Raw genomic sequence first — 257965 nt, forward strand, 5'->3', positions numbered from 1 at the left:
CATTATACATGTACATGTATATACAATGGCGTACAGTGTGTGTTCTTGTTTGGAGTAGGCTAACGGTTCTACCGATGGGTTTCTAGGTCCGCACCAATTCGGCGTCCAATATATACTAATCATTCTGATATATATATATATATATATACATATGTACCTGTGTCCACTCTGCTCTGTTATCTTTGTCATTCCTTCCTTTATCCTCAAGGCTGAGTGATTAATATAAAATAAAATAAAATAAAATAAAATAAAGAGTCTTCAGTAAATGTGAAAATATCAACTATAAGATCTTGAACAACATGTACTAAACATAAGAGCCATTTTTTTTTCTTTGACTTGTTTCTACAATACTTGTTCCAGGATTCCTTTTAGTGCGCTCATAGAATAATAGAAGTAAGAAATCAATAGAAAACACCCCTAGCAGCGGTTTAAAAAAAAAAAAAAAAAGGACTATATCACGCCGCATCCAATATGCACGAATGTTTTTCAAAAAATGGATCGAAGGCATTGATAGATATTCATATATATAATGTATACTATTGTATAATAGAGGGAAGCGGGTGTACAATACAAACAATCAGTCGTTTTATTTATTTTGTCCGCAATACAAATTCGCTTTTTAGAATCATCACTGTGCTTTTTTTTATATATATATTTGCATAGTATACATTTTATGCGTTATTACAACAGTAATCGTAATTTTGTCTCTCATACCCCTCCCATTCCATTTTTCCTTCCTTACACGCAAGATGTCTCGATCTTGGCGTCGCCGAACAATGCAATTCCATCTGTTTTTTTTTTGTCCGCTCTCTACTCTCTTCCTTATTCAGTTTTGTATATATATTTCTCTGTCCCTCTATGGCCCCCTATGGTACTTTTGCTCACGCACATCTCCCATCTACTAACGACTGAAGATTCAGTTCGAACAAAACAATAACATCTTTAACGGTATTTAGCCATTAAAAACATCCGAAAAGCAACCATCTGACGCCCAACTAGAGAAACTAGGACAAAAGAACAAAAAAGAGATCCAAACTTTACTATTGTAGTATATAGTAGAGAATATGCCATTACATACACAGTCCTATCAAGCTGCAGCGAGCACGCGAATGAATTTTTTTCCGTCATAATTCCTCAAGGCCTATAGTGCCTATCACCGATGCATTCACTACTTAGTATACATCGGACGCGACTAAGGATGAGGACTAGGTCTTTGGTGATAATATGAGGGGAACAAGCGCATTTTGGATTAATACCGATCCTCCTATGACATCTGGAGATCTATCCAGAGGGTAGAGTCCTTCCCAGTTTGATTGTACTGATCGTGTTTGCTCTTTCTTTCACCATGCTCTGTGTTTTAGTATATATTTATTCTAACACAATGTCGCTTAGTACAACTGCTGCAGCATCCATTGCAGTCGTAGCCATATAACTAGTGTAAAACCATTCGTTGTTTTACTTGACTCAGACCTTGACTCAACCCCTGGCCTCCGTTACCTATCGCTGTTTACAATATAGACAACTATAGTAGTGACTAAGGTTCCTCCCGATGCGGCCGGAAATCTCTGATCTGGCTGATTCGAAGACCGGGCCCAAATATAGCCCTCTTCTGCGAACATTCCTCAAGGCTTCCTGCCTCCAGGGCAACGCTTTCAACGTAACGGCCCTTTTTTTTTTTTTTTTTTTTTTTTTTTTAAAGGAAAAAAAAAAAAAAAAAAAAATCTAACACTCCATTGGCACTACAACTACGCCGTAGTTACTAAATTGGGCAACGGACCATTTGCTTTAAGCGGTGCCTACGGCGTTCAATATTGAGCTCCCAGATCGAATTTTCTTGGAACATAGGTCTATCCGTGTTTACTTGCCGAGATATCCAATCTCTCTAAATGGAATAGACTTTCATTGACTAAAAATATTATATCCCCACTCCTGCCGCTCACAGAGGAGTGAGTCCTTGGGCTGCTGATTATGTTATGTTATTTATTTATGGTATCAATGAAGGTACCTCTTGAGATAGCCACCTAATTTTTTTCATCTTTTTTTTTTTTTTTTTTTTTTTTTTTTTTTAATACGAATAGTTAGACATAAAAATATTCTCTTAGTGATGGAAGATCAATAAATTATTGTTTGTTATGATTTGTGAACAGTCCATCTTTTTTTATACTTTCATTCTGCCTCCTTTTTTATCTCGTTAAAATTCAATGCTCCTTGTTCGATGGCTTGCTTAAAACTTTATTGCGAGGTAGTTCTCGGCCAAGGGCACAGAAGTGCGCGCATCATGCCAGGTAGGTCATCAAAAGATGGTTTTATTTTTTTTTTTTTATATAAAAAAAACATCTACAGATATATTTTTTAAAAATACTCCTTTCTCCAAGGAGCACAGATCATAATACATTTAAGTACGCCAGGGCTCAGCTCGGAAGAAACCACAATGTCTCAAAGAAAGCCAATGTAGAGAATAAGGATCTCGGCCTGGCCACCTGACAAAAGATATATATTTCTGAATGTGCTAGTTTGCAATCTGTTCACAGCATGATTTATACCTCTGCGCTATATTGTCAGGTATCATAAACCTGTTACTTAGTTAATCAAACAGGAGCACACAAATTGTTATGCGATGGGTGTAGTCGACACTCTAGCCTCTAAACGCCCTCCAAAGCCAACAAAAGGGCTAGAACCGAGAAGAATGATGATGATTATGAATAAAAAGTTTTCATAAAATAGAAGTGCAAATAGTTTTCGGCTCCACTAGTATACCAGTATACCATGCCCCACTATAACTGGTATCGTATCATACACCACTGCCAAACTAGATGTAAAGCTGTTTAGCTGGTCCAATATTGACTTTTATAACTATGCTATAATATACTATGCTATTTATACTGCCGCCGAAGCCGAAGTTGGCCAAGTTGAATATTATTCAAACGAGGGCAATACGAAACATGTGTCAAGAACCTCTGCATCATATCCCCATCTTCGTCATTGTTTCGGCTTCCACTGCCTTCTCCGGCCTCATCCTCAGAGTCACCATAAGCACCATTGAACAATTCGGAAACACTCCACTGGTGTCCCAAGAGTGTACTAATACCGTCTCCAAAAGTAGAATCGATCTCCTGTTTAGGCATAATCCATTCAATCTCCTTAGGCACCTTAGGCTCTGGTAGTGCAGAAGCTGCGGTTGTAGAAGTAGCCTTAGTAGCGGTGGCGGAAAGGATACTGGTGGTGAATCGGCGTTCATCTTCGTTAACCAAATGATTTTTATATACAATCTCTCGTTCCCGTGCACGGATAGTCAACGACTCCAGACAGGGATTATCCCAGGCAATGTTCGAAGCGTTGCATTTGCGGTCGCTATCATCTCCATCTCCATCTCCATCTCCATTTCCCCCTGTTGTCACTGCTCTTCCGCCTATAAGGGCCTCCTTAGCATCTTCGATCGTTCCAATATTGCCTTCTCCCTCAGCCTCTCCCTCCTTTATATTGTTAGTCTTGTTATTGTCATCCTCTCGCTTCTTTAGGATATCCTCAACAACAACACTCACATCCGCGTCCATGTTCAAATCCCAGAAATAAAGCTTGCGTAGCCGTCGGCAGTTCTGGACTAACTTCTCTAACTCTCGCCCTTGTCGCTCCAAGACAATAGAGATCCACTCATTACCCATATTCTCAGATCCCCCAGGAAGGAGCGGGGACCATTGTCTCTCAGCACATCCCAGAATAATAATCTTGAGGACCTGAAGGGTTTGTTTGTGAGCCTCAATAGCCTTACGTGCCTCAGTGTCGAGTACCCAAAGACAAACCTCTAGCTCTCTTAAGGAATTCTGTCGATTGCCCAACCCTTTTTGGAACTTGAGATCCATTTCTTCATCAACTCGGATTGTGCTAGAGTTGCCATTGTTGACGTCGCCATCGCCTTGGACATGGATGTTGAGATGCTTACTACTGTCATCCTTGGCTCTGATTCGGCCTGTCAAAGGGGCGCCAACATTGGATCTATAGTACTGACGCTCATCATCTTCATTTTCCCGACTACACGCGCGGACCATCTTCAAAATTTTCCAGTTGTTGGCAATCTGGTTCTTCATTGCAGGGTCCTTGGGATGATCACAGATCTTGAGACTCGATAGTTGAGGACGGGTCCCCTGCTTGATCTTTTGTCTGCCTTCCTTCTCTCGTTTCTCCCGTTCTTTCTTAGATTCGACTTCCTCGGTTCCAGAAAGGAGATAGATCATTGAATCCAATGGGTAAGTACCCCCGTCGTTGCCATCGGTGCTGTTTATTACGAACTCAATCACCAAGTCCTCCAACAGTGGACAGCGCCCCAAGATATATCGTTCCAGGCAAGGACGTAAAGATTTACGCAGCCCTAATGTTAGAGAGGTGAGATTCTCAAATATTAAAGAATCCAAACCGATATCGCTCAATTGGCCAGAAATATTGCAAAGCGACAAAGACCGAAGTCGTCCAGCAAGCGGCCGGAGTAATAGCCAGAGCTCTTGATCCTTGAAACTTAGCCCCCGCAGATGCAACTCCTCAAGCGTTGGCGCCAGATGAGCCAGAGGCTCAAAGGGGGTTATTTTATTTTTGTTACCATTAACACTGTTGATGGAGCTAGCGTTAATGTTATTAGCAGTAGCCGGTGCTGCAGCTGCAGCTTCAGTGCTTGCACCAGCTGTCGTGATTGGGTCAGCTGCCACTGCTTCAGTTGTTAGTTGATCAGCATGTTCCATCATGCTGGGCATCAATTGATACGTTAAATCGAACATACTCAATTTCTTCAGCCGTAGGTTATGGGCCAGCAACCAGGATACTACTTTAGAGTTCATCGATGAAGCAACCACTAATTCATTTAGGAACCTGAATCTGGGATGTGTTTTCAAGTCGGTTAAAAACTTTGGAAGGTGCCAAAACGAACGAAGATGGAGGATTCGACATAGATCTTGATGCTCCATCAGCCTTTCTCTGGGCACATGATCCATACTTAAGGGCTCGTATACATGCCAGAGTATGGGCATAAAGACTTGACGCCAAAGTTTTGAGACTTGAGTGCATTGTATAAGTAACTTGGGTCTGTATGAGAAGTTAAAAGATCGGTTGTCACGAACTTTGAGGTAACTCAATGCGTTATCTTGATCATCATCATTTCTGTTTGGATGGGACTCAAATGGTGAGACGTGTTTGCCGATAGCGGACAGAATCTCGGGACAGGATAGTGCATGGCTTGTTGCTGGAGTTGATATGGTGGTCTCTTTCAAGGGTGCGGAAGATGTTATGATTGCTACCAATACTTCTGCTGCTATTTCTATTGCTGCTTCTATTGCTGCTTCTGTTATTACTGTTGCTTTTGTTGCCATGGTGATAGAATGAAGTAATACAAGCTTAGAGTACGGTTTGCAGTACGATGTACAGCAATAGGTTGTTGACAAGGGCAGAAGCAAGTCTTTTTCAAACTAGGTTTACAAATCTTATTTAAATGATGTGAAGTTGGGTGCCGCAGTCACTCGACGTCGCGTGGAGGCGCTTACATTTTATGCATCACCATGACAAAAAAATTTCTTTGGTAACATGTTTTTAACGAATGATTGGACTACTGTACAATAAATTTTACAAGTGTGAACAATTAAGATAAAAAAAAGGAGAGGTTTAAAAGTGTATAAAAAGAGTGAGAGAGAGCGTAAAATAAAGAAAGAAGGGAGGAGAATAATCAGAATGTCTGGTTCAATTAATTTCAATGGCATTCCTTTTTAAAAGGCAGCCAAACAAAAGTATGCCATTCACAGGGCCTTGGATGGAGGATCATCTAGAATAACAAGCTTACTAGGACTGCAAACGCAAATGTAGTCATAGTTGTAGATACAGATGGAGTCACATCCGCAGCCGAGAGACACCCTCACGCACGGACGCCGCAGTGTTTCCTTTGATTCACTTGAAAGTTGTGGCTGATTTCTCTGACGTTTCAAAATCATTCTTCGGACGCCTTTGTAGCCGCTGATTGTGATACTGGTCCAACACTGGCAGCTGACCGAGCACTATCAGTCACATGAGGCTGTGTTGAAGTTGCTGTAGAATTTGTAGCTGAGGCTATGGCAGGAGTTGAGTCTGAAAGTGATGTAGGAGCAACTATCATAGCAGGTGTTGATGCAGCTGCCTGAGTCGAGGATGTGATGTTTGGAGGAGTAGACGCTAATGTTGACACTGGAGTAGCTGCTGCCGCTGTCGCAGAGTTTGCCACAACTGGGGGAGTCGCTGAAGTAGAGGCGGACGCTGAGCTAGGAGTGGTAGCAGTAGTAGGTGCATTTGTTGATGCTGGTACTACAGGAGGCGGAAGACGTTGTGGATTGACCTCTGACAGAGGTACATACTGGGCCATCTCTGCAAGGCGCTTACGAATACTCTTGATCAATCGCTCTAAAAGCAATTTTTCCTGTTCCTCAGATCCTGGAGTAGAAGCAACAGGACTTGGTGCGGGTGTAGATGAAGGAGTGACGCCTCCACTAACAGAAGTAGATATAGGCGTTGGAGTTGAACTTGAGGCTAAAGATGTTTCATTCTTCATACTCAATGTCTTGCTGACCATGAGTTGCACAACTTGACGCATTTCAATCGAATTCTGCTCAAGATACTCTCGAACCCATTTCTTGTTCTCCTCAGAATCTCCACCTGACCAAGTCTGACCCCATTTGATCTCCACATCATCATCAGCTGTGGAAGCGATAGACCGTTGAGCAGGAGGCAACAAGCTGTCGAGTTCGATTTTGAGCGTCCTCCAAGCTTCGTACTCAGTCTTTGCACGTAGTAGCTTCGGCCATGCTTGAATGTCCTTGACAACTTGTCGGATGTCGATCCATTCCTTCATTGATGCAGTCGATGCATCCTTTTCTGTACCCTTCTGCATGGATTGGCTCGTATGTCCATTACTGACTCTTGAAGCCTTGGTTTCCCCTATAGACACAGCTTCTTCAGTATCCTTCATGATCTCGTCCTCCATCTCAGATTTAGCCAAATCATTAGTTTTCTCATCCTTGAGTCCTTGGAGCACTTTAGACTCCCCCATTTGTATTTCCTTTGACTCCTCTGGAGGGTTATTCGGCGCTTGATCTGATGTAATTTTAGGCTCTCCCTTAATGTTGTTTTCGACTCCTTTTGACTCTACCTGCGTCTCTTCCTTCACATCAGTTTTCGCTGCCCTCGTTGACGTCATCTCTTCTGCTTCGATATTAAAATCTTGTCGCCACAACTTCAAAGGTACACGCGTGTCCACATCAGAATGCTGCCCAGTCTTTTCTTCTTTGACAATTGTCGCCACCTTATCCACAAATGTGCTGGCACCTCGGGTCAGTGTCTCAACCTTCTGACGAACAAAATCTTGCACTTCAAAGAGACCTGCAGCATCCTCCTTGCTCATTGCCGCCAGCTCCTTCTGATCAACTATGCCATCCAAAAACATAGCGAGACTCCGAACATATGCTTCACCTTTTTCGTCTCCAAAAACCATCCCAGTATAAGCTGGAATATTTTTAACACCTGACGGGCCGTTATCTGTTGCTGGCCTTCCTAGGACAGCAAAAGGTCCATAATCTAGAAAGGCCGCTGGGCGGAACTGAGATTTTGGTGCCTTCCAATATGGGTAATCATCCAGGTATAGGCCATTGTAATTGGGATTTGTCTCAATCAAAGGGCAAACCAGAGGAGCAGATCCAAAATCCTGCTCTACAGGCACCAAAGACCATGGATCAGGATGGGAAGCAGGGTCAATGGAGCCGTCCGTTGCATAACTCAGAGCAATCGTTCCATCTCTCCTATGTTTAATCTTTTTTGATTTCCTGTATTGTTGTGGAGTTGGTATACGGCCAGCTTCGCCGAATGACATGGGTGACTAGTATTTGACCAAGTTGTAATGTAATAAATAGTAAGTGTTAGAGCATTCAGTATCCACATCAGAGTTTAAGGTTGCATCATCACCACGACTATGTGAATGGTATTTACATCAGCAGGCAAATCCTGACTGCGGTTAGTTCGACGGCTTTGAGAGAAAGAACCCGTTGATGTGTTGCTATAATCGCCCATACCGCCAACATCGACATTCTCCTCACCCTTTACCGCCAAGAAAGCCTCATCATCCTTATCAAGGACTGACTTCCTTTCTCGTTCAATCGCTTTTGAACCCCACTCCCATAGTTTATCGGCCTGCCTCCAGTATAACGTTTCCTTGGCATTATATAGCCTTGCATTATCGCAAACCAACTGAAAATCTTTCAAGAATTCATCGATGTTGGGATAGAAATTCCTCTCTACTTTAGCCCTCATTGTTGAAAAGTCCATTGGATTCTTGATAATAGAAGAGTAATCAGGCACTAGCACAGGATCAACTGGCTCAGTAAACAATACATACATATCCTTCCTGAAACGGCAAATTACCGACGTTAAACAAACAGAGTTGGAATTAGTGAATTAAAATAAAAAGTCCCTCGCTTTTCGTCCTTTTTGAAATAAAATAATGCATCCGTACTTTATAAAGCTATCCAGTAGCTTATGGCAAATGACTGAAAGCTCCTTCTTCTTTGGAGCAGCAGGTGTTGTTATTTTTGATGTCGAGGGTCGCTTGACATGCTTTCCTTTCCGCCTTGACTTCGGAGTGGCAGCGGCTGACGTAGATCCTTCTCGGCTGGGTTCTTCTGATGTCGCCTTTGGTGTCCTAGGTTTCGTATGTTTCCCTTCAGCCCCTGATCCAGGTATTGTCTTTGAGCTCTTCTGTCCACCCTTGACCGATTTGGAGCTAAAATGAGCATGCATGCCAGGATCAATCATGGGTGACATAAGTCCCTCATTATCTGATTGGTCGTCTCGCTCGTTTTGTTGGCCATCGTTATCTTCATCCTCATTATCTCCCTCCTCTTCGTCGTCGTCTTCAGGTTCATCAAGGTCGCCAGCCAAAGGGTCTTCCAGATCTTCGTCCATGTCCTCTGTCATTTGATCTTGTGCCTCTGTATCATAACTACCTGATCGTTCGTTCATCAGTGATAAAAATGGTCGCTTCTGTCCCACCTGTGCATGTGCACCATTCGAGTCGGGAAAAGAGAGTGTTTGATATGTCTCTTCCTGTTTTACAACAACGGGTGATTGAGCTACACTTTGACTTAATGACCTAGAGCGAGAACGTGCTTTTGGTACAATTGAATTTTTACGCTGACCTCCATATTGTAATAGACCTGCTTCGTCTGCCGGACTATTGTATTGTGCGTCTTGGATAGTAGATACTTTTCGATTCCTCTTACTTTCTTTCTTGTCCTTTCCTAACCGTAGAGTGATTTTGGGGGTCCCTGACTCGCTCTCCGCCTCCAAATCATACTCACGACTGCCCTCATGGCTGCGGCTGAAGATATTATGAGACATAGGTCCTTCTTCATCTGCGTTTTCAATTTCATACTCATTATGTTGATGTTTAAGATGGTGATGCTTATGCTTATGTTTGTGTTTCTTTTTCTTCTTATGTATTGAAGACGGCCGTTCATTGTCGAGATCATCAGTATGAATGGAACTTTGTGTTTGGCGTCGTCCAATGTAAGCCTCGTCCTCCTGCTCCTCATCATCTTCGGATATGATACTGATATGTTCAGAAGACCGTCGCTTTTTCTTAGACAAGCTACTGCTACTGTTGCTCCTCTTATGTGTGGAAGTTGTAGGTGTGGAGGACGAGGCAGAGGAAGGAATGATGGCAGGATTAGAAGGAAGTCTCAGCGAGATCTTGATCTTTGGAAGTTTCTGAGCTGGCTGGGATGATGGTGAAGTTGCTCCATGTCCATTTCTGCCATTGTGCTGTAAAAGGTGATCTTTACTTTCGTCTTGGCCCTCTTCCTCTTCGATATCAACTGTGTCCTCGTGATCCAAGTCATCCTGATGGCGCTCCTTCCTGCTTCTTTTTTTTTTCTTTTTCTTTTTAATCGCAGCAGTGGATGAAGAGTCGCTATGGAACTCGTCGTGAGAGAAAGATTTCGCAGTCGACTTGCGTTTGCGGTGCTGGTGGGTGTTTGAAGAGGAGTGGGTCTGATCCAGAGTGCTCGTGGTGGCAGGGGAACGTGGCGAACCCATGAAAAAGAAACAGACGCAAGAGAATAAGAAAAATAGAAAAAGGGAAGTAAATTGCCTGTCGCGATAATGATCCGGTTGTAAAATTGATTAAATCTTACTGGACAGGGTCAGGCAGATCAATTGAGATTGAATGTTGCGTGTGTGGTAGAACCAAATCGAGTCATGCAAAAACCCACATTCGAAAATGTGCTTAATACAAATTATTCATACTTGTCCCCATAGTGTCATAGTGTTATGAATATAACGGAAAAAAAATTGTAGGTGGCTTAACCATAATGTCACATGATACATGTTGTTCGTCCCAAGACGACAGTATTTGCTTCGCCCTTTGTAAACACACATGCAATGCGCATGGAAATCGCTCTCCGCCATGGAGACACATACCTCCTCACACCCATACAAGTGCCAGTAAAGGGTTGGAGCATCCGCTCTGGCACCTTCCGTGTCGCAAAGCCGTACGACAATTCTACCGACTCGTGTCAAATTAGCCCGCTATTCTCCTCCCGAGGAACCGAACTTGATACTACATCTACTCAAGACAGTGCTTCACCTCCTGTTCGCAAGAAACAAAAATTACCAAAGAGAAACAAAAAAGATACATCTGGCGATGCTCATGACGAAGCGACTCAATGGATCCTATCACAGTTTCATACTCTTCTAGAACAGAAAGAGATGCGATCATACATCGAGGATATTCAAGGAGACTATTTCTACGGAACATCTGTCGATGTTCCAGCAGATAATACGTTTGCATTAAATCTGGTAGAGCTTCAACCGACAATGCGTATGCTCAAGTCAGGGTTCATGTCCACTGGTGATATGGGTAGCGATAAAAGTGAGGAAACTACATTTGAAGATTTTCAACTTCGACCAGACCTGCAGCAATTGGACTTGAGCGACATATATGAGACGCTCGTCGTAAACAATAACTCCGATCCAGCGATCATCTCGTTCCCTATAGAAGGGTCCCCGCGATATCTAATACCCCCACATTCAGGGTTCATAATCTCGGATTTGGACAGGATCCATGGTTTAAAGAGCATAGGTATTGCAATGCTCCATGAATCCACCGTTTCTGTATTGGATCGTTTGATACTAATAAGCCACATCTCTTTGCAAACATATTTACTAGCAAAAGATAGAGAAGGGTTCGATATCATTGTGATGGACCCACCATGGCAGAATGCATCGGTTGATCGAATGAGTCATTATAGGACAATGGATTTATATGAGCTGTTCAAGATACCTATTCCTGATCTGCTGAAGGCAAATGGGAGTAATGTTGGTGGAATAGTAGCTGTATGGATAACAAACAAGGCCAAAGTCAAAAGGGTTGTAGTAGAGAAGCTGTTCCCTGCATGGGGTCTTGATTTGGTTGCACACTGGTTTTGGCTCAAAGTACGTTTTGAGCTACTGCTAAATTGAACATTGTAAATAATCCCTGGATCGCTTTTTCCTCCGCATTAACATAAATACTTTATGCGAATTAGGTTACTACCAAAGGCGAGCCAGTGCTTAGCCTCAGCAATTCACATCGACGAGCATATGAGGGTGTATTGATAGGGAGACAGAGGCAAGGCTCAAAGCTATCGAATAAGACCATGCATGAGACATCTGCCTCAAATCCAGTAAACAGGCTACTAGTGAGCATACCGGCTCAGCATTCACGCAAACCATCTCTCAATGCTCTTATTGAAGAAGAATTTTTCACATCAAAACTCGAATCCCGAGCAGATCGAGATCGCAATGCGTATGTCGACAGTGAAGCATTGGTAAAGAAACCACTTTATCGACTTGAGCTTTTTGCCCGGAACCTAGAGGAAGGCGTATTATCGTGGGGCAATGAACCGCTTCGTTATCAATACTGTGGACGAGGAGCAAGCAATTCTCAGGTCGTGCAGGATGGATATTTGATTCCTTGTCCCATTCAATCTGAATTGGTTTCCCAATGATTCCTATAATATGCTCGCTAGACCAAGTCTTGATATCCGCATAAGATAGATTGATATCCTCGATATGGACGTTGATTTAATCCAAATGAGAAGGAAAAGAGAAATATAAAAAAAGACTTTATGAATAAGCTAGCAATGATTGATCCTGCCTGATGTGTTATCTAAATTGATCTGATCCGAGGTCATCTCTTATGCACTTCATATATTTCCGATTATTTGCTATGCTATGCCAACGTCCTGGAAGAAGGCCCACGACCTTTCATATCCCGATAGCAGTGCATGCAAAGATGGTGCATCAGTTTAGCATGCCCGCATCCAGGGCACTGGACAATATTGTGTTGCTCTTTGAGCCCTTTGGTCGCTTGACGCATGCGCTTCTTGGAATGCGAGGTCTTGCTCTTGGGGACTGATGCCCAGACGATCGAAGGGAGCAAGTCAGAGATGTAGGAGCCAAGACGACCGAGAACTGTTGTGGAGCTATTGGTTGCACTCAAGGTATTATTGTTATTGTCGTTTATTATAAATGCCGAAGAGGTAGGGCGGACGACAGAGTATGAGCTAAAAGCACGAAGGATTACGAGGTTGGAGGTAGGCTTTACAGCCCTTGATGCAATGTTAAGAAGGGACATTATACTGGCTGCTATGTAGAGAGAGGTGAATGCAAGGAGATACCAGCAGTAATGGGGGAATGCAAATACCACTTCCTTCACCTGGAACACACCATGGTTGTTTATATTTCAAGCCACGCGGATTGATCCTTCTCCTTGAGGAGATATTTGTGCACGTGATTATTTCGCACCTTGTAGAAATCTAAGTAACGCAAATGTGCTCCATATATGGCATGTTTACAGGGCCACACGGACGTATTTTTTCCCTTAGCAAGGGATGGTATGATAGGGTATCAGATTCAATGCTAGTGGGCACCTTTCTCTTTTTTTTATTTTCCCAAGCTCATTTCATTTTCATTCTCATCTTCTTTACACACCGTAAAAAATTTATCTCTCATGAAAGTGTTTCTCAATATCTCTCTGGTGCTTACGTTGGCACTGTTGACCACCCAGGCAACAACTGCCCAGTTATGCCAAATGGATATGGAGCATAGCAATAACGACAATAACACCCCATTGATTTCAGAAGTAAACCAATTTCCCTCCAGTGCTCAGGTAGTCTTTGGTGGTCGTCGTCACGGTAATCCTCGTCGCATTGAGCACTACGTCGAAACCTTTGGTATCAAAAAAGGTAACAAGGATATGCTAATTGAACAAATATCCGTTCTTTTTTACTCAGTCTCTCTTTCCATCTTTCATCAACATCAGTTTATTAACATCTCTACATGCGTATTTTGTAAATATATTTTTTAGTCAGTTACCCGCGTGAGCTCGAAAACCACGCGTTGGTCCGTTTCAATGCCCGCAAGCACCATGTAGATTTCCCTATCCCAGCCCACTACACATCGCTATTAACTGCAAATAGCGATCCAATCGAGATCATGCTTGACCAGCTCGATGTATGGTCCCGCACTCGTGACTCAGATGTGGTACTTGCCCACTTTACTGACAAGCAGTTCCAATTATTTGAACAAACTATGCGTCAAAAAGGTGTCCCTGAAGGCAAGGATGACTGGGAAGTGGTGGAGCGAGATCTTCAAAAACTAGCAGACGAAGATGCAGAAAAGATTTACATGACTGCGGTGGCTCTGAAGCTTCAAAAGATAAATGACAAGAAGGAGGACAAGCCCAAGAAGAGAGTTGATTTTGATACCTGGTTTAACAATTACCATGAACACACTGAAATCAAGGATTTCTACCTCCAGTTGGCAGATGACTATCCGGAGCTAATCTCATTCATCCCATCAATCGGCAAGACAGTCGAAGGAAAGGATATCTTTGCAATTAAATTGACTGCCAAAGAGAAAGATGGCTCTATCCGTGAGAAGCCTCAAATCTGGTGGCAGGGGCTGTAAGTACTTTCCTTCCCCCTCTTTCATTGTCGCTGTTGTTGCTGCTGTTACTGTTACCAAGTTATAAGTATTAATTTATTATTTGTTATTTACGGCCTTTTTTCTGAATTTGCTTCAGTCAGCATGCTCGTGAATGGGCTGGCGGCTCCACAGGTATACGAATACTATCAAAAAAGATAAAACTGCATTAATGGATGACTATCCCTCACTCACTCACTCACTCTCCTTCATCTATAGTCCAATACCTTACGTATCATTTCTCATCCAAATATGGCAAGGACAAGAATATCACCGCTCTGCTGCATGATACTGAGTTCATCATCGTGCCTGTCATGAACATTGATGGTTACGAATACACTTGGTCCCGAAACCGTCTCTGGCGCAAGAACCGTCGGAACAACGGCCTCGGATCCTGGGGTGTTGATCTCAATCGAAACTGGGATGACCATTTTGGTGAGGGTGGCTCTAGCAACTTCCCTTGGAGTGAGACCTACCGTGGGCCTCATGCAGCATCCGAGCCCGAGGTCCAGGCCATGCAAAACTTCTTTAGCCAACAGAAGCGAATTGTCGGTGCTATTGATTTCCACTGCTACTCTCAGCTGGTTCTTCGTCCTGAGGGTTGGACTACTGCTCCCGCGCCTCATGAAAAAGAGCACAAGTTTGTAGGCGATAAAATTGCTAGCATCATCAAAGATGTCCATGGCAAGAAATATATCAGTGAACCTTCTGTGGCGCTATACAAGACAACAGGCGCAGGAAGTGATTGGTTTTATGGTGAGATGGCAACCAAAGCCAACAATGGACAGAGAGTGTACTCTTATACAATCGAGTTAAGACCTTCTGATACCAACCCTGGTGGAAGGAGTGGATTTATCTTGCCTCCTGAAGAGATTATTCCTCTGGGCGAGGAGATTGCCAAAGCGATGGAATTCTTTGTGGATTATGTTGTCAAGAACCCTTTGAAGTAATATGTCTTCTCCCGTATGAAAGAGATGAATAAGAATAAAAGATCCGTTGTATTACCTTTTTAAGATTGCGCTTTTATGCTGAAGAATATATAATTCCAAGCATGACTGTCGCCCTTTCTCTTTTCGTGAGAGAAGTGTCTTTATGGATAATTATTCAGATATTTGTATTTCGTGCTTGGAATGCCTATTCCATCACCAAAAACTGTCCAGCCTTATGATTTACACAAGGACCTAATTTCTCGCTACAGCAACCCTTTTGCCGTGATGGCAATTGATCATGCAGCTGAAAAAGCGCCGTAAAATGGACAATGTCTATTGGATTAAAGTTTATGTGGAAGATCTGAAATTTATTTCAATGTAAGTATAATTCGGCGGTTAATATTTTATGGATCAATTGACAACCGATGCAAGTCAAGAGCATGCCTGAACAGCCTGGATGAACATTAGGCGTGCCTTTTCTCCAATGTTTATTACCATTACTTTGAGCCTTCAAGATGAAAAAGGCAGAAAACCATCGAGTAACCCACCCTATAGTGTTTACGATTTCAACTCGGATATGTTTACTCTATTAGTTAGTGCTTTGTAGTTTTCCGAGGCTTTAAGGCATTCGAATGATAAAAGGTGCTGCCAAATGCGGTTTAATAAGATTGATCCGTTATCTCACCCTTGCCTGAAAAAGTATATACTGGAAGCTTATAACGGTTTCTTAACGAAGCAATGCATTTTTGTATTAAGGTGTCTAATAGTCATCATATTTTTCAACTGAGAGGATGTCTCCAAGGTGCAACGGAAGTGCAGTATTTTTTTATACCATCTATTAGTGTCAGTGTTGAAAAGATGGCAGGAACCCAGCTCCTTTAGGTTTGAGCTGATAAAAAAAAAAGGATTTTACCACGTGTTGACTGATGCAGAACGCTGTTTTGTGTTAATTCATGCTTTGACGGAGTTAATTTCTTGCTGTGCTCACATTCGTCTCAGTGTGTCCTATTGAAAATGTGGTGGACATTCATCGATTGGGCTACATAATAGCAATGCTATTACAGGCCATGGTGGCAAAGCGGGTCCTTGGAAACCTGGAAGAGGAAGGTGAGGAGATGACCCTAGTTATCTTTTTGCTCTTGAATGATTATTCTCGACTTGTGTGCACCAGCCAGTCAGGATAAACAAATTATCAAATGCCTGAGAAATGTGTCACCTTAATTAAAGACAAAAGCTTATTTTTTGCGCCCAAAATACTTTTTTTTTTTTTTGGAGTAGAAGAGGAAGGATGATGAGAACAAATTGTTTCCTTCTTTGTTTTTCATTTCCATTTTACATTCTACATTCTACACTTTACATTGCCACCATTGCTCTTCCCACATTCCATTTCCCTCATAGCAACTATTGTATTCGCATCATTCTCTCTTACGTTATTTTCTTTTCTTATTTTCATTTTCTCCTCCTGTCCTAAAGGACACAGACAACGCCAAGCACTTGACGTACACTTGGAACCACACAGACATAAAAAATGACGGCATCAAGCCCAGAGATATCGGACGGTGAAAGGAATAACTTTCAACATCACCATCTACCGAGGCAACCATCTTCTATCGCTCGTTCACAATCACGCCATAATCGTCTGACAGCCCTGCCAGACCTTCCTCCTCCTCCACCTCCTCACGACGATATCCCTCTATCTTCTTCCTCTCCTCCCTCTCATAATCCCATTATTGACCTTCACCACCTCGAGAAAGGAGGAAAGCCTTCTCAGACACAAGACTCTCAATATCCTCTCCCAGTCATTCCTCCGCTAACTCCCTCTAAATCCTTCTACAACAAAATCAAGTTCTCGCGCGCTTCTAGAGATGCTTCTCCCACATTTCTTGAAACTTACATGGCAAAACACCCCCGGATTGCACGGCATCGTCGTCGATTTGCAGCCTTAATTTTCTTTAGCGTTGTAATTGTACTACTATTGGTGGTTCTTTTGGCTGTTGTTTTAAGTCGCAAAGCATCCAATAGTGGCTCGGGTGGATATGGCCAACCTATTGGGGGAGAAAGCGGAGGAACCTATCCTACCTCACCAGAAATAGAAGAAGAGCTCAGGGAACATAATGCAAATATCCCTAGACCACCCATTAATCGAAGTAATGCCCCAGGATGGGTCAAGTCTGGTCAAGGAGATGGGACGTACTATGGTAAGAGAATGATCCTCAGGAGTATTTTATTCATTCTTGTGTCAATGCATTGCTCTTTTTTTTTTTTGAGATTTAACATCCGACCATTGTCTTGAAAAAATAAAGACCCAGCAATTAAGAATGGTGCAGGCACGTTTCAACAAGGAGCATGTGAGTTTCCTTACATCAACTCTGTCTACGACATGATTGCTGCACTTAATAAACCCGACTTTGGTTCTTTTACCTATGCCAGTCAATCTCCTGCATGTGGGCAATGTCTTATTGTGAGGGGACCCAAAGGCACAGTGGAAGTTCAAGTGGTTGATATGGTAAGGATATATCTGTTTTAGTAAAAAAAAGTTCATTAATATCTCTTCCCGCTCTTTTTTTTTGGCCGTTAAGAAAGCAAAAGCGCAATATTCTGCAGGAAATGATTCTATTTCCTCTTTTTCCTTAGTTATTTGCTGACACAAATATTTCTTTTTTCTTTTTCCTTTTTTATTTTTTAGTGTCCCGGATGCAAGTCTGGGTCCTTGGACCTGTCACCAGGCGCATTCGCACGTATTGCAGACATTGATGCAGGACGTGTGCCTATTTCATGGGAACGGTGCCCATAGAGTTGAATATACCCCTTTCCTTCCTTCTCTCCCGACTTGAATACAATTGCTAAACTATAGTCTGATATAAACCCACTGTAATAACATAATACAGGATATTACATAATACACAAAACTCTACGGATTTTTTCCCTTATCCCCCTCAACTCGTTCCTTTATTTAATATTTGTAAAAATACATGCATGTAAATGTTGTTTGATGAAAAAATAAAAGTAAAACAGGATTTTTTCTGTTTTTTTTTTTTTTTTTTTTTTTTTTTTTGTTTGCTTCTTCAGCAAATATCGCTGTTGCAGGCCCACTGGACGGATCCATCCTTGACCTTACCCAACACCAACAAAGCTTTAATAATGCCAGCAACACCGACACCACTGATGAAACCACCTGCAACACTGTACATCAGCTTTTCATGAGACATTTGATTGACTCGCTTCCAGATCCTGCCTCCAGTCCAGCCTATGACCATAGCCAATGCTAATGCAGGTGAAGGGTTAATCATACCAAGACCCACGGCGTTCAAATTGATCCAATATGGGCGGTACTTCTCAGGAACCAATTTGATGCGGATCAAAATGTTAGCAATCGCAAGGAACGCAAACACAATCGCCGTAATCCATGAGCCACGTGGGACAGAGCCTCCAGTCTATGCGGAACGGGAAATACAGTTGATTAGATATTGCATGAAGAGAACAAAAAAAAAAAAAAAAAAAAAAAAAGCTTCTTCTGGGGGAGAGAGAGAATGATCCTTACAGTCAAGATCTCGCAGACAGATTGCCAGGTGACGACTGCGACCAAACCGAATTCACACTTCTTGATCGAAGCATCCACAATACAACGATAAGCCTCTGTATAAAGAATAAACAATGGAACTGCTGCAGCGATTGCGAAGACTGAGCCCACCATTTGAGCCAAGAACTGAGAACGAGGTGAGGCATTCAATAAATGACCTGTCTTCAAATCTCCGACCATATCGACGGCTTGAGAGCAGATAGAAGCCGAGATATTGGCGCACATCAGGTTGGTCTTCTGGACTACTGCCAATTCTCCAGGGAAACGAGAAAAGACCAACTGGGTAACTTTACCAATCGATCCTGTAGGATTGATATCAGTCTCGCCTGAGGCTTGAAGTCCCACAAACGCAAGCATAAATGACAGGATGATGGCAATGATAGTTGAATATACTGGCACCTTGAAATCAACAGCCATCAAAACAATCGTAAACACTCCCGAGACAAGCAGTCCGCTGACCCACCAGAGTGTAGGGACTTGAAGGTGAGGAGGAACAGGATCCTTACTAACATAGTTACTCGAATCTGCCAGCTGACTACGTTTTGTCAAACGGCGAATCAAGTTACGAGCAGCCTGAACACCACTAGTGACACCGTGCCAGAGCGATTTTCCATTGACACCTAGTTCTCCAAAGGCAGTGAAGACCATCAGGGCAATACCGGGCCAAAGGAACCATGACTGAGCTGTACCATTGCGGGGCTCGGTGAAACCGCGGGGACCCTCCAAGTAACCTGAATCAACCATCAAAGGGCCCGCCAGACCATACGCGATGAACTCTCCAAGCATGAATGACCAGACAGTAGATCCAGGAGTCATCAGACCGGCACCAAAGAATGAGAAGTCAAAGCTAAAAGCCCAACCCCAGACCTGATCCGCATGCTGCATCTTCAAGTAACTGGTTGCATGCCCGATCCAGTAGAGGATATGGACTGTGTCAAAGATACCGGGGATAAAGTTACCAAGGAGGACAAATGCCATAGCCACAAAAAAGGAGATGATCATGACCAATGCAGTCTTCTTGGCATCTGCAGCAGCCTTGGATCCAGTCTTGTGCAGATTTCGAATTGTCTCTGCTGCTGCGCGAGGTGTAGGGAAGACCAAATCTTGGTTGATGACAAAATGGGTACGAAGAGGGACAGCAAAGAACATGCCAAAGAAGGCAGCACATGTAGTCCAGAGAACCAAGGTGAGAACATCATCTTTGGGCATATGACCCTCACCCATTAAGCCCATTCGATACAGCGCAGGGATTGCAGTAACAAAGCCTGTAGAGAGGCCACCAGCAGTGGTGGCTGCAGCTTGACAAGTGGCGTTTTCACGGGGTCCAAATGAATCGCCCATGAGTCGAGATAAAGGCTTAAGAATAATGAATCCAAAAATGGCTCCCCAAAGCGAGGCACCAAAAGTCCAACCGATCTTGAGACCGACATACAAATTACTGGCTGCGACAACACATCCTAAAAGAGAACCGACGATAGCTGCGCGCCTGATGAAGGAAAAAAAAAAAAAAAAAAAAAAAGATATCATGAATAATGTGATTGTTGATCTTTTTTTGATTGTCATCAGTTTAGGCAGACACAAACAACAAAGGACCCTTTTTTTCTTTGTTTGTACGTTTGTGCGTTTGTTTGTTTGTATGACATGACATCTTACCAAGTGAATTGATGCTCTTCAGGTGGAAATTCTTCGTCATTAAACTGTGCATTCCCATTATCTGAGCGTTTATCCTCTTGGAAATCCACCGACTGATCAGGATGCACATAATCATCGGCCTTGAAGGAAGCAGGGCGACCTAAAGGATGGTGGACATGATCTTCTTCGAGATATTCAGTTTTCTCATGCGGAGGGAATCCTTCTTTCTCTGTAGACATTTACTGTTATTATTATTATTATTATATATATATTGTGAGGGTATGAGTGAAAGGGAAAGAGGTTGAAGAGAAAGTGATGACAATGATCCAATTGAACTGGAAGAAAAAAAAAAAAAAAAAAAAAAAAAAGTGAAGGAAAGTAAAGTAAAGGAACAGGAAGAACCGGAGAAGAGTGGCTGGTTGTTGGTTGAAGGGTTGGAGGATAAGAGGCGATAGAGAGAAGGGTAGTAAGAGTGTTCCTGAATGCCAGAAACAGCTGATCACGGGTATGAAAATATTAAAACAGATGTCAATCAAACGAGAAAAAGAAGTGTGTATTTGTATGATTTTTTTTTAATTTTTTTATAATGATGAATGAAATGAGGTGTTTGCCATCCTCACGGAAGCCAAATTAATTACACAACAGGTATAAGAAAGAAGCCAGGGGTTTAGTCTCTACTGAAGGATGTTGATCCGATCCTATCATCCATCCGAACGGAAAGGAGACCCGATCAGTCCCAGCTAAAGACTCATGCAGTTTGTTTAGAGAAGGCTTGTTTATTAATTGATTGGACTAAGGACCGTGTGAATGTCCGCAAATGAAACTCAGTCAGAGCCTCATTCAATCAAAAAGTACAATGGAAAGGTGAGTTGGACAATGGATCAAGTCCTATTGGACAAATTACGACAATTCAGTTAAAACAGCATATTTTCTTTGTGTTTCATTCTTTTTTTGTGCTTACTCGTCATTATTATGGATCAAAGGATGGAAACATGGTCTAAGGTTTGCTCTTTCGAAGGGATACATATTATACGTTGTTATATGTATAATTTGCTGATCGCTTCAGCCTTGCCCCATGGTCTTGTTGACATTCCACATCTCCATGCTAACCTAACATACCTTTTTTTTTTTTTTTAATTTTCAGGACAAAGTTGACCACTTTTGGAAGTCATTCTGAAATATTTACCATAAATGAAAGGCGCCAAATGGATCGGATGAACTCTTTATTTGTGTACAAAATTCTCATGGGAAAAATGAAACACCGAATGGCGTTTTCACCATTTAAATAAATATTAAATCAGGCACAGTCTCACAGATGCTTAAAGGGACCATTTGTCGTAAAGGCAAGAGAATGCAGAGCCAACCTGGATCTACCAAAGAACACATCAGCTCATTTGCAACGCGTCCAATGACTGTAGTAAGTGTGATACTGCGCATTTTGTGTCGATCAAGAGATCAGGAACGTCAATGTAGTTGATAACTAGGTGAATCCTTTTCTTCCCTCTTGACTTTGTGTTTGCCAATGAATGATCCTTATTGCAGAACATGGCAGGGTCTTGCTGTCGTAACGTAGGCATAACCAATGAACAAAAGTGCTAATCATATTTATGGAATGGGTAATGCTCTAAAAGACCACTCTCATATGAATCGAAGCCACTGTAGAGGATCCTTTGGAGGTATGATTGACTGCTAGCCAAGTGTTTCCAAAGCACAGTCAATCATCACTGCAATCGATTGTTCTCAGCAACGCTATCACCTCTGACGGTAAGGAATGGACGATCTATGCAGTGTGCCTATAAGTCTTTAGTTAATTTCCTTGTACAATTCTTTTCCATCAGCCGATTACAAAATCTGTGAACAGCCAACTAGGATAAAGCTTTCACGACATGATATGAAATAATGCTTTCGCATCGTTCATACCGACTTGGTCAAGAAAATGGAATTTGCCACATGTTTTACAGCCTTTTTCTTCTTTTTTTCTCGTCTGTTTCTTTATTTTAGTTTACATCAGCTATTCGTTTGACTTCAATACGACGATGTATGATTAAACAATTGGTTATGGATATAAAGATAAATTAATTAATAAAAAAGAATAGGCAAATGCCTGGTATCATAGAAAAGACGTTAAACGTGATAAAAGCGAACGAACAAGACAGAGACAAAGAAGAAATAATTAAAAATTAAATAGAAATTAAATAGAGGCAGAGATGATGTGATCGAGAGCATAGATTGCTTCATGACCTAGCAAACTAAGCGCTTCGGGTGTCGGTTATTCCTTTTTTTTTTAAGGATTCGATGTAATGCTAGTGTTTGTGTTCGTGGCAGTGTTGGCATTAGCGTTGATGTTGGTGTTCGAATTAGAATCTGGTCCAGAGTTTGATTCCTTCTTGTGCAGAAGTATATACGGTCCTGACAGCGGCTCTTCAGCTGTTTCCGCAGACATCGCACGGTTTTGTTCCATAGAGGCTTCTCTCACTGACATCAAAGTTGAGGATGAGGTTGCTCCAGAGACCAGTGCTTCTGAAGATGCGTTATTGCTTACTTCTTGCTGCTGCTGCCTCCAAGAAGGTGGAATTGACGATACTGTAGATGACACAGAAGGCGCTGAGATCACCGGGGTCGAGTGTTCTTTTTCTTCCTTCATCATGTTATTCTTAATATATGCTGCCGAAAGCCTTAGACTCTTGGACAACGATGCCTTCATCTTGTGCGCGCGGCTACTAGAATGTTGCAGCACACTAGAACTATAGCCTGATGTATGCGACATTATCGACGATGCTGACGATGAGGTCGGTCCCGCGGTTGATTCAAAGGCATGAAGTGAAGATGAATTTGCAGAAGCCGAATGTTGAAGCTTGTGGACCCCTGATCCAGAACGTTTATCTGATTCAGAGCCTTTTGCAAAAATTGAAGATCCGCCCCCACTATCACTCTCACGGCGTTTGATAAAAAGGGACGAGATCTCCTGATGTATACTATTGGATTGATTTCGAGCATGTGCTGCTAAATGGAATCCTGGAGCAGAAAAAGAGGGATGAGCGGAGGCTGGAGCAGAAATGGAGTTGGCAGAGCTCTGGGTTATGCGAAGACGAGGCGACAAAATGGCTGAGGGTGGCGAATTAAGTCCTGCTGCTGCCGCTGCCGCTGCCGCTGCCGCGATAGTGCCGGCTTCGTAGTAACCGCTACAGTTACCAGTAATGACAGGTGGCGATCCAGGCAGAGACTCCCCGCGCTGTACACTCTTTGCTCGAAGATACTCCATTGCGGACGCACCCCCTTCTCCTCTCATGTTGATGACCTGTCCAAGGCTGCGACGGTTACACCTCTGTCGATGGTTTCGTATATCATCTGGGTCGACTTGTGCAGAGTCCCAGCTATTGTCGTTACGTGTGTTACCAAACGTAACAAGATCAGAAGATGCTCCCTGGACTGTCCTGTCCGTGTCATCATCAATGAGCCGCACTTCGACACTTAAATTGCTAGCAGCACCGTTCTGCAGCATAAATTCGGCCATAGGATATACCTCATACTGCTCATCCAAACTCCATGGGATACTATGACGAAGAGCAAGCAACAGTGGTGATACCTGCATGACCATGAATGACGAGCCGGCGAGGTCAGTATTGGATGGCGATGGGAGCTCTTGGGGCTGCTCTTGCTGCGGCGGCTGCTCTGACTGGGATTGTTCTGTCTGGGATTGCTCTATCTGGAGTTTCTCTACCTGGGACTGAAGCTCTGACTGATCTGATGATGAAGCCTGGTCTACGTTGGAGTCGACTACAAGAGCATTTACGACAGGAGCCTCAATAGACTTCGAATGAGATGACTTTCCTGAGACTATCGAGAGACCATCCAGATCCGAACGTGCTTGATTTTCTAATACCATCTCTGAACCTGTCGCTTCTTCAGTCAATTCTGTGACCACATGATCTGAATCAGACTCAGAGCCTGGTTCATTTTCTGACTCTACTTCTTGTATAGCGTTCAAATCTGCACCCGCTGCATATGCTGCAATAACCTCAGAAATGTTGTTAGCTTCCACTGCATTGAATAGCGCTTTGGTAGCAAAGATGGCAAGTTCCTCTGCAGTACAGCTATCGTTCGGATTGTCGGTATATCTGTGTTTGTCAACAAATGCTCGCTCAACATATTTCTTTTGAATGAAAGCAACCTTGTACTCTCTAGTGTCATTCACAAGAGGTCTTCTGAAAACAACTTTGTGCAAACGTTGGCCTTCTTGGTTCTTTGGTGTAGACTGAATAAGATTAGCCTCCCAAATCTTGTTGGATGCTTCATTTCCAACCGAATGGATGAATTCAAAGAGATCCCGCGTGTAAGATGTTGTATCCAGAGTAAATGATCGCACCTTAGATATGTGCGTGCCCAGACTCCGATGTATACCAGAGCATTCTATAGAGATATGAGAGTAACATATTTTGTTTGTTAAATATCCATTCCACATTTTATCGAGCTCAAAAACGACCATTGTGATCCATTTCAAGTAAAACATACCAATACAGATCAAAATGCCCAAGTTAATAGCACACCAATCTGGATTCTTGGCCCCGCACTCTGCACAGAAGTTGTTGGCAGGATGCGCCTCACGCATGATTTTCAATAGTCGCGTGCCCAAATGATCCGTATCCACTGAGTCTTGGAGGCTCTGGAAATCACCCAATATGTTGGTGACGTTACTAGACTGTCTCTCATGAAGCGTTTGATCCATGCTTACACGATTTATGCCATTGTACTTCACCGAGAGCCCATCGCTGCCTGCGCCATTAATACCGTTACTGCCTTTGGAGTCCTTGCCGGAAAGCAAGTAGTTGTCTAGGCTTGGGCTACTACTATTCCCATTTAAGAGGCTCTGGATTGCATTGGAGATGACGCTCACCCAAGAATTCATGTCTTCTGTACTGGTTGCTTGGTACACTCTGCGGAACTTTGGAGTGATCACCTCAAAGCAGAAACGCCGATCCTGGTTCCTACACGGGCGGACAGTCGAGAGCTTGAGATTGATAGGGTCATTGTGCAGCATGGCGGCGCCCTTCTTCCAGTGTGAATATTCATGGAGATGTCCTTCCGATACCACGCACCAATACTTGTGCCAGTTAATACTAGGCTTCTCTAGAACAACAGAGTTGCTATGCATACTGGGCCGACTTGTCGCAAAGAGGAACCCTTCCTTGCGACTCCCTAATGCAGAGTTGGCTTCGATATCTTGCTGCTCTAGGTCGCGAATACCACTGAATCTTGGTGTGCTAGTATTATTCGCCTGCGATGACCCATAGAGACTGGACACATTAGGAGATGATCCAGAGTTAGATCGGAGATCCGCTGCTCCCGAGCTATCTTGGTGATCATCCAGCGCATCCAAAGTTGTATTGGAAGTATCTGAGAGACCCTCATTCGCTAAATCATGACTGGAAGATGCTGCTGCTGCTAAAGTGGATACACCTATTGATGACGCAGAGCCACTCTTTAGAGCCGACAGATTCTGTGAGATAGATGTCAATGCCTCACCATGAGACTCAAACAACTCTTTCCTTCGTTCCTGACGCTCTTTCCGAACTTGTGTTGCCCGTTTTTGGGATTCTAAGAGATCAGCAGCAATGCTATCCAGACCAGGCTTCAAGTCTTCCGCCACTAAAGCCATATCCACCAAGTTTCTGCAGTGCTTCTCGGAGTAGTTAGTCAGGTGATGAAGAAGCTCATCGCTTTTACTTCCGCCAACACGCATGTCCAGAAGGAAGCTCCAATATTCAAACCGCTTGATTTCAAAAATCTTTCGTTTCTTTTCATATTTCGCATCTGCCTCGCTCTTCTTCCTGTTGCTGTCCTGCTTCATACCCATATAGCGTGACAAGAACTGATAGTATTCTTTGCTCTCATCCTCAAAGGACTTTCGATGCATTTCTGCTGCTTTAATGTCATTAGTATAGAACAGATTCAGAGGGTCGATCAACAAAGTGCGCATTTGGTGTGCAAGTATGTCAGATGTCGCTGCTAGGCTCTGCGACACGGGCCGAAGATAGCTGTTAAGAAGTGGCTCTGCTGGCCTGAATCCCTCCATCTCCTTTATAAATGCCTCATCGGCTGCTATCCAAGCTTTCCGAGCATCCATGGCAGACTGAGCAGCTTTGATGATTCGCTTTGTTGATGCTTTCATATCACGAATGTGGTTCTCACATTCAACAACTGAGGCTCGAAACAACGGACCATCCTCCGTATCAATGGAAAACGACGTCGAATTGAGAGTTGAAGATGAACCGGAATTTGGAGCCGAGCCTTCGTATCCTGACCCTGTGTCAGTGCTCGCATCTGGGAGACTAAGCGTAGAGTTATGGATGGAAGGTGCAGAATAACCCTTGGAATGGAAGGATGGGAGACGGCTGATGCCTGAATTGAATCTGTCGGCTGCGGAGGCTTGTCTTCGATGTCGACTGTTCGAAGGGGATGTCTGTGCGCTAGGTCGTCTGTATCCTGTTCGATCCACACCGGCATTTGCCTGTGCATCTGCAAGCGTAACGGAGAGGTGCAGAAAATTAAGTAAGCATAATAATGTACTTTTGGTTTATGTGAGCCCAACTTTTCGATAAACACTCTCACTTACTGATCACCCAGAACGCAAACTGCGAAAGAATGTCGACGTCGCCTGTAACGGGATTCCGATATAGGAACTAATACATTCGTTAAATCCAGATCAAGTAGGACAGAGACAAATACAAGACCAGTGCATAGATGGAAAGAATAGTTTAGCAAGGAGTATCAATTCATCATCAATGGGCACATCGGCTCATTCTCTTTCAAAGTGACTAATTAAAGAACAAAAAAAAAAAAAGAACCTACAGCAAAAACAGTTTTGTGGCCATGGACATCATCACCCATATAATCGTTCGAGGCATTTGACTGCCAAGTCCAATTGTGACTCTTTTGAGTGCTGCTTTGTTCTCCTACATTATTTTCGGGCATTCCCCGCTGGATACCCACAACAGAAAGAAGACCTTCATTCTTCTACAAAATAGAGATTGGGAAATATCCGAGGAGTTAAAGGAGGGAGGCAGCTTCAAGAACATTGTAAAATATTCATCTCTTTGTCATCTACTCTTTTGCTAAATCATGAACAATTCTTACCTTTTGATCAAATGTCTGGCATAAGTATTGCATCTCCGACTCTGAGTCCGTGGAGGCAAAGTATATGGTGGGTTGCTCGACATGCTCAGGGACATCTGCAGCGGAAGTGACGCCTATGGTAGAACCAGATTCTGGTGACGTTACTATAGGGTCAGCTGCTGGACTTGACAATCCTTCATTGTTAGATTGATCGAATGTACTGTGGTCTGCTGTAGTATCCTGTGAAGCAGTTACCGAAGAGCCTTCCTGTTGAGTACCAGCACTCTCCTCGGGATGCTCATTTGCTTGTGCCACTGGAGGGTCCTTGTGGTTGTCATTAGCCTTGCTAGTTGTCGTGGTGGTGTCATTGTTACTGTTGTTATCAATGGTTGGCTGTGTAGAATTTGAGACAGAGTGCAAGAGGGATCCATTTAATTCAAACGATAACCGAAAGCCTTCTCCAGCCAGAACTTTTAGCAGCAATACGTCGTTTGATGCTTCTGTAGATATTGTTGTGGATAGTGCTGACGACGGTATTGCACTACTTCCTAGATCCAATGAATCTGTCGATATTGATGGTAATGATGGTGTGGGAGCAACCACTGTATCTTGAACATATTCAATGCGCTCATGTGCAGAGCGGATTACGAACGTCGAGTTTTTTAAGACAGTGATATTGAATGCTGGAGAGGATGTGGCATTGTGCACTGCAATACTCGAGATAGCGACTTTATTTCAGGAGCCATGACCAAAGATAAAGACAAAAGAGCGATTAGGAAAGAATGTAGTAAAGGAGAAGAAAGGGAAACAAGGAACAGGCGTTAGTTAGTCAATGTAGTCTAGAGAGGAAGGGGTGTAACATGTTGACTCTCCGATAAGTGTGTGGTTTAATTATTATTATTTCGCAGGATGTTTATACGTGGAGGAAACACTTGCATTGTTCTGGATCGCGTTGAATGAGGTTTGGGATCGGGACAGTCATCCTTTTCGGTCTTTGGTGAAAAAGGATTAAAACAAAAAAGAGGGAGTGGAAGAGAGAGAAAGGGAAAGACAGAGAAAGAGATGAAGCAAGTAATTAGTGGAACAAGTGTTATCTGTTGAGGTGTGATAATGTAAGTGTGAGTGCAAGTGTTTCCAGACTGTTGAATGGGAAGAAGAAGAATGGAGCGTTCAACGGTTAGGTCGCATGAACCATGGACCAGGGTAAGGAGGAGACGACAGCCTGTTACAGCAAAACTCTCACGGAAATGCAAGCAGACTCTATGTGTGAATGAGTTTATTGATGAAGGAAAGAACACTTTGAGGGCACGATGGAGGAAAACAAAATAAAATAAAACAACAATGGAAGATGCAATCAAAGAAAAAGAAAAAAAAAAAAAAAAAAAAAAAAAAAAGAGGAGCGATGACAAAGAGTCGATGGACAAAAAAGGAGGGACAAGAAGTGTGAGAAAGACAAAGTTTGAGTTGCATGTATCCACTCCACATGCACATTAGAAATAACTATTTGAGATGGACTTCACATTAACTAAGGACTAAAAGCACTTTATTGCAACCATAACAAGTTAAAGACCGCTGTCTCATTTCACTCGTAAATCGCTCTTTCCATTTTTTTCTTTTTTTCCTTTCTAGCTAAATGACAAGCTTATTAGACAGACAGGTTAGCATAGGATGTGGTGGATCCTGCTGATGACTTGTCCCAAGAATAAAAAAAAGAAAAGAAAAGAAGTAAATGAGTTATGCAACGAGGAGAGCGTTCAAAAAATAAAAAAGTAAACTTTTTTTTATTTTATTTCGTGAGAGCATACTGCTTTTTTAAAATGGTTCTCTCACAACATTTGCTCTCCTTTAATTGAGCTTTTATATTTCGAATCGGACAACATGTATTGCTTGTCGACCATTCAACCCATTTTGCAACACCAAAAAAAAAAAAAAAAAAAAAAAAAAAAAGGTCTGACAAGTAAGAAAGATATAGGAAAGAAGGCATGTTGAAGAGTTCAAATTGGCCCATTCGGTAGAAAATGTTTGGAATAGAAAGTCCATGCAGGAACAAATCGTCCATTGTTAATGAATGCATGAGCAAGGGCAGCTTTGTCAAGTCTTTCTTTATCTCTTCAGTGTTCAACATTGTGTGTTTATGCCTATGTCCATCCATATGCTCGATGGTTCTATTGAGGGGAAAAGAGGACCAACAAGGTTGTTCTAAATTTGTGTGCTGTAAAAGAACTGAGCCCAAAAGGCTAACAAAAAATAAACTTAGCCTAGTCAAGTAAGTAATCAAGCACAGAAAAAAAAAAGATGAAAATTCTCCTACTGAACACTACAATAGAACCTATCATATTGCCACAAACTTGAATATAAGCGACTGTGAGTGGATATTGCATTCGAGGGTTTTTACGTGTCCAAAGTTGAGCGTGATGCAACTTTAGACTGTTTTTGTTGCACGATTACTCCACATCACATTTCCTGGGAGCCAACATGAAAGGGTGCAGACATCCAAAATGTCCCTTCAAAAAAGGCTCTAGACCATTCTCTTTTCTTTCCAATTCGGATTGTCTCATTGCCTCCAATGTCTCTCTTCTTGTCAGATATAAACTACCACCTGCAGGGTGAGCAAGGTAACACCATCTCAGTATCCCAGCAAGACTATTAGTAAGTATTTGTAAGTAGGATAGAGCAAATGTAGAGCGCGTCATAAATCTAACCAAAATCAAGAAACCTGTATTTTTTTTTTCCTTATTCTCCGCTCCAGGGAGCCTGATTTACTTCATTGACTGAAATAAAGGCATCGAAAAACTCGTCTCCCCGTCGCGAGATCCCATTGTCATTTGTATATTATACATAAATGCGGGTGCCATCTAATTTGTTTCCTTCGTAAATCCTCTGCGAATCCCCTGCAAAACTATCAGCCTTTAACCATCAAATTGATCCGTTGAAGATCTTTGCCGCAAGAGCTGAGGCTCACTTTTTTTTTTTTTTTTTTTTTTTTTTAAGAACCAAGGATAATAAATGCATCCAACCATTCAACACATGGCACACATGGCATTAGGTTGGGAGCAAAGCCAAAAATAATGGCAAGACTATCCGATCTCCTAGAACTGTTTTAATATTTTAAGGTAGCATTCATCTAATATCAAAAACGAATCTGTTCTTTTTTTTATTTACTTGTTTAAATAAATATGAGATCGCTCACGGGGGCCGGCGCGATGAAGAAAAGATATCTCGATTAGGTACCAAACCTAACCACTTGGACAATACCTATGCCAACCAAAGGCGAGAATGGGTTGTAAAGGCTCATTTGTAGAAGATATTATACCATCTTGAGGTTTTCAATTACAGTTGGAACATTTGGTGCCCTTTATTTCTAAGCCAATAAGCAACTGAATAAATTAAGATGGAAATAAAGAAACCCTATTCAGGTGGCAAAAACGTATTGCTTAGATAAGAGGGAAACAAAAAGGTTTCATTTACACAGACACTTTTTGGCAAGTATCTCCTTCCTCTAAACTTCTGCTCTTTCACCTTCTATACATTCCAGTAAAAAAAAAAAGTAGACGCGTAATTAGAACGGAGCCAACTTCCTCCACAAAAAAAAATAAAAGGATAACCGTAATAAGCATGGCGTCAACGGAATCAACCCATTATCTCCATCCTGACTTTGATGTCACAAAAATCACAATGAATCAGATCCGAGAGATTTTGTCGGAACATCATGTCAAACTGCCAACAGGGATGGTCAAAAAGCAACAGCTTATTGACCTTTTTAACCAGCATATTCGACCTCAAGTCCCCGAAATTAATGAATCCGATACCAGTGACAGCGATCGTGAAACCAAGGCAACTAGTAAGGCCACCACTACTTCTGCTACCCCTAAAACAACAAGGGCGCGCCAATCACGCGCCAAAAAGGCGGCCGACGACGACGCCGACGATGAGGACAATGAAACTCCTCCTTCTATGGCTAGTGCATCTACTCGTAAGAAAAGAATAGCCAGTAAAGCAAAAGTTGATAATGATGAGCCAGCACAAGCGGAGGTAAACATGCGTCATATTTGCATAGTGAACTGCTGTTAATAATAAGTCTCCACTATCCCCATTGATAACCTTAATTGTTCTTTTTTATTAGGTCAAACCCAGATTGAAGCGTAGTACAAGTCGCGCTAGAGCCACAACAGAGAAAAACAATGTGGAATCCAAGATGGAAGAACCCTCCAGAGGCCGAAATATCCAAAGAACTGTCACACAGAGTGAAGATGAAAGTGAGCCAGTTAGGCTTCAACGACCAAAGGTAATATATCTATCTTATCCCAGCTTTCTTCTTCTTGGGTTCTTAATATATGGTGCATTCAAGCAACTCCAATTAACCGTCATATTATGTTTTGTAAAAAAAAAAAAAAAAAAAAAAAAAGAGAGAGGCAAAAAAGAAAAAAGATGAAAATTTTTCATACGAAAACCCGTTTCAAAGCGGAAGCGAGTCAGAGCGTAGACGTTCTCGGCCCAGATCCAGATCCAGATCCAGTACAAGGAAGGCCAGGGTTGAAAGAGCTGACGCTATGGAGAATGTTTTCAAGGTCCCTGCCCAGCCTCAGTTTTCCAGATTCATGCGTACGCCTGAGCCAGATAAGAGCGAATCTTCACATTCAAGAACAAAGCCCGCAGCAACATCAGCAACAACAACAACTACTACTACCACAACAACATCAGCAGCAGAAGATAAAAAAACTGCAAAAGCTCATTCTACGCCCAAGAAGGTGTCGACGGATGGTCTGCCTACACCCAAACATCGCGATATGGCATCAACTTTGGACTTTATTGATCAGGATTTTGTAAAGACCCTGCGCCAAAATGTCGGACCTATTTCATTAGTTCTTGCTATTGTACTCCTGGCATATGGTATATGGCTGCGCCAGAAAAGGATTGAGATTGGATTCTGCACAGAAGCGGAATTGGAACCTACCGTCAGACGTATGTTGTACTTAAAAAAAAGAAAGAAAGAAAGAAAGAGAAAAAAAGAAAAGATGTATTGTTTAATTGATCAGCTGCTTGACATTAACTTTTTTCCTGCTTGGTCTATTTATAATGACCTATTCTACGTACATCGTTCATTTCCATAACCAGCTTGGTACTACCCAACCTGCATTCCATGTCCTGACCGTGCTACTTGCTTGAGATCTGATGAGAAACCAATTTGTCCTCCTGAATATATCCTCAAGCCTCAGCTTTTGAGTTTCGGCAATCTGTTTCCAATCACCCCTGTGTGTGTTTTGAATAAGGCAAAGGGCTATAGGGCTTTTCAGGTGGCTGATGCAGCAGAGAAGCTATTGCATCTCCATGCTGGAAATATTGAGTGCAGCCTTTTAAGAGACAAGGCAGCCCCAGACAGTATGGAGTATAAGGCCCGTCGTGGTCTCTCAGTTGATGAATTACGTTTTCATGTGGAGCAACTAAAGGATGTACGTCTCGTCAATTCTTTATACGAGTATTTTGTATTAGGGAAAAGCCTATCCCACTTCCAGAACTCGTAGATTCTGTATTCCCTGACATCCAATCATGTGTTTATTTTTTTTTTTTATTCCTGTAGAGCAATGTTTCAGATGAGGAATTCTCTGAATATTGGAATATCGCTGTAAAGGAGCTTCGTCGCCGTTCGAATAAGGTTGTGTTTGAGGAAGGATTGGCAAGGTATTATAGCATCAACTATTTTATGGTTATTGTTATTTTAATAGTACATTGTTCTAATTGAGGTGAATATCATTGCCAACAACATTTCATTTGTTTTCATCCTTTTGGTATAATTAGTGAGGAGCGTATCCGTTCACTGAAGCCACAAAAGTCCTTGGGTTGCCGTTTGCGCCAAGTCCTTGTCAGATGGATTATCAAGTTCAGACTCTTCTTCCTCGGTACCTTTTTTTTTTTTTTTTTTTTTTATTTTTTTTGTGAAAAGCTTGTTGCAGCAGTATCTTCTTGTTCTAATTTTATTATTATTTTTTTTTTTTGTACAGCCGTGCTCTTGACTGTTGCGGGTGGTTTTGGAGTTCGTGCGTATATCCTTCGTAGGCGCAAGGAAGTGCGTATTGTGAATGGTCTTGTTCAGAATGTACTCTCAAAACTGTCGGACCAAGCCCATTACTATTATGTGGATCCTGTTATTTATCCTGAACCTTACTTACCACAGACTCAGTTACGGGATGCACTTTTATCAGATGTTCATTCTGCATCCAGACGACAAGAGATTTGGTCTCAAGTTCAAGCAGTTGTGGAACGAAACTCAAATGTCAGAACCAGCACACAGGAAGTACGAGGGGAAATGCATCGGGTCTGGGAATGGGTTGGGGCATCAGGTATGTTGGGCCAACATGGGGGAGGACCATCAGCTGTAGCAAGTGGTGTTGAAAGAGGTCGTGGTCGCAATCAACGTGGTGCTACAGTTCCAGAAGTCGAGATGCAAGAGCCTATTGGTAGAGGTATTCGTGCAAGGGGTGTGCCTAAAGTTCCACCACGTACAGGACCACATGGAAGTTTCTTTGGAATGAGACGTCAAGACTCGGAGTATTTAAATCCTGAGAACTCACTGTATCCCTCACTCTCACAAGACTACCCGAGTGAGTAGAAAGAAATGTATAGAGGAAGATGCTTTAGCTGAGGATAGGAAAAGATATTATAAATATTTCCTTTTTTATTTTTATTTTTACTTTTCGGGTTTCCGGCTAGCCATCGCAAAATCCATAATAAAGCTGCCAGCATTGAAATGAGCATAATTATTTTAGGTCTTTATCCATATTACTCTGTCAATTGATACGGTTGTTTTTGTATTAGTTTTATAAAATTTGATTAATGAAGCTTTGCGGCCTTTTGTTGTGCATGTGGATCCAATGTCAAAGCAGGTGCAAATCCTTTCCAAAAGTAAACCGAGGGTTGCAAACCCTTGGCGACATAATGTTGAAAAGCAATTAACAAGGTTGAGAAATAAACACCCGAGATTGAAAAGACATGCCACCAAGCATGGAGTTGTGGGTTCCACTTGAGGACTGACTGAGGGCCCACACCATTGACGAACTCACAAAGGTGTAAATCGATCAACCAGATTGTCACTGCAAAAAAATAAACACCTATTGCCCGAGTAATCAGCCAAGAAGAATCGTTTTGTCCACCTCGAATCGAAATGATAGTCTTTTGTTGACGATGAAGGACTGTGACATAGTAAATGATAATGAGTTGTAGGATTCCAAACGATCCTTGAAACGTATAGAATTGGATCTTGCCACCAGTAATCGAGACAAAGATTGTTGTCAAAACTAGTTTTTTTTTTTTTTGTAGGAGTTTACATGTGAGCATTTTTGATTATTTCACAAAGTTGGTGGCAAATTCCTTGAGGGCATCACTCATGTGCAAAAAGAAAACACCACATTTTATAAAGAGATATAGGACTTACAAAGCCATGTTGCAAGACTGATTGGAAGCCAGCGTCCCTGAGCTCCATGCTTATTCTCGATACAAATGAACGCTAGAGCTGTTGCAGCATAGATCATAGGTAACTCATCTAAACAACAAAAACAACAGAAGCAGTAGCAAAAAGAAAACGAAAAAAGAAAATCAGCAATGTTCGATGACCAAATAAGACGCTATTGCTTCTCTGTTTTTTTTTTTTTTTTACCGAGAAGCTGCATCTTGTGACGAAGGGTTCCATGAAAGAGAGTTGAGCCAATGCCTACAACAGTGATAGTCCTGAATGTCACCTTGAATCGTTTCTCTTTAGTCGGGCACAAATAAAGACCTAATTCTCCCAACAAAATAATGAACAAACTGGAAATGGTGTTCCAAAACCTATAGGGAAGTGAAGAAAGAAAGAAAAAAAAGCTTTTTTATTAGCTTTTTTTTTTGTTTTTTTTTTTTTTTTTTTTTGTTTATTTGCTTGTTTCTTCTTCACATCTTCAAGGCGAGCAAAAAAAAAAAAAAAAAAAAAAAAAATCATGGGACATACTCTGCAATATAGTAGGAGACTACATAATTATTCTCACACCAATCCACAGATGCTGTATTGGGTGACCAGTATCCAACCTGATCAAAAGACGCAGTTGTTGGTGCCATAGGATTTAAGGATGTTAAAAAAAAGAAAAGAAAAAAATTATATATACAGAAGGACTTTGGATTTTCTCTTTGAAAATCCTTTATTTTAAAAAAAAATAAAAAAAATAAAAAAAAGGCAAGAAAGGAAGGTAGAAACAAAGGCGGTGGTGTATGTTGGGTTTGAAAGAAGAGAAGAAGAAAAAAAAGAAAGAAAGAAAGTAATTCGGTTGAGAAAGGGTTTATTTTGCAAATGTAATCATCGTCAACTTGCATGTGCTCAGACCCAGCTTGACTTTGCTTCATAAACTTTAAATTAATCAGCTCGGCTCCCTTCCTTTCTCATATCGCACTCCACAATGGCAAAGCACACCAGGCATCATATGTATCCTCCTTCATATTGTCGCAATCTGGTCTGGTACTACCGCCAAGGAAAGCGAAGGAAAAAAAAAAAAAAAAAAAAAAAAAAAAAAACAATCTTCCTATATATGGGTATATTATTGGTAATACTTGGGGACATTTGAAGAAATACCAAGGAAACACGAGGAATGCTATAAACCGTTTAGGGCCAACGAAGGAGCCGAGCGTACTAATTAATCTCTACCAGTCTACCCTTGTGTTCGGTCGCTGACAATTTTTTTTTCCTCCACAAAAAGATTTTTTTAGTGCAAGACAATTTATTTTTTTTTTCGGCAGAATTGTCCCTAATCATTATCGCTATCCGCTTGTGGGAAATGAGAGCACATCTCTTTCAAACATCGATGCCTTTCATATTGTTTAAAAAAAAATACATGCAGACACAAATGCCAATGCCAATGCACTGTTTACAACGAACATTCAACGCGCCACAAGATATCAGTATATATTTTTTCTTTTTTTTTTTCCTTTTTTATTATTATTATTATTGCTTCCTTGAAGAGCATCAATAGATATCCTTGAAAAGCCATATCAAAGGCCCCTCTATGCCTCTTTCCATTCCTTTAGCTTGTCTTTGAATACTTTCTCCAGCTTGTTCGCGCATTTCACATAAGGCGTTGATTCACCGTTGTACGTTCGACAGTTGTCGAAAATTTTTTTGCAGTCTTTTGCAAAGTCGTCTAACGTCTCATACACATCTGCATCTACATTAGACTCTAAAGTTGAGAGATCTGAAATATTGAAAAAAAAAAAAAAAAAAAAAAAAAAAGCAATGGCCAGTTTAGTAAACCAATAATTATCAAACATCATATAGCCAAGCAGTCAAAGACTTTTTTTTTTTTTTTTTTTTTTTTTTTTTTTTTTCGTACCCATGGGGTCCTTGATATAAGAATAGTAATCGGTAACTGACTCCACATCGACAGGGTGTAGAAAAGGCCATGAAGAGGCGTCTTTGATGAGTTCTGCCACGATATGCTTCATCGCATGGTAATAAGGTCCATGTACAGGCACACGAGGCGTGATGTCCATGAGTGGATCCCATCCAGATTCCTCTTTAAAACGAAAAGGGAGACGAAGCAGAGGTGAGTAATAGATGAATAGAGTACTGGCTACCCGACCGGAAATAAATATAAAATTAACAAAAAAAAAAAAAAACATACTGATTCCAGGAACTGTCATTGGATCCACTTCCGTCGATCCATTCTTAAAGTCCTGAAGCCCTGGATATATAATGTGCGACTTGGACACTTCTTTGATCTTAGTAATAACGGCCTAATAAGAAGAAGAAAAAAAAAAAAAAAAAAAAGGTTGTTGGGCATTAACGAGTCTGTAACTGTTCGTCCACCATAGTGATTTTTCATAAGTAAGGATTATACCTTCCGTTGAGCTTGCAAAATTGCATTGCCCTCAAGATATTTGACTCTTGGAACCATTGTACATTGCATGATTGTTCCGCCTTCGTAGTCCTTAATATAGCCCATCCATATTGACCGGTCTAGCGTGATCTCTTTAGTAAAGCCCTAAAAGAAGAAGAATAGCAATAAATCCCCCATTGTCACAAGGTTAATTTCCAATTATGTTCATCACCAGGGACTCTTGTAACCGCAGCTGTGTGGACATAATGATGGACCGCACCTGCTTCTTGAAATATCCAATGGCGTAGTTATCTGCATATGTTAGAAAGTGCCGCACATCCGTATTTTCAGAGATGTAATCTTTGAGATGGTTCATGAGATGGGAACCATATCCTTTTACTTGCTCTGTTGACGTGATGGCACAAAACACAATCTCTGCGAATTTTCGATGATTGAAAGGCCGGTACGTGATCCCTCCCAAGACAATCAAAGGCGCCTTAACGATGGCCATACTATAGTGGCTCCTGTGTGTCGCGAAAGTGTAATATTATTAAGATCTGTGAATTATGCAAAATAATGAAAACCCTATATTATCCCTTCGGTTGTAAGCTTACCTATCGTATACAAGTCTTGCAATATACTCTCTAGGCATTTTAGGTAGTTGCTTCTGGAACAAGTTTTTCATGCCTGTCAACAGAATCATCGATTCCCTGGTACCATCGTTCGTAAACACTCTGAATTCAATCAAGCCTTGGCGCTCCTCAATAACTGCCGGCTTTTCTTTTTTAATGGGCACCTAAGTATGCAAACAAAAACCCGACATTTAAGATCTCATATAATCAAAGTCCCCGTCTCATGCCCTATGTTATAGATAAAATTTTACGGACAAGAATGTAATGTTATTCTTTCCTTACTTCGTCTTCATCGTCTTGGATCTGTGAAGGGTGTTCAACGCTCTGATCCGGACCAGTTACTTGTTCATCTTCCCGTTCTGCTGTTGATACATCTCCATTCGCAGTGGGAGCCGTCTCTTGACTGTCATCTGCCTCTATTTTGATCCGCTTGGATTCACGGTCCATATCTACATCATCATCCCGGTCAACTTGATCATGTTTGGCGGATCCTTCTGGTGTCGCTTCGACTTCCATAGCTGGTGATGAATCTGACATGTCTTCTGTGGTATGTGGTTGATTATGTCCAACTTCACCATTTGTTGTGCCTAAGATATGCAACCAACAGTAAGCTGTTGTTTTAACTCTCTCTGATCAAAATTAACTGAATCTTCCTTTTGAGTTGAGACAAAAGCTCCTTGTCAAAGTACCATTTGCCATATGCTCTCCATTCGGTATAGGTTCGCTGGTCTCCACTGGTATCTCCCGTGGAACAATTTGCCTAGTATAATAATTCGATTTAAAACAGTATAATCCGTGAGCACCTTGTCTCAAATGTCTGGCATCCATTCGACAGGATCCATGGTGTCAAGATGAACAAACACGTACTTGCGTAGTGAAGAAATGTCTTCGTCATCGTAGTCAAAATCAAAGAGCTTTCCTTTGTCCTACATATGAAAGTGTCAGGCACCAATATAAAACAGATCAAAGTTAGTGGCGTTAAAAAAATAAAATAAAAAATAAAAAAGCAACAGTTTTCCTGCGCTGCATGCCTATTGCTGTAGAAAGTGCTATTGATTCATAATTGCTGGTGTTTGTCATGCAAGTTGAAAGGCTGTTTAGCACCGATTTGTGCAGGTAATTTCATTACCTGTAGAAGCTCATCTCTACGAACTGCTGCCCTGAGTCTTCGCTCAAATTCTTCGCCTGTCCAGGGTCCACCATGGTAACTTAATTTGTGGCCACAAGCACATGTATCGACTCGACCCATTGTTCCTGCTGGCTTTGGCTTCCAACCTTGACAATCGCATTTGCCATCTTGACTATCTGCTGGCGATGTACCCAAGCCTCCTTCAGAGGGTAGACTGTTGATGGGCGCATCGCAAGGACAACTTCGACCAATCTTCATCATGCGTTCGCTCATGGAAAGCTTATCTATCTCCTTGTCTGCTGGAGGATAATTTAAAACGCTGGCTACAGGCGTTGGAAGCGCCCCTCCATTCTCTTTGGGAGTATCGATGATATCAGCAGAGATATCCCTGTTCCCCACTTCATGTTCATTCACATCCTCTGGTGGTGATGGCTGTTGCTGTTGTGATTGTGGTTGCTGTTGCTGTTGCTGTTGTTGTGGTGGTGGAGGTGGTGGAGGTGGTGGAGGTGGAGATGGTGGAGGTGGGTGAGGTTGCTGTTGCTGTTGCTGTCCTTGCTGTTCTTGTTCTTGACCCTGGTCGTGTCCCTGCAGTTGTTGCAGTGGTTGTTGAGTTTTGTCCTCATGTTCCTGCGTTTGATCCATTGTCATTATTTCTCAAATGGAGGATTTGGTGCGAACATGAAATATGTATATTTTTGCAGCAGGAAAGTGATGCGAATCTCTCGAGATTTGCAACCAAAGTCTTGTTATTGGACTCGTTATCTCTTTACTTTTTTTGTGTATTTATTCTTGTCGAGTGAGTCTTCTATCGCAACGTTGTAGTCAGAGAGCGTCAAGAATCCAAACTTAGCACAACTTCATGTTAATCCTTTTTTGAGTTTGACACATTACTTGCAGCAGCAACCTTGCACAAGTTGTGTGTTAATTTTCACGTACACGTTACGTACAGAAGTATTCGAAGCATTCATTCATTTTTATATGGGCCATCGTTTAAATCTTCATTCCAGTTATCATCAGCTCAGTTAATTTCAGGCAATGCCAGGTTCAGGAGATAGGTAATCGTCATGTACTAACATAGTACCGGGAGAGGAAAAGAAAAAAAAAGAAAAAAGAAAAAGACGATAGAGTGAAAGAGTAGAATGGAGGAGGTTTACTATGTACGTTAGGTCAGGAACTACATGCATTCCCTTGGAATGAACCTCGGCTGTTGCGTGATGTCTGATGGCGAATTATTTAGCTGGACAGCAACTGGGCGTCCATCCTATAAACGACATCCTTAAAAGGACGTCTCTACTTAATCAGGGTAGCTACTCAAGCAGATCTACTGAGCTCTATTTACTCGTCTAACCCGTTTTGTATTTTTTTTTTCTTCTCTTCATAATTATGATAGAAAGCAAGCTGTTGCTGCTGGTGGTTCTAGGCGGAAGACATCTCAATGTACAGTTGTATAACATGACCTTTTTGATCATCCTAGTATAATTTTTGATGGCGTTTGGATGTTCCAGGAATTCAGGAATTTGGATTGGTCTAATAGCTAAATTGTATTACCATGTTTTAATTTTAATTTTTTGCAAACACCTCTATACATGTAGCCAACACTCCAACCCCAAGTATCATTGCTAGTTCAGAGCTTGGAGTTAAAAGCCAAACCACCGAAGGATACGCTCCCGTCAATAATTTTAACTCACAGGATGTTGTCAACCATTTCGATCGTAGTAAGTTGGTGTAGAAATATTGATATGTTTTTTTTTTCTAAAAAAAAAAAAAAAAAAAAAAAAAACATTGCTTCCAATGCATATACTCATGAATACTCCTTATGCCACTATTTTTTATTTTTACTTTATATCGATGATTTAGCATGGAAAGCAGCACGAGAATACCATAATCAACCTAGCGCGTCAAACACTGGTAATGGTTAGTCAACGAAGTTTTCTATGGAAGTTTTTGTCGTGCTCGCTATAATGGATGCTGCGCCTCCCCAATGTCTCTAATAATATCGCTAATTGATCGGATTATTAATCGACCTATATGTCACACTCTCCTTTTAATACATAGTAAAGTCAGAGATCTACAAAGGAGCAGAGACTATGCCTATGACATGGGCAGACAAAGACGCAGCCAAAGGTGGGTGAAAAATGACGTTTTAGTGTATTCTTCTTGTGCGACACAGAGTTGAATTCCGTTCCTTTTTTTTTTTTTTTTTTGTCACAAATGCTTACCCAAGTCATTATGAGTCGGGAATTGACTCTAAAAATTTGCCGCTATTGCTAGGTCTTATGAGCAATGGGGTTAGCTTTTTGGCCGAACTGAAAAGAAAGCAAGCTATTGCACCTTGATGGTTAAAAAAAAAATGAGAGAGAGACAGAGCTGAAGAGGATTCTAGGAGAAGGAAAATTCAATAAAAATAAAATACTAGAACTAAAAAATAACAATTGACTCTCTACATATCATTAAAATAATCTTGCATATAACTTATTCATTTCCAAAGGGAGAAAAGATTGATCGAGGTTGTCAATTAGAAGTTCCGCGGAGTAATTTTTGCAATTACATGTTTGTGTATAATAATTTGTATTGAATTAAATTTATAGAATTGCAATGAAATACAGCAGATGTTCCCCTTCTTTCAGACTAGACTAGAACCCTTTTTTTGTCTTGCCATTTTTTTTTTTCCTTTTCCTCTCTTCTAGAGAAAATAAACAGCGCCGAACAGTGTCAGAGCAAAGGCCATTATGTTGGCACTCTGGGTCTCGCTAGCGGAGGATGCACGGGCAGGCTTATTATTGGATTTGACCTCTGGACCATTTGGGGTTTTCTTGTCTTTACTTGCGTCCTTAGTTTCCAATGGGAATGGGTTAGGTGGATTTGCTGGCTTAATAATAGGTCCCTTGTCGAGTGTTTGAGCACTGTCGCCCTTCTGAGGAAGTTGGATGGGCTCGCCCACATTACTCTTAGATGAACGCGGGTCACCAGCCTTGACAATCTCAAAATAATGTGAGTACGTATCCAGATCTTTTTCGTGTGAAACGCGAATTGTGTAGTCGTTGGCGGGCTTAAGAGCTGTTGGAACTGTCCATTGAAACGAATGCACCGACTCATCCACACCCCTCTTGAGTACCGCCACTTCGCGCAAGTCCTCTTTTGGCCCTTGCATCAAACGGATATCGACAAGAGTCTTAGACTTGAGGTTCTTGGCATATTCAGCATCTGGATTAGGACCCCAGGCGATGACATAGGTGCGGCCCTGTTCCCAGACGCTAGATCCATATGGCTGGACGAGCCATAGTGGACTCGTGTAGTCGAGAGAGATACTTTCGGTTGGCTTGTTATTGCTATTGTTATTGTGGCCATCAGTTGGAACGGCTCCTCCCTCAGCCTCTTTGCCCCCAGTTCCTCTCTCTTCACCACTGGCAGGCGCCGTCTTTCCTCCTTTACCAGTGGTGGGCGCCGCCTTTCCTCCTTCACCAGTGGAGGGTACCTTCTTTCCTTCTTCTTTACCGGTGGTAGGCGCCTTCTTCCCTCCATCACCAATGGTGGGTGCCTTCTTTTCCTCCTCTTTACCAGTGGTAGGCGCATTAGCGTCACTGCTCTTGTCTTCAGCGCTCCCTTGGTCGTTCTCAGAAACCTTCTTGCCTCCCTTGCTGTTATTATCTTTGTCAACTCCTTTGTGCTCCTCGTCGTGCTTACCCTCCACGCCTTCATGATTATTGCCGCCTCCCTGATGGTTCTTGCCATAAGGGTCATTCTTATCACTCTCATCATTGTCATTGCTCTCTTTGGCTTTATTGCCATCAGGACCTTCCTTCTTTCTGGGTCCATCATTATGAGCCTCTACATTATGTTCACGATGCTTGGTAGCTCTCTTGGGTTCATCTCGCTTCTCTAAGCCAGTACTATAAGAGCGGTGCCCATGGATGGATCTGTCGACATTAATAGCTGCCACAGCAGCAGCCAAACAGAGAATACCGGAGATCGAAGTAATCTTCATGGTGAAATGCTTAGATGGTTGCCTTTCTGATTTTTGATGTTTTTCTTCTCCTTTTTTCTAAGAAAGAAGGGAAAAAACTAGATACTAAAACTGTGGCGGATATAGATTATGGGAGTTAAAAAGATTCAACTAATAGAGTAAGAGAGTAAGGGAGCCGATGGGAAACGGGGTGTTGTCGAGGGTAGGATGGAAAGGGATGTGTTGTGGTGCTTATATCAGTTCTTTTACAAAATACGGTATTCGCTGCAGTTTCTCTTTTTTTTTTCTGTTGAAACGAGCGACTCACAATCATAGCTTCAGCTTTATATTGCGCGCTTTTTTTCCCTCCATTTCCTTGCCTCTTTTCTGTAGCACTTTCAGTCGAAGTTGAGATGCGGAATGAGACCTGAAGACATGAGGGTTTGATAGTTACTTTTCAAATGTCTAAGACAAATGGTGGTGAACCCGATGGTTCAAAAAAATTAAAACGCGACACGAACTATATTTATTATCATGATTACTATTATTGACCTATTTTGGTAGACTACCGGTCCTCTGATCAATCAAATTTTTAAACGGACCAAAGGTAGATGAATGACGAGAAACGACCGAGCACATCGGAAGTTGGAATCGTGTTCTGTGCAAAAGCCGCGCTGTATGATGGCTTCTACGTCATTGTAAGACAAGAAAAAAGTAGATATTTTAGTGTTACATTTGGTTTGGGTGACACGAAAGAAATGGTAACAATAAAAAAATGAAGACTCACCAACTGAGTGAAATAAGCATTCTTGAGTACAGGGTCTGCTATGCTCACCATTGAAGGCGTATTTTGTATACATATTTAGCCTTTCCCCTTATCACTGTCTCATTCCATGACAAAAGATCGGCATTTGTAATGGTCACAAAGCAAGGCTCAGTAAAATCGAAAGCCGGTGAGCACAAAAAGAAGCATCTCAAGCTACAAGGCTGCTAACATCAATAATGGATCATTTATTGTGTAATCAGACAAAAAAAGATATGGATGCGAACCAGTACTTGGCCAACGAGTTTCAAAGTATAATAGTGATACGTTTGTGGCGATCATCATCCAAGAGGACTTTCTTTTCTCCTTGTTTCTTCTTATAATTCTCCTTCCTTACTCTCTCCTCGATTGCCAATTTGCCTTGTTGCCTCGCTTTACCTCATTGCTTCTACTACCTTTAGCCCGCTAGTCTACTCTATATGCTGATAAAGCTCCAATTATCCAATACTAAGCCGTGGATTGCATTACTCATGCTCATTTGATACCTTTTTTTTTGTTTTAGTCTTAATGCATGATGGTATTATATCAAAGTCTTTCTTCAACTGAAGTAAATTTCGTCTGTCAGGTGAGATGTTTAGACGTTTCTAAAACTATGTATTGTACTTTTGTAAAAATAAAGAGGCACAGTCAAAACGCAGTTGGATTATCGGGGGATTGGTCCATTGACCGTCACTTAAACGTTAATTTTTTTCTTAGTTTTTTTTGAGTGGCAAAATAAGAGATGCATGTCAGGGCAAAGACTTTATGCATTAAATTTACTTTTGCATTTCAGTGCCGAACATTTTTTGAATTTAACCGTGGAAACAACAAATAATGACACGAATAGCAGAAGAATGAAGTACGCCGCAGCCACCAGTACTTACATATCACAATGACATATGCAATTCGTTTGTAAAAAGAGAGAGGGAATAATCAGAATTGGCAGAGTGAGAACGAAAATTCTAATGAATAAGTAAATGAGCAAGAAAGTGAATGTGTGAGTGCTAGAGTGAGTAAGCGAGTGTTTAAGTGAGGTGTGTAAATGAGTGAGTGGTTGAGTGAGGGTGTCAATAGATAGAAGAAAAGTGGAATGTCCATTGGACAAATCAAAACTTTCCCTGCTGCTGTCCAACGCTCTGTTTAACGAAGGTTTTCCTGCATGCTCCAATGTTGTTTGACAGGGCAGCACCAATGAATTAGCTTTTTCTGTCTGCCGATGCAAAATGTTTGTATAATATTGTTTGATCCCTAATTCATCGAAGTATATTTGTAATGAGTCTGCATTTGCCGCTGTGATGATCTATTGTTGTTTATGCTGTGGAACGTTGTTTGTTGTGCCTGCGAGCGTGACCATTGGTGGGACAATATTATTAGATTCTATGCGAGAAAGAGTAAGCAGCCGTTATGCATGTCCCTCCCGCCCAAAAATCGAATTTATTTTAATTTTTACTTTTCATTCAGGGCTTAAACTAGTCTAGGCTGTGCGTTGCAACAAAGGGATCAAATCGTATAAAAACTCATCCTCCACCCACCTACTTTTCTTCATCAACACACTTGCCCTGGTAGCACAAGAACAGACAATAAGAGAATACAGCTGCAAAACAACAACAGCACACAATTACCTTCATTCTCCTTCTTTAACCCTCTTCATCCTTCATCCATTCTACCTTTCCATTTTAAAGTTAATTGCTTTTAGCCAACTCGCTTGCCAACTTCTAGCTCCTCATCACACACATAACATCTTTTCCTCTTATCGTCTCAAATCCGCAAGCATTCAATCATGCCTTCCGCTACTTACAACGATCGCGCTGCCCCTGCCAACCGCAGCCAAGTGTACCCAGAGCTGCTTACCGATGCTGCCCGCCAGGCCCATAACCAAGCCCACCAATATAGTCAAGCTCTCCCCGCAGGAACAACTCGAGCTGATCAAGAACTTGAGGCACTTATGCTTACCATAGAATTAGAAAAAGACGTCGATCTGTCAGCATTCAGTAGTAGCGCAACACCCGGCACACAGCCTGCTCCCTCCAACAATGCATCCGGACAACCACAAGGCATCAACCAGTCTCTGCTCATGTCCGGGTCACGGCCATAAGCGCATCCTGAGGCTCCATTTCTATCCTGATTCCATTCATCATTTCATATTTCTCACCTTTTTGTACATGCCCCATTATTGCACATTTATTTAAAAAAATCTTTTTTATCGAATGGTCTCCGTGTCGGCCGGACACTGAGATACAACACACACACAAAAAAAAAAAAAAAAAAAAAAAAAAGACAAACAAAGAAAGATCGGAAGCTAAGAATATCCTCGCACATACCAACTCTTATTCTCGCTCCGATGTATGACAAGCGAGTTGGTGATATGGATGGCTGAGCTCTTTTTAGAGTTTCGGCTAACTTTAAATTACATCACTGACTCAGCCCGCTTCGGGACATTCCTTCCCGCACAATTATCCCATCCATCCCATCTTCCCAGTCAAATAAGCATTCTTTCCCAAAAATAGACAAGTCTTTATTCCTCTGCGCGATTTTCTTGATACCCTCCTTCATCATCAACAGACACATCCATACATCCAGACTCAAAGAATTCCATTTACATATATATTTGAATATATCCACAGCAGTTTATATTAGATATCATTCTCTTTATATTTTCGATTTTTGTTAAATATCCATCTGTATTTAAACATATTAACGCAAAAAAAAAAAAAAAAAGCAATGTAAATAAATGAATTCATCCGTACCTACTTCCACAAATATCGCTTCTCGACTGTCGATTGTAGATGTCCCACGATTGTGTATGCGAAATCCACAATCGTGTGATTGAAATTTTTTTACACGTCCGACCGTTTTTTTGATGTAACATTCCGTCATAAGAATATTTTGTGCCACACAGAGAATTGACCCTTATTTTACTCAGCTGTGACGAGATAAAACTCAGCCCACGCAGTAATCCAATTGCGATTAATATTTTTTCTAATGCATAAATCCAAGTTTATATCATAGCCACTGACCAGCCGCAGCTTGCTATTGTTAGTTTATTTATTTGTTTACTTTAATTCTTAATTGAGTTAACGCAACGACGATCATTCTTTGTTTTTTCTCCTTTCCTTCCATGTTTCGTGCCTTTTCTATTTTAAACAAAAAAACTGTTTTCTAAATCTGGAATCCAAGCCCTCCATTCGATCAATGCCGAAAAAGATCCTTTTTTATTTATCCACAGATGAAAGTGATACACAAATGCAACGGTCCGCAGCAGATTGAAATCCTATATGCCTCTTTATTAGTCACATGCCTACACACCCTGATTTGTTCCGTTCCTGTGGGTTCAGAGGCTTGTTCCTACCACGCAATTAGAGCATTTCACATACTATTCATTGTTATTGTATATTCATATATGTACATTACTCAATGTCGAACATGTCAATCAATCCATGTTTTAGATTGCACTGTCACAGAAGGCGGATCTTACTTTCTTCTCTCTCTATTTATTTTTATTTATTTTTTTATTTGTCAAATAATCTACTATGACATTTGGAACTATCACTTATGATGACAACGTACAGTGCGCCACTATTGTAGGCCCATATAATCATCAGCGCCATCATCATTGTTGTCATTATTTTCTTTTAAGAATCAGTCTATCGTCTTATACCTAAGATACGGAAAACGAATATGGCAGTGCATCTGTAATGAAATGAACATTCGTCTGCGCTCATCCGTCCAGCTTTTACTCCTTATTCCTTCAATTGAAAGACAGAACATTCATCCCCCAGAATGATGCTCCAGTGTGCGTCGTCAAGAATGAGCTCTTCCACCTCCGCCACGTTTATTAAAAAAATAAAAATAAAAATAAAAAATAGGATGCATAGCAATGTTCCTTTTTCTTATTATATACTGTTGCCACTGGCTTTAAGTTGTATTAAAAGTTCCGAAACGCCCGTCATTCGGCTCGCAGGAAACAAAAAGAGCATTATTTGCGGCCATATGCAGGAACGAACCTTTGACTGGGAGTGAAGAGAAATGAAGGCTTTTGGTTTTGAAGTCAATATCCTGAAGTGAAAGGAGGAAAATAAAAAGTAAAAAAGGCTTCCACACTGGTTTCTATAGGATTTATAATGAAAGTATATTATTATTTTATTTTTTCTTACCCTTCAGACAAACACATCTTTCTTACTTACTTTCCCTGCTCCTTATATCCTCTACACAATTAAAGCCCTTGCTAGAATATAAGCTCGTGTACATTACGCAAACAAACAAAAAGACAGACCCGTTTATTGATACCGCTTCTTTGATAAAAAAATGGCCAGATCATTATCTCCAGTATGGGTTAGAAATAAGAAGCACACCGTTGATCGGACTCGCCCTACAGTCTCTTTGCTTACTGTTTCCGTCCAGACGGCCGAACATTATCGCAGTCAGAAAGAACGCGATCGTGCGCTTCGTCTTCGGCGTCAGAATGAGCAGCAGTTGATGCGCAAGATGAAGGCGTTAGAGGCTATAGTGGCAAAAGCAGTAAGAAAGCCCACAACAACAACAGCAGCAACAACTACAACGGTGACGGCAACAAAAGCGCCAGTAACAGCAGACCATATTGGACTTTCGAACATGACCCATCCCAAGCACTGATATCCTTAGCAGTTTCCGTATATATTACACGTACAATACATGTACATTCACAGCCTGCCTACACAAATTCAGGTTTATCTGAACAATTTCAGTTTAAATAAAGGAATTGCATGAATAGTCTAATTTTATATTATTAATACATGTTTTTTATATGAGGGATGTACAACTGTTCTAAAGGCTTGAACGAGCATGATTTTGATCCTTATTGCAATGATTGCAATGGTTGCCATAAAGCCTTCATTATTTTCGACCTTAATGTGGACTCTACAGTCGCTCCTTTCTTCGCCTTCTTTTGGGATGGTTCCCTGATCCCCCCTTCATTCCTCAGTCCACTGTGCCGTCGTTCTTTCGAGCGTGTATAAGGTATACGTCCTTAGGCGAAGAAAGGACAAAAGAACACACTTCTGGTCGTTTGCTTATTAAATATATTTATGGGTTATGCCCCTCAAGTACCAAGCTCCATCTAGCTTTATGAGCAAGGCAATATCCGGCTTCAGCCTTTCAAATTCATTCTAGGTCCACATAAATCCACCTCTTACTCATTCCTAACCCAATCACCTATAGGAAAGTTATGAATAATAAGATAAATTTTTAAAATACATGTCAAGCACGAAGTGCTGGGAGGGAAAAAAAAAAAATCGCGTGTTAAATGTATCGTCTCACAGAGAATTAGAGAGGTGTCTGTGTCTCCAAGGAAAAATTATACTTCCAAGGCTTTCTACAAACACTTCGGGATATTAAAATAAAAAAAATAAAAATAAAAACTCGCTTCCATTGCTTTTGCTTTTGCTTTTGCTTTAAAAGACTCGAATAGTATCTGTTTTGAAACGTGTATATATGTTCTTTCAAGCTTTTCTTTTTGCTTTTCTTTTTCTTTTTTTTCTCTATCCAGGAGCAACTATAAATATGAACACGACCATCAAAATTAACACGAGTACAAGCTTGGTTGTCAGTACGAAAGCAAATGAAGGTGCATCTCCAAAGACCCCTACTTCTAGGGCGCCGACGGTCTCTTCTGCGGGAGGCCAGATCGTGCGTCAAAACGCTCGGTTTTTTAACCATGGTCATACTCCTCTTAAAAAAAAGACCTCAGAAAAAGATGATCCGTCGACAATGTTGAAGACAAGTAAGGTGCCGACCGCGGCGACTACAACAGCAAGCACGGCAAGCACGGCTTCAAAATAGGGCCGATTGATCAGAAATAGATAAGGAGTAGGCACAAATAAATAACAGCAGCACCAACGATGGGTCAATCGTTTCAGGCAAAAACGGCAATAAAGTATGAAAGAAATCATGACTAGGGAAGGAAACAAAGCAAAGTCTACACGATCAAGGCATAAAGAACCTGATATTAAGCGCTTTTTTTTGTGCACTATACACACACCTCTACTTCCTACTACGCTTCTTATCACTTTATCCTCCTTTGTTTCATTTGATTAAATGTATAATCCACTAGATAAACAATTGTCTTTTATCAACCTCTCTGAACTCTATCAAGGGCCAGGATTTGGTTATAGGTGATTGCCACTTGTGGACAACATGTTACCGCTTTTGAGCGAGCGAGCAAATGAGCGACTATTCTCAGTACATGGCATTGTCATAGACATAGTCAATAATTGAAAGCATCTCCTCTCTGTTTTTACTTTATTTTATTCAACAGACCATAAATCGGTCATATTGTGCTACACATTTGGACAACCCTTGTTTCTCAATTATTAGATGAGAAGATTCAAAGAGGGCCTCCACCAGACGGACCGTCTTTTCTTTTTGCTCTTGTTTAAGCTTCTGAGAATCAAAAAAGGCCAATACCTCGGTCTCGGCTTTTTTCTCGTCCTTCAAAGAGAGTCCTAGCAGCGGATGCAGCGCAGAGGGATTCAGGGTTGTGTTCATATTCTTAGCGTTTGGCTGTATGCGTAGCGAGTCGTCCACAGCGACATTCTTCCTATTGTTATTGGAGGTGGAAGTAGCAGTGTCACCGCTACCTTGTTTTGAAGTCGGCTCAGTCCACGACAAAACTTGACCTTTGGCCGAGATGGCAATGACTTCTGAGGAGCCACCTGCTATGTCAATGATGTCAACATCCAAAGGTCGGTGGATCAGACGTGCAACGTGATCGTCATGGTCGCTCACACCAATGCTTCCGTTTTCCATCAATACAATATCACATCCTAGAAAATGTGGCCAAATAAAATACTTTTTAAGCGAAAACGACCTTGGTAACTCGATTGAATTATAGCGCATGGTACAGAAGAAATAAGTAAACAAAAAAAAAAAAAAAAAAAAAAAAAGGATCTTTAGAGAGAAAATGAAGAGAGCCCCTAGTGCTGCTCATCAACACACCTTTAGATGCAACTATTTTTTTAATGTTTAGTTCAGAGTTTGGCGGCATAGATCGAAAGGTTTTCCATGGCTTGATATCATAAAACTCGTCTTCAGGCGGCAGGTCCAAGAACATTGGATTGTAAGGCTTTTCCAAGGGTAATGCTTCGCTGTAACGACCAAATGTCATGAGTAGTGGTTTTTCAGCCTTGATTTGCTTTTTTGGCTCCAATGGTGAGGGTGTATCTGCCTTCGTTGTCTCTATTGTCTCTTTTGGTGTTGATTCTGCTGTAGGCACAGGTACTGCTGCTACTGTAAAGTGCCATGGACTGCAGGCTACATGGGAAATGTTGTAACCTAGAACAGAAGTGATGAGCAGAGGACGCAGGCTCTTCTTCATGATTGGCACTACCTCGCCTTCTTCGTTCTCTTCACCAAAGGGAATGTAGCCCCAGATGTAAAGCTCGTCATCGTTGCCATTTTTCGGAGTCACAAGAACCATAGAATAGTTCCTATTAGATAAAAAGAAATCAGGACAAAAAAAATCAAGCGACGGTGAGGATGGAAACACTCTTTATTACAACTATACCTTACCAGTGCGGTTTTCGTTGGGTTAATATCTCTTGTGCCAAAAAAAAAAAAAAAAAAAAAAAAAAAAAAATATTACCCTGCTGCAAAAATCTGTTTGATGTTGCGTCCTAATGCATGGAAGAATTCCACTGGCTGTGGGAGCGAGTCATAGACTTCATCTCCACGACCCAAACATCCTGATCCCCATGACCAAAGTTTCCCAGATTTTGAAAGCGCCAAATTATGAAAGTTTCCTAGCATTCCAACCAACCAAAAAAAAAAAAAAAAAAAAAAAAAGCATTGAAATGTTAGATAGTCGATAAACTTGACCTAATTCTATTTATATGAATAGAAGGGTCGATTCGTTATTGTTACCGGAAGCAACCTGGACTATCTCTTCATTGGCCAACTGGCTCACGAAATGTACGTCTGTCACATCCTCCGTATCATCATCATGAAATGATTCCGTTGTGAGTCCAACCTAAAAGGTAATAGAAAGGGGTTTTTTTTCTGCATTAGTGATTTGATCAAGAAAATTTATTTTTAAAAGAAAGGAGTCAAGGTTACCTGATTGTGATAGTTGGAGCCCCAGACATGGACGTTGCCATCAACCACTGCACAGCTGTGAGCAATCTAAATACCGGCAGTAATTTGATCTTTGGTCAGCGTCTTTTTATTTTATTTTATTTTATTTTATTTTTTTAATCTGGCATAAATGTACTCGTAGTTTGTTTGTTTGAGTACTTACTCCTGTACTTAAGCATGTAATGTCTCTTTCTATGTTCAAAAAGTTCAAACCACTAAACAATTAGATGCTGACTAACCACGTGCTCATATTTTATTAGCGTTAATGCAGAAAGTATGTACCATTAAATTCGGGTTTCAAGTGTGGTGAAATGTGAGTGGAGTCCCAGAAAAGTACACGCGGCCCAGCATCCTCGAGCTTTAAGGGAGTGAGTTTTTTTGGTGCAACAGGCTCTTCTGTGGGATTGAATAACCAAGATAAAAATGGGCGTGAATGGACGCGACCTAGCTCTTTAGGAATGTACATCTGTGATGTAGAATTGACATGGTCGATAAAAAAACATCCTGATCGTAATGGCTGGGATCTATTAGATCGGCATGTGGCTGTGAGTAATTGCCTTGCTCCTCCTATGCTTTTGCCACTGGTACGTGCCTGTAGCTTAGCTGCACGGGCAAGCAACATCAGTAATGTAACTTAAAATAATAAAAAAGAGAAGTTGATGAAGAGGTGAGAAATGGCTGCAAAGGCCCTCCGGTCGTTAAAAATAAAGTCGTTTCTCCAGTATTCCAGTATCCCAGGATCGACTTGATCCCTTTGCTCTTTAGAATATTTGCCCAAAAAAAATACATGCCAAGTCACATACATAACAGTGCATTATTCAGTTATCCTCTTCTCCTCCTCCTCTCCTCCTCTCCTCCTCTCCCTTGTCTTCTTTCTTTCTTTCGTGTCATCCACTCCCTTCATTATCTCCAATTTCGTTGCTGCATTCAACCTTATATCTTGCTCATATTAATCTTTTGTAGATGGGCCTCATTTTACACATCATCGTTGTGGGCTTGTACGTCATTGCGTCCGCTTTTTCTTATTTGGCTTGGCATTGACAACCATTACTCTTGGCTGACTGACACCCATTTCCTTATTTCATTGCCATAGTCATCATGCTCATGGACCCATTGTCGAATATGCCTTCCCCCCATTCCCTGGTCAAAGTGCACAAAATACCTTGCAGCGTTTAGAAGTGCCTGAGGAATGGTCTCTATTGCCCTTCCTAGCACTGCCAGGTAAAAAAATATCCTTAGTGTCTTTGAATTAATATAGTTCCATGTTCCTGAACTCACAAAAGAGTCTCAATTTAACGGAAATCGATCTTTTACTTGCTTCCTTTATGTCATGTCACATCGTAAACTTAATTGGATATCTTTGTAGACGGAAGTCATCAAAGCGATGAAGATTTTACCTATTTTCACCTTCCTCCTATTAAAAACCGTAAAGATGCTGCGTCAAAATCAACACTCTTTGGCATCTCTTGCAATCGACAGATCCTGACAAAGGATTTAGTTGTAAAGACAGATGATGTCACTCGCAGTTCAGTCCAAAAGGCAGTTGTCGTACTTGCCAGACAGGTGTGGAGAAAAGATTCGTTGTTAATATTATTCGTTTCTGTTATATAAAGGGATATATGCTCTTCTCATTGTCCGTAATTGTCTTAAGCTCACGGACCGTGCATGCATCTCCAGCAAACGTGGTGGAACAAGTGATCTGTTCACATCATCCATTATTATTTCTTGTACCACTTTTCCTGACATCATGGGGTTTTTTTTCTTCTCTCTCTTTAGCCTATCTTTGGAGTGTTACGACAGCGGTTGGCTGTTGTGACAGCAGCATGGTTTGGTCAGAAGGACTTTACCCAGACTGATATTCTTGCAGTAAGTGCAAGGATTTTTGATGTGCCTTTACTGCCCGGTCAAGGGAAATAGACTTTATTTGAAGTTATTGAGCATGGACTGACATGGTCAATGCGTCACTGATTACAGCAATTCTATGACAGCCTAGATGCTACAGTATCAGAGAATATACCAGACTCGGCGTTCATGATGGGTAAGCATAGCCAAATGAGGAAAATATCTTTAGCATTGCCACATATCCTTGATTTCGAATGAATTGCTTCTAACAGCTTGTCTCATGTACCCAATAGGCACGTCACTCGGCGAGCTGGTTAAAAAGTTCAAGTACAAAGTTTTGGTCTTGCTGAAGTTACTGTTATTGGAAAAGCGGGTAGGCTGAGTGGTCGCATCATTGTGTATCATTTCATGACATATCTAGTTATACCGGTATGTTAATATGATATCTGTTTGTTGACAAGTAGGTTATTTTCTTTGGATATCCAGTTGAAACACTTTGTACCTATCAGTATTCGTTGATATCACTGATTCCAGGGCTGCTAAAGTCACTCCAGGACACGGGATCACCACTCCTAGACTCTCAAGAAGTTTACATGCAGAGCATGTCAAAGACACCAGCTCAGTCTACAGACAAACAGGCGTTATTTAAATATCTTGGACTTCCACTTCATATTTTTGGTGAAGTAAGTATTCCTTATTTAAAAATGATAGTTACCTGATTTCCTCTTAGAATGTATAACAATCTTCACTCACATGACTTCTTGACAAACTGATTCATTCCGTCTGTTATGTAAATCACAGGGATCATTTTTTCAACCATATTTGCCACTACAGCAGATCGACATACTTCAGGACCCTTTTACTAGGAGCTATATTATTGGAACTACCAATGCCATTTTCCTTCATAATCGGGACTGCTCGACAGATGTGATTGTCAATGTAAGAGAGATAAGTCAATGCTTTAGTTAATATTGTCTCTTATACTTCAACAAGAATGCCTAAATTGTGAAAAAAAAAAATTCTTGGAAATATAATATTTGACACTTAGACTGAACCAGGTACAATTGAGTTCTTACAAGATTCGCTTTCAAGTGTCCTTAGCTTGACTTCTGCTGATCGACGATGGATGGATGAAATTATTGAAGCAGTCAACGACAGTGGCGATAATGACAGTATGTACAAGTTTATTTTGAGTTGTGAGACATTGATTCTTGTGAGGGTGCCCTCATTTTCACGGACGCTGAAAAACTCTTCCTGTGTAACCTTTGTGGACTGCCATAGGACAAACGGAATACACAGGAAGCGATGACTATTTACGCGCGAAATTTGAAGAGTATATCTTGACCCTCCTGTCCAGTGTAAAACACTCACAGTTCACTCAGGCAGACGATTCGATCGAGAACATTGGGAACCTAAATGGTATTGAAATTGTCACAGAATCATGTGGTGCTAGCTTGTCTTGTCTAAATGATAGTTTTCAGACCGACTGATTTTCTTTTTATTTAATCAATAGATAGAAACCTGATAGCGGACTATGGTACTTACTTTGTCAAAGCCTGGCAAGAGACACCCAACTATCAGCTTTGGAATGACTTTGTGGACTGGGAGCTGTTAAATGAAATCGTAGCACCGGGTCATCCATGTCAGGGCAACTTCTCCCTTGCCCATGTGCAGAGACGACTGGCAAAGTATGCACTTTAGAAAGCTTATTGGCATCTATAACAATTGCCTCACGATTGCTCCGCAATCCATCTGACTCAAAGCTGATTTATTCATTGATATTAGCCAACTCAAGGATATACGAATAGATAAAAATTTGGAGCCATTGAAGCAATCGTTTTCAAGAGCATTGACAACTAGCCGAGCGAGACTCTCTAATGTTTTCGACTCAGTATGGCAAGAGTTTGAGAAGCTACAGCCAGAAGAAGACACAGGGGTAACATCAGCGACAACAGCAACGATAGCACCTCAAGCACTTGAGCCAGCGATATACACTCCTTGTACGAGAAATACACCGGCGAATAATGGCAAAGGGCTCATCCAGAGCGTATCTACTAAACCAGTGGCTCAAATTGCTTCACGGTCCGTCCCTGACCCGGAATTGATGCCCGAAGATGACGAACACGATCGAATTATACCACAAAGTTCATATAGATCTTCACCTAGGGCCATTCCATCTATGAAACAACAACAGCAACAACAACAGCAACAGTTATCAAATTCCTCGCCTCGGTCGAGATCTGCATCAGGATCCCCGGCCCCTGCAGCGTTTAATTCGCTTGGCCCCGCAACAGCCGCGACAGCTGCATTGGGCCAAAAAGCGGCCGGAATGTTCTCAAACGTATCAAGCTTCTTCCAGGCAAAGAAGAAGGAACTCTTGGATACACAGCGTGAAGCAGAGGAGCAGTATCAGCAACGAATTCATCAACATGAGCGAAAACAGAGGTTAATGCAAGAGCGTGCTAAAGCCACGGCATCTACGTTCGCAATACCCCCTAGACTGTCGCCTTCTCCAAAACCCAACTCCAAAGCGCCAGTGCTAAACTCTGCAAAAAACCACAGCTCCTCGACTTCGTCAACGCCGTCGCCTATGACCACAGGGGAAGTGTTTGCGTATGTGGCCCCCAAGTCACCCCCTTCCCGGAAAAGTCCAACTTCCCCGAGAAGCATAAGGACTGTAGCAGCAACAGCAGCTGGTGAAGAAATACTAGGACCATCGAGCTTTCCGAGCGTAACGAAGGATATATCTACTGCTCCTGCGCCTGCGTCTGAGCCCATTCAGGTACCGATCATCTCTCCGAAACCTACCGTACCAAATGTCACCTCACCAACGTTGACACGTGGGGGCTCATCAGCAGATCGTCTATTGTCGTCACTTCGAGATCAGAGCCAAGATCAGGTGGAGGATCTCGACCAAGAGAGCCTGCAAGAGTTAGAAAAGGAGTTACAGGAAGCGCTGGAGTCGAATGATATTCCTTTAGCAGCATCAGCAGCAACAGCATCAGTGACATCAATACCAGAGGACTTTGCCTCTTCTGCAGCGACAACATTGACAACATCAAGATTGTTAGGTGTACAAGAGGGATCTACATCAATTGCGATCACACCAACACGATCTGTGACACCAGTGGAGGCATATTCGCCTTTTTCAGAAATTTCACCTCCAACGTCACCCGCGAAAGAGACAAACGATCCATTAGCTAATATCAACGCTTCGATGATGGGTGTGGTTGACAACAATAATAAGGAGAAAGAGGAGGAGGAAGAAGAGGAGAAAGAAAAAGAAGATGTTGTCAAGAAGGATCCGTCGCTAGGCGTTTCATGAATTATTTGATTGATTAAACGAAAAGCAAACACAATAAGATCACGGTTCACATTGCTTTTATTCTCTAGGGGCTTTATTCACGATTATTTAGGAGGAAAAAAATACAAATTGAAAAGGAAAGGAAAATGCGAGCTGCAATCCTTATTCTATAAACTGTACTAACTACCTGTTGCTTCCTTAAGAAGAGGTAACACGATTTCTCATGTTGTGGATGGACAAGAAGAGTGTGAGCATCCAAGCGACGACGCGATCCTTGATCATATACATCAAACCAAAGGAGAAGAACCCCTTGACGACTTGACCCTGGCAACCAGTGTAGAGACCTGCAATACCCTTGTCCCTGATGACAGTCCTGAAGACATCTGAGATACCATTAAAGCTCTTCTTGACTGTCTTTCTTGTCGATCCCCCTGATGCTGTTGATGCTGATACTGCTGCCATTGCACCTGTTTTTGAATCTACTGTTGCTATACCAATCGATGCCTCCTCATCTACTTGATTTTCTTCTTCAGACTTAGTCTGCAATTTAGTTTTAGTGAGAATGAGTGGATACGTCAAAAATGATGCAATGGCCTTGGAGAATGCACTGATCAAAAAGACTTGTAATGATGTCAAGGAGGCAGCGGCTGCCAAAACGGATTTTGAAGGGCTAGGATTGGTTCGGCTCACAGTCTTGAGTTGTTGTTGAAGAATCCATTTTTTAAAAGTCTCAAAGAGGAAATACGTAATTGAAGGATTGATTGAAAGAATGACTGTAGGTGCATAGCCGGCCCAGAAACCGGTAATACCATCCTGAGCATAGATCTCTTGAATGATCGACCGAGCCGAAACTTTAGTCGTTGACTTTGGTGTTGCTCCTTTTCCTTCTTGCTCGAGGCTGCTGCCCATGACTTGTTGTCGCGTGGTGACAACATGGATTGGAGCTGTGAAAAATCTAGAAATTATTCCAGCTTCGGCTCCCAAAAATAATTCCTGAACTGTGGATAATTGACCAGATTGACGACGATGCTCCTTGTATTGTCTCAATGCCATGTAGACATAGAAATATACAAAGTTGGAGGTCAACGTGGCCACTGTATCCGAGGCCAGACCTGAATATAAGGCTGAGAAGCCTTCTGTCGCATAGGTCTTACGGATCGCGTCCAACACAGAGGTGTAACGAACTTTTCTGGAAGTGGAAGAAGATAAAGAGAGAGAAGAAGAGGAGGCAACTTTATGTGTTGTAGTGGTGGTGGTGATGGTGGTTTTAGTGATCTTCTTTTTACGACCATCCTCTCCAATTGTGATATCAGACGAGGTAGCAGTTGTACTGGAGGAAGAAGAAGTGGAATCTGGAAGGGGAGGACGTTTAAACTCGATAAGCTCCACAGTTTCATTTGAAGCAGAGGCAGAGGCAGAAGCAGTTTTCTGCAAAGGGATCAATCCTGTTACTGAAGACTCTGAAGGATCCTTAGTGGACTGGCTTTGTACACGGGTAGTGGCCATGTCAAGAGGATAGATGACCATATTGGCAAGTGCAGCAGCTACACCTCCGCTGAGGGCATGACCAATAGGAGGTAGTTCATAGGCAACCATTGTCTTTCAAAAAAAAAGAGATGTGGAATGGAGTGGAGTGGAATGAAGTGGAATGAAGTGGAATGAAGTGGAGTGGGATGAAGTGGAGTGGAGTGAGGTGGAGCGAGGTAAAGTGGAGTGAAGGAGGTGAACAAGAGCAGAAAGAGAGGAGAATCGTGTGGGGGAAGGATAAGAAACTAATGGGTGGAATAGAATATCAACAAATATTTACGGAAGACACTTTACACTGCTGCAAAAGCTTTTTGTTTGTTCAAAGGACAAAGTAACAAAGAGCATGTGAAATGTGGAAATTAAGATATTTGAGGTCACATGATGGCGTTTCGCGTCTGATGGAGATCGCTATTCATGAATATGTTCTATTCCTCACCATCTGCTTGGTGTTACTGTTCTCCAGCTAGATAAAGAGGACGAATATATAAGATTCTATTTACCGTGTAGTCGCTGCATTTTTTTCTCATTTACGCTAAGTGCTGATGTCGTGTTTATACACATGCAGCGAAGGTGTCACAAGCATAATAACGTCAAGAAACCAACAAATCACTGATGATAATATGGGTCCTATCAACATTCGCAAACATTTGATAGCCTCCCGTAGACATTCATGTCCCTCGGATGGATCGGAACTGTATAATATACAATTGATGATCTTCAGTGACGCTCAGGTCTTTTGACACAACTCAGAATGCCTGTAAGAGCCATTTGGGATAAAATACGCAATATCACACCCGCAGTAATCTACAAATTAGCTGATGTCCTGTGGCTATTCCGGCTTTCGCTGTTAGTAACCTTTCTCCTGTAGTCCTTCTTCGAACTCAAGCCCTAGGCCTCATCTTCCACCATACTAGAAAGTGTCTTGAACTTGGAAGCCGGAGACATTAATAGCTTTATCCTATTACTCGCATCTTGGAAGATTAGACGCCGTACCAGCTCTCTCATAGCTCCATGTTCGATTAAGGTCCTCTTGCTGTCTTCAATCAGCCCAACAGTATTTTAAACAAAAGCATTGCCTGCATGAACACCCATATACGTTGTACTTAGATGTTCTCTTCAGAAAAGCGGTATCATGCTCTGATTTCTGTGCATGGTATTAGCTTGGGTATTCTTGAAGGAGAATGGGCATGCTGTACTCGAAGGCTTCAAGTACCTAGTGCTTTCGTATATACTATTACAAAGCAGGTTCTTAGTTTTTCATGGCCGACTCTTACCTCACTAGAAAAGCATACTCTTTACGTCGGTGAGGGAATAGAAAAGAGAGACGTTTTATAACATGACATTGATTTGTAAAGATTGGACCACTTATCTCGTGGGATTATTGACTCCATTGAAGGTATCAACGCCTAATGAGCGCTCATTTTAAAGGAAAAAAAGTCGCAAGCAATAATTACATACACTATTAACAATATATATTAATCAAGCTGCAAGAATTGGGTTCTTTAATGATGGTCTTTGGTAGGGCCTTAAATAGTAGATTTGAGCTTTGCACAAAAATTCTATCCATTTAGCCATGCGTCCACTCAGATGAGGCTAACTGATACTACAACATTATGTCTAGATGCCACAGTTGCTACTGATTAGGTCAAGTAGTTGGGAAATTGGGCGAAGTTTAGGTGGTCTGGTTTTCCCACGCCCACAGCAGAGCAAGGAGTCTGGAACACGGACAGTAGGAGATTTTCAGAACCATCAGTACAAATGACATAAGAAACCTTCAATCAATCCGGTATAAGAGCCGTTACCTGTTGTTGATATAAATCGACTTTAGCAATCAGACTGGCTCTGATAACATGTCCTGCCATATCCACACATAAATCAAAGGAAGGTTGGAGCGGCTCACCCTAAAGAGATTGCCATGCGATGCTTTCAATGACCAGCCTGCTGTGACCAACCAGGTCGACAGACTTATCTGCTCCTACTCAGCAGTCTGGCTACCTTCGACAAACTACTTCTTTGCGGTTCAAAAGGATATGTTTGTACTCATCAAGGCTTAATAGAGAAGTAATGAGGAAAACCTTGAAGCAGGGCCACATAGTTATTCAAAAAAGTCTGCTGCGCGGTTACTCATGTCAAATGTGAATTATCCGAAAATTAAATTTAAATCCCAATAGAAAAACGTGGCCAAAGTCTTTTCCAAATCAGGAAGGAAAGCCGTATGACAGCACAACTCAAAATCCCGATGGATGAACATCAATAGGCTAAAAACATGAGAAATAGTGGATCTTTAAAGTAGGGAATGTGTCAATGACTCTTGTCAGTATCGCTTGAGGTGATGAATTATGTGTTTGAAGGCATTTCATCTATTATCATTGTTGTTACTATTATTATTATTATTATTGTTATTAATGTTATTATTGTTATTAATATTTTATGATTTTCTTTTTGTGTTGGGTGATATGTGCATTTAAAAAGAAATGTTCAACTGTAGGCCTGTCAATTAAAGAAGGTGGAGAAAGAATGAAACAGGGTCTTTTTGTAATGTGTCAACATTTCTCACGCTCTGAGCTGAATCTCGCACACTCTCCGGCAGTTCCTTCGGACGGAAAGTGCAAATAAAGAAAGACTTATTAAGCACAGACACAGATTAAATTTCATTTGCCGATCTTCCCTTTCTCTTCCGCTGTCATGTCTCAAACCGGCTTAAATCGTAAAAAAAAAAACAATCACAAATGCTTTAAAAGGAGGCCAATCCCCTCAATTTTGTTTTCATTTTTACAACTTGCATAGAACCCTTGCACTGACAACCCATCCTTACTTTACTTGTTAGAATTCACTTTGCTCATTCCTCTTAACAACTCATTTCATTCTCTTTTTCACTTAGACCCCTCATTCTCACTTTCACTCCATAAAATTATCAATCATAGCACATATTTTTATCTCTTTCTTGAACTCCCAACTTCACAAACATGTCTGGTGACCACTATAAAAGCCCTTTCCTTGACCACCATGAAGACAAGAATGAATTGATTGCTGTAGCGGCCGCAAAGGGCGCTGGTCTTGCCCTAGTTGCCGGTGGTCTCATCGCTTTCTCTGGTTCTCGTTATTCAAAGGTCTATCAGACTTTGTCCCGCCCCATGAAGATGTTCTTGCTCGGATCTGGTAAGTATAGGTTAAGATAAATAGCAACAGTAATAGGCAGAACATCTTTTTGAATGCACAACTAAATCTATACTTGTTTTGCTTTTTTTTTTTTTTTTTTTTTTTTTTTTTTGATTTCAGGTACTGCGGCTACTGCGGTTCTCTTTGGTGACCATGCCCGTGTCCATTACGAAGATCGCCAGCTACTTCGTCACTTGGATGCGGAGGCTGCAGAGGCTGCTCGCGCCGAGATCCGTGCTCAGCGTGGTATATTGGCTGAGTTGAACTACCAAATCCGTGAAAATCGCAACGTAGTTGTTGGTGTGGCCTGGTTGACCTGTATGGCAGGTTCGCTGGGCTATACATTTTCTAAAAAGGGTCTGACTACAACTCAGAGGATCGTCACAGCTCGTATGTATGCTCAAGGATTCACAATTTTGACCATGCTGGGTGTTGCTGCCTTAGAATTGACAGAACCTCCACACGAAAAGAAGGAAATCATGACAGATCAATGGAAGGCTATTTTGGCCAAGGATCGACAGGGTCAATATATTGTTAAGGATCCAACACAGCAACAACAGGTCGCTGCTGCATTAGCTGCACCCGCATCATCAGTATCAACTCATTCATAAAGATATAAGACCCATTTTTGTACAGTAAACAAGAGAAACAAAAATACATCACCATAGATAATTATTGTAAGAATGGAACACCATCATCATTAAAAATTTAACAATTAGCAGCTTGTTAGTCATGTTTAATTTTTGATGTAACAAACACCGATAGAGCGTAAAGACGCATAATACAATGACGATCCAATATCTCCAAGACCTTATCTGGTTTCAGTTTATTAACCTATTAAGCGAGTCTATGGTAGATGGTATGCACGTATTTGATCGCTTGCTAGCGCACAACGACCTGTTGGATAGTGTCGACATTCCTGATGTTTCTCGAAGAATGCCTTTTGTGTGATACCACTTTACGGGGCCATACCCTAATACTGACAGAGCTTGTTTGTAGTATATGCATAATATGGGTGAAGGAGTACTTAAAGGTGCTTGAGATATTCCCTCAAATGGTCCATCCATGTAATTTTGGAGAGACAATTTTGCCCAAAAGCATTGCAAGGCGTTGTTATTAACTATTATAATGACTTCTCTTTATTCAACAGCTTTTTGAGAGTATTGGTGACTGTGCAACAGCGGTCAAACGCCTTGGACACCCTCAACCAGCAGAAAGAACGACTTCTAATGTCTTTTATCCACTCTCTACAAGTCATCGTCGAACAAATCGGGAAAGTCTAAAAAACAATAGCTGATATAGTATCAGCACAGAATCGCAAAGTAAAAAATAAAAGTAACAATAAAAAACACAAAAGCATCTAAGTAGGCTACTTGCCATTGAAGAAATTCTTATCGACAATCTTGACATTCTGTGCGCGTGTATTTCCTAAGCGAGAAGCATCTTCAAAATATTCATCAGCCGTAGGCGAAGGGGCGACAAAGTCATCCTCGTCCAGCATCATGTCTTCTTCATAATCGTCAACTAAATTAGTTCAATAAAAATAGAAGAAAAAGAAAAAAAAGAAAAAAGTGTACAAGATTGAGATTTTTATTTGCACTCGTAAAAGCATCATGGTTGAGTCATCGATGTTGTAATGAATGCCTAGATCCCTTACTATCCATGTTGAAACGGGTGTGTGTGAGAGTGTATGACTGAATGGGTAAAGAATAAAAGGCTTCATGGCCATTTGCATCGCCGATTATGCACCCGGTGACTGCGAAAGCAAACCAATGTATCCCACAGTGGAATCAAATCTTTTCTCTTCAATGATAAAGGGTGACACAATGGACTCACTTACACAGGACTTGGAGAAGGCTACAGTAGCTAATAACGTCCAAGAAACGTGTCAGGAAAATGGCACTGCCGATAGTCCTGCTGCTGCAAATGGAGTAAAGAACAAAAAGAAAAAATCCTCTGCAGCCACCACAATCACCGCAGCAAGTATGAATGCATACAAAATGAAAACGAAATCAAGATGTTAAAGATTCCCTGCTCTAATTTTTTTTTTTCCCCCACTCTGCGGAAGATAGAGTACAGGTTGACAAGGATGTATCCAAAGATATTGAAGCTGTAGGCGGAAATGACGACGATGATAACGATGATGGTGATGATGACGATGACGGGGAAGAAGGAACAGCAGACATTGGAGGAAATGTTACTAGTAAGGACAACCATTAATCATCCATTTCAAAAATATAAGATATTTCTTTTTGAATTTCATCAAATTGATTCGAATGTGTCTTTGTTTAGGTGGGGCAAAGAAAAAGAAGAAGAAAAAGAATAACAAGAAGAAGAAGAGAGTTGTCCAGACCGAGCCTCCAACTATCCCTATCTCTGCTTTTTTCCCAAACAAGATCTATCCAGAGGGAGAACTCTGTGAATACAAGGATGAGTATGTTAGACAAGCTGCCAAAAAAAGAAAAAGTCCCATTCAAATTCATTTTACCATTACAATTGCAGCTTTTTCTTTTCTTTTCTTTTTTTGCTGATTTCCACTTCTCTACTCTCTCTCTTCTTCTGTCTATCTGTTTAGCAATCTATGGAGAACAACAAATGAGGAGAAACGTGCACTTGAGAAACAAAACTTTGATCAGTACAACGATATCCGTCGGGCTGCGGAGGTGCATCGTCAGGTCCGAAAGTATGCACGTCGAAACATCAAACCTGGCATGACCATGACCGAGATTTGTGAGATGATTGAAAATGGTACGAGGACGTTAGTGGAGGCCAAAGGGTTCGAGTCTGGCATTGGATTCCCCACGGGCTGTTCTTTGAACCACTGTGCTGCTCATTATACACCCAATGCTGGAGATAAAACCGTGTTACAACATGGTGATGTCTGCAAGATTGACTTTGGTGTTCATGTCAACGGTAATCTTTTTTCTTCTTCTTTTTTGTTTCCTGAGTAGGGATGGTGCATTTCGTCCGCAGGGCGTTGGTTATCCCTTCCTAAGGTTGATCTTTTATCCTGTGTATATAAGATCACTTATTGAAAAAAAAAAAAAAAAAAAAGCCCCCGCTCTTACTTCCTTTCTTTAAATTTATAGGAAGAATCATCGATTCCGCATTTACACTCACGTTTGATCCAGTATATGACAATCTGTTGGCGGCTGTCAAGGATGCCACCAATACAGGCATCAGAGAGGCAGGAATTGACGTCAGACTAGGAGACATTGGTGCAGCTATTCAAGAGGTCATGGAATCATATGAGGTTGAGATCGGAGGGAAGACTTACCAAGGTATTGAAGATAAGGAAGGAAATGAGGGAGAAAAGACTATCTTAAGTTTACAGTGAATGAAACTTGGTGTGGACTAAAAAAAAAAAAAAAAAAAAAAAAAAAACTTAATAGTTAAGCCTATTCGTAATTTGACTGGGCATTCCATTGAGCAATACAAGATCCATGGAACAAAAGCTGTGCCAATTGTTAACAACGGCGACCCTACAAAGATGGAAGAAGGCGATTACTTTGCGATCGAGACATTCGGAAGCACGGGACGTGGCTATGTGCACCACGACAAGGAAACCAGCCATTATGCTCGTGTTTATGATCTTCCCAAGATCCCTATTCGGTATACTGCCTCTCCCCCTCCTCACATCGTTGCACACCTTTCTCTTTTTCCCTTGTTCTTTACATCTACAAGTTATTCCCAAAGCTCGTACCTAACAGTCTTAAACATGTAATCATCACTTTTTAATACATAGTCTTCCTAGAGCCAAGACGCTGTTCGAGACCATTAATCGTGAGTTTGGCACATTACCGTTCTGTAGACGATACTTGGATCGTTTGGGCGAAGAAAAGTACTTGTTGGCACTTAAGAGTCTGTGTGATACGGGACATGTTGCAGATTATCCGCCTTTAGTTGATATCAAAGGATCATATACAGCGCAGTATGAGCACACATTAGTCCTTCGGCCCACTCGCAAGGAGGTGCTGAGTCGTGGCGACGATTATTAAGAGTGATCTCATGTGATAGCGAAAAATATAAAACCATAGTGGACTTTACTCAACTATACATCGTTTTATATAATACCTATGGTGGTTTAAACTCATATAGAATGTATATGGTGATAGTAGCAACACGGCAATACAGCAAGTAGTATATTAATTATTATGGCTCCTCATTTCGGATTCAAATTTGGCTGTTCGAAGCTCCCTTTGCCTTGTTTGCTTTTCCATCATGACTTCGTGTGTTGGCGATGGATTTCCTCCTGCTCTTGATGCTACTGCATGGGCTTCAGATGAGCTTAACATTGACTCAGCCCTTCTGTACGTTATTGACAACGATGGTGATGAAGATGTAATATAAGCATGTTCAGTTGTAGGCTAATGATCTTCGTCGGTGTACCGATATACAATGAAGATATATTAAAATATGGCAGTATAAAAATATGGATGTTCAATGATTAAATACACAATGATGTGAAGATTTGTGCTACGTTTGGCATCGAAGCCCCTTATTCACTAATAATTAGATTAAGCTACCTACTTGCTCACTTCTCTCATAACCAAGATATGCACTCTTAGAAGTTTTATCTGAGCTTTTGATGTCAACACCTTGGCTCTAACTATTTGAGATAAGGATCAGACTTTGTAGTCTGTTGCCCACTCTGACAGCTTTAATGGTTGATCGAACTCCTCTTAACATCATCAATAAGCCTTTTCGCACCCTCGGAGACATAGCAGAGTTTGAGTTGGGCCCACAGTCTGCAAAACCCTCCTCCGACAATAGCATCCTTGCCTCCATTAAGCGCAGGCTGCATCTATTTAATGACGGCGGCCAGCAAGTGAAGAGCTACGCTGGAGGCCAAAGTCTTTTGAATGAAGTAGTCAAGGGCCTGCGAGGTTACGGCCCCAGAGCTAGCAAGCCATTGGTATTGAATGTGAGTTAATCTTTTCTGCCAAGATATTGAGCAAGGCATCGCCTATCAGTACAGATTCGAAGATTAATGCCATGTTTAGGTGTATTGCGATCAATGATTAAAGTTTAGATCATGCATTAAAAAGCAGAAGAACAAACAAGGATTTGCCATCCCTCCGAGGTATTGAGTTAGTTTATGAGGCCCACCACCCTTTATATCTAGTAACTTCAAGAGGCAGGACAGATCATAGGCACACTACACAATGGACCGAGAAACATCTTTGAGAGATTGACGGGACAGCCTTGGGATTCATTGAATAACAATTAAAAAAGAAAAAATACTACGTGGGTCTGAAAAGCAAGAATTAAATCAACAGTTTTCTTTTTTTATGGACTAATAACTGGCGATATTTGGTACACCGGGCATACTACGAGCCCACCGCTTTTGACAACAACAGAGAATGTTTTTCACTTCAGCAACATTTTGGAAATACCACTATGCTTGGTTGGGTTCGGCAAGATAACTTGATGTGATACGTCTCTTGGATAGTACAGACATCACTCTGAGCCAGACCATGGCGTAGTTGGAGAAAACAGACAGGAGAAGGGAATTCTCCTTGACATGCTGACTTGAACTAACTGAAAAAAAAAAAAAAAAAAAAAAAAAAAAGTAATCCGAGGAAGTGTGGGGGGTATTGAAATGTTACAGTACATGTACATATGTCTCTGACATAATAAATCAAATGAATACATAATGCATATTCAAACATGGCGCATGACAAGTACGCGTTATACGCGTCTGTCTAACGTGCTTATTGGAATTGACTGCCGAGCCCCTTTTTTCTCTCCGATCGCCGAGGAAAACGTTAACTATTCATTCAATTCAAAAAATATGTTAAACCTTATTTCTCCTCTCATTCACACTGATTCATATCTTCCATCATTCACTTACTTTTTTTTTTTGTCAGTATTTTTTGTCGAAAAAGAGGAAAAGGAAAATTTCGTTGTTTTTACTGTTATGCAGAAAAGCCAAATAATAATAATAATAATAATAATACAACGCTCTCAATTGTAGACTCGTACATGCACAAATATATTTTTTTCTACCAATAATTGAATAGTTCGTCATGGGAACATTCAATTGAATGCCCATAGACTACTTTTTTTTTTTTTTTTTTTTTTTCCTTTCTCCTTTCTCCTGTTCTCTCAACAACAAATGCATCGACTTTGAAAGATGGAGGAACTTAGAAAGCTCGTTTCAAGGGTTACTAGATCTTTAGCCAGCCAATCGAGTTTTCATTCAATCATCATTGGCTGGAATCTCTTTAAGCAACAGAGAGGTAGAAAGACAGACTGATAATAGAAGAGGCAGAGAGAACAAACGGGATTAGCTGGCGGTAAAATAGTCGCTGACGACTCTACCCCTTCTGCTTCTGCTTTGTACTGTGTAAAAATAATTAGCGTCAATGGCGTCGATCGTCTTAACCTTGTTCAACTCAATCGCGTCTAAAAAATCAACAACAACAAGAAGAACACGACGTAAATAAAGGGATGTCCTTAAAAAGAGGTTGTTCGACGACGCTCTTTGTTTCTCCTTCTTCTTTCCTTAACCTATTAACCTTCCGTAATATTTATCACATCCACTTCTAAATCTACTTCTTAACTTTCAATACGCGTTGCGTACACCATTTTTTGATCCAACTTTCCGATTGATCAAGCAATCATGGCTGCACGAAGAAGTCCGGCAAATGATCCCCGCGCTCAGCAGAACGCGGGTGATAATCAAGACGTTAACGCTGGTGAAGATGCTCAACCCAATAATGGTGGAGACACTCAAGCCAATAATGTTGGAGGTGTTGGTGAGCAAGTGTTTGATGAAAAAAGTGATAGAGGTTCTCCCTTCGAATCACCGTTCTTGGACGGAGAAGTCATCGACGTGTCCGGAACTCAGGACAATTATGCCGCTGATGGTTGATAGCAGACGAATGCAAGCGTTCCGTGGCGGCTGCAATCCGGCGCCATTTTATCTCTTTCCTTTATCTGTGTTCATGACCTTTTAACGTGACTTAAATGCATGGACTTGGGCTTTTAAATGTTTGAGCCTGAGCAGAAGACGCGATTTGTTTTGTAATTGACACGGAATTTTGCTGATCCTTCTCTATTTCTTTTTCTTTTCCACTCTCTTTCGGAAGCCTTTTAATTTTTTTTACTACTTTGTTCTATCTCGCGAATTGGGAAAAAAAAAAAAAAAAAAAAAAAGGGGAGGTTTTTTTTTTTTTTTTTTTTTTTTTTTTTTCATTTTTAAGTAGCTGTTTACATGTTTGTTTGTTTGTTTGCTTAAATTTTTCTGTATATATTATATATTTCTTAATTAAATTCATTAAAATAAGAGTCTATACCCCATATTTATAATTATGACGATCATGTCCACTGATACAAACACTGGTATACTAACCTTCCTATTTTCATGTATATACCTGTAAAAAAATATATACAGACGCACTCTTTGCCACCAGCTAGCCACTCTCTTGACATCTTCCTACATCTCTTGGGATATGCACTAGATTCATCCCTGATACTTACATCTATGTGATTATAAGAGTAAACACACAACTTTCCTTCTCTCCTCCTTTCAAGCCAACATCTTTTCTGCTTTTTTTTTTTTTTTTTTTTTTTTTTTTTCACACAGAGGCTAGAAATTACCTTGTCCTCTTCGTCCTTTGTCCCCTGGTTTTTTTTTTTTTTTTTTTTTTTCTCCTCTTTTATTGTTTAATCTATTCTGTCCTTCTCTGTCAGATGTCCTTGATTCCCTTCAAGTGGTTGGCATGATCAAAATAATAAAAACTCTACTGATTATTTACATGCTAATAGGCAATATGAATAGAGATTATGAATAGAAATATAAAAAGATAACGATGTTTTCCGTCTTTGTTGTTGTAGCTTTGGGTTTTTCTTGATCTACTATCTTGTCTTGCCTCCTTCCATTCTACTTCTCTTGTTTGCATCAGTCGGGAAAGTAAAGCCAAATATAGGAGATAATTCGTTGTTTGTTGTTTATGTGTTGAATGTATTGTAAAACCATCACACGCGTCTTTATCTTGCTTTTTCGTTACTTTAAGAACTGCATTTCTCATTCTGATAGTCTATCCGTTTTATATCACCTCTGTTATTGTAAAAATAAAAATAAAAAATAAAAAACACACAACGCAAGGGGGAAAGTCACGCAAAAAGTTTATAATGATTTATAGTTATCAACGTATTATTGAACTATTTAAACATTATATTTGTATGCAATAACGGGGCTGTTGTTGAAGTTGTTCAAAAGCAACAGTGGGTGGATTTCTTCTTTGGAATTAAAACATGTTTCTATCGAACCTGAACTTGTTGAACCTGTATCTATTGAATACCGAGCAAAAAAAAAAAAAAAAAAAAAAACTGTGTAGCGAAAAGATTTATTGTGTAACAGTTATTATGAAGAATAAAAAGCGTTTTGAAAAGAAAAAAAAAGAGGGAGCTTATTCTTATTTTTCGGCAACTGTTGCCTCAAGGGCCAAAACTAGTGAACATAGCCGCCCGGTTGTTTCCGCATCGTCGATATCGTCTTGAGAAGCCGAAATATTCAACTGCTGAACGCATTGTCCTTCGCTATTCATGCTCAAGCCTAGATTTGACATAGCCAACGACAAAAGTCTTGAGGAGTTTTTCCATACCGTAACTGGAGAAAAAGGAAACTCGCCACTTGCAGGAGATACAATGGGAGAGAGTGGTTTTTTTTTTTTTTTTTTTTTTTTTTGATCGGGTTGACACATCGTTATTAACTTTACCATTCCTTATGCATTTAAGAGTCCAAGATCATGTTTGTGTGCGAGGAGAAGAGACGAACTAGGGAGAATTATACCGCAAGGGTACACACAAACCCAACGCATTCTTTTATTGATGCTTTGTTTCCTCCAGCCCGTTTTCTTTCACATGCGGCCACCTACAACTATGGCAGACAAATATTTAAGCTTCAACTCATATCCATACTCATACCCATCAACATATTTAGTCCCAGACAGGCAATTGGTGGTGTTAGCAGCAACTACTTGGAGATATGGAGAAACTGCAAAACAAAGTTTAACAGGGAAGGTCAATTCGTGTGGTAGTTGCTCCTTCATCGACTCTAAACGTTTATCTCAATATCATAAAGTAGATCCAGGGATTAAAGACTTTCATTTGTTGTCTGATACTCAACTACACACATCATATGTTATTTCGCAAACAGTCAAAAGAGATCCTGGTTTTTTTACGCCGCCTTTTTTTTTTGTCCGTGTCATTTGAGAATATCTCTAGGAAGAGATTGTGGTCTCAGGATCAGAAGTCTCTGGAAACAAAAATGTCATCAAACTAGCAAACCAGGAAAAAAAAAAAAAAAAAAAAAAAAAAAAAAAGAAGCATAGGACTCTAAATTGAGATTAATGGAGTGTTTCTCATTTTCTTTTTTATTATTACTGCCTGCTGTTGACATTGTTATGATCAACCATCTCATGGTCGTTCTGGATATATTTCAGGAACTATTTTAGAAAGCAACAGATCTAACGCAATATAGACCAAATGCTTATTACAAATCTTGCTCTGGAAGGGTTCTAATGCCTCCTTTGCAGCAACCAGATGATGAACGCCATTATCTCCGAAAAATGTGTCACGTAGTAATGCTATGGTTTCATAGATTTCCAATAAAAAAAAAAAAAAAAAAAGAGAGAGACAGTGAGTATATTAGCATCCGTGCTCAAATAGTAGTCATATTAAATATTCTTGCGCATGCATGATAGATAAGTCTACCTGGCACACTTCTCAAAATACGGCGCTCTGCCTCCTTACGCGCCTTCTCCACCTCATCTCCACCTCTCGGCCTTGGTGGGGAAGACGCTGGATCTGGCCACAAGGCATTCCGGCCTGCTTGGATATACATGACCAACCGAGGTTCCGCGAAAATCCAATAGACTCCGTGGGCAAGTAACCTGTTCAAAAATTAAAAAGAAGTTTAAACTCCAATCTTCTCAAGGTATTCAAAGATGGCGTCAGGACCTAAAAGAAGGAAAAAAAAAAAAAAAAAAAAACATACCGATCGATGATATTCCCACCAAATGTCCGGATTAGAGGCCAGCCCATGATTTCCCATTGTCTCCAGATTACAGGATTGCGCTCCTCTAGATAAAAGATCTCTTTTAGCAATTTTATGGTGCTCATCTCTAGGTTCGTTTGTTCCGGCGCCTCTAGTTCCGCATAGATCCAAACCACTGATTGAGAGATTTGGTTGACCTTACTAGGGACTGACAGCATAAAATTCAAAAACGCTGCCAGGAAAATCCCAAAGGGAATAAGGACATTATTGATCATATATTTGGTATATTTTGGAGGTGCCTCTGTAACAGCCCAGATAGCTGTCCTCCGTATCCGTGATGATGAAGTCATCGAACGAGTATTTCTGCCGCGTCTTTGTTGCGCTTGTATATACCGATTCCCTCCATTTCCCGTGGTCCTATCGAGAGTTCGACTAGTATCTCTGTCACGTAATAGAATTGGTTTGTTGGTCAACATTGGTATCTGAAGAGGTGGTTCTAGTGAAGGGACGTACTGAGACACTGAAAGTGGCTCAATAGGGCTTGCAGAGCGAAAACTCGAGTCCAAAAAGGGTGATGGTACTCTATTGATCTCTAAATTATTGGCAAGGCACTGAGGATGCAATCCATCATTTCTCTCAGGCCTTAAAAATGATGTCTGTGAGCGTTTGCTCTCTTGCTGATATATTCCTAAAGCGGATGACTGAGCGTCTTGTAACATCGTAACCATTTCATCTGTGGTCTGAATATTTGGTGTTGAGGACCGATGAGTCATGCCTCCAGGCGGCCCGCCCTTATAACGCCCCAAGCTTGCAAGGAATGCAGTAAAGTTGTCGTCCGACGTATCCATTTTGTCTGCAGCCTTTTTCAAGAATTCTTCATATTTTTCATCCGTAGGCTCAAAATCAACTAGAAGCTATATCAAGATATAGATATAGGTATATTTTTGTTCAGCATGAGTGGGCTGGATAATGTGAGAACAATACTTGAGACAACACAACAAATTGAAGCTAAGAGAAATGATCAAAACTTTACAGTATTAACAATATAATTGACCATGTCTGGTTCAGTGAGGATCTCGACTAGGCTTCGAAGAACTAGGCAGCACAGAATTTCCCGTACGAGCCATCGAACACAATCAGAGTCGTATTCGGATTTGGGTAGCAGTATCCGCAAGAGCTCATCCGCCAGTTGTCGAAGGTACTCCTTTTCAGATTCTTCGCCATTATGCAATGCAAAATGAGGCTGTAGTCCATGAAAGATGGACTCAATTGTCTGGTTGGGAGCATAGGCTGTTTCCACTTTTTGAGTCGCCTGTCTATAATCAACATAATGTCTCCGAAGCACATCTGGCACATCCTGTAGTAATAGCCCCACCCAATTGACCTATACGGTTTTACAATCAAAATGCACTTCCCGTTAGCTGGCATAAAAACCTTTCATACACACAAAAGTTGATTTTTTTTAAAAAAATAAAAAAAATCCTGTTACCTCCCTACATCGCTGTTCCAATTTGCGTGCAATATCGATTATGATATTTACAATAGACGTAATCAATTGTGGATCAGTTGATATGCTAGAATACCATGATTGAATAAAGTCTCTGACTAGTAAGGCCAGAAAATGATATGCTTCTGCATCGAGATCTGGAAGAGGTTGACTCAATAGTTGAGGTACAGGTTCTCGCAATTGAATGTGTCGTGGAAACAGAATGCGTAGGTAAGATGGTACTGGTGGGGAAGCTACAGAGCCTGGTGAATTGTTTGGACGGTATGCAAGTTTACTCTTTCGAGATGATGGCTGCTGCTGTTGTTGCATCCGTGTGTCCCTGTTCCTCTTGTCTGGCATGTTAACTGGTCATTGTTGGATGTTTTTGGAGATGTCATTGGTTGTTCTGCGTGCGCTCGTGTGAACATGTGCATCGAACAAACAGTCACCAATGCAGGGGAATGGAAAGCCCCCTCATTTGTGCTCATCGCGCTCGTGCTGAGTGCCTGGAATATCAAATGGAGCGTGTGATCAAATAAATATGTTTGTTTTTTGTACATGTAGTTTCTAAAGGTTCGGTCAATGCAGATCAGTCGCGGTAAGATACACATGCATGTTTGCTGTGGGCACAGCACAGACAACATGTACATGTACAGTACAGAAAATACGTCTAAGGATGGAATTGGTTCCTCCTGCTCCTGGGACAAGGAAGTTTATTCCATTTCATTGGGGCGGAGAAAAATTTGGTACGGCATCAGGATGCTGACATCATATTGTACAAATTTATACCGCTGAAATATTAGATCGAATGCAGATCCACCATTTGTACAAAATCCCACGACGCCAACACAGATCAACTCCAGAGGACAACAGGATTAAGATGAATTGATAAAGGCATTAGTCATTCAATAATTACCACCTATCTCGATCGGATGGGATATTAAGGCGTATATTCTCATTGTTACTCTCAGTAACAGTATACGAGAAAGCTTAACTCTCCCCAACGATGCACTCAGGTTTAACATGAAGGACGAAGTATGCACAGAAAATAAAGTATTCCTCCATAAGAACAGCCAGCAAGAGTTCAGCAGGAACAGAAGATAAAATTAGAACAACTGATTTTTTTTACTTTTTTTTATTTTATTGATGCACAATAAAGAAACGCGTTTTCAATATTGAGATCGCGCTCCGCAATATGAATAGCAGCACAAATGGCTCAAATGAGAGCAAGGGAAATACTATTATAAAAGAAAAAGAGATAGACAAAAAGAAAAGAGTGGGCAGCGTTATCAAGGAATTACATTTGGAAAATATTTGTATGAAAGGTGAGGAATGTGAGGCTGAAAACCAAAGACTAGATACTCTGCTCTTGACAGGGAAGAGGCGGGCTATAAACACTACCCAGCCCATCCTTCATTGCCCCATGAGAATGACCATGTAAATATGATCGCGTAGTGGAATACAAAATTAACTCTTCCTTCTTCAACGGACAATGTTATGCATTGATCATCCCCCCTACATACACGCATATTATACACAGACCAGAAAAAGGAGAAAAAAGTTAAAAGAACAAATAATAGGGATTACAAAGGTGAGCACCGTACCTTCAACATGCCTCGAACAAACCATATCCACCAATGACCAGAAAAGCCCAGAGAAAGCATTCGATTGCAACCCAAAAAAATCCATCTTAAAAAATAGGGGGAGGGAAAAGATTGAAAACATGTTATGGCAGCAGGGTAACAAGCGACAGAGCAGGGAATAGACAAAGACAAGTTCAGGTCGATGGAGGAATAGACATGAGAATAGAGCGAATGGTCAGGACAGATGAGAGAGCGGAGCAGAGTCAGGGTCAAAGTTCGAACAGACCACGCGTGCTTGAGTAAATGTAATGTGCCTCAAAATGGAGGACCCCGGTCCAAGTGTGAAAGTCAATCAGTCGATTGACTCTAGACTTGTCTACCCTTTATTTTCTCAGGGACAAGAGTTGTTCCCTTTGTCTCTTCATCTTCATCTTCCTCTTTTCTTCTCTTTTCTTTATCTCTTACTCTCCATTCTTCAATCAACCTTTGATTTCTTTTCTTTTCTTTTCTTTTCTTTTCCTTTCTTTTTTGCTGTCTGCAACATCCCCAATTATTTCACTACATTTTTTTAATCTTTCTTTGTGTGTTTTCTCCTTATCGTTTCTCCCGCCCAGCTTGGCCTAAAAAGTCTTTCTTATCTATCATTGCAACTCGTTCACCTGTCTGTAAAGCAACGCTGTCTAGTTCAATTCCATCGCTTCACAAATAATAACACGCGTGCGCTTTTCGTTCGCAGTGTTGAAATATAATTGCTGTGTATTTGTGCACTTTTATTGTTTGTAAGTTAAAGTTGCAAAACGAATGGACAAAAACAAAAAAAGAGTAATGAAAGTCGACATGCGACATGCATGTTGACTTTGGCCTGTCTGTCGATCTGGATGCATGAAGAAGAGAGACATCATGATGTATTTTTCTTTTGCTACTGATGCAGAATGGGTCTCATGCATCATGCTGATCACGCATGCTCTCCCACGGGCCTTATTGGCTGGTCACTCTTTGCTTGTCTATTCTTTTGCGTGTGTTTCTGTGATATTCCCGCGTTCCTCTAACCCGTGGCACTGACCCAAGGCCCTGCGTGGGTGAACTTGTCTGCACTTTTTTTATCTCTCTTTTTTTTTTCCCTCAAAAAAAGTATCTCTTTTTTTTATTTTGCATAAACGAGCCTTCTCCAACGCGTCTCTTTCTGTCTCTTACCCTCTCTCACCAGTTTTTCCTTCCTTGTTGACCTACACCTCACAACCGGCAAACGATCTATTACTCCAACTCTCTCACACACAACTACATTTTGACTTCTTTTTCGACAACAACTGTGCTTGCTTTTGCTATTCAATATGACCGATACCCAGCTGTCCACGTCCGTTATCATTCCTCAGGAACAGCAGCTCTTGATGCTTACCCAAGGTCATCATGTCCCTGTCCAAAAGCAATCGCTGCAACAGCGTCAACAACATCAACAAAATTTATATTATCACCACCATCACTCTCAGGATCAGCAAGAGCAGCATCTCGATGACACGACACAAGATTTCTTTATACAAGATATGCCAGACAACTCAGCGGGGATTATCCAAGGGCCACCCACACTCCTACAATTGCAACATACCACAACATCTATACCTCTCGAAGAGGAGCTCAACATCTATGATTATATTCATGCAAAACAAGAAGATGAGGATGAGCATGACAGTCAAGATCAGGGTCATACCCATGCCCACGAGCGCGACCCTCTATCTGATTCGTTATCATCAAGCATGGCTGTGGTCGAAGATAACATTTCTCCCCGCCATCACACCACCGTGCGGCAGTCACCTGCTACTTCCCCATCTATCTCCTCACCGGTTCTCTCGGCCCAATCCTCGTCTTCGCCATTATTGTCGGCATTGTCTCCTTCCTCACCTTGCTCAGAGTCTAGAGCCGAACTTCAAGACGACTACTCAGTAGCAGCAACTGTCAATGATGGTCAAACAGAGCAGGACACAGCCTTCCATGAAACGACTCATATCAAGCAGGAAAGCTTGGAAAGTACTTCTCTTCTTGCTCACCATACTGGCTATATGGATACCTCGATGGAGCTCTACGGATCTACAGATCCGTCACTGATGTCGTCGCAAGCCAGTTTGATGTCACCTCCACCACAGGATCTGTTTAGAGTGCTGATGGAGGATTTTCAAGCTCAAGCAGCTATCCAACGCGAAAAGTTTTATTCTGCAACCACAGGGTCTGGGACGGGTATGGACTCGGTCGAATTCTTATTCAATGGCCTTCAGTCTCAAGACCGAGTTCAAACGCCTACCGTATCTACTACAACAATGCCGACATCTTTGTCGTCTCAGACGCAGATGAAGTCTACATCAGACTACTTGGCAGACGTTAATGGTGTCCATCCTGAGATGTCCTCTTCAAATGCATCAGTGGAACAGGATTCAAGTTACAGCGGCACTCGATCAACTTCTTCCCCCATAAATATGGACGATCTTTCTCCACCTTCTGTTAACACAAGAGCATCCTTGTCTGCTAATGAGCTTGAAGCAGACATCTCACTTTCGCCAGCATTTACAAACTCATCCTCTCTTTCATCAGGCTCAGCTACGCCAGTATTAACATCGTCATTCTCACACTCTTCAAAGACCTCGTCTTACTCTTCAGCACCAAGAGCAGCCGTCGTTGGCGTAGCATTCACCAGAATTGCCAGTCAGCATTCAAAGACAAACAATCGCGCCAGCAAAGCTAGTGATAGTATGAACATTGATGACAGTCAAATCTCAATGGTATCCCCAACGTCTCAGCATAGTTTACGGACTACTACAGAACAGCAAACTCGAGGAAGGACAGCAGAAGTGTTCAAGGAAGAAGAGGATGATCAATGGCCGGGTTCTAATGTGATCACCATGCAGCCTGCCCCTAGAAAAAAGCGGAAGATGAACCGCAATGCTGAAACTCAATCTCAAGAAGGATCACCTAGACTCAACGCTCTGCCTTCGCCCCCCTCCTCGGTGAGGACTACACCCCCTCTGCAACCCATGGCCGTGGACGGGTGCCCGACAATTGATAACTTGATTTTGCCCGATGTATGCTCTAGCCAGAACGAGCCCGTCACACCTACATCGCCATTAATGATAAAAATTGAAGCTGATATGGAACCGATATCTACAGCAAACCTCAGCTCGACTTCAGGAACAGTAACAGTTACTGACAGGGTTGCAGAAACAATCTCTCTCGCTGAGTCTGCAGAAGTCGAGGTTGGCAAAAAGTCTTCACCCACTAATGGTGGTAGCAAACGACCTTGGACGGTTGAGGAAGAAAAGTTGCTGTTGAAGCTTGTTGATGATAAGGCGCCCATCAAGGATATTGCTGAGACTCTGAATCGGTCAGTGCATTCTGTTCGTTCTCGCCGACAGGTCTTGACTGACCCTGGCTTCGTCAAAGGTAATGGGCATGCTCAGCCTCGTCGCTCCAAGCCGGATCCTGCATCCAAGTTGCCCACATACTCTCAAATGGCGTTTTTGTCGCTTGCTCGGTTACCGGAACTTCAAGGAACACTCAATGATGTCGCTAGTATGGTGGAGAAGCTCTTCAGCAGACATTTAAACCGTATTCCAAGGACAGGACACAAAAATCTGCAGATCTGGAGGGCTCAGATCTCGGATGCATTGGCACATGAGAAGGGGCATCCTCGACCCAGATTCGAGAGCTTTGGTGTCAAGCGTGGCAGGCAATGGGTCTATCGTCTAACAGATTTCGGCAAGGGTGTCATGAAGGCAATGGGATGCGTAGATCAGATCTGTGAGGACTTACTAAAGAATAATGAGCTGGCCTATGGTGAAGCAGCTCGTGGACCAGATGGCGAGAGCATTGGGACTGGTGGGGCTGATGCCGGATTGGGCCAGGGAAACGGATATGGATACAGCTACTGCCCAGAGACGACCTATAGTAACAATAACACCAGAGTGACGAATGGTGTGGCTTCAGCGGGCTCCAAGTTTTCATCGTCTCCATCAACTTCTTCATCTCCCAAGGAGATGAGTGCTAAGAGTCTAGCTGTATCGAACGCAATTGCGAATGCTATGGCGGCTATGGCAGCCGGACTTGCAGCAATGACGGCCGCTGAGGACGAGAAATCTGCTGCTGCTGCTGCTGCCGCTTCTGCAGTTACGATAGCGGGGGCAGATATCACCATGACGGCTAGTGAGGCTAGTGCTACTGCTTCAGGTTCCTCAAAGAGGACAGGACTTGTAGAGACTTCAAGCGCTACAAAGCCCAAAGCCTCGGCTTCTACTACTTTTAATACCGCCGTTATATCCGGCGCAACACGTGGAAGAGCTAAAGCATAAAACAAGAAGCTCAAGTACTAGTTTGTAGATCTTGAAATGGCTAACAAACGCCTGGCCTTGTACATAAACAAAAATAAAAAATTTTAAGCTCATTATTCTCATTTACACGACATTCTGTTTCAAGAATTGTTGGCAATAACGAGCGTGGTGGCGATGCGGTGATGGAAATAAGAGCATTCTAACTTGTCCTATTTCTCTATTTTGTTCTCCAAAATACAACTGAAAAAAAAAAAAAAAAAAAAAAAATTGAAGCATCAGCACCCTTCATGGATACCGTCCAGGCATCGGCAGAGAAAGGTAACGATGATGTAAAGTAGCAAGGATAAGTGAGTTGTTCAACTAGGCATTAAGCATGGTGAATCTAAGAAAAGTAAACAAGCCTGAAGGGAAACACAGCTCAAAACAACCCTGAGCGAGTTCAATTACAACTATTTCAACAGCCGCAACGGCAGCAGAGTAGCAAGAAAAACTGAAGACTACTGATTAAATTGAATGCTGACATTCCAATGCCACCTGTGCCTAGAGTTGTTAACGTGCTTGGATACATCTCAGTTGTCCTGGTTGGGCGATGGGTTCGAATAAAAAGTTTGGATAACCCCAATTGAAGTACAGGTTAATTAAACAAAATTAGGTCTTCACAGGCGACTGTGGAGTAGAGGAGAAAAGAGCATTTCTGTCCTTGTGTATTACTTTAAGGTTTCTCTCTGTTCCACTCGCCATTCGCCGATGGAGTAGAATTCCTTCCTCCTTCCTTCTCCACATGTCAAAAAGGATTTGAGAGCTCTCGTAAACAGGCAAAGCAAGTTGGGGATCGCCTATTGCTGCTGGATGTACAACAGCTGTGGTAGTTGTTTTCTTATTGGAACTTTGTACACATCAATCTAATGGTTGTTGAAACTTGTAGGCATAGAAGTTAAGATAGTAAATATTTCTGGACGTTAAAAAAAAAAAAAAAAAAAAAAGAGTAAAGACCATTTGTCTTTACCCCTCGGCTGTGCTTGTAGCGAAGGGCATGACTTGTTCAAAGATAAATTACATTGCAGAAGCATGTGCTTGTTTTTTATTGCTGTTGTTAATAATAATAAAGTGCTTTCTCGTAACACGGAACACAAAGAACAAGGAAGCTGACTTGGGCGTAAACAAAAAAAAGAGAGCACTGTCTGTCAATCCATGGAGGATGAAGAAAGCAACACATCATACAGAAAATGCACTCATCCAAACACCACAAGGAAACATTAAGACATGTCAGCATGTATCTAAGCAAAAAAAAAAAAAAGAGCCCTTGGACATTGGCAACAAGTAAAATGACATGGGGCATTGGTTTTACTAGTTTGCTCTTTCTAGTTCTTATTACTTTAGTCATCCTCCTTTGTGGGTCTTCTTCTTTCTCTCTTTCTTGGTATTTTTTCTTTTTTTTTCTCTTTTTTTTTTCTTCATCTCATCGATTCTTAAACCTCATTTCAACAAACCTACTTTAATGCACGAGACCATAAACAGGGTAAAGTAATTAATTTATCCACTGGCTGAATTTTTCTCCACACATTGTCTCCTTTTCCCCCAAAATGAGCACTGTTTTAATCGAGAGCCAGCACTGCAAAAAACGCAACTCTTAATGCACTTGCTCTCACTCATTCCGCAACGGTCAGAATTGTCCAATGCATTCATTGCTTGGTGTGTCATTCCAACCGGACGCGTTCCTGAAAAAAAGGTAGAAAAAATGACTGACATTTAGTCTTATTGATGGCATTCTTACTTCAGCATACGTAGCATAGCGAAACAGTAAAGCAGACGTCAACACAGAAACAACGGCAACAAGTGCAGTAAAAAAAAGTCAATTTAGTATGACCGTCGAGACTCCGGAAGCAGTCGCTGAGGTGCAAGAGGTCAAGGACACATCTACCACTAAATCACAAACCATCCCTGCAACCGATTCAACCAACTATGATATTGAGGTTGAGAATCTCTCTCTGTCTGAAGCAATCGTTGCTATTGGAAACGATGCTTTAGCCAATGGATCATCAACCACAACTGCCTCGACTTCTCCAAGCACGCCGTCAGGCACTGTAACCCCTTCGTCTGCATCAGTGACAACCTTGGACGATGATAACGACATTGAAAATAATGATGACGATAGCTCCGATGTCTTTCAAGACGCTGTGGACGAGCTGCCGGCGACACGCAAGCTTCACCAGCGATTGTCCCAGTACTTGCCTCAAAGCCGTCAAGTAGAAGAATGGGAGCAGATCATGCAAGACTGGGAACGTGTCATGGCAGAGAAACGGATCCAGGATGCCAAGCTCAACCTAGTTGAACAAGAAAACAAGCGTATGAGGGCTCAAGTGCAAGATCTGGAGGCTTCCAAGGCAGAGCTCGAGAAAGAATACTCAGAAAAGCTGAATAAGCTAGAAGTGGCTAATAAGGAATTGGTTAACAAGACCAAAGACCCAGCCAAGGAAACTGTGGCGCTTAAGAGCCAATTGGAGGAAGCAGACGCCGAGAAAGAGTTGTTCAAATTGATGCTGGAAGAAACTGAAGGAGAAAAGAAGCGAATCGAGCTGAGGGCAGTACAGCTGGAGAAGGAGAAAGATCAATGGGGCACTAAAGCCCAAAAAATCAATGCGCTCAAGAACAGACTGAGACTTCGGTCAGCTCAATTCCAGTTACTGTCAACATCGACATCTGCGCTTTTAGCACAGATCGATGGAACCAAGCCAGACAAGGAGCGGAAGCGATTGATGGATCAAGTCATAACACTTGAATCAGACCGTTCACGGTTAGCAGCCATGGTGAAGGACACCATAAACTCTACTACTGAGATGACTCCTTCGGGTTCAACAGCAGTAGATGTCTCCACACTCTCGAATGAGGAGCTCGTGAACGAGAACATGAAACTGAGCAACGAGTTACAGATGGCTAAGGTTGAGTGTTCGCTTCTGCAGCGCCGCATTGAAGCTTTTGAGGTGACGTTACATGACGTCCGTGTTGCACTCGCCAATTCAGAAGCTCATGCGGAGAATCTCGAGATGAAGAAGTACGACCTTCAAGACAAGCTCGCTGCTGCAGAGGGCAACTTGGATCGCGCTAGAATCGAGTCGACCAAGTATCAAGCCTTGCACAAGGAAATGTTGGAGAAGAATGATAAGCTCGACCGAGAAATGCAGGTCGTCAAGGCACGCTTTGAGGCCAAAGACCGTGTGTTGGTCACCACCCAGAAGCAGCTGGCTGCTGCTAAGGCAGATGGTGGCCTCTTAAAGACCATTCGGCGGGAGCTCGAGTCCGTGTTGTTTGACTACAACACAGTGGTGCAGCACTTTATGGACATCCAGGTCCAGGCTATCGCCGCCAAGTCTCTGGCCAATAATCTAAAGCGTAAGAACAATGAGCTTCAGGCCCAACTAACACATTATCGATCCATGCTGCTCGGTATCAAGTCCTTCAATAACAATGATCCCATCAAGTCGCCCACCGTCACCACACTCCGGTCCGAGTTCCGTGTGTTATTGGAGAAGATCCAAGAGGAACACAATGCCCAGGTGGATAAGGAACGTGCAGATAGGTCGAAGGCGCAAGACTGGAATCGAAAGCTACGAATGGAGAAAGACTTTATGAAGCTGGAACTTCAGAATCAGATCGAGAAATGGAGGCGTGTCTCAATTTATTGGGAAGACAAATGGCGCAAGACTGCCAATGATTTGCATGAGGCTGTAACAAGCGGTACTACCTCCGATGTTCTGTTTGAAATTGCTTCCGCACATCCTAATCTTCAACAAACAGGCGCCACACCACCATCTGTGCTCTCGTCCCCTAGGCCCAGCCAAAGCTTGACCAATAGTGCCGCGGCTGCTAAGAGACGTTCACTCGCTATTTTGACAAGTATCGGCGGTGGCAGCAGTAGTACTAATAGCGTGGGACCAAATGACGCGCCAATGACACCTTCAGCTATGAAACAACAAATAATGGAAAGTAAACTGCGCTCTGCAGGTAGCAGCAATAGTGGGGGATCGGGTTTGCATTCACGCCAGAACAGCAGCTCTCTTTTCCAAGCATCTCCTAGCTTCGCATCCTTGATCAACGCCAACCCGCCAGTGACCGCCATCTCCTCGCCGCCTCTTCCTGCCAACACAAGTCCTTCGACTGCCACACTGACTGTAGGCGCTATTACAGAATCTATTACAGACCTAGTCTCGAGCGTGAAACCGTTCTTAAGCCGCAGCATTTCTCAGACCAGCAGTAATAGCAGCACCAGTCCTACTGGAGCACCCAGCTCGCTCATCGGTAGTGTTGGTACGGGCCGCGGTAGGAGTAACAGCGTCACGTTTAACCCACTTAGTCACAATCCAGGCCCCTTGAGCCCATCTTCAAGGTTGGCTGCAGCCTCAACTCTCAGGACTCCTATTGCAGCAGGATTACCTGCCAACGTTACAGGAGTAGGCGCAAAGGGCAACACGTCTGTTTCCAAAACATCCTTACGATCCAGGTCCATGGCCACCTCAGCAATTGGAACTGCACGCTCACAGGCACTCCAAGCCAATATATCAAGCTCAAGTACAGTGACACTGGCTAGCAGAGATGCACAAACGCGTGCAAGCGCCAGTATTTCATCCATGGGACGGTCAGTCGATCAGGCACTCAGCGAGTCAGAGCAGCTGAAGGCGGATGTGAGAAGAATGTTGAACCGATGAAAAGGGAAGGAAAAAAGGGGAAAAGAAGAAGTGAGGAATGCGATAAAAGATCATCATGGAGGTCCAAAGTGGGCGTCGAAAAGATGTAGATACATACATATACATATCATACCAATAAACCATTAACACTTTAGCTGAAGGAAATATGGAATGTTGACAATTTCTTGGATGATGGCATATGTTTACTTTAATAGCGAGCGTTTTTTTTTTTTTTTTTTTTTTTTTTTGTTATATTTAATTCGCGGGCCCACGGCTGATGCCTTAAGATGCTTTGGTCCTCCGTAAAGATGCGTTCCACACTATCTCACTATATGTATATACCTTATGGGAAAATGGCTAAATAAAAATAAAAATAAAAAAAAAAAGACTTTGGTACGAGATGAATATTCGGTCTCATGGAGAGAATAAGCTCCACAACATAAGCTCACTTTGTCTCCTTTTTCTTCATAAATATGTTCATAAAACCTTATCCACGTCCTCTATCAAGGGCTCCACGCGTTTATTTCCCATTTATTTATGTCGCCAGTCGTAGTTCAACGATGACCTCAATTATAGGAGTCGCCGCCAAACAGGGTATCAGCTCGCCTATCGCAGTTGAAGTTGTCAACCCCACAGTCGAGAGCTAGATCTTCCTTAACACGTTACCCCATTCAGATAGACCGATTTTCCATAATACTGCTGCATATAGGCACTTGATATCCTTTTCAAATTGAGATATATACATCTTATGGCCCATGACGAATTGAATCTTTCTATGGTCATTAGTTTCAGTTATATGGTCGAATCCTTTGCTCTAGTCTATTTTTCTTTTTATTCTTTACGCCTCGCTCTTGAGAATATCCGCTATAATAGCGACTCCATTTCCTAGCACGTAGCGTACAAATTTAGACCCTGTAATAGCTCCTGCTGCATAAATGGATTGATCAACCAGTGGCATCAGCTTTGGCAAGGATGCCCTTGAAGCGACTGTATGTTCATCTTCTCTTTCGAGCGCTGGTGCTGATACAGATATTTTATCCACCTCCATCATCTTTGCAGCAAAAGTAGCGGGAGTTGAAGAAGTAACAACAATAGGAGTCTTTTGCAACGTCTGTACATCGCAACAGTCACAGGCTCTTGCCCTTGAGCCATCATCAGCATCAGTACCAACACAGTGACAATTTATAATGCTTGGAACTGCCTGTGTGGCAGCAATAGTAGATACAGTAGCACCACCCAAAATAGTCGAACTTTTAAGACCTGGTACCATGGATACTAATGATGTAGTTGAAGATGATGCTGACTGTGGCATGGACGATATTAACGATGACGAGGGTGAGGAGGGCGAAGACGATGAAGATGACGACATATCTGTAGACGATTCCCTTCTGCTAATATTATCATCACCACCATCAGGTAATGGCAAGGGAGTGGATTCAGTAGACATGATCATCGACGGGATTGCCTGTGGCAGAGGCGAAGAGACTGCGGACACATATGCAGAACCAAGAGTCAGCGGTGGAGGAGTCAAGAGATCTGGGCATATGATTCGATATCCAAGCAATGGGGAAGAAGGCATCGATATGCAAGAGGTGGGTTTGGTAGTGGTAACTGCTGTCACCATACTATTGGCTTTAATAGGTGTCATTTGTCGCTCTTGCCTAGCAGTAGTGGCGGTTTTGGTCTGTGCAGTTGCTATTGTCTCTTCAAAACTTCTCGAGTCCTTGTCGTTGTCGCTAACTTTGATGTTTTCATGATAATTCGTGGAGTTGTTGACAGAAGAAGCTGTCGGTTGGCGGATTGGATAACATGGAAGGCGAGTACATCGCTTCGCTTTCACAGGGAATGCTGGCAGAGCGGTGGTAGTAGGAGATCCATCAGCGGCGCTAACAGCGGTACTGGGGATGGAGATATCTACGGTGGATGAAGATCGATCCATTGCTGCATAAAGGACGCCAGTAGAGATGATTCTGAAACTGTACATGTCTGATACCAGTGGTCTCAAAAGTGTCAACACTTGACCTTCATCAACCTGTTTATCATCATCCTCACTGTCGCTACTACTGACTGAATCACTACTCATCTCAGTCCTGTCTTGCTCTCTATTTGTCTCGTTCTCGTCCACCACCTCGCCCATCCTACCATTTATGTTAATAGCTTTTGTGTCTATGTCTTCTGCGGGTTCTGTCTCTTTTGTTTCTAGGACAGATGGACATTTGAATCCAAGACCCTGCACTGCTGCTGCTGCTGCTGCTGCTGCTGCTGGAAGAACTTGTTGCCGCCAGAATGACCTTCCTTTCAGAGTGACGGCTCTCAGCACTGGGGATCTCGGTGGCGTGCATGGTGGTGTTGGAATATCCAAGGTTTCATCACTTGAATGACCTGATGAGACCCGACCTCTCCTTCCTCTTCTTCTCATTGCTCTACCATGAAGCCCATTATTGTTACCCCGCCTTCCCCTTGACAGATCACCATGCTGACTTGCCATCATCAAGCCACTAGGATGGTCCGCTGTGGAAAGCATCTCTTGTGCAAGGGAGCCTTTCAAGAATCCCATATGGACTTCTTTTCCGATAAAAACGCCCACTGCGGCCACATGATCCTTGATGACTCCACCGTGATTCAAAATTATGGTTATTTCTTCTGAAATGGGATCAAAACTAGATATGGATGCATCTGGAAGACCTTTGTAGGCACATTCAAAACATAGCGGGGGCGGCGATGTTACGGAAGTAGAAATATAGATTGGACAATCGGGTTTGCTCTGCCTCTGTGACGCTTGTACTTGGCATTCCGCACAGATATCGGCTGATGAATTTGTTGCAAATAAACCGCAGCTTACATTTCCATTACCATCTTTGATATGAGATGTCAGATTAGGTTGTACAGAGTTCTTGAGAGTAGCCGATTTCCTCATGCGGACCCAAACAGACGCATATTCTGGGTATACATCGCGATGGCAGCGCTTTAAAGGAGAGGGCTCAGATGCAGTGTAGTGTTTATAGATGTGGATGATCCGACGCCAAGGCTGCTTCTCTCGAATAAGTAGAATTGCATCTGCAGCTGATAAACCTGTCCCGACAATCACAACCGGTCGTTGCAAGGATGTTTGTGTAGGTTTCTTTATCGTCTCCGCTATGGGTATGGTCGCTGTTTCCGATGAGTCCGCTGTGGATATTGTTGTTGAGGATGGGAACTCTAAGGAATTGGGTGATGGTGAAAGTGGTGGCGAGACTTCAGCAGAGGACCCATTGTTCATTATGATTGTCTTGCAACTAAGAGTGCTAATAGAGGCCGATGCTATGATATTGCTATTGTTGCGAAGCATCCACTCCTCAAGCTGTCGAGTATCATGAAATGTCTGTTGGATGGTCCCTGTTGGGTTATATTGAGGCGTACAAAGATGGGTGTCTACAGCTGGTAGTTTCTTGGGCTTATCGAATGTCCCTGTTGCCAAAATAACAGTCTTTGATCGGATTAAGAAGCTTACTCTTTTCCCATGGGCTTTTGTTCTTGTTGTTGATGTTGTTGATGGCGATAGTGATGATGGTGCTCCACTGGGGATTTCTGTTTCATTGGATTTGACGTATCCTAGAATTACATAGCGATATCCTGCACAAGTTTGACATGGATCGTCTGATGAGCCAGATATTGATGTTGACATTGCTCTTTTCTGTCGACTAGGGTTATAGGTCTTGTAATGTCGGCCCTTAGCCCGTTGAGACTCCATGAAGCAACAACAATGACGATATAGATCTTTGAGGTGATATATCTCTGTGATGGTCGTAAAGTTTGAAAAGTTGGCTTCGATTCCCGGGACCTTCTTGACATAGGCCTTGTAGTATGCAGACACTGTTGATCGCAGTGGTCGCTCAATGTTCTGTTCATGTTCTGGATGATCACGCAAAAACTCTGAAAAGGAATAAACTGGCAGTTCCATGTGTTCATAGTAGCTAACAACATAAAAAAAAAGTTAGATTGGTTGTTACACGAGACAGCTCCAACTTGTTAAATTGCTGAAAAACTATATATATATATACCTAAGTGTCTGATTATGATCATGATCCATATCGGCCCAGATGCCACCTACATCTCCACGACCCAATACCACGTGTGATCTTGCTGTAGTTGTGTTTAGTGATATAGAGCTGTTGCTATTGTTGTCGTTATTCATGCTAGGATGTTTCCACTCAAGGAATGATGGGTATTCGCCTCGATGAGTATCTAAATTTGGATGTGCCAAAGAATCAAACATGGCGCTGATCGGATTAGCATCACGTCCAGCCTCGGCCAGCTGATGTTGGATATGCTTTGTGAGCTGAGCCAAGTCCTATGGATAGATGTGATAAGAAGAAGGCGGGGAGAGGGATAAGTAGAAGGTAACAGAACTGGATCACCAAATAAGCTTTTCATTGTTATTCATATATGCACGTGGAAATGAGGGGTACTTTCAACTTTTTTCCCATGCACCCTGTCGTCTTTTTCCTTTTTTCTTTTTATTGCATGTGTGTGCAACAATCGTCTACCAGCGTTCTGATTGTGCTTTTGTGTTGCAGCTGTGCACACACACGTTCAGATGAACGTGGGGTAGGACTGCGCTAAAATGTGATCGTCATCTGGTGTCATCAATTCTGCACTTTGTACTTGCAAGACAAAACACAGATCAATGACCCTTGTGAGTTGAAAACATAGAGAGGGCTTCCATGCATTAAAGAATAAAAAAGACTCCTCCTATTGATAGACAAGAACCAACAAATAGCGACATTCAAGAAGCGTTGCTTGGCATCTTTACGTTGGAGTCAAAAAAAGGAGGTCATAATCTGATAGAAAATAGATAATGCGTCTATCTTTTTTTTTTTCTTATCAATGCAGCTCATTCGTTGATTTTTTTTTTTTTTTTTTTTTTTTGCTTTCCGTTTCTGCGAATTAATAATCAATGTCAAACATTAAACTGCTCTCCCCATATTTGTGCACACTCATCACATTCATCCACACACAGAATTTAAACACAGCACCTGTTCAATTTCGTGAAGTCATTACTGAATAACTCACTTAGACAGTACGAGTAACCAATTGAGGAAGAAGGGAACGAGATAGGTGTATATCTACATATTCATGTCTGTAATTGTATAGAGGTGAAGTAAATAGGAGTGAAGGTTCGTCCCAATTGAAATATACCTGATGCAACAGTGATCTCGGTTTTGATCCTGTAAGAGCCGAAGAAGCCAGCATTCCATGAAGAATCGGGTCTGGATGAGGCATAAATGGTTCAGCGTGGTAGTATGGCTGGTATCCGCTAAGTAACAAGGACAACACAATGCCTGCAGGGCCATTGCCTATGTAGAAAGAATAAAAGCAAACGATCGGCGTTAGGTTTGGATTTGATGATACTTCAAATGACAAAAAAAATAAAGTTTATTGAGAAAAAAAAATTTATCGTTGCCTACCAACTATTACAATGTCGGTGGAGGAGGGTATAGAATGCATGGTTGAATGAGTTTTGAGGGTTGTGATGCAGAAGAGAAATGAGAGTAAGAATGTAAGGGTATATGCATGGAAGCTTTAGAATGAGAAGCGAGATCTGCAGGTCCAATGTTCTGTTGGATGCACGGTGTGTCTGTTACGAATGAATGAGAAAATGAAATGAGAAAGAGAGAGGAGAGAAAAAGACGACGATCAGATCTCTTTCTCAACTCAGAAAGCACAAGCCAAGAGACAACAAATGGACCAAAGAAGACCGTGTATGAGAAGTAGGAAAAAAGAGTGATACATGTATCAAAATATTAAAAAAAAAAGATGCGGAGAATGAAGTGCAGTGCAAAGTCCAGGTAAAGAGCGAGCGTTGGGGAAAGGCCTGTCGCTTGTTTACAAATCAATTGAGACCTTGTTTATTGTTATTTCATGCTCTGTACTGAACATGTTTTCCTGAGGGATCTGGGCTGGGACGTCTGTGTGTTTGTTGCATGTTGTACCATGTGGATGTGCATATTTAATTGTCTTTGTGTATCATCCTCGTCATCTGGCGACTTTTCACAAATCTCCCAATCATACCGCTTTTCTTTTCTTTTTTCGATATTCTTTCTCACTATGATCCGCCGGTTTTATGTGAATGCATGAACACTATAAAGGCTAGCCTAAGAAAAGGGGGCATCCGTGGCCGTCCAGATTCTTTAGGGCCATTTAACAATGCGAGCCATGCTAAAGAGCTACTACGAAAGAGCCATCCCCTCTTTTCAATAAAAAAAAAAAAAAAAAAAAAATGCAAATCCAACTCTTATTGAAACTTTCTTTTGTCTGTTGTACGACTCCGTGCATCTCTCGGAATTGGTGAAATGAAGGTCGAAAGAATCAGAAAGAAGCTTACTCGTTTCGCCGCACTCTTCTTTTTGACCCAGTAAAAGTTAAAAGCAATCATCAAAGTTGTAAACTTAACACACACAAAAAAGGAAAGGAAAAGAAATAATGGACAACGCATGCGTAAGTGATAGAGAGATGACTTAGGCCATGATCACGTCGGATCTCATCTATTCGCCATGGATGTTGATTGTTTAGTCTTTTTATTATTACTATTGCATTGTTTACAGCCCTATCACTCTTCATAGAGCTGCTGCCTTTACTTGCTCTCTCTATCTTTACTGTGACTCTGTCTACTTGTAAAGAAAGAACTGCTCTTATACCAAGGAGAGAGTTGCATGCAAACATGAAAGAGGAATCCAGAGTAAGATGAAACAACTCTAGCATTTATTTTCTCTCCATGAAGTTAAAGCATAGTAACAATTCTTCGTATTTTTATGCATAGCCAATGAAGCATGCTCTGCAATCGCAGACTCTTATTTGTTTATTTCTAAATCTTATTAATGAATAGCCAAGTTTGTTTGTGCCTTGCCTCCCCTGTCTACATCATGCGCACTCAATGAAATGATACAGCATTGATATATATATTTTGGCATATCACAGTTGGTAGTCTTTCTAAATAATCACGTGAATATTGCCTTTCTGCTGCGGTCAACCGATATCTAACTGTCATGGCTGCGCCACGATGGTATTTCTATAAAGATTTTTTTTTAAGCACATCTTCGCGAATCAACATTAGCAAGTAATAATGAGTAACCATTCATCCACAACACCAAATCAACATGATAACGACAGTAGCAATAACAGCGGTGATAACTCGAATCACCCATCAATAAGCGCGCAAGAGACGGTATCAATTGCCCAAGGGTCTATAAAAAATACAGACGAAGACGATGGAGATTGGGAGACAGAGTCGTCTTACGACTACGACGATGACGATGACGATGACGATGACGATGACGATGATGACGATAGTATTTTAGAGGACGACGGAGATGATGAGTTCACGGATGACAGTGGAAGTGACATCGAAGATGATGTAAATGAACTATTTATGGAAGGTGTGCAATTCCTTCCCGAGATCATTGAAGATCTGACAGATATTGAGCTTCTAAACCCGGGGTATCGTGCCAACAGGCGTCCCAACACTGACCAGCAGGATGATACCATGTCAGAGTTCAGTGGGGATGAAAAGTACGAGCTCAAGGACACTCTCTCGAGCGAGAATGGTGAGGGTGATAAGGATATGTATGACTTTAGCATTCTTGAGCAAAATATCCCAAGAGAAGTAGACGACGGCCATCTGACCTATAAAATCCGACAGCTTATGCTCAAGTTGACCAAGGGCCGCAGAAGCCGTGAACGGAAACTGGGCGTTGGTACAACAATGCAAACGACATCATGGGGTACGTCGTCATCATCGGAAGTTTCGGGTGGTCCTTACTTACATCGGCTCATAGTTCGAGGGCCTGAACAGCCACAGGAAGTCGAGCATTCGCCTGCTGTTTCACTTCACCGCCAATGTGCCAATTCGATCGTGGTAACACCATCTGTAATGGGCGTCTGGGACGACATTTTCACTATCCATATAGACTCGATTATGCGTGGCGGCGTTCTCAGCAGGATGGATGAAAAACTCTACCGTCAGCGATCCCAAGCTCACATGTTCGGTGATCATTACGATTATGAAGAAGGCCGTGAGATTGTCCACCGAGCCTATGCGACGCAACTCAAGACGGTCAAGGCAACCAAATACTTGAAAACTTCGTTGTTCCGCTTCAGCCAGCTCCCTGCTTTTGAGGCTTATGTGAATTTCGATGAAGGAGACGGCCCGCTTTGCTTGGCACACAAGTATGGATATTTGGCGTTGGGCACTGATGACGGAACGCTTATAGTGTATTGTACTCAGGATAGTGGTGAACCAGTTATAATCCACGATGATGTACTTTCTGAAACTTATGATTCTATGATGGTGAACAGTGTTCAGATTGTACGCTGGCCACGCTATTATCGAAGCAAGGCATCTATAGGCGAGGACAGAACGGAGGAAGAATCAGATGATTACGATGATAACGATGAATACGATGAAAAAGAAGGCTATCCCACCAAGACTGGACAGTTTGACCATTACCTAGTCATGACTGGCAATAAAAGAGGCCTGTTTATCGTTGCGCTTCCTGATCACCCATGCCTTGGTGCCCATGATTCCTTCAGCTATGATGACCATATCTACAAGTTCAAGGAGGCGCATACCTGGATAAAGAGCGGTTTCAAGGGCGAAGCGCTTAATGATGCCAGGGTTTCGCCTAATGGACGTTGGATTGCTGTCGTAGGAGACTCGGCTAAAGTATGGACAATCGAGGTGACTCATAAGCCAGAAACGGACGAACAACGTACTGCACGATTGGAACGGGAGCATCAGGCCATGTTGGATGAGAATGGGACTGACTCTGATTATGTGACAGACGATTCCATGTCCGGAACAGAGGACACAGTGAGCAATATGGATTGTTATAAAGACGATGAAAAATCTTCGGGTTTGGGACAGCGTGAAGAGAAACGATCCAAGAATGCGGAGGAGGATACACTACCTAGACTACTGCATCTATTTGGAGACCCAATAGAGATGACTATTCCTTCTAATGTTCTATACACTCCACGAACTAAGAGAGGCTTACAACAGCGGAGAGCGCGAACACTCATTCAGCGCGAGTATTCATCGCAGTACGTGTCATGGAACGCGGCTTCTACAAAATTTGCACACTCATCTGACACATGCTCTCACGTTATAGTGTGGTCGATGCCTTCGCGAGAGATTGTCTGCTGCGTCGATACGGGCGGATTCTCTTTTGCTATCGAATTCCACCCTAAACTGGAGAACTTGTTTGCAGTCGCCAATTGGTATGGCTTTGTACATGTTGTGGATATTACAGGAAGTTGTATCGGAGATGAAGGTCTGGTGCCTGATAACGTTTACTCTACTGATCGGACGGAGCATGGGCCGATGATGGGAGGATGTGGAGGGCCACATTATGAGGAGAAGCATGATATTCTAATGTTGTCCTTCAGAGGCGAGAAGGATAAAAGTTTACGGATCCTGGACGCGATCCGAGGATTGAGCTGGAGTACAGACGGACGTCATCTGTATGTGGCGACATTACGGCGCGTGTTACGATACGATCTGGCGGATGAGCATATAAGGATCCCGAGTCTTTTCCAACTTTGTGCACGAAAGGTGAGGGAGTGGAAGGAGCGAGAGTTGAACGTGTTCCATACCTATGAACAACATAGCAAGATTTCTAGGGAATTGAAGCCTATTCCAGAGCAATGGAAATATGTGCCATACAATGTAAAGCGGTTGATCTGGGGTGATACATTCCTGATGCACTCGCATGACTATTAAACTATTGTTTTGTTGTGCTGTGCACAGGTGATAAAAAAAAGATAAAAAATAAAAAATAAAAAAAAAAAAAAAAAAAAGAAAAAGAAAGAAAGAAAGAAATGAGGATGTGGTCTTGGCTCAAATGATGTTGCAAGACTTCAATGGGGTTATGTTGATCGATGGGTAAATCTTTGCGAGTGATTGGGTACCACATTGGAATGGAATGAATAGACTATTTATGAGTTTGTGAGCAATTTCCCTCATCGTTCAACAATCTCCTGTATATAAACTGAGAAGTCATCTCTTTCTCCCTTGGCTTCTCTTTCTCTCGAATATGCAACACACTAATGTTCATGAACCCTTTCTGCTGAGATATAATTCTTGTAGATTCCTTTGGAGCCATATCCAACGACAGACTTATATGCAATAACTACAACGTGAAGCACGTGGAAGACAACGTTCAGGAGATTAAAGAAGTGGGAATAAGGTATGAGCCTTGCTCGAAATACTTTAGCGCCTTCAACTTGAGAGCACAAAATCAAAACGTCTCCTTTCTATCTTCCGCCCATTATGATAACGATTAAACCATCGTAACAACTAAGAGCTGGCGCTGGAATGGGGAAGGACGATTTATAGGGGCGAGGAGGGCTGGGTGCCGACATAGATGTCTGTCCATAGTCCGATCTCGAGTATTCTCCTTTATCCCATGGACCATAATAATAGTTATGGCATATTAGATAACCTTGAAAGTCACACCAAATCCGCATCAAACATAATTTATAAAAGACAATTGGGAAAATCTAAAATGCAGTATTACACAAGACTAAAAAAACCAACGCTTTGGCAAGAAAAATAAAGAGCCTTTTCAGGACAGAGTCGGATGCTACCATAGCTTCTGGTTTTGTGGAGTTTATTTCTCATGGTTTAATATATATAATTACAATGTCAATATCATTTATCCATCTAATACTTTTGCATGTGTTGGCTTGTTCCCGAGCACATAATTGAGATTGTTTAGGTTTTTTTTTTTTTTCTTTCTTGTTTCCACATTCACGAAATCCCATTCCAACTGCCTCAGTACTTCCTGTGTGCTACCAACAACCCTTTTCCTCCCCCCTTCCCTTCCTCCCCATCTCCTCAACCACTATTCTCCTTTCTCACTTATCCTCTCTCTCATTCTTCATTCATATATATATTTTCTTCCTTCGTCCTCAAAAAATTACATACCTTTACGACAAAAAGGCAAGTGAAAGTTGCCCATTTGTTCTTTTTCAATGGCACAGCATTCACACTTTTTTTTTCACGATATCTCGATATCATCCAAGTTCTCTGCTCAATTCTCCCCGATCCTACTATTATGATCCAGGAACAACTTCTTTCCAGTGTTTAAGTACACAAAGTATATGTTACGATACTACCACCAATCTGAATATGAATCACCAAATTTCCCTGCACTCAATCACTCTCAATTTCAACAACTTCCAGTTCTCTCTCAATCATGCAAAAGTTTTCTTAACTGGAGATGAGACTTTTTTTTTATTTTATTTTTTAATTCACATTGGTTGATTCAACCAACAGATTCAATGTGGATGAAGACATGTGAAATCACAAATAAAAAAAAAATTACAATTGAACTAAAACTAGAACGCCTTTTTTTTTTTTTTTTTTTTTTTTTTTCATTTACAACCATTGATATTAAAACTATTTCAGGAACGAAAAAAAAAAAAAAAAAAAAAAAAAAAATCATTTTTAGACATCATCGCCACATAACGAACAACCTCCCTTTTTTCTTTTTTTAATTCTTTTCCCTTACTTTTTTCCATCATGAATCAAATTGACTTTGGCCTTATCCTCGCACAACCATTCTTCCTGTGCTCGCTGATCTTGTTTGCGGTAAGTTCTATTTTATAGTTGTATAGTTGAAGATAGAAAAAGCGGGATGCACTGTTGCATTTGTTCATATATTGCGTACATGTAGGAGCCGAATACATGGATGGAGAATAAAAATGAATGCATTACGCTTATGCAAAAACATGATTTTCAGGGACAAAGAGGGGGGGACCAAGACATGGTCAGGCACTAGAGACACATGATTTTTTAGTAATTTGATTAGGCGCAGCATATTAAACAAAATCATTGCCAAAACTATATATATTTGTCAACGTTTAATTCTTTCCTTATTTTTTATTTTTATTTTTTCATCATAATAGATCGGCTGGTTCATCACGTTCATTGCAGCCTGTACCATTGGTGCAAGTGTGCACCTGATCTGGGTGGATATCTTTTACAACCTGTTCTTGCTCCTTGGTACTGCCTTGGCTGTTTCTACTCAAGCTTTGCAAAACTATCGCCTCGTCGTAAGTCTTTTTTTTTTTTTTTTTTGCTTGAAGGAAGAAAATACATTTTCATCTCAACAAAATTCTTCTCTCTTTTTTACTTATTTTGCCATTGATAGATTTTGACATTCATTGCAGGATCCTTGTCATTGTTGTTCCTTTGCATTGATGCATCCATCACCTTTTCCTCGGCTTGGGGTAAGGAAAATGCGAAATATAATGCTGCAGGCGCTGGTCTCATCTTTCAATCCTTTGTCTTGGTATGTTATTTTTAGCATCATCTCTATCTTTTTTTTTTTTTTTTTTTTTTTTTTTTCCTTATATTCATTGGTAGTAATTACCATTTTTAACATCTTCAACTTGACTAACATTCTCTTCTTTTTTTTTTTAAAAAAAAAAAAAAAAAAAAAAAAAAAAAAAAGATCTTCTGGGTCATCTACTTTGGTGCAGAGGAGAATTCGCTTGCAAAGCGTTCTATCAACGGATTCACTATCCCTCGTACCTCGATCTCTCATGGTGGTCTTTTACCTAATCAGCATCCAGACAATAAAACAACAGGCCACTCTTTGAACTCTGTTGTCGTCGCTCCATCAACCTCTGCACAACCACCTCAATATGCCTACAGAGCTCGTGCATTGTATACTTATGATGCTAACCCCGAAGATCGTAATGAGCTCAGCTTCAGTAAGGGTGACGTCCTAGAGATTGTCGATAATCAAGGCAAATGGTGGCAGGCTCGTAAGCAGGATGGCACTATCGGTATTGCCCCTAGCAACTACCTTCAGTTGCTTTAAAAGCACTCGTTCTATCTTAATGTCTTGAAAATCTCTAATCTGGAATCTATAATTTTTAGGGAATACGTAGAATAAGAATTTAAAAAGTAAAGATTCTTAATTGCTAAAAAAAAAAAAAAAAAAAAAAATCTGATAAGTATATATACAACAGTTATTCTAGTTTATCATCACAGAGAGAGTGGGTTAGTTGAGTAGAACCTCCCCTATTCATAGTCTTTATTTTCTGAATAATGATGTATTGATCCACGGCGCAGAACACAATACAGATGCGCTACATGAGGTGGCGTAGACTGTCAAGGAATAAAAAAAATTCAAATTTGATTACAAAGACCATCATGACTAAAAATCCAAACACAGCCAATCCAGAACAATTGTAAAAAGACCCCGCTCGCAAAGGCTTGCCAAATTGGTACAGCATCCACACGTCCCTGCTTCTGCTTATGATTCTGTCGCCCGTATTGGTCTTGGTCTCGATCTTGGCCTTGACTAACCCTGCCTCCATGCTTCGAGTCAACAATCATAGCACCACTAGAACCCTGATCAACAATACCCCTCTCATTATCTTCGTCACCATAGCTACTACTACTAATCTCATCGTCAGTCTCACCGCTAGACACCTGGCGACGTTGTCGACTAACCCCTGCTTCTTTATCATCATACACAGACATTCTTCGCGTCCTTGACACCATCGAGCCACGTCGTCTTCTTACTGCTTCTGCTGGTATTGCTGGTAATGAGGGTATTAGTGGTAGTGATTGCAAAGGCTCCAATGTCAATGCTGACGACTTTCTTTTGAAAAATTTCTTAGATATCAATGAAAGCAAATATCGATCCCAGATCACCGTCAGTATCAAAACTGGGTACAGAACCAAGGAACGAACCATGATAGGGTTACAGATCGACAGACAGAACCAGACTCGAACCACAAGACTCAAAAACATAAAGTGAACTGAAAAGCGCTCTGGCAGTGTATGGTGCTTCCGGTACTGTTGTTCTTGCAGATGTGGGAGATGACGATGATGAGGAGAATGAAGATATTGCTGTGGCCGCTGCAGTTGCTGCAGCTCTGATAATTGCTGGCCTTCTCTGTATCTCTGAGAACGATGGTGTTCATGAAGTGAATGACCACTGTTGGTATTAGATCGAGGACGACGAAGTGGTTTCATTCCTACTTTAGACTCTACATTTGCAAGCTCAGCTTCGGGCTTTGCTTTTGCTTCAACTCTCTTTTTTCCGAGCCTAGTCCTTTCTCGCGGCATGGCAGGTTCACTGGGGTGATATCCGGCGGAGCTAGAGATAGAGACATCAGTAGTAGTTTTGGAAATTGATCGTGACCTCTCGTGCGCATGTGCTGAAGCAAGCTTGGACCAGTAACTCTTTTTGCCATCATTCAAGTTTCCTCGCAAAGCTATCTTTTTCCTATCCATCATCACCCTAGCGTCCTCATCATCACTACTAGTTGTATCAGTCAATAGCTCTTGACCATATGAGGACTGCGACTCAATGTACGGCTCGGCTAGTCGACCTTGTTCCTTTACTCCACCAGCAGGAGGCAGATTAAGGGTAAAAATAAAAATAAAAATAAAAATAAAGATAAAAATAAAGTCAAAATCAATGACGAGGGAGAAAACGAGTAAAGGAAATGGCAACAATGTCACCAAAACAATAGAGAATTTTATTTATCTAAAGCGACGACATGCTTACATCTTGGCGCGGCTTCTGTCTGATTAACTTTGGCCCTGGTTTTCCATCTTCTACTATCGCCGGCGTCGTTTCAGGCTCTATAATACCATCATCTGATATTTTTCGCGAAACTCCTGTTTCGGGCAAAGCGTTAATGACCTGCTTCACTTCCATGTCCACTTCTTTGTCTCCATCAGGTATATTAGCGGATTCTCTGGTCATGTCCTGGATCGAATTTTCTCCTTCATTGAGCCGAGTTCTGCTATGATCAGCAGGTTGGTCAATAGGCGCTGTATTAGACTGCCTATTTAAAGATTTGATGATAGAGTTGCTGCTGCTGTCGTTCTGACTTCCTGGATATTCCGTAGGTGCTAATATGGATGGGACTTTTTTGCTTACTTCTATGGGGAAAGTAACTGTTGAAGGCGTGTTTGACCACATGTTCATGTCACCCTCCCTAGCTCCGTAGCCCTGCAGGTAACGATTATAGGAAGAATCATTATTGCTCCTTATGCTCTTAAATGCACCAACCCCATTGGCGATAGGGTGCATCATCCTGCGACGTAACATATGTCGAAGACCTAAGCCCAATGGCTTGACCTTCTTGTTCAGGTTAAGACTTGGACTGGCAGTGTTGTCTCTATTAATCGCTGATGTGAGCATGGCTCGCCCAGGTTTCGGTACTTCTGCCGCCAAACCAGCTTTGCTAGATCGGCGGCCTTTACCAGAAACTGAAATGATTGGGTTCTGGCGATGTCGAATAAGATATCCATGGCGATGATGCGCAGGCTGAAGACCGCGATTGGATCTCTTCCTGGACAATTGGCTTCGGCTGGAGGAGACTGCGCTCATCTCCTTCATGGCTTCATCCTCCTCCACATCACGTATTTCTTCAGCTTCTGCCATAGCCAACAAGCTAGGCTCTGTATCTGCTGCCGTTGGTGGTCCTTTGTAATTAGCGTCAGTGGATGAACGGATGGGTGCAGTGGGCGAATCCATCTCTCCATGCATCATCCGGTCGCGTTGATGGTTCAGCATCGAGAGGATGTCATCACAGCTTGGACGCTTAGACTTCTCTGGCGAAAGCAGCACGCGGATCAACGTCTTGAGCTCTTCTGGAATAATACGGCCGCCTAGTCCATCATCTTCAGGGATAGAAATTGACTTAAGTGCTCGGATCTCTTTTCGTAAAATATCCACATCCTCAATCTGACTGTATGGTAGACGCGAGTAACAGAGATAGTAGAGCACCATGCCCAAGGACCACATATCGCCCTTGAATGAAAACTCGTCAGTGTAACGCCCGTTTGCATCTACTGCTAATAGTTCTGGCGCAAGGAATTCGAGTGTGCCTGTGGCACCAGTTCTATCTCTCTTAGCGGCCTGGTCCGATATTTCACACTCTCCAAAATCGGTAATCAAAATTCGAGGTCGCTCGCCCTTGCTACCCTTAACACGGCTGTCTGAATAGCTCAATAGCAAGTTCGGCGGCTTGAGGTCGCGATGAATGATCCCCAGTCGATGAAGATGCGCTAGTCCTTCACAGATATCAAAAAAGAAACTCCAAATTTCAGAGATGGATAGGTAGTGTCGAGGGTAGCTAGATACTGAGCCCTGAGTGAATGCGTTATTTCCTTCGCCACTCTTGCCTCCAGGCGATGTCAAGCTATTTTGAAGCCGTTGCCTCTTTGATTGCAGACGCTCTTTTGCGGACATTGCCTTCTTCGAATCTAGAGTGGATTCATCGGCCGTATTCACCACGTCCGCCGCCCCTAAATGCTCCTCGGCATCGACAGAAAAACTAACCTCTGGTGGTCGTTCAATATATTCCTCCAGATTTCCTCCGTTTGCGCATTCCATTAGGATGAAAAGACATGTAACCTCGGGTCCAAACTTATGTAGTTGGTGGTTCTCGAGCCAAGCGTGTTTGTAGCCCACAATATTCGGGTGGTGCAGTCTCTCCAGTAGGTGTACTTCTCTTAACATTTGAACAAGCCAGTCGTGATTGTCACCCACAGCCACTTTCTTGATGGCATATTCGCCTAAATGGATACCATCAAGGACGTGCTGGCAAAGAAAGACAGATCCACGAAAGCCTCGCCCTAACTTCCTTTGCTCCATAAAGAAACGTTCGTAGTACCCCTGGTTGAGCGCATCATGCGATAGATGTGCCGCAGAAGAAGCAGATTGGCTGCTCTGGGTACTCTCTTTCATAATTGTATCACAGACGCTATTGCTCCCGTGCATTGAAGCCAATGTACTGTCAAGGTCTAATGATGCTCTGCCAGAAGATGTGGGTGATCCTAGAGATGAGTCTGGTCGGGATTGCGAACTAGTATCGCCTTGAAGCGAGCCTCGTCTTGATAATGCAATACTTGAAAAAATAAAAAAATAAAAAAATAAAAAATAAAAAAAAATAAAAATAAAAAAATAACAAATAGTATTAGCCTATAAAATTTTTTTTCTTACCAATAAGACATAAGGTAATGTATAACTGCCTACTTTGCGTCGGCCAGCATCCTGAAATAATTAGTGTCCATGAACGCAGATGTAGGGTTGGACATGTCCTAGAATAAAGTTTGAACGAACAAATAAAGGCATATTAAGCTTTTTTTGTTCAAAAAACATTTCGATTAACCTCTATAAATGATATCAATAACAAATATAGCCTACGTTCTCGCCCGTTGCCTCTTCTAGATCTAGAGGTCGTTTGCACAAGGCACAAATCCCCGAGTCATCTCGAAGAGACTAAATTATGTATTTTCATCCAGGGTTTATCAATTAGGGTTAATTAAGCCGTTCGCAGTCACACACGACCAAATGTAGACGAAATGTAAAGACAATTCCTTTTGTTACCATCGAATGTGAATCCAAACCAACTGTGGTTTGAACAACCAGAGATTGCATCTGAGGATTGTAGAGTACTGTTCGTCCTCGTGCCTCTGAACGCCTAATATGTGATTCGAGAAAGGGCGTCACACGTTAGTCTGATGAGATAAAATTAAACTCCTTGGAACATACCTGGATCAAACATATAAAACTCACAGGATGACGCGCCACTCTTGTGAATATGGTACAACCTCCCGATGATCCATAGATGACGGTGGAGGCAATGCTGGGGGGGATATTCTCCTAGCAGCATGCCAAACGTTATAATCGTCATAACTGTTGGCACCAGAGGATCCTATAGACAACGACATGCTCCTGTTCGGACGGCGAATTGTATAAACATCTTGTTCATCTCGACTACCAAAGCCTGACACCACAGTTGGATGTGCACTACCATTAAATAAGATGGGTGCTCTCAGTAGTTCGGAAGGGTCGGATTCATGGCCTTGATCAGAGGCAGTATCACGATAGTGTTGGAGCTGTTGTTGTTGCTGTTGTTGTTCAGAGGATAGAGGCACTGGTACAGGCGGCCGGTGCTGCTGCAGCCTGTACCCTTGTAACTGCGATGGTAATGACTTGGTGCCACCTGGCATAGGTTGGTTGTCATGGCGAGTAATGCGTTGAGGAGGTGGCGAGATAGAATAATTTGCTGATCGTCTGTCGCCGCCTGGTTCTGCTTCAGCTCCTACTACAAAGTGTCGATCATATGAGTTTTCACGAGAATGGTGAGACGCATGATCGTTATTCTTCCAGGAAATAAACAAACTTGGATGGGGTATTAGCCAAGGCTGCTGCTGGTATTCTTGTTGCAATGGGTGTATAGACTTGTTGCTACTGTAGTTGTTATTGCCATTATTCCTAGTGTTATTGTTTTTACGGCTATTATATTGAGTGTTCATATTGTAATGGCTTTCATTGCCATCAGTATCCATTGCCTGATCATCCTGAAAGTGATTCATGATGGTGGAAAAAGGTTGAAAAGGATTAAAATGAAAAATGCAAATGACGAATGCATTTTTTATTGTGGAGAAAAGAAATGCACGTGATGTGTCAATAGTATATATTTAGCTACTCTATTTTAAACTTGCACGAAGACATCTGTAACTGAATCAAGATCAAGCCAGAACGAATGCTGCGAAAGGTAGTGAAAGGAGGATAGTATTCTTATATGATGGCTTGTCGCGCCTCTTGATACAGGCATTAAGGATTAGAAAGAATGCCCAAGTTGAAGTTTAGCTTAAATGCTTAGGGTGTGAATACAACGCCACTATGAGGTGCTTACGCGATTGCCACGTTTTATTGGTGGTCCGTGATGTCTGAAACTGTGCCTTTTTATTTCTCAGCAACCATTCACACAGGGAGGAAAGGAACATTATTAAGCCAAAGCAGAGCCTTACAGGATCACTTGTTTGCACAGCAGGCTTTGTTGCTTTTTCGATTTGTCAGATGAAGAATGTAAACGTTGTCACCGTCATTGTCATTGTCATTGTCATTGTCATTGTCGGACGTTGCCAGTCATTTTCATTGTGAATGATTATCATTGTCATTGTCGTTGTCAGTCATTGTCATCTTAACTTGACTACTATAAATAACAATTGAAGTTTATAGTTGTGTTTTTGAATGGGCAAGATTGCCTTGCTTGATCACTATGATGCATGCATAGCGAGTAAACAGGAAACGAGAAAAACAGAGAATAAAAAGGGCAACAGTGAACATTCAAGCGAAGCAATAACTCATCTTTGTTTGCCTCCCTCTCAGCTTTCCTTCCTCTTCTCCTCTTTTTTCTTCACCCACCTGACATATACAACAGTAAGACGAATAGGCAACATTCTGCCCATCTTGTCCTCTTCTTTCTTTCCATCATTGTTTACTAGAATCTCATCTCATTTCCTTTCAATTAACAATTCATCACCGCTTGTTTTTCTTTAATCTTAAGAGATCGACTCTCATTCTTCCCTTTCAACAAAAAAAATTTGAGCTGGCTGTAAAAAACAGACAATTAAAACAAACAAACAAACAACTCCAACCAACTTGACTCTTCTTCGCTCCTTGCTCTTCTCCCACCTTCTATCCTTCCGTTTCCCACATGGAAAAAGAAAAACATAAAAACCATCGCCTTCCGGAGCAGAAAAGAGACATTGCAACGGTATTTTTTTCGATATGTAACAGTTGTAGTAGCCGTTTGCTTCACGCTAGAATATCACCATCACCAACAAGTCAGCCAAGTCCAAGCACCAACGATCATAGCAATCCTTATCACCGACAGCGTATCACCATTCCTCAAAAGATATCGCCCTCATTCTTCCTGGATGCCCTTCTTAATCATCACCGTCCTCATATTACCCATCGTCCTCACATAAAGCATTCTCTGTCACCATTATCTCTATCCGCCTTCTTCCTTTCTTTGTTTGCACTTCCCAAACCGATCCTGTCACAACAACAGCAGCAAGAACAAGAGCAACAATTTGTTATGTTCACGCCTCGTTACTCTTCAGGATCTGTTGTTGTCAACAAAAAACTTTATGTCATCTCGGGTACCACCTTGGAGTTAGAAGCAAAGTCCACTGACGAGATACTTCTACTCCCGCTTGACAAGCCTTTCTTAATCAACTCTGTCCTCTGGCAGCGTCTTGGCTCCGGTGGTGTCTTTGCAAATGATGCACGAGTTGCTGCCTCTGCAGATGGATCTTACATAGTGATGGTTGGTATGGGAGAGCCAAATCTAATAGACAGTAGCACTGGCCCTAGCCCCATGGCTAGAGTCTATGACATCCAAGCCAATTCCTGGCAGTATTTCTCTCAGCTCTTATTTAACGTCAACAGTCCTCAATACTCAAGTCGAATCTCTGAAAGCATTGTTCTCGATTCTTCCACTGGTGTGATTGTGATCTATGGTGGATATAGTCTCGTTTCCAACTTTGTGCTTAGTGATGTGACTCTAATAGCGACTTCAAGTTCACATGATTTCAATTCTTGGAGTTGGTCTCCACCAGCGCCCAATAACCAGATGGGACCACTTTTTCAGCCTGTGATGGTCTATCTTCCTCATTTGAGAGCCACACTTGTGATGGGTGGTTGTCGCACATTTAGTACTACCTCCAGTGGCTCCAATTGTTCGTCTTTTACATTTGCATATTTGCTACAAACACAGGTCACGTCTTTTGGAAATGCGACATATTCATTAAGTGGTGTGACATTGAAGGGTGGAAATCCCTTGAATACGACCGTTTTGACGCCTCCCTCAAGGATGTCGCCTTGTCATGTAGTGTTAAATAATGGAGATGTCTTCATGTATGGTGGATCCACCACTGAAGGAAGTCTGTCTGACTCGTGGATATTGAGAACAAAGGATTGGACCTGGTCCATGGTTACAATCAACAATGCACCTACTCAAAGCCGAGCAGGTGCGACCTGCCAATTGGTGACGCCGAATCAAATCGTTGTTGTTGGAGGTAAGGTCATATATTTTCAATAGATACTGTGGGTGTGGCGTTGCTTTTTTTTTAGGTGAAATGGTGACATGAGACTGAAATTATGATTGATTTACTTCCTAAACAAATGGGAATGTGAACAAAGAATCTGGAAAGGAGAAAGGGAAAGAATCTGCCATCTGCTTTTTGTTCTAGTTTTCTTACATGGAGAAGTGAAGAGGAGTCGTGAAATTGTGTAGTTCAAAGTAACCAAAGATAATCAGAAACACAAACAAAAATTGCAGCGCCTCGTCTCTCCAAACACTGGACAAACCAGAATGTATTAGTCAGTCCATATCTTCCCGCATTTGTCCTTTTGTTGGGCAAAGGACAAGGGAAGGGGCACATTATCTTAAAGAAATGACCGAGACAAGTAAACAGGATTTGGCGCTTTGATTGATCAAAGAAAAAAAAAAAAAAAAAAAGGAAAACGCCACTATTTTGACAGAGAAATAAGGAGAGAAAAAAAACATCTCACTCTACTTCTCTGACTACTCATACGCTTCTTCTAGGGTATGAGGGAGCGGCCTCAGGGCCCAAACAGTTTTCCTTGCCTCAGCTGGGGATTATAAATACGGACAAATGGTCATGGGCAGCCAACTTTGAGCCCAATGGCGGTGCTGCATGGTCTTTGCCTCCCGGTGCCATAATTGGTATCGTTGTGGGTGCAGGTCTCATACTCTGTGTCATTGGACTTATTGCTTGGCGTATTTTCTCCATGAGACGTAAAACCCATGAGCTCAACGAAGGGCACAACCCGCAATCGAGCGAACCGCTCATGGATGATGGCGCTCCACACTTTCAACACGATAGTTGCTATAACATGAATACTATGAACAAGCTCGACGTGCTTCTTTCGGCCTCGACCAGAAGTGCATCTTTTACCCCCAGCCTAGAATCGAATAGTAGCAATGGGATTGGTGGTAATAGTAGTAATCGCAGTCTAGTATCCAGGGCCGTCCCCGGGTTTAAATCACCTTTACCACTCATCATCACTCCTTACTCTCCAGCAGCAACAATGTCTTCAGGCTCATTCTCAATGACTCCAACAGATCCATCATCGTTCAACAACCACAAGAAACAAAACAAGCAAAAGAACCATCATGATACCCTTAACAATAAGACTAATATTGATCTTCCAGAGAGCGAACGTCTGCCGCAGCAGTTAGCAGATATGCAATATGGACACTACATTAGGACATTACAACATAATAAGCAATATGAAAAACGTCGTAGTGACCTTCAGAACCTTTCTCCTTCGCTGAGAAGAGTCGACACAACTGTCCTGCATGACAAGATTTGGGAAGAGGGCAGTAATAATGACAATCATCCAGAGGATCGTCCTTATCTAGTCACTGGCCTTATAAACCTCAGGGATGTAGATGTTGGAGAAGAGCCCATGTCGGTTCCGACGCCGTCACTTGAGACAGGTCCTATGCTGATTTCGAGCCACATTGATACCTCCCGAATCATAACAAGTACAGTCGACACTGGCCTACAGCAGGAACAGCATCAACAACGACAAGGCTATATCCCTGTGTTAGGGGATACTCATACCCATGATGATGCACCCGAATATGTCCCTGGTGTTGGTGGGTCGAAGGAAGCTAAAACAAATGTTGGAGGAAGAGGGGGTACCATGTCGGGATTTGAACAAGCCTTTGGTAGAGCAGAGATTATTTCGAATGAGTCGATTGAGAGTGAACTGGTCGATAATCGAAAAATAAGGAGAGGAAATTGAGAAAAAGGAAAAAAGGCAAAAACTGGTCAGTTGGTCAATAAAATTTTGACCACATGCGTCGAACATCCAATTCGAATGTGAATAAACTATTCAAAAGACGATTTTTGATCAGCTGGACAATGATTTCTGCAAGAGTGCAATATAAAAATGGAAAGATGAGACCTAATGCGTGGATGTGTTCTTTGGCAGAAACAGACAGCTAATTCACCTTGATATTAAGCTCAATATGGGTTCCTTGTAAAAATATATACCTGTATATATTTATAAAAATTTATATAATTATACTCTGTCAGCCTTGTATCTTTGCCATCAAGATTGGCAATATTGAATCAGCTGGATCAGAACACACGCCTTGTTTGATTGGGCCTTTGACACCGCTTCTTTTCATTTTTGGACTAATCTGCACAATGTTATGTTATCTGCGCTTTTTTTTTTTTTTTGTTACTTGGACCCGGGAACACTTTCATTCTTACAATAAACAATATCTAGCTTAAAAAAAAGAGCAGCAAGCAGGACTTATTTATCATGAGAATCATGAGAATCATGAGAATGACAAACAAGTTTATACAATGAACACTGAAGTAGGTGACATGGATGCTTATTGGGCCAAGCTTGAGTCGAAATACCCACGACTATTCATTCTCATTCAGTTCATCAGAAAAAAAAAATAAAAATAAATGAACATTGCATAAAATATACTCAAGGACTAGGCTAATTGATAAATCAAAAACCCTCCTCTGACTTCCCTCATTTCTCATCCGTATTCATGAGCTCCATCCCGCACGCTTCTTCCTTTTTTGTCCTTTTGTATCCTTATCTTAGACAAACACAAACACACTAACACACACTTATTAGCTCATTCAGCTCCTACTCCCTTCATTCCCTTCTTTCTTTTTTCCCATCATCCTCATATTCATCTTTATTCTTTCACAAATGACTGTTCATTCATCTAATTCCTCTGAATGGACTAGTGTAGCATAGCACATCCCCTTGTCTCTCTCTTTTTTCCTGTTTCTCATCATAGTTCCTCCCAACATTTGTCTCGTTTACTGCATCTTGGAGAACCCGTGCTGCCTATTCTCTCAACAGAACATCCAATCTTACTTATCCAATCTTTCTTACAACTATTATTCTTTTTAAACCATTTTGAGTTTCAATATTTACTCTTTCATTGTTGGTGTGTGTGAACCGCTTTTCTTTTCATTTTCTCTCTCCTCTCTATCCCTTTCATTCATTTCAGTTGATACCAGGCAGGATCAACGTCTCCCCTGCGTTTCTTTTCCGCTGTGCTCTTTGCATAGTGCAAGTAAAGAATCACCTCAATAAATCATCGCAACGAGACTACTAAATACCTCACACAATGGCCACTTCCAGTGTGGTGAGAAACTCGGATAGTTCCTCCTCATCTACCGGCTTTACACCAGCAGCTGTCCTTATAACACACATCACTCGCCGTACTTTGCCCAGCCATTATCGCCCTCGCCCCTCACTTCCTCCTTTAGCACTGTTGACACTGTTGATATTAGCTAGCACTGTACCACTCTTGAATACGGCTTTCGCGATCGCTTATACACCCATCTCATACCCTGCAACAGCCATTCTTGGGTCACGTCTCTACATCTATGGCGGTATCACGGACTTATCCTCACCCTTAACTTCATACACTTCTCAATTCGCCACATTATCATTGACTAACGGATTTGATACGGACGATGATTTACCTTGGGAGTATCTTCCAGGCAATATTGCCACAGGGCTAGCACCAGGATCCCCAAGTCGTGATCAGAGGCGGTTCATTATTGGAGGAAGTAGAAACAATCTGGGCAAGGCACCAGCTCTGATCTTTGATTCCACAACGCGAACATGGTCTCAGACTGGAGATCTTCCGAATGCAGGCCGTGGAACCGATAACAATGATGAGATGCAGAATTACAGGCGCGACACACCTGATATGGCGCTAGATACATCCACGGGTGCTCTGATTCAGTTTGGAGGAAGTAACGCAACACATTTTGCTACCAACGCGTTAACAGTGTTGGATACGAACAGACCGTCAAATATGATGAATTGGTCCTATACTGGATATCTAGAGTCTGTTCCAGAATTGTATGCGCCCATTGTCCTTTATGCTCCTAATAATCGATTGACGTTGATTATGGGTGGATGTGATCAAGTGAATAATGCAACCAACGCTAGCACTAGCATTACTGTCCCTACACACTGTGCTACATTCGACACCCTATATGCCCTTGCTACTGATAGTATAGCGTCTGGAAATCCAAAAGTAACAAGACTGAATGTGGATACAACGGATGAAAAAACTGGACAACCAGCAGAGATTCCAGCACCAAGAGTGATGCCTTGTACAGTGGTGATGCCAGATGGTAATGTGTTGATGATGGGAGGTGGTAGCCCAGGGGTTGATTCGAAAGCAATGTCCGACGCTTGGATTTTGAACACACAGACTTGGCGTTGGTCCCGACGTGAGATTGAGGATTTTCCAGAGAATGGGATCATGGGCCATAGTTGTCAGGTTGCAAGTAATGATCAGATTTTGGTTATTGGAGGTGAGATTGCAAGAAGAGAAAGAAGACGCAGATTTTCAGACCCTCGAAAAAAAAAAAAAAAAAAAAAAAAAAAAAATTGCACAGCCCTTTTTTCCTAATTCTTTTCTTTTTTTTTAATGGGATACTCAGGACACACTAGTGATGGTTTTGTAAAAAACCCACTGTCGGTTATCAAGACCCGAAAATGGGCCTGGTCGAACCATTACTTTGTACCTGGTTTCTCGACAGCTGTCAAGATTGGGCTAAGTATGAGTATTGTTGTTGTCATTGGAGCCATTATTGCAGGGCTATGGATACGATGGCGACGGAACAAGATGAGTGCACTCAAGGAAACACAGAATCAAGATGAACACGGCATCAGGATGAAGACCTCTAAAGGAGACAGAAGATCTAGTGGCGGTACTGATAATCATCATAGAAAGCAATCACTTTCACAACATCACCACCAATCATCCTCAACAAGAGTAGAGGATCGCCATCATCGCGAGCATGGCGCGCCATTAGAAGGAGCAGAAGTTTATCCTGAGAATGGACGCCCCCTTTCAAATGATATTCCACGATTGGACTTCACGTTGGTGAACGATGAGCGCTCAGGCAGCGCATATGGCCATCATCTTCGGCAGCAGCAGCAACAGCAACCTCATTTAGTAACGACTGATCCCCTGGCACACTCACCTGTTGAATCGTCATCCAGTACAATCGTGGACCAAGGTGTATGGCCAGAACCAGAACATCTGTATGGTCTTAGTCAGGGACGCATTCAAAATCATGAGACTTCTCAAATATATGAACCAGAACGCGTTGAAATAGACACCAACAACAGCGACAGCAGCAACAGCAACGAACAAGACAAATTTGGAGACTAGGATTTCATCGCGTCAAGCTTGTTGATCATTATTGATGATTAATGGACCCCTTTTTTCATTTATGCTTTTTCTGCCCAGGGCAAACGTTATGTACCATATACCAATATATATACACTATATATGAATGGCTGTGTATAAAATAAATTGAATAAAGTGTTCTTTCAAAAGTAAACGAGTAGATCCGCGGTGTGAGCTGGTTACAGTGTCAAAGAATAAACTATCCAATTGACGCGTTGGGAGTCATGCTGCATTAGTTGCCCAAATCAATGACAGTCACTGGAGTTTTCGAACATGTTTGCACCTCTCTTGAGTCAGATCACACTAATCTTAAAAAAATAGAATATAAAAACTCTCTCTCTTGACTCGGTACCTCTCTGAGAGTAGCTCACTTCTCTTTTCTTTTTTTTTTTTTCTTCTTCTTCCTCCTTCAGTCTCATTCATTTGCCCTCAAACTCATCATGTTGCGCCATTCTCTTCTCCGCTCATCTAGAGCATTGCTGGCTCAGTCTCAGTCTAGGACTGTTGCTATGGCTGTAAGCGACCTTGCTCTCTTTTTTACCTTTCGCGGAGTATTGGATTAATACCTCTCACTTTTTATTACTTGTCAAAACTTGGAAAAGTATGGCAACATAACATCTCAATTGACTTTCTGGCCTTTATTGATACTCTATGTATCTTTTGTAGCGCCGAGCTATGAGCACTAAAGCTACTGCTACCCATTTCACCGATCATGCTGTGAGTTTCTTTTTTTCACTTGGAAGCGAACGAACTAAAAAAAAAAAAAAAAAAAAAAAAGAAACACTCATCTTTTTTCCTCTCTTTTTTATTTTTTTAATTGCTATCTTTAAGTTGAGCCATGCAGATGTGGACGCAGATCCAAAGACGTTGGACATCATTGATAAGCATGCCAAATATACATTGACAACTTATGGTCGTCCACCTGTAGTCTTCACTCACGGCAAAGGAACCTATCTCTATGATGTAGGTCAGCGTGAATATTTGGATTTCACTGCTGGCATTGCTGTCAATGCATTGGGCCATTCAGATCCCGAGGTGGCGGGTGTCTTGTTTGAACAAGCGAAACAAGTGGTTCATCTCAGTAACCTTTATTATAATATCCCTGCAGGGGACCTTGCAGAACAGTTGATCGAGGCCACTCGTGCTTCAGGTCATTTCCAAGCTTCAAAGATCTTTTTCTCTAATTCAGGGACAGAAGCTAATGAAGGAGCTTTGAAATTTGCACGTAAAGTCGCTAAAGTGACTACTGCTCAGCAACTTGGAGAAGAGGCAGTGAACAAAAAGATCGGAGTAGTTTCGTTTACAAATGGATTTCATGGACGATCGATGGGTGCATTGTCTGCTACACCTAATCCCAAATACCAAAAACCATTCTGGCCTTTGGTCCCTGGATTTGCCCATGCACCCTTCAATGATGTGGAGGCTGTTGACAAGTTTGTAACTGATGAAACTTGTGCAGTCATTGTGGAGCCTATTCAAGGAGAAGGAGGAATCAATGTTGCAACAGAAGCCTTTTTAAAAAAGTTGAGACAGAAGTGTGATGAGGTTGGAGCCATGTTAATCTTTGATGAAATTCAGGTAAAAGGGAAAGAGAAAAAAGATTGTCGAAAATTTTATTGATTTAACTGTGATCCTTTCTGGATGCTAATACAAAAAATCTTTTGCTTTGATTGGCAACATGATAATAGTGCGGGTTGGGACGCACAGGTAGATTGTGGGCCCATCAAAATTATCCTAAGGACTGTGTGCCTGACATGTTGACCATGGCTAAACCTCTCGCGAACGGATTTCCCATTGGAGCCATCATGATTACAGACAAGGTCGCTGAGAAGATTGTCATTGGTAAGGACAAGGAGAGGGAAGCAGTTTGTAGCTTTGAAGTGGTTTTATTACCAAACGCTCTCATCTTTCATGACCCCTCATCTGATCTTACTTTATTTTATCCTTTGTGTACACGATAGGTGATCACGGAACGACCTTTGGAGGAAACCCTCTGGGTTGTGCTGTTGCCTCCAATGTGTTTCGTCGAATCAACACCCCCGAGTTTCTGGACAATGTGAACAAGAACGGTCAATATTTCCGTGAACAATTGGAATCAATCTCTTCACCTTTGATCAAAACAGTTCGTTCCAAGGGGTTGATTTTGGGATTGCAATTCAATGTGGATCCTGCCCCTTTGATTGCTCTAGCCCGTGAACGTGGATTGTTGATCATTACAGCAGCCAACAATACAATTCGATTTGTTCCACCTTTGAACATCTCCAAGCCAGAGATTGATAAAGGAATCAAGATCTTGAAACAGGCCATCGCTGCCTTTGATGACAAGACTCTGGACGTGAAGGCATAAAAAAAGTAAACTAGTATAATGTTGACCATTCATATTCTCCCAAAAAAAAAGAGTTTATTAAAAAAATGTCCATGTATATACTTTTTTCACGATAAGATTTGGTAATTTTCTCACGCTCCTTTTTGTAGCCATTATGATTTTGGGTTTTAAAAAGCAGTAACAATCACTTCATGAACTTCATAGTAGTGCCATATCTAAGTTATAAATCCCTCTGGATGTCAACCTTTTTCTTCTTTTTTAAAAAAACTTCGAGGATGACTCTGTACAGATAGATAATCGATAAAAATGGATCGAAGAATTGAGATTCTACAACACTTTAATGTTACAAAGAATATCGACCTGCCTTGATACCATCTTCAATTTTATATAACTACCATTTCAACTACTGGTTAGGGGAAGCATCCTTTTTTCCTTTTATGCGGGGCTTTCCTCCGGTCTACACCCTTATTAGTGTGCTGTTCCCACGGATACAATTAGTTTTCTATGCTCTAACTTTAAACAGACCATGATTCTAGGCGAAGCACCTAGAAGAATCAGAATGACTATTTAGTTTGAACATCTGGCATGACACTTTGTGGCATTACGCATAATACTTCACAGCATTTAATAATTCCTAAAGGCCCTAGACTTATCTGTCATGGTCTGACACAACTTTAAGATCGTCAAAGATGTACCATATAGGCCGCTGCGACTTATATGACAACTAAGGTGCTATTTAGGTGGTAACTCATGGTACCTTTGTATATATTATGCCATCTGATTTGAAATAGAGACACTCCTCTTTGACTTATTGGGCCTTAGTTCTCAAAGGCTAGTAAGCTTGTTTGTAAAAGATTAGAGTATTGCAAAGTTGTTACGTATTCAACAGTTCGCAGGATCGTTAATACCAAAGCGCGTATCCCACTTAGGAATATTGTGCTAGAAACAAAAATGTTAAAATTTTCAACCGCGATTTTCTTCCATAGAGTGTAGAAAATAAATCCCATGACCCCTGAGGGTCCTTGTTATCAAAAAAATCAAATGCGATTTTCTTCAGAGACCATTATTAGCCGATCACACGCATCATGACACATATTACCCAAGATACAAGTTAGGGTTATGTGAATGCTTTGCTTTGCTGCATAGAGCACATGAAGCCTCAATATGGGACGCGTAAACAGTTGGGCGTAGAACCGCTTGAAATAGCACCCCAAAAGGCGAATAAATGCCTCTTAAATATAATTTTATGGACCCGAACTTTTTAAATACTACGGATGACTGGAACCCTGAAGCTCCATCATGGTCCATGAAGGAAAATGACACTAAAGCACAAACGCATATAAGAACAGCCAAGAAAGGGATGGTAATTTGAATAAAGGATGAGCATGAGATAGAACGCTGGATCATACCCCATAGAATTACTATTTCCTATGTGGCCCATTGTGTGGAAACCACGTCCACTGACCCAGATATAACGCTACTGGTTCAGCTTCAAGCTCCTATAACCACTTATAATGCTCAACCTCAATAATTCGTTATTTTATCTCCTTTCTAGTTTCAACAATAAACGGTGTGTATCTTCACTGAGTTAAGCTGACGAAATTAAATCCCTATAAGCGTCCCCTACTCAAGGCACCCATATCCACAACTCCTTTTTACCATCCTAAAATGAGTCTTCCTCATGCGAAGGAGTGCAAATAAAGGACCACTGAGCTTTTTATTGGTAATTGAGGTCCAGAAGTCGTGAGGCTTTATTAAAACTGATCTCTATAAATGGGTTTCCCTATAGCTACGAGATACTAATTTAGGGCTTTTTAATAGCTACTCTTGGCTGCATCGTTGTATATACGATACTCTTATTCACAGACCACGTCAGCGTGAGAACCTTTGATGCCTATGAAGCCTGTGATGAGTCCTTTTTATAACACTGCGTCTCTCTAGTCGAACAATGCTTTAAAACTGAAGGGCTACCTAGTTACATAACCTTTTTTTTGACAACGAGAGCCTGCGAGACCACATAGACTTTATTAATCTGTCAGCTCTGTAAATGAGTTGCCCATTTCTGGGGAGCATTACTGTGGAAAGAGTAGTCAGGACGTTTTTTTATTATTATTTTTTTTAATAACGAGATCATGTAGGATTTATGTGGTCAGGATTTTTTTTTTTGATCCACGAGGCGGATATGGCCTAGGGCTGCTTCAACCTTTTTTTTTTATTTTTTTTTTTTATAACAATTTGACTTTCTAAACGAACAACGCTATAAAACTGAAGACCTATCTAGTCCAAAATGTACTTAATGTTCCATCCTCCGGAGAGGATCGCTTTGCAGTCGCCATAAGCTTAGTCACATTCCCTTAGCTAGTCCTTCGGGTGCGGTGCAACTATTGCCACGGCTCATCACCGTGTTTAACGTCGAAAACATACTGTTGCAGGAAAAAAAATCGTCTTCATCTTTCCCATGGTTGTTAACCGTCCCTTTCTTAACAAGCTCTGCAATAGAATCTTGTCTGCGGCGGGTGGGTCTAACGTAGGTCCTGGACAGCACCTGCCGCGATGCGCACCCATTGCCGTACCATAAAGACAAAAGCCTTCTGCTGCCATAAAGCCGTATCCGTTGCTCCACCCACCTCTTGGTCTAGTGTGTGGTGCACGTTTCTGCCTCGGTCTCACACCTCGGCCCTTCTCCTTGGCGATGATTTTCTTATAGCGTGGCTTCTAAATCAACTCCGTGGCCTGCTGCTCAAGGTAGTCAACGAACTTATGAATCACTTTACGAGCGATAGATCGCGCTGTGTGGAATAAAGGACCCCATTCGTTGATCAAACCAAACGGTGTACCTCGGTAGAGATCGCTGAAGCTTCATTTGAGATCAGGATTTTTTTTTTCTATAAATGGGTTGCCCCATTACTGGGGTCGCAAATAAAGCGGTATCAAATAATCGGCCGAAGCCGCATCGTCATACTGCCACAGTACAACATCCTGTTCATAAATCACGTCAGTATTGAGAAGGATTCCTTGGTCCCTGGGGACCTGTGGCACGGCTCTACCCTCAGGGCTGGCCCATCTCAGGTTTGTGCTCTTGTGGTCTTTGTTGTGTTTGGTAGTGTTTGGTAGTGGCTGCACGACACTAGCGATCTATGCGCGACAGAGCCTCCTCCCTGGCCTAGGGCACTACAGGCCCATACGTGACCGTTGTTTTCGTCTTCAACCTCACAGACACAGCAAACTCGATCTGTAAAGAGGGGGGTTTTTTTTAATAACTGGGACTCACGAGGTTGCGAGGATTTATTAGAACTAGACTCAACAATTGGGTTGCCCTATTACTAGGGGCGCAAATGGGGCGTTTTCCAATGGTCGGTCTAAACCGCATCGTTGAACTGTCACTGTACAACATCCTATTCACAAACCGCATCAACATGAATGGCAACTCTTGGTCCCTACGGAACCTGTGACGAGCCCCGCTCCCTACTTGGCCTGTTGTGCGCGAAAGTCATCTTCTAGCCGCAGTCCTCAATCATCAAAAAGCGACACCCTCCAGCCGCTCCATTACTGTCAGTTCTAATTGTTGCCGATAGCTCCCTGCTACTCTTTGGTCAGCTTCCGTCCTGATCGCTTTCACGTCAGCTGTTCGTCGTTTTCTCAAGGTAGGTCCTAAGATATCACCTCTGCTACGTCTGTGCTGCCCAACACAGGTGCATCCCCTGGCGCGTTTGCTCACAGAGGCGATGCCTTTAGTTCTTTCCCAGTCGACAGTGACTTTACAGCGTCTGTTCCAGATCTCAGTCCTCCCGATCCCCTCGATAACTTTGATAAATCTGCAAACCACATTTTTTGCAATAGATGTGGTTGCCTTGAAAGTACTTTTCCAATTCTTGACCATGTCTGTGGGCACCAAACCATGGTAGAGGTCTTGTACTGTTCTGATAGCTCCCTCGCCGTCGTAATACAATCCGGTCGCCTGTCGAATAGAAGCAGGCAACAGCTCTTGATCTGGATAATTTTTTTTTTTTTTTTTTTTTTTTTTTTTGATAACAAGGACCCTCAGGCTCATGGGATACAGCTCTTGATCTGGATAAAGGGTCTAGCTTTTTCTTTTTCTTTTTTTTTTTTTTTTTTTTTTTTTTTCGATCGATAAAACAAGGATCCTCAGTTTTTTTTTTTTTTTTTGATAACAAGGACCCTCAGGGTCATGGGATTTATTTTCTACATTCTATGAACAAAATGCTCCAGAAACTATAGTCAATTAACAGTTATTACTGCACAAACGACAAGAGCCGCTGTATCCATGATTTCATAAACCCTGACCGCCGTGGTTGGTACTCAAAGTCCACCTTTCCGACGTGGCCTGTTGCGCAACACGACAAATTATCCGCTATCCATAGTCATCAAAAACTTCATTCCACCTAGCCGCTCCATCACGTCCAGTTTGGTTTTCCCAAGGTAACTGTCCCGGACTCGGTCATCCGCGATCTTGTAGATCTCTTTTACATTCAGCTTCTGTCTTTGTCTGAGGGAAGGGACAAGGAAATCATTGCTACTACGTCTGTGCTCCCCAACACAGTTGCGTCCTCTAGCGCGTTTGCTCATAGCAGTGATTCCACGAGCCTTTTCCCATTCAACGGTGACTTTACACCGTTTGTTCCAGATTTCTGTACGACCGAATTCCTCTATGGCCTTGACGAAGCGCCCTGCCATATATGTAGCTATCCTTGTTGTTGTTTTGAAGCCAACTTTCCAACTCTGAGCAATGGACTTGGGCGTAAGTCCATGGTAAATGTCCTGCACAGACCAATCTGGTGTGTGCTCTCTCTCTTCCTCATCATCACCGTTCCTATCACCACGGCGTCGTACTTCTCGCACACCATCGATATGCATCTCCAGAGTTTTCCAAATGTAGTCCTCCTCTGCCGCAGTAAAAGTTGGCTCTTTTGTCCTTGGTGGGTCTACACCTCTCTCTCTGGCCCTTTGTGCTTGCTCCTGCACTGCTTTCAACTCTTTCTTCCATGTCCTCTCCCCTATCACATTCACATTTTGGATTATCTCCTTCCACTTCTCGGCCTGAGTCTCCATCGTCCTTGGACATCTCCAGATGTGCGATGTGTCTTCATCCTCTGTCCCACACACTCTGCAGTTGCCGTCTTCATAAAGGTCTGGCCTCCAGTGTCTCATATATGACTGTGTAGGCAACATTCCATGGAGTTTCTTGATCCTGTGCGCTCGCTTTTGGCAGTCCGCTGGGCTGGTGAAGAGTCCTTTCGGTAGGTTGCTATCATGAACAATGTTCATAGTAGCTCGCCAATCAATTTTTGTCCAATCCTTAACATGCTCCTGCGTCCTGTTCTGAGCGATCCACGTGTGATGTGTACGAGTTGTTGACTGTAACTTAAGGATCTGCCTTAAGTCATCTTCCGCTGGTACACCGTTGAACTTTGCATGGCAGTACATGTCATTATGCTCCGTTATGTTGATATCCCATAGCTCGCCATAATGTCCATGTTTTGCTGCTTCGTCCGCTTCTTCGTTCCCTCTGTTGCCGGCATGTCCTTTGACCCACTCGACCGTGACTTCCGATCCTTGTTGAATAAATGCGGTGATCTAATACGTTGTCGCAACGTGCTATCCACTCTGCCTCGGACCAATGCTCGGAATTGAGTCACAACTGCGCTGTTATCAAGTCGGATTGTCATAGGTCTGTTTCGTGGGCTGATAAGTATTCCTGCCAACAAACCAGCTAGCTCTGCCTTTGTCGAGGATGCGTTGCCTGCTACTCTACCAGATAGCGCAGTGTAAAACTCACCCTCTAGTGTCTGGACTACCACACCAAATGCCATACTTACTCTTTCAGTGCCAATATCTTTGAGAGATCCATCCGTATAAATGACATTACCCGGCTGGGTATTGTACCGTTCCCTTTGGCGTTGGATTTTCTCCTCGGTATTGGCACTAATGATAACTCCATTTGTGTCCCTGGCTAGGCCTCTGTTGACTTCAGGGATCACTTTTAGGCACGGTGTCTCGTTGGAATCCAGGTCGACTTTTGCTCTCCTTAGCAGAGCTTGCTCGCTCAGACCCTCATATCTCCTTGTGTTCTGGGTCCGGCGTCTCCTCGCTTCTTCGCGGGCTCGCATGCGTTCACCATGCCTTCGCTCTCGGTCCTGGTGGCGTTCTGCTCTTCTGACTATGGCATCTAACTTTGCTCTTTGTCGCCTAAGATTATGTTCTCTGGTTGCTCTGCGCGCCTCTTTCATAACAGCTTCTCGTCTCTTTTTCCGCTCCTTCTGTTGATCTAGAATCCACTTAATTCCAATTGGTGGCTCAACAGCTTGATTAGCCGGTGATACTGTCAAAGTTCTGTTCGCTGCCTCATCCTTTATGAATTGGTTGAGTGCACGAATCGCTTCTCGATCTTCGTCTTCTGTATCCCCGTCTACCGAGCTGACATAACTACTGTCGCTGTTGCTGTCATCATCACTGACGTCTAAGAGTGCCAGTTTCCTCCTGTTCCATTCTCTTGCATGCCTACCCACATAATCGTTGTCGAAGCAAAAGTTTTGAAGTTGGTTGAACCAGAATGGCGAAACTTTAGGCCCTCCGTAACGGGTCCTGAATGCGTGCCATGAGATCATGTCCTCCTTATCATCCGTAAGTATTTGATCCACAAAGTATACCATACGCTTGGTGAGCGCCTTCCATACGTGTGGTAATTCTCCGTTTAGCCATTTCCATGTCGAGAGAGCGTTGTGTGGGAGACCAAATTCGGCTGCGATCGATAGGTCGAAAGTAATGTTACGATTCCTCATTTCTTCACAAACATTCGATATAAAGTTGTGGCGATACTTTTTGACACGATGTGGCTCCAAAGTTGGCGAGACTTCCATCTTATTCCTGTGCTGCAGCATCAGTACTCGTGTCCGACATATCCGTCCCATTACATTGCTGTCATTAAGTCGAAGCGCCAGGGTAGATATTTGTTCTTCCGCTTGAGCGTTCGCCAAGTCTTTGATGGCATACAATCTATTGTGGTTCATAATGCTGTTTGGCGTAGTTGATGGCATACGTGCTTTCCGCTTACACAGTGACATATACTTACCAGTCATCTTCTGTAGGAACGTTGGTGGCAACATTTGGGCCGAAATTCTATACAGCACCTTTGGGATGAGCACATTATTGACAATATACGTTGTCTGCCGATCTGTCAGGGCTTTGGACCGGAGAATGTTACAGGTCGTTTCTATTTCCTGCTCCACTATTTGCTGTGTTGCTGTTGGATTTCCTGTTGCTGTGACCCAAACACCAAGAATCCGTACCGATTCATTCTTTTCCACTGGTCGGATCTCTTCTGTAGGTGTCCCAAATTTCAGCGTGCTCCTCCTATCCTGCTTGCTGTTGATACAGATGACCTGCGTTTTCTTGGCGTTCACTTCCACCCCGTTAAGAATGAAGAATGTCGTTGCAATGTCAAGTATCTCCTGCATATGTGCTTTGGAGTCCGATATCCATGTAGTATCATCCACGAAAGCAAGGCCAGCAACTGATGGTGTCCCTCTTGGTCCCTCTAGACTATATCCAGTGCTACTGTCTATAATTTCACACAGGAGTGCATCATATGCTATTCTCCATAAAAGCGGACATTCCACTCCACCTTGATCCAAACCGCACTCTGGATGATACTCGTCAGTTGGTCCGTATTTAGTAATCACCCTGTTCACTTTGGAAATGGCGATGTTTTCACATAGGCGTATGAACTGTTCAGGGACCTGGAGCCGTCTTAGTCCGCGAGAAAGCATCCCATCGGGGGCGCAGTTGACAGAGTCGAAACACCGTTTCATGTCTTGGAACACAATCCACTGTTCTTTCTTGAACTCTCTTGCGTCTTCCATTGCCGCTTGCAGGATATGGATTGGATCCTTAGTGGTAGTACCTTTAAGAACAGAGAAGTTTGGTCCTCGTAGAATATCGTGCCTGGCCATGATCGCGCTTAACCTATTTGTTATTACTGCAAACATTATTTTCCGTGCGTGCTCCAACAAAGCTATCGGCCTTACCTCTGCCATGTTTCCTGACCATTCTGGAGCTTTTGGTATGCAATAGAGGAGCCCCGTCTTCCAATCCTTGGGGACGTCTTCTTGCACGATAGTGGCACTTATGATTTGGAAGAGGATAAAGAGCCCCTGCGGTCCTTGGTGTTGGATCATTTCGTTCGTAATGCCTGACACACCAGCTGCCTTGTTTTTGGGTGCATCCAGGACCACAGCTGAAAACTCATTTCTGCTTGGTGGATCCATCAGACCGTCGTACCATTCACTCTTGATCCACCTCTGAGGGCTATATTGCTTCTGCCATCTCGAACCCGGCTCTAGCGGTTTTGACGGCCTAGGTCCGTGCCACTTGTCGAACCATGCCCGTACCTTCTCTTTAACTTGCTTTTTTTTTTTTTTTTTTTTTTTTTCCTGTTAACAAGAACCCACAGAGGTGAGGAATTTTATTTCATAATCTCGCTCTAAAGTAATGATATCGCCCTCAACTATGAAACAAGCGAAACTCTCAAAGTTCGCACGGGATGGCTGTGAAGAGCCAATTCGTATCCATGTTTTTCTCTACCAATGTACACCGTGATCGGTACTCGAAGTCCATCCTTCCGATGTGGCCTGTTGCGCCCGTGAAAAGCTGCGGAGGCTGGCGTGCCGACTCTAGCTAAGGACGACTTTTAATTTTTTCTATTCGATCAAATCCACTGGCATGTGGACCCAAATCTTGCGGAATTGGTCTGAAATTTCTATTTTGGACTCCGTCAAACTTTGTGATCATCGCTGTCCTAGTCAAGTGGGTGGATGGGGGGATGTGCTGCCAGATGTACCGCTGGTTCGGCTGGGGGGTGGAATATAAACCTAAGACATGTGGCCAGCCAGGCGACTTAGGGTAGTGCACCCACGATCTTAGCCTTAGCGGAGAACACTAGGCTGTCTCGGAGAGAAAGTATAAAAACTCAAGCAAATCCCTGACCTGGCACATGTTTGCTTCACTTTATGTGCCTTAACCAGGACTCGAACCCGGCCCCTGGGCTAGACAGGAGGGTGCCCTGACGAGTATACTACTCAGCCATTGGGGCCTTCTCTTTAACTTGCTGTGGCTCTAGACTATTCACTGTGACACCGCCTTCGTCGTCCTGAATCCGGTCTATTGTCACTTTACCTCCACCACGTCCCAGCACTTTGTCTATCATTTTCCCTGTTGCCGACTTCAACTCTCCACAGCGATAAAACAAGGATCCTCAGGGCTGGATAAAGGGGTCTAGCTTGCATGTATTTTAAAAAAATGCAAATATGGGTCGTGCTCATATAGAATGTATTAATATTGATATAATAATATGCTAAAAGTACACCATTCAACAAACCAAGAAAGTGTAGTATATGGGTATCATTCCGGCCTTCCAAGCCTGAGAACCGGGTTCGAGTCCCGGCACTTTCATTTTAATAAGCTTCGGTCAAAATTTTTTGGATTAATGACAAGTTTTGATTGGAAACAGAGGGATCGCAAATAGAAGCGATATCCAATAATAATAATCGGTCACAACTCCTTTGGCCTGTCGTACGCGAAGGACATCCTTTTGCTGAATTCCCCACCCCTCAAAAATTTATAGCTTTCCAAACGCTCCATAACCGCCTATTCCATCTGCTGTCGGTAGCTTGTCGCCACCTGCTGGACAGGACCAGTTCTTATCGCCATCATTTCTTTTTAACTTTTTTTTTTTTTTTTTTTTTCTGAATGGTACGCGTATTTCTTGGGAGATGTTTGGCAAGGAACAGATACATGTATATATTTTATGTAAACGGATATTTTTCTCCACAAGCACGCACAGCATGAACGATGACGAGGTTGTCATTTTAGTGATACAACTGGATTCCCGGCGGCTGAATAGCCGCAATCAAAAAATCCGAGATGCATTTTCCGAACTCGGCGGTAAATTTGAGGCACTAAAAAAAAAAAAATTTAGTGAGCAGGTTATAAAAAAAGCAAGGACAGAAACTGAGTTCACCCCCGCAAATCTCTGTCCAGTCATGTTCGAAGGGTTTGTTTACAACTCTACAAAGTGTATTTTCAGATCATCATGTGCTTATGATGAAGCAAAAGACTTCCCGCTTGGATCTGGTTGGGTTCACTTTATTGTCTCTTGATGTATAAAATCCAGAGTGACATCTAGACATCATGTCGAACATAATGGCATTCTTGACTTTTTAATTTTCTGCAGTACTTCAATCCATACTCCTCTCTTTAAAAAAGTAGAAAAAATAAAAAATAAATAAAATTAAAGAAGAAGCCGATAAAAAAAGGCAAAAGAGATGCCTTTAGGAGACGAAAATGCTTCAATGCACAGACAGAGACGATGGCATCCAGACAGGCACAAGAATGTTAACGTATATTTATAATCTTTATTCTGGAATTCTAATTGATGGATACATATGATGTGACGACGGGCCATGAAAAAATCTTCATGGGCCACGAAAAAATCTTTAGCGGGCCACGAAAAAGGTGCCTTATTTGGCCTGCCGGCCTTGACAGCGTGTGGCTGTCGGAAACTCAACTCAAAAAAATAAACAAAATGTCACACACGATTCTCGCATCCATTGCTTTCACTTTCACCGAGCTTCGGAGAAATCCTGCTGTATATATCTTGGTCTGTTTTGCACATCTTTTTTTCTAATCTCTTTTGCTTTCTTCTTTCTTCTTTCTTCTCTACTCCTCCTCCTTCCTCTCCTCTCACGCGTACGCACGCTCATTCTTTCTCTCCCCACTCTCCATCTCTCCATTCATCCTAATCACGACACATCTCACTCCTTATTTAGATCTCGCCCTAGTTTCTTCACTTTCACTGATTTTATTTTTTATTCACATACAATAATGTTCTCCTCCGGAGCTATCTCTCGCACTTGGAAGGTATACTTGAGCACTTCTATTTTCTATTTTATATATATAAACGCTCGTTCAATTGAATCGATCTAGCTCAATCGATTGATATTCGTAGAAAGATCAATTGTCGTGTTTTATAACATTTGTCGTCAAACAAGCCTTCTAACATGTTACATCATTTTAAAAATGTCTTTTCTCGTGATTTGTAACGTTCTTTAGGCTGCTGCCATCAAGGCACCCCTCCGCACCTTCGCTCAGGCTGCTGCTGGCTCAGCCCGCAAGGTCCAGATGTCCAACTTTGAGAAGGACCAATACATCAACTACCAGCGCATCGAAGATAACCTCGCTATTGTCAAAAAGAGGCAAGTATTTCACGCTATTTATGACTACATAAACATGTCATTCGGAAAAACAAAAAAGAGAATCAGGACGATAAAAATCTAACACTAGTTCAATTCTTCTCTCAAAAATCCGGTCATGGCGTTCACTGCTCCATCCCCGCGTTATGAATCGGAATATTTATACTCAACAGATTGAACCACCCCTTGACTCTTGCAGAGAAGATCGTTTATGGTCACTTGGATGATGCCCACAACCAGGATATTGAGCGTGGAAAGTCTTACCTCAAGCTTCGTCCTGATCGTGTCGCTTGCCAGGATGCTACTGCTCAGGTATGTTGTAATCAGATCACAAAAGCAAATAGATTGTGACATATGATAGAGAATTCTTTGTCCGTATGAGAGCCCATTCATCGTAACAGCAATTACAGATCAACTAACAACATATTATTCTATTTTATGACTAACAATATTAGATGGCCTTGCTTCAATTTATGTCTGCCGGTCTTCCTAATGTCGCTGTTCCATCTACTGTTCACTGTGACCATTTGATTGAGGCTCAGGTCGGTGGTGCCAAGGATTTGTCTCGTGCCAAGGACATTAACAAGGAGGTTTATGACTTTTTGTCCTCCTCTTGCGCCAAGTATGGCCTTGGTTTCTGGAGACCTGGCTCCGGTATTATTCATCAAATCATTCTCGAGAACTACGCCTTCCCTGGAGGTTTGATGATCGGAACTGATTCTCACACCCCCAACGCTGGAGGTCTTGGCATGGTTGCTATTGGTGTCGGTGGAGCTGATGCTGTCGATGTCATGGCTGATATTCCTTGGGAACTCAAGTGCCCCAAGGTCATTGGTGTCAAGCTTACTGGAAAGATGTCTGGTTGGACTTCCGCTAAGGATGTCATCTTGAAGGTCGCCGGTATCCTCACTGTCAAGGGTGGTACGGGCGCTATTGTCGAGTACTTTGGACCTGGTGTTGATTCATTGTCCTGCACTGGTATGGCCACCATCTGCAACATGGGTGCTGAAATCGGTGCTACCACCTCTCTCTTCCCCTACAACTCGCGCATGTCTGACTACCTCAAGGCTACCACCCGCCCATACATTGCCGAGTGGGCTGACTCATTCCAGCACAACCTGAAGGCCGATGCCGGTGCCAGATATGATGAGGTCATCGAGATTGACCTCAACACCCTTGAGCCCCACATCAACGGTCCCTTCACCCCCGATCTTGCCACTCCCCTCAGCAAGTTCAAGGATGCTGTCAAGGCTAATGACTGGCCTGCCAAGCTTGAGGTTGGTTTGATTGGTTCCTGCACCAACTCTTCATACGAGGATATGTCTCGTTCTGCTTCTATTGCCAAGGAGGCTTTGGATCATGGATTGAAGGCCAAGTCTATCTTCACTATCACTCCTGGCTCTGAGCAGATTCGTGCCACTATTGAGCGCGATGGACAGATGGAGATCCTCAATGCCGCTGGTGGTGTTGTCCTCGCCAACGCTTGCGGTCCTTGCATTGGTCAGTGGGATCGTCAGGACGTCCCCAAGGGCACCAAGAACTCTATCATTACCTCCTACAACCGTAACTTCACTGGACGTAACGATGCTAACCCTCAGACTCATGCCTTCGTCGCTTCGCCCGAGATTGTCACTGCCATGACCTTCGCTGGTGACTTGACTTTCAACCCCACCACCGATACTCTTATTGGTGCTGATGGCAAGCCCTTCAAGTTCTCCGATCCCACTGGCAATGAGCTTCCTCCCCGCGGCTACGACCCCGGTGAGGAGACTTACCAGGCTCCTCCCAAGGAGAAGGGCGATGTTCAAGTTCAGGTTTCACCCACCTCCAACCGTCTCCAGCTTTTGGAGCCCTTCAAGAAGTGGGATGGCAAGGACATGGAGGACATGCCTATCTTGATCAAGGTCAAGGGCAAGTGCACCACTGATCACATTTCCATGGCCGGTCCCTGGCTCAAGTTCCGTGGTCACTTGGACAACATCTCCAACAACATGTTGATCGGTGCCCTCAACTCTGAAAACAACGCTGTCAACAGCGTCAAGAACATGTTCAATGGTAAATATGACACTGTTCCCGGTGTTGCTCGTGACTATAAGGCTAAGAACCAGCCTTGGATTGTCATTGGTGACGAGAACTATGGTGAGGGTTCCTCTCGCGAGCACGCTGCCTTGGAGGTCCGCCACCTTGGAGGTGCTGCTGTCATTACCAAGTCCTTTGCTCGTATTCACGAGACCAACTGCAAGAAGCAGGGTCTCCTGCCTTTGACCTTCGCCGACCCTGCTGATTATGACAAGATCGCTCCTTCCGACAAAGTTTCTATCCGCGGCTTGACCACCTTCAAGGAGGGTGTTCCTCTCACCTTGCACGTCAAGAAGCAGGATGGCTCCTCTTTGGATATCAAGCTCAACCATACCTTCAATGAGGATCAGATCAAATGGTTCAAGTACGGCTCCGCCTTGAACCAGATGGCTGCCAAGGCCAATGCCCGCGCATAAATTAAGCGTACACGATAACGACAACACTGTTTTTCTTTTTTTTTTTTGCATTTTCTATTTGTTTCGTTGATTGTTCCTTTTTATTTTTCTTTTTGCCATCCTGTAATAATAAATAAATAAATAAAAAAAGGCATTTTATCTCCAATGTACTTGAATATCGCGCTAAATTATACACTGGACAACGCTCTGTGGTATGAAATCTTGCAAATATAGTGATCTGGAGTTGACTTTGAAACAGTGTTGCAAACATTTTGTCATCCATGAAGAAGACAAGATATGCAGTTGCAAAACACATGAAGGATTGACTGGGTCATCCATTTAAAGATTTTTAACACGTTCAATTACGTATTTGAGCTGAACCGTTTTTCAGTACAGAAATTGCACGTGAGTAACCCCTGCAACACGTTCCGCGTCAACCTTTTTTTTTTTTTTTATTTCCCTCTTTTTTTTTCATCTCACTTTCCATCACTCAAATTCTACTTTCCCTATCACTTTAAACTCAAATTATACAATGGCTGATCAATTAACTGAGACTCAATTGGCCGAATTCAAAGGTAAAGATGATGGCTTTATAAAAAAATGGTTGAATCCTCCTTTACATTATTACCTTTTTTTTTTTTTTTTTTTTTTCTTCTTTGAATCTACATGATTGTTCTCAACTCTTTTAGTTTCTAGTGTTTTTCTTTGAGAAAAAGCAAAAAGTTTGAATGTCATAAGTGGCAACAGTACACTAATACTTATTATTTTTACTTTTATTTTTTGTTATCACGCGTCTGTTTCTGTTTCTGTACCTTGTGTATTGTCGTGGATTCAATAGAGGCCTTTTCCCTGTTTGATAAGGATGGCGATGGTACCATCACAACCAAGGAGCTCGGCACAGTCATGCGTTCTTTGGGCCAGAACCCTACCGAGGCTGACCTTCAGGACATGATCAATGAGGTGGATGCTGATGGCAATGGCACAATTGACTTTCCCGAATTCTTGACAATGATGGCCCGCAAGATGGTCGATACTGACTCTGAGGAAGAGATCAAGGAGGCTTTTAAGGTGTTTGATAAGGACGGTAACGGCTATATCTCAGCAGCTGAGCTTCGCCACGTCCTCACCAACCTTGGCGAGCGCCTGTCCGATAGAGAGGTCGATGAGATGATTCAAGAGGCAGACGTCGATGGGTAAGCTTTTTTTTCTTTTTTCTTGGGTGAATCGGGGCTTTTTTTTTTTTTTTTTTTTTTTTTGGCGGTGCTGCTCACTATTTTCACAAAAAGAGTCTCTCTACCTACCTTTATTACTCCCCCTTCAACAATCTCTTTAATATGTGGATTGTGTTTCTTCTGTGTGTCTCTTTTTCTCTTTCACTTTTTTTTATACAACTACTGCTAATGTATTACTCTTTTATTTGAAAACGATCGATGTAATCACGAGGAGGTGATTTAAGAAGTGGGGTACTGGCCATATGACCTTATTTATTCAAGGGCAGAGATGGGGAATAATGACCCTCGAGTTTATTATTGTTATTTTTCGATGCTGACGTCTTTGGGCGGCCAAGGTTGTTTGGTTTTTATTTTTCAGTCGTTCAATCAGCTTACTGTTGGCCTATTACTTGGGATGACATTGTTATCATAATGGATGTTGATGAAAAGTTGGTCTGGACTAACAGGCCCCTGAAAGGATGATATTGAATCAACTTCGCATCAAACTCATATCTTTATTAATTTTCTTTTTCTTTTTCTTTTTCTTTTTAATAGTGATGGTCAAATCAACTATGAAGTAAGTCCGAAAGTGATGGCAATGAGGAGTTGTCTCTTGAAGATCTTTTTTATCTTTTCTATCCTTGCTAACGCTTTCACTTTTCGCATGTAAATAGGAATTCGTCCGCATGATGATGGGCAAGTAAACAGTAGCTCTTCCAGACATACTATCATTTTGAATATTTAAAAAAGCTAAAAAAAAAAAAAAAAAAAAAAAAGTCTCGCTTTGTTTTTGATCAAAATATGGTGTAGAAGAGGGGGTGGTGGAGCTGCAAAATGTTTTTCTACAAGCATTAAATATTGTATGTATTCTTAACAAAGCACCAAAACCAATATGATCCTCGAAGCAAGCTTGTTTTATTTAGTTTCGCTATCCATGTGTCATGTGCCATCATTATGAAAAAGTCTATTTTTTTTTTTGCTTACATCTAAAGAGTGTAACATGTTAAAAAAAAAAAATTCCCCGTGGGCATCTTTCCTTAGTTGTGTAGACCCATGGATGGCACGAGCAATTATACCCCTTACTGTATTGAATCAAAAGAGATCGTCCATCATGGTTTAGAACTTTACCATTGTGTTTTATATATATACTATATCTTTATATGTATATATATATTTATGTATTTCTATAAGGCCAAAAAAAAAAAAAAAAAAAAATAAGCTTTGGTTATCCCATCTGAGACAAAGGACCAAGTTCATAGTCCTAGGCAGAGGACTAGCTCGCGTTTATAAGGAGGGGAAAGGCAAGGCACAAGAAAGACGTCTGTTTTTTTTTTTAAAAAAAAAAAACGATGCTAGTTGGCGATGAATAGAGCAAGGTTAGAGTAACACAGAGGGATTCATGTTATGACGGAGAAATGATAAATGTATACATATATTATACATTCAACAGGTGGAAAGAGATCTCTATCACTGTCAATATCAATATCCGCAGGACTGTATACGGTACATGTATGGTGCATGTACGTGTATCATATTTATATGACCCATGAATGGATTGGGTTTCGTGGGGCCCCGTCTGGCATGGCACCGTAGACTAAAAAATCATATAATCTCAGCAAGTTTAGCTTGCATGTTAACTTATTGGCGAGTTTTACGGTTTGAAAGGATTGATTCTTACTGGGGAGAAATTACAGCGTAAGCTTTATGCGACCAAAAAAAAGAGGAAGAGAAAGAGGAAGAGGAAAAAAAAAAAAAAGTATTCTTATTGTCCTTTATTCTTTTGAGATTGATCAAGAGTTCATAAATGGGGCCAGAGAGAGATGACGTTCATGGTGAAAGCGATTATATAATTAAGAAATTTCTGAGAGCCTTCAGTTTGAGAATGTTCCTAAATGAATCAAAGCAATGGTGAATATCGTGGCTTCTTTTTTTTTTTTTTTTTACATTAAATGTTATCGTAAATAAATGCTCGCGTGCTTAATCAGCGAAATCATAAAAGATATCTAAAGAAGTTTAGAAAGAAGGAGGAGGAGAAGACTGAAAGAACAAAGGAACTGATTCACATGGACAAGAGAAAGAAAAAAAGAGAGAGAATGTCACCATTACTTCTAGAAGGATTTTTTTTTTTTTGGGCTTGCTAGGGTCAATCTCTTAAAGTCTAAGTAAGGTTTTTTTGTTCCGAGTTCTGTTAAACTGATCTCGATGGGAAAAAAAAAAAAAAAAAAAATCTCACGCATAAAAAAAAAAAAAAAGCGTATATTTTATAAGCATAAAAAAGATTATCTCTTGCCTTGCATGTAAAAAAAAAAAAAAAAAAAAAAGTCTACAGTAGTTCAGTTACACAAAGCAGCCTTCGTTTTTTTTGTGTTTATCCCTCATCTCTTTTTTTTTTCTCCTTCCTTTTTTTTCTTCTTCTTTCTTTTTCTTCTTGTTTCCATGGGACCATGGGAGAGGAATAGTAAAGTATTGAAAGAAAAGAAAAGAAAAGAAGGAAAGGTGATTGAGCGTACAATTGTTTGCGAATGTGAAAATGGCGAATGTATGTTGTCATAACGCATTTATCCTATGGCACTTCTGGACCCAAGGGGACGTTCCACCTTTGACTTTTTTTTTTTTTTTTTTTTTTTTTTTTTTCTTCCAAAAGGTGTTGTTGCTGAATTGGTATATCGGATAAAAGGGCAAGTTTGTAGCTGCATGGCCTCGCCCTAATGTTTTTTGCATATGCACCTTTTCTTTTTTTTTTTTTACATTTCAACATGCATGCACCTGGACCCGAATCGGTCTTCATGGCCCATGATGTCACCTTACTCTTTACATTATATGTGATTGTATTGATCCATTTATATAAAAAAAATAAATGTCCTTACTTTTTTTTTTTTTTTTTTTTTTCCTTTCCTAAATGGTTCACGTATAGTTCATATATAAAAATGAAGGAAAGAAAAAAGAATCGAGGCTGGAGACAGTATAAGCAGTATAGATGTTGTAGTGAAGAATAGGGTGCCCAATGAATATTCTCGTTTACGGTTTAGAGGCAAAATGATGTCGATCAACTCGTTCCATTTATGTGCCCGTACATCACTTGTATACATGTTGTATTTATACGTGGTGAAAAGAAGATGAAAGCATAAAGCATAAACCATATGAAGAATAAAAGTGAGACAATTGATTAGATTATGATATTTATATTTATATTAATATATACAATATTATATTGTATAATATATATATATCTATATAATATAATATAATATATAGATTATAGATTTATAGACACACATCCTTTTAGTACGAGATGCTGACAAGTGCCTGCAGAGTGCAAATACACTCACGGAGGTATGGAAGTAGCACAGAAGGAAAAAGTCCCGTCATTTGCCCCACACCAACAATCACACAATCCATGCAAATAAATATATAAAAAGTATTCATTTGTTGATTGCATTCAATTATTCAATTACATGGGTCAATCTTGAACTCCTTTCTTTTTCTTTTTCTTTTTTTTTTTTTTTTTTTTTTTTTTTTTTTCTTTTTTGGGTGACAAGATGCTTTCAGTCTATCAAGCTCTAGCGACGCTTTTACAGAAAGCTTGTGTAACTTTTTTTTTTTTTTTTATTTATTTACTTATTTACTTATTTACTTATTTATTTATTCCTTTCTCCTTTCTTTTTCTTTTTCTTCTCTTTTCCTCTTCTTGTCTTTGACAGAATCTTTTTCCCTTATTGACAATCATTCAGACCCATTCTCTTACACTTGTCAATTAGTCAATCAAACTTTGTCAACAATCGCACAAACACTAAAGACACTAAACAATAGAGCCGCAAACACGATCCAACACCTCTTTTTTTATTTTTCTTTGGCATTGATGTGCCCTTGTATTCCTATATTCTCTGTGCTTTGAACCCGCCTCATCGTACAAGCCTCTCTTTTCTCTTCTCGTCCTTCTTTATCTCTACGCCGCTTTCACACTTCAATAACTGAATCATCTATCCTTCCTATTCTAGCCCTTTTTTTCTTTTCTTTTTTTTTTTATTCCTTCACCTTCCTTTTCCTCCTTCCCTTCTCTCTTTCTTTCTCTTTTTCTTTCTTTTTTAAAATCTTTTTTCAAGGAAAAAAAGAAAGAAAAGCATAGAAATAAAAAAAAAAAGAAAAGAAAAGAGAAATGACCCGAGCAGATAATCTCTGGCATCAACAGCTGGCGCTTGGCCCCAGCTTTATCAACACATTAAGTCCAAGTCAGTATGTTCGCAATGGTAAGATAGAATGAATCATCAGCCTTACATAACAACAACAGTAACAAAAAAACCATGTTCTTTCCTCTCCCTTTCCAATATTCGCCCTCTCTCCACTGTTCATCCAGATCACTCCGATCTGGCGATTCGACCCCACTTTTTGGAACCAATGTCTTTTTTTTTTTTTTTTTTTTTCTCTTTTTTAAAAAAAAAAAAAAAAAAAAAAAAGAAATTTCTTCTCTCTCTTCTCTACAAGTCTTCTTTTCCTTCATTCCTCATCCCTATCTTGTCTATCCAATGTCTTTACTCTCCTCTCCACCTTCTTACACAGGCGTATGTATGTCTACATCTTTTTTTTCTTTTTTTTTTTTTTTTTTTTTTTTCCTGTTTTGTTACCCCGTATTTGATTTTATTTTTGGGTGTTCCTGAATCGTTTTTTTTTTAAAAAAAAAAAAAAAAAAAGATTTCCGTAAATCTAATAGTCGTGTAGTACAGAAAAGTACTATGGAAACTGAGCTAGACCAGGGTGGTGCATGTACATTGGGGTAGTTACACTGTGAAGAGAAAGGGTGATAAACAGAAAGAAAGAGGCATTAATCAGGAGTTAAAAGGAAAGAAAGGAAGAAAGGGGAGATCTTCATCTTTGGGTTTGCAACATGCAAGTACATGTATGTATGCAGAATTTTTTTTTTTTTTTTGTATTCAATCACAAGAACATTGTTATATGCTATACCACGTTTTTTTTTTTTTTTTTTTTTTTTTTATACTTTTGAAAAGCGATCTACAATCCTGCAATTCAGGGGAGAAAGAAAATATAGTATTGGATCTTCAGAGTTTATTCGTTTATTTCCTCAATTTGAGATCTATTGAACATCGCTCCTTTGAGATATGTAGAATAAACGGGAGGATAAACCAGGGAAAAAAAAAAAAAAAAAAAAAAAAAAAAAAAAAAGAAAAGAAAAGAAAAGAAAAGAAAAAGTGTTCAAATAGAGATGATGGGAGGAAAAAAAAAAGGGTTAGCGTCAAGGAATTGTATTTATGTTTGTTATTATATGCTCCAAGTACTTGCATAGTTGCATAGTTGCATAGTTGCAAACTTGCATAGTTGCAAACTTGCATAGTTGCATATAAAGTTCCCCTCTCTCTCTCTCTGACGCCTTTTTTTTTTTTTTTTTTTCCCTCTGTCTTTCTATGGCTCACAAACATCTCTATCCTTGTTTTTTTTCCACAAAACACGCTAAATATGTTCGCGTTATTTTGATCAGAGAGGGCACTAAAATGCTCCTTTTTCATTTTTTATACCGTATCTATGAAAATGAAAATGAAAAAGAGGAAGGTGAAAATGAAAAAATGTTGGATATAGCATATCGGAAAATGAGAGCCGAAGCTAGGACGTTAATAGAACAAGAGTGAAAGATGATGTGGATGCAACCGAGCAAGGAAACATTTGTTATTTTATCTTATTTTATTCCCTACCTTGTGGCTCTCTTTTGTTCATGGATGGGGAGGCTGTTTGTTTCACACACTATCAAAAGGTTTTTTTAGAGGCGAATTTTATCTATTCTTTATTATTTGAATTTGATCCGCATTCTCTGTACTAGTCTGTAAAAAAAAAAAAAAAAAAAAAAAAAAAAAAAGAGAGGAGGTGAAAACAATATGGGGGTTGCAATGCATTAAAATGTCATGTTGTTTACACAGTACTATACATATTATGGATTTCGAATATGGCGCGAAAAAATAATAATAATAATAATAATAAGTCGGGTTAAAAGAGAGAAGGAGTAAAAAAGGGTTAAAGAGATGGCCTCTGACTGTTCGTCTCGTCACTCTGACTCTTTTTTTTCTTTCTCTCCGACATTTGTTATTTCATTGATAAAGAAAAAAAGAAAAAAGAGTGGAGTTGTAAAAAAAAAAAAAAAAAAAAGTTGATTTGTTTTGTCTTTCGTAACATCTGTTTGTGTGTTTGTGTGTGGATGTGTGATTATAATATCATCTGTTTTATAGTAATAATAATAATAATGATAATAATAATAATAACATAATAGTAACAACCAATGTTATAATTATTATTGTTGTTATTATTATTAATATGATATATACGTATGGTTGTAAATAATTAGCATACACATTAGTGTAAACTTGGATATATATATATATAATTACATTGTTATCTGACAGCATGCCCAAAAATATGACCTCGATTGCTCACTTGCGTCTAACTGAGGGAAGAGGAAAAGCGGGGGGAATACAGTAAACAGTTGAGCAACAGAGCAAAGAAAAAGAGTTGTTTGTAGCACACGTTGTACAGCACTTGAACACTTTTTTTTTTTTTTTTTTTTTTTTTTTTTCTTAAACATGTCCCACGCACTCTCTCTCTCTCTTTTTCTCTCTCTCTCTCTTTCTTTCTTTCTTTCTTTCTTTCTTTTTAATCTCTTGCCTTATACATACACTAATCTCACATTGGCTCCAACTTGGTTCCTCTTCTTTGACTCATTCCTTCTTTCACTCACCCACTCACTCTCTCACTCTCTCACTCTCTCACTCTCTCACTCATGTCTTCATTCTTACTGACTTGATTTCTTTTTTTTTTTTTTTTTTTCTTTCTACATTATTTTCTTCATTCCCTTGTCCTTCAACTGACATCCATTCACATTCCCAACCGTCGCACCTTCTCGCCCTATTCCATCAACACTCCTCTGCTTAAACCTATACTCGTCCAATGCTCCTTTCACCCGTAGACGACCCCTTTCCTAAGCAGCCGATCCCTTCCTCAGTCACCTACTCTCGCTTCAGGGCAGTGCTCTTCAACGATCTTTTGGACAATAACCCCGTCAACAGGGCTCGAGCACTTGACAACATCGTTCAGGTCGTCCTCCAATGGGCTCACATCGTCACCGACAACAATGCCCTGACTGATCTTCTCCGTCCTGGATCCTTCTCAGCCGGGAGCGGCATCCATGATAATCTGACCCCGCCCTTTAGCCCCGCAGGTGCAGGCGGTGCCACTTCAATCAAAGGAACACTCTTCCCCGGTAATGCCAACGTATCTGAATTTGAACAGCAACAGTATCAGCACCTCCATAACACCCTCCCCAACATCATGGATAAGCTCACCATCTCCACCCATCCACACCAACGTAATCCTGTTGAGGACACTGTTGTGTCGCCACAAACCCGAACAAGAAAGAACTCGTCCATGTCCATGGTCTCATCCTCATCCATCGCTAGTTCACCTGATCATTCAACTTCTTCCTCCGCCTCAAACGCTGATCTTGTCGGAATCCATCCAACAAACCCCTTTTCATCCTCTCCCCTGAACTCATCCTACCACTTCCAAAATGATCCAGATGTCCACTTCAACCGTCCAATGCCGGATAAGCTCTCGCCTTTGGAAGAACGAGTGGCAGAGGTTGATGAGGCCGCTAGACTTTTGCGCCATCACATCTTGACCATTCTCCGGTTTTCAGTCTGTTGTCCATACAAGGATGTCAAGATCTGTCTTGTTGGTCTCTTGAACGAGCTTGAGGTATTTATTATTATTATACAGCATTTGATGAAACGAAAACAAAAGCAAAAGCCAAAAAAAAAAAAAAAAAGCACGCAGAGAACGGACCTTTTTATTTTTATTATTATTATTATTATTTTGTTCATTTATTGCTGTGTCTGTCGTTTATTTTTATGGTTCATTTGCTCATTCGTGCAAAACGTTCTCTTGCTTACGACAGGCCCTCAACATTCCAATCCCTAAACCAATCCACCCTTCAGCATCGTTTTTTATCGATCCAAAGGATATTTACATGCTTGACAGTCCAGAAAACTCGAGATGCACCTCCCCAACACTCTCACCAAAAGATCGGTCCTCTTCCTCCTCCTCACTTTCAACATTGCCCGTGACCCCGGCATGTCTTCCACCATCACTAGGTTGTATCCCTGATGAGGCAACCAAGCAAATCATGACCCAAACCTTTCTCAACTATGGTCGAACCAGCAACCTTTTCCGCATCTTGGCCTTCTTCCCTTCGTTCTGGGAAAAATTTGAGAGCTCTCAAAACTGCATGATGAACGGACCAGGGCCTATTCCAAAGCCATGGCGGTGCTATGTCGCAATTATGGTAAGCCAGCCAAAATGGTCTTCCATCTCACGTTACATTGATCTGGGATAAAAGTGGATTAAATAGGGTGATAACCCGAGCAATATGGGATAGACATGACACCATTATGATATCGAATTGCAGAGCATGACGAACTAACCGTCCACGCGATTCCATGTTCCGTTGCAACCTTTTTTTTTTTTTTTTTTTTTTTTTTTTCCCACTTTAGGCGGCATCTCAATATAATTGCCAGTACATGGTCTCAATGATGAAGTTGGATTACTTGAGCAGCGGTGGAGACCCTACATGGCTTAATGGTCTCCAATTCACGACTCAAAAGATCAGAAATCTAGCTAAACTGAATGGGTTGATGGCTCATCAACCTTGGTTACTTAAACCTAGGCACATTCAAGAGCTGGTCTGTCGTGAGTCGAACCATAACCCACACAATGTCTGGACCATCAGTGAGCTGGCTCAGGTGATGGTCATTCTCTCGACAGTCCACAGCATAAGTATGTTTGTTGCTGCCTGCGGAATTGTTCCAGAGATTGATATGGTAGGTGGTACCATTGTGGATCTCTCAAATGTCCGAGCAAGAAGGAGCCAGGACGAAAGTATGAGTCCCCTGGCAATGCTTCCTTCTCCTCGATCAGACTCAGATTCAGCTGCAAAGTCCCCTAGTGGCGAGACTATAACCTCCACAGAGCAGACCCAGGATCACGCTACAGGAGACGATATAACGTCAAACTATTTCCACATCACTTTGCCCCCAGCCCCTGCTAGCAAGAAGACTTATGACGAGGCTACATCCAAGATGCATACTGCAGAGTTGATCAAACGACTGATGATGGAGCGTGATTCAGACTGTATTGATGAGGATGTGGAGACTGAGGCGGACGAAATTCAGGATCTAACTGGTCAGAAACTCCCCCCAGGCTTTGAGGAGATTGAGGACAGTAAGTTGCATATTAGATTAAGCTTTCAAATTATGGCACCGTCTTTGCCTTCCGTCGGCTCACATTTATTTTTGAAATGGCTATTTTGCCTTTTTTTTTTTTTTTTTTTTTTTTTTTTAGCCTTCCCGGCACCTGAGCCAAAGATCATTTCACCATCTATTTCTACCCCGCTCGCAGAGACAATGTCTAGCCAGGAACAGCCTGAAAAAAAGTTCCGACCTGTTCAAGAAGATATGAGCCGTTTCTTGGATATGGGATGTCAAATTGAGCCAGCCTTGTTCGACTGCAGGTCCAGCCGATATAAGGTTTATAGGGTGGATCAATTTAGATGGGAAGACGACGCTTCAGCTTTACTCTCGAAATACCTTCCAGAGCTCAGCGAGACTCTGGAGGATGAGTATGCGGAGACGATGAACTTTACAGACCTGAGCTTCTTTGACGAGAATGCAGACAAATACGAGGGTGGTGTCGACACATATATGTTCCGAGAGGCAATTTGGTTCTACACCCTTCGCTTGTGTGGTCTGCTGAATCCGGAGTACAACTATCGCAACCTATCCAGGTTCTTGAACACGACTCTGGCGGCCTATATCCGTAAAGCCTGCCATGGTATCACCATGGTTGAAACTCAGGTCTCTGTGGATGGATCGGATTGTCCCCAGACAACGCAATCTTATCTGTCAGACATCAACAAGATTGATAAGAACGATTTCGATAACATGGGTTTTGAACTACGACCTGAGGAGCGTTGCCACATCAACATTATTGTTATGGAGGCTTGCAAGCAAGCTAAGCTCATGTATGCGTTGCGAGCTCTTGACCGATACGAGCGCAGAGACGAGAATGATGACGAGGAAGAGGACGAAGGAGCCGACGAACGATTCTAATGCCATCGCAATGCCTATCTTTCCCATTTTATTTTTCTTTGTCTTTTGTATTCTTTGATATTGCCATTATTTTTTCTTTGTTTCTTTTCTTTTTTCTTTTTTCTTTTTTCTTTTTTCTTTTTTTGTAATCATGAAAGGCAAAAAAAGCCATTTACGAAAAGCATACATTTGTTGCGTCTTTATGTCACCCCACTCCTTTCTCAAGAGTTTATTGTTCCTTTTTTTCTTTTTTTGCTTTACATGTTCTGCATATGTTACTTTTTTTTTTTTTTTTTTTTTTTTTGCACATCACGCGTTTTACATAGCCCTCTTTGCTTATACCTCAACACGTATCGTTCATGCCAGTCATTTTTCCTCGTTCCCTTTGAACCGCCATTTGCTTTTATATTATATTTTTATCGAGTTGTTTAATAGTAGTCGATAGTCTAGTTAGTAATCATATCTTGTCTTTCCTTTCCTTCTATACCCTTTTGTCGAAAAAGTCATTAGTACAAATCTCATAAAATTAGATAAAAAGAGAAACTCAATTGATGCTACTTGAATTGAGCAAAAAAAAAAAAAAAAAAAAAAAAAAAAAAGACCCTTGTCAAGATATGAGCATTCATTGACCTGTACAGAATTCGAATCGTAGAGCGCGAATATCGCTAAAGGAAGCATTTGAATACATTGATGGCAATGAAAGGGGAATCATCAGTATGATCACCGTTTCGGATGAAATTTCATAAAAAAGATGACAAAAAAAAAAAGAATCATGGATACACAACTTTGCCAATAAGAAATGACCATCTAAAATTACCAGGATGCGCAGATGGCACCGCCCTCTCCTCCTATCCTAAAAATGCCAGAATTAGCATTTCGTATGACTGATGGACATCATGTATTCCACAACAGGGCGTTGGTGCAATATCGTGACATTGGTTGATGAAAAGGATAGAAAAAAAAACTTCCTCGGAACATAGAAGATGCTAATGCCACAATACGATGCTTCTGCTTTTTGTCATGGTCATAGCCTACAGCAATACTTAAATAGTTTGAACATGACGTTCATAGTCCAAAGAAGTATCAATAGAATACTTTGGTTGCGAGAAGTAACAGTAATCAACTCGGTCATAGCCATGGCAGAATGAGGGATAAGGATAACAATGCCCACGGATACATGGGCAAAAAAAAAAAAAAAAAAAAAAAAGGAGGTCTAGAAAATGTCGTGACAGTTTGCATCGCCACTTCGTGTCTTTAATTTTTTTTTTTTTTAGAACGGGGAGGGCTGAGGTTGGAAGCATGCGATCTTTGTCCCAACCAAATTCTCTCGACATCGCAGTCGTATTACACTGATGAATATAAACAACTGCTGTGTTTCCAAGAGCCTTTTTTTTCCTTTCGCCTTGGCAAGCACATGAAGAAGTAGACCTTTCCTCTTCTACTTTTTTCGCCTCCTTTTCAACTCCTTCTCTCTCTCTCCTCTCCCTTTTATGTGTCTTGTCCTATCCTGTTTATTAAAATTGTCTTGTTCAGCTCAACACAAAGAATTCAGCACTTGTGTTGTTGCATGACTCTTTCCTCATCCCATCTCCTAAGCACATCGTTTTACGAACATCAGCTCATTCAACTCACCTTTCTCACACACGCACGCACACATACAGAAAAAATCATATTGAGCCAAGAGGCAAACTATCCTTACTAATCACCACTATCACGCTAAATTACCAGTAACACCAGCATCATGCTGTCAATATTCAGGCCAAGGCGGTTCCTACTGTGTGGTGTCCCCGTCACCTATGAACTCGCACTTCGTCTAGTTCTTCTCTGCATCACAGTTGGGCTGTTGACTATTGCATCAATCCCCAAGGTGCGCTCCATTTTAGACCAAGTCAACGTGGTCTCTGTCAGTATGGTGAACACTTCTCGGATTCCTCCTCCGAACACTATCGTATGTGGTAGTCGATTAGAAACCGTCGATGTTGAGATGTACGACACCGGAATAGCCCATCCTAATGGTACTTTTGGACCTCCTACCGTCAAACCTGTTCCACCTGGTAAGTACTCATGCTACAGTAAAAAAGGCGCCACCCAATTGAGTTTCCTGAGGGGAAAAAAAAAAATAAAAAAAATAAAAAAAAAAAAAAACTATAAACTATAAACTTTATTCTCCACAAGCGTACTTACTATTTTTATATTTTTTGTGGATTTGTAATTACAAAAGAAATGGTAGAGATCAGAAACGCAACTGAGCTTGATCTACGAGCTCAAGTTGATTGGCCCAAGGAAGGAAAATGCGTTCTTTTTCGGCCTCAAGGCCTTTACTTCGCAAGGCATAGCGAAGAAAACCCGGTAAGATAGGAGTGAATAGATATCTTTTTTGTGGCTCGATTATGTCAATGCATTCTTACTCATAATACTTTCTTTTCTATATTGGTCCTTTACAGCAAGCAATGAGTCGCATTATATTTGTGGTTCAAGCTAATGAAACCTTTACGGGAAATGACCCGCGTGGTCTTTCTATCGCTTTCTGGGTAAATAACCATCTGTCATCCGCAATATTGTTTTATTATTTATAGGGATATATATCTATATACGATACATCTGCTGACTCACTAACTTCTTAACTTCAACTCTAGAACGACGATGAAATTTTTCAAGAGAAAGAACCCATGTGGACTAACATTCGTAAGTATAGAAATATACCACGCCCTTCATAGGACTTATGCAAAGTGACCAATAGCTCATTTTGTCTTTGCAATATACTTTCTACACGCCTTTTTGGCACATCGTGTTTATTTCTTGATAGCTTCTATCAATACTCTTACATTCGTTTACACCGAGTATATCAAGCTAAACAAAAAAGACAAGCCCGAAACCCAATACACTCTTCAAAAGGTAAACGAAGGCTTTCTTTTTTGCGCACGTTTATAAAAAGAAGAGCGCCTTTTCTCTGCGAGCAATTTCCTAACATTTCATTTACATTAATAAATAGCAAAACCTCCTTCCCTCTTTCAAATTCAGTAACCGGGTTATTGGACGATTCATCATCTCCCCAGATAACTTTGTTGTCACGAGATACATTGATAAAGCCAGTTATACATGGGTTGATCTTGCGGGTGCTGTTGGAGGGTATGCTTTTATTATTATTGAGCGGTTTGCTAGGTGCGAAGGGGGGTTTTTTTTTTTTACTTATATTGATACTGACTTGCGCGTTCTGCACGCGTCGCTTCTTCCATATCCCATTATTTCCCAATAATTTAGTATGGCCTCCATTGCTCTCGCCGTATGGATCTTTTTGTTTGGCAGCGGCAAGTATAAAAGCTGGGGTGTGATGCAACGATACATCTTGCGGACTTCTCCCAACTCACGCCACCACTACAAAAGAGATGAAATGCCCAAAAGCACTTACGAGACGGCTAAAGACTTTTTTAAGAAGCAGCTTTCAAAGATGGATAGCAGTGCAGGCGCAGAGCTAGACAGTATGCCCTTACATGGGTCAACGATGCAGAACCCTCGACGCCTTTCTCAGCGTTACAGTACTATTATGAACATGAATACAGCTGCAAATGCTGCTGTAGCTGTTGGGAGCTATGGCAATGGTAGTGGTAGAGGCAATGGTGGAACAGCATATACGGCGGTAAATAATGCCACACATTTGGGTATTGGTGATGATCTGGATCCTGGTATGCGCAGATACTCTATGGAATCCTCAGGACCTACCAATTATTACTTTACGGAACATGGAGCACCAAGGACACAATCGCTGCAACCACTGGCGCCCATCAACGAAGATGAAGATGAAACAGAGGCGCAAGTGAGTGAATTAATTCGACTGATTGATTTGCGCATAGATGAGCGCATGTGGAGCTTGGAGAGAACTCTAGCGAGGTATTATTTGGATGGATTTCGTCTTCGGGATTACTCCGTTCCACAGTATCACCTACAGTTGAATGAAGGACAGGTGCCTGGAGGAAATGGAGAACTTGCACCAAAGTATGAGCAAGGGCGTACTGATTCTGAAATGGAGGTCTTGCATAGCAGCAGCTGTAGCGACGATAGAAGCAACCAAGGTTTATACTCGCCATCATCCAGCCCATCATCTTCACCACCTATTCCTCCACGGCCTTCAATGGCACACAACTATCAACGTTTTGGACAGACATCGTTGCCCACCGCTGTTTCAGACGCTGGTGCCCAGCCTAGGATCACAACAGTTGCGCCAAGCAAGGAAGAAGTCATTGCTATTGAAAATACATCACCATCATCCCACCCTAGCCAGAATGGCCGCAGAAATTTGGGAGAGTCTGAGCTTCCATTACGTAAAGACATGCGGGGTACGATCCGTAAAGCTGTGGAGCGGTTACAGAATGAGTGGCCTCAGAGTCGAGCTGCAATGCCAGTACCAGAGCCTTATGTCCCAAGGACACAATACCAAAGTAAAAGTGCCTCGAACAACAACAGTAGTAATAGTAATTAATCATAATATCAGAAGTGAAAGAAACGGGGGAGATAGGATAGGAAGGAGCGATCTCGGCTACACTGGCATCTCTCCCAGGCACGAAATTCTAGGACAACTTAGAAATGTATATACTTGCTCACATCCCTTTGGGATCTCTCATTAAAAGTTAGATTGTTTTTCAAGCTAATGCTTTATGTTTATTATTATTATTATTTTTTTTCATTGCCATACATAAAAAGCTGGATCCATCGGCTGTCAAAAAGTAGTTTTGTTTTTTCTTTTCTGATAATAACGAATATCCTCGAGATTGTGGGGACTATTAGTACTACTCTATTGATTGTTGTTCAATTGCAAGTAAAGTGGTTTCTATATACATATAATAATTAGTCTTGGCTACATCATCCACAGTGCATCCCTACTCATAACCCACGTCAACATGCGTGATCCCTACGGAGGCTGTGGCGAGAGATCCTGCTTCTTATTCGGCCTGTTGCGCGCGAAAGTCATCTTCTAACCGCAGTCCTTAACCATAGAAAAAAAATAAAATAAAATAAAAAAAAAAAAAAAAAAAAAAAAGACATTCTCCAAGTCGTTCCTTTCCAATTACTGTGCGCTAACTCTCTGTTTTACTCTTTGGCAAGCTACCATCCTAATCGATTTCACCTCAACTGCTCGTCATTTACCTCAGGGGGCAGATCCTCTCCACTCCTGACACTTTTTTTTTTTTTTTTTTTTTTATTCACAGAGACGTGCATATCTCTAGGGTGCACACACCACACCCATGGGTATTTATTCATTTTCTAGTAGAGGGCCTTATACCAGGTAACGACGTATCTATCTATAAGATGGCAAAGGTTCGTTCTAAAAACTTCATATATATCAAAGATTTATCGCGTCTATGTGTGGCGCGTTATTGCCACTAATTTCTATTACTAATCTTTACTTTAATTTTTTTCTAGCTAGGCCATCATAATATTGTATACTGTGAAATATGCAACAGAGCGCGATGAGTATCGCAGCTCCCACGGCGCTGCCACTTCCAACAGTAATAATTCCAGACTCCTCCCTACTCTAGACTCACCTCCGCTTATTAATATAAAGCTAGAATCATGTAGTCTGTAGGATACACGTTACTGCTTGTAGATGAAATAGAGGCTCCGTGCAAATAACTTCATCCTTTTTTTCTAGCTAGGCCATCATAAAATTGCAACAGAGCGTGATGAGTATCGCAGCTCCCAGGGCGCTGCAACTTCCAACAGTAATAATTCCAGACTCCCCCCTTCACTCTAGACTCATCTTCGCATATTTCCTTCGAAATAAAAAGCTAGAATCATGTAATCTGAAGATACACGTCGCCGCTTGTAGATGAAGGTGAAATAAGGACCCCGTGCAAATAACTTCATCCAAAAAAAAAAGTAACGAGAACACACCCGAAATTTAAAAACATATCCGAAAACCCGGATTTGAACCAGGGACCTAGAGATGACAGACAAACTACAGTCTCCCGCTCTACCAACTGAGCTATTTTCGGAAGTCTTGATATTGTGATCACAGACAAATATAATATTTACAACTGTGAAGCCCTTAACCGCTTACTTGCGTGCTTCAAGTAATTTATACTGTTTGAATCTGAAGATCACGTGTAGTTCCGAAAATAGCTCAGTTGGTAGAGCGGGAGACTGTAGTTTGTCTGTCATCTCTAGGTCCCTGGTTCAAATCCGGGTTTTCGGATAATCTTTTCTTCTTTTGGACGAGTGGAGTTATTTGCATGGAAGCTCCTTATTAATTTTTTTTTTTGGATTAATCTATTTGGCAACCTAGCTGCCAAATATGATCAGTTTTGAAAACTCTCCTTGGTAGCCCAGCTGCCAAATAACACCCTCATAAAAAAAGCATTTGTATGGTCTCGTACACACTGCTCCTCCTGTGGAAATAAAAAGAATAAATTATAACGGGGTGTTTCTTTATGGACATGTTGATACCTTGGTGCTGTAAGCAAAGTCACTCATTTCAAACCCAATAGTTGTCACTCCATCCGAAGCCGCTACCAGGCATCGAAGCGCAACTTATTCATATGGGTTTTACTCTTTCTGACAAACACTAATATTCGTAATTATATGGTGAGTGCAACAAGGCGTAGTGTGCGGCCGATCAACCGTTTCAAATTAGTTTTGCAAAACACTATTTGGCAGCCCAGCTGCCATCTAAGTGTATGAAAGTTAGGTGGCTGCCCCAAAAAATAGGCTGCCAAATAAAAAAAAACTGCGAATACTGCGACAGTAAATACAAAGTGAGTGAGTCGGCCATTGCCGGCGACTATACTTGCGAAAATCGAGCCCGAGGTCGATGTGGTTTTTTTCCATAAGTCATAGGACTGAGAAGGTGTAGCAGGGGTCTGTCGTACTCCTTCATGATCAATCATGATTGTGCAGTTGCCTATTGATGCAGAACTCAGAAGTTGTATGTAGAGACTATCTTTGTGTAAATTGATGAAGTATTCATTCCAAAGCAGTGGTTTCAGGAATGGTGGTATAATCAAGGAGGAAAAGAAGATTGGATCAGAACCTTTCTTGACTGTCCCCCACATGTCGCGCAGCGAGCCAGGCGGATACTCAGCGAATTGACGCAAACTTTCAAGAGACAGTTCGTAGGTTGTTCGTTCTTAATATACCCACAGGCAACGCTGACAAACAGAAAAGAGACGCTTTGGGGAGATTACTAGGATGGCTAAAGCATCGGTAAACGGTACAAAAAACGATCTAGCTTTCTTTCGTACTGTAATGAAGACATACAAGAGGGCAGTCCAGCAAAAGCGGAAAACAAATGAGTCACGATGATGGGCCCTTTGGCAATATAAAAGGCCCACATGTCACTAATGCCAAGAGGGCAGTCTAAGTGACGTGGGATCAAGAGTAATATGGGGTATCCATCGTCAGCCTCGAAAAGACTCTGGGCAGAATAAGACGCGATGAGTTCTTACCATAGGATCTTTAAAAAGAAAAAGAAACATTTCATGACAAGAAAACAATGTTACGGTAGAGGTGACTAAAAAAAGTAAAGGCAAATTAGAAGGACAATCCTACGATACGATATGTTTTGCGCTAATGTGGTCTTTCAGCAAATAGCAAAGAGCATTGAAGCAGTGATATCCTACCATGCCATGTTCTCTCCTTTTTTGTGCTCATTGTCGCAGTCGATGCTTTCAGGCACAAAAACGGATTTTTAGTGGGAATCGCAAATAAAAAAAATAAAAATAAAAATAAAAAAAAAAAAATCGCAATGTGGTGAAAGCAGCTTCATGGGGGTCGAGTTGCTTACCGAGATCAAGGCAATTTGTCCTAAAAAACAAATGGAAATAGACCCTTTCATACATTAAAATAAGCCGCAGTAGAGAACTCTTTAATTTTATTAGTTGAGGAAAGCCTTTTTTTTTTTTTTTTTTTTTGATGACAAGGAAAAAAAAAATGAAAGCCTTGGTTGTTTCTTGTCAGGCAGGACTTTGTTCACATGGGTACTTGCACAGCATCTACCAGAGTCAATAGAACGGCGTGAATTTATGACAAATGATGACATCAAAGGCGACGATGGTCATGTCAGTTCACAGGCAACAGAAGCCACCAATCCTTGATGGTTGCCACTCCACATTTGACAAAAAGTGAAGCGAGGAATAGATTGTTGTAGATTCTGTAAATTGGGTTTTTTTCATTTTCTTTGTAACCTTATTTCGACCATGCCATGTTATAAATGGATGATAAATAGATCAGCATTGCCCAAATCATTTTCAGAGTTTAAAAAAAAAGAAATTGGTTAGCGCACAGGAAAGGTAGAAAAGAGTTGTTGTCGCTGTACACTAGTCCCCAGTTCCCGTATTCAACTTGCAGTCGTCCGCTGAAGACAGCTGTGCTATCAAAGCAGAAAGAATGAGCGTTGATGGTCTGGTTGTAACTGAAAGTGTATGTGTGTGCTGTGAGAGAGCAAATGAAAGGGTTCCTTGTTTGACAAGTCAGTCACACGTTTTTTTTGTATAAATATCTCTCTTTTTCACACACATACACACTCAACTCTCTTTTCTTTTTACATTTCATTTGTTAAAGAATATTCACATAAATACTCTCTATTCATATCTCTTTATTACTCATTATTTTTATTTCTTGAATCGTTTTCAATTGAATAAACAGCAACCTGCATACTGCGCCATTCATTACCTATAGTCATTCTCTTTTATTATTTTTTTTTTTTTTAAAAAAAAGTTCTTGTCTCCGTAATCAGTTCATCCTTTAATAGCACCCACTCATCAGCACGACTCAGCAGCGAGTCAAGTATCGATCCACAAATATAAGGTACAACTGCATGTAATAAGCATAACAACAGCATTTCCGGGATGTGATGTCACCAACTTTGCCACCAGTTTACATCATTGTGCAGTTTTTTTTTTTTTTTTTTTTTCTTTTTTTTTTCTTTCATATGTTACCGAGACAAAATATTTGGAAGCATCAAGACGCGTGTCATTAAAAACAAAAATAAAAAAAATCAAACTTTTGTTTAGTTCTTTTGGCACTTCCATAGCATCTGTCGCCTCTATCAAAAGGGTCGTTATTGACCTATTGACCTATTGTTTGGATTTATATTTATCACAAGGCTCATACTCCTGCAACACACTATATCAGAACAGCTGTAGCAATGAGCGGCGAGGGCCTTATTCTGGCTGAGGGAGCCAAGACTCCACCACGTAAAACTAAAACCAAATCACACAGTAAGTTCTTTTACATCTTTTTATTTCCTTTCATGATGTTCATAATAGAAAATGTATCGTTCGATACCATTTAGTTATCCAGTATTTCAATGCTCATCCATAGAGTGCTCATCTTTTTTATTTATTAATTCTCTTTTCGGTGATTATTAAAATGGCTTGGGCATAGATGCACCCGATTCTGCTGGCACTCCAGTCCAACAGCGTCGCAGTGATAGAATTCGTAAGAAAATGGCCGAAATTGTTAAAGATGGTAAGTATTTTATTTATATATATATATACACTGAAAAAATCACGATAAAAAAAAATCTGACATTGATGTTTTTTTTTTTTTTTTTTTTTTTGGTAAAGCGGGAGAGACAATCACAACCCCACGAGGATCTTACATTCACTCCAAGTTCCCATCACATATGGAATTCCTCGGTAACTCTGCATCTCCGAGACGAGTTGAATTGGACCAATTCAAGAGAAGGCTTCAGTTTAAGAGCGGTGCGCGGAGCAATCTAATGCTGACAGACGCATATAAGAACTTTGCAAGGGATGTTAAAGTTAAGGAGTTTCAGGAGGATCAGCGAGACAAACGTAATAATGCCCATTTGAAAAGCCGTGGTTGTAAGTTATCTATTTTTTTTTTTTTTTTTTTTTGGTGAGTGGAGGATAAGTGGGCATTAACTGTATATTTAATCTCATTTTGTTAATGATAATAATATTATTCCAAAAGTGTCCTTGGCTGCTGTCTCCAAAACCCGTCAAACCAGCGTAACCGCAGCACAAAAGGAAGGCGAGCCACCCAAGGTACAATTTGTTCCGCGCCATAATTTGCGACCACGTGTGAAACAGGTTTCTCTAGAAGAGTCGAATTCAGACGTTGTTTTGCATGACGGTACCCTACCCAAAACCACCCTGGAAAGACGCAGGAAACAATATAAACAAATCAAGTCCCATACAGCCTTAAATTTTACGAGTTGGAAAGAGCGGGACGAACAATGGAGAGCCAAAAGATTGGCGAGCTATCAATCTTCATCCAAGACTGCCAGAGAGACCGTCCTGTTCAAGAAACGGAATTGTAAGCAGCTTTAAAAGACGCAAATAACATAGGAAGTTGGATATTTTCAAACTGGAGAATTGATTATTCTAACCATCTATTTTAAATTTAGTGAACATTTGCGGTTGGGGAAATCCACAAAAAAACCTTGGCAATTATCTTAGTATTTGTTGGGATTATAATTCAGACCTAGATGCAGACAAAGATCAGACACTCCCAGAACGTGTTCCATGCATTCTTCAACGTACCAATACAGCAGGAGCAGTTATTGAATCCGGCATGATTTATCATCCGCAGATTATTGTCAACGAAGAAAAGGATCACTTGAACGGATACTGTTTCACAATCCAGTCAGAACTTGCCTTGAAATTTGAATCAGCACAGCGAGTCTTGTTTCAACAGGCGAGCGATCTCATCCAAGCCTCCTTCTTTCAATACAATATGGACCTGTCTTTGGATTCAAGTCTTGATGATGGATTTACCGTTGATATTTTTGTGTCGTCGGCTCCTTCCCAGAATTTAGGTGACATCACAGTCCGAGGGGTGACGCAGTTCATCTTTATGAAGTCGTACATTTATGTCGACAAGATTTGTGTGGCACAGAAGTATCATAAAATGGGAATCGGGGCTTTTATGATGGAAAGGATCTACAAAATCGCCCGAAAGCGGAACAAGGACATTCTTTTGTACGCACTTGGCCCTGTTATAGGTGCATACAAGAAATGGGGTTTCGAATATTGTAAAGAGTGGCCGCCGATCCCCAAGGACATTGGCGTGATCATGCGGAAGCGTATTCGCACGGAAGGAGTTAAAGACGAATATGTCGGCTTGGAGTGGGATGGTACAGGATTCTCTTAAGTCACAGCGGTCCGGGCCAACGATACCCATCTTTTATTATAGCCCTTGTTTTTTGTCTTGTTTTCGCCATGTATTGCTTATTTGTTTATTTGCTTATTTTTGCTTTGTATCATTATCATTATCATCATTATCATCATCATTATCAATGGCATTAATTACTCAGTGTATTCTAATAAAATTTGCGGGGCAAGACCGATTTTTTTTAAAGTGGCTGTGCGTTCTTTTTTTGCAATGATTTCTGAGTACGTCGAGCTAGGCCCTCAACACCCTTTTATTTTATTTTATTTTTTTGTATTAAAAAAAAAAAAAAAAAAAGCTTCTTTCAACATCAACAGCACTCATAGTTGACTCAGCACTTATTTACACTTCATCTAATCCATTGTTTAGTTTCATTCAAGTCATTGAGAGGGAATCCACTGATCTTACGGATGAGGCATGTCCATGAACACACAGAGAATGGAAAAAGACGCTTCTGATAAACTAGTCCATGGGACCAGTATTGATTACCAGGAACGTAGGAAGCGTCTGCGACTATTACCACCAAGTCCACCTGCTGCACTTAATCCATTTAATGCACCGACTGTGAATGCTCTAGAAGGGATGTTTGAGCGCGTCATGACTATCGCGAACGCGTCTACTCAGCCCTTATCGTCGTCTTTATCGTCATCCTTGGGTAGTAATAATAGGAGTGATGGTAGTAAAAGGCTTTTATCAAAGAACAATGAGGAGAAAAGCAGTAATATACCACAAGAACAAGATACTATTGCCTCATCGCATCCACAGCTAAAGTATCAAAAACCAGCCACGGCCACAACTTACACTGATGATCATCACAAGCGCATTCCACCCTTCTCGATATGGCCACTGATCTCCAAAGCAGCAATAGCAAAAACAGCATCTGAGTCTGCAGCATCAGTCAATTATCGATACATGTTGCCCCCCTCTGACGTCAATGTGCCGGTAGCAACAACAGGGAGTAACTCAGAGACTCATCAGCAAAACTCTAGGGCACCTGCTCTAATTGCTCAGCAGCAGGTCTCAGCCTCAATAGTATTTGCTCAACCTTCCGATCCATTTGGCAAAGAAATGCAAACTGGAGGTAATTTATTCTTAAAGTTGACTTGTTTTGAAAAATCGTCAATAAGCAATTTCGAGATACTTGACGCTCATTCCTTTTTTGTTCTTTAAAACTCAGCAGTGAACAATGAATCTGAGAGTGATGATGATGTCGTGGAGCTTTTGTCATCAGATGATGAAGAAAATGTCGTAGAGGAGGCTGAAGAGGAATTTGAAGTAGAGGACGACGATGGCGAGGAATTTACAATAGAAGGCGACGATCAAGAAGAAGATGATGGAGAAGACGGAGAGGAGAGCAATGAAGATCAATATGATGAAGAGGAAGAGGAAGAGGAAGAGGAAGATAAGGGGGAACAAAACAATTTTGATACAGGTAACACCATTAGAGGTGGATATCCCTATCGTTCTGTAACAGCAGCAACAGCTGGTATCGTATCGTTAGCTGATAGTGATGAAGAGCAAGACTATAAAGACGACAAGGAAGAGCGAGCTTTAGCTCAGCCATCACATGAGACCAGTTATTTCGAAAATGCAGAGCAGAATCGCGATGATGATGACGATGATGATGAAGAGCGGCAGGGAGATGAAGATAGGGAAGAAGAAATTGATGAAAATGAAGAGGATGGTGATCAGGAGGAATGCAAAGAGGTACGGAGAGAGTATACACGAAGCCGTTGGCAGGAACAAGGGCGAGGCGCGGGATTCTCCAGTCAAGAAGATGATGAATTACAAGAGCAGTACCAGGACGATGAAGCCGTTCAAGGAATTGATACAGATGTGTGCATAGAATACGAAGGTGAAGATGCAGGTGAAGGCGAGGATGAAGATGAAGGTGAAGATGAAGGTGAAGATGAAGGTGAAGATGAAGGTGAAGATGAGGGTGAAGATGAAAGTGAAGAAGAAGACGAGGAGGGTGAGGGCACTCAGAATCAAATTTTTGGAGCTGTGCCAAGATCATTGGAGCCGTTGACAGACTATCATTCACCTGATGACTACGAATCACCATCAGCTTCTCCCGAGCCTGCTAGCGATGGTGTCGTGCTTGTACTGGAGAGCGAGGATGATGGTACAAAGGATCGGCCTGGACTCGAGCATTCAACTGATGACGAAGATGAGGGGCAGCACGATGGAGGAGTTGAAAGTGTTCAAGAGGAGGGTGACTATGAGCCACAAGGCGATGAAGTTGTGGAAGAACATGACGACCACGCTATTGAGCTTGATCCTGGGGTGCATAAAGGAGACAACGAAGGCAATTCCTTACAATATGGCAGACTCCCTGAGGAGCATTTTAATGAGCTTATGGATGAAGATCAGCATAGCAAATCTATAGAGCCTATTTCTTCGGACCCTGTGCTGGAGGATGCAAAAGCCGATGCTGCCATAAGCTACGGGCTTGAACAAATTGCTAGTAATGTTGAAAGGTCTGTGGTCTTCGAAAAAGCCGTAGTTGCTCAAGAAAGTGTGATGGAAGTAGAAATGTCCAGCATAGCAGGATCTTCTCGAGACCAGGCAGATGGAAATAATGATTTGCAGAACTCACAGTTTCAGGATCTCCATGTCTCTCCGCTACTCCCAAGCTTTATCGCTGAGGACATTGTAGGGACCGAAGTGGACCTCATCCCGGTGCCCATAGACATAGCCTTGCCTTTGGTGGATATTGGCCCTTCAATATCTACTAAGGAATTGCATATTTCTGCAGATGTTATGCCGGATGAACCGTCGCAAGGTTCCGCAGCCAATACCACTATGACAAACACACCTCCAACTCAACATGCTACGGACATTCAAGAGCCAGAAACCATCGCGTTAGGCTCCATGTCAGCGTCGGGATCCAATGAGCAGGGCGTTCAGCAAGGTATTCCAAAAACGCCAGCACAGGAATCTGCACCATCACCAATAAGGTCTGAATCTGGACACGGTGGATCCTTACTTGACCAATTACGAGCGGTTGCTCGTGAAGAAAGGATTTCATTGCCACAAGAAGATGATCAACCGCATGATATAGCAGATGATGGTATCCTCCCTCAGGCATTTCCTCTTCTATCCGGGAGTATAGGTCAGTTTAGCAAAGCAGGATCACCCCTACATCTCTCATCAACTACAGAGGTAGGAGAAGAAGCGATAACAGTAGCTGAGGAAAACGATTCTGTTTCGCTCTCACCGACTCTACCCCGTCGTACAAGACCAGTAAGACAGAGCACGATTGCACAAACAGTTCGTGAAGGCAAGGCATTTCTGGACAAGGCCGAGGCACGGCAGAGCCCTAACAGCAAAGTCTTGCAACAATTGCAACAGTCAGAATTAGCGACAGCCATACCAGAAAGTACAGAGCCCATGGATGATGTACCACCATCACCATCATCATCCGTAGCAACGTCAGAAGCAGGGGCTTCAAATTCACATTCGAGACACAGAGGCGAAGTCAGGCTTTTGGTCCAGGAGGCAAGAGCGTTTTGCAGTGGTATTCCTGGACCCTCTCGTATTGGATCAAATCCCGCAGCCTCAGCAACAATCCATACAGTATCAGGGTCCTCTCCGTCATCATCTCCATCGCGTCGATCCTTGACAGTAGATAGCCTGAATACGTTGTCTTCAAGGGCTCAGAGTCAAGGATCGTCGCCTTCAAAAGGATCTCGCTCTCGTGTGAGTTTGGGTGGTAGAAGCGACTCTTATACCAGTGGTAGCGGCAGCATTGGCGGCGATGGGGATGTTGATAATCAACACCCATCATCCTCTGGGTCGATATCAGCTACAGGATATACACAGAGCCTTGGAGTTGTAGATTTGGCAGCAGAGAATGTCATTCAAAGTACGGTCGTCGGTAGCCATGCCTTAAGACCATTTGTTACATCACCCTCACCTGGTCATCAAAACCTCGGGGCCAGCAGTCAAAGTCAGAGCGGTAGATCTCGATCGAACAGCCAGGAGCCACATCCAGCTTCATCATCTGGAGGAGTGTTTTCAGCGCAAGAACAACATGGCCCTGTATCTTTGTTATTTTCATTCGGTCAGGGACACAGCAGCAATCGTTCGCCCGGGCCATTTGGTTCCTCTCCGAGCGTTGGATTCGGATTTGGGACGTCATTTGTCACCGCACCGAAGGAACAATCTAGCACGATATCATCTCCTTCTTCTATGAAACAAAGTGAAACCATAGCTGCGCCCTCAGCCCAGAACAATAGGCTTATTATGGGAAATAACGATCATATAGAAGAAGAAAGCAGTGACGAGACCAAAAGAGACGATGCAAACGATGCTGAAGAGGGAAGTGACGATGAGAAGGAGCAGGACGATCGCGAGGATGAGGGGAACGATAATAATGATGATCAAGCTCAAGATCGAGACGATGAAAATGAATCCACTTCAATATCTTCAAGCTTTGCACAGGGTGACGGAGATTCCGCGCCCATCCATGGAAGCAGGCAAAAAAGAGGTATTTCAAAGACTCGATCGAAGAAAAGGAGACGGCGAGAAACCATCAAATTGCCAAAGCCAACAGCGTAGTAATGTCAGTAATAAGATCGACTGTTTGCCTCCTCTCTCTTTCTTACTGGACGTTGTCACAGACAATGCCAAAATATTTTTGCTTTATTAGTTGAATATATTTATGTCACTTTAATGTTATTACAAGCTATATTACGGCATAATGCATTAGTAGTGCTCGCCTTAGAATGCTGTTGTCGAGTTGAACGAACCAGAGGATGTATTGGCAGAACGTCTCCACTCTTTGACTGCATCACTCAATCTTGCTCGTTTCTCGTCCAATCCTGGATGGATAAATTTGGGGGTAGTGGGTGAAGGTGATGTAGAGGATGTTTGTGACGAGGATGAAAATGAAGTGGAGAGAGACAGTGTCCTTCCAGAAGACCAAGTGGTTGTGAGTTTGGGAAGCGTCTTGGGTTGGTCATGGTTTTGGCTATTCTTTTTGCGCAAGACCGAGTTCAAGAAGAAGTCATCGTCACAATCATCGTCAATAATGTAAGGAGAGCTCGGTTCTTGGTTGACATTCTGATCCTCACATCTGCTGTTTTTAAGGTTATCTTGGGCACAATTTGGCTCAATACCCACATCTACGCCCTCATCGATTTCAACCAGTTCATCAAATGAAACTTCCAATTTGGCGGGACTAGTAGGGCTAGCAGGGCTGAGAGGGGTTGTTAATGGGGTGGACTTGGATGTAGAAGAGGAATAGGATGTCTTACGGGATGACAGGCTTGGTGAAGTCATGCTGAAACTGGATGCAGCAAGGGCACTTGCTAGAATTGTAGTATTAGCTTTCACAGACGTCGTACTTGAGGCAGAGGTAGAGGAAGGGGTGGTTGATGGTGTTGTCAGTCCTGATTCTGAAGGCGTGTCATTTTCCATTTTGCTGTCCTTTCCAAGAGCGTCTAACCAATCTTTCTCTGATTCAAGTATTGAGTCTGGGAGTGGGAGCGATGGCGGTGCTTTCTTCTCTTGCACGGCGGGTAAAGTTGAGAGTGCGGCACTTTTCTTAGTAGCAACCATTGGGCTCGATGCGCCTCCTGCAAAAGATGCAGAGCGACTTGGACGCATTGGAGTTGTTGGCGAAGCAGCAGAGAGTGGGGATGATGATACAGGGAAGGCCGATTTAGAAGAAGACGACCCGCCAGCGGGACCCAAAGAAGATGTCTGTAAAAACCTTGGCACCAGTTTTCCAAATAGTTTGGAAGACCTCTTGGAGCTCTTGCTTGCAGTAACAGTGGCCGGTGGAAGGACCATATCAGGGGACATGGAGACTGGGCTTTGTGAGATGGATTCGCTGCCTGTGGTGTTGCCGCTGCTGTTACCGCTGCCAGTAGAGACTGAGGTGTCCTTACCACTAACATTGCTCTGAGTAGAGCGAGTATCTTCCTGATTGTCGATGCTTTCACTATGGTTGTTGCGGCGCACATAATCCGACGCGGGTCCAGATAAGGAAGCTGCGCTCGGTGCAGCTGACGGACTGGGACTGGCCCGGTTCTATCGTAATTTCAAAATTTCAAACAAAGAAAAAGAATTACAGTCAGCGAATCACATCGCAACAAGAATCCAGGAACAACTTTTTTTTTTTTTTTTTTTTTTTTTTTAACTATCCCCGCAAAAAATGTTTATAATATTCATGCAAAGGCAAAAGGAAAAGTAAAAAAAGCCTCCCTCAAAATAAACAATAACTAAGCTGCATCATACTTACTAATTGTGTAGATAGCGGCCGAGGGGTTGCCACGGGTGAAGGGACAATTGGCATAGACTCGGCTCTTGCTCTTTGCGTAATTGGTGAATTTTGAGAGGTCTGCAGCAAATCAGCAGTAGCAGCAGAAGTAGTAACAGATGCATACTGAGATGTAGACTCTGACGGTGATGAGGACCCTGCTGTAGCCGGGATAGGCTTAGAAATGTTTGTGGAGGACGATACGGATTGGGCCACTGAGATGGGTGGAGATGCAGAAATTAGCTGATCACTGTCACGAAGCGCTTTTAAAATATCTAGGACGAGTCGTCCACTTCTTTCGGTACCGTTTTCACTGTGATGTCTGCGTTGTATGCTCGATTTCGTTGAAAACCCTGAGTGGGGAAAACCGGTGTTGTCGAAAGTCGCACAAGTTCTGATGTTTTCTTGCTTTTCCTGGATTGATTCTGTTGTCAACGCCCTGGGTCGAGTGTCGATCGTGAGAGAATGTCGCTGTGGCTCTTTCTGATTTGGTTGATGCAAAGAGGTGGCACAAAAAGTTTGTGTAAGTTTGTCATTGTTATCGATGTGCTCATTGTTGTTGTCCCTGCCGTGAGAGGGAGGAAGTTCATCCGGTGACAAATAGGGCTCGCTGATGTTTTTCTGTTTTGATTGTTGTTCGTGATGTTCGCTCTGGTGGATTGTTTGTGATGTTGTTATCGAGGAAAAAGAAGAGGATGTGCTGTTGGTTCTAGCTTCAGTTGTTGGTGCTGTAGAGGTTGATGAGGAGAGACGTTGAATGGATGACCGCCTCCGTGAATGATCACGGACAAGATCGTTAAAAGAGGTGTGGTGGAGTTGATGAAGGGTAGCAGAGGTTCGAGAGGCTGATGTAGGGGATGGAAGAGAGGAAAGGTTGATATCTTCTCCTTCTGCGAATGCTGTGGGCACAGAGCGGCTATAAGCATTGTTTGAGAGTTGCCGTGCTCGAATGAGAAGGGCTTCTGCGGGGTGTGAAGAAGAGGAAGGAGATGGATAGGATGAGAGAGTAGCCATGGTTGTAAAGAAGAGGAAGAAGAGAGGGAAAGACAAGAAAGAGTACTTTTTGACAAGAAAACTAGAAATGTAAAGAAGAGAATGAAGTAACTGAATGAATGTAAGTGAATGGAAAGTAAAAGAAAAAAAAAAAAAAAAAAAAAAAAAAACTAAATAAATTAGCAAAGGGCAATTAGGCGTGGACACCATTCGATGCGATGTGCCAAAGTGCCAAAATGGCTGTTTGTTTGTACTTTCCAATTGACCCTTTTTTTTTTTTTTTTTTTTTTTTCTAGATTGTGTTGAACACCTTAAAAATTTGTTATGCGACATGGCCACAACTTCGTACTTCTACGCAGTGGCACCTCTCTTACTCTTTCTTTTTTATCGATGATGCCTTAATGAGTACTATATGTCAGGATCAGGAATAAAAAAAAAAATAAGCGCGGCAAAGGGTATGTTAGTCGAAAAGCCAATTGAGAGCCTATGACGAAAAACATGAATTATTAACGTCAGGCATTCAGGCATTGGAGCACTCACCCCATTTTTACTTTGTTTTTATTCATTCAGTGGGCGTAAGTGCTACGGGAAACAAGGCACGGCCGTTAATTGGTTGACATTTATCTTTCACTTCAGTCTCACTCTATTCCCTCAATCCCTCTATTCCATCCTCACCCACATTGCAGTCTTACATTGCTGTCCTGTCTTCATTCTTCATTGAATCACCGTAGCGCTGTTCAGACATGCAATCACATGCCCTTTCTTTACAGACCAACGGTTCTCCAACCAACGATAGCAAAGTCATTACTATCGGTGTCAGGTAATTGGTTACAAACTGGCTTTACAATCTGAAAAAAAAAAAAAAAAAAAAAAATTGATAAAAGCTTCTTAATTCGCCTTTAACATCATTACTACCATCACCAATAATAACAACAGAGTGCATAATGAAAAAAGGCATAAACCAAAGTTATGTCCTCCTGATGACCGTAAAAAAGATTGACGCGACTCTTCCCTTCACTTTTTAATTTTTTTTTTTGTAACATTGCTTACTAGTGGTCCATCATCTGGCGGTAAAACGGTAATAGAAAATGAACCGAAGGAAATGTAAACATTTGTCAGATGGATGTTCATTTGACCCTTCAGAGATCAGCAAACTCAACTACTTTCTTCCTCTTTTTTTTTGGGGGAAGGGGTCATAGACAACATCTCGTTATCTGAGATCAATTCTTCCAAACAGTACCCTTATTCACCAGGATGATTTCTATCTTCCCGAAGACCAGCTTCCACTTGATCCCAAGACTGGTCTAGCTAACTGGGATTGCCCAGAAGCCATCGATTTCACGACCATGATTAATACTCTGACCTTTGTCAAGGAGAAGGGCTATTTTCCTGCAGAATTTGATTCGTTAGAGGATAAAAACCCTGTAGGATCAAACACATCATCAACTCCGATCCCAGATCAAGTTCTAAAAGAGATGAGAGATCAGATCATGAGCCAAATTTCTTCCGATGTTGACAGAACTAATCTAAAGTTTGTGATCCTGGATGGATTTCTGCTCTATGTGAACGAGCAGCTGCGAAATACAATCGATATCAAGTTCTTTTTGACAGCACCTTACCAGATCTTGAAGGAAAGGCGCGAGTCTAGAGCAGGATATGCCACGCTAGAAGGTAATTAGTTGGGCAGAAAGCCCTGAAAAAAAAAAAAAAAAAAAAAAAAAAAAAAAAAGACATGCAGGGAATTGACAGTTTATATTTTTCAATTTCAAAATGTATAATTTTAAGGGTATTGGATTGATCCACCTGGTTACTTTGATGACATTGTGTGGCCCAACTACAAGGCCTGTAACGAACCATTTGTTAAGCTCACAGAAGCTATGGAAGCAGGTGAAGAGACTGGTGTATACAACAAGGAGTCGCCACGATCTGAGCCTATGACGCAAGGAGTCGACATTATCTCATCTGGCAGCGGTTCCATTTACGCTATGGTCAAGACAGTTTCAAACCTGCTGGGTGAACGCCTGTCCGATTTGACTCGACTACCGGCTTCGTTATCATAGTTGTAAAACAGTACACATACTCTTTGTATAGGATATAGCCCACTTTCTTTTTTTTTTTTTTATTTTTATTATTATTATTATTGTACAATCAAGAAAAACGAGCGTGCGCAATTATCCTTATTTAATAATATCTTGATAATTTGCTCGATCCCTTCAGGCTGTATTTACTCCAGTCCTGCTCGCTTTTTTTTTTTTTTTTTTTTTTTTTTCCGCTTGTGAGCTTTCGTGTCATTACGATTGGAACTTCTTGAGATCCAATGTCTGATTCAAAAAGTTTTGTAAAGTCTCGTCATCGATTTTGTTGGCAAGACTAAAATCAAATACAAGGTATTTTTTTTTTTTTAGGTCAATCAATCTGGATAAGGCGTCTGTTACTGTATCTCTAGTACGACACATAGAACTTTCGCTAATACCTGGGAATCAATGCTTTGGCCTCCTCAGCTTCTTCACAACAAAGATTAGCAAGCTGTGCTAGTTCAAACCCTGTCAAGAGAGAGTGAATCGGTTCCTCATTCATGCCACTATCCATAATATGAGGAAGACCAGGCAAAGGAATTGAGTGTTATCGTCATTGTAAATTAATGTTGGCATTGATCCTGCCTTTTTAACCACCACTGCATATAAAAGAAAAAGATTGTCCTTACGCTCTGACTTCGCGCACAACATCTGGATTGGTGAATCGGTTGAACTGAGTGACATAGTTGAGTGACTTTTGATAGACCCTATGTAATACAAATAAAAGGAGGAAAAAAAATAAAAAAACAACAATTGAAAGGAAAGAGTTATGAGCTCGCTCATGTGTCCTAACAAATATCCGATCGATCTTATATCTTTTTTTTTTTTTTTTTTTTTTTATATCCACTGGTCATCACTCGTATCATTCGCGTAAGAAAGGAAAAAAAATAAACCTCTAAAATATGATGTCTTACTCTGATGTGTTTGGTCGCTGAGAAGCATCCAACAAGATCTTAACCTCCGATACGAACAAGCAATGCGCATCCTGAAAGTCTTTTTCATTCAATTAAATAAAAAATAGACCAACACCATGGTTTTTTTTTTTTTTTTTTTAGTTCTTTTCCGTGTCAATGTAGTCAAGATTATAAGAAGCTGATGATTAAATCCTAAGCCCATTGGTTTTTACAGGGGCAAACGTACCTGCACCCAGCTTTAGAGTGGATGCATCCTCTTCCTCAATAACTCCTCTGTGTGGTCTCATCCTGCCGCTCATCCTGTCAATTGGAAAGAAAAGATGTGGCGTAGAATTTTCAACAGATGAAGGAACAAAAGAAGGAGAAGGACATGCATATTAAAAAAGCAGTCCGGTCTCAAAACTGGGCGAAAGAGGGTGTGATGGACTTACTTTTTCTGATACTCCAAAACAGTCGTCTTAATACGTGTGTGAACTTTGAATAGTTCAGCAAATCGAAGTCATCATCGGGACAAAGGAAAAAAATATTTGGAAGAGTCCACGACATCCATCCTTCTTTCTCTCATTTCTGCTTCTGTCAGTTCATGGACCGAAAGAATCATCGAGCCGGAGGAATTGTCGGTATCTCACCGGCAAGTGCCTCTGCCTCCACTTCTGCTGGTCCTGCTGGCACCGCTGGAATTGGAGACGATTCACAGGATGAAGTGGTCGTCTGGAAAAGAGTTTTGGCTGACCTTCAGTCTTTGTCCGAGATTATGGATGCCAGTGACAACATCATTGCAGCACTGGACAAGGTGCCCGAAGGTGAATGACTCTACATCATATTTACACCCTATTTTATTACTGCAACTGCTACCACAACTACCACAACTACCACAACTACACCGGAAAAAAAAAAAAAAAAAAAAAAAAATGAAGTACCCATATTAATCGTATTAATTATAATTAACGCTGCCATCAGGACGCCTCAATAGATCTGTATCTTTATGTCAGGAAGCAGCAGAAAAGGCCCAAGAGGAAGGAGAGTACGTTTATTTTGTTTGACAGGATCTTTTTTTTTAATAGACTTGTTGATAGAATTCTGCAGACAACAAGCATCAGTTCGACTCAGCTTAATGAAGTTGTTTATCATTTAGAATCATTCAACGAGCATTGGAGGGCGTTAATTTTTTGATGGCATTGCGTGATGGAGATCTGACAAATGGTATGAAAAAGAGTTTCCTCTCCATATTCATCATACCCATGAGAAACGACGTCAATGTTTTGTCCACTCCAAAATACTTAGTACAGTTTTTTTATTAGTTGATAACACTCCAGAAGGCAAGCGGAAAAAACGTAAGATTGAAGCTGAGGGACTTAATCCTAATACGAAAAAGATTCGAAGGTTGGTGTTTAATATAGCTAAAAAAAAAAGAAAAAAAGAAAAAAAGAAAAAAGAAAAAAGAAAAAAAGAAAAAAAAAAAAGAAGAAATAAATAAATAAATATATTGAAAAGACGTTATCTTTTCACAACTGTGGGCTCAGGGACGATGGTTATTAACCAATGTTCATTGTCTACATGTCGTTGCCCTAGATATTCCTCTACGGATCCGAATGGAGTTATACCTGTTGGCCATCAGGTGAGTTTTTATGTTTCTTTTAAATCATGACAACCTACAAAAATATACAAACAGACTTTCCAATAGCCTTCTTTCAATGACTTTTTTTTTTTTTTTTATTTTTTTTATTAATGAAATATGGATATCCTTTAATATTAGGTGGCAGCACGTACACCAAAGGATAAGAACAAAGTGGAGGAATGGATTTTGGCAAGAGTCCTATCATACTCTGCAGAAAAGAACAAATATTTTGTTGAAGATGATGAAGCTGATGACTATGGCAAAAAAATGTAAGTACAAAAAAGGTTGAGGCTTTGCTCCTACAGTATCTTTTATTATTATCATTATTATCATTATTATCATTATTATCATTATTATCATTATTATTATCATTATTATTATCATTATTATTATCATTATTATTATCATTATTATTATTATTATTATTATTATTATTATTATTATTATTATTATCATTATTATTATTATTATTATTATTATCATTATTATTATTATTATTATTATTATTATTATTATTATCATTATCATTATTTTACTAGAGGTATATACACAATTCCAACTCGTTTTCCCCTCCCTTCCCCTTTGCATCAATTGTTTTCAGGACTTACTCTCTTAGCGCAAGGAGCGTAATCATGATTGCAGACGATCAAGACTCTGTTCCGGAATTCCCGGCTGGACACACAGTTTTGGCGCTATACCCTTCCACAACGTGTTTCTATAAGGCTATTGTTGTACAACCACCGTCCAAGGTAAAGGCTTTTTTTTTTCTTTGTTTCTTTTATTCTCCAATTACGATCTAGCTCTAGTACAAGATTAATAGCTGATGCTTTTTTTTTTTTTTATTTTTTTATTTTATTTTATTTTATTTTTATTTTTATTTTTATTTTTATTTTTTTTATATTATTATTATTATTATTATTATTATTATTATTATTATTATTATTATTTTTAAAAACTCTTTATTATTACCATCCTTTCCCATTTGCCTATCAGAACAAGGATCATGCGACACCGCTTTACAGGATCAAATTTGATGATGATGAGGGCAATGAGCGCACAGCACCTCCAAGGATGGTGCTTGATATGCCAAAGCTCAAGTAATTTTTTGAATTTATTAGGGTTTAATTTCTTTCTAGTAGAAAAAAAAAAAAAAAAAAAAAAAAAAAATTAAATGTAAGAATAGATAATTTACAAGCAAAATTAGTTAACAATCCATTTTTTTATTTTTTATTTTTATATTATATTTTTAATCCATGCTTTTAAGTCTAATTATTTTTTAATTTTTGCTCGCTCCATACTTTTAAGTCTTCGGAGTAAATTATATATATACATAATGACATTAATAGTGTTTAAACATCGAGAATATTGCATGAATATGAGAGATTGCTCCTTGTTAAAAAAAAAAAAAAAAAAAAAAAGTTCAACTTTTTCCTTTCAAGGAGCGCTTGAATTGGATGAATATCTTTTTTTTTTTTTTTTTTTTTTTTTTGTTTTTTGTTTTGAGAAGAATAAACGTACTTTTTATTTCTTACTGAACATTCAATTTTTATGTTCGTATAGATGTTTAATACAGCAGTACGATACACTGAATCAACATCATTGATCTTTTCCCTTCCAAAATCCACCTATTATATTAGTCAAATCAATGTGATATCCAAATTCATAAATGTATTTTTTTTTTTTTTTTTTTTTTTTTTTTTTCTTTCAATAGTAGCTGGATTCTTTTGGTGGCACACGATTCATGGTCGACAAATATTTGTGGCCCATTGGGTTTACAATCATGAACTATTCAGGTTATCCGACGTGATTGATAAGTATATATATATCTCACTATCAAAGTTCAACCAACAAAAAATAAAGCCTCGTCTGCGCAATATTGTCGTAGCACTGAAAATGAGTTGATAGCAAATGTCTTGTTTATTACATCTTATCAGATTAACATTACGTGATTAAGAAATAGTTGAAAGAAAGAAAAAGGAATGTATACAGCGTGCCTGCGAAGGTTTGTTAGCCGAGAAAGATATAAGAAGGATTGAATATAAAAAATAGTGGATTTGTTTTATACAGACAATAGGAATATTACAAGATTACACACACACAAAAAAAAAAAAAAAAAAAAATAGAAGGAATAAAAATGCTTAGAAAATTCAAAGAGCCTTGCCCTGCCCTTTGCCAGAGACAAATCCATTGTCAAAACGCACACGAGTCGAAAGAAGCTCGCGATAGCCGTGAACTTCAACTGCACTAGACCCATTGGGCGAAGCAGCTCCAACAGAGAGCCGTCTTACCGTGGCTCTCTTGTCGCCCTTTGTCTCTTCGTGACTGTCGTTCCCACTGTTGTTACCACTACTATGGACATCCTCATCCTTGTTGAATGTTTTGACACTAGGTGAGGGCCCAGCAGCCACAGGAGTCGGTTCATCAAAAGAGGTCGAATTGTAATTAAGGGCAGTAAGACGAGCTGCCTTACGTTCTTCCTTCATCTTGATGATCTTGTTAGCCTCTTCACGCGACATATGTGTACCCAGAAGGTGATCCCAAATAGTGCCAAAAGGCTGAGAGAAGTTGCTCTTGATACCAAAATTTTGATGGTGAATATCATGACTATGTTTAAAAAATAAAGCAAATTATTAGCAAGGGTTTGTTTTAATGCAAGGCTACACCCAAAAAAAAAAAAAAAAAAAAAAAAAAAAAAAAACAAGCTTACTAGTCAGCGTTGTTCCAAAAGAAGCGCTGGAGGGGGTTGAAGGGTAGGTTGTAACCGCAGTGGTCATCAACAGTCTTGAGAGTCGAGAAAGAGAAGAAGGCGAGGGCACCACGATTGCCCATTCCAGAAATCAAGAAGGCTAAGCTGGCACCGACACTGTCCATCAAGAAACCTTCAAAAGGGTGGTTATAAAGAGCGCCAAATGAGTAGGTCACATAGAGGCGATGGTGGCGCGAATGGAAATTTTTATAGAGATATGGGACGTTGTGGAACAGGCGGTGAAGGAAGTACTGCCAAGTGTCGAGGAAGGACATGGCAACAAAGAAGCGAGCAAGGGACTCGAGATAATAATAGCATACATGCGCCATGGTTGCAATATTGGCTTGGGAAACGAGCGACTGTAATCCTAATGTGGCAACAAGGTATGTAATCCACTTTTGGTATCTGGCTAAACTCAGTTCGTCGTCAAAGATCATCTCAGAATCATCTGCAAGGACCACAATGAAGCCAAGGGCAGTCTAAACAAAAGCCAGGTTAGGAGAGAAAGAAATCGATAATGGTTAGCACTCACGTTAAAAACGTTCTTCACTAGAGAGAAAGAGAATACAGTGCATCCCGCGACAGAACTGCCGTCGTCTGACTATCCTCAAAAGTCCTGTCAAGTTTCTTTTTCCCGCCAATATCAGCTGCACTGGAAAGTAAATGAGGAGAGGCTGAAATCAAATATGAACGTGTTTGCAATCAGAGCGCCGCTTTTTTTTTTTTTTTTTTTTTTTTTTTTCTCCCTTTTGTTGTTGCTGGTTTTTTTTTTTTTTTTTTTTTTTTTTTTTTTTTTCCTCCAGAGTCCTGAGCTTCAACCCAGCTGAATTATCATGCGCAATCGGAAGTTCATGTAGAGAGAGGATGAAAGAGCTCTGATAAAATGGCTGAATTGAGGAAAGCGGAAACGAAGCGGCTCTTATTTATTTCAACAGCAGCAACACAAGAGGGATGAAATAGGACACGGCGCAGCGGGTTTATATGAAGTAGCGTGGCAGACAAACATGGTTCCTGAATATCAAGTTTTAGCACGCATTGTCTGGCTGCAGAGTCGGTTATCATGCATCCAGGAAACGATGACAGTCATGGTGTCATCATACCATGCACCTCTTCTTTCCTTTCATCGTCTCCTCTTTGCCTTTTCACACGCTTGCTGTTGCTGGGGCCCAACCACCTCATCTGCATTGTGTAGTAGTATATATCACTGGAATTTCCTCAGGGTGCGTTGTTTTTGAATGATGAAGTAAACCAATCCTTTCCTTGAAGGAAGAACTAGAGAAGAACCACACATTATAAGATCTCTGTCACAAGTCCTTTTTGCTATTTTCTCTTTTCCCTCGTTTATCAGATAGCTGTTCATGAACTTCAAGTCTTTCCCTCAAACCGAAGATCACATTTGTTTCTTCCTACCTGAAGAGCCTGTTGGACGATGACAGCCTTGATGACATCTGGTAAAGAAACTCTATTACGGGTTTCCTCCTCTTTGTCATGGATACGATACTTTTCGAACCAGGGAAATTCTTTGATGGAGATCCAGTGAAAAATCAAAGAATAGACCCAGTATACAATTACAGGCAGTAGCAGTGCCAGTGATTGGTCAGATATGAAGGAAAACAATGGAGTTTGGACCGTGGGCGCCATGGTTGCAAAGAGGATGGTGGTCGATGGTTTTTTTCTTTCTTTTTTATTCGATAAAGGAGGGAAATGAGAGCAAGGTGTAAAGACAAGAGTTGGAATGTTGAAAGAAACTGAAAGAATGAGAGACTGAAAGACTGAATGAATGAAATCAATAAAAAAAAGGAATTGAGCGAGTGTTATGTTTTACGCGAATAGGAAGAGATTGAACATCGTCAAAGGATCGATGTAATATCTGCATGAAATGTTGAATATGATATGGAGTACGGGGAATAAAACAGTAGAGATTAAAGAGTAGAAAAAAAAAATGGATGCAAGCTGGGGACATGATCATTTTATAATTCAGGTCCAAGGATAGTAGTAACTAAGACTGGCAACCGTTTGAATCTGGATTGAATCGTAACGTAGTGTAAACATGTAAATGTAATGGAGTTCAATGACTACGCAAATATTATTCATCCGTCCCTTTCTCTTTTTTTTTTTTTTTCTCCGCTCCAAAAAAAAAAAAAAAAAAAAAAGACACTTTACGTTACTCTGCATCTCTGCCATTTCTTTTGTTTTGCTGTTGAATCTGGAACCGGGACACTTTCCAAACTGTCTTCGCCTTTAACGTCTACTCTCTTGCCATAAACCTGTCCTCTAATTTTTGTCCCATATTCTTGGCATCCTTGTCGACTCAATTTCTATTTTTTTTTTTTTTTTTTTTTTTTTGAATCATTTATGAATCAAAGAAAAGAAAGAGAGGGAGAGAGCGACAGCCCGGAACAGCCAAAGTTTTCATCTTTGGTTTAATTGAAGAATTGCATATGCTTGTTACTTGGTTGGCGTATTTTCCCTATTTGAGAATTTGAGAAAGAAAAATATGTATTGAGCATTACAAATATGCAGTAGACATCCAACCGCAATATTGTTTGTATACAACCATCAATCTTACATCGTCATTGTGTGCCCGTTGCTCAGATGCTCAACTCAATTGTCCACAGGGACATTTGGTTTAGTTGGACCTGCCACATTTGCTGTCCAACCATCGTAGCTGCGCTTTTTTAAAAAATAAAAATATCTCCTTACTGGATTATAAAATGCCTCCTCACGCGGGAAAAAAAATCTTGTCATTCCTTAAGAGAGGTTGCACAGAAATGGATGTCAAGAGGAGTGAATGGGGAAAGAAGGATCCTGCGAAAAGCCAAAAAAAAAAAAAAAAAAAAAAAAAAAAAAAGGTATGCCTTTTGCCAACGAGAAAATTATCTGCTCTAGAGTTGTTTCAAAGACACATGTTTTACTTATTGATTTGTGTATTTTGTTGTTTGTTATTGCAATGAGCCAGAATCCTGTCGCGCAGTGCATATCGTTTTTAGAGATAAAAAAAAAAAGCAAAAAAAACAAGTTAAAAGATAATCTGGCAGTGAGTGCTTGCGCAGCTCATCATATACACAGGTACAAAGGAAAATAGTATTCCTGATCTCTCAGCAATCCAACGTCAATGCAAGTTTTCCAATTGTATCGGATGATAAACTAAGGCTTTTCATAAGCTTATCATAGATCCATTGATAGGGAATTGAATTGCAAGGATCCGCCTCTTTTAAAAGTACTGATGACTCCCACATGGAAAGTCGTGCGCAGTTTAGGTTCGAGTGGCTATTTGTAAACATCCATTGTCCTCCACGCAAACTTTAAAATTATAGGATGGTTAAATGGTTGAAAGGATACTCGGCTCCGTGTTTATTCAACATTCACTCAGCTCTTTTCTGAAGTCTATCCAAGATAAGAAAAGAATAAGAAGGATAGAATGTGTTCGTGACCATATGAGTACGTGTGATGTTACCAGTTATGATTAATCAAAAAAAAAAATAAAATAAAAATAAAAAAAAAAAAAAAAATAGAAGTTGTATGGCTGTTGAAAGAGATTGTAAGCTTAGCGTGGTCAAGTTATATTTGTATATTAGGGAGCCGGGAATGGATTTATCCATGTGAACAGTAAACTTTTTAAACTTAAAGGATAAACGAAAAACGGGTATTGAAAACCTTTCCGAATGAGCTGGATTTAATAAAAAAAATGTACATGTACTTGTAAATAGACGAAGATACAAACACCATATTGTCAGTTTACTGAACAGGCAATTGGAGAAGCTGTTTTGACACTCGTTGAAGACTACACGTACCATGCTTTGCCTGCCACTCGCACATGACGAAGGGACAGACCAATAATTGAATATTCGTATTATTTTAATCGCCTACAATGGGTGTCAACCTCTTTTACTCTTTTAGAACTTGAACGTTGCAAATTCTTCCAAATACAGGAAAAGATACAAATCTTTGTAAACCTCTGAAGATGGCAGAATTGCCAGGAAGTGGCATCCTAAATCAAAGCTTACACCATCCACCTTGTACTTGCAAACAATTAAATTCGGAAAAAAGGCAAAAAAGAAAAAGTGTCGAACTATTGAGCAGCCTCTTACCCAACATATTTATATTCAGATTTTCCAATGAACTGCAAGCACTGAATACCTTGAAACATTTTTTTCTACAGAGTAAGACATTTTCGATAAAACGACTGAGCCAGGAATTGAAGGGCCGATGTTCTGGTAAATTCAGCTTGTGTTTAAAATGACGAATCTGAATACAGATTATTGGTTTGGTCATCAAACACCCCGTAAATGTCATATTTCTGCCTTTTACTCTTTTACTACAGTCCTTCCAGCAACTTCTCGCGTCTACTAGAAACAGGAGCGGAGGAAGACTCCATGACTTCATTTATATTCCATGAAGTCATGAACTGACATCCCAAGTCTATAAAAAATGCCACCATTAACAAAGCACATTTCTCTCTTCTTCCCCCCCTCCTTCCTCAACTCCACTTTTTCACACACACAAACATCTTTCTTCGCACAAACACATTCATACATTCATACATACATTCATTCATACATTCATACATACATTCATATACATATTCCAATAATAGAAAGATAATACATCTCGCATCAGAACTCCCAAACACAACAACTGTACAGCAACCATGGGAAAAGATTATTACAACATCCTCGGCGTATCAAAAGATGCAGACGAAGATCAGATCAAGAAGGCATATCGTAAACTTGCTCTAAAATACCATCCTGATAAGAACTCAGCTCCCGATGCCAAAAAGATGTTCCATGACATTTCAGAAGCCTATGAAGTCTTGAGCGATAAGAACAAGCGTACCATCTTTGACCAATATGGTGAGGAGGGTCTTAAGGGCGGTGCCGGCCCCGGAGGCCCTGGCGGACCTGGTGGTGCCGGTGGTTTCCCTGGCGGGTTCAGTGGCTTCCCTGGTGGTGGTGGACACACTTTCACTTTCACTTCTGGAGGTCCTGGCATGGGAGGAGGTGGATTCAGACCAACGGACGCAGAGGACATCTTCAAACAGTTCTTCTCATCCTTTGGTGGTGGCGGTGGATTTGCAGATGATGATATGCCCGGATTCAGTACGGGTACAAGATCCGGTATGGGTGGTATGGGAGGCATGCCTGGTGGCATGGGCGGCATGGGAGGAATGGGAGGAATGGGTGGCATCCCTGGTATGGGCGGACGAGCCCGGGCACAACAACAGCAGCAACAATCTGCACCCGAGAAGCCGCCAGCGCTGGTCCGCAACCTAGTCGTCTCGCTCGAAGACTTGCTCAAGGGTGTTACCAAGCGCCTCAAGGTCACACGCAAAGTTCGTGATGGATCAGGACGATCCACCGACAAGATCCTTACCGTTGATGTCAAGCCCGGCTGGAAGGCTGGCACAAAGATTCGTTTTCCCAATGAAGGCGATGAGTTGGCCAATGGTGCCACACAAGACATTGAGTTCATCATTGAAGAGAAGCCTCACCCGACATTCACTCGTCGTGGCGATGACTTGATCGTTGATCTGGAGCTCACACTGCTAGAAGGTTTGACAGGGTTCTCAAAGACAGTCAAGACCTTGGATGGACGGACGTTGCCAGTTTCTGCTTCGCGTGTGATCCAACCCGGTCAAGAGGAGCGGTTCCCCGGCGAAGGAATGCCAATCTCTAAAAAGCCTGGACAAAGAGGCGATCTCATTGTCCGCTTCAATGTCAAGTTCCCTAAAGAGCTTACATCAGCGCAAAAAGAAGGCCTCAGGAAGATTCTTGCATAAGAGAAACTTTTTTTTCTTTTCCTTTTCCTTTAATTCTCCTTATTTGTTTGCTAACCTCTCATCTCTACTCCATCCTTTCACCCTATTTTTTCCAGCGGGACTTTTTTTGGTTTTTTTTTTTTTTCATTTGTACCTGTAAATTCTCCACCACCTCTCCTCCTTGTAAATAATATCAATAAATAAAATAAAAAAAGATCATGATAAACATCACTTTTATTTTTGCATGAATACAGAAAGTTAAACATGTCATATAAAAAATCCAGAGATGGGAAGGGAGTTAATTTTTATGTGTCGTATTCTGGAGGAACTACCATGGTTTCAAAATCCCAATAGAATTGGATCGCATCCACATAACCCTCATTGTCTTTGTTACTACTGGTTCCACTATTAGAAAGAGACATATCTTGGCCTTGACCACGGAGGCGACCCGCCTTTGGAACCCGACCAGTTTCCTTGAAGCCGAGACGGCGCCACAATCTGATAGAGGCTATATTCGAGACAAAGACCAGATTGAACATGGAGGCCTTGTAGCCGATGACAGGGACGATTTTCAAGAATGCCTTGCCAAGGATCTGCCCGATACCAAGACCGCGATGGATAGGGTTGACTACGAAGCCTCCGTTACAAATCTATCAAAAAAAAAGGGTAAAATTTAGTGTCACCAACAATGTCATCAAATACTCTGCCTTTTTGCCTGAATACTTACGTGGGAACAACGGCCCTATTGGCAAAACAATATCAGAAAGAATAAGTGCACAGCCAGAGGAATAGATCAAAACATTGTGTTCCTTTTTTTTTTTTTTTTTTTTTTTTTAATTCTATTTACAGGGTAATTAGGCTTAATGTAAAAGAAGCCTAAAAGTTCCTCCTCCCAATCCTCGGTACTTCTCAATGGAACATCGGACGCTTGCTTATAATTGCCCTTGACTAATACAAATGAATCTCCAGAGAAGAAGTAGTTTTCAAAATGGGTTTCATCCAAGGCAAACTCCTGAGGATAAGTATCACCACGCTCAACTTCTCCGTTGAATACTTGATGCATAGTCTCTACTAAGGTATGATGCGTAGCACCTGATAAAGAATAGATCTGTGACTCATTGTCAAGTGTTTCCTTTTGAGAAGCAATGCGGAACAAGGTTGCATTCTTTCCATTTCCTTGGGCTTCATTGCTTCGGCATGTCGCATGGCGAGGTAAGACAGACGAGAGGCTGAGCCCAGAGACAGGGCGGGCGATGGTACCGTAGGCAGATGACATTGGTTAAACAAGCAAACAGCAAACAAGCAGGCATGGTTTTTTGTAGTTAAATATCATGTGATCGTAAGCTTGCATTCCAGCATTGTATGATGTTTCATTCAAAGCTTAGAATTAGTTTAGCCCAAGAACATCATCAGTGCAACAAGGGATGAACAAAAATCTTAGCAATTTTTTCGGCCGCTCATCTCCTCCTTCTACCACGGAGCCTGATGACTACGATGACGATGGTAGTAAGGAGCATACTGGACTACTCTCACAGAATCACCAGTCAAAGCGTCATAGCGAGCACGATAGTCCTCATAATCTTGCTGAGAAATCTTCAAACGTTGGCAATGATGACAGCTATTGTGAAGGGAATACAAGCATACTTCATTCATTTTACGCGTCGCCAAAGGAAACAATAATACAGCGAAGCCAAGCCTCTATTCCTGGATCGTCTTCGAGTGGTATGTTACACTGTTCAATATCGAATCTTAATTGCCCAAAAGAAACCTGCGATGCTTCTAACTAAACGGTTAGGACCTCTGACGGCTCTATTATAGACCAACATAGCGGCAGGGGTTCGTCAGTGTTTAACGACGATATTCTACAGATGTGGCGCCACGGCAAAGATAACGATGATAAAGGCAGCGGTCCATCTGATAAAAGACAAGGACTACATTCAAGCCTCATCATCGAGGACGCATCTCCTCCATTGCCTAGCCATCCCTTTGTTTCTCGTGAAGACCTGAGCGCAAGTCAGCGTTTCGGCATGGATAACATCTCTGAAGGCGGTAAGAGTTTCATTTGCTTTTTTTTTTTTCTTTTATCTTTCTGTTCATTTTACTGTAGGATCTACTGTCTCACTGCCAATATAAATCCATCATGTATTCGATGCTCTACAGCATTTGCTGTCCCGTCGAGCCTGTCGAATTCACAGCATTTACTACCACTATCAGAAGGAATAGAGTTGACTGGAATCAATGTCAATAGTACCTCTAATGCCAGCCATACAAGTGTACATACGGCTACCAACGATACTGTTCCTTCAGATCCGAAAAAGAAGCGATGGGGACCCAAGACACAAAAGGCAGCGGCAGGTTTAGTCGAGCATTCAACTGAACATCCTCCACTCATAGATCACCAACTATCACATCCACCCAAACAGAAACCAATAACGAACAGCACGCTATTTTACTCTACGGGTGTACAACTTGTTCCTACTGAAGGCCCACATACACAGTCAAATTCTTCTTCTTCCAAAGTAAACAAGGACTCACGGCCCAACTCTTCAACTTTTGAACTGAGATCAACCCCCTCTTCCAGTACAGGTTTTGTGTCTGGACTGTCTTCACTCAGAAATTCTATCATGATACCAGCTCTCCCATCTAATAATAATAACTACAAGAGCAATAAGACAAGTAAGGCGGGCTCTGGATTACAAAATAATTCTCTAGCAGTTTCACAGAGCAGCCTTTTGGAATTTGCAGACGATCATGAGCCATCAAAGCTGCGTTGGGGATCTCCCGAAAATTCATCATCTCTCGCAGAGTCCCCGTCTATATCATTCTTCCGAAATGGTTCTTTACCTTCAAGAAGGAATTCTGGTTCAAGCAGTGCCCACTCAGACAGAGGACATGAAAGACCCACGAGAGAGAGCTATGGCTACAGTGCAAGTCCCAAGGCCCATGCATCCCCATTTGATGTTGGTTTGGGCCATAAGCTATCCACATCTTCTTCCGTAGTGGCTGATCGAGCATCCTCTTCCAGACGACAGCGAGTGGCTAAACATAATAAGGCGGCTCATTCACTCTCAATCCTTGAATCCGAATTTCAGCAACTGATACAGAAGCAGGGTCAACTCTCAGCTCATAAAACGGAGTTATGTAAGGAGTTGTTGTCATTATACAGTCGGCGGAACATAGGTGAACAGAAGCAGGAGGAAGCGGCCAAAGCGGAGCAATTTGATGATGCGGATACTGCAGCGACCACAGTTTGTGTTGTTCAAGAACGAATACAGAAACTCGAGGCAATCTATGCCAAGACAGATGGGGAGCTTTGGAAGTGCAAGAAACGACAGGATGAACTCGCAAAGTCTATTTCAGAAATGCATCAGGAAGTACTACAAGAAATGGAGCAGATGCAACAAGCCCGAGAAAACGAGATAGCAGACTGCCGTGCAAAGATGAATAAGGCTTTTGACCGAGAGATGGATAGGATTCAAGCAGAGAGGGAGGAGATAGAGAAGGAAAAGAGTGATATTGCGCTTGGCCAGGATTTCTTGGAAAAGAATGAAGCCGAGCTATTGGAGCATATGGAAGAGGAGACCAAGACCGAGCAGGAGGAAATGAATGATTTGATTGTGAAGCAAAATGCTACCCGGGTAATGCTCGTCTTTCTTGCTACTCTTTTTGAATAGCCACTATGGTCCTTATATATTTTACTCATTCTAATCGGTCAATTTGATCTTTTCCCTTTATTATATTTTCAAATGTGAATTCAGGCCGAGATTCAAGAGTTGACACAGAAGCTGGAGCTGCTGAACAGTAAAGACAAAGAACTGACTCGCAATATTAATATGCTTCAAAAAAAGATCAATGCAATTGTTAAACAATTTGACGATAAAGCCAGTGAGGCTTCACGCGAAAAACGAGAACTGGAGCGTCGGCAATTATATATTCAGCGAAGGACACAGGATCTCGAACGTCAAGAAGCTGGCGTCCAAAAGACAGCCCATCAAGCCGAAGCTGCTCAGAAGGAGGTTCAGGAAGAAATTAAAAATATTATCTTGCAGCGAGACCGTCTTGAGCAGGTGAGAAAGCTCTTTGAGGTAGAGCGAGTTACCTTACAAAAACTGCGTCTGGAGGAAGAGGCTTTCCGAGAGAAGGAGGCTGGCTGGAATATGCGGGCCTCTAGTTTAATGGAGGAATTGAAGGGGCATGAAGCAAAGATTGAGGCACTAACGAGCCGGAGTTCTGCAGACCAGAAAGCGATCTCTGATCTGCAACTAGCCCTGGAAGCAACGCAAAAACGCATGGGAACGATAGAGTCGCTCAAGGCGCTATCAGTCCAACGTCGCGATTTTAAGCAGGCCTCACGGTGCTCGAGTGAACTTGCGAAATGCCGGGACACAATTGGACAGCAACAGGCAGAGCTAGAAAAACTGACAATTAGGATCAGTGAGCCTGGTGTACAAGAACAACTTGAAGCATTGCGGCAAGAGTACGAGAAGGCAAGGACGCATGCGAGGAATGAGGAATCTAATTTGTCTAAAGAGATCCAAGAGGCGACAGCTGATATTCTTTCCAGGCTGGATGCATTCGCTACAGTCTCATCCACCGCTGGTTCAGAGGATAAACAGCTCAAAAAGGATGGAGATGTTGTTGCAACAACGGACGGTTGTAATAGTGCAGAACACTCTACTGCTGCCGCTGACCCAAGGGTGGCGGCTCCTGCGGCGATGGGTCAACTTTCTCAGTTGGTTCTTGATGAATTGCGACGTGAGATCAAAGATCTGCAAGAACTATCGCGGATACGGTTTGGGCGAGAAGAAGTAGTATTAGTATCTGCTTTTTTAGTGCAACCAGCGAATCATCCGACAACATCAACCGACACGCCAGAAGAGAATAGCGCCGCTAGTACTGCTGTAACGGCTGTAATAGAAAACACTGAAACTAAAAAGCTTGCACTTGAACGCGACATTCAAGCCGCAGTTGCCGAAGAAAGTTACGAAGCGGCAGGTAAGGTTTACTAATTGTTATATTCAATTTGTTTTTAAGCACGGCATTGAACATTGTATGCGTTTTATGCGTTGTTCATTAATCGACGAATATTTACATACATCTTTTGTTTTCAAAATATAGCGGAGCTACAGGCACAGCTTGATGCTCTGTAAAAAGAACAATGATTCCTTTTTTCTTTTACCTTCCTTATACCCACACACCAAATTATTGTAGCGCAGTAATTAAATAGTATGTCAGAATGACTCAGAGAAGGCTAATGAAATGTATTCAAGGTACCAGGCACAAAAAAAGAAGTTTTTTAAAGCCAACTACTTCTTGTTTTTTTTTTTTTTTGTCCGGCACTCCTAATACAGTACTGGCGTAGTCCTGACACACATGGTGCACATAGCATAGTGCATCAATATTTTCGTACTGGGTACATGTAATGTGCTGCGGGTAGATGAAAAAGAAAAGGGTCACATGATACAAAGCACGTCTTTTTTCAGGGCGGGCGGATCAGAAAGAAACAAAGAACCACCAATTGTTGTGTGCTTTTGTAAAAATATCTTCTCTTCTCTCTTTTCTTTTTTTTTTTTTGTCATCAATAACCCTCCTCATTAACAGCTAGAAGAAACAAATATTCGCATTTACTGTTGAGACTTTCCTACAACATACCATAGAAGAAAAGAAAAAAAAAGCTTTAAGAACAGCGTGTTACCAGGACACAAAGACAAACAACACAACTCCCCAGTCAAAAGAAATCGGATTCACCATGTCATCTCCAACAACCATTAAAGCTGGAATTGCGCTTCCGCCCAAGAACCCTCACAAGTAAGACAAATTGGATTATTTATGAGTGCTTTGCAGTGGAAAGAAAGAAAGAAATAAAGAATCATCTTTATGGATACAGGTCCATTATGGTACTAACGACATTTGAGCACTGTGCTACATCGTGATACTGCAGGGTTCCAATTCCCGGTCAGCGTAACGTGTTGATTACCTCTGCCCTACCTTATGTTAACAACGTTCCCCACTTGGGCAACATTATCGGCTCCACTCTTAGTGCAGATGTTTATGCAAGGTAAAGAAAAAAAAGTAGTAGATGGTGCTACAACTTCTGTTTTTAATCTTTATTTCTCATTTTTTTTTTTTTTTATTTTTTTTTTTATTTTTTTTTTTATTTTAAAAAAAAAAGGTATCAACGTGTACGTGGTATCAATGCACTCTACATTTGTGGTACAGATGAGTATGGTACTGCAACAGAAACCAAGGCGTTGTCCGATGGCGTAACATGCCAGGAACTGTGTGACAAATACCACCCAATTCATAAACAGTGTTATGAATGGATGGAAATTGACTTTGACAAGTTTGGAAGAACTACGACCGAGGAGCAGACAAAGATTGCACAGGACATTTTCATGAGATTATACGAGCGTGATCTCTTAGTCGAGGATTCTATGCCTCAACTCTATTGTAGCCAATGCGATAGGTAAGAGACAAGCAAGAAGCTTTTTACTAGGTTGGGTTACTCTTTGTCTCAATTGAGATAAGGAAGATACTGACTCTACTTGTACGCTTCAATGATTTTTCTCCTTCCTAAAACGATAGATATCTTGCGGATCGTTTTGTTGAAGGAACTTGCCCAAGATGCAATTACGATGTATGTAGATCAACTTCGTTGTAAACAAAAAGTTTCCCAATGAAGAAAACATCAAGCTGACTTCTCTCTCTTGTACCTTTGACTTTTATCCTGATAGGATGCCCGTGGTGACCAATGCGACCAATGCGGAAATCTATTGAACGCAATAGATCTTATCAACCCTCGTTGCAAACTTGATGGCAACCGTCCTGTCCAGAAGCATTCGAAACACCTGTTTTTGGATTTGGGTAAGCTACAAGCCAGGTGCGAAGCTTGGGCCGAGAAAGCAGCTGTTGAGGGTAAATGGTCTGCGAATGGTAGGATCATTACACAAGCTTGGTTCAAGGAAGGATTAAGGTTGCGCTGCATTACTCGTGATGTGAAATGGGGTACTCCTGTCCCTCTTGAAGGATGGGAGGGTAAGGTTTTCTATGTTTGGTTTGATGCTCCTATTGGATACCCATCTATCACGGCCACATATACCAAGGAGTGGGAGAAATGGTGGAAGAACCCCAAGGATGTCAAGTTGTACCAGTTCATGGGTAAAGACAACGTCCCCTTCCACACTGTCATCTTCCCAAGCTCTTTGATTGGAACTGGCGAGGAATGGACACTCTTGAATACTCTTAGTACCACTGGTAAGCTAATTTCTATTTTCCATTTGGCAATTTTCCTCGTAATTTGAGGAATGATATCATGACTGACATTGCATATTTTGCACCAAACATAGAATACCTCCAGTATGAGACTGGCAAGTTTTCAAAGTCGCGTGGTGTCGGTATCTTTGGTAATAACGTTCAAGAGACTGGAGTTCCTCCTTCAGTCTGGCGTTACTATCTTCTTTCGAATCGTCCCGAGACGAACGACTCTCAATATCTGTGGAAAGACTTTATTGCCCGTAACAACAATGAGTTGTTAGCCAATGTTGGCAACTTTGTGAATCGTGTGATCAAGTTTGTGAATGCCAAGTATGATAATGTCGTCCCTTCGCTCGAGACCGCAGCTGCTCCTACGGAATCGGACGAAAAATTGATTCGCGAGGTTAATGAGAAGCTCAAGCTATACATCGAGGCTCTGGATGACGTGAAGATCCGTGAGGCTCTTCGTCTAGCGATGGAGATATCGGCCCTTGGAAATGTCTATTTGCAAGAAAATAAGATTGACAATACTCTTTTTGCAGAACACAAGGACCGCTGCGACCGTGTTGTTATTACTGCTTTGAACTTGATTTACTTATTGTCAGCCATTCTATTCCCTTACATGCCTTCCACCTCTGACTCAATTGTCCGTCAGCTCAACGCCCCACTCCGCCTGTTACCTGATGAGTTCAGAATCGATGCCATCTTGGCCGGACATGTCATCAACAAGGCCGAGTACCTGTTCAAGCGCATTGATGAAAAGATGGAGGATATCTGGAGAAACAAGTACGGCGGCAATTCGTCCGTGCCCGAGCCTGATGACAAGAAGAAGAAGAAGAAGGCTGCAGCCAAGGCCGCTGCTCCTGTCTTTCAAGGCGAAAAGCCTGCTGAGGCCATTGCGCTCGAGAAACAGATCGAGGAGCAAGGCGCAAAAGTTAGGGAATTGAAGACTGCCAAAGCTGATAACGCTGTTGTTCAGAACGAGGTCCAGACTTTATTGGCTCTTAAGAAAGATCTCGCAGATCTTTTTGCCAAGCTCACAGTCTAAGTGGTCGCTAGAATAATGGTTAGAAGTAAAGTACAAAAAAGTATCAGGTTGCATATATATTTATATTTGTATATATTTTAAATCTGCCAGTTAAACAAACAATAAAAAAAAAAGAGTTTAGAACACATTTTATCCCAAAGAACGACTTGGATCATTGCAACTGGAGATGAAAAAAGTATTGGAACGATAGAGCTGTACCTAATTCCTTTTATTTTCAAATCCCTATACCGCAATATCTCTAAGCTCATCAATCTAAGCATTTTTCATCAAGGATCGGAATCTTCTTTTTTCTTTATGGTTGTTTGAGCCTGATACTATTTACTGTAACCTATTTGTCTGTGAATTATATGTTACTTGTTCTCATTATCTTTGTCATCTTTTTTATCCTGGTCCGCCTTGTCGTCCGCTTTACCATCTCCAGCGCTGTTCGAAGCCGACGAGAAACCTTGAAGGACATTCTGGATACGGGGATCTGTGGTGTCAACACCTGAAAGCGAGCCTAAGACAGAATTCATGAAATCCGGATCTTGCATTGCTTCATCAGCTGCTGCTGAGGAGTTGTCGTTGCCTGCCATTGACATTTGAATTGCCCGTTGCATCTCCTCATCCTCTGTCAGTCCTTCCATGTTGTGGTCATCCTAAGAAAACACAATCGATATTTAGCAACATTAGAACACAAATCGCAGGGTTTACTTTTTGGCAGTCAATTTGCAAGCAAAAAAAAAAAAAAAAAAAAAAAAAAAAAAGACAAGAAGTGTAGGCATACATCCGACTGTGATGAGGCGAGTGCTTGAGCCAGCAGGTCATCGCTGGTTGAGATAGCACTAGCAGACGCAGCGTGAGTAGAAGCAACTGTAGTTTCTGCTCCGCCTTCTGTTGTGGCGGCGCTGCTATTAGCAGCTTCCTGACGCGCGCGCTCCTCCTCCATTGAAATTCTGAGTGCTAGTGCCAATTCAGGATCCAAGTTGGGATCGACTCCGAACTCGTAAGATCCACCACCACTGGAGACGTATGCTGGTGCCGAACCATCCTCTCCTGCGACAATAGCAGAGCTGACAAGGACATCACTCAATAGATGTGGTCCTGGTGGGACTGTGACAAGATTGCTGGGAAATCAAAAATTCAAATTACAATAGTAACAATTAATTGTTAGTAAAAAGTTCCCATGGAAATTCCACTTTAGTTCCTATGGGTATGAGTTTGACATACCTATTATCGTTGTTGTTGACAGCAGCCACAAAGGCCTCCAACTTTGTTGTGTTCTCAGCCTCTTCCCCAAAGTTGATCACATCCACTGCGATGTTGTTTTTCTTTAGTTTCTTGGCCAGTTTAACCAACATCTTTTCATCCTCTTCCACTGGACTTCCTACGAACACAATGATCCTTTGTCTTTGATTCTTGTTCTGACGATGCTTCAGCGCAAGCTATAAATTGCGTAGGCATGTGTACTTTCGATTAGTGAGCGAATACATAGGTGTTTTTTTTTTTTTTTTTTTTTTTTTTTTTTTTTTTAATTTATACATTTCATTATTGCCCAAGGAGACACAGGCTAGGCTTACCTGAGCGATCTGAACACTAGTCGTAAAGGATGCTCGACCACCAATGGAGACATTATGAAGAGCAGACAGAATCTTGCCCATGTCTGATGTGAATGTCACCAGCACTTTAGGGCTATATATGTCCCACATTAAATAGGAATAGTAGTTGTAATGAGAATTAGAGAAAAAGAGAAAAGTATAGGCAGATCAACCATAAAAAAATGATTTCCTTAATAGCTTTTTTCTCTGCCTTGCCTTTTTCCAGCCATGGTCATCAAACTGACTGTATTCTCGGGATTAGACTGGGTCTTTGCGTTAAAAATCAAGCTGACAGCATCAGCCTGAGCCTCCAAACGTGTTGGCGTATAGTCTCCACTAGAAGGATTGGATGAAGACCACAACGTCCAATGATGTGCAAAAAAAAAAAAAAAAAAGAAAAAAAAGAGAGAGATGCAGGGGGAAAGTTAGAAGAACGTAGATGTATTGTAGCGTAGAAAGCAGTTGGTGTTATCGACTTGATCCGGTGAGCATACTTTCTCATCCATTCTGAGTTATCCAGGCTAATCAATTGATACAAAGTTTGAAATGAAATATGATACAGTCAGCCCTATTTGTGCTCTTCAATATATACTATCTCCTGCGAAAAGAAATAATATATTGAAATCAAATTTATATAGTGCCCTACACTAAGATAGAAGCTTCCAAGACCATCGTTGTGATTATAGAACTATCCTTTTGTAAGGTGAGGTATGTTTAACTTTCCACTGATGGTTTTGACTTTGTCCTTTTCCTTGAAGAGTCTGTTGGTGTTCCAGAATCAAAGGGGCTCGAATAAGAATATGTATTGGTATGTGTATATATATATATATAAATCCTTGTGATTATGAAGTGTGTAATGTTTGAAAGAGAGAAGTGAACATTAAAATGAAATGAGGTTTTGTCAAGAATGCAAGCACACGCATGCGACGCGACACGTCATGCATAGGATATAGCTCAATATGCGCCGAAATTACGTCACTAATAGTCACGTGGTCAGTCAACATCTGTCCCGAGTTGATGTCGCGCTTACTTCAAGGATCCAATGGCGTTTCGGATAAAGAGCCACGTTGCCAACGGTGGAGGGGATCCCAGAAGAAAGTCTCCCCAGAGCAAGACATCCATGCTTGACTGTGTGCAGCTCTTTGAACTTAAAAAGACAGCAGTTACAGGCGGAAGCCATTCATATTTAGCTCCAGGGATCAAAATATTAATGGGGCACCTTAGTATAAATCCTATGTTGTCTGAGTTGTTTACATTTGTGATTTCTTCGTACTTGTTGAGGCGTTAATCCTTGTTTACGACGTTCAATAATGGTATTCAGCGTTGTTATAGTATAACCCGAAAAGATGCTGCTGCTCCGCGCCAAACGCTACTACACCGTATCTGGGGGCGCCGGAGCCTCAAGAACCGGAAGTTCTACTTTCAGGACTTCATTCTCCTGAAAGAGCTTTGTTAATGCAGGCTCGAACATTCTGTCCGCCACAAACATAATTAATAGCATGATGATTGCTCATAGAAATATATTCTAAGCACAAACTCCATACTGTCGAGTGTTCATGAAGTATGGGAGCTAATAAAAAGAAGTATGGGCATAGCTCTCAAATAAGGTAGGAAGGATACGTTGAGCTGATCTTTTAGCTGGGTTATGTCATTACTCAAGATCGTGTGAGGCCAAGGACATGGTTAACACAGAAACTGTAACTTGTTAGTGTTGTGTCCGTGTCAAGAATCCGGCGTTTTGTAATAGCACTTAAAGGATCTTTAGAGCGCACTCGACACTGCAAGGAATCAGATTTGAGCTTCGGGTGTTACAATAAGTTGCTTTTTTGAGGGGAGGAAGGGACTGTTTGCTGCACACAGAGCTGATCCTTTTTGTTTAGGTTCCTGACAATGGCTCATTGCTATATTACGCACAGCAGTGTAGTTAAGAGGGATATGTAATCTAACTTTTACAGTTCACTTTGAGTATCTTGCTGACTTGCTTCATTTTGATGCTTATTTCCGGAAGGATTGTAGGAAGGAGTAAATAAATGCATTTGATTTATTTTTGCAAAAAAAAAAAAAAAAAAAAAAGAAAAAAAAAGGAAGCAGCATTAATGCTGGGATGGATGGTAAAGTATAAATAGTTGGTTATTTACAAGTTGCTTGTTCCAGAGATAAAGAACCACTTGTCAACCGAGGGGTCGATAGGAGCAGCGGCCTTATCGGAGGCAGCAGGGACGGCTTTGACGGCATCGTCCTCGGGAGAGACCTTGTAAGGGCTGTCTTCAACGGTGAGATTGCTCCTATGAGCGTGAGAAAGCAAAAAGATGAAAAAAAAAAATCAGATCAATCGTCCATGCATCTCTTTGCGAATTTTGCGTATTCCTGATGACTACGCGGATAAATATATATAAGTAACTTACACCTGAATATCGTAGGCCTCAGCCTTGGAGGGGATGGCACCCTTGATCAAGCGCTCCCAGGCTTCATGAGTCTCCTTGACGACCTCCAATGCATACTTTCTGTTCTTGGCCTCACCAGAGAAGGCGAACTGGTTTTCGGGCTTGCCATCAGGGATCTTGTAAATGCGGAACCACTCGTTAGTGGCGCGGATGAGACCAGGAAGATGACGCTCAACATCCTCAATATCGTTCAACTTGCTAGCAAGAGGATCGTTAACATCAATGACAATAACCTTCCAGTCAGTCTCGCCTATCGATGATAAGATATGATTGATTTCAAAAAGCATGTTAATTTCAGTAGAGATAGGCTATTTTTCAATAAGCAAGAAGATGAACACAATTGATTATAGAGAAACCTTCATCCAAGAGAGCCATGACACCAAGGACCTTGACCTGCTTGATTTGACCAGTATAGCCGACTTGCTCACCAATTTCGCAGACATCAAGAGGATCGTTGTCACCGCGAGCCTTAGTCTCAGCATGGGACTGAGTTGGATCCTCCCAAGTCTATGAGAGCGAACCATTAAAATGAGAAGTATGTTGCATCGCGTTATGTAAATGATATACAAGATTTTCCAGTGTCGTACGCTTTTTTTTTTTTTTTTTCTTTTTTTTTCCTTCTAAGAGCAATTCAAGGAAAGGTCAATAGAGAATGATTAGATTAGTGCATACCTGAGGGAAAGCACCATAATTCCAGATGTAGCCATGGTGGGGGAAGCAGTTACGGACGAAGCGCAGCTTGCCCTTCTTGACATCCTGCTTGATGGGGTTGAAGGGCTCATCCTTGGAAATCTCCAACTTTGCGTTTGACCAACGAGGAATTTCAACAATCATGTTGAAGATGTTGTTGGCCTTGTCAGCGTAAAGAGGAACATCGTGAAATGCAGAGACAGGGGTACCATTGCGCTCTAGTCAGAAATGGCATAAAAAAGATTGCTTTCAGGTTTAACATTCCACATGGTCGAATTCATTTTCTCGGCTTCTGCCCTTGAGTCACGTCTCTGTCATGTTTAGTATTGATGAGTACAGTTATTAATTACCGATGAAGACACGATGCTCAAGGGTGTTGGCAGAACCAACGGCGCGGGCAGAGAACTCAGACATAATGTGAGAAAAAATTTGAAAAGACGGTGAGGTTGAAGAGAAAAGAAAAAAAAGAAGACGACGGAAGGAATTAAGAGGACGACTTGATGATCGGGGATTTCATGCCCCTCAATCGACTTGCACACAAGATACCTCAGTCATGCCATCTGGAATCATGATGGCACCATACATAATCCTATCTCCTGCTTCCTCTGCTTTCCTTGCTCTTTTGGCTTACCGTGTTATGATAGCAAGAAACGATCAATCTTCAAGCTACCATCATATCTCTGGCAGTCATCCTAACCGTGCCAATTAGGCTATTGATTCCTCACGATTGGACTATTGTTGACACGTAAAACACGTAAATTAAGACTCACAGTCAAATGTTGTGCATGCTACTACCAGCCACGTGTATCGTTTACGACGCGTGTTCTGATCGCGACTCTCTTGGATTCTAAATCCTTAACCGTTGTAATAACATCCTCGCACTCGCCTCCCTATAGCGCTGAAAATGGCTGTAGCCCCATCCGCTATTTCTATCCTAATCGCACAACACTGATAACTATTTCTGATTTCTAGCGTCTTTTGTAAATAATATATTTGATTCCTCGATGTCATATTTGCAGATGTTCATCGTCTTTAATAGAAATAGCTGTTATTCCTGGAGTATTGAGAGAGGCGACTGTTCGGACTCCATATGATACTATATAAACACCTGAACACTACCACATGTCATTGACTACTCTACGTCCCTTAAACAAAATTCTTAGCATACATCTGAACTTTTGCAAGGGATGTATTGATGCTTCGACAAACATGTAACATTTAATGGCGACATCACAGCCCTTGGATTGTGGAAGGGCTGAAAGTATGCGGAAAACGGGAACCATTTGTGTTTTTACTAGCAACAAGCGTGGTTTCAAAAAGTTTGCCCCAAGGAACAAATCCTATATCCTTGATTGCTCAAAAGAGACAATGTTGTCTTTTCTGCACCCCAAAAGCTCGCCACAATCCTATTGAAGCGTTCAGAGGCATTATTTGCCTCATAGTTTGAGGATTAGCGGACTTTCAGTCAAGTTTTATTGTTTTGAACAACACAGTAAATCCTGTCCATTCGAAGTGAAGTAGTCCCCCTAGATGGCAGCTATTCAGGGGATGCTAATCAATTCCGGTGAAATCAGAGCAGATTTGGATAACCAACAAGCACCGAACAGTCGCCAGAATAAAGAAGCACGTGGAACAAGAAAACTGGCTCATGTAAGCACTATTTCTGATTTTACAAATTTCAAGTCCGAGTTCAATGCAGTCCAATGCAGCCCTATGCAGTCCCTTTACCTGTAAAAAAAACTTACGCATAGTAAATATATATATATATATATTATATATAGCCATAGCCATGATCCATGGCCCATATTTATTTAAATATACTCCAAGATATTGTACATGTACACCGCTCATTGGAACCCGACTCTGCTTTTATGTGTACAGCAATGCCATAATAAATTAATTAAACATGCAGGCGAGAAGACTGTCGGCTCACCAAAAAATATTCTTTTTTTTTCTTTTATATTATTGTCGCTCTTTTTATCGCTCTTGCTTTTCTGCCTGTTGTGTATCTCTCTCTCTTTTGTGCTCTCCCTTTCTCTTTCACTCTCGATTTTTCACTTCTCTCTTTCTCTCTTTCACTTTTACTTTCACTTTCATATTTCACTTTTTTTTCCCTCTGTTTTTTACTCTCTTTTATTGCCTACTTTCTAATTTTTATTTGCATCACGTTCATTTGTTATCTGCTTTGATTGTCTCCTTGCACCTTTCTGCCTCCAACTTGTAGAATAGATCTTCCCTAATATCACTTTATACTCTCCCTATTGCCGTGGCGATAGACGAGAACAGAACAAAACAAATATTCAAAGAAAACCTGGTGCACACTCATACACTCATACACTCATTCTCTTACTCTCAATCTGACACACATAGTCTTCTCTCCTTCCTTTCTCTCTCTCTTTTTTTTCTCCCCTTTCCGTCTTTGCCTTCTACATAACGACCCTTAACTATCATCCTCTTGACAACAACCTTATAACTTTAATACCTAAGCCGATCAATACAGCATTGGCAGTGTAGCCATGTCCTGGCAACTCAAAAATAAGCGGTTTCAGGCTACTGGAACAGGCAATCTTAATACTTCAGGCATAGGCACCTCACATGGCGTCGGTGTTTCATCTCCCACTAGTGCTACAGGACATCATCTACCACTTCATCTCGAAGGAGGTGAAGACATTGTACGTCAATCCGCTCCTGCCGCATCTCAAACTGACACACAAAAAACTGCATTCATGCGATGGGTTAATGTTCATCTCGCCACCACAACCACTTATGGACCCATGACCTCTATAGAAAAAGACCTTAGGGATGGTAAAAGGCTTGTTGGATTGCTTGAAGTGGTTTCAAAAGAACCACTCAAGCCTGAACGCGGCAACATGCGTATCCATCAGATGGCAAACGTCTCCAAGGCACTATCTTTTTTGGAAAAGAAGACAGATGAGCCGCTTGGAAGAATTGGAAATGAAGATATTGTCGACGGAAATGTCAAGCTTACACTCGGTCTCATTTGGATCATTATTTATCGGTTCCAGATCCAGACTATCGCCAACAACATGACTGAACTGTATCCATCGCTGATTGAAGAGATGAACATGGTAACGTAGCTGAGAACCACTTTAATGCGCAGCAACAACCTATATTCTTTTTCTTTACTTTTTTAAATACAAATATCACCAATTCCTTACTTCATTCTAGAGATACTCCATAGTTTTGTTTTATTTTTATTTTTTTACTTTATTTTACTTTATCTTATTTTAACGGATTAATTTATTATGGTTTTTGGGTGGTTGAGAGCAATTTCCGCCCACCCGTGATGCCAATCTGAAAAGATATCTCCGCATAACGACCTTAAAAAAAAAAAAACTGAAGCTAACCTATAAACATTTTTATCAAATCAAAATATATTCTTCTGATTGTCTTAACAGGAAGATGAAAGCAATAGCGTTGCTCCTATTTCGACACAAAAAGGGAAAAGGAAGGGTCCTTCACAGCATCAGGTCGATGCTAAACAGGCACTACTACGATGGGTGCGTTACCAGCTTGAGGATTACTCAGACATTATCCAGCCCATTCAAGATTTTCACAGATCATGGAGGACAGGAGTGGCTTTTGCAGCATTGATTCATCGGCATGATCCGGAGTACATTCCAGACTTTTATCCAGAGATTCTACAGATGCCCCATGAGACTGTCGAACAATGGCGGAGTACTCTGACTAGAGTCTTCGATATTGCTTATGAAAAATTATCCATTCCTCGGTTGCTCGACCCCAAAGATCTAGTTGATGTAGAAACGCCAGATGAAAGATCTCTTATGACATATGTCTCAGAGTATTACCTTGTCATGGCCAAACATCAACAGCAACAGGATCCAGCTCTTGCAGAATGCCTCCAAGCCTTGCGCGTTCGTGCCAAAGAGGAACGCCTAGCTGTGGCAGGCGAAGACCAGCAAGCAGCCATGCGCAGGGTACAAGAAGAGGAAGAACGCAAGAAGCAAGAGGAGCTAGAGGAACTGGAGCGCATCCGTCTTCGAAGAATGGAAATCGAGGGTTGGTCCATTCGTGCTGTCGAGAAGGCCAGAGAAGAGGAGGAGGCAAGGAGGAAACGCAGAGAAGAGGAAGAAGCAAAGAGCTTGGCACGCAAACTAAGACGTGAACAACGTGAGCGTGAGCAGGCTATGCTCCTTCAACAGGCAAATGGTGGTAAACGGCAGAGAAGCTTTTCAGTCTTGAACTCTGTTGATTCAGGTATCGCAGAGTTGGATTCAGTTTTCATTACAGGAAAGCCAGAACCCATGGACCCCGAAGAGCTGAAAAGACGGCAAATAGAGCTGGACGAAAAACTGAGCCTATACCTGCAGGAGTCGACAAAATTTTTAGAACGGCTTCAAAGACAAGAGGAAGAGTTTCCTGAAATACCAGATACCTCTAAACCACTTGATCGTTCAAAAGATATAGATCCGTTTAATCTTGCTGTCGAGCAATCAGAGGAAGAACAATTGGACAAACAGGAAGAAATGACTCGTCTTCAATCTGTGCGTGACGAGCTCTTGGATCACGAGTCTCCTGAATTAACAGCTGAACAATCTACAGAGGTCGATAAAATGTGGTGGAGCATCGATACGACCTGGAACAACCTCAACAAGAGAATATCTGAAGCCAAAAACATTATGCAGGAGCTACAGTGGATCGTGGAATGCTCGCAAGAGATTGAACGTATCCTTGGCGATGTTCAGCGGTTCGAAGAACAGCTCCAAGCTACAGCCGAGAAACGGCTTCATGATAGCCCTCAGGATCGATCGCAACTCACGCTTCTCGATCATCAAGATTCCAACTTGCTCTCGATTCGTACGCTACTGAAGAAGTATGTTGAAATCCTGTCAACTTTGCTGGATTCCAACACCTACACAGTCCCAGAGCATCTTGAGCAGCAAAAGGCGCAAGTCAGCTCCGAGCGTCTCCCAAAACTGGACTCTAGTGTAAAGGAAGCTGAGAACAATTTAAGAAATGACCGTTTGTTGAGTGTATTTTTGAGCACATTCGACTTGTCACAAGAATGGATTCAGAAAAGTTCAGAGTGGCTCGCGACCCTCCATGCGCCAAGCTATGTGCTAGAGGATGTTTGGGCCACTGGTGAGACTGTCAAAGAATACTTAGCTAGAGATCAGTCCCGTGATGACAATCTGGATCAATACCGGGCCGAGGCTAATGAGCTTAAAGCGAAGTTGGACGAGGAGCAGGCCAGGGTGATTGAATTTAAATCAACTACAATTGAGAAATTGGATCAAGACTCTGAAGCAGTAATCGTAGGCATGGCGGAGACTAATGACGCTACTGCACAGCGAACAACTGGAACTGTCCAAGATATGACTCAAGAAATCAAAAGGGATTTGGAAAGAGTGGAGGATATGCTACCCAAGGAATTGGAACGTTGTGCTTATGCAATGCGTGTCCTTGACTACCTTTTTGCTATGCGTTCGACTCTTTCCTTGCTTGAGACTGCTTTTCATGCTGTCAATAGCTGGGTACTAACTCAACCCTCTACAGATGTTGAAACAGCCGTGAGCCAAGTTGAAGACAGCTACAGCTGTTTAGAGAAATCTTTCAAGACCGATAAAACCCTTCCTATTGTTTGGGAGGCAATCCAAATCCGACATGCAGCTGTATGCAAACTTGTATTTGACCTTCGTTCTACTTTTGTCGACAAGCAGAATATTCTTAAGGCAGACCAGAAAATGAAGGAATTCCTCAAGTTTGCAGGATCCTGCCAGACGACGCTACGAGAGTTCCGATCCAAGCTTTATGCTGACGCCCCTTTAAAGGACTTTACTTTGGAGGATGAAGTACCATTTACCGAGTATAAAACAATGGTCAAGGATGTCGGTGATGCGGTTGTTGCATTTGAGGCGGAAGAATATATTAAATTTAATGAAATGGCCTCTGAGACAACTGCTGCAGTCAGCGTCCCTGGATCAAAACATGACCCGATCGTGGTTCAAAGCAGAGTTACGAGCGTCAATCGTCTTTTAAGTGATACCAAGGCGCTTCAAGTTGATCGGGAGAGAGATATTGTCACTATTGCAGAGTGTCGCCGAGTAGCAGGTTTACTTAAGGCCTTGAGGACAGAATTGAGTGAGCTTGAGTCAAGGTTTGCTGCCTTTGAGGTCACAGATGCCAGTCAGAAGAATAGTTTGGGCGGGATGATTGAGCGCTATGGCCAGCTTTCCAATGAATTTGTTCTTCACGAGCAGAGCAAAGTTTATCGCCATATCAATCGGGATCCATCTTGCATTGTTCTTCTCAAAGAAATCAAAGAACATTTGGTCAAAATTCAACAGGCCCAAACCATCCTTCAGGCTGGTCTAGAAGTTGGAGAGCAATGGAATATTCTATGGGACCAATTCATAGACCGTGTTGAGACATTAGAGCAATATCTGGACAAGACAGAGAAGGGTATTCTGGAACGAGGCATTGCTACGGCTGATGGCCTTGCAGATGGCGACATTAAGTGGAGAAAGAGCGAGGACGAGTTGCATGATGTTGAAGAGATCAACCATCAAACGCTTACAAGTCTGAAAGAATTCCAAAGACAACGCATGCTGGAGCTTTCGAACTTAAAAGTGGCTCTCCATCAAGCTGTCCAGCTGTCAGGCGGCATCGAATCCTTGGATCAGATCCGTATGAAGCAGTACCATGAAGCAGAGCAACATCAACAACGATTGAGAGAGCATCTTCAACGTCTCTATTTACTAAACCGTAAGGAAGGCTTCCAACTAGAGATTCTCGGACAGCGCTTGGTCTGGTCACAGCAGACTGCAGAATCGAAGAAAGAGCTTGGTATCTCGATTTCAGCCTGTCAAGGTAAAGCTTTATCAAAATGCATTCCTCTCCTTTACACGTTGTCACTCTTTTCTAACGCTTATATGTATATCTCACTATTATTCTGAACTGCTAGACATTGTGGAAGATTATGCCGACTTGCTAGAAAAGTGCGATGAGCGTAACGGAACTGCAGGTTAGTAGAAGCGAAATGAACAGTATTGCATCTAGATTAATTGATATGAGGTTTTTATTATTTTACATTAACACATATCCCATTTTTATATATATATTTTTTTTTTAAAAAAAAAAAAAAAAAAAAAAAAAAGATCTCAATCCAAAGACACTAGAGCAGCTCAAACATCAATTAGATCAAGTTACGGCCAGAGTAACAGCTCATAAAGAGGCTTCTTTTGACGTAAGTCTTACTATCTACGCTTCCCTTGCAGAACTCGCAACCACTGCTGCTCCTGGAGAAACCGAGTCTACCGAGAAGAGGGTTCCTCCTCATTTGGAGGCCGAACTTCTCGAATTCAAGAGCCGCTACGAACTGGTGGAGCTTCACATAGAGTATATTCGTCAGGTTGTGGGTCATGCTGCCCAGGCAGTTGAATACGTACGAAGAATTGACGCTATGGATAGCGATTTATTGCGTATGGCTACGGAGCTCAAGGCCGATAAAGAAGCCGATCCTACTGCGCTTGATAGGCTTGAAGTTATTCGTGCCGAACTTCAGGATTTAACTAGTGAAGCCAATAAGGTCGTCGAGATGCCTAAGCCTTCTGAAAAGATCATAGAGATGTACAGTTCCCGACGACAGCCAAATCGCGCTTGCCTAGAGAAGGTTCTCAGGTCACGCCTAGCCCGCAGCAACGACTTGAATCGGGTTCTTGATTCTCTACTTTCTGATTTCAAAGCACTGCTGGCTTACCAGAATGGCCTCCGTAAATTGCTGGAAGAGCTCAACGATCACAGCAGCTGGGTAGGTCGTTCTAACCAGAAAGTACAAAAAACCCATGATCAGATCAAGCAAATGTTCAAGTCTTGGCCAGGGGATGAGCTTGAGAAGCTGAAATTGCAGGCGCACGATTCTATGATGCTCTTTGATGTGGATGAGCAAGTCGTGGTTGATGAACTAGATGTACTCATGGCTGACATGGATAGGGAGTTTACTCATGTACAGACGCAAAAGGCCGAGTTCTTGAAGACCAAGCAGAAGGTGGAGTTAGCCTTATGCGAAGCAACAACGAGTTCAAAGCAGCTGCAGATGGAGCTCGAGTGGTGTATTGACCATTTAGCGCGCTCTATTCAGCAGCTTGAGACTGACATTCGCTTCAGGTCGTTGCAACTTCAGGCACTGGAGAAGCGTGCCATCTGGGAGAAGGAAATTGAGGTTGCACGCTCATGGTTCAAGGATTTTGCCAAGGCTGTGATCATCTTTGCACGTGAACAAGCGAAGTGGAAGGCCAACCATAAAGAATTTGATGATACGTCGTCAATGCGATCCTATCGGACGACAGCCAGTCGAATGGTTATTGACCGCCTAGGCAGGTCCGTGCTGGAATTTGATGAGCAAGTGGAGATTTTTGAGACAGAGTCTCGACCACGTGTCGATAAAGCATGGTCGGATCTGTGCTCTGCGCTTTCATTAATCGCACGGTCGGTCCCAGATGAGTTCCAGGGAAGACAATGTGCGCTCGGCGATGAGTTTGAAGAGATCCGTGAGCAGGTCGCGTATAGTACAAAGATTGTCACTCAGCGTAAATCTCTCGAAGAGATGGCCATGCGACTGGAGGAGTTAGAGAACGAATATGGAAACGAGGTTGGATCCATCAAGAGTGGATGGACTGCGCATGTGCCTATTAAGACCAAGCCTCCTAAGAAACGTAAGCACAAAAACGAACTTAATGGTTTCATTATTGAATCTGTGAAAGGTTTATTTTCTAACAGATTTTTTTTTTCTTTTTTTATTAACCATTAGAAAAAGGATGGAGTAAATTTCAGGCCAAGGTCAAGAAGCTAACACGGAAGCAACATTAAAGACGATTTAATAATTTTCCTTTATTTTATTTTTATATTTATCCAGTCATATACCCTCATCAATACACCTTCACTGCATCTTTGCACAACTTTATACATTGCAACCTAAAAAAAATACATACAGTGATGTAGCGACTTCTTGGAGATGACATCTTGGAGTTACTATTGTTATGACCTTTTTCTTAATAAAAATAATGATCTCTTCTTATTAAGACATTAAATCAAAATTAGACATCAAGGAAATACGACTCTAAATATGCTTTCAACCCGTAATCTCACAAACTTTCAGACAAAGAAGAGGCTGTCTGTAGAGGGCAATTTATTAAACAAACAAAATTAAAGTTCTAAGTGAGGCTGTCCAATAGTGCTGTCGTCGAAGCCTCTCGCCGGAGAATAGGCCGTACTGTTTGACATTGAATCGAGAAAGAGGCCGCTCGTACCATCCTAGGCGGCACAAATGGTTCTATTGAACCACTCTCCGATTTTTGCGGAGCACGACCCATTCCTCCGTGGCTTCTGGCCCTTTCTCTTGAAAAAGCACGCTTCTGGGGACTCTTCGGACGTACTTGGCTAACTTGTTGTTCTAATGAATCCATCGGAAGCACTTCGCCCATTACAATGTCCGTATCATCACATTCATTAGTCTGATAATCAAGGAACGATGAGTCAAGACGTTTACTTAAAGCTGTTGAGCCTACTATATCGGTGATTTCCCGCTCTGCATCTTGCTCATTCATGTCGTCAAGGAGAGTGATTTGTGAACCTTGACGCCATAACAAAGGCGGCTTAACTATGCTTTTTGGTGACTCTATTGTCGCCGCCGCTGATGTGCTAGCGCTTCCTACCGCTGGCGCAGATAATTGATGCTTCAAAAGAGGTACCTTTGGAGGGTTCGTCGTGGAGAATATAGTTTGATCAAATAGGGGCTCTGGGGAGGGTGAGGAAGCCAATGAACCAAGTGGTTCAGAACAGCTGGGAGCGGTCAGGGCGGGCGTATGGGCCGTACGGGCTTGAGCTGAGCTCCATAGCCGATCGAGGCTGGAGGCGATGTTCAAAAAAGTATTATGATTGCTGTTAAAATTATCTGATTGGGAGGTCTGCGAAAGATTGAGAGCGTTCTCATTAGTCGCTGTAGATGTGGAGGGAGATGTATTCGAACCAGCGGTGCGTCGGGTGCCCTGAGCCGAATGAGAAGAAGCATCAATATTTGCTTGGGTCGGTTGGCTCGATAGTCCAGGGACTATCAATAATGAAGACCAGCTCCACCATGGTGGAGGGTTTGGGTATTGATCATCTGGTCCAACGCATGCTTTTCCATGGTGCATATGGTGCTGAGGATTGTATTGATCGACCTCAAGATCTTCATCCCTCTCATCTTCGGTGTAGTCGCTGTCACTGCAGTACTCCAAGGCATTGTTTTCTTTGGAAGATATAATAGTGGATCCATGTTCATAACCAAAGATAGAGTTTTTGGAGTCATCGAATCGCACTGTCTTTTTAAGAGGACTCGTAACAGGTGATTCTTTGTTTTCTGAGAAAGAGGGTTTTGGCGATTGCTGTTGAAACTGCGTCTGTGGAGGCGATACTGAAGGCTGAGTGTAGGGCAAGGAATGGGGAGAGGTATTGTCTTGGCCAGAAATACGTCTCTTTTTTGTATGAAACTCTATATCAGCATCAAATTCCTTAAATAATAAATTTTGGAATGAAAATTACGGAATGTTGATTAGTGGACCGTGCGGGTGATGTGAGATATTTGTAGGAACGTCCTCAGCGGTCCTCACGTATTAACCATTTCAATAAAAAGTGATTTTCGATTTTCCTCTTGCTTTTAGGCATTTTGGTAAGACGTTGAGTCACCGTACCTGTGACGAGAGTAAGGACGTATCACTTGGTTCTGAAGATAATGGCAGCGACGTTGGTGAATCAGCGACTGATGGATCCGCTAGAGTTTCATCTTGGTCATCGAGCATGTCATCGCTATCCATGTATAGTACATTATTTGGTGGAGTCCTTGGACTGTCGTTGGTGATAGCTGAGGAGTGTCTCATAATTGAATACGCAGACAATTTTAAGTGAGGGCCAGATGAATTGGATTGAGTTAATGGAGAAGCATTTCTTACTGACTTTGAGTCGGATCTTCTGAAAGGTGAAGACCAAAATTCAGGCCGTCCGATAAGACTGTTGGCCTTTGTATTCTCCCTGGTGGCCCTAGCAAGCTCGACAGCTTCAGGTGTTAGTCCGGCCAAAGAGTCGAAAAGGCTAAGGCCTGCTGATTGAGACATATTACTACTCGTTTTAATAGACTCGGCGATAGTGCTCGTTAGCGAAGAGGATGAAGCAGGTGATTTGCATGAAGTGATCTGGTTGTTGTTATTATTATCGCTGATGCCTCTGTTGCTACTGCTGTTGGCATCAATGTTGTCGCTATTATCCAAAACAGTGATTGAAGGGCAGTCTGCAAGGGCGTGAGGTGTGGGAGACCTGGTAAGCCTTCGTTTTTTAGATGGATACGAAACAGAAGCAGTAAGGGATGCATTGTCTTTTTGGAAAGATGAATGCTCGTGTTCTTTCCCCATTATGCTTAGTGTTACTGAGAAATAACAAGTTGCGAGCTGAATGGTAGATTGAAGCAAAATAATGAGAGTCAGGTGCACAAACAGAGAAGGAAAATATGGAAGAAAGAGCGAGAGAAAGAACCTGCGAAGGGAGAGAGGATAAAGAGTGTTTATGGTGAAGGGTGGATGGGTAGAGGAGAAAAGAGGATAAGTAGTGACATCGCCAGAAAAAAAAAAGAAAAGGAGAAAAAAAAAAGTCAGCAGAAGCTGATGTATTTATATTAAATATATTAAACGTGAATAGCTAGAAGAATTATTGGTTTTAGCTTGGCATTCCCATCATTTGCACCATCCAGTGACAGTAAAGAGAAAGAACCAACGTTGCCTACCACTTCTGATTATATTAATAAACACACTATTCCTGTCTCCCCCGCTCTCTACTCTCGCACCTATCCTGTTTGTATCTGGCACTCCCCTGGCTAGCAGGACTGGCAGTTGTATGCCATCCTTTGTCCGCTACTACTGTTACCAGTAATCGGTTCATTTTGAGGTATGCCTGACTTCTCTCGAAAATACAATACAGATACAAGTTGCCTTCCCCCACACAGCAGCAATAGGCTCAATCTATAATAACGAGGGCACCATGGTTTGCATTGATTAGGCATGTATGCGATGCTTTTTGCATGATGGGTTTCTCTTAAGAGACTGAGAACATAGACTGAGTTGGCGTGTTTGGTGGCAACTGAGCCCTTTTTTTTTTTTTTTTTTTTTTGAGTTTGGCAAATCACAAATAGTTGGGTAAGGTCATGTCAATTGAGAATGACTCAGTCCACCTTGCATCTGTTTTTAGCACCCATCAAATGACTTTTTTTTTTTTTTTATTTTATTTTATTTTTTTTATTTATGCCACATGTGCCTTTTAGAAATTTTTTAAGTATATATATTGGATATCATCGGTAACACTTCTTTGGGTGCCCAGGATCATGGTTATCCTCTATGTCGTGGCAAGACGATCCGAAGAGTTGGATTACTAACATCAGTGTTGGTGATACAAAAACAGTAATGAAGGGGCTACAGATTATGTGAACACCCCTATTTTGTAATGATCCTCTGGCGCATAACTCGCTTGTCTCGCCACAATCTGACACCTCTGTTGCTCTCGCATCGTTTTATAATTTGATTGCGCCGCAGTACCTGCGAATGGTCTGACCACCGCGAATCGCTATCTATTCGTTCTGGTTTTGTTTTATTGTTCTACAGGATGTTTACTCCTGGATACATCCTTTGTTAAATTTTCTAACGCCTCCAGAACACTCCTCTACACCTGAACCATGGGATCTGATCCCCTATATGTTCATACAAAACCGCTAAAACACAGGCCGCCGCAAAACCAAAAAGGCGTCAAACGAAGGACAAGGCTGAAGGGCGAGATCCTTGACTATATCTTATTTTGAGTCATCCATGATTGGCTGTAAAGCTGTGAGTTGGCTCTTGTATAAGATGTTTGAGCCTGTCTTGCATCTTTCTGCTACCATACTCTTAAAAAAGAAGTGAAATCATGAATTGACTAAAATGTGATCGGTTGGTACAGCATATGTCGCATAAAATCGAGTGTTTCCATATTTTCTTCTTTGAGGCTTCTTTTCAAATCGTACAAAGCCATATATGCTCTCTGCGGTAGAGAAAAGCTTAAAGTAATATTGATAGGGAGAATAATGAAAATGTATTCAGTAGTTTGGGCTTCTCCCGGACAAATCTATTTCTTTATTGAACTGATAGAGCAGGTTTAAGATTTTAAATTCATGCAGAGGTGGTTGAATAAAATTTAATTGCTTTGTCATCTGATACAGAGGCAAATTTATTGCCTTGCTTGTTCCACGCAAGACCCCAGACTTGATCACTGTGGCCATCCATGGTGTCAATGCACTGGTCTGCTACTAAATCCCATAACTTCACTTTACTGTCGCTTGATCTACAGAATCAAAGTAAAAAAACGGTATGTCGTTCAGTGTTTATATACGGTCCAAGGCGCAGGCTCTATCGTTAGCAAGTAACTTACCCACTGGCAACATGAACGCCATCGCTGCTGACGGCAACGCTTAGTACCCAAGCAGAATGTCCTGAAAGTGTACGAATGGTATTTCCATGAACACTAAAGGTGAAAATACCAAAGCGGAATAGAGTTAGAACATAGATGTAAATAAGTGTTAAGTTTCGACGAGGCTGAAAGAAATTAGAAGTGGCTGGATCTTTACGCATCATGAATCATAATCCTCTTGTCATCAGAGCCCGTCATCAGTTTCGAAGAGTCACTGGAGAAAGCCAATGAACGAACAGTCATAGCATGACCTAGACCAAAAAATAAAGGGGAATCACAAGTTAGAATGCCAACAGCATTCATGCGTTTTTGTTGTTTAATATCAAAATAGCGTGAGCACAAACCTTTGAACGTATTGCGCAGCTTTCCAGTGGCAACATCAAATAACAGCACTGTTGCTGAATCAGGCGATGCCTCTGTTCCACAAGCGATATATTCTCCGTTGGGACTCTATTGCGAAATATCAGCAGTAAAAAAAACTCAAATCTAGTCAATATCATAAGGGAATGTAATGCCGTTCTCGCTTCCTTCTTAATCCCACTCGATCCTTTCAACAAGATGATTATGTTGCTTAATAGAAGTCATCTTACATAAGCAACACACATCGAGAATTTGCCGCGGCCTTCAAATGTTTGCACCTTTTCTCCTGATTCTACGCTGAATTGATTTATATCTCCTGAAGATGACCCTGTAGCAATGTGTTTCCCATCTGGCGAAAACTTCGCTGTCCATGCTTGAACTATATTTGATATCCAAGAGAATTAAAGTACTTGGTAAAAAATCATTGTATTAACCTGCAAAAAAAAAAAAAAAAAAAAAAAAAAGCCCATCGTCGAGTAAAAGAAGAGTAAAAAACAAGAAGCAAATATTATATCCGTACCCGCGCCAGCGTCGATGACTTTGTGTTGTTTAATATTCTCCAGATCCCAGATCCTGATTTGACTATCCAGGGATGTTGAAACAGCCACTATTCCCAAGCACATAAAAAGAATTGTATGATGAGCCAGCTTGCAAATGCCCCGTGGAGGCAACGCCATAAAGAGTTAAAAAAGGAATAGCCAGACAACTAGGTTGGGCTCCCTACGTGTCCCATCGGCATTGGTATCCACAGAATTAACGCCCAGCTGGTGACCAGTTAATGTCCCTTTTAATTCGCCACTGTCAGTATCCCTATTAATGATGAACGTTGTAATGGATTTGGCGTCTGAATGAGTATCTTCCCTTTTAACTAGCTACTAATCAAAACTAACGTCTTCTAAAAAAGATTTCAGAAAAGCATACCAAACCTTGACAGTAGCATCGAGCGAGCCAGTTACAAGCGCATTTTTTGATGACCATGCAACGCTCCAAATGCCGTCCTCATGTGCTTAAAGTTAAGAAAGGGCATGGGTCAATTTAGCTATATGAATAAGCTCGTATTGCCAATTCAAGAGGCTAGGTATAATAGGTAGTATGCTTTACCATCCTCTTTAGTCAAACTAGTCAAGAACTGGGTAGGCTAAAGAATGTCATGTACAGGAAAACAAATAAGAGACGTGTTAATGAAAAGCATTCCATCTCTTTTTAACGCGTTCAATGTCATGATAGCCCTAGTTCCTTGCGCTTGCCTTCCCATACCATACTATATACTGTAATAGAGGATGTGCTCAAAGAATGGGGAGCTATTTATCTGATGGATGAATGTACTGGCGCAATAGTAAAGACGCGTCGTCTGCGTTGCAGGTCTTAATGGTTTAATATGAATGTTTATGATTGTGGCGCAGTTTAACGATCCTTCTCGTTGCCACATTTGGCTATTCTTGTCTTTCTGGAAACTGAAACTGAAATTGTAATAATTGATTCAGTACCTCTACTCCTCTTTGCGAGGAAAAAATAAAAAAATATTAAAAAATTCTCATCTTCCAACATTAACACATCACCTTCCTAGTATTAAGTTAGACTACTCCTATACTTCTTATTAACTCCTTCGCCAATCCATTACTATTATGTCTAAACAATTGAGTAGTAACATTCTTCGCCATGTATTACCTTTCACAAGGCGTGCCAATAACTTGGCAAAACCTCTCGTCAGCCGCATGAACAAACACCAGCATGCATCACTACAAGTCGATGATTATGTCAAGGTAACTTTATTAAAGGCTCACAAGAACTCATTAGAAGATGTCTTGCCATTGATCAGCTCAATAGTCTAGTTAAATTATTTTTCAGTATTAACTTTACATTTTATGACCAAAACAATAGACTCCTGACCATACCCTCTCGAAGGCATCAACAACAGCAATATCTCCAAGCGACAATAGCATCAGGACTAGCAGCAGCAATTTGGCTGCAAAAGTTACAAGATTGTCAAATGGAGTCCGTGTGGCTACGGAAGATAGCCAAGGGCACTTTGCATCATTGGGAGTATATGTAGATGCAGGATCTAGATATGAGGATGATTCTACACGAGGCGTAAGTCATATCCTCGACCGTTTGGCGTTCAAATCAACCACAAATAGGACTAGCGAGGCTATGATGGCTGATCTAGAGACCGCAGGAGGCAATGTGATGTGCTCGAGCTCAAGAGAATCCATCATGTATCAATCTGCGCTATTGCCCCAGGATCTACCTCGAATGCTCGCTATTATGGCAGACACCATCCGTAATCCGGCTATCAAGGAGGAAGAATTGGAGGAACAGAAGGTTTCAGCAGGGCATGAGATCCACGAGTATTGGTCGAAGCCTGAGATGATCTTACCAGAGTTGTTGCACACAGTCGCATATAAGGATAATACGCTTGGCAATCCATTACTGTGTCCTATGGACAGTCTAGAGACAATGACCACGGATAACATCAAGGGATATATCAAGACGTGGTATAGGCCTGAGCGGATAGTGGTCTCGGCAGTTGGTGCAGACCATGACAAGGTTGTAGATTTAACCGAAAAATTATTTGGAGACATGAAGGCGCCAGCTTTATCAGGGGCAGGGGATCAATCAGCATCACCATTAGTGGAATCATCGAGGACCAAGAGTGGGCTTTTCAAGTCGTTGTTTGGTGCTAAAACTGAATCTTCAGCAACCATTCACACACCTGACTTTAATGCTCTTAGCCGGCAGGCTGCCAAATATACTGGGGGCACTCTTTTGATTGAGGATGAAACTCAGCCTTTCACTCATCTCTTTGTTGGATTTGAAGGCTTGTCAATTCATGATGAAGACATTTACGCTTTGGCTACCTTGCAATTGTTGATGGGAGGTGGAAGCTCATTCTCAGCTGGTGGACCAGGCAAGGGCATGTACTCACGGCTGTTCAGCAATGTGTTGAACCACTATAACTGGATCGAGTCCTGCATGTCTTTCAACCATTGCTACTCTGATTCGGGTCTCTTTGGTATTTCTGGATCGTGCTATCCTGGGTATGAAACCATGCTATTGGAGGTTATCGTCCGAGAACTCGAGCTAACGACACGGACAGGTCGTGGTGGCATTGCACAGGGAGAGCTGGATAGAGCTAAGAATCAGCTTCGGTCGAGTGTATTGATGAATTTGGAATCCAAGATGGTGCAGTTGGAAGATTTGGGTAGGCAAGTTCAGGTTCATGGATACAAGGTGCCTGTGGAAGAACTGTGTGCCAAAATTGAAAGGGTGACCCGCCAAGATATGGTCCGTGTAGCTCGCAGGATCTTTGGAGGTCAGGTTGGACTAACAACGGGTGGTTCAGGCGAGGTTACGATCGTAGCTCAAGGCTTGACTAAGAGCCTGGAGGGTGCTGAGAAGGTTTTAGAAAAGTATGGTCTTGGTAAATCCGCTAAATGGTGATAAAAACAGTGGAAAAACGAAATAAGTCTTAAAAAAAAGCTTCGTGGAGCAGCTTTTGAACATCTTGTCTTTATGGTGTAAAGAGCACAAAACATATTTTAGATTCAAATGTCATTATCTCTTCCAGCAGTGGAAAGTCGAAAAAAAAAAAAAAAAAAAAAAAAGTTGGCTAAAATGCGGATATGCCTGAACATACCAATACAGATCGATTTATTACTAGAGCATAGGTTTATAATTGCCATGATATTGGAGCATTATACTTTACAGGCGGATAGTTAAAAAGCACGCCAATGATTAAGGGAATAGGTGTAATATCAATTGCGTCAAGGATTGAGCGATACATGTTTAAAGCATGGGTCATAAAAACAACTAATCCTATTTTTGTTGAAGCAAAAGCTTTTTCATCCACTGGCAGAGATGTCAATATGGTTAGTGATCTTGCTATCGCAGTGGTGCCTATGATAGGCGGTATCTGTTTCAATCTTTTCATCAACATCTTTGATCGGCGTAATTTCGCGTAGTGCAGAAATGGTGCTTACAGGACTATCGCTGAGCTCACATGCTTCTGCAGAAGCAAGATTGGTTGTGATAATGGCTGTTGAAGTTGGAGCTGTAGCTGACCCGGATGTGAGGCTTCGTGGAGTTGTAAGACTATTACGACTGTTGTTATTAGTGCTGTCCGATGTACGTGGTGGTAGCGGGTTGGTTGTAGTCGCGGAGGTAACCACAGCTAGCTGACTCTCACGTAATGTACTCTCGCGCTTTGGTTTGATTTCATCTCCAGTAATGACACCAACGCCGCAACGCGCCAAAAACATGCTCAGCCGGATCCTGAGGAAGTCAAGGTAGAGCTTCTCAGGAGTAGTGGTGCTCGATATTATGCGCTTCGAAATCATGCGAAGAACACTGTAGAATGTGCAGACGGATGTTAACCGTGTTCTACAATAGGGGCAGATAGTCTTCGATTCGCTTGTTGTATCTGTGAGTCGATACTGGTAATAAAGAGGTGTCGTTATGCTAGTGCCACAAAGAGCACAATTATGGCTAGTATTTGTTGCTCCCGATCCGTTCTGAGTGATCGTGTTAGGGTTAGAGGGGGTTTGTCCCTTGGGGAGAGAATTGGACAAATGATTCGAATCCTTGGTATTAGGGCTGATAGGCATTGCTTCGACGACGAGTGTATTTTCTGTCACTGCAGTCATGAGTCGTTTTCGCTGAGTCCATGACAATAAGTTTCCTGGGTCGAAACGTAAGGTTGCTTCAACATCCTCAGATGACATTTTTTTCAAAAGGCGACAATTAGATAGAAGCGTACTTATGGGTATCACTGTATTTGACGCGGAAGAAGATGTATGTGCTGTGGTAGGGGTAGCTTTGCCCATGATATTGAATGAATAGATGGCTGTGAGGCCTATAGAAGTGGAAGGCGACGTTGTTGATATTGTAATTTTGCCTTCTGATGACTCCGCTGTGGCTGCGGTGCCGAAAATACTCTCAATGTACGATTTAAATTCAACGAAGGATGGATCCCAAAGATGGAACCCAAGGCTGGGGATACGATCATCGTTTGAATCGTTGAGTAAATGTGAACCAGGGTGATCCTCATCTGAGAAGTAGCACGAGTCCGTTTTGGATTTGACACTGGAGGCAGAGCTGCGGTGCTGGCGTGCATCATGTTGTAGAATTTGCTGGACATACTTTCTGGTCCCTACTGCAGTCTCTGCATGCATACCGGAGAATGAGCCTGACATGGAGTTGGAAGGTATCCAGCGGCGTGCAACAGCTGCTGTTGACATGTGATGGTGAATGGATGTTGAGGGGGACATGGTGTGGTGATAGTGCTGTTGCTGTTGCATCTGATGCTGAAGCTGTACAAATGCCAGCTCAATTGCATCCCGCTCATGTTGAACTATATCCTTTTCATCTGATAGCTTGCTCATTCTTATCTTCAGCTCTACTAATTGGTCTCTTTCAGACTTGCAAAGATCCAAGACTTCGTCTAATTGTCTCTCTAACGACTCGATCTTTTTTTCAGCCATATATGTTGCTCGTCGCTCCTCTTTAACCATTCGATTGGCCTCTTCAAAGAGACTCCTACTGAGGTCTTCTAGCTCAGATTCTAGCTTCATCTTGGAAGTTTCGATCTGGGATCGCCTCTGGGACTCATAAGCGAGGTTCTCAATAACGGGCTGAACATCCTTCTTTTCAATTAGCTGACCTGAAGATATCATGTTTAATAGTTTTTCATAGTGCTTTTCATTTTCTCTGAGCATTTTCAGTTCACTTTGAGCTGCCTGGAGCTCCATTTGTGTGATGTTAAGCTGTTGATCAAGGTCCATGCGCCCTTCGGTTGATTCGACCAGTTTATTGACTAGGGAATCATTTTCCGCAGCTAGACTTGAGTTTTGGGCCGTAAGTTTGTCAATCTGAACTTTGACGGAGGGTATGAGAGGATCATTAGATGGGCTCAGTTGCTGGCTGAGAGTCGATGACAGTTGTACTGCAGCCCCACAACTGTTGCAAACTATTGACATGGTATGAGGAATTTAATTTGACAGGATACGAGAGTAACGGAAGGACAGGAGTAGAGGGTTTATCGATCAAACTTATTTTGGGGGGGTTGATGAATTAAGATGGATAAGGGAGCTGTAGTATAACAGGATGTATAAGAGGAGCGCAAGAGTAAATGGAAGAACAATGCAGACATCACAAGGCGACGAGATTAGCAATAAGGTGATAAAATTATTGTTTTTTTTTTTTTTTTTTTTTTTTTTTAGGCACAATGAAATGGGCAACGCATAGGTAGTGAGAAAGAAAGAGGAAAAGGAGAAGAAAGACAGGGTTAGTATATACACTGATACATTCGGGCTCACGGCGAACAAAGTGTGTGGGTATGCGCGTTGTTCATTTTTCATAATTTTCATGTGTTTGATTAATTGACCATTCCAACCCAAAATAACGAAGAAAAAAATGCGAGCATGCACGAAGATCAGATGGATAGTCAGAAGTATGCAAAGGCATAGGTTATTGTGATCCGGACGGGACAAAGAAGATTGTTTACTGAACAAGGGAAGAGGATACTTTTGTTTTTTAGTGCGGGAACGTTGCTCAATGTAATAAAGAAAGTAACTGTGATGAATAGCAGGCATTGGCCAAGCCAAGCCAAACCAAGCCAAGCCAAGGGATCAAACAAGAATGATGAAGAAAAAGGGGAGCGGACCAAAATAGAAGGCAAATTAGATCTGACAAATAAAGTAACCAAACAGTTCAAATGACGACTATCAGCACAACCGTCGAATTAGCAAACTGCTTCCGAGATGTAAGAGGAATAAAGAATAAGACAACGATCAAGACAAGAAAAAGAATTGATATATAAGAGAGAAAGGGACAAAGAGTGCGTGTGAAAGTGGGATAAAAAAAAAAAAAAAAAGGAAAAGGAGAAGAGTACTTACCTAGTGTGTGTAAAAATGCGAGGGAAGCTGGTAATTGCGCGAGAGGGAGAATGATTAATGAAAATGAAAATGATTAATGAAAATGAAAATGAAAATGAAGAAATGGAAATGAATGAGTAAAAGTGATAGGTCAAGAAGAAGAAAAAGGCAACGAGAAGTTTTATGGGACCTCAGAGCGAGAGGGGAGAAATAAGCTCGAGGGCAAAGTGATGAGGCGATGATGACGGAGCAGGTTATTTATTTTTAATTTACTCTCGAACCAAAATTTATGTTGAACCAGCACCGGTATATTCTTATCATTATTATAAATCACAGACCATGGCCACATTGACTGCTCTTATTTTAATGCATTAATGAACAATGGCCTGTAGCAAAACTCAATGCAAATGATTTGGGGCGCCCTGCAAAACTTTGTTTTGGATAAAATTGATTGCATTAAGGCACCACACATGTCAAAAGAGATCAGGAAAAGTGCTCACTTGCTTCTTTTCACACCGCGATCCATCCCCTCTGTTTATTATAGGATAGTAAATATAAACACTGTGGCTGTTCTTGCCAGTTTACTTGCTACAACAGCCTGACTTGTGACTCTCATTTGATCACCATTGACAGGTTGACTACAGCATTGTCCCATTGCCCCTGGACTCCTTTGGCTGTTCGTGCCAATAAAACCCGTATTCTTTTTTGGTCACGCGTCGAATTTTAAGATGATGAGAACAAGGACATATTCAGATAATCACTTTACGAAGCTACATGTCTCAAAAAAGTAGACAAGGAATGAGATAATCTTGCAGCAAGGAGATATTAGAACTCGGAAACTATTGCAACAGTTTTTAATAAAGACATAAAGACCCTAACTCTGTAGGTACCGCTTAAAAAAGTACCACAAGTTTATTGAGCCACATCTCATACAAGAGATTTGTGCACATCACGCTTCAGGTTAAACATCTCTGGATACACCAGATTGGTTGGCGAGAAAATATCAATGGGGAATATTAGGAAATGCATGTGGTACAAAACATCTCGGCCAAGTTCATGATGCTGCAATGGATCCAATCACCTGACCACGACTGCTCCAAATGTAGTGCTTGCTGTAGAACAAAAGCGTGAATGCATTCCCTTACGCGCGCGTCTATTCTTGCATGCAATTTTCTTTGCAATTCTAATCTTTTTCGAGCTTCCAAACATATTGTAACAATGAACATTGTTTTTACTGCCCGCAAATCCAGTTCAGTCTTTCAAGCGATTAAAGGCAATTTCACGGGGCCAGCTGATCTAAATCTTATTCTTGGGTACGTAAACAGGAATCTCGCACAAAGGAAGCGCTTATTTTTTTATTGCTCAAAATGAAAAAGGATGGCTGGCCCTCCCTAACCTATCCTCTGATCTTTCTACGCCGGTTTTGGTTCCATATCCTCTTCATAAAAATGAATATCACTGCTTGAAACAAATAAATAACCAAACTATGCAGTAAGGGGACTCGGATCGAAGTCTATCTTATTGGGCGCGATGGCCTTAAACTGGTCAAGGGATTTGGCATTTATGGAGAAATTGCCTGTCTTGAGCCCTTTCGGCCTCCGGTAAGCAGTGCGGAGGAAAATCTCCTGCTTCACGGAGGCTTTTCCGTCCTGAATGGACTGGGATAAAGTGGTTTACAAAAATTCAATATGCTAATTTTATTCCTATTTGGCACGTCGCTTTTGTTGGTTTTGCGGATGTCATCAGGGCCATACTACAGACATGTTGCTAGTGACGACAACACACTATGATATGCTGACGCTATCACTGCGGCTCACATCTGCAGATGGATCAGCTGATGCTTTAGCTAATAGTGCTTCGCAGTTCAGCATTATTTCAGATACGCTTACAGACCTTCGAGATCGACATAATCGACCCTCGGATGCAGGCCAGATACTTATTATTGACCCCTCGTCATTGGTCATTTGCTGTCATCTCTACCAAGGATTGCTAAAATGTATCACTGTCAATCCCAATGCTCCAATTCCTACGGGATCAGGCGGACAAAGTATGCCGCAGCCTGGTCGATCTGCACCTTCGCATAACTCAAGGTCTTCTAGAATGGGAGATAAGACGTTTGTAGAGCAGTTCAACCTCCCAATCGAAGAAGTGACCATCATGTCTATGGTATTTTTACATGGCTGTTTGCGGCCTACACTTGTAGTCCTTTACCAGGATAAGAAAGAAATCCGACACGTAAAAACATATGAGCTTGACATAAAATCCAAAGAGAAATCAGAGACTGGCTGGAGCCAGAGTGGTCTGACTGGAGCACATACTTGCATTGCGGTGCCATCGCCTATTGGTAAAGATACTCTCTCAATTTACAATATATGACGAAGGGATTCAGAAAGTTCTAATGCATTCATTATCTTAAACATATAGGTGGTTTTCTTGTCGTGGGAGAATACTCCATCTCTTATTTCAATCCTGCGCAGCGCACTTCGCCTCGCTCTATCACAATTAATCCTACTATTATGCAATGCTACAACCGTGTGGATGATCAGGGGAACCGCTATTTGTTAGGGGACATTAAGGGGCAGCTTTATATCTTGGTGCTAGTTTTGGGCGACGTGCCAGGCCCCTCAACGTCCTCGTCTTCCGCACAACCAATTCAGGCATTTCAAGTCGAAGATCTCAAACTTGAAGTACTCGGAACGACCTCGATTCCCGAGGCAATCGTATACCTTGACAATGATCATGCTTTCATTGGATCGCATCTTGGGGATTCGCAATTGGTCCTTCTACATACCGAAGCTGATCAGAACGGTGAATACCTAGAAGTGATGGAGACATTTACAAACATTGCGCCAGTCTCTGACTTTGAGGTAGTAGATTTAGAGGGTCAGGGGCAAGGCCAGATTGTCGCATGCTCTGGTGGATTCAAGGATGGCTCACTTAGGATTGTACGAAATGGAGTCGGGATAAATGACCGTGCTGTGCTAGAGCTCCCTGGCATAAAAGGCCTTTGGTCACTGAAACAGACTCTTGATTCGGCAACAGAGGATACATTGGTTATGAGTTTCTTGAATTCAACGCGTGTCGTTCGCGTGACATCAGATGCAGAAATGGTTCAGGAAGAGATAGAAGGGCTCTTGAACGACTCACAAACCTTGTTAAGTGGCAACGTCCAGGCCAACTTGATCCTACAAGTGACGCCACGGTCAGTTCGCTTAATTGCGCCTCCTCAACATATTCAAGCAGGGTTAATCGCTGAGTGGAAGCCTCCGAGTGGTCAGCTCATTTCTGTAGCATCCATGAATCCAATGCAATGTGTGGTGGCTGTTGCCGGTCAGACACTTGTGTATTTGGATATTGGCTCTGAAGAGATTCGTGAAGTTGGGTACGGGGAGTGCTCTTTGAGCTTTCTTATTTCATATTTTGAGTTAAAGCGTGATCTGCAAGGACATGACGGATATCTTTAACACTAATTTCTTTGTCGATGATGTATGATTTAGGCGCACCACATTCGAAAACGAGATTGCTTGTATTGATATTACTCCAATCGATGTTGGTAAAAACAACGCATCGCAAGTATGTGCTGTCGGGCTGTGGACGAATGTCCAGGTTCTCTTGGTTCGTCTGCCTACAATGGAGACCCTTGCCAGCCATAGCCTACAGGGCGATATCTTACCCCGATCCCTATTATTATCTAGATTTGAAGGTGTTCCATATCTGTTGGTAGGTCTCGGTAAGTATTTGGAATAGACGTATGGATGAGTGATGCAGCTACATTTTACTTACACTCATCAACGATAGAAAGATGTCTGACAGTCTACTAACTTTTTTGATTACTTTGATATTGTAGGCGATGGTCAACTGCTGACGTTCATGCTCGATGCGACGTTGGCGACATTCCCCACTCCAAAGCGCATTTCGCTTGGAACACAGCCCATCATGCTCCGCCAGATCTCATCAAGCAATGAAGGAGGACCTGGCGAATCTGAAACTAAAACCAATCATGTTTTTGCCTGTAGCGACCGTCCTACTGTGATTTACAGCTCAAATCGCAAGCTTCTGCTCTCGAATGTGAATCTAAAGCAAGTAGCCACAGTTGCGTCATTCAATTGTGAAGCTTTCCCTAATGCCTTGGCAATCGTTGGCTCGGATGAGGAAGGTGTTCTCAGGATCGGAAGTATCGATGAATTCCAGGAACTCCATGTACAAACATTCCCAATCCACGAGAGTCCTCGTAGAATCGCCCATCTGGCATCAAAAAAATGCTTCGGTGTGCTGACCATTAAAGTTGTGAGCGAGGAGCCGGAAGCAATGGGTAGCACCAAGATGGTGAGCTGTGATGAGGTAGAAGTTGGGTTTGTGCGGCTTTATGATGACCAAACTTTTGAACGTAAGCTGTATTGAAATGATGAGTAGTAAAGCGAGGCATAACGCGACTATTTTCAGAAGCTTTTTAAGTACAGCTCGAGTCGCATGAAATACTGATGTACTTTTTCAATATTTATTTTCATCACAAGTCCTCCATACCTATGAACTTCAGAAGGAAGAGGCGCCACAATGTATTTCAGCTGTGACATTTGCAGGCGATACAGCCAGCTATATTGCAGTTGGAACTGCAGACTCTGTATCCGAAGGTATTCCTACTAAGGGTCGTATCTTGATCTTGGAAGTCACTGAATCTAATCAGCTGAAATTGATTACAGAGCTGGAAGTCAAGGGTGGCGTTATGTCGATCAAAGGGTTCCAGGGCAAGCTGCTTTGCGGTGTAAACGAGCAGCTTCGTCTTTATTCTTGGACACCCTCTGATAAACTGACTTCGACAGCAGAATCCAACTTGGCATTGGAATGTTCTCGTCGCGGGTTCATTTTGATTCTCTCTCTGGCGATTCATGGTGAATTCATTGTGGCTATGGATTTGATCCGGAGTATGACGCTCCTTCGATACACGGAAAAAAAGATTGAAGAGATTGCAAGAGATGCCTGTATGGATATGTTGACATCCTTGGAGGCCATTGACGACGAGACTTTCATCGCGGCTGATAATGCCTCGAGTATATTTACACTGGTCAAGAACACAGAAACGACGAGTGAAGATGAAGCTAAGCGGCTACAGTGGTCAGGAGGATGGCACTTAGGCGACCAAATCAATAGGTTCAAACACGGTAAGTCTGTGATATGTTCGCTATGAAATAGGGTTGGAATTATTAATGCGTAAACGAGTGCATTAAACGAACCCGTAACCCCTATGTGTAATCAGGATCATTGGTCATGACTAGCCAGGAGGGTGATGCACCAGCAGTTCCTAAGCTTTTATTTGCGACTGTTAGTGGTGCGATCGGTGTTGTGGCATCACTTACACCAGAGAAGTATGAACTACTTCATCAATTGGAGATCAATATGGCTAGAGTTATTAAAGGCGTTGGCGGTCTCGATCATGCTGCGTAAGTCTTTTTTTTTTTTTTTTTTTTTTTTTTTTGGTAAATGGTCCAAATTATGATTTTGACCAACGCAATGACTCTTATAATTCCTTTGTTGACAATAGCTGGAGGCAATTTCGAAGCGATACGAGGACTTTACCATCTACAAACTTCGTAGATGGCGACTTGATCGAATTATTTCTAGATTTGAGTCAAGATGAGATCAATGACGTCCTTACAGGAACAGAGGCGAGTGGACCAGTTAATGCCTCTGTGGAAGAGGTCACCAAGCTTGTCGAAGAGCTCTCGCGCCTTCATTAATCAGTAGCAGCCTCATCAGTATAGAAAGTTTGTCCCATTGTCAACTATTGATGAATATAATATACAAGAACGAATGAAGCAATAAAATGGACGTTGTATTTTATATTTATATTCTCTATCTGACTGTCTGTGTCATCTAAGAGGTGGCGTAGTAACGAAACGCACCCGTGTCTCTGATTTTGAAACCTAAGGATTCATATAAGGCTCTAGCTTGGACTCGATCGGGCTTACTAGTCAGATCAACTATTTTGCAATGCCGCGCAAATACAGCCTCATCTAGAGCACGTTTCATGAGACCCCGACCTACGCCTTTCCCACGACAGATGTCAGAAACGACAAGATCCTCGATATGCGCGCGATTATTCATCAATAATTTTAGCGTTACCAACGTCAGACATCCCACGATTTTTGTGATCTTGAACGAAACCTTGGGCGACCCTGATGTTTTTTCGAAAGCTGTAGTTGTAGGCATAGTGGTAACATTGCTATTAGTTGTTATTTCCTCTTGGAGTGTTATTTGATCAGCATTTATTTCCGGTTGGCGCAAGGTTATTGTCTCCAAGGTTTCTGTTGCAAGAAGCAATGTAAATGTATCCTCGTTGGTGAGACATGCTTCGATCCTGTCAATATCAGGCCCTGCCGTGCAGGAGGTAGAGAGCTGTGGAAAGAGTTCAGAGAGCGCCTTGACGACCAAAGTTTTGTCGAGGGGCAGATAAAGCCCACGAGGTGAGGCTCCGTTTCTGGTGCAGACGAGTCGCCAAATAATAATGGAAGTAGATGTATCATTGTGGAGAGGTGATAGAGAGAGCTCAGTACCATCAATATATTGAGGGTCAACGACAAAGAATGTGGTAGCCATCAGAAATTTGCGGAATTAATGAGATGATGAAGACGATGCAACATTAAGGTGACGTATATCTAAGTAAACGACAAAAGTAGATAGATATTATAATGTATTGTAATGTTGCATGGAAGGACATGTATCCGTTGAACTGTGCGACAAATGCGAATGCATTTGAACAGAAATAGGAAAAAAAAAACCCTAGCTCTGTTCCATTTAAAAATTAAATGTTTGGATAATAAAATTAATCATCAACTTGGCATACTTTTTCCTGTCAGGAATCGTTTTAAGGGTCCACCACTTCATACCCAGACCAGGCACTGTTGGATCTCCCAGAATCTGGGGGATCACATTATGGAACTAGACCTGTTCATGATAGTTTAAAAAAAAAAAGAGTAACACAGACGAGCGTTCCCGTCAGCCTGTCATATTGCTGACAGTGTGACAAAAAATGGGGAAACAAACTCTTTCTCTTTCTTCCCTCTCTTTCTCTCTCCCCTTTCTCTTTCTATCTCTCTCTCCTCTCTTCTCTCTTTTCTCTCTTGTCTTTTTTTTTTTTTTTGTCTTTCATTTTGCATTTCCATTTTCACATTTCAATTCTCAAATAGAACTTTTTGCACTAGCTCACCCATGTGTTGTGCCCGTCAACATTTTTCCTCCTTTTGCATGTACAATTCTTACCGTCTTTTGTAAATTTTGAACCCCACCAAAAAAAAAAAAAAAAAAAAACACCCTCTCTTCTTTATTTCCTTCTAACCTTGCACACACAATATAAAAGCCTCAATGGAAGTCTCTACCCCACTTCTGCCACAGTCTATAGCCACACTCATCTCAACCGTCAGTCTAGGTGCCCGTGTATCGCTTCGAACAGCAGCCATCATAGTTGAGGCAAGTTGGCTGTGTGCTTATTAAATAGGAAAAAAAGAAAAAAAAAGAAAATTTTTAGCCTGAGTGCCACCAAAAAAAAGGGACGGTCCACAGACCAAGTGGGATCTGAAACTGGCACCACTCTTCCTACTCAGATTAAATCCCAAAAGGAAGTGGCAAAAGACAGACCCTGAATATGTATCTCTCTGAAGAGAAATTGAACATACTCACGTTATCAACATAAAAAAAAGTTTTATGCTTAACTGGAGGTTCTGCTATCAACCATTATATCAATAGGCTCTCTTGGAGACACTACAGCATGGAACAAGCGCCACGCTTGGCATCAGTCGGAGATCACTCCTCGCAGCGGTGTCAACTGCAAAGATCTTAAATATCCTCAAGGGCAATACTGGTCCAAAGTAAGCTAGAGAAACATGTCAGCTACTTTACTGCTTAAGCTTTTCTATTAGCCATTATTAAATGATCATTGATCATCATACCTATTTTTTTTTGGGCTCATGTTTCAGTGATGCGTTTACTATGCTCCTAGACAAATACACATCATTGGGCGTGTATGTGATCCACAACTCTTTTACTTTAGCAGAATTGTTTTCAATCTCGGGCTTACAACTCGTATCCAATACATTAACTGCCGGTATTCGCGTAAGTCTTTTTTTTTTTTTTTTTTTTTTTTTTTTTTTATCAATATGGAAGATGGATATCCAAGCGAATTATGTAGAAAAAATTTTTGGGGTTACTTTGGGTCAGGGACACAGATATGATAGAAAGGAAAGTGGAGGTGATAATCAAACTGGGAAAAGCATCTCATCCGGTAATCATGTAATTAAGACAATCTATAGCTTCTATAACTATTCGATGGAAATACCCCATACGTTTATGAATGTGAAAGCTCACTAGGACAGAATGATAGCAATGTGATTCAGGAGTATAAAGGGGTGTAAATGAATCACTGTCAGGGCTTTGCAGTCGCATGTCAAATTTTAAAGAAGTTCCATAATTCAAAAATATGGGTCAAGGACCCTTCGACTGGGCTTATTCCTCTTAAATTAACGAGTGGAGCTTATCGGATTTTTCCCCACGTCATGTGCAACAGTACACGCATCCGACAATTCGGCCACTTCACTTTACAATACACATACACATTTGTCCAACGTCTTCCTCACTCCCCCCCCACTCATAAAAGCAGACTAAATATCACACACGAGATAAACAGGGGTAACAAATTATGGTCGCAAAACAACACATGGCATCTGGATGATCATTTTCAGGCGGGCAATAGAAGCGTGGGTACTAGATGTAGGCATATGATTGCAGTTATTCAATAATTGCAACTCTATCCTCGGTTTGGATGTGACTTTCTGTCTATAAGCAATATCTAGACGTGCATACACCATACTGCACTGCCAACGAATTAGCTCATGGACATTTGTCAGCACTCAATTGTCCTTTAGACATGTGTTTTACCTTTTCTCTTAGTAAACAAAGTATTTGAATGAGCTGAGCATGTAAGACTGATATATGCTTTTCTCTAAATATCTATTTACCGTTTAGACTGCAGAAGAGTCGGTACGCATAGTAGACGGCTTGTTCGGATCAACTGAAACATCGAGAGCACTAGCTGCTGTTGTAGGCTTGGTCAAGAAGGAAGTATATGAAGACGAAGACTTTGCCATCACCAGTTCAGGGAAAATGGCAGTATTGGCATCAATCACCAAAGCCCTTACGGTTTTTGCATGTCTACAGGCAGCAACACACAAGCGCACCCAAAAATCCATTCGCACCATGCTAGTGTACGAGGGTGTTGTATTGCCCAAACCCAAGATCCTTGGTGATGTTAACGCTACTCATCTCACAACTATTGAACAGTCCGCTATCGATAACTATGATGAAGATTCAGGAGAGCTTTTGAGAGATTTATCAAACACATTAATAACTGACCCAGATGATGTCACTGAAGACATGACAACGACTCAGATTGAGAAGGTGTTGAGCGCGGACATTCTTCAGGTGACGACTACAACGACATTGACAACAACAACTACACAAACTTTTGTTCGACCGGGAGCCGATTTGTCAAATCTAGGAAAGCCTTTACCAGCCATCCATCACGACAGAAACACATCCTCCTCATCTTTGCAACGACAGCACCATTACCCAACATCAGTTGAAGCCACATCTAGCTCTCGAGGTGCCACTTCATCCATGGCTATTACTACACGGTCTAGACGAGGCTCTGTTTCGTCTATTGCATCTGTTGCCACTACCCTAACGCAGTATGCCACTACTTCCATCGTCGCCAACTCTCATGGCTCAGTAAATGGCTCCTCTAGACACACCCCTTCCGTTAGCGAGACCTTCGCCCCCTCCGAATCCTTAGCCGTTGAAGGAAATCGAAATGCCAATAACAATTTGAGACTAATGTTTTCTACCGTGACAAAAAAGTTCAAGAAGAACCAAAAAGTGCATATCGGTGGCGAAGGTGAAGGTACAGTCTTAATGAGGACGCAGGAACGTGAGATCAGAACAAGCGAGACTAGGGATTCACTTGACTGGTCTGAGGACGACACGGATTGGGTTGAAGTTACACAATCGTCCGAAACTATGTCTTCTATGGAGATGAATGCGATTTCATATGATGTACCTACTGAGAAAAAATCCAGCGATAAGTTTGGGCCGTCATTCGGTCTCAAAGGTGGATTAACTGGAAAAAAATTTGGACATTCGTTTTTTTCTAAAATGACAAAACAAACGACCTTCGGAAAGGGCAACGAACGTGAAAGCCTTGACAGTTCTGACCCCCAGTTGACGATCACAGAAATGGATGAACCTCGAAACGACTCTGACAATTCGCTCCCTGACAGTAATCCAATCGCTATGCCCATCATGGTGGGCTTGAAGTTGGGAGATGATGAGGATTTTAGACCGTCTCCGCCACCCAAAGAACCAACAGAGCCCAATCCTGCCAATTTCCCACGAGATCATCTTGTCCGTAATATTCAAAGGTTTATGCGCTATGCCTCGGCTAGTTATGGACATAATTTCATGAGGATCTTGGGTATCGGTACTATTGGTGACACTGTCTACTCACCATACGGTGATCACCCAAATCACCATGCATTTGCAACGCACACTTCAACACCACTGGACTCAATCCTTCTCTCATCATTTACAGATCCAGGTGCAAAAGGTAGCTTCCAGGCGCCTAAAATGCACTCGTTGGTCCATTATATCAATCTGGACCATGGAGCACAATGCGTTGTTTTAACGTGCCGCGGCACTCTGGGTCTCTCAGATGTGTTGACAGATCTCTGCGCCCACTATGACGACCTAGTCTTGCCTACAGTCAAATCGAATGGAAAACGAGGCGAACAACATGCACCGCCAACGTACAAGGTCCATGCAGGAATGTACGCATCTGCTCGTCTGCTGTCCCTTGAGACCTCAACTGTCTTCAAGACCATCAAGAAGGCATTAGAGGACTACCCTGATTATGGTCTTGTTCTTTGCGGACATTCACTTGGTGGAGGTGTTGCTTCCATTCTGACTTTACTTTGGTCGATGAAGAGTCAGGATTTTGAAGCATACGTTGAGGAACAAGAAGATAGATCCAGCGATGAAGAGGGTGACGAAGACAGGGACAACAAATCAAAAAACACTACAAGACACCACCAACGATCGAAAAAACGTATTGCATACCCCGAAATCACAACACCATTTGTCACTTCGCCTGGATCGTTTCTGCCTGCAGGACGACCCATTCACTGCTATGCATATGGTCCGCCATGCGTAATGTCGTTACCGCTATCGAAATACTGCCGGGGACTTATTACAACTGTTGTTCATCAATACGATCTCGTCCCAACATTAAGCTTGGGACTCCTGAAGGATTTCAAGAATGTTGCGACCACTTTACATGAGGAGGGACAGATAGTAGAGGATATTGTTAAGCGCCTGATCATTGGTGTAACATGCAATAAGGTCGATGCAGAGAATGCCAAAACCGCTCCATCAACATATACCAACGGATCAAATCTTCCAGCACAGTCTACACTACCACATAAGCAAAAAAATGCAGAGCCTCCGAAACGATCCCAAAGTATGCCCATGTATTCAGAGTATGATCGATGGCAGCTTCAAGAAGCAGAAGATCAAGACTGGTCATGGTCGTTAATCAAGACGATGCGTGCAGATATGAGTTCGGATAAACTGTATCCACCTACGCCTGTATACTTGCTCGAATCTATTGCCACAACAGTTGTACCTGCTGGATCCTCGGCTTTAACTACGATGACAGGAACCATTGCGGCTTCGATGGAATCTCGCCCATCTGCAAATACCGCTAGTTCCGTACCTCTTTCAAAATCGTACTCTGCATCTTCCGCAATTACAGCTGCTGGCGCAGCTGCAGTTAATCTAGCAAATGGGTTTCGCCCAAGCTCTCCATTTGGTCGATACTCAACCCCTACACCCAGCGCTAAGTCTAAGGTGAACATGACCGCAACAACACCATCTACAGACGCTCCTTCAGCTATGCCACAGGCATCTAAGACAGCATACAAAGTCTCGATGCGACGATTTGATCATGTGGAAGATCGTTTTGGGGAACTGCAGTTTGCACGATCCATGTTCACTGACCACAGCCCGGCGAACTATGAGGTCTGTGTAGAAAGACTCTGTCAGGCTGTATTCTCATCTGAGGATAATTTGTAGAAACCAAAATGAATAAAAAAAAAAAATTGCACATGTATATTCGTCTCCAACCTCCCTAATGCAATGGACTATATTAGGTATATTTGGATACGGCAGACGACTATTCCAATAGAGAGGTTCGACAAGGTCTATCCTCCCGTTTCCCTTTCAACCTCATGCATTCACAAAGACAATCTCGTAGAAATTCATCATGTCTCTTAGTCGACTTGTCAAAGAACACAATGCAAAGCAGGCAACTCATAAGCGCGAAACTGGTACGATTAATGTCAAGAGCTAGTGACAGTATGTCGACATCAAACAATCTTCGATTTAACCATTCAAATGCTGTAATGTCTAGAGCAACTGCGAAAAGAGGCTATTCAAAGTGTAGGCGTATTCTCTGACGCAATTGCGGATATCCTCAATAGCCGGTAGGTATAGTGGATACGAGCACAGGCTTCTGCTCAACTAGCATGGAGAGCAGAATCTAATCATATATGTGAATATTTTACTGCCGGCCTTTGTCTACATCCCTCCAAAGGGTGACACAGATATTCGTTAACCAGAAGAACTTGGAACAAGAAGTAAAGAATTTGTCGGCTCAAACGACAAGATATGCGAAGCAAACAGCGCAATGGCTTTCTCTTGTTCAGCAGTTTGACTCGGCCCTTAAAGTACGCATCTTGATTTAGTGATATCAAGTCCACCATGCTTCTTTAATATCTTTTCAACATGATCTCATAGCTTTTCTAGCAATTTAAAATATTTTTGCACTTTGATAACAATTAGGAGCTCGGAGATGTACAGAACTGGGTTCAAGTTATACAGAGGGATATGGAGCAGGTTACTGAAGCATTAGAGAGCTCACAGCACAATCATGAAAACAGCATAATCTAGGCCCAATCCTCACCGCAAGGGAGAATCTGGCCATGACCGCGCTGCTTCTAAACTTGGAAGTGTGCTTGCGAACACACATGTGTGTAGATTCTAGCCTAACTATACTACCTATTAAATTTTCTTGCCTCTCTATACTACTGGCCTCTTACTGCGAGTCGACGCTGTTCTGACTAAAACTCGACCCTCTGTCTGTCGTTGTACTTGTGTCTGTGTCTGCTCTTGTGCCTGTGCCTGTCGCTGTTATCGCTCTTTGATGTATCCAAGGAGACTGTTCTTTCGTATCCACAGGCTGAAGATGATGCGGTCGTTCTTGTCTCTTTAGGTGGCCACGAATAATATTGCATACATTATATGTCACCATTGCGATGAAAATACGTTTAGCACAATACAGGTAATTTGTCCAACAAAGTCTTCACAGGATGGATGGGTATTTCTTGGGCGTATAGACCTATTGACCACCATCCATATAGTCAAATGAGAGCGCCTAAAAAGAAAGATCGATCTTGTTAGAGAGAGCAATCCTATATATCGAAAGAATAGGAGAGAGAGTCAGCAAAAAACTGTGGCTGCACAAATAAAAAAAAATATAAATAAAAATATAAAAATAATCATGAAGACTTACACATAATTCTAGCATCCACTTGGGAGTATTACAGTCTGTTGCTGTCTTAACACAATCGATCATATTAGCCACTGTAATTGGGGTTGTAGAATAGTAGCGGTTTGTTAGGTCTGTTACTCCTTCATCTTGTTGCCTTCTCCTGATCTACGTAAATCGCTACTAAAAAAAACTGTGGGTCTAGATTCGCTTTGCTAGGCCTGTTGAAGTTATTGGAGACCACTCTAACATACTACACTCATAGCGATATGTTAGAGTGAGTGGTGAAAATTAATTCCTTTGTGCGATTCGGGTGTTGTGGATGTGGACGACAAAAGAATATGTTGAGAGGATGTGAACGGTGATGAGAAGAAATCAAGGCGAGAATGAAGGTTTTATATACCATTAAGCCCTTGGCAAAGCAGCATGATCGATAAATTCATGTCAATATTAATATAGTCCACGCGTCCAGGAAGCACTTGAGAATCTGCATGAGGCTCTCCCGAAATCATTTGTGACGGCCTTTGGTTCTGTGGCTGTTTTATCGTAATGTTGTGCTTTTTTTTTTTTTTTTTTTTGGCCACCTTCACATCAACTTTTTCTTCAACTTTTACTTTCTACATTTCTACATTACTCACAATGGTATGTTTTCAAGCCTTTGATCACTATGAACACAGTTAATAGCATAACTGAATAAATGCTGAGCTGTTACCAAGACCATGATTCATTTGATTTATGATTGATTAAAAGAATCGTTAACCAATTGCATTACATTTCTTTGTATACTAATTAGACTGAAGAAGTTTCCAAAGCCTGGCCTCTTGCTGATGCCGCCCTCACCAATTCGATCATGGATCTGGTTCAGCAGGCATCTCACTATAAGCAGTTGAAGAAGGGCGCTAACGAGGTTACCAAGACTCTCAATCGTGGTATTGCCGAATTCATTGTTATGACCGCCGACACTGAGCCTATTGAGATTTTGTTGCATTTGCCTCTTCTTTGTGAAGACAAAAACGTTCCCTATGTCTTTGTTCCTTCCAAGACCGCTCTTGGCCGCGCCTGTAGTGTCTCTCGGCCTGTTATTGCCTGCTCAGTGACTTCGAATGAGGGTTCTGACCTCAAAGCTCAAATCTTGACCATTAAGTCCCAGATCGAGAAACTCTTAATTTAGAACAACCCTGTATAACATCCACATCTTGTTGCATCAAAGAATAAATCTTTTTATTTTATGGATCGTCTCGTCACTTCAGCTGCTATACAGTCCTATGCATTTTTCAATGAGTCTTGTGTCCAAATTAGCCGAACCTGCCCTTCGCGATCTTTTTTTTTACATTCTTATACAGTAATTTTCCTGTTCTAGTGCAAAGTCCAGGATGACAAGAATGAAGAAACCGGGAGAAAATGAAAAGGATGTCCCCCGAGAAAGATCATGAAGATGTTACAGGGTGATATTGGTTAAGCTGTCGAGGCGAGCATTGGCTGGTGACTACGCTTGTCAGAGGATTGGATATTAGTTTGTCAACAAAGGTATTGAAACAAAACTTAGTGGTACGATTCGACTCCTTGGTGCTGGATAGAGTACGTAAATTACTTTATCAAGATGAAGATATAATACCGTGTTTGGCTTAGCATTTAACCTAGGGCTGCAATAATATTGAACATCAAAGCCTGTCGAGAAAGCCCATATTACTCTTTCAGATGAGAAGACAGCTTTGTTTTCTCTTTCTTACACGGTCTACGAAGAATGACAAGTTCGGCACACAAAGGTAACTGCTATGAACTTTATTGAGAATAACGCCTAGTTGAAATGGCTGGACATTCTATAGAGTATCTTTTACCTCGAGTCCGCAAAGAAAGGGTTAAATGTGAAGATTCTGAAAAGACCAGAAAACATAGACCTCGCCTCGCATAGATTATTATATCAAAAGACAGAGAGGGGATAATGTTATTATAACCATAACCATAGTCGAAGTAGAATCAGTTAAGTTCAACAGTCCAAAATATAGGATTTGTGTACACATAGCAACTTTGGGTTGCAACCTGAGATCTCCTTACCTTAGTCCCTTTTTTTGATGTCTCCTCACATTACTTTTGAGACAATTTCTAAAACAAAATCAAGGGATCAAGAAGTTGCTAGGTAGAAGCCTTTATACTGTCCCGCCATAACCGTCGCATGAACAGGACTCCTGTGGCCTTTCTCTTGGCTATAGCTGTAGAAGCTATATCCTTATCGACTAGCTATAACCGCTAGTAGAAAGAATGAAGGATCTCCTTTCTTCCAGAGATGAAGAGTACATGCTCCGGCTCGACGCCTACAGACCAAAGAATTATTGATATTATTACCGCTATGACTGTTTTCCCTCGCAGTTTCTATTTTCCATTATGCGTGACATATTTTTGTGTCTTTGAGTATCAGATCGTTAGGAGGTTGCTTGGCCTTCCTCGAGAACCCAACCAACGAAAGGCTGTTCGGGTCTTGGCAGTACCCTTGTATTCCTGAAAGAGAGTTATCCAATAACTACATGGAGACTAAGCGGCTATTAACTAGCAATGCATTCCTCATGTCTATAAGTTCTAATCAAGCTTCATACCATTCTGTACGAGAGATGATTTGTCATCACCAAGAAGCGCTTCATTCCGGTATTGATACATATAACAATGTTGAGCCTTAGCATAATATATTGAAGCATCTCTTCTTCTGCAACACAAATGAACGGCAGTCAGCTACCATCATCTTTATCCCACTGAACCGAGCAGTCCCGCACTCTTAACAAAGGTGTGTCCTCGACGACGTCTGCAAGCGAAATTATTTTAATAATTTTGTACAACATAGTATTTCGCCCAATTTTCTAGAGCATTCCTTGCAGCAGGACATTAGCAAGTATAAATAGGCCCACTTTTCTATCTAGTTCTGTAGCGCAATTCCCCTGAATAAAGACACCTTTATTGTACCCTTAGATTCCCCTAGAACACTACCTTGACTTTTGCAACGTCGATGTGGAACACGTATTTGCTTTCAATGTGGGGTCGCTTTTTTTATATTTCGGCAATGCAATTCGAAACAAAAGGATCACATTTTTTTTAAAAAAAAACACATACTCACCAGATTTTCAACAGAGAAACAAACAAGTTTTTTTTTTATTTTATATTGAGTATTGTTTACAACTCTTCTTCAATCTACAATTGCCAAATCCAGTCATGACTATTAACAAGAAATGAATACACGGTAAAAGTTGCCAGATGTGCAAAGAAGTCGAGGCAAGTGAATGGTAAACATAGTGCATTGTGATTATATAGCTTGATATATGCTAATTTTTTTTTGCCGATTGATTTTTACTGCTTTCTTTCTTCCTTGGCATGTAAAGACGGAGAGACCGCATGATTTGAACATAACAATAGTCATAGTATTAAAGGCCCCATCTTTCATGCACGGCATGTGTATTATTATTGTTTTCAAACCTGGCACCAACTATGCGAGGTATTTTTTTTTCTGGCGTGGGGTTCCTAGTGTTATACGGCCAGGCAGAAAGCTTAAAAGACAAACGAGCACACCAACGGTGAAAAAAATGTATGTGAGCAAAAAGTTGCTGTGCTTCTTTGTTGTCTGCACATGCCTTCTTGCAATCGCGGTTTTTTATTGTTTCGAAAATATTTGGCGGTACATGCATGGAATGGGGGCGAGAATTTAAAAAAAAAACGCGATGCAAGATGGTATGTGCAAACAACAAAGAAGCACGTCAACTGTTTGATTGTTTGATCAGTATCCTCCTCCTGTTTACTCACATACAATTTTTTTTTTATTTTTTTTATTCACTCTTGGCGTGCTTGATGTCTATTAAGCTTTCTGCCTGGCCGTATAACACTAGGAACCCCACGCCAGAAAAAAAAATACCTCGCATAGTTGGTGCCAGGTCTGAATGCAATAATAATACGCATGCCGTGCATGAAAGATAGGGCCTTTAATACTGACTATTGTTATGTTCAACTCATGTGGCCTCTCCGGAATCAACTTGTAATCACAACTGCTACTCATGCTCTATTGCCAAGGACTTGAGAAGGGATACAAACCCCTTCCTCCTTGCTCTCATAATCGCTTCCATCCTTTCAATACACTCTTTCGCCATAAATGTCCATTGCATCTGAATCACACACAGGCATTTCAGCATTCACTCCAACATAGATATATGTATCACCTTGGGTATGATATATTGGTATGGCTCCCTCTGGTTTCAACAGGCCCAACAAACTCTATTAGCAGTGTTTACCAACCCAGATATATCAAGGAACGCAAGAAGACGAGGAAGCAAACGATGTGAAAATCAAATCTCGCCGAGCTGTACAGGAAAAGATCAAGTTAGTCAAGCTCCATGGTGCGGTAGGATGAATCAACTCAGATTGCACTCCTTTCAAGTCGAGACTACGGCGGCGAATATTATCACTGCTATATTACACCAGTCAATAGATAAACGATACAAAAAAGGGCTCCCATGGGAAAGTCTTCATGAGTTTTTTTAATTGCACAAATAAAGAAGCCAGGATATCTCCATGACAGTTTAGTTTTCGAGACAATGCCTATGGATTGCTGGATTTCAAGCCCATTTATAATAGCAAATTTGCCCTTCTTACGGACGAAGGGATAAGTTGTACCCAGCTAACTACCCTATCCGAAATACTGCACCATTAGGTAGACTCAAGGAAATCAAGCTCAAAGAAAGTGGAAAGCAATGATACGAAGGATTATTTCCATCATTGATCAATCAGGCTTCGTATCCTTACTCTGTCATCCAACACCACCGTCACCAATCACCTGAGAATCAACGTTTTCCATCAGTCTCACTTAAAAAATATCGAGGAAGGGCAACCTTTCCAGAGCTCAGTGGGAGTCAAAAGCACCTTGCAAGAACTTGATCGTCATTTTTTTATTAACCCCCAGCTGGAAGAAATCTGTGATGATACACAATCATGTATCATTGACTGCATTTTTTTATACTTTTACATTTTTCCTTGAGTAAAATAGAAAACAGTTGACAAAAAAACAAAAAAGGCTAACTGTACCAAGCCACAGAACAATTTCCTGAACATGACTTGAACAAAGCAGCCCCGCGCTGATACACAGAGCAAAGAAAAAGGCACGGGTCATCTTGTCAGAATCATTGTTGAATAGTTTCTTCTTTTTATTTTGTTTCCATCAGCATCACTGTCGCCACGTAAACCATCTTTTTTTCTTCATCATCCTTGCACTATCTGATTACGGCTTGGAGCTTACTACAAAATAAACTTTTTTTTTTTTTTTTTTTTTTTTTTGAACAGGCCAGGCAAGAGAGGTACAGATGTCAACTTTAATATAAAAGAAATATAACTCCAAGCTTCATGGACTTCAAACATCTACACATCAACTAACGCTCTTTACACTTCCCGTTGCTTTATATCCTTTGTTTTATCCTTCTTTCCATTTTAATTTCTCAACTTCCTTTCCGCTATGCTTTAGTCAACCTCCTTATCAACGGATATTATTGTCATTGGGGGCGCGTGTATGTGCATTCACTTTGTAGTCAAAGTATGTATTGGATTTTATTAAGCTTAGTTTTATTATTTTGCCACTAAAGCATTTATGAAGAAAGAACAAGATTAAAAGAAGGGTCACCATTACGATTACTCACAAGCACAACAGGACGAACCGAGAAAAAGAAAACTATAAGATCTAAGTTTCTTTTTAAACTGTATCAGGCGAACCAACTCCTCTCTTTTGATTACTGTATCTTCTACTATATTAGATCTGACAATTTCTGTAACCACTCATACATACCGTGACAGAACACATTCAACGACTCAGCGCTCATGGCAGATCAAGGCCAACGACCACATGGCAATAGTCAGCCTCACGGCCACGGTTATCCAGGGCAATTTCAAGGAGCCGGACATCCGTCAGAACCGAGGCGATCTTCAATCCAGAACATGTTAAACCCATCGTCACCAGATCCAGCTGGATCGTACGCGTATTACGCTGGCCCTCATAGCAGCCATCCTCCTCCACACCATTTGCAACAGCAGCCATATATTCACTCCATCAAACAGCCGCCGCCTCCCTCACAGCAGCAGCATTCTCAACATCATCATCATCAACCTCCACCCTCTCATCATCCAGAACAATATCGCCATGATGACAGACAATTTTCAGTTCAGTCATACCATTACTCACAACAGGCTCAGCACTCACAACAACAGCAACAACAGCAACAACAGCAACAGCAACAGCAACAGCATCATCACCACCATATCCCACAGCAGTCCCATGCTCCTCATCATCATCAACAGCAACCGCCTGCACCGCAACCAGGTTACTATCCTGTACATTCTTCGTCATCATCAGCGTCCTCATTACCCTCAGCACCATCATCAAATCCACTACCATATTCTGGCAATGCAGGCTCATTGCCGTCGATTCCTTCTCAGTCACAATACAGATCATATAGTCAGTACTCACCTGGACCAAACTCATCTGAACCAGTCTTTCAACCACCAGTAGGTTCTCTACAAGGGACACCGCAACCTCCTCATCACCCACATCATCAGCAGCAACAACAACAGCAGCAGCAGCCGCGGCATAGTCAACATCCGAGCATTTCTGGACCAATTAGTGGTGTTCATTCCCATCCTGGACACGTTTCACATGCAACCCATAACGCTGGCGCGCCGATAGCATCAGGAAATGCTTCTGGACCAATGCCACATGGCCCTCCAAGGCGCTCTAGTGGTGAATCAGCAATGGATATGCGACTTCAGTCACCTCCAGCAAATTCTACTCATTATGGGCATACAGGCCCTGGGCATATGGCTGGTCGGGCGCCTTCTCCACCTCCTCACCGTAGCAATGCGACAGAGTTCACAAGGCCAAGACAAGCATCGGTGTCAGGACATGCATATCACGAGTATCGACACATTCCCCCACCTGGACATGGACCTGAATCACCGATAGCTAGCTCACATCATGAGTACTCACAACATTATGGCAATTCTTACCCCGAACCATTATATACGGGAGCACACCATCCATCTGTGCACCAGCTTCCGCACCAGCATCAACACCAGCACCAGCACCAACATCAACACCAACACCAACACCAACACCAGCAACCTCAACAGCATCAGCAATATTCACCCCAGTATCCACATCGTGGAGCCTCTAGCTATGTAAGGACTGCTATATCAGAAATTGACCGTCCCCATTCGCATAATATATCTTCACAACACCATTACCATCAGGGCTTCTCGTCGAAGCCCTCACCCCCGCCACAACACGTTCAGCAGCCCCTCATGTCGCCATCTCCTCACAGAGCCTCAATATCTGACATTCACTCAGGCGGATCTAGACCAGTACCTGGTCAACACCAGCAGCAGCATCAACACGAACGAGCGCATGCAGAGAACGATGAGGCTATTGTGATGAATTTCATGTCTGAGCTCCAAATGCAACAGCAACATCAACAGCACCAGCAGCACCAGCAGCATCAACAACCACAACAACAGCAGCAGCAGGGTCATGTTCCTAAGCAGAGCCGCAAGGCCGTACCACAGCCATCACCTGTACAGCAACATCACATTCAACAAATACAACCGCAGCCACAACAGCAACAGCCACAACAGCAACAGCAGCAGCAGCAACTACAGCTTCGACACCATCACCATTCGCATCCACAACAACAACAGCTGCAACAGCTCCCGTCGTCACCAACCCCACAGCAACCAGTGCATCAGACACAGCACCATCATCATGTAGAGCGTCCTCCTCACCTTCCTGTAGATCATGAACAACATGCTCGATATAGTGACCACTCTGGATATCGCCATAATCAAGAGCCACAATCGCCAGCCTACCGTCCTTCACCAGAGATTAATCGTCCCATCACGCCTCCAACTCATGGCCATTCAACTATGCACATCCCCCCAATACCTGCATCAGACATTCGCCACAGGTCTGTGTCGACTCCAACAGGCCCAGGCTCACCAATTTCTGTCCCAGGCTCTTCCTCTTCCGCATCGCCTTATCCTTCAAAGCCTGATACTCCCAAGAAACCACAAACATCTGGAAACCAGTCTTCGTTACCCCCTCGCTCACTCAGCCTCATGAAAATCCTCAATGAGCCAGAAGTAGAAATCGACATAGAAACAGGCAAACCGCAGGAGAATAATAGTGCTAACATCCCCTTGCCGGCTCCGGAACAGATTTCTCATGATCGGAATTATCTTGGTCAAGACCATCATCATACCCATCAACAGGAGCAATGCTACCATACTGGTTTGCAAGGGGCTCCTGTGCCTGATTCTTTACGCCCCATCCAATTCGAAGAGCTATCGAATATGTCGGACCACAACTCAGCTATGGACTTTCAGATGGAACCTGAGCACTCGGAGCAGCTTGAAGAGGGGCTCGAGAGCGGAAGCAAGGAAAAGGGCTCTCGCCCTGTTAAGGAGAAGGCACAGAAAGAGAAAATCAAGTCTGCAAAGGAAAAAATCTTAAAAGAAAAAGTTGAAAAGCCGAAGAAGGAACGTGTTGTGAAAATGCCACCCAAGAAAAAGGCTATAGGATCTTCTACTCTACTTCCTAGCCAGGAATTAACAGAAGCATCGATTGAGGTTCCAGGAGAGTCTAACATAAAGCCTATGCTTCAGTCTGCTCAAGAAATGACTGTTGGAATGAAGCACCCTATTGATGAGGCCGAGGTTGAGAGAGTAAGCAATGTCCCTAAGAAGGCCCGTACCGAAGAGCACTCAGTTATTGAGATTGGAGCCAATGAACAACAGATGCAACCAGCTACTCCGATCGAAAACCTTAATGCAATGACGATCTCAGCCCCACTAAAACGAGTCGACATGCATAAGGAAGATATTCAAGTAAAGATCAATGGAAACATCATTGCATTACCGCAGCAGCGATCAGAACGGGTTCAGGAGATCCCAAAACAGAATAGTGAGACTATCACAATTACTACACCTATCACTGCAACGCCTGGCGCTGCTGGTACGGCCACAGAGCCCAAGCCAGACCTTTCTCCAACTTCAAAGAGTGCGCCGTCCGTCACTCGCCCTCAGTCGTCCAGCTTTACTTCTATTCAGCCCACATCTACTCCACCTATATCCACATCTACTCCACCTATATCTACATCTACTCCATCCCCATCTACCCCATCCACATTCCCATCTGGACCACTTGCCTCCACTCCTGAAATAGACTTGAAGGACTCTACTATACGCCCCAGGAGAGTCTCTAACGATGATCTTCAGATCGGCTCACCATTATCGCCGTTAATATCGCGGGATACATCCAAAATGCTCAATACTAAAGCTACAGGCAATGTTTCTTTGCCACCAACTAAGGAGAAAAAGATGCCTAAAAAGAAGTTGGCTGTCGAGAGTCCTCAAACAGACGAAGCTTCTATGTCAACAAAAACTGATAAAAGTCCTGTTGGAGGGCTACAGAAGGAGATTGAGGGCATGGAAATAGAGATTAATGAAATTAAATCGCTATCCAAACCGCTTTCGGGCGCTAAGAAGGCAACTTCAGTGTCCACGCCTCATAGTGGTAGTCTGAAGAAGAGGTTTAGTAAACCTGCTGGGGATCAGGTGTCCACTGGTGATTTTAAGCAGAATGAGATAACCAAGGTGATATCAACAGATAACCCCCAGCCCTTGACTCCAGATAAACCTTTGTTGGCTGATGCCCTGCGTGAAAAACCTGTAAAGCAAAAACGAGCGGACCGTATCGAGCCGTCTGCTAATGTTCCTGGCAAGTCGGAAGGGTTGACTAAGAGTTCTCAATTATCTCCAAAGGCGAAGGACTGTAGTTTGATGGTCAGTAGCCGAGTAGCAAGGGAAGAACCTCCTGCCCGTGAAGCAGAGAAACAGATCAAGACCGAGGAAGATGAGGGACTATATTGCATATGTCGAGAGCCCTACGACCCTAACCGTTTCATGATCGCTTGCGATGGATGTGATGACTGGTTCCATGGCGATTGTGTTGGCGTAGCAGAGAAAGATAGCGAGATGGTTGACAAGTACTACTGCAAGCGTTGTGAAGGTTTGTTGCTTAATATATACTTTTTACTTTATTATGTTTTATTTTTTCCCAAGCTTATTTGCCCGCTTTCCCAACTCCCACTTATTTTTATTTTTCATGCATGTAGAGAAAGGGCGACACGGTTCTCGTAAAAAAAAATGCTTCCGCGACTCATGCTTGAAGCCAGCTGGCCGCAGGTCCAAGTATTGCTCCAAAGAATGTGGACTGTTAATGGCGACTCAACGAATCCACGAGTCACAAGCAAGGGCTTTTGGCACAGAGGATCTTTCGACTGATGGACAGATTCAGAGACGCCGTAGATTGACGTTAGCAGATCTGGATGATCGTCAGAGACTTCTTAGTATTCGTGAGAGAATGAAGCAAGTTCGCCTAGTTTGCGCAATCCTCGATGGACGTGAACAACAACTCAAAGTGTGTGTAGACCGGCAAGCTCGACAGGATCTTGGAAAACCTGTCACGCCTTTAAGTTTAATAATTGACAAAGACGAAGACAAGGCAACGCCTGCCGCAGATGATGAAGAGGAGGCAGAGAGTATCTTACGCGCTGGTTCATCGGGATCAAAAGCCAAAGGCAGGAGTAAAGGCCAAAAGATCAAAGATAAAGAGAAAGAAAAGGATAAAGATGCACTTTGCGGCTTTGACCACAGTCTTGTTTGGGATGATGTACGGGACATGACCATTGTTGAACAAGCTAAAGCAACAGCCTCACTAGCGACCACTCCTACCGGGTCGCGAGCATCCTCAGTGGCTCCACCATCCTTTGGTGTAGTCCTTATTAACACGAAGAAATATATTGATGACTCGGATGGTCAAAACAGCAGAGTACTCAATAACTCTAGTGCAGTAAACGAACGGAGCTCGGCTGCGACTAATGGCCTGGATTATCATTCGGTTGGATGCTTACATCTAGAAGAGATTGGGCAAAATGTCTGTATGTCACGTCGACAATGTGAGCGACATTTTGGATGGCAGAAGCTCAAGGCTGCAGAACTGGATCTAGAAAAAACTCTCCAGGTTGGTAGACATGCTTTTTGTATATCTAATTTTTAATCACCTTGCTAACAACTAGTCTCGTATCCTAATATGAATGATATTCTATTTAATTTTGTAGAACAAGCTACTCAAGACACTTAAAGGCAAAGCCAAGTTGATAAAAGGCCGGATGAAGCGTCGCCGCAACGATCTTTCAGCGGGTATTTTGAATGGGACCATTGAGCATTAATCTAGAAAAAAAACATTTGTGACGGTTTTTCATTTTTATTTGACATGGATGTATTTCAGAGAACAACATGATCTAGTGTATAATTGTACAAGTGATGAATGATGGATAATTAAAAGGGAAAAGATAGAGAAAAAGCCAGACAGCACAAAGAGACAATAAAAAGAAAGAGACTATGAAAGCATAACGTTGATCAGATAACTAAATGTGAATAGAAAAAGAGGAAAAAAAAAAAAAAAAACAGCAAGGCAAGAAGAAATAGAAGCATCACATTATGACTGTGCGTTTGAGATAGAACTGATTCCTTGCAAAGACAAACTCAATCTTCATCTTTACGGATCAGCACTCATGGAATAGACAATAAATGGGCGAGAGAAAGAAACAGATCGCCTTCTAATGTAAACTACTTGTCCTGCTCTGTTCTCTGCTCCGATACTTCATATTTTGATTCCTCGTCCCCAACCCCATCCTATACTCTTTTTTTTTACCGTGCATCAAATCATATTTCTACAAGCTTTTCCTTTCTTTCTCTTATTCTTTTCTTTGGCTTCCTTTACTGAGATGCTGGTGGAGCAATATCAGGGAGCTATTGGTGCAAGCACAAAATATGATGAAATACCAACAGAACTGTTAACAGAACGAAAGGAAGAAGGATAAATATATAAAAGAATGACATGAAAAGATTGTAAACTTACCTGAGGCATCATAGGACGGTTTTGATCAGCAAAAGCCCTGGAGAAGACAATTCCAAGACCCTCAATGACGGCAAGAAAGACACCTCCTAGAGCTGCAGAGGTGATAGCGACCTTAGGGCCACCTCGAGCGGCTAAGACGCCGCCAGTCAAGAATCCTGAAGCAATCGAGTTCCAAGGATCCTCTTTCTGACGAATTCCCTTCATTCCACAGTCAAAGGTCGAGAAGAGGCCACCCCAGACCGCAAAGTTTCCACCCAGGACAGGAGCACGGGCCTTAAGTGACATCAAAGCACCCGGAAAGCGTTCGCCCTAGAGAGTATAGGTTTGGAAGTTATGACCAAAGACAATGAGATTGAAATTAGAAAATAAGGAAACGACAGATAATGAAAATAAACAAACAGGAACAAAAACAAACTAACCCACTCTTTCCGAGCGAGCACTTCAGTCGATGTTTGTAAAGGATAATATGGATACGTAAAATATTCATATATATAGAGTATAACAAGTAAACAGAGAATGATGTCTAATACTTACCCTTGGGGAATTCTTGGCACCCTTAATTCCATACCAGACACCACCACCAATAGCACCCATGGCAAATGAAGCACCGAGATCTGAAAAGATGACGTATGGGCTACAATGAACAAAAAGTATGATTAGGTTGGTAAATGACCATATAACAAATTCAGTAAAGTCACATTCATTGCAATGGTTGCAATGATTGCCCTTATCTTGAAAGCTACTTTGCATGTGCTGTGTGCTTTTCCAACTTTTATGATACAATTCTTTTTCAATGAATAAAATATATAAAAAAAAACTCACCAAGGATCGCGAGAGTGGTCAGAAGAGCGAGGCATGATGATTATGAGTACGTATTACTATGAGGACAGGAGAACAAAAATCGTAACGAAGACTTGATAAAAATGGAAGGTGGGAAGGATCAAACGTGGAAGAAGAGAAGACGGAAATGAATCAAGACTCATGTCTTTGGACTCTCCAACAGCTGATAGGCTGTGGCTAGTGGACTTTGTCCTTCTACCTCTCTAGACTTGCCCAAATAAACATCAGTCACACAACCCAGCGATTCGTTTACCTATGGTCACGTGATAGTGACAAGTCGGAAGGCGCTCAATGATGTAGGCTCCAATCCTTATCAACAGAGTCAAGGAAGAAGAGTAAAGAAAGTCCGGATCATGGAGCTGTCTACACGCCTATCGAATAAAGAAAAGAAAAAGAAAAGTGGACGCAAGGTTAAAGATAAAGATGCTGAGTGAATAGTTTAGTTGTGTTGGAAAAGCAAGCGAGCGGGTCAGTCCCATTTTCCATGCCTGTCCTACAATATTTCTGATAGAACAGAAGAACCAATCTTTTCTTCTCTTTGTTTCCAAGTAGTTCCCTGCTAATATTATCATCTCTTTTTCTTTCTTCCTTCTTCTCATCCTTTTCCCCCTACGCGTCCCCCAGCAATTCCTCCTGCCCTCTTCCTTTACCTCATCGCTGCTGCCCTGTCCAATTTCGTGATTAAAAGAATCAGCGTTTATAGTCATCATGAGTGAAGCTTCAACTACTATTCCAACACCCACTACTCAAGCTGTCGCCGAGGAGGATGGCCACAAGGTTTTTGTCGGCAATCTTTCCTTTCAAACCACTGCGGATGAGCTTGCCGAGCTCTTCAGTAAACCCAACCCTGTGTAAGTTTTGAAGCTAGAAAACAAATAAAAAAGAGGTTCCTGTATTTTATAATTGTATCTTATTCATGGTCCCTGGAAAGGAAGATAGTATAGATGGGAGTGGAGATGATGCGACAGGAACAATCTCAACACAAATGGACATACTAACAGGAGAATGACAATGACTAAGCGAAAAAAAAAAAAAAAAAAAAAAAAAAAAGTTCTCCTCCATATGTGTGAAGACAATGTGCGCTCAATTTGGATCATAAACGTTGTCAATATTTTGCTATTTCCAGAAATCGACCACTTTAGACGTAACGATAACTGGCATACGCTCATTGATCTTTAGTTGGCGCTTTGCTACTCACTAACATAACATTAATTCCTCTTCTTATTTTGTGTGTATGATTTTAGATTGTCGGTCAATATTATTACCCGTTTCCCTCGTGCACAACGCTCCGCTGGATATGGTTTCGTAGCATACGAGACCTTAGCTCAGGCTGAAACTGCTGCCGCCACTTACCACAAGGCCGAATTGGGTGGTCGTCAGATCAATGTCGAGGTGGCCAAGCCTCGCACTGAGCGTGGTCCTAGAGAGAAGGCCCCCAGACAACCTAAGAGCGAGAACAAGGATGCGACGGCCGGTGAAGCCAGTGAAACGGCAGAGTTCAGACCCAGGACTGGTCGTAATAGCCGCAAAGGCAGCCGCAAAGGCAATCGCAATAGGGCAGCTCGTGTAAGTTTCTTTTTTCTGGAAAATAATCATACCCACAATTAAAATGATTGACATCCTTTATTTCTTTATGATTATATTTATCTGCATTGCTCAGCAAAACGAAGGTGAAGAAGGCACAACAGGTGAGGAAACTCCTGCTGACAACACTGCTGCTGCCGCTGCCGCCAATGGTGAAGCCAAGGAGGGCGCCAAGGATGACAAGGAGGGCACCAGACGCCGCAGGCGCAACAACCGCCGTAGCCCTAAAGAAGCTACTCGTGGCGACTCTTCAGTTGAAGGCAACGCTACTTCGTCAGCCCGCACTCGTCAGACTGGACCTCCCTCCAAGAACACCATCTTTGTCGCCAACCTTCCCTTCTCAATGAACCCTCAAGGATTAAAGGATCTTTTTTCGGAGTTTAAAGTTGTCAAGGCACACATTGTTCGCCGCCGTCCAATGCGCGGTGGTAGGAGTCGTCCTTCGAACTATGGATTTGTCGAGCTAGAGAATGAGACTGAGCAGTTGAATGCGCTTAAGCTGAACGATTTTGAGATAGATGGCCGTCAACTGGCCGTCAAAATTGCCCATTCTGAGGAACAGGCTCCCGCGAAGGAGCAGATCTCCGCGAATGAGCAGGAAGAGGCCACTGATACTGACGCTACCTCCGCTCCGGAGGTCGTTGCTTAAAACATAAAAAGTTGGCAAGAAACCACTCAGCTCAGTTACAAGCATAAATAGAAAAATCGTTGTGTCGGAGACGGCGACAGAATCGAAGAAAGAGTATAGGAAAAATAGATGCTGGGAGCAAGATTATTGTTTTCTTTTTATTTATCTCATGGGCGTTCTGCTTTTATTCTATCTTTCTGTTTTCTCGCGCAATATATTTTGTCTTTTTTCCATAATAAAAAACTTGTACATTTGTATATAAGACAAAAAAAAAATTAAAAAGATGATAGAAATCCGATCTGTCCGATCTTAGAATGCAAAAAACTCTGAAGCTAAAAGTTACACGAAAAAACAAAAGATAGCGCCCATACTAGGACTCGAACCTAGAACTTTCACCTTAGGAGGGAGATGGAATATCCATTTTCCCATATGGGCTGCTTTAATTTCATATTCGGTGGGTTTTCAGTAGCATTATATATTGAATGCTTCACGCAATGTAGATATTTCATAAATGCACATTCTATAACTGCAAGTGGGCTTTAGAAGAGAAGACAAGTACTACATTAACTAGAACATAAACACTGGAGACCGGACTCTCCTCAAAAGCAGTAACCGACAAACAGACAGCATATCTCATCAATAACGTCCTCATACCCAAGGTGCTTTATAGGATTTCGGCACAGATACTTCCCCCTTCTTTTGTGAGACGAATGACAGGTAAGTATATGAAGCTATGTAAGAGCAAAGCACGTATGCCGTCAACCACACCCAACAGCATAATGCATCACCCTAGATTCTATGCAATTAAAAACTTAGAAGACGCACAGACAGAGGAGCAGATTTCAACCCTATTCCTACGCCTAAATGACAATGGGTTGATGGGACGTATCTGTAGAGCACGTCTCATTGCCCTCCAGAAAGCGCCTTAGGACGAGCAAGCTCCCAACTGCAGAGCCGCACAAAATAAAAGCATACAAACACAACTTCGCATCAAGCGTCTGCAAACTAATGGCCGATCGACAAGTGAAGTTTGACTTGCAACTAGCAAACGATTTGGAAATGCTCTCAATATAGCAGACATGCTTCATGGCATTGTGGATGACCAGCCTGTGCGGGAATTAGCAGCAAGAGGAATATACTATGCTGAGCAAACTCTAGACGAGGATTCGTCACTCAAATCCTGGAATGAGGTACGTACGAAAAGGAGAGACCCAAAGGCATCTCCAGCATGGTTCCACAATGTTCAAAATGCCCTTCATGAGTCCCTTTACACACACAACTTTATCGAAGTATGGTGTAGAGACAAAAAGAACATTCTTCAGAGACTAGACGAAGAGGAAGAGAGACATTTAAGGGAGCTCCAACAGCTAAATGAGGCTGAAAACAATGAGAGAGCAGATGAACTACTCACAGAAGACAATATGTTGGAGGAGCAGCCCACTGAGGATGATGAGGATGATGAAGTTGGATATATAAGTTACCTCAATGACGTGGAAGAAGACCCCAGAGAGTCACTTGATCCCCTAAGTGTAGAACAGCGGGAGGAAAGAGAAAGAAGAGCACAATGTTACATATGAAGGATACACTGAGTCTGATCGCGAACTCCAAAAAGAATACTTGCGAGAAAATTTTGAAAAAAGAGAGCGTTTGAGAGAAAAAGAGCGCGAAGCTAACGAGAGGCATAGGCTGTGGAAAGATCCTCAAGGAAGGAAAATGTTACAGTTTCGCGACCGTTTGGAAAGAGGGAAGAGGGAGCAATGGTTGCTAAGAAAAATAGAGCAAGAGAGGAAAAAAGAAGAGGCGGAGAGAAGGAGAGTGTGGCGACGTGAACAGTGGGTGCAAGCCAAGCAAGAAGCCGCACACTCGAAGGCTATCGAAAGAGCTCGCCGTCAAGAACGCCTACGGTTACAGGCTAGGTTTCAAAGGCTCGATGAACAAGGAAGAAGAGAACAGCGACGACGAGCGGCTTTCAACCGAGCAAGACGTAGAGCACAAGAGCGAAACAAGATAAGTGGACGCCATGAACTCGATGAACAAGCTCTCGATAGGAGGCTCAGGACGAAAGCGCAAGAAGAGATGAACTCCTCAAGAACAAGGAATAATAAAATCCCAGAGGGTCATCATCGGTGGTTTGGCTCCTCTGAGTGCCTAGGTGTAGAGATCCCACAGGTTGACATGGACAATATACTGCGTCAAAGAGAGAAACTATCAACGATGAGTCAGCTAACACTTTACTCCGATGGGTCCCTTGAAGAGGCAGGAAGAAGGGCGGCGCGGATGGCTTTCGGAGTGGTGGCTCAGATAGGCCCAGAAAGCTTCTCAAATGTAGTTTCAGGTAGAGTCGATGGGTATGCTTCATCCACCAAGGCAGAGCTAGTAGGACTGTACGCAGCCATCCTAGTCAGTCCCCGTAACGTTCCAACGACTGTCTACATAGACAACATGGCGGTAGTGGTTCAGTTCAAGGACCTTGCTCAAAAGCGAGAAACAAGCACTGAACGGCAGCGATTGCGATCCAAGTACGCAGTGTGGTGGGCAGCCATTTCGAGAGCGCTCTTTAAGCAGGGCGGGAAGGTAACTGTGAAATGGGTCAAGGGCCATGCTGGGAATAGAGGCAATATAAGGGCAGACCAAGCCGCCAAAGATGCTCATTTTAGTGAAATGTGGACAATCAAAGGACTGGAACACAACGATCTGCGCTGTCACGCTATTTTCGAGAACGAGGTGGTGGAGGATGATCTTAGACACCTGCTAAAACTCCAATCAGCAGTGAGAACACATTACTTGTGGGCGTCTCAGAACAGAGTCAGGAATTATATTGCAGACTGGCGAGAAGTAGAATGGAAAGCAAGCCTGCATATTCTTCACGATGGCAACACGCCTAGAGGCCTCTTCACCAGCCCAGCAGATTGTCACAAGAGAGCGCACAGAATAAAGAAGGTCCATGGTATGCTTCATACACTCACTTATATGAGGCAGTGGCGACCGGACCTGTATGAGACTGACATCTGCAGGATGTGTGAACAGGAGCAGGAGGATATAGAACACCTCTGGCGATGTCCCATGACACTGGACGAGCAATTGAAAGGTTGGAAGCAGGCCATAGAACTCATCACGAAGGATGGTAAAAGAGCATTAGTGAGGGAGAAGAAGCTCTGGGAAGACAAACAAGGGAAAACACAGGAGCCAAACCTGAATCAAGGAGGTCCCTCGTTTACACCTGTAGCGACAACGTGATTTGGGGCTCTTTGGAAGCGATATTTAAGGGCGTCAGAGAGATTCGACATGCAAGCACTCTGTTTGGTGAGGAAGATGTGGATATGGGACGGAGGAACGAGGGCGAGGATGCCCACTGGACTGTCCAAGACTTGTACCACGGTTTGGTGCCGAAGGAACTGATACAAAAATGGAAGACGATCTTCAGAACTACAGCATCGATCTCAAGGTACATTGTTTGCCGCTTTGTCAAGTCAATCGAGGAACTCGGCAGGACTGAAATCTGGAACAGACGCTGCAAAGTCACCGTCAACTGGGAAAGAGACAATGGTATCACCTCTATGAGCAAACTGGCGGATGGCGGCAAGCTACCGACAGCAGGTGTAATTGGCGGTTATGGAGCGCCTGGGAAGTTGCAAATTTCTGATGATTGAGGACTGCGGCTAAAGGATGACCTTCGCGCACAACAGGCCAAGTAGGGAGTAGAGCCATACCACAGGTCCCAGGGACCAAGGGAGTCTACTCAATGCTGACATGGTTTATGAACAGGATGTTGTACTGTGCCAGTATGACGGTGCGGCTTCGGCCGATTATTGGATACCGCTTTATTTGCGACCCCAGTAATGGGGCAACCCATTTATAGAGCTAATTTAAATAAATCATACATGACCTCGTGGGTCCTTGTTTTAAAAAAAATTCAGGGGCCGCGAGGCTGATAAAGATACGCGAGTCACCTATTGATAACACAACTCCACGTGTTCTCTCTTCGGACGGGTCCATGATAAAGGCTGGTTCTGCCGATGTCACTATGGCTTTCGGTGTCTTTGACAGATCTCAAGAGGTGGTTACCACAGTACACTTCGTCTTCCAAAGTGGAGCGTATGGGTCTGCTTGCTGCTATCCTCCCTGCTCCCCCTAGTCAAGATATTTGCGTGGAGCTCGACAACCAGGCAATTGTGATCCAATATCAACAGCTTGTCGAATCTCGGCACCATACGTTGCCTAGTAAACGTCTTCGATGTAACTATGCTGGGCTTTGAGCAGTAGTTTACCAACTCATCAACGGTAGACCAGTTTTAGTTAAGGTAAAGTGGGTCCGTAGTCATAGTAACAGCGCTGGCAATGTGTTTGCTGATATGGTGAGTACTAGAGCAGCTAGGGTGGCTTCCGCATCTTGGAAAGTCGATCTCAGCACTCAATCTGGGACCCAACACTGTACGCTTTCAAGGCCAATTGGCTGAGTAAGACCTTCGTCAACTTCTCAAGTAATAAACCACCATCCGATGGCATCAAGCATGGACAGCCCAACGACGCACAATAAAGAGCGATCTGTGACCATGATGATGTGGAGTGGCGATCAACGCTGGGCCATATCCATAATAAACGCCCTGTGCACTCTTTCTACAGTAATGCCAAGGATACTGCAGCCCGGTGCCACCATACCAAGAAGCTACATGGTATGCTACCTACCCTCAATGTTATACAAGCTAGAAAACCCTTCTTTACCCAGATCGAGTTTGCTGTGTCGGTGAGGCTGAAGACGAAGACAACAGCTATGTATGGACTTGTAGTGCCCTTGGTGAGGCCCACAATAACATTTGGGAGAAGGCTCTGTCGCGCATAGATCGCTAGGGCCGTGCAGCCACTACCAAATACAACAAGGGCCACAAGAACACGAACCTGAGGTGGGTCAACCTTGATCGAGACTTGCATTTATAAGAACCTTCATGCATCAGTGGAGTATGTGCGATTTTAAGCACAGACAACAGAATCGACCGTGCTTCCTTCCTCGTGGATCCACGTTATCTAAAAAAAAAAAAAAAAAAAAAAAAAACACGCATTTTATACTAATTATACTCTGTTTATTACAAGCATTATGAGAATGATCTTATGACCTGCAGTCTCTTTCCAAAGAAAAACCAATTAAGTTATGAAGATTAGTGTGGAGGAGGAACATGGATAAAGTTTTTTTTTTTTTTTTTTTTTTTTTTTTGTTTTGATAACAAGGACCCTCAAGTTAAGAATCAACAAGTCCATCCATACTTTCTCATCCCAAATCCTAATGATATTGTGGGCCCTCGTTATCAAATATTTATGCGCCATCATTCTCTGGCCCTTTACATCTCTCTTTTTTTTGTGCACGGAATACTCGCTGTCTCTTCGAGCTGTAGAGCTTTATTATGAAGATAAATTTTGGAGAGAGGAAAGAAGAGTATGATCCGGCAAGCATCTAAGTTCGAACAGCGATCATTCAGAATCAGATAGATCAACAAATCGCTGTTTTTTGTTGGCGTGATCCTTCTTATTTGGATCTGGTAGTTGTGAGGAAGAGGAGGAAGAGAAGGGAGAGGCCGCTAATGTAAGAGATTGGGTATCAGCGTTGGAAATCGCTCTTTGATCTTTACAGTTTCCGGGCCGTGGAGGCGCCTTTAACGTTGCGACCGATGCCAGTGTAGACAAAATAGGATCGTTTGCAGTCAACCTACGCTGTTTCCCTTTTTCAGTAGACGTCGCAGGAAGGATACGGGCTATTTGGGATACCGTGTTCGACTGCGTGGGGTTCCTTGACCCAGCTCCTCCTATCACTGATTGCTCTGCTGATGCGGATGCAGCGCGATTTCGTGCATTTCTTGCCTCCACCATATTTTTTGCACGCTGTTCACTCAAAGACAAAAGACGCTCACCTTCATTGTCGCTTCCATCGTCCAAATCAACCCATTTCTTAGCAGCTCCACTTCCTGGTGCGGCTGGCACTGGCTGTCGTGTCCCAAAAAATACATCTCCCTTGATTTCCCGGCCTCCATTGTTCTTGCTATCTAGTGCCGCCAATGCTGCTTTACTGCTCCTAGGCAAGGCGATGGGTCTTGTTGTTCCCTTGACATCAATAGTACGTTTTCGTTCGCTCGGTAGTAAATTTGATAGAGGTCGCATTGGGGAAGGAGGCGATTTGATACGCTCTGTTAATAGCCGGATAGATCGCTCTCTAGCCTCGAGATCATCGTTGTTTCGTTTTGGGCTGCCAGGCACAAATTGTCCAGTAACTGGATTATATCCCATCCTACGGACCATCTCTGCAGGGAAAAGCTCCGAGTTGTTGGGAGGTGTTTCTTGGAATGAATCAACAACAAATAAATTAAATATCAATATCGAATCCTACAACGTAGTGATATATTGAGATGAATGGTATAGCCCGAAAACAAAAATTAAAATATAAACATACTAGGCGAGGTCACATCCTTTGCCCAAGCTACGTCTTTACTCGCTTTGGCTTGCCGCAGATATTGGCCACCTGGGTTGTTTTGGCTCATCAGAAATGACGAAAGAATGCTATCCTCCTGAGCAAGACTCTTCTTTGAAGCTTTGGAGTCTAACAAAGACGAAGTCCCTATGCCACCATCATCAAAAATATATGTCGTCTCCTTATAATCGCGCGCCATCATTCGCAGCCTCGCTGATGAGGGGCTCTTAAAGCTGCTCTCTCCTACCTTGCGTAATACGCTTGGGGATGGCATTTGAGCTAAAGGTTTCTCCAAGTCGTAAATCGAACTTGTACCAGCAATAAGACACCCATGTTGATTGCGACGTTTATTTGTGAGCATCATGATGTGATGGGCGCATAATCTCGAAGCCCTTCTGTCCACAACACGCCCACACTCTTTTCCGTCTAGCTTGATTGCTTCGCACTGACCAAAGTCTGCACTAGTACCAACGACAAGTAAGCAGTCCGGATGCTCCACTTCCACACCCAATATTCCTGCACGCTAAAGTACCAACAATAGAAACGGATTAATGCATGACGGCTATCATGGCGTTGTAGGTATTATTCCAAGCTCAAGTCTTTCAAACGAAATGCTATCCATACCTCGGCTTGATTCAGCACCTTAGGATCCATTATGATGACCACATCTCCAATCCTTAATCTTCCATGATGCTTGTCCATAACCTTCCTGAACATGAATACGTTAATCATATGGCTTTTTAAGTCACACAACTGAAAATGACAATATTGCATCTTCTTTTTTGTCATTCTTATCTTTGACTTGGCACCTATTACTCCTCCCACAACCCAACTACCGCCATTTTGCCCATTCGCTATACCGCTAATATCACTATCGGTTGCTGCTGACCCTGGTATCGATATAGACGTCGAAGAGCTTAAGAGACCGGCTGCATAAGGCTTGAGAGACTTCTCTCTTATGCGTTCACCGTCCTTAATATGAACATTTTTCAAGCCACGAGTCATCCTCGCCATATCTTCGCACCCTGTTTCACGATCCCTATAGATCCAGAGGGAGGATATGTGGTCAATACAGAATGGATCCCATTTGGAATTCAGTTGAAAGTTGTAATCGGCCGAACCCATACTTTATCCGCAGTCCAGTTAAAGGATCAAAGCCCGAGGTATGCCCAAGCCTTGTTACTTCAGCTGCAGAGATAGGCTCGGAAGCAGCTGCCATTGTCAGAAATGTTGCCTTTGGGAATTGTTTCCTTGTAAGTTCAGTCTCTCTTTTTAGTTTTTGAGCCTCAACTGCCTCTGTAAGTTTATTATTCGATACTCCAGTTTCTCCCAATACCTGACTGAGAGCACACCGACCATCCAAGTTCTCGCTGTTGGTAACTGAGGGACTACATGGCATTATTGACCCACAGGTGTCAAATGACTGAACATCATCGTCTGAATCAAAGAGAGCATCCAAGAAAGTACTGTCAAGCTCGTTGTCTGGAAGATCAGGGAAAGTATTTTCAATTGTCCCACTTGTGCCATCCCTTGGGCTGCTCATTTCCGATATTTTATGGAACGACGGTGTATTTACACGAGTGCCACTGAAGTTTGCATTATATTGCCGTTGCCTCTGGGTTGAAGGGGTTGGCGACGCATGTCTACCCTGCATGGAAGACGATAATCGCCTAGAGATGGGAGAAGGGCTATGCTGCCTCTTCCTTCCAGAAGATGGAGAAGATGGAGACATGAAAAACCTTGTAGGCGATGGGGGGGATGGTGACCGAAATCCTGGGGAAATTAGAGGCGTTGTATTTTTTTTGGGAGGGGTAGTCAACACTGCTTCCGTAGTCGCTTGTTCGTCGCTATGGGTATCCCCATTGGAAGTGTTTTTCCCAGGAGTTGTGCAGACCAACATCTCCGCAAGTGTTGGACGCGTTGGTGTTGAGGGAGCGTCATAGCAGATGTCGGAGTCATTGCTCTCAGCCTGTGCAATGAGTTGGCCTGGGGATGTGGTACCCATGGCGACGGGAGCGCTTTCTTTGCCCGATTTCTTGGCTGCCTTTTGAAGCTGTTTTGCGCGCAATTTAGCCTCGATTCTGGTCTTCATCTGTATCAATTCCTCCAAGCGCGCCACTATATCCGAGCGGTACAGTTTAGCGGGTGATTTATGTCAGTCAAAAATAAGAGGATAAACTGTCCAACATTTCATACTTCTGAGTAACGCTCAAGCCATAAGATGAGCTTACAATCTTCTGCATCAGAAGAGGAATGTGTCTCTTCTATTGTTCCCTTTATTTTTCCATCTTCCTGGCTCACATGAATTTTCTCAGACACATGAGAATGTTGTTGATGCTGGTCCTGGTCCTGGTCCTGATTTGTGTCCGAGTTCATGTCAAATAAGGCTGCGCCAGTGCCGGTGTGCATCGTCAGCTAGTCAAGTCTTAATTCAGTTACTCCTCACGGTGTCGTTTGAAATGTGCAAAGGTTTTTTGAATGTGAGAAAGTGGTAAAAGAATGCGAGCGAGAACCAGTCACTTTATTTTGGTTTGGTTCGAATTATTCTCATTAAGACAGCTGCATTAATTAGAGCAGAATAAGAATGAGGTGAAGAGAGACAAAGGACGAGCTATTGGATGGATTACCACTTTCGTATTTTTTTTTTTTTTTTTTTTTTTTTAAAAAAATGGCAGTTAAAAAGGCAAAAAAGCTCTCAAACAAGAGAAGGCGAATCCCTGTAACAACAACAGGAGCCAGTGAATCTGTGGAACACCACATTCCAACTTCAAAAATCTCTATGGCCAATACTTCAGACTCACTGTCAGTTCTCAAGTCTTTAACTCCTTTAGGCACGGTGACTACATCCGCTGCATCCTCTTTACTGACCGTCAAAAGTTCCAAGGCTATCTCCTGTAAAAAGTCATCCCTTGCCACTGCACAGTTAATCCGTCGTTATCACACCCTTAATAAGGAGCTTTCTAAGTGCTTGGCACGAATTGAGAGTAGCAAAGCCAATGATAACTCATCAAGCCATGGTCATTCTCAGAACTACTCTCAACAGGATACCGCAGCGGACCTTGCGAGGATTACTGAGATCCGTCAAGAAATGGATGATCTTGGCGGGCTAGACATGTACCAAAAAGCATCTACCCTTGGTCAATCCAAACAACGTGGAGGTGACTCGAGTAAGTGGCTAGTACCTATCTTAGAGAGCCACTATCTTCAACTGAATAAAAAGGTAGGATATTCTTTTTCATGTTCGGCCTACGTCTCCAATAATTGTCAGGAGAAGGTATGGTGTAAATTACTTAAATATCAAACTAAGAATTCATTTGTTTCGTATAGCCTGGGCTACCATTGAGGCTGTTGGATATCGGCGCGTTATCTCCATACAACTACCAAAAATATTCTTCTTGGATCCAAACCACGCCAATAGACCTTAACCCACAGGATCCTTTGATCGCGAAAATGGACTTCCTTGAGATGCCTATCCCTACAGACCGAGAGCACCTCTTTGATGTAGTCTGCCTTTCATTGGTGATCAACTTTGTAGGTGATCCTAAGCAGCGTGGAGAGATCCTACGTCGGTCCACATACTTCTTGATGCCTGGAACAGGGATATTATACTTAGTCTTGCCATTACCTTGCATCCAAAACTCCCGGTATATGGACCACGGTTTGCTCGTGGAGATGATGCAAGCCCTTGGATACACATCTTTACTGAAGTATCATTTTGCAAGGAAATTAGCCTACTATGCTTTCAAGCTCGATGCTGCTGTTGCAGCGCCAAAAAATAAACACAAGGCCCATCGATCTTCAGAGAACGTAGCACATCCATTGTTTCCCAAAAAACTACGCCATGACAAACCCAATCGGAACAAGTAGGCAATAGCTCAATCAAAAGCTCAATGTAGACTGTTGATGGAAGATATATTTCAAGCACCTAATCGCAATATCTTTTTTTATTTTTTATTTTTATTATTGATTAGCTTCTCTATTATTCTCACATAAGTTACGGCTATCCTCAGAATCTTGTACTTTTATTGACATCATGACATTAATAATAAATAACAAAGAGTGTTCTCTTGAACAATTCTTTTATTCATTGCGCGAGTACAGCAAATGCGCCAATGAACATTTACTCCGCCGCTCTAAGCACGATCATTCTCAATGGATCATTTTCATTTGAGGACAAATATACTGTGGGACCATGCCGGAGAAGTTATATTCTAAGCAGTGTAGCCCTCTTGCTTCAACTTTCCCAATCTATCTATACCACATGTCAACCTGAAGAACTGGATATATGCAACATTGGGCATTGTCTTTGTAAATTATACATAGCCAAATCCTTCGCTTGCCTTCTCCCCTCCCATCCTCAAAAAAAAAAAAAAAAAAAAAAAAAGTCGAGAGAAAAATGCTCGCGTATTTAAAATAGTTCTGTCTTTTTTTTACTATCTCAAGGGCTTCATTCGATCTCCAATCCCACATGCTAAAGTTTACCCATAGATCGCATCCACGACGGATACCAAAGCTTGACGGAGACTTTTCATCATGTTATCATCATTTTCGTCGGAATCGCAAATAATCTCAAGGATAGATTCCCTTTCTGCAGGCTCAAGTTTGATTTCCTTATCTCTAACCAAATTTTCCACAGCATGTATTTTTTGATGAAATCCGCGACTCACTTGTCTTTGTAAAATAGAGATCGAACGGTGTGGAATATATACCTTAGCCGACCAGTCGCTCTGAGCTATTCTCGCCAACACACTAACTACTACAGCAATTGCAAGTGAAAAAATCTCCGCCTGATCTCCACCGATGTCACACACTCTGATTTCGTCTTGCTCTTTTACCAGAGGATCTGATATGGATAAAGTAACATCTTTCGAACTACAATACCGCCGTATATTTGATCCATGTTCTCCTGCCATGAGCCTAACTTGCTCCATTGTCAGTAATAATTGAAGGTGATAACGCTTGGTGTGCATAGCTTTAAGACATGATTGCATCTCTGGCCTCAGGACATAGCCTACTGGAACTTTCGAATCCATTATGCTGCCTGTACCTCTGTGATCCCAAGTCACCGCCATATTTTTGGGGATAATACTCCGTCGGCCAGCTCGGCCACCTCGGTAATAGCCCTCACAAATATCCTGAGAGACATCCACCTCTGACAATGCCCGCATGACATATCTCAGTGCACTACCTATAGTTTTATCTAATGAGCACGACTCCATTGTAATTAGACACTCTTGCGATGCACGGAAAACAGGACCAAAATTACGAGTCATCGCAGATTTCAATTCCGGAATTGAGGACTCCTGTTGAAGCTGATCAGAATGATTGGTCGCCATGTTTTCGAGTGGTGGGAACAGTGCACTAACCATTTGAGATGGAACTAGGATACACAATTTCCATAGAGTGAATCCTCCGGATCGTGGGACGATCTTTCTCAAGAATTCTAACGCAGCCTTATAAACACGGCCCGTGGATCCAGATATTCCAAGGACAATGTCCTGATTTTCATGGACTGATTTCGATTCATGAGGGATCATATAAGTATCAACAACAAATTGCGAACGTATAGGTCCAACCAAGGCAGCAAACTCAGTCCCCCTTGGTATTTGATACGCTGAAAATACGAGTCGAAAATGAATAAGAGGCATATTATCACCCGCTAGCTGAAAGTATTCCCTTGAGTGGTATCCATGGAGAGAATCATCTGGCTTGTCGTAAGATTGAATAGGGTCTTCATAAACTAATGCCTCATCCTCAGGCTCTATCTGACAGATGCTGCTTCCTTTCTCAAAACTAATCATGCCTCCACCGTGACTGGGTTTCCAGCGATCTAATGTACGTGACAGTTCATAGTCTGCGATGTCACTGGCCTTTGCTGAATCAAGTAAGGGAGACGCAGGAGGCGAAGCTGGGTGTTGCACTGAAAAGCTGCCTGTCAGGCTTGAATTCAAAGTAACGTTGTCTAGAGTGAATGTCATCTGGTCATAGCGAGAGAGGATCAACTCAATAGAAACATTCTCTTTAGCGGTTTTTTTTTTTTTAAAAAAAAAAAAAAAAAAAAAAAAAGATAAAAGCAATATCATAACTTGGGTGCTTACCTCATCCAACTTTCCTGAGTCCATGACGACCAGCCCTTCATTATCAGGCTCACTTGCAGTCTCTGCGGTGGCAAAACCATTTGCATGTACACTGATGTTATTTAAACTTATACTTGGTACAATGGAGTTGATGGAGGCTCTATCAGTTGGTGAATCGTGAGGCGAAGTTGATTGATGTTGTGATCGCTTAGGGTTTGTTGCAGACTCCATACTTGCTTGCAGGGTGGGCCATTCTGAACCCGTGAATCGCCAGGAAGGTGCACGGCCATCCTGGATTGCTCCATCACGCTGTAACTGAGGCCCTCGGGATCCTATATTATAATCGTCGACATGACCTTGATGTGATGTAGCCTGGATATTGAAGTGCCCAAAATTGTTGGAGGCTTCAATTGATGATATGCGACCCCGCCCATGTTCGCTCTGCTGATGAGTGTGAATGTAATTACTGCTGTACCTCTCATCTTCTCCGTTATTTGAAAGTACAGATGCAGGCGTAGACGAAAACTCTGTATCTAGATACTCTTCCTGCCGCGGAATTGATGGCGCCAAGTTATCAGCGAGTGCCCGAGAAGAAGTCGCGACTGAGTGCGACACTCTGGGAGCAGAATTTAGCGCTAGCAGAGCGTCTCTGATGTTCTTATGAGAGTAGTATGTAAGTGTAAATGGATCAAGGGATCTCATCTCAGCCAGTAATGAATGATGCCAACAATAATAGGCATAAAACAAAAAAACAAAAAAAAAAAATAAACCTCTTTTCCAAAAGCCACTGTGTATATCTTTTTTTTTTTTTTTTTTTGTAAAATGCTCTACGCCATTTGTCTTTTCTCACCATGTCGCGTCTTGACCGCACCCGCACATCTGCTCATCAACTGCGCCCATTCTTTTCCTCTCAGAACCTACTTAATCGCTCCGATGGCTCAGCCCAATTTGATTTTGGTAATGCCATTTTTTGAACAACTTTATTCTTGACTCTTGAGGACAGAAATGGCAATATGGTTGTGAACTTAATACGACACTTGGTTTACATATTTATATTCTCGATTTTTTATCTTTTCAGGTGGATCATCCGTACTATGTTCTGTCGTCGGCCCTGCAGAAGTTAAACTCAGGGATGAAAAACTGGACAAGGCTACCATTGAGGTTGTTGCTAGGCCACTAGTTGGCCTGCCTGGTGTCAAAGACAAGGCTCTCGAACAAAATATCAGAGAGTCATTGGAGCCTTTGATCTTGTCGGGGCTTCACCCTCGCACAATGCTTCAGATTGTAATCCAAACAATGAAAGATGATGGATGTGTAAGTAAATTATCTCAGCTCTTGTGTTACCCAATGTCTTCTTTTAGCATCATCTGAACTCCTGATCATTGTAATAATAGATCTTGTCAACAGCCTTTAATGCTGTCATTTTGGCCCTTCTCGACGCCGGCATACCTCTTAAATCCATTCTTGGGTCTGTAACATGCATGATTGACGCACAATCTAGCGAGATATTGCTTGATCCGACAACAGAAGAACTCTCGCGAGCCAGATCAACTCATGTATTTGTGTTTGATAACAAGTCTTCAGTACAATCAGAGCAAGGAAAAATGAATGTCGATACAGATGACCAAGAAGCAGGAACATCTAGTTTGGCGGCAGTACTTTTCTCAGATAGTACAGGAATGTTCACAGAACAGGAGTACTTCGAGTGCGCACATTTCTGTTTCAAGGCATCACAAGCAGTACATGGATTCATCAGAACAGCAGTGCAAAAAAAGCTAGAGAAAGAGTACCAGCAAACTCAAGCATGAAAGGCCAATCTAATTCATCCATCAGGCTTTTATTATTATCCACACAATAAACACGACATCCGTCAGCGCATTATTTTGCATGACTTCTTGATTTGTTCCGACATACCTTGTTGTTTGCATTTCCGTTACTCGATAGGTTATGGTCAGTGGAAATGCTTTCTGGGCTTATTAATTACAAGACTAAAAGGCTTGGCGAAAATGCTCCAAGCTTGAGAACCAGATTTTCTTAATGTTCAGGTAAGTAAGTAAATTTTATTGAAGGTACATGGACGACGATTTTCCTTGGAAGGCTGGTCATGAGGCCTAGATCAATAATTAATAACAAGAGATAAAATGTAATGTTTTCGTAATGTTGAATACCAAAGCTTGAACTGGATCATGTCCGCCCAAGGTAATGTAATTTCAATCAAATGTGTTGCGGTTAGTAAGTAACAATCAGCCAAACAGTTCATAAATTAAGCAACGTCCGCAATGTTTTTCTGATTAAGCAACATATTGTGTGCAGGCAGCCATTCGTCAGATTTGGGGTCAGTTTAGTGCTATCAAGTCCAGCTATTATCTGATGAGCCGTAATGTCTATTACCGACGAGACCTGAGTGGGCTCGATTGGTTCGTCCTCTTGAAGTGACACTTAAAGGACGTGAAAGAACGACCCTTGAAGGGATAACTGTCAAAATAGCACAATGGGCGCATAACAATTAGGGGAGTTCTTTCCGCCCTAGCCCAGACTCGTTTTTCAACATAGACGTTTAGTATAGCTAGCCATACTTGTAATCTTGGTTGCACAGAAGGAGATGTTGATTAAACTCCTCTGCTGCCTGGCAAATCATCGAGGCGCTATTACGCCCAAGTTTTCCGTGGATTTTTCTAGAGATAAAATTCGATTGCACTATGAACGATATAATCAAACAAAAGATTCTTTACAGTTGATCTTCTCGCTCGATAACAACTATAAGCTCCAGCGAAACAAAAGTCCTGGGCCATAAGCCTTCCTCTATTCATCCAAATGATACCGACGTAGCCTATCATTAGCTACAGACTTGAATAAGGATTGGACTACTTACTCTTGACAGATTTTCTCACGTGTAGAAGAATTATTGACCTCCTTTATTTATATGGAAGTGGTAACTACGAACAAGGAGAAAAAACAAAAAAAGTAAAGAGAAAAACATAAAAAGGCTTGCATGATCCTGCGTTGCCATGTCCGGCAATTGTTATTGATGGTGGTAATAACAGTAATGATGATAATTTGTGGTGTGCAATGGGCTCTCAAGACGCTACTTTCTAAATGGCCATACTCTCACGTAACTCCCTGAGTTCGGCCTCTTCCTCGTCTTCTACTTCTATTGAATGAAAAGGCCACCAAAGGAGCATATCGTTAATAGATATTCGCTCTAATTAGAGACTCAATAATCAACGACATTATACAAACACAACTATACCTGGAGGATGGACAGGCACCGAAGGCAAGCCAATTTGGGGTGGTCGTTCAGTTTCCATAAGTTTCTTGTCCAACTCTTCTTGCTCAAGCTCGTCAAGTTCAGCTGCCAATTCATCCTAGGTAATATGGTTTGTACATATCAGAAGTTAGCCTCTTAACAGATAAATGCTCCAATTACGGTGCTATCAAAATCGATGTTGGAGTCCTGCTGAACATCATGCCCGCCATACCTCATCCATTTCAATGCCAAACCCAACGGGCTGTGAAATAACATCTGAAATCTCATTGGCGAGCTCCATCTGGTCCCTAATCTCCTCCATTGTCTGGTCAACCTTGTTGATATCCCTATTATTGATGACCAATAATACAAAAAAATAAGAGTCAACATATAGCCGTTTCAACAGTGAATATAGTCCTAATAAAGTAATGTCCAGAGTATACAGACATTTTGTCTGCTTTCAATTCACTAGAACAATTCAAAGGAAGCTAATAGAACAAGTCGCTCCTTACATGGCACCATGGATACCCTTCATAGCTTCAGCACCTGCACGCATAGCCTTCATAGTCTCAAGATTGACATTAGCATTTTCAATGGCCATGACCTGCGTCTCTATTGTCAGCCGTGAACCCGAAATGCGTTCGATCACTCCTTCATACTGTTTCTTACGCTTCAATGCCATGAGCGCGGCTACAAAAGATTTATTTTTTAAAATAAAAAAAAAAAAAAAAAAAAAATGCAACGTGGCGTCAATTTCAGTGCCCTTGCGTTTCATTTCTCATGTTTATTTTTCCTCGCTATGTTGTATGGAAATTGAGACATAATTGCCGCTATCGATGCTACTGCGGTTGATGAGAAGTGGTGCATTTACACTATACGCCACATGCCGAATCACTCTGCCAACCTTCTTTATTGATTTATTCCATGTCAAATGAGAATGAATGAACAGAAATCAACAAGCAGGCGAAAGCAAAGGCAAGGATTCGCGAACTTTACCTCTGCGATTCTTGGTGGCATTTGCTTTTGCAATCTTGAGCTCATTGTCGATCTTTGTTTGTAAGAAGGTTTCTCTTTTTTCGAGCATCTGCAATGTGTTCCTGAGCTCGACAATCGAGTCCTTAGGAGTAGCCTTTGGCTTCCTTCCAAAAAAGAGATTCATTTGAATTGATTTTGTATTTGCTTTGTATGTGAAAGTAACAGTATGTGAGAGGAAAGAGGGAGGGAGAGAGACAAGTGGTGTAACTGTATTGTGTTGCAAATGAGAATAAGGGGGGTCAAGGCAAATTGCAATGTGACTTTACTTCAAAAAAAAAATGACGTGCATCTCCAGTGTCAGGCACATGAATTGTAAGAGTTTTAATCAAAATGACTGACTATCTTAGTACTAACAAGGTCTTAATAATCATTACTTCAGTATTTTGTTGCGGCTGCGGCCAAGAAGAGCTTGACACATGCAGCCATTCCTGCAGCCCAAATACCGGTACGTGCGAGAGCTGTGATCTGATTTGTATTGAAGATATACACGAGTGTGTACAATGCGCGAGATGCAACAAAGAAACCGGCATAAAAGTTAATTGTATCCTTTGCAACTCCTGCTTGAAGTGCAGCAAGCTATTATAAAAAAAAAATGAAGACAGGTTGGAAATAGAATCAAACTCTACCATAAAGTGTCACCGTAAAAAAAAAAAAAGAAAAAAAAACGAAATGTTTGAATCAACTTACAACAGCGCCGTAGAAGATAGGTAATGTCTCTAGGCCATTGATATGAGCACTTTTGGTACGTTTAGCCATAGCCCAGGCCGCCTTTGACATGCGGTTCTCAATCTTCTCAAGTTGGTCCCTAGGACTGACTATTGATCCATAGGTGAACGAATATAGAAAACTTCAATTAGTGTCACTTCATTTCCTTGCCTTGATAAAAAAAACCCCCGCAAGTTCATACTGTTGTTCCATCGTTTAGTGGCGTTGATGACGATCTATAATACAACATGAGCAATTGCTGTTAGCCCCATGATTCGATATTAAACCCATGTACAATAAAAAATGCAAAGGATATTCTTCTATACCAAGGCGTGAATAAAGTGGGGCGCATAAGCAATTCCAGCTGCGACGGGGAGTGAGAGTAAAGGGAAATTAGGATATGCAGCAGGCATGATGATTGGGTAGTTTATCAGTGAGGTTAAAATGGCAGACGAAAGAGAGGACTATCTAAAGGAGAAGAGGAGAGAAGAGAGTGAAGAGTGAAGAGGAATAAGGCTTTATTTTCGGCAAGCATATGAGACGTAGGAACGCTTGATTGAAATTAAAGTGCGGCTCGGCTGTTTTTGTGTGGGCGGCCGGGACATCAATCTCGATCAGATATTTAAGTTTGACAACACGCAGTCCCTTTGATCATATTTTTAATCATTTTACGGCATAGAATCCAGCTACTCAAGGATCAATTTTGGAGGCTATTGAGACACGCGGAGAAGAATCCCTAGAGCCATTCAATAAAAAAACCATCAGGCATATGAAGCGGCCCCCGTTGGCAGAATCATGAAGGCATCTGCACATCAGCGTCATCATAGCTTTGATAAGAGCAAGATGTATAACGGTGTCACCCCCTTGGCCGCTTGATCACAGCGCTCTCCTCTTAATTTCAGGATACCAAGCACATAAAGACGTTTCCCAAAGGCTTGAGGCCTCACTTTTTATTTACGGTCCTCGGTAACACAGCTATACTTACAAGCTTCTGTTCTTCAAAGCCATTAGGCAAATTTCCCTGATCATCTTCAAGCTGCTGCGTCGCAATACAATGCAGACAACATGCTGGTTGATGTGTCGGCAATAGATTTAACTGCTCTTTAGATCGCCTCATCCCTAGAAACATCAGCAAACAGGCTTGTTTGGGGAGCAATTACAGAAGAATACAGTTCAAGTGCCTCGGAAGGCGAAGGAACTAAGTTTATATGCAAGCGATGGATGCTGCAAGTCTCCTTTCGATTAATGGACATTGTCGATGTCCGCCACTCTATTTCGATAGGATGCCTACTATACCTACCGTTACCATGTCAACCATAGGACTGTAGCTTGGCTGGTCTATAAATGGTTCTCTGAGCTGTACCAGAGTCTTTTGAGTCGAAACTTGCTATAACTCTGCCTACAATACACCCTACTGGAGTCTTCCTGCTATACACACACTTCACGAGGAATTGGAAACAGCCACATTGGCAGGGGATCTCAAGAATAATCGTACAGTCTACTTCTTGCTGGCATATTATACATATTATTCTCTGACATAGAACTTTGTCTCGTCATTCTCTCTCCAAATGCGAGAGGAAGTCAATACTGAGCACACGGGTGTAAATGAGGTCACTAGAGCTTCAGATGTGGCCTATGTGGCCCGTCAAAAAGGAGTGGCTCGCGAATAAATGAGTATGGGCATGTGAAGAGTAGGTAGAAGTATGTAGGGTATTGACCAAAGTCAACTTCGGATTCAAACTTGAACAGGAGGGGCAATGGGTGCATTACCTATCTGCGCCTTAGCCTTAGATGTTGTCTTATTTTCGATGATACATGAGACGAAATATGGACTCTATGTCCGTATCGTCCTGTTGGCACTGGCCTTCGCCAAGTCCAACCATGAGATGATAGATTATTTTGACATCGATTGGGTTAGTTTATCAGTGAGATTAAAAAGACAGACGAAAAAAAAAAAAAAAAAAAACTTAACTAGATGAGAAGGAAAACGAAGGGAGCGAAGGGAGTGAAGAGTATGAAGAGTAAAGAGTAATGGAGTCGATTTAGATTTGCCTGGCAAGCATATGAGAAGTAAGAACGCTCGATCATCGAATGCATGATTTGCGACACAAAAGGCATGCTCGGTAAGAATGACATGTATTACAAACCATGTCGTCCTATTTACTGTTTACTTTCACTATCTTCTAAGCAAACTAATCAGCTTTTGAAGTCCACTTCTGAGAATATCTGGCACAAGTAATTTTTTTTTTAGGCCACTATAAACATGGCGCCGGGCAGAATCAATGCCCCCGTCACGACTGCAACCATTGCTACACAGAATCCAGACGCTGTAGCCATAAGCTGTGTAGCGAACCCTAGCGGAGGCTCGCCGCCATGTCTTGGTGCTAGATGGCCACGAGATGATCCACCGAGCTGAGGGCCCGATGTATTAATGCTAGTTCGAGTACGTGATGTTGGGTATTGCGTTAAAATTGTGGTCGTTCCGTCGGACCCAACAAACGTCGTTGTTTGCGTTGAATCTCCACGAGTCGTAGTCGTAGTCGAGATAGTCGCTTCTGTGGAGGTTTCGGCGGAGGTTTCTGTCGCACTATCAGATTTTTGGGTCGATATGGCCGACAAGTCTGACATGGTTTCCCTTATTGCTGTATCAGTTGGCTGAGGCGCTAATGAAGACGAAGTTGCCGTTGCGGCTTCAGCTTGCTCAATCATACTTGTCACAGGCATGGAAGAAAGTATAGAGCTTGAACGATGAAGCGATGAAGTTTCTGGGGCCTTCGTATATGTCGGAACTGGCGAGAGCGCTAAGGAGGAGGCTCGAGTAGGAGATATATCCACTGTAGACGCCTTTGAAATAGGCAAAGTTTGAATAAACGTAGGAGGGGACATAGTTGATATGGGTGAATCAGGGGATGCAGGTACATCCCGAGATAGGGTTGGATAAAAAGATGGAGCCATGGTTGACAATAATCCGGCATAGGACGTATATGTGAGCATGTCCTTAGGAGGAGGATACCATGCGCTAATGACGGGCGATGCCTTGGGCAATACGTACGGCTCTGGCACATGAGAAACAGAAGCTATAGCAGGCGTATTAGCAGCAGGGATAGCATACGGAGTTGCAAGAGGTGAGGCAATGGATGACGAGTCGGCCGGTATCGTGATTGGTACAGGCGTTACATGAATGATGGAAGTATCGTGTTGAGCGGCATGTGCAATATATGGAAGGCGTGCAGGAGCACGGATATTACTCGAGGGGATGTTATCAATAACATCGGTTACAGGTGCAGTATTGGGTACATATGAAGATGCAGAATATGCAATGACGGGCTTCGGAGCAGGCCCAGATACAGATGCGTGAGTGAATGGAGCATCAGCAGTAAACGGTTCCACATGTGAATCAGCGTGTTGAGTGGAGTATGTAGTGGCAAATGCAGGGACAACAGCAGGTTTTGGGATGTCATGTGAAACAACAGAGACCATAGCTGATGCAAGATATGGAGTGGGCAAGGGAGTGAATGAAGTAACGGGCGTGTCCGGAGCATTATATATTCCAGACATGCGAGAAGGGGACATATGGGCATACACGATTGCACGTCCATCGGCATGGCAGCAGGCGCACGGACAGGGGAGGAGGAAACAAATGAAGCAGACAGTTGAGCATATGGAGAATCAGGTGCTGGCGCACCAAGCATAAAGATGTCCATTTCTCAGGCATAAACATAACAATGACACAATTCCCATGGATTTTGGGCCAAGTTTACTTAGAACGCACCTGGATGAGCATGATGCTGAACAGGAGATTTTGGCTGCGAAGTTGCGATCGAAACTGCTTGAAGTGGCGGTACAGTCGCTTGTGCTGCAATGGGCAGATATCTGAACTCCGTAACAGTAACTATGACCAATGATCATTAGTCCTTACTTAGTATTATTATTTCAATACTCGAAACACTTATTGTGTAGTGAATTACCATAGACTATGTTCTCTCGTTTGTCAACGGCGAGGGGCAACACTAGGCCAACTAGGAAGCCGTATAACAGCGCTCTTGCCAGGATGGGAATAAGATCTACTGGACAGAGCATGTCTTTAGCCTTGCTTTCTTACACACGCTTTTTTTCTAATCTATTGTTAGGAAGAGGTAGTAGTGAATAGATATTAAGGCGCTTAAAGATGTATGGTATTGATATGAGTCAAAGTAGTATGGAAGTTAAAGAATTAAAATTACTGTTACCAGAGCTAGAGGAAAATATAGGGCGCCGTAGCATGGCTTTTTAATCTTGTTTTCACAGTAAAAATAGCCCCGACAATAAAACTGGCTCAAAGACTTACTGATCTATAGAGAGCACTACGCTGATATAAAGTGATAGTAGTTCTCCAAAAGCGGAATATGCAGGCTAGAGCTATCAATGATGGTGGCTGTATACAGATAAGACGTACACTCAACTCAGTTCATTTGATCGTATCTGGAATGTATCACGAAAAAAGGGCAGGATACATATCCACGGTGTGAGCCATAAAAGGAAAAGAAGGTCTTGCTTGACGTAAACGGCCCGCCATCCCCCTGAAACGCCGCTTTGTTTGACGGAGAGAGCCGAGAGCGCGGCGACCCATCTGAAGCATAAAGCAATAAGAGAGTTTACATATACATGTTAAGTGGCGTGAGACATCGCCACTTCTATTATGAGAAATAGAAATTCATTTCACACACCCTCTTCTCTTCCCACTCTTTAGCATTCGTGTCCCTCTTCTTTCACCACCATGACTACCCCCAAAACAACTCCACGCATTATCCTCGGGTAACGATCTCTTTTCTCCTTCCGTCATTAGTATATGGGTAGCGATCTTGTCATCCATCATCTGACTCTTATACATCGTTAGGACACAGAGCTTTGCTCTACACACAACAGATCCAAAAACGGCGGACTTTCGAGTCCAAGGACCTGAGAATCTTAAGCCCTTCCTCGACTTACTCGAAACGTTTGGGGTTCTCGAATTAGACACCGCTCGTGTCTACTGTGGAGGCGATACTGAAGCAACAATCGGTTTAGTCGAGGGTGAGCCGCTGACTCGTTTTGAGATCTCAACGAAAGTATATCCTTTGCAGCCTGGCGATCATTCGCCAGAGGCATTAGTGCGGCACTTGTATCAGTCTTTGGAACAATTGAAAGTCGATAAAGTTAAGATATTTTATCTTCATGCGCCCGATTTTTATACCCCATTCGAAACGACACTTAAAGCCATTGATGACCTCTACAAAGATGGACTCTTTGACGAAGTATGCCATACATGCACATACGGTAAAAGCAATCATATAATGTTGCATTTCATTAATTTCTCTCTTTTTCCAAGTTTGGTTTATCAAATTTTGCAGCATGGCAGGTAGCACTCATTCACCAAATCTGTCATTACAAAGGCTATGTGAAGCCGACTGTATATCAAGGATGGGTTAGTGACTTCTACTTTTTTTGAACTGCTCCATTCTACTTTTATCTACACATCCTAACTTTTCAATATCTTCATTTATCTCGTACGTCTACAGTACAACCCATTAATGCGTCAAGTTGAACGAGAGCTGTTTCCTTGCCTGAGGGAACTTGGTATGAAATTTTACGCCTATAATCCGATTGTAAGTCTCGGCATCATTGCAAGTCAATGATATTATGGGTCTTTCCAGTACCGATGTGTACAATAGCTAATATATCTTTTTGTTCACAAAAAAGGCCGGCGGTTTTTTAACTGGGAAATATCATATCGATAGCATCGTCAGGGACGGCACACGTTTTGACACGAAAACTATCTTGGGATCATAGTATGACTTTTTATTTTTTATTTTTTATTTTTTTTTTGATAAAGGCCATCAGGATAATGAGATTCGTGTAACCATAATATGGACGGCTCCGCAGCGCATGAAGCATTTTCCTAATTAAGGAATCATTCTAACTTTCTAACCTCTGCAAATATAATAATCTTATACCTTCATGGTCATCCAAAAAAAAAAAAAAAAAAAAAAAAAAAAAGCTATCGAGAGCAGTATTGGAGTCCACTTTTTTTTGATGCTGTAGATGCACTAAGAAAGGTAACAGAGTCATATGGGACCCCCCTGCTGGAGGCGTCAATCCGCTGGATGAACCACCACTCTGGACTTGGACCTAATGATGGTCTGATTTTTGGTGCAAACGACTGCGTGGGAAACTTGAAAGAAAACCTCATCAGCTTACAGCAGGGTCCTTTGAACAAGGAGCTTGTCAAGGCCTTTGAGGAGCTCTGGGGAAAAGTCAAGGCAGCCAACCAAACATACTTTAGACGCGACATCCGATACCTGAAACCAGAAGACGACGATGTTGGAAGCGATGAAGAGACTGAGAAGTAAAATAAAGAGAGAGCCTGATAAACGGGTGCGTCAGCTCTTACAAAAGCATTTTGGTCTGGCCTTAAGAGTATGTCTCTCCAGATCCTTAAGACATTTCACAAATGCAAACATTAAGACAGCTTTGTTATGTTTGTTATGTCAATATATTACCTATCCAAGGTAAAAACTGGACCCACTTCCCTAATTTACTCCTTTTGCTTGTTGCGATTAAAGGAATACGCACAGGGAACAGTTACTGGGCCATAAAGTTACTCGCAAAGAGCGTTTAAGTGCTTCTCTTTTTTTTTTTTTTTTTTTTTTTTTTTTTTTTAAAAAAAAAGACCCTCAAGGACTCAAGGATGCTTTTACATAAACTTTTCGAGAACAAGGACCCAAGAGCCCCATATAATATGAATCTTTGCTACACTACAGCTCCTATTGATTAATCAGCACTGCTACACAACAAAGAGCAAAAAACGACAGAAATATTAGGCGTTTTTATTACCATTATCATAGTGGATATATTGGACACATCTATGCTACAATCACGTGATGCTATTAATAATATATAGCATTTCCTCGAAGGAAAACCAAAGCAAAGTTTGTATGGTGTAGTTGGTTATCACGTCTGTCTAACACACAGACGGTCCTCGGTTCGAGTCCGAGTACAAACATTTTGTATTTTTGGACTAGCTGGGTCATCAAGTCTTGCCAGTATTTGCACGGGGTCTTTATTTCATCCACAAGCGGCAGCGTGTATCCTACAGATTACATGATTCCAGCTTTTTATTTCGAAGCAAATAAGCGAAGGTGAGTCTAGAGTAGAGGGGAGTCTGGAGCTGCGATACTCATCGTGCTCTGTTGCATATTTCACAGTATGCAATATTACGATGGCCTAGCTAGAAAAAATTAGAGTAAAAAACACCAATGCGCTAAAAGATTAGCAGTAAAAATTAGTGGCAATAACGCGCCACACCTAGACGCGATAAATCTTTGATATGAAGTTTTTAGAACGATATGTAGTTACCCGATACAAGTCCCTCTACCAGAAAATGAATAAATACTCTATGGATGTGGTGTGTGGGCCCATATCTTATTCTCACTTACTTTTCTACTGCTTACTATCTATCTACAAAATATTTCTCACGCTCTATTCCGCTCTACAGTCACTCAAAAGAAAGTCTGGTTAAAGTGGGTTATTTATTATTTTTTTTATTTTGATTCTCTGACAAACAGCTCATTTATGACATACAAAAATACTTCACTGACCAAGATGGAAATTCACGCGTTTATTAATGAGGCCAATGTGGGTAATCACTGAAGTTTTTGGGCGGTACGTGCTGAGGGTAAACGGCAAGAAATAGGATTGAAGACAGTGCTTCTCTTCAAAATTTTATTTTTTTGACCAAACTTTCTTTCAGGTGATTGTACAATATGAAGCTAGTCCCTAGACGCAGTGAGCATCCACATGTGCTGCTGAGTATGCGACACTGCGTGCTAAAGACGATCCAAGGCAAGTTCTGGCTATTATTGGTGAAAAATCAACCCTGATTGAACATGATAACAAACTTGGAATGTAATCAGACAAAAATAAGGATCTTTATCAACGTAACAGAAAAGAGTATTTATGCCTCTTTTCTATCACTATAAGTCACGGCTATGCTATTAAAGTATTTTAGCTCTTTAGATATAGGGATATAGGTAATTGTGGCACGATCGGCTTTGAGTGCGAACTGTCACTAACTGTCAAAAGATAAGTAATCTCTCGGGTTACAAACGGCTGAGAGGATGGACATTCCACAAAATAAACTGAATGTATTTGGTGAATTTGGTAAACAAAATTTAGTACCAAGGGCGTTTGAGCTCTTAATAAAGAAGGACGGAGATAGGGACATAGAAGAAGAAAGAGAAAAGAAAGAGAGTAGTAACACGGCACGCTATGCATCGTAGCAATGAGTATGATCGTTTATATATCTACCGAAACAAACTACACATTAGAGGCCCCTAATTACTGAACTCATCGTTATGTGCTTAATAGCGTACGGAAACACTTGAGATGTATGCACGCGCTAAATGAAAGAAAGCATCAGGGAACCATCCACAGCCTATAAGAATACGACCAACAAAGTGCAAAGTAAAGTGGCATAGTATATTCCAATTATAGATAAATTGTTTGTAACTCTTTATTTAGTCCCAGAATCGCATAAAGAATATCAACATCTATTCTGGGCTACATACGACCTTGATAAGATATATATTCTGGTCAATATTTGATGCTTGGGTATCGAGCTTGTGTCGTGGAAGGCTTCCTGGTAGTGGTATCTAGACTGAAATAAAGACCCATACAAATAAAAAAAAAGCCCCCCGTGCAAATAATTTTTTTTTATTTGTACGGGAGCAGTGTAAATAAGGTGTGTACGCGGCCGTGCAAATATCTTTTCCCAACATTTATAGCCTCACAGAACCCGCGGGGAGCAAACTTGTACGAGTCAGTGATAATATTAATGTATTTCTCCAAAAAAAACGGTCTTTGTAATTGTACGTCGTACCGCTCTAGGTAATAATTGGAGGCAATACCAAAGGACCAGGTTGTAAAAAGGGAGAAGTGAAGTAAGTATAAATGTACATTGAGGAAAGTGTGACGGGATGATCTGGCTACTTCTAGGATTCATGCTTATGAATTGAGGATATGACATTTATACATTTAAAAACAACCAACTGCCAGGGGTGAAAAAAAGAAGGTAAGCACCATACACTCAAATAAACCAACGGAATAAGGGAGGACAAAGGAAATGATTATACACACGTGTAGGTCTGTGTACACTTGCTCCAACTTGGTGGGTACCCGAGCACTCCCATTCGTGGCTGATTCTCACCATAATATAATTTAAAACAGGATTTCCATGGGAAGTAAGCATTTTTGGATAACTTTTGTTCTTAGGTGGTGGATGGCTATCAGTAATATCTCACAACGGTTTGAGAGGGAGGAGTAGACGGGAGCATCAAACACGCGTCAAAAGGTACAAT

At 41.9% G+C, this 257965-nt stretch overlaps 75 protein-coding genes and 5 non-coding genes across 80 annotated transcripts; 43 read left to right on the forward strand and 37 right to left on the reverse strand.

Moving 5' to 3' along the window:
• Positions 1–2832: 2832 nt before the first annotated feature.
• Positions 2833–5428, reverse strand: BCR41DRAFT_356448 (hypothetical protein; the record flags this gene model as incomplete). The annotated part of the gene is made up of 1 exon (XM_022024647.1): positions 2833–5428. A coding segment is annotated over exon 1 (2477 nt), but the record flags the coding sequence as incomplete, so codon positions are not given.
• A 2747-nt stretch (positions 5429–8175) lies between these two features.
• On the reverse strand, positions 8176–8382 carry BCR41DRAFT_297158 (Bromodomain-containing protein; the record flags this gene model as incomplete). The annotated part of the gene is made up of 1 exon (XM_022020449.1): positions 8176–8382. A coding segment is annotated over one exon (207 nt), but the record flags the coding sequence as incomplete, so codon positions are not given.
• Positions 8383–11142: 2760 nt separating this feature from the next.
• BCR41DRAFT_308073 (MT-A70-domain-containing protein) lies at positions 11143–12041 on the forward strand (the record flags this gene model as incomplete). Its single annotated transcript, XM_022020891.1, has 2 exons — positions 11143–11487; positions 11580–12041. The coding sequence occupies 2 exons, from the start codon at positions 11143–11145 to the stop codon at positions 12039–12041; spliced, it is 807 nt and encodes a 268-aa protein (XP_021879935.1).
• BCR41DRAFT_356451 (hypothetical protein) lies at positions 11900–12729 on the reverse strand. Its single transcript, XM_022024648.1, has one exon. The coding sequence runs from the start codon at positions 12668–12670 to the stop codon at positions 12266–12268; it is 405 nt and encodes a 134-aa protein (XP_021879936.1). The 5' UTR covers positions 12671–12729; the 3' UTR covers positions 11900–12265.
• A 236-nt stretch (positions 12730–12965) lies between these two features.
• BCR41DRAFT_387544 (hypothetical protein) lies at positions 12966–15029 on the forward strand. Its single transcript, XM_022027908.1, has 4 exons — positions 12966–13280; positions 13403–14000; positions 14120–14154; positions 14239–15029. The coding sequence occupies exons 1-4, from the start codon at positions 13046–13048 to the stop codon at positions 14967–14969; spliced, it is 1599 nt and encodes a 532-aa protein (XP_021879937.1). The 5' UTR covers positions 12966–13045; the 3' UTR covers positions 14970–15029.
• A 2284-nt stretch (positions 15030–17313) lies between these two features.
• BCR41DRAFT_308128 (RlpA-like double-psi beta-barrel-protein domain-containing protein-containing protein) lies at positions 17314–17742 on the forward strand (the record flags this gene model as incomplete). The annotated part of the gene is made up of 2 exons (XM_022020895.1): positions 17314–17454; positions 17635–17742. Coding segments are annotated over 2 exons (249 nt in total), but the record flags the coding sequence as incomplete, so codon positions are not given.
• A 261-nt stretch (positions 17743–18003) lies between these two features.
• BCR41DRAFT_324392 (OPT oligopeptide transporter protein-domain-containing protein) lies at positions 18004–20513 on the reverse strand. The gene is made up of 3 exons (XM_022021545.1): positions 20182–20513; positions 18490–20014; positions 18004–18382 (listed from the first exon to the last, which is right to left on the reverse strand). Exons 1-3 carry the CDS (start codon positions 20397–20399, stop codon positions 18014–18016), a joined length of 2112 nt encoding a protein of 703 aa, XP_021879939.1. The 5' UTR covers positions 20400–20513; the 3' UTR covers positions 18004–18013.
• Positions 20514–22139: 1626 nt separating this feature from the next.
• Positions 22140–28644, reverse strand: BCR41DRAFT_423270 (hypothetical protein). The gene is made up of 6 exons (XM_022030276.1): positions 28210–28644; positions 27295–28001; positions 27010–27174; positions 26774–26840; positions 24673–26676; positions 22140–24570 (listed from the first exon to the last, which is right to left on the reverse strand). Exons 1-6 carry the CDS (start codon positions 28253–28255, stop codon positions 22445–22447), a joined length of 5115 nt encoding a protein of 1704 aa, XP_021879940.1. The 5' UTR covers positions 28256–28644; the 3' UTR covers positions 22140–22444.
• Positions 28645–30749: 2105 nt separating this feature from the next.
• Positions 30750–34024, forward strand: BCR41DRAFT_423271 (Man1-Src1p-C-terminal domain-domain-containing protein). Its single transcript, XM_022030277.1, has 7 exons — positions 30750–31305; positions 31397–31558; positions 31680–32235; positions 32389–32723; positions 32852–32952; positions 33070–33170; positions 33273–34024. Exons 1-7 carry the CDS (start codon positions 30889–30891, stop codon positions 33878–33880), a joined length of 2280 nt encoding a protein of 759 aa, XP_021879941.1. The 5' UTR covers positions 30750–30888; the 3' UTR covers positions 33881–34024.
• Positions 33991–35516, reverse strand: BCR41DRAFT_104055 (ceramidase). Its single transcript, XM_022019328.1, has 4 exons — positions 35252–35516; positions 34925–35094; positions 34703–34810; positions 33991–34565 (listed from the first exon to the last, which is right to left on the reverse strand). Exons 1-4 carry the CDS (start codon positions 35356–35358, stop codon positions 34102–34104), a joined length of 849 nt encoding a protein of 282 aa, XP_021879942.1. The 5' UTR covers positions 35359–35516; the 3' UTR covers positions 33991–34101.
• Positions 35517–36294: 778 nt separating this feature from the next.
• On the reverse strand, positions 36295–38275 carry BCR41DRAFT_378159 (hypothetical protein; the record flags this gene model as incomplete). Its single annotated transcript, XM_022027142.1, has 7 exons — positions 36295–36482; positions 36621–36803; positions 36912–37023; positions 37128–37271; positions 37387–37630; positions 37721–37902; positions 38021–38275. The coding sequence occupies 7 exons, from the start codon at positions 38273–38275 to the stop codon at positions 36295–36297; spliced, it is 1308 nt and encodes a 435-aa protein (XP_021879943.1).
• BCR41DRAFT_104143 (hypothetical protein) lies at positions 37913–39634 on the reverse strand. The gene is made up of 3 exons (XM_022019330.1): positions 38868–39634; positions 38606–38664; positions 37913–38498 (listed from the first exon to the last, which is right to left on the reverse strand). The coding sequence occupies exons 1-3, from the start codon at positions 39513–39515 to the stop codon at positions 38378–38380; spliced, it is 828 nt and encodes a 275-aa protein (XP_021879944.1). The 5' UTR covers positions 39516–39634; the 3' UTR covers positions 37913–38377.
• Positions 39635–39683: 49 nt separating this feature from the next.
• BCR41DRAFT_104131 (hypothetical protein) lies at positions 39684–41304 on the forward strand. The gene is made up of 6 exons (XM_022019329.1): positions 39684–39922; positions 40258–40304; positions 40460–40582; positions 40725–40781; positions 40932–40991; positions 41139–41304. The coding sequence occupies exons 1-6, from the start codon at positions 39903–39905 to the stop codon at positions 41201–41203; spliced, it is 372 nt and encodes a 123-aa protein (XP_021879945.1). The 5' UTR covers positions 39684–39902; the 3' UTR covers positions 41204–41304.
• A 210-nt stretch (positions 41305–41514) lies between these two features.
• On the reverse strand, positions 41515–41824 carry BCR41DRAFT_356460 (hypothetical protein). Its single transcript, XM_022024649.1, has one exon. It carries the CDS (start codon positions 41808–41810, stop codon positions 41595–41597), a length of 216 nt encoding a protein of 71 aa, XP_021879946.1. The 5' UTR covers positions 41811–41824; the 3' UTR covers positions 41515–41594.
• A 520-nt stretch (positions 41825–42344) lies between these two features.
• On the forward strand, positions 42345–42804 carry BCR41DRAFT_356461 (hypothetical protein). Its single transcript, XM_022024650.1, has one exon. It carries the CDS (start codon positions 42565–42567, stop codon positions 42748–42750), a length of 186 nt encoding a protein of 61 aa, XP_021879947.1. The 5' UTR covers positions 42345–42564; the 3' UTR covers positions 42751–42804.
• A 7093-nt stretch (positions 42805–49897) lies between these two features.
• Positions 49898–51394, reverse strand: BCR41DRAFT_371906 (hypothetical protein; the record flags this gene model as incomplete). Its single annotated transcript, XM_022026641.1, has 4 exons — positions 49898–50412; positions 50585–51075; positions 51153–51185; positions 51231–51394. 4 exons carry the CDS (start codon positions 51392–51394, stop codon positions 49898–49900), a joined length of 1203 nt encoding a protein of 400 aa, XP_021879948.1.
• A 114-nt stretch (positions 51395–51508) lies between these two features.
• On the reverse strand, positions 51509–52438 carry BCR41DRAFT_104216 (hypothetical protein). Its single transcript, XM_022019331.1, has 3 exons — positions 52001–52438; positions 51882–51910; positions 51509–51766 (listed from the first exon to the last, which is right to left on the reverse strand). Exons 1-3 carry the CDS (start codon positions 52338–52340, stop codon positions 51677–51679), a joined length of 459 nt encoding a protein of 152 aa, XP_021879949.1. The 5' UTR covers positions 52341–52438; the 3' UTR covers positions 51509–51676.
• A 32-nt stretch (positions 52439–52470) lies between these two features.
• BCR41DRAFT_356465 (transport protein Avl9-domain-containing protein) lies at positions 52471–57215 on the forward strand. The gene is made up of 12 exons (XM_022024651.1): positions 52471–52716; positions 52812–52939; positions 53085–53281; positions 53495–53584; positions 53693–53756; positions 53854–53933; positions 54025–54243; positions 54362–54499; positions 54609–54732; positions 54842–54979; positions 55074–55248; positions 55346–57215. The coding sequence occupies exons 1-12, from the start codon at positions 52682–52684 to the stop codon at positions 56883–56885; spliced, it is 2928 nt and encodes a 975-aa protein (XP_021879950.1). The 5' UTR covers positions 52471–52681; the 3' UTR covers positions 56886–57215.
• Positions 56946–58705, reverse strand: BCR41DRAFT_356467 (mitochondrial carrier domain-containing protein). The gene has a single exon (XM_022024652.1). The coding sequence runs from the start codon at positions 58458–58460 to the stop codon at positions 57063–57065; it is 1398 nt and encodes a 465-aa protein (XP_021879951.1). The 5' UTR covers positions 58461–58705; the 3' UTR covers positions 56946–57062.
• A 2652-nt stretch (positions 58706–61357) lies between these two features.
• BCR41DRAFT_371909 (hypothetical protein) lies at positions 61358–62161 on the forward strand (the record flags this gene model as incomplete). The annotated part of the gene is made up of 2 exons (XM_022026642.1): positions 61358–61550; positions 61671–62161. The coding sequence occupies 2 exons, from the start codon at positions 61358–61360 to the stop codon at positions 62159–62161; spliced, it is 684 nt and encodes a 227-aa protein (XP_021879952.1).
• Positions 62162–63826: 1665 nt separating this feature from the next.
• BCR41DRAFT_308141 (peptidase M24, structural domain-containing protein) lies at positions 63827–65548 on the forward strand (the record flags this gene model as incomplete). Its single annotated transcript, XM_022020896.1, has 5 exons — positions 63827–63984; positions 64126–64463; positions 64640–64831; positions 64943–65162; positions 65296–65548. The coding sequence occupies 5 exons, from the start codon at positions 63827–63829 to the stop codon at positions 65546–65548; spliced, it is 1161 nt and encodes a 386-aa protein (XP_021879953.1).
• Positions 65549–65771: 223 nt separating this feature from the next.
• Positions 65772–68427, forward strand: BCR41DRAFT_397677 (hypothetical protein; the record flags this gene model as incomplete). Its single annotated transcript, XM_022028899.1, has 3 exons — positions 65772–65891; positions 66250–66436; positions 68171–68427. 3 exons carry the CDS (start codon positions 65772–65774, stop codon positions 68425–68427), a joined length of 564 nt encoding a protein of 187 aa, XP_021879954.1.
• A 2495-nt stretch (positions 68428–70922) lies between these two features.
• BCR41DRAFT_387558 (PXA domain-domain-containing protein) lies at positions 70923–73708 on the reverse strand. The gene is made up of 5 exons (XM_022027909.1): positions 73046–73708; positions 72590–72940; positions 71557–72470; positions 71274–71452; positions 70923–71146 (listed from the first exon to the last, which is right to left on the reverse strand). The coding sequence occupies exons 1-5, from the start codon at positions 73400–73402 to the stop codon at positions 70977–70979; spliced, it is 1971 nt and encodes a 656-aa protein (XP_021879955.1). The 5' UTR covers positions 73403–73708; the 3' UTR covers positions 70923–70976.
• A 1869-nt stretch (positions 73709–75577) lies between these two features.
• On the forward strand, positions 75578–79047 carry BCR41DRAFT_104417 (hypothetical protein). The gene has a single exon (XM_022019332.1). It carries the CDS (start codon positions 75957–75959, stop codon positions 78954–78956), a length of 3000 nt encoding a protein of 999 aa, XP_021879956.1. The 5' UTR covers positions 75578–75956; the 3' UTR covers positions 78957–79047.
• A 1313-nt stretch (positions 79048–80360) lies between these two features.
• BCR41DRAFT_423284 (hypothetical protein) lies at positions 80361–83775 on the forward strand. The gene is made up of 2 exons (XM_022030278.1): positions 80361–80454; positions 80715–83775. Exon 2 carries the CDS (start codon positions 80798–80800, stop codon positions 83636–83638), a length of 2841 nt encoding a protein of 946 aa, XP_021879957.1. The 5' UTR covers positions 80361–80454; positions 80715–80797; the 3' UTR covers positions 83639–83775.
• A 641-nt stretch (positions 83776–84416) lies between these two features.
• Positions 84417–89269, reverse strand: BCR41DRAFT_387561 (hypothetical protein). Its single transcript, XM_022027910.1, has 4 exons — positions 89065–89269; positions 88796–88953; positions 87658–87947; positions 84417–87570 (listed from the first exon to the last, which is right to left on the reverse strand). The coding sequence occupies exons 1-4, from the start codon at positions 89102–89104 to the stop codon at positions 84456–84458; spliced, it is 3603 nt and encodes a 1200-aa protein (XP_021879958.1). The 5' UTR covers positions 89105–89269; the 3' UTR covers positions 84417–84455.
• A 1416-nt stretch (positions 89270–90685) lies between these two features.
• Positions 90686–93374, forward strand: BCR41DRAFT_423286 (hypothetical protein; the record flags this gene model as incomplete). Its single annotated transcript, XM_022030279.1, has 1 exon — positions 90686–93374. The coding sequence occupies exon 1, from the start codon at positions 90720–90722 to the stop codon at positions 93372–93374; it is 2655 nt and encodes an 884-aa protein (XP_021879959.1). The 5' UTR covers positions 90686–90719.
• A 1694-nt stretch (positions 93375–95068) lies between these two features.
• On the forward strand, positions 95069–96597 carry BCR41DRAFT_356476 (SH3 domain-containing protein). The gene is made up of 4 exons (XM_022024653.1): positions 95069–95246; positions 95564–95710; positions 95809–95949; positions 96112–96597. The coding sequence occupies exons 1-4, from the start codon at positions 95178–95180 to the stop codon at positions 96481–96483; spliced, it is 729 nt and encodes a 242-aa protein (XP_021879960.1). The 5' UTR covers positions 95069–95177; the 3' UTR covers positions 96484–96597.
• Positions 96598–96637: 40 nt separating this feature from the next.
• On the reverse strand, positions 96638–98270 carry BCR41DRAFT_104516 (hypothetical protein). The gene is made up of 2 exons (XM_022019333.1): positions 98188–98270; positions 96638–98020 (listed from the first exon to the last, which is right to left on the reverse strand). Exon 2 carries the CDS (start codon positions 97911–97913, stop codon positions 96795–96797), a length of 1119 nt encoding a protein of 372 aa, XP_021879961.1. The 5' UTR covers positions 97914–98020; positions 98188–98270; the 3' UTR covers positions 96638–96794.
• On the reverse strand, positions 98167–102014 carry BCR41DRAFT_371918 (hypothetical protein; the record flags this gene model as incomplete). Its single annotated transcript, XM_022026643.1, has 4 exons — positions 98167–100540; positions 100669–100733; positions 101023–101116; positions 101212–102014. The coding sequence occupies 4 exons, from the start codon at positions 102012–102014 to the stop codon at positions 98167–98169; spliced, it is 3336 nt and encodes a 1111-aa protein (XP_021879962.1).
• Positions 102015–103141: 1127 nt separating this feature from the next.
• Positions 103142–106266, forward strand: BCR41DRAFT_397685 (hypothetical protein; the record flags this gene model as incomplete). The annotated part of the gene is made up of 2 exons (XM_022028900.1): positions 103142–104507; positions 105038–106266. The coding sequence occupies 2 exons, from the start codon at positions 103142–103144 to the stop codon at positions 106264–106266; spliced, it is 2595 nt and encodes an 864-aa protein (XP_021879963.1).
• A 1360-nt stretch (positions 106267–107626) lies between these two features.
• Positions 107627–109699, forward strand: BCR41DRAFT_397686 (hypothetical protein; the record flags this gene model as incomplete). The annotated part of the gene is made up of 2 exons (XM_022028901.1): positions 107627–108833; positions 108963–109699. The coding sequence occupies 2 exons, from the start codon at positions 107627–107629 to the stop codon at positions 109697–109699; spliced, it is 1944 nt and encodes a 647-aa protein (XP_021879964.1).
• A 401-nt stretch (positions 109700–110100) lies between these two features.
• On the forward strand, positions 110101–112137 carry BCR41DRAFT_338242 (pyridoxal phosphate-dependent transferase). Its single transcript, XM_022022107.1, has 5 exons — positions 110101–110232; positions 110384–110434; positions 110549–111295; positions 111406–111559; positions 111679–112137. The coding sequence occupies exons 1-5, from the start codon at positions 110158–110160 to the stop codon at positions 112062–112064; spliced, it is 1413 nt and encodes a 470-aa protein (XP_021879965.1). The 5' UTR covers positions 110101–110157; the 3' UTR covers positions 112065–112137.
• A 9303-nt stretch (positions 112138–121440) lies between these two features.
• BCR41DRAFT_t92 lies at positions 121441–121511 on the forward strand. The gene has a single exon. It is a non-coding gene; the product is annotated as a tRNA-Gly (tRNA).
• A 1182-nt stretch (positions 121512–122693) lies between these two features.
• On the forward strand, positions 122694–125881 carry BCR41DRAFT_324419 (aconitate hydratase). Its single transcript, XM_022021546.1, has 4 exons — positions 122694–122978; positions 123171–123313; positions 123484–123622; positions 123766–125881. The coding sequence occupies exons 1-4, from the start codon at positions 122943–122945 to the stop codon at positions 125803–125805; spliced, it is 2358 nt and encodes a 785-aa protein (XP_021879966.1). The 5' UTR covers positions 122694–122942; the 3' UTR covers positions 125806–125881.
• A 366-nt stretch (positions 125882–126247) lies between these two features.
• Positions 126248–127756, forward strand: BCR41DRAFT_356497 (calmodulin). Its single transcript, XM_022024654.1, has 4 exons — positions 126248–126359; positions 126623–126977; positions 127551–127572; positions 127670–127756. Exons 1-4 carry the CDS (start codon positions 126317–126319, stop codon positions 127697–127699), a joined length of 450 nt encoding a protein of 149 aa, XP_021879967.1. The 5' UTR covers positions 126248–126316; the 3' UTR covers positions 127700–127756.
• Positions 127757–133130: 5374 nt separating this feature from the next.
• Positions 133131–133445, reverse strand: BCR41DRAFT_104655 (hypothetical protein). Its single transcript, XM_022019334.1, has one exon. It carries the CDS (start codon positions 133400–133402, stop codon positions 133220–133222), a length of 183 nt encoding a protein of 60 aa, XP_021879968.1. The 5' UTR covers positions 133403–133445; the 3' UTR covers positions 133131–133219.
• Positions 133446–134366: 921 nt separating this feature from the next.
• Positions 134367–137221, forward strand: BCR41DRAFT_356499 (PA26 p53-induced protein-domain-containing protein). Its single transcript, XM_022024655.1, has 4 exons — positions 134367–134747; positions 134947–135333; positions 135542–136268; positions 136389–137221. The coding sequence occupies exons 1-4, from the start codon at positions 134418–134420 to the stop codon at positions 137153–137155; spliced, it is 2211 nt and encodes a 736-aa protein (XP_021879969.1). The 5' UTR covers positions 134367–134417; the 3' UTR covers positions 137156–137221.
• A 1252-nt stretch (positions 137222–138473) lies between these two features.
• BCR41DRAFT_387571 (hypothetical protein) lies at positions 138474–141763 on the forward strand. The gene is made up of 7 exons (XM_022027911.1): positions 138474–139188; positions 139356–139483; positions 139579–139665; positions 139771–139819; positions 139941–140029; positions 140127–140263; positions 140396–141763. Exons 1-7 carry the CDS (start codon positions 138876–138878, stop codon positions 141609–141611), a joined length of 2019 nt encoding a protein of 672 aa, XP_021879970.1. The 5' UTR covers positions 138474–138875; the 3' UTR covers positions 141612–141763.
• Positions 141764–143041: 1278 nt separating this feature from the next.
• BCR41DRAFT_t98 lies at positions 143042–143124 on the reverse strand. Its single transcript has one exon. It is a non-coding gene; the product is annotated as a tRNA-Tyr (tRNA).
• Positions 143125–143241: 117 nt separating this feature from the next.
• Positions 143242–143324, forward strand: BCR41DRAFT_t93. Its single transcript has one exon. It is a non-coding gene; the product is annotated as a tRNA-Tyr (tRNA).
• A 240-nt stretch (positions 143325–143564) lies between these two features.
• BCR41DRAFT_104714 (hypothetical protein) lies at positions 143565–144579 on the reverse strand. Its single transcript, XM_022019335.1, has 2 exons — positions 144574–144579; positions 143565–144368 (listed from the first exon to the last, which is right to left on the reverse strand). Exon 2 carries the CDS (start codon positions 144178–144180, stop codon positions 143707–143709), a length of 474 nt encoding a protein of 157 aa, XP_021879971.1. The 5' UTR covers positions 144181–144368; positions 144574–144579; the 3' UTR covers positions 143565–143706.
• A 1694-nt stretch (positions 144580–146273) lies between these two features.
• BCR41DRAFT_371926 (hypothetical protein) lies at positions 146274–148246 on the forward strand (the record flags this gene model as incomplete). Its single annotated transcript, XM_022026644.1, has 5 exons — positions 146274–146346; positions 146513–146596; positions 146695–146955; positions 147065–147226; positions 147501–148246. The coding sequence occupies 5 exons, from the start codon at positions 146274–146276 to the stop codon at positions 148244–148246; spliced, it is 1326 nt and encodes a 441-aa protein (XP_021879972.1).
• A 304-nt stretch (positions 148247–148550) lies between these two features.
• On the forward strand, positions 148551–152946 carry BCR41DRAFT_356503 (hypothetical protein). Its single transcript, XM_022024656.1, has 2 exons — positions 148551–149345; positions 149442–152946. The coding sequence occupies exons 1-2, from the start codon at positions 148682–148684 to the stop codon at positions 152825–152827; spliced, it is 4050 nt and encodes a 1349-aa protein (XP_021879973.1). The 5' UTR covers positions 148551–148681; the 3' UTR covers positions 152828–152946.
• Positions 152887–155651, reverse strand: BCR41DRAFT_423298 (hypothetical protein). Its single transcript, XM_022030280.1, has 2 exons — positions 154515–155651; positions 152887–154303 (listed from the first exon to the last, which is right to left on the reverse strand). The coding sequence occupies exons 1-2, from the start codon at positions 155544–155546 to the stop codon at positions 152990–152992; spliced, it is 2346 nt and encodes a 781-aa protein (XP_021879974.1). The 5' UTR covers positions 155547–155651; the 3' UTR covers positions 152887–152989.
• Positions 155652–156177: 526 nt separating this feature from the next.
• BCR41DRAFT_324426 (P-loop containing nucleoside triphosphate hydrolase protein) lies at positions 156178–157626 on the forward strand. The gene is made up of 4 exons (XM_022021547.1): positions 156178–156345; positions 156579–156603; positions 156725–157196; positions 157311–157626. The coding sequence occupies exons 1-4, from the start codon at positions 156269–156271 to the stop codon at positions 157583–157585; spliced, it is 849 nt and encodes a 282-aa protein (XP_021879975.1). The 5' UTR covers positions 156178–156268; the 3' UTR covers positions 157586–157626.
• Positions 157627–157794: 168 nt separating this feature from the next.
• On the reverse strand, positions 157795–158847 carry BCR41DRAFT_423300 (HRDC-like protein). The gene is made up of 5 exons (XM_022030281.1): positions 158741–158847; positions 158515–158593; positions 158230–158307; positions 157999–158106; positions 157795–157895 (listed from the first exon to the last, which is right to left on the reverse strand). Exons 1-5 carry the CDS (start codon positions 158811–158813, stop codon positions 157817–157819), a joined length of 417 nt encoding a protein of 138 aa, XP_021879976.1. The 5' UTR covers positions 158814–158847; the 3' UTR covers positions 157795–157816.
• A 118-nt stretch (positions 158848–158965) lies between these two features.
• BCR41DRAFT_356507 (SGF29 tudor-like domain-domain-containing protein) lies at positions 158966–161253 on the forward strand. The gene is made up of 8 exons (XM_022024657.1): positions 158966–159317; positions 159475–159538; positions 159650–159717; positions 159816–159897; positions 160087–160132; positions 160271–160401; positions 160734–160881; positions 161126–161253. Exons 1-8 carry the CDS (start codon positions 159098–159100, stop codon positions 161231–161233), a joined length of 867 nt encoding a protein of 288 aa, XP_021879977.1. The 5' UTR covers positions 158966–159097; the 3' UTR covers positions 161234–161253.
• Positions 161254–162279: 1026 nt separating this feature from the next.
• BCR41DRAFT_307983 (fatty acid hydroxylase superfamily-domain-containing protein) lies at positions 162280–163207 on the reverse strand (the record flags this gene model as incomplete). The annotated part of the gene is made up of 2 exons (XM_022020887.1): positions 162280–162736; positions 162840–163207. 2 exons carry the CDS (start codon positions 163205–163207, stop codon positions 162280–162282), a joined length of 825 nt encoding a protein of 274 aa, XP_021879978.1.
• Positions 163208–164027: 820 nt separating this feature from the next.
• On the reverse strand, positions 164028–164687 carry BCR41DRAFT_104822 (hypothetical protein). Its single transcript, XM_022019336.1, has one exon. The coding sequence runs from the start codon at positions 164517–164519 to the stop codon at positions 164244–164246; it is 276 nt and encodes a 91-aa protein (XP_021879979.1). The 5' UTR covers positions 164520–164687; the 3' UTR covers positions 164028–164243.
• A 2522-nt stretch (positions 164688–167209) lies between these two features.
• BCR41DRAFT_356513 (hypothetical protein) lies at positions 167210–168787 on the forward strand. Its single transcript, XM_022024658.1, has one exon. It carries the CDS (start codon positions 167530–167532, stop codon positions 168655–168657), a length of 1128 nt encoding a protein of 375 aa, XP_021879980.1. The 5' UTR covers positions 167210–167529; the 3' UTR covers positions 168658–168787.
• An 80-nt stretch (positions 168788–168867) lies between these two features.
• BCR41DRAFT_338261 (hypothetical protein) lies at positions 168868–170259 on the reverse strand. Its single transcript, XM_022022108.1, has 3 exons — positions 169484–170259; positions 169364–169378; positions 168868–169286 (listed from the first exon to the last, which is right to left on the reverse strand). The coding sequence occupies exons 1-3, from the start codon at positions 169910–169912 to the stop codon at positions 168942–168944; spliced, it is 789 nt and encodes a 262-aa protein (XP_021879981.1). The 5' UTR covers positions 169913–170259; the 3' UTR covers positions 168868–168941.
• Positions 170260–171998: 1739 nt separating this feature from the next.
• Positions 171999–173786, forward strand: BCR41DRAFT_371935 (hypothetical protein; the record flags this gene model as incomplete). Its single annotated transcript, XM_022026645.1, has 3 exons — positions 171999–172274; positions 172395–173631; positions 173755–173786. The coding sequence occupies 3 exons, from the start codon at positions 171999–172001 to the stop codon at positions 173784–173786; spliced, it is 1545 nt and encodes a 514-aa protein (XP_021879982.1).
• A 415-nt stretch (positions 173787–174201) lies between these two features.
• On the forward strand, positions 174202–177062 carry BCR41DRAFT_338265 (tRNA synthetases class I (M)-domain-containing protein). The gene is made up of 6 exons (XM_022022109.1): positions 174202–174444; positions 174578–174694; positions 174809–175102; positions 175222–175273; positions 175371–175890; positions 175983–177062. The coding sequence occupies exons 1-6, from the start codon at positions 174386–174388 to the stop codon at positions 176936–176938; spliced, it is 1998 nt and encodes a 665-aa protein (XP_021879983.1). The 5' UTR covers positions 174202–174385; the 3' UTR covers positions 176939–177062.
• A 96-nt stretch (positions 177063–177158) lies between these two features.
• Positions 177159–179406, reverse strand: BCR41DRAFT_381367 (hypothetical protein). The gene is made up of 7 exons (XM_022027304.1): positions 179162–179406; positions 179010–179036; positions 178732–178851; positions 178498–178609; positions 178148–178362; positions 177705–178044; positions 177159–177576 (listed from the first exon to the last, which is right to left on the reverse strand). Exons 1-7 carry the CDS (start codon positions 179185–179187, stop codon positions 177289–177291), a joined length of 1128 nt encoding a protein of 375 aa, XP_021879984.1. The 5' UTR covers positions 179188–179406; the 3' UTR covers positions 177159–177288.
• Positions 179407–180596: 1190 nt separating this feature from the next.
• Positions 180597–182115, reverse strand: BCR41DRAFT_356518 (inorganic pyrophosphatase). Its single transcript, XM_022024659.1, has 5 exons — positions 182000–182115; positions 181632–181867; positions 181316–181466; positions 180921–181209; positions 180597–180800 (listed from the first exon to the last, which is right to left on the reverse strand). Exons 1-5 carry the CDS (start codon positions 182061–182063, stop codon positions 180650–180652), a joined length of 891 nt encoding a protein of 296 aa, XP_021879985.1. The 5' UTR covers positions 182064–182115; the 3' UTR covers positions 180597–180649.
• Positions 182116–184519: 2404 nt separating this feature from the next.
• On the forward strand, positions 184520–185290 carry BCR41DRAFT_290202 (calponin homology domain-containing protein; the record flags this gene model as incomplete). The annotated part of the gene is made up of 2 exons (XM_022020342.1): positions 184520–184707; positions 185119–185290. Coding segments are annotated over 2 exons (360 nt in total), but the record flags the coding sequence as incomplete, so codon positions are not given.
• A 5553-nt stretch (positions 185291–190843) lies between these two features.
• BCR41DRAFT_423310 (hypothetical protein) lies at positions 190844–193091 on the reverse strand (the record flags this gene model as incomplete). Its single annotated transcript, XM_022030282.1, has 2 exons — positions 192362–193091; positions 190844–192181 (listed from the first exon to the last, which is right to left on the reverse strand). The coding sequence occupies exons 1-2, from the start codon at positions 193073–193075 to the stop codon at positions 190844–190846; spliced, it is 2052 nt and encodes a 683-aa protein (XP_021879987.1). The 5' UTR covers positions 193076–193091.
• Positions 193092–194791: 1700 nt separating this feature from the next.
• BCR41DRAFT_356522 (quinon protein alcohol dehydrogenase-like superfamily) lies at positions 194792–196886 on the reverse strand. The gene is made up of 10 exons (XM_022024660.1): positions 196770–196886; positions 196614–196650; positions 196434–196518; positions 196237–196322; positions 196033–196119; positions 195743–195891; positions 195497–195602; positions 195310–195403; positions 195114–195206; positions 194792–195026 (listed from the first exon to the last, which is right to left on the reverse strand). The coding sequence occupies exons 1-10, from the start codon at positions 196770–196772 to the stop codon at positions 194855–194857; spliced, it is 912 nt and encodes a 303-aa protein (XP_021879988.1). The 5' UTR covers positions 196773–196886; the 3' UTR covers positions 194792–194854.
• Positions 196887–196985: 99 nt separating this feature from the next.
• Positions 196986–199085, forward strand: BCR41DRAFT_324452 (Metalloenzyme, LuxS/M16 peptidase-like protein). The gene is made up of 2 exons (XM_022021548.1): positions 196986–197275; positions 197394–199085. The coding sequence occupies exons 1-2, from the start codon at positions 197138–197140 to the stop codon at positions 198951–198953; spliced, it is 1698 nt and encodes a 565-aa protein (XP_021879989.1). The 5' UTR covers positions 196986–197137; the 3' UTR covers positions 198954–199085.
• Positions 199086–199354: 269 nt separating this feature from the next.
• Positions 199355–201487, reverse strand: BCR41DRAFT_397709 (hypothetical protein; the record flags this gene model as incomplete). Its single annotated transcript, XM_022028902.1, has 1 exon — positions 199355–201487. The coding sequence occupies one exon, from the start codon at positions 201485–201487 to the stop codon at positions 199355–199357; it is 2133 nt and encodes a 710-aa protein (XP_021879990.1).
• Positions 201488–203537: 2050 nt separating this feature from the next.
• BCR41DRAFT_356526 (DNA damage-binding protein 1) lies at positions 203538–208211 on the forward strand. The gene is made up of 9 exons (XM_022024661.1): positions 203538–203697; positions 203877–203985; positions 204131–204728; positions 204809–205766; positions 205882–206114; positions 206232–206771; positions 206899–207543; positions 207639–207822; positions 207924–208211. The coding sequence occupies exons 1-9, from the start codon at positions 203603–203605 to the stop codon at positions 208117–208119; spliced, it is 3558 nt and encodes a 1185-aa protein (XP_021879991.1). The 5' UTR covers positions 203538–203602; the 3' UTR covers positions 208120–208211.
• Positions 208208–209124, reverse strand: BCR41DRAFT_356527 (hypothetical protein). The gene has a single exon (XM_022024662.1). The coding sequence runs from the start codon at positions 208976–208978 to the stop codon at positions 208256–208258; it is 723 nt and encodes a 240-aa protein (XP_021879992.1). The 5' UTR covers positions 208979–209124; the 3' UTR covers positions 208208–208255.
• A 619-nt stretch (positions 209125–209743) lies between these two features.
• Positions 209744–214558, forward strand: BCR41DRAFT_397712 (hypothetical protein; the record flags this gene model as incomplete). Its single annotated transcript, XM_022028903.1, has 4 exons — positions 209744–209842; positions 210125–210246; positions 210355–210490; positions 211400–214558. The coding sequence occupies 4 exons, from the start codon at positions 209744–209746 to the stop codon at positions 214556–214558; spliced, it is 3516 nt and encodes a 1171-aa protein (XP_021879993.1).
• Positions 214559–214620: 62 nt separating this feature from the next.
• On the forward strand, positions 214621–215507 carry BCR41DRAFT_105177 (GCN5-like 1). The gene is made up of 4 exons (XM_022019337.1): positions 214621–214812; positions 214896–214968; positions 215079–215211; positions 215327–215507. The coding sequence occupies exons 1-4, from the start codon at positions 214749–214751 to the stop codon at positions 215432–215434; spliced, it is 378 nt and encodes a 125-aa protein (XP_021879994.1). The 5' UTR covers positions 214621–214748; the 3' UTR covers positions 215435–215507.
• A 1109-nt stretch (positions 215508–216616) lies between these two features.
• Positions 216617–217281, forward strand: BCR41DRAFT_356530 (snRNP subunit). The gene is made up of 2 exons (XM_022024663.1): positions 216617–216674; positions 216826–217281. Exons 1-2 carry the CDS (start codon positions 216672–216674, stop codon positions 217201–217203), a joined length of 381 nt encoding a protein of 126 aa, XP_021879995.1. The 5' UTR covers positions 216617–216671; the 3' UTR covers positions 217204–217281.
• An 8597-nt stretch (positions 217282–225878) lies between these two features.
• On the forward strand, positions 225879–226238 carry BCR41DRAFT_307977 (hypothetical protein; the record flags this gene model as incomplete). Its single annotated transcript, XM_022020886.1, has 1 exon — positions 225879–226238. One exon carries the CDS (start codon positions 225879–225881, stop codon positions 226236–226238), a length of 360 nt encoding a protein of 119 aa, XP_021879996.1.
• Positions 226239–227567: 1329 nt separating this feature from the next.
• Positions 227568–229029, reverse strand: BCR41DRAFT_356532 (mitochondrial import inner membrane translocase subunit). The gene is made up of 4 exons (XM_022024664.1): positions 228844–229029; positions 228556–228655; positions 228022–228330; positions 227568–227912 (listed from the first exon to the last, which is right to left on the reverse strand). Exons 1-4 carry the CDS (start codon positions 228876–228878, stop codon positions 227880–227882), a joined length of 477 nt encoding a protein of 158 aa, XP_021879997.1. The 5' UTR covers positions 228879–229029; the 3' UTR covers positions 227568–227879.
• Positions 229030–229395: 366 nt separating this feature from the next.
• Positions 229396–231338, forward strand: BCR41DRAFT_356536 (hypothetical protein). The gene is made up of 3 exons (XM_022024665.1): positions 229396–229712; positions 230106–230427; positions 230522–231338. The coding sequence occupies exons 1-3, from the start codon at positions 229570–229572 to the stop codon at positions 231092–231094; spliced, it is 1038 nt and encodes a 345-aa protein (XP_021879998.1). The 5' UTR covers positions 229396–229569; the 3' UTR covers positions 231095–231338.
• A 97-nt stretch (positions 231339–231435) lies between these two features.
• On the reverse strand, positions 231436–231508 carry BCR41DRAFT_t97. The gene has a single exon. It is a non-coding gene; the product is annotated as a tRNA-Arg (tRNA).
• A 3581-nt stretch (positions 231509–235089) lies between these two features.
• On the forward strand, positions 235090–236008 carry BCR41DRAFT_397718 (hypothetical protein; the record flags this gene model as incomplete). Its single annotated transcript, XM_022028904.1, has 4 exons — positions 235090–235309; positions 235434–235530; positions 235697–235817; positions 235922–236008. The coding sequence occupies 4 exons, from the start codon at positions 235090–235092 to the stop codon at positions 236006–236008; spliced, it is 525 nt and encodes a 174-aa protein (XP_021879999.1).
• A 435-nt stretch (positions 236009–236443) lies between these two features.
• BCR41DRAFT_423321 (hypothetical protein) lies at positions 236444–240151 on the reverse strand. The gene is made up of 5 exons (XM_022030283.1): positions 239759–240151; positions 238655–239645; positions 238152–238566; positions 237510–238050; positions 236444–237396 (listed from the first exon to the last, which is right to left on the reverse strand). The coding sequence occupies exons 1-5, from the start codon at positions 239934–239936 to the stop codon at positions 236537–236539; spliced, it is 2985 nt and encodes a 994-aa protein (XP_021880000.1). The 5' UTR covers positions 239937–240151; the 3' UTR covers positions 236444–236536.
• Positions 240152–240306: 155 nt separating this feature from the next.
• Positions 240307–241394, forward strand: BCR41DRAFT_308063 (putative methyltransferase-domain-containing protein; the record flags this gene model as incomplete). The annotated part of the gene is made up of 2 exons (XM_022020890.1): positions 240307–240747; positions 240855–241394. The coding sequence occupies 2 exons, from the start codon at positions 240307–240309 to the stop codon at positions 241392–241394; spliced, it is 981 nt and encodes a 326-aa protein (XP_021880001.1).
• A 534-nt stretch (positions 241395–241928) lies between these two features.
• Positions 241929–244339, reverse strand: BCR41DRAFT_356543 (hypothetical protein). Its single transcript, XM_022024666.1, has 2 exons — positions 243626–244339; positions 241929–243505 (listed from the first exon to the last, which is right to left on the reverse strand). The coding sequence occupies exons 1-2, from the start codon at positions 244304–244306 to the stop codon at positions 242006–242008; spliced, it is 2181 nt and encodes a 726-aa protein (XP_021880002.1). The 5' UTR covers positions 244307–244339; the 3' UTR covers positions 241929–242005.
• Positions 244340–244444: 105 nt separating this feature from the next.
• BCR41DRAFT_356544 (ribosomal protein S5 domain 2-type protein) lies at positions 244445–245513 on the forward strand. Its single transcript, XM_022024667.1, has 3 exons — positions 244445–244561; positions 244683–244918; positions 244999–245513. The coding sequence occupies exons 1-3, from the start codon at positions 244456–244458 to the stop codon at positions 245410–245412; spliced, it is 756 nt and encodes a 251-aa protein (XP_021880003.1). The 5' UTR covers positions 244445–244455; the 3' UTR covers positions 245413–245513.
• A 983-nt stretch (positions 245514–246496) lies between these two features.
• On the reverse strand, positions 246497–248104 carry BCR41DRAFT_356547 (Snf7 family). Its single transcript, XM_022024668.1, has 5 exons — positions 247848–248104; positions 247364–247541; positions 247084–247198; positions 246855–246969; positions 246497–246755 (listed from the first exon to the last, which is right to left on the reverse strand). Exons 1-5 carry the CDS (start codon positions 248008–248010, stop codon positions 246697–246699), a joined length of 630 nt encoding a protein of 209 aa, XP_021880004.1. The 5' UTR covers positions 248011–248104; the 3' UTR covers positions 246497–246696.
• An 84-nt stretch (positions 248105–248188) lies between these two features.
• BCR41DRAFT_356549 (hypothetical protein) lies at positions 248189–249136 on the reverse strand. The gene is made up of 4 exons (XM_022024669.1): positions 248918–249136; positions 248794–248827; positions 248574–248701; positions 248189–248462 (listed from the first exon to the last, which is right to left on the reverse strand). Exons 1-4 carry the CDS (start codon positions 249002–249004, stop codon positions 248262–248264), a joined length of 450 nt encoding a protein of 149 aa, XP_021880005.1. The 5' UTR covers positions 249005–249136; the 3' UTR covers positions 248189–248261.
• Positions 249137–250838: 1702 nt separating this feature from the next.
• On the reverse strand, positions 250839–252671 carry BCR41DRAFT_423327 (hypothetical protein; the record flags this gene model as incomplete). Its single annotated transcript, XM_022030284.1, has 4 exons — positions 250839–252073; positions 252175–252267; positions 252364–252483; positions 252560–252671. The coding sequence occupies 4 exons, from the start codon at positions 252669–252671 to the stop codon at positions 250839–250841; spliced, it is 1560 nt and encodes a 519-aa protein (XP_021880006.1).
• A 635-nt stretch (positions 252672–253306) lies between these two features.
• Positions 253307–255110, forward strand: BCR41DRAFT_356552 (NADP-dependent oxidoreductase domain-containing protein). Its single transcript, XM_022024670.1, has 6 exons — positions 253307–253385; positions 253468–253864; positions 253939–254034; positions 254129–254215; positions 254310–254398; positions 254608–255110. Exons 1-6 carry the CDS (start codon positions 253348–253350, stop codon positions 254957–254959), a joined length of 1059 nt encoding a protein of 352 aa, XP_021880007.1. The 5' UTR covers positions 253307–253347; the 3' UTR covers positions 254960–255110.
• Positions 255111–255538: 428 nt separating this feature from the next.
• On the forward strand, positions 255539–255612 carry BCR41DRAFT_t94. Its single transcript has one exon. It is a non-coding gene; the product is annotated as a tRNA-Val (tRNA).
• Positions 255613–257965: the final 2353 nt, after the last annotated feature.

This window comes from Lobosporangium transversale, assembly GCF_002105155.1.
Source record: "Lobosporangium transversale strain NRRL 3116 chromosome Unknown BCR41scaffold_26, whole genome shotgun sequence".
Taxonomy (NCBI): Eukaryota; Fungi; Mortierellomycota; class Mortierellomycetes; order Mortierellales; family Mortierellaceae; genus Lobosporangium; species Lobosporangium transversale.

Bases quoted from the DNA above. Each gene is read 5' to 3' on its own strand.
- BCR41DRAFT_356503 (XM_022024656.1), top strand. From the start codon at position 148,682: ATGTCCATGAACACACAGAGAATGGAAAAAGACGCTTCTGATAAACTA. The intron at 149,346-149,441 runs GTAATTTATTCT...TTTAAAACTCAG, and splicing joins CAAAGAAATGCAAACTGGAG to CAGTGAACAATGAATCTGAG.
- BCR41DRAFT_423271 (XM_022030277.1), top strand. From the start codon at position 30,889: ATGGCGTCAACGGAATCAACCCATTATCTCCATCCTGACTTTGATGTC. The intron at 31,559-31,679 runs GTAATATATCTA...AAAAAAAAAAAG, and splicing joins TTAGGCTTCAACGACCAAAG to AGAGAGGCAAAAAAGAAAAA. The intron at 32,953-33,069 runs GTATTATAGCAT...TGGTATAATTAG, and splicing joins TTTGAGGAAGGATTGGCAAG to TGAGGAGCGTATCCGTTCAC.
- BCR41DRAFT_104714 (XM_022019335.1), bottom strand. From the start codon at position 144,180: ATGTGGGGGACAGTCAAGAAAGGTTCTGATCCAATCTTCTTTTCCTCC.
- BCR41DRAFT_105177 (XM_022019337.1), top strand. From the start codon at position 214,749: ATGTCTCTTAGTCGACTTGTCAAAGAACACAATGCAAAGCAGGCAACT. The intron at 214,813-214,895 runs GTACGATTAATG...TGTAATGTCTAG, and splicing joins AACTCATAAGCGCGAAACTG to AGCAACTGCGAAAAGAGGCT. The intron at 214,969-215,078 runs GTAGGTATAGTG...ATCCCTCCAAAG, and splicing joins GCGGATATCCTCAATAGCCG to GGTGACACAGATATTCGTTA.
- BCR41DRAFT_356552 (XM_022024670.1), top strand. From the start codon at position 253,348: ATGACTACCCCCAAAACAACTCCACGCATTATCCTCGG. The intron at 253,865-253,938 runs GTATGCCATACA...TCTTTTTCCAAG, and splicing joins AAGATGGACTCTTTGACGAA to TTTGGTTTATCAAATTTTGC. The intron at 254,216-254,309 runs GTAAGTCTCGGC...TTCACAAAAAAG, and splicing joins TTTACGCCTATAATCCGATT to GCCGGCGGTTTTTTAACTGG.
- BCR41DRAFT_104216 (XM_022019331.1), bottom strand. From the start codon at position 52,340: ATGTTGCTTGCCCGTGCAGCTAAGCTACAGGCACGTACCAGTGGCAAA. The intron at 51,911-52,000 runs GTACATACTTTC...TTTTGAACATAG, and splicing joins CTTGAAACCCGAATTTAATG to AAAGAGACATTACATGCTTA. The intron at 51,767-51,881 runs GTAAGTACTCAA...GCCGGTATTTAG, and splicing joins TTACATGCTTAAGTACAGGA to ATTGCTCACAGCTGTGCAGT.
- BCR41DRAFT_356451 (XM_022024648.1), bottom strand. From the start codon at position 12,670: ATGTCCCTTCTTAACATTGCATCAAGGGCTGTAAAGCCTACCTCCAAC.
- BCR41DRAFT_356476 (XM_022024653.1), top strand. From the start codon at position 95,178: ATGAATCAAATTGACTTTGGCCTTATCCTCGCACAACCATTCTTCCTG. The intron at 95,247-95,563 runs GTAAGTTCTATT...TCATCATAATAG, and splicing joins GCTCGCTGATCTTGTTTGCG to ATCGGCTGGTTCATCACGTT. The intron at 95,711-95,808 runs GTAAGTCTTTTT...TGCCATTGATAG, and splicing joins TGCAAAACTATCGCCTCGTC to ATTTTGACATTCATTGCAGG.
- BCR41DRAFT_356507 (XM_022024657.1), top strand. From the start codon at position 159,098: ATGGACCGAAAGAATCATCGAGCCGGAGGAATTGTCGGTATCTCACCG. The intron at 160,402-160,733 runs GTAAGTACAAAA...AATTGTTTTCAG, and splicing joins GATGACTATGGCAAAAAAAT to GACTTACTCTCTTAGCGCAA. The intron at 160,882-161,125 runs GTAAAGGCTTTT...TTTGCCTATCAG, and splicing joins TTGTACAACCACCGTCCAAG to AACAAGGATCATGCGACACC.
- BCR41DRAFT_356543 (XM_022024666.1), bottom strand. From the start codon at position 244,306: ATGAGATCCCTTGATCCATTTACACTTACATACTACTCTCATAAGAAC. The intron at 243,506-243,625 runs GTAAGCACCCAA...CGCTATGACCAG, and splicing joins ACTCAGGAAAGTTGGATGAG to ATGACATTCACTCTAGACAA.
- BCR41DRAFT_423300 (XM_022030281.1), bottom strand. From the start codon at position 158,813: ATGAGCGGCAGGATGAGACCACACAGAGGAGTTATTGAGGAAGAGGAT. The intron at 158,308-158,514 runs GTAAGACATCAT...TGTATTACATAG, and splicing joins CAGCGACCAAACACATCAGA to GGTCTATCAAAAGTCACTCA. The intron at 157,896-157,998 runs GTATTAGCGAAA...ATTTGATTTTAG, and splicing joins GCCAAAGCATTGATTCCCAG to TCTTGCCAACAAAATCGATG.
- BCR41DRAFT_356536 (XM_022024665.1), top strand. From the start codon at position 229,570: ATGAGTGAAGCTTCAACTACTATTCCAACACCCACTACTCAAGCTGTC. The intron at 229,713-230,105 runs GTAAGTTTTGAA...GTATGATTTTAG, and splicing joins TTCAGTAAACCCAACCCTGT to ATTGTCGGTCAATATTATTA. The intron at 230,428-230,521 runs GTAAGTTTCTTT...TGCATTGCTCAG, and splicing joins ATCGCAATAGGGCAGCTCGT to CAAAACGAAGGTGAAGAAGG.
- BCR41DRAFT_356547 (XM_022024668.1), bottom strand. From the start codon at position 248,010: ATGAATCTCTTTTTTGGAAGGAAGCCAAAGGCTACTCCTAAGGACTCG. The intron at 247,542-247,847 runs GTAAAGTTCGCG...AATCTTTTGTAG, and splicing joins TGCCACCAAGAATCGCAGAG to CCGCGCTCATGGCATTGAAG. The intron at 246,970-247,083 runs GTATGGCGGGCA...CATATTACCTAG, and splicing joins TTGGCATTGAAATGGATGAG to GATGAATTGGCAGCTGAACT.
- BCR41DRAFT_387561 (XM_022027910.1), bottom strand. From the start codon at position 89,104: ATGCATTCTATACCCTCCTCCACCGACATTGTAATAGTTG. The intron at 87,948-88,795 runs GTATATTTCAAT...ATCTATCCATAG, and splicing joins CGAGATCACTGTTGCATCAG to GACTTGGCTCAGCTCACAAA. The intron at 87,571-87,657 runs GTATATATATAT...TTATGTTGTTAG, and splicing joins GATCATAATCAGACACTTAG to CTACTATGAACACATGGAAC.
- BCR41DRAFT_356460 (XM_022024649.1), bottom strand. From the start codon at position 41,810: ATGTGGGCGAGCCCATCCAACTTCCTCAGAAGGGCGACAGTGCTCAAA.
- BCR41DRAFT_338261 (XM_022022108.1), bottom strand. From the start codon at position 169,912: ATGTCATCTGCCTACGGTACCATCGCCCGCCCTGTCTCTGGGCTCAGC.
- BCR41DRAFT_338242 (XM_022022107.1), top strand. From the start codon at position 110,158: ATGTTGCGCCATTCTCTTCTCCGCTCATCTAGAGCATTGCTGGCTCAG. The intron at 110,233-110,383 runs GTAAGCGACCTT...TATCTTTTGTAG, and splicing joins CTAGGACTGTTGCTATGGCT to CGCCGAGCTATGAGCACTAA. The intron at 111,560-111,678 runs GTAAGGACAAGG...TGTACACGATAG, and splicing joins CGCTGAGAAGATTGTCATTG to GTGATCACGGAACGACCTTT.
- BCR41DRAFT_356532 (XM_022024664.1), bottom strand. From the start codon at position 228,878: ATGCCTCGCTCTTCTGACCACTCTCGCGATCCTTG. The intron at 228,331-228,555 runs GTAAGTATTAGA...TATACTCTCTAG, and splicing joins GTGCCAAGAATTCCCCAAGG to GGCGAACGCTTTCCGGGTGC. The intron at 227,913-228,021 runs GTAAGTTTACAA...TTGCACCAATAG, and splicing joins ACCGTCCTATGATGCCTCAG to CTCCCTGATATTGCTCCACC.
- BCR41DRAFT_104516 (XM_022019333.1), bottom strand. From the start codon at position 97,913: ATGATGGATAGGAAAAAGATAGCTTTGCGAGGAAACTTGAATGATGGC.
- BCR41DRAFT_356522 (XM_022024660.1), bottom strand. The intron at 196,323-196,433 runs GTATGCTTTTCT...CATCATTAATAG, and splicing joins GATGCTACTGTCAAGGTTTG to GGATACTGACAGTGGCGAAT. The intron at 195,892-196,032 runs GTACGGATATAA...TATCAAATATAG, and splicing joins AGTCATCGACGCTGGCGCGG to TTCAAGCATGGACAGCGAAG.
- BCR41DRAFT_356499 (XM_022024655.1), top strand. From the start codon at position 134,418: ATGTCCATGGTCTCATCCTCATCCATCGCTAGTTCACCTGATCATTCA. The intron at 134,748-134,946 runs GTATTTATTATT...TGCTTACGACAG, and splicing joins GTCTCTTGAACGAGCTTGAG to GCCCTCAACATTCCAATCCC. The intron at 135,334-135,541 runs GTAAGCCAGCCA...TTCCCACTTTAG, and splicing joins GGTGCTATGTCGCAATTATG to GCGGCATCTCAATATAATTG.
- BCR41DRAFT_338265 (XM_022022109.1), top strand. From the start codon at position 174,386: ATGTCATCTCCAACAACCATTAAAGCTGGAATTGCGCTTCCGCCCAAG. The intron at 175,274-175,370 runs GTATGTAGATCA...TTATCCTGATAG, and splicing joins GCCCAAGATGCAATTACGAT to GATGCCCGTGGTGACCAATG. The intron at 175,891-175,982 runs GTAAGCTAATTT...CACCAAACATAG, and splicing joins GAATACTCTTAGTACCACTG to AATACCTCCAGTATGAGACT.
- BCR41DRAFT_104822 (XM_022019336.1), bottom strand. From the start codon at position 164,519: ATGGCGCCCACGGTCCAAACTCCATTGTTTTCCTTCATATCTGACCAA.
- BCR41DRAFT_324452 (XM_022021548.1), top strand. From the start codon at position 197,138: ATGTCTAAACAATTGAGTAGTAACATTCTTCGCCATGTATTACCTTTC. The intron at 197,276-197,393 runs GTAACTTTATTA...CCAAAACAATAG, and splicing joins AAGTCGATGATTATGTCAAG to ACTCCTGACCATACCCTCTC.
- BCR41DRAFT_356497 (XM_022024654.1), top strand. From the start codon at position 126,317: ATGGCTGATCAATTAACTGAGACTCAATTGGCCGAATTCAAAG. The intron at 126,360-126,622 runs GTAAAGATGATG...TGGATTCAATAG, and splicing joins TCAATTGGCCGAATTCAAAG to AGGCCTTTTCCCTGTTTGAT. The intron at 127,573-127,669 runs GTAAGTCCGAAA...GCATGTAAATAG, and splicing joins ATGGTCAAATCAACTATGAA to GAATTCGTCCGCATGATGAT.
- BCR41DRAFT_356461 (XM_022024650.1), top strand. From the start codon at position 42,565: ATGATTATTGCCGCCTCCCTGATGGTTCTTGCCATAAGGGTCATTCTT.
- BCR41DRAFT_387571 (XM_022027911.1), top strand. From the start codon at position 138,876: ATGCTGTCAATATTCAGGCCAAGGCGGTTCCTACTGTGTGGTGTCCCC. The intron at 139,666-139,770 runs GTAAATAACCAT...CTTCAACTCTAG, and splicing joins GTCTTTCTATCGCTTTCTGG to AACGACGATGAAATTTTTCA. The intron at 140,030-140,126 runs GTAAACGAAGGC...ATTAATAAATAG, and splicing joins CCCAATACACTCTTCAAAAG to CAAAACCTCCTTCCCTCTTT.
- BCR41DRAFT_104417 (XM_022019332.1), top strand. From the start codon at position 75,957: ATGACCGATACCCAGCTGTCCACGTCCGTTATCATTCCTCAGGAACAG.
- BCR41DRAFT_324392 (XM_022021545.1), bottom strand. From the start codon at position 20,399: ATGTCTACAGAGAAAGAAGGATTCCCTCCGCATGAGAAAACTGAATAT. The intron at 20,015-20,181 runs GTAAGATGTCAT...TTCCTTCATCAG, and splicing joins GAAGAGCATCAATTCACTTG to GCGCGCAGCTATCGTCGGTT. The intron at 18,383-18,489 runs GTAAGGATCATT...CGTTCCGCATAG, and splicing joins CTGTCTGCGAGATCTTGACT to ACTGGAGGCTCTGTCCCACG.
- BCR41DRAFT_356465 (XM_022024651.1), top strand. From the start codon at position 52,682: ATGGGCCTCATTTTACACATCATCGTTGTGGGCTT. The intron at 52,717-52,811 runs GTACGTCATTGC...TCATTGCCATAG, and splicing joins CACATCATCGTTGTGGGCTT to TCATCATGCTCATGGACCCA. The intron at 54,733-54,841 runs GTATGTACAAGT...GGACTGCCATAG, and splicing joins CGACAGTGGCGATAATGACA to GACAAACGGAATACACAGGA.
- BCR41DRAFT_104655 (XM_022019334.1), bottom strand. From the start codon at position 133,402: ATGCTGTCAGATAACAATGTAATTATATATATATATATCCAAGTTTAC.
- BCR41DRAFT_387558 (XM_022027909.1), bottom strand. From the start codon at position 73,402: ATGCCAGACAAGAGGAACAGGGACACACGGATGCAACAACAGCAGCAG. The intron at 72,941-73,045 runs GTAACAGGATTT...AAAACCGTATAG, and splicing joins TGGAACAGCGATGTAGGGAG to GTCAATTGGGTGGGGCTATT. The intron at 71,147-71,273 runs GTAGACTTATCT...ATGAAACCATAG, and splicing joins TATTTTGAGAAGTGTGCCAG to CATTACTACGTGACACATTT.
- BCR41DRAFT_423270 (XM_022030276.1), bottom strand. From the start codon at position 28,255: ATGACTGTCCCGATCCCAAACCTCATTCAACGCGATCCAGAACAAT. The intron at 26,841-27,009 runs GTAGGTTCTTTT...CGAATGTATTAG, and splicing joins GCCACAAAACTGTTTTTGCT to TTCCTATATCGGAATCCCGT. The intron at 24,571-24,672 runs GTATGTTTTACT...ATATCTCTATAG, and splicing joins GGGCATTTTGATCTGTATTG to AATGCTCTGGTATACATCGG.
- BCR41DRAFT_356549 (XM_022024669.1), bottom strand. From the start codon at position 249,004: ATGCCTGCTGCATATCCTAATTTCCCTTTACTCTCACTCCCCGTCGCA. The intron at 248,702-248,793 runs GTATGAACTTGC...ATGGATCAATAG, and splicing joins CACTAAACGATGGAACAACA to TCAGTCCTAGGGACCAACTT. The intron at 248,463-248,573 runs GTAAGTTGATTC...TTTTTATAATAG, and splicing joins CTATCTTCTACGGCGCTGTT to CTTGCTGCACTTCAAGCAGG.
- BCR41DRAFT_423298 (XM_022030280.1), bottom strand. From the start codon at position 155,546: ATGGCTACTCTCTCATCCTATCCATCTCCTTCCTCTTCTTCACACCCC. The intron at 154,304-154,514 runs GTAAGTATGATG...AAATTACGATAG, and splicing joins GGCCGCTATCTACACAATTA to AACCGGGCCAGTCCCAGTCC.
- BCR41DRAFT_356518 (XM_022024659.1), bottom strand. From the start codon at position 182,063: ATGTCTGAGTTCTCTGCCCGCGCCGTTGGTTCTGCCAACACCCTTGAG. The intron at 181,868-181,999 runs GTAATTAATAAC...ATTTCTGACTAG, and splicing joins TGAGCATCGTGTCTTCATCG to AGCGCAATGGTACCCCTGTC. The intron at 181,467-181,631 runs GTATGCACTAAT...TCGCTCTCATAG, and splicing joins ATTATGGTGCTTTCCCTCAG to ACTTGGGAGGATCCAACTCA.
- BCR41DRAFT_104055 (XM_022019328.1), bottom strand. From the start codon at position 35,358: ATGGCACCAACAACTGCGTCTTTTGATCAGGTTGGATACTGGTCACCC. The intron at 34,811-34,924 runs GTAAAAAAAAAA...TTTGTTGTTTAG, and splicing joins TCACAAGATGCAGCTTCTCG to ATGAGTTACCTATGATCTAT. The intron at 34,566-34,702 runs GTAAGTCCTATA...AAAAAAAACTAG, and splicing joins CAGTCTTGCAACATGGCTTT to TTTTGACAACAATCTTTGTC.
- BCR41DRAFT_423284 (XM_022030278.1), top strand. From the start codon at position 80,798: ATGACCGTCGAGACTCCGGAAGCAGTCGCTGAGGTGCAAGAGGTCAAG.
- BCR41DRAFT_387544 (XM_022027908.1), top strand. From the start codon at position 13,046: ATGAAAGTGTTTCTCAATATCTCTCTGGTGCTTACGTTGGCACTGTTG. The intron at 13,281-13,402 runs GTAACAAGGATA...TATATTTTTTAG, and splicing joins AACCTTTGGTATCAAAAAAG to TCAGTTACCCGCGTGAGCTC. The intron at 14,001-14,119 runs GTAAGTACTTTC...AATTTGCTTCAG, and splicing joins CAAATCTGGTGGCAGGGGCT to TCAGCATGCTCGTGAATGGG.
- BCR41DRAFT_356467 (XM_022024652.1), bottom strand. From the start codon at position 58,460: ATGGTTGCCTATGAACTACCTCCTATTGGTCATGCCCTCAGCGGAGGT.
- BCR41DRAFT_356527 (XM_022024662.1), bottom strand. From the start codon at position 208,978: ATGGCTACCACATTCTTTGTCGTTGACCCTCAATATATTGATGGTACT.
- BCR41DRAFT_324419 (XM_022021546.1), top strand. From the start codon at position 122,943: ATGTTCTCCTCCGGAGCTATCTCTCGCACTTGGAAG. The intron at 123,314-123,483 runs GCAAGTATTTCA...TATACTCAACAG, and splicing joins CTCGCTATTGTCAAAAAGAG to ATTGAACCACCCCTTGACTC. The intron at 123,623-123,765 runs GTATGTTGTAAT...TAACAATATTAG, and splicing joins GCCAGGATGCTACTGCTCAG to ATGGCCTTGCTTCAATTTAT.
- BCR41DRAFT_356544 (XM_022024667.1), top strand. From the start codon at position 244,456: ATGTCGCGTCTTGACCGCACCCGCACATCTGCTCATCAACTGCGCCCA. The intron at 244,562-244,682 runs GTAATGCCATTT...TTATCTTTTCAG, and splicing joins CTCAGCCCAATTTGATTTTG to GTGGATCATCCGTACTATGT. The intron at 244,919-244,998 runs GTAAGTAAATTA...TTGTAATAATAG, and splicing joins CAATGAAAGATGATGGATGT to ATCTTGTCAACAGCCTTTAA.
- BCR41DRAFT_381367 (XM_022027304.1), bottom strand. From the start codon at position 179,187: ATGGTCTTGGAAGCTTCTATCTTAGT. The intron at 178,852-179,009 runs GTATGCTCACCG...CAATCCTTCTAG, and splicing joins AACTCAGAATGGATGAGAAA to TGGAGACTATACGCCAACAC. The intron at 177,577-177,704 runs GTATGCCTACAC...GTGTTTTCTTAG, and splicing joins TCGCCTCATCACAGTCGGAT to GATGACCACAACATGGAAGG.
- BCR41DRAFT_324426 (XM_022021547.1), top strand. From the start codon at position 156,269: ATGCAATCACATGCCCTTTCTTTACAGACCAACGGTTCTCCAACCAAC. The intron at 156,346-156,578 runs GTAATTGGTTAC...ATTGCTTACTAG, and splicing joins GTCATTACTATCGGTGTCAG to TGGTCCATCATCTGGCGGTA. The intron at 157,197-157,310 runs GTAATTAGTTGG...TATAATTTTAAG, and splicing joins AGGATATGCCACGCTAGAAG to GGTATTGGATTGATCCACCT.
- BCR41DRAFT_356513 (XM_022024658.1), top strand. From the start codon at position 167,530: ATGGGAAAAGATTATTACAACATCCTCGGCGTATCAAAAGATGCAGAC.
- BCR41DRAFT_356526 (XM_022024661.1), top strand. From the start codon at position 203,603: ATGAACATTGTTTTTACTGCCCGCAAATCCAGTTCAGTCTTTCAAGCG. The intron at 203,986-204,130 runs GTAAGCAGTGCG...GGATGTCATCAG, and splicing joins TTGAGCCCTTTCGGCCTCCG to GGCCATACTACAGACATGTT. The intron at 205,767-205,881 runs GTACGGGGAGTG...TGTATGATTTAG, and splicing joins GAAGAGATTCGTGAAGTTGG to GCGCACCACATTCGAAAACG.
- BCR41DRAFT_104131 (XM_022019329.1), top strand. From the start codon at position 39,903: ATGCCAGGTTCAGGAGATAG. The intron at 40,583-40,724 runs GTAAGTTGGTGT...TCGATGATTTAG, and splicing joins TGTCAACCATTTCGATCGTA to CATGGAAAGCAGCACGAGAA. The intron at 40,992-41,138 runs GTGGGTGAAAAA...CGCTATTGCTAG, and splicing joins AGACAAAGACGCAGCCAAAG to GTCTTATGAGCAATGGGGTT.
- BCR41DRAFT_104143 (XM_022019330.1), bottom strand. From the start codon at position 39,515: ATGACAATGGATCAAACGCAGGAACATGAGGACAAAACTCAACAACCA. The intron at 38,665-38,867 runs GTAATGAAATTA...TTTCATATGTAG, and splicing joins GTAGAGATGAGCTTCTACAG to GACAAAGGAAAGCTCTTTGA. The intron at 38,499-38,605 runs GTACGTGTTTGT...TTATTATACTAG, and splicing joins GACATTTCTTCACTACGCAA to GCAAATTGTTCCACGGGAGA.
- BCR41DRAFT_423321 (XM_022030283.1), bottom strand. From the start codon at position 239,936: ATGCACACCGGCACTGGCGCAGCCTTATTTGACATGAACTCGGACACA. The intron at 238,567-238,654 runs GTATGGGTTCGG...CTGGATCTATAG, and splicing joins TTAACTGGACTGCGGATAAA to GGATCGTGAAACAGGGTGCG. The intron at 237,397-237,509 runs GTATGTTTATAT...ATTCATTCCAAG, and splicing joins AAAGGATGTGACCTCGCCTA to AAACACCTCCCAACAACTCG.